General features: G+C 51.0%; 9 protein-coding genes, 1 long non-coding RNA gene and 1 other non-coding gene across 34 annotated transcripts; 9 read left to right on the top strand and 2 right to left on the bottom strand.

Moving 5' to 3' along the window:
• Positions 1–8,621: 8,621 nt before the first annotated feature.
• Positions 8,622–53,501, bottom strand: Brf1 (BRF1 general transcription factor IIIB subunit). Of its 4 annotated transcripts, XR_015045292.1 has the most exons (19): positions 53,000–53,500; positions 45,854–45,934; positions 40,549–40,723; positions 35,915–35,945; positions 32,397–32,469; positions 25,997–26,146; positions 24,790–24,883; positions 22,810–22,936; positions 22,153–22,192; positions 21,976–22,068; positions 18,465–18,728; positions 16,986–17,047; positions 16,299–16,380; positions 16,166–16,221; positions 15,162–15,418; positions 14,485–14,536; positions 13,876–14,047; positions 12,043–13,058; positions 8,622–8,783 (listed from the first exon to the last, which is right to left on the bottom strand). XR_015045292.1 is itself a non-coding variant. In XM_085830714.1 (18 exons), the coding sequence occupies exons 1-18, from the start codon at positions 53,181–53,183 to the stop codon at positions 13,021–13,023; spliced, it is 2,028 nt and encodes a 675-aa protein (XP_085686840.1). In that variant the 5' UTR covers positions 53,184–53,501; the 3' UTR covers positions 8,622–13,020. The 4 variants fall into 4 exon arrangements, 3 of the variants coding, with proteins under 3 accessions (XP_085686840.1, XP_085686839.1, XP_021034570.2); XM_085830714.1 differs by having other exon boundaries at positions 8,622–13,058; positions 16,986–17,044; positions 53,000–53,501; XM_085830713.1 differs by having other exon boundaries at positions 8,622–13,058.
• On the top strand, positions 29,140–31,578 carry Btbd6 (BTB domain containing 6). 2 transcript variants are annotated; one of them, XM_021178913.1, is made up of 5 exons: positions 29,140–29,172; positions 29,337–29,643; positions 29,720–29,810; positions 29,914–30,032; positions 30,165–31,578. In XM_021178913.1, the coding sequence occupies exons 2-5, from the start codon at positions 29,420–29,422 to the stop codon at positions 31,195–31,197; spliced, it is 1,467 nt and encodes a 488-aa protein (XP_021034572.1). In that variant the 5' UTR covers positions 29,140–29,172; positions 29,337–29,419; the 3' UTR covers positions 31,198–31,578. The 2 variants fall into 2 exon arrangements, with proteins under 2 accessions (XP_021034572.1, XP_021034571.1); XM_021178912.3 differs by lacking the exon at positions 29,140–29,172 and having other exon boundaries at positions 29,179–29,643.
• A 15,181-nt stretch (positions 53,502–68,682) lies between the features above and the next one.
• On the top strand, positions 68,683–128,086 carry Pacs2 (phosphofurin acidic cluster sorting protein 2). 10 transcript variants are annotated; one of them, XM_085830715.1, is made up of 25 exons: positions 68,683–68,846; positions 98,215–98,302; positions 99,446–99,535; positions 101,042–101,167; positions 103,791–103,953; positions 104,593–104,666; positions 104,948–105,028; positions 106,273–106,332; positions 110,696–110,853; positions 113,433–113,523; positions 113,794–113,871; positions 114,337–114,479; positions 114,781–114,919; positions 115,464–115,568; positions 115,677–115,783; positions 116,267–116,421; positions 117,143–117,253; positions 117,641–117,749; positions 118,595–118,627; positions 121,889–121,931; positions 122,780–122,822; positions 123,082–123,223; positions 123,857–124,083; positions 124,469–124,582; positions 125,288–128,086. In XM_085830715.1, exons 1-25 carry the CDS (start codon positions 68,728–68,730, stop codon positions 125,437–125,439), a joined length of 2,751 nt encoding a protein of 916 aa, XP_085686841.1. In that variant the 5' UTR covers positions 68,683–68,727; the 3' UTR covers positions 125,440–128,086. The 10 variants fall into 10 exon arrangements, with proteins under 10 accessions (XP_085686841.1, XP_085686843.1, XP_085686844.1 ...); XM_085830717.1 differs by having other exon boundaries at positions 104,948–105,004; XM_029484533.2 differs by having other exon boundaries at positions 68,684–68,846; positions 125,321–128,086.
• A 122-nt stretch (positions 128,087–128,208) lies between these two features.
• Tex22 (testis expressed 22) lies at positions 128,209–140,554 on the top strand. Of its 2 annotated transcripts, none has more exons than XM_021179447.3 (3): positions 128,209–128,709; positions 128,954–129,132; positions 140,010–140,554. In XM_021179447.3, the coding sequence occupies exons 2-3, from the start codon at positions 128,977–128,979 to the stop codon at positions 140,421–140,423; spliced, it is 570 nt and encodes a 189-aa protein (XP_021035106.1). In that variant the 5' UTR covers positions 128,209–128,709; positions 128,954–128,976; the 3' UTR covers positions 140,424–140,554. The 2 variants fall into 2 exon arrangements, with proteins under 2 accessions (XP_021035106.1, XP_021035105.1); XM_021179446.3 differs by having other exon boundaries at positions 128,210–128,701; positions 140,010–140,552.
• A 9,223-nt stretch (positions 140,555–149,777) lies between these two features.
• On the top strand, positions 149,778–188,009 carry Mta1 (metastasis associated 1). 10 transcript variants are annotated; one of them, XM_029484472.2, is made up of 22 exons: positions 149,779–149,871; positions 163,514–163,581; positions 168,169–168,262; positions 171,441–171,491; positions 172,057–172,183; positions 172,253–172,316; positions 174,332–174,449; positions 177,857–177,959; positions 178,680–178,779; positions 179,091–179,279; positions 181,155–181,229; positions 181,568–181,626; positions 181,917–182,032; positions 182,340–182,491; positions 182,597–182,786; positions 182,919–183,008; positions 184,176–184,328; positions 184,487–184,567; positions 185,772–185,783; positions 186,736–186,767; positions 187,085–187,236; positions 187,322–188,009. In XM_029484472.2, exons 1-22 carry the CDS (start codon positions 149,844–149,846, stop codon positions 187,470–187,472), a joined length of 2,205 nt encoding a protein of 734 aa, XP_029340332.1. In that variant the 5' UTR covers positions 149,779–149,843; the 3' UTR covers positions 187,473–188,009. The 10 variants fall into 10 exon arrangements, 9 of the variants coding, with proteins under 9 accessions (XP_029340332.1, XP_029340334.1, XP_029340333.1 ...); XM_029484474.2 differs by having other exon boundaries at positions 184,532–184,567; XM_029484473.2 differs by lacking the exon at positions 185,772–185,783.
• A 1,601-nt stretch (positions 188,010–189,610) lies between these two features.
• On the bottom strand, positions 189,611–190,888 carry LOC110307069 (uncharacterized). Its single transcript, XR_003838397.2, has 3 exons — positions 190,831–190,888; positions 190,090–190,172; positions 189,611–189,664 (listed from the first exon to the last, which is right to left on the bottom strand). It is a non-coding gene; the product is annotated as an uncharacterized LOC110307069 (long non-coding RNA).
• A 395-nt stretch (positions 190,889–191,283) lies between these two features.
• Positions 191,284–196,361, top strand: Crip2 (cysteine rich protein 2). Its single transcript, XM_021179289.3, has 7 exons — positions 191,284–191,389; positions 194,265–194,417; positions 194,890–195,030; positions 195,104–195,172; positions 195,251–195,345; positions 195,662–195,719; positions 195,815–196,361. The coding sequence occupies exons 1-7, from the start codon at positions 191,347–191,349 to the stop codon at positions 195,880–195,882; spliced, it is 627 nt and encodes a 208-aa protein (XP_021034948.1). The 5' UTR covers positions 191,284–191,346; the 3' UTR covers positions 195,883–196,361.
• A 6,675-nt stretch (positions 196,362–203,036) lies between these two features.
• Crip1 (cysteine rich protein 1) lies at positions 203,037–204,890 on the top strand. Its single transcript, XM_021179435.3, has 5 exons — positions 203,037–203,182; positions 204,284–204,378; positions 204,461–204,518; positions 204,625–204,671; positions 204,786–204,890. The coding sequence occupies exons 1-4, from the start codon at positions 203,143–203,145 to the stop codon at positions 204,663–204,665; spliced, it is 234 nt and encodes a 77-aa protein (XP_021035094.1). The 5' UTR covers positions 203,037–203,142; the 3' UTR covers positions 204,666–204,671; positions 204,786–204,890.
• Positions 204,891–207,309: 2,419 nt separating this feature from the next.
• Tedc1 (tubulin epsilon and delta complex 1) lies at positions 207,310–216,838 on the top strand. The gene is made up of 8 exons (XM_021179071.2): positions 207,310–207,588; positions 207,693–207,771; positions 208,180–208,382; positions 208,596–208,745; positions 209,083–209,181; positions 212,194–212,280; positions 212,594–212,773; positions 213,942–216,838. The coding sequence occupies exons 1-8, from the start codon at positions 207,454–207,456 to the stop codon at positions 214,269–214,271; spliced, it is 1,263 nt and encodes a 420-aa protein (XP_021034730.1). The 5' UTR covers positions 207,310–207,453; the 3' UTR covers positions 214,272–216,838.
• Positions 216,839–235,933: 19,095 nt separating this feature from the next.
• On the top strand, positions 235,934–239,466 carry Tmem121 (transmembrane protein 121). Its single transcript, XM_021179595.2, has 2 exons — positions 235,934–235,978; positions 238,003–239,466. Exon 2 carries the CDS (start codon positions 238,188–238,190, stop codon positions 239,142–239,144), a length of 957 nt encoding a protein of 318 aa, XP_021035254.1. The 5' UTR covers positions 235,934–235,978; positions 238,003–238,187; the 3' UTR covers positions 239,145–239,466.
• Positions 239,467–257,001: 17,535 nt separating this feature from the next.
• On the top strand, positions 257,002–257,105 carry LOC115032924 (U6 spliceosomal RNA). The gene has a single exon (XR_003838566.1). It is a non-coding gene; the product is annotated as a U6 spliceosomal RNA (small nuclear RNA).
• Positions 257,106–279,995: the final 22,890 nt, after the last annotated feature.

Here is a 279,995-nt window from a genome sequence, read left to right on the forward strand (position 1 = left end):
AGACAGCTGTGTTGTGGACTCTGGAACCAGGAGCCCCAGGTCTCCCTGCACATTATCCGGCTGGGGACAGTTCTCACCTGCCCTCGTCAACGCTGTTCTGTCTAAGGAAGTCTGGTGAGCCCAGAGGGGTCTGAGAGTGTACGGGTGCACACATAGTGCCTACACGAGTTAGGCCAAGTCTGTGTGGTGGGGAGAATGAACATGAGCTGTTTGTGCTACTGACATCTTTAACCTGCAGCAGAAGCAGGTCTGGGGTCTTCCTGGCCAGTGTCAGAGTCTCCAGGCGGACCTCTGTGGTGTGGATATTGTAGACAGGTGGCCAGGATCTGGGCCTTACATGAAGCTCAGAGAAGTGAAAATAGGGGTTCCCCTTACCCTGCTGGGGTGCCCAGACACTCTGGAGCATGCCCAGGCAGAAGAGAGGTGCTAGGGCAAGGGACCAGCCCACCTGGCTCACCATCCTGCACTGCTATAAGGGTGTTGACAGGGGGCGCCAGCATCCCCAACTTTCTATGAGGTCTTCTGCAATTTGTAAGTATCTCAGTCACAGGTGAGTCACCAGAGGGACAGGTTGACACCACTCTAACTCTGCCCCTCTCCACGTTAAGGTCCCCACCCCACAGCCATTACTGGGTTACCCCTTGTCACAAGGCCTGGGATGACTCGGAGCCAAAGTGAACAGAGGGCTGGGATCTGCAAGACTTTCTGCAGCAGGCTGCTGCTGGACAAATGGCATAGTGTGGGGACAGACAGCTCCTGCTTCTCCTTCATTCCTGAGCTTCACTCCTGTGTGTAAGCAGCAAAATGGCCTAGGTGATCTATCCCCCACCCCACAGGGCACCCTCCGCATGTATGAGCTCCTGTTACCTCAAGCTGGTGGCTGGACCAAGGCCCCACATTCTTAACCTCCAGGCGCCCCTGGGTCTCAAAGGGAAGCAGTTCAGCCCAGAGTGCTAGCCTGCTGGTTTCTGCAGGAGCCCACCCGGAAAGCACTGGCCGTGAACAATGCCTGTGTGTGACGGGCTTTCCCTCTGTGAGAGAAAATAGTTCCATAGAATGGCAGTTTCCTGCATTTGTGCCTGGACCTGAAGGGGTGACTCATGCTGAGACCTCCCAGAAAGAGATGGCCCCAGAGCCCCTCCCCACCCCCCAGCTCCTAGGCAAAGCAAGGGTTCATTTTTCCTTGTAGCCCCTGCCATCTTGGGCTTTCAATCCCATCCCAGCACCATGAGTAGCCCAGGCTAGCAGATGATATAGAGGCTTCTAGTGGAAGCCCAGATTCAAGTGCCAAGAGCTGGGGGGTGGGGGTGGGGGGTGTCTAGGGAGAGAGGCCAGAGAGGCCAGTGGCTCTGGCTCCTGGTTCTGATGAGGCCACTGTTCTTTGGACAGGGCCCTGTGATGAGGACTGGCTGTGGTCTGCATGGAGGAGAGAACAGGGCTCTAGGGGTGTGGACACCCTGTGACATGAGAAGGGTGAGCAGTGGTAGCCAATTAACACTTCATGAAGGGTCGGGCTGAGCCACTCTGAATGGCACTGTCACCCTGAGATAGTTGTCTGGAGCAGTGTGTGCAGCTTCAGGAGAGCTGACAGCGACTCTAGTTTGGGCTGTTATAGGGGATTATTTCAGACCGGAACTGTAAAGACACTGTAAGGAAACCTGGCTCTTCTGGCTCACAGTTGTCACATGGGCAGCCAGCTTCACCTCCTGGCATACTGTGTGCTCTACCGTGTGGAGACCACCAGCTCTGCTTCAGTCCACAACCCATCCGGCTGCATTCTCAGGTCTATTTCAGTGTAGTGTAGTCTATGGGAGGCCAAGGGACTTATGCTGCCACCTCTAGCCTATTTATTGTCCCTGCCTGGCCAGTCCCACTTGACCACCTATCTCTCAGGTTCTCTGAAACCTCACCTTAGCCCTCCCTTTCTTCCAGTTTTTGCCCCTCTCTTAGGGGCACCATAGTGTACTAAGAATCGATGGCTCCAATCTTTTCTGGGCTGACAGTGATCCGATGATGTCATGCTGCCTCTCATCTTGTCTCCAAGGTCCCTGGCTCGGGCAGGGCTCCCCTCCCCCTCCCCTCAGACCTTGTGACCTCCAGCTGTTCACATTAAAAGGCTCCATGCTCTATTTACAGGGATCAGCAAGGTAGTGCTTCCATCCCTAGAGGGTCCAGGCCTTTGAGAGTACCTACCAGCTGTTAGTGAAGGACCACTTAACTCTGTTCTGGGGGATACTGTTCGTCCATGCCTGCTGTCAGCACAAACTTCATGTCAAGGTTAGAGACTCAAGAGATAGATGACAAGTCGTGCCCAAGGGGTAAGGATCTGGTTGGGTATGGCAAGGAGCTGGTTGGATGCCCATCAGCTCACCTTGGGCATGCTCAGCCCCTCTGCACTGAGTAAGTAGGGAGTCTCTTCTCATCCAGGGGAAGCCCGTCATCCCCAGCCACTTGCTGTCGTTCTGTGATATCCTGGTGTCTAAAAGAATCCAGGACGAGCACAGATATTCTGGCTTTCTGGACAGTACAGCTCCGCCCACTTGCCTCTGCCCGTTGTTGCCAACTCCTTGTATGAAATCCCAACTTGAAATACTAGCGTGAGATCCTGATTTCTGAGTGGGGACTGAGGTCTGAAAGAGAAATTCTTAGAGGGGAGGGCGAGAACTGTCTTGCTCTATACTAGGTGGTCATGGGCAGCTGAGTAAGGACCACTATGGACTGTGGACCAGAGAGCAGATGCCTCTCTTCCGCCTGACTCATACATAGTTCAGGTGTGGGCCCTCAAAGAAATGAGCTATCTGTTTGGCAGGCAGTACCAAGCCAGCCTTAAGGATCCCCACAAGGCCCAGGAGAGGGAGCGACAAGAGGACTCACGGTCCATGCCACAGTCCCTTTTCTAGTTGAGTCCCAGTGGATTCTTCCTGCAGAGAAGGCAATGGAAGTGGAGTTTCCACGCCCGGTTATCTGAGTTCCATCCGAAACAGCGGTTCTTAACTTCTCTGAGCCAGTGACCCTGTGCCCTGGAAGAGTAGAAGGCAGCAGACTTGGAAGGGGCACCCCAGTCTGGGGACCTTCCTCGGCCCCTCCTCCAGCTCTGCAAGCTCTGATCTCACGAACCCAGCCCCCACTACCGCTTCTCCAGAAGGAGACATTCCGGCTCTCCCACCCACCCAACTGACTGCGGATGGAGGCGAGCCCCCAAGATAGGACCCCAGGCAAGGCTGGCCTCCGCATTTCGGTTTCCTGCCACCCGCCCCCTTCTCGGTCCTGCAGGAAGTGGCCGCCTCCTGAACAAAGGGGCCGGCGGACAATGGCCATTGAATTGGGCTGGGGCGCTCGTGCGGGGACAGGCCGCCAGATGCCCGCGCTGATAAGAGCCTGCGCGCCGGGCCCAGTACGACACGGAACCCTGTGCGCGTCCCTTCCCACCATGCGCTTCCACGATAGCCCACAGAAGCGCGGTGCGGCGGGAAGACCATAGCTCACCGAGGCCTGCGCGTGGGTGACTGGGGACCAATGGGGAGTCGGCGCGCCCCGCTTTTGGACCAATCTCGGGAGCGCGCGGAGGAGCGGCCCGCCCAAAGCCTGGCATCGCTCGCAGCTTCGGCACCGCCTCTTCTGGTTCCGCCCCTAGGGCCGCTAATGAGCGACTCCCTCGCTCGCTACTGCTCACTGCCCAGTACCGCTGACCAAACCCTGGCTCCTGTGTGGCTCTTAATAGCTGGTGTGATGTTTTGATTTTTTTTTTCTCCCAAATCCTCAGATGTCATCAGTGTTGATTCTGGGAGACGTCCTCGCAGAGCTGCGCTTCTCTAGCATTGTTTTGGGTGGTATGGGTGCCTACGTGGCAGCGGCAGGCAGTATCATCTGGTTTTCCTCAAAGGTTAAGGAGCCATACTAGCTGTCAAGACTCCAGGGGTATGCGCACAGCAGGGGCCATGCTAGAACAGTATAGGCTCCAGACAGACACTTCCTTTCCTTGCCACCTTTTAACCTTAACGTGAAAGCAAGGCCAGCCATCAAAAGCTAGGCCAGATTCCTGCTCCCCTGCAACATTGAGGACTATCCAAGATAGATGCTGTGAACCCTCTGGGACCATATCTAGAAAACTCACATCCTTGGGCCTTCTGCTTTGGAGGCCTGGACAGCTCACACTGAAGCCAACTCCAGGGGGGAGGGCAATTGAAACTGTGTTTTTCCAAGCCTCAAATCCCCACCCTAACCTGAAACGGCTCGGCTCTGAACGAGCCCACAGAGCTGTGATTAGAATACGTGGCAGGCATCTGCTGTAGTTGTCAGGAAGAGCTCAGCTGTCCCAGAATGACAGAACCATTGGAGAGGAACAGAGATGGCAGCTGTGGGGGCAAAGGCTATAAATGTGGGGAAACGGGGACAGACCTCCATTCCTGGGTGGAATGAGATAGCTAATTTGGAGTCTTGGCAGACCCCAGGCAGACGAGACAGAGAGGGGGCTGCTTCCCTTGGCAATGCCCAGCTCACAGCATTTCCTGCTTCCCCTCCACTAGCAAGCAGTCCCTCCCCTAACAAGTTCGGGCCTGCTGGCTGCTTTACTCCTCCACAAAAAAAAAAAAAAAAAAAAAAAAAAAAGGAGAGCAGGATGCAGTGGACACAGGGACCCTCAGAGTCTGCTGAGACCTGAGAAGGCTCTAACTCAACTCTGGTGGAAGGAAGCAAGAAACGTGTCCTGACCACCAGATGCAGAGAAAAGATGCTGCTGCAGCAGCAGCAGCAGCAGCAGGAGACTGGGGACAAGGAGGAGGCAGTGCTGGGGGAAAAGGGCAGCACACAGGAATGGCACAAGGATGTTGGAGTGCTAGGGGGTGTAATGAGACACTCTTAGCCCACCTGCTCTACTTTTTGTATTGTTTGAAGCCATTATGTTGGCAGCCCTGGGAGAAGGCTTCCTCAGCCTTGTGGTGACCACCTGCCTTGGAGCCCCAGAAGCTGGGTGGGAGTACTCGACTTTAAGATATGGTGCCTGGAAGACAGTGCTGGATGTTTGGCCCTGGTGATGCAAGGATCAGGCTACGTAACCCCTCTGTGGCTCTGTCAGTGGGCAGGCTGGGTAGTGCTGAGAACGGAAGGGCTGAACTCGTTGGGCAGTACTGAGAGGCCGGCATAGACAGGACTTTTGGGTGGGGCTCAGTAGACATCATCTGGAGTCACACCAAAGACTGGGTTACTGTGCCCTTCCAGTGAGTGACCCATCTCCTGGGTACCTGTGCAGTCCTGATGTAGCCTGGTTCATTTGATACACCTGTCACACTCTTCTTTACCTCCTTGGCCCAGCATTAGCTACTTCTTCAACACTGCCCCTGATTAGGACCCTTCTCCTGGCAGCTGTTTGAGATACCTTGCACCTACTGGCTCCTCTCTTGTCACACTATTCAAAGGCACATCCAGACAAGTCATAGAACAAATGTGTCCTATTTTGTGAGACAGCCAGGCCAGGCTGTAGACACCTGGATCTGTAAAAGCAGATGCCCACAGGTCTCCTGGCCCTACCACTCAGTCTGCAGGAAGTGGGAAGCCCTTGGCTTCCAACCCTGCCCTTTATCAGCCTTCATGGCTTCCTGCCATAAAAGTGGCCGGCTCCCCCACCTTGGCGCCAGGACGTCGGGTCAGTGGTGACTCACCCATTGCCCAGCACGAGGACGCCTTGGCCCCATGTCCTCTTGCCTACCTTCACAGCACGTGTGCCTGGCCATTAGGTCTCACAACAGACTGGCTTCTCCAAGGCCCTCATGGCAGGGTACACCTCTGCTTCCGGGCCATGAGCTTACCTCCGCTGGTCTGTCCCGCTCTGCCCCTCCTACCCACAGAGACCCTTGCCATTCCTTGTCATGGGGTCCTGTCCACACCCCACTACACCCTAAAGCTCCATCAGCCTTGCCTTCACGTGCTCTCTTCTGCCTCCTGAATCCCAAGTATGAGACCTGTCTCTTCTGGGTAAGACTTTTGTGCCGTTTTGGCCCAGTGTAACTCCTACATAACTCCCACTCTAGGGCCTCACTCAGGATCTCTCCCAGCCCTCTCCACTCTGAGTGCTCCCATTCCCTGGGTTTATCTCTGAGCATTACTGGACTGTTGACAGTACCCCTAGGTATGCTGCTCCTGGCAAACTGATCCTCCTCCTTCACTGAGGTGTTCCCTTTGCTTAGCAGAGCTCAGTATTGTAAGATTGTGTGTAAAGATGGGAGCTGGAGTCGGGGAGGAGAGGCAGGCCCTTGGCCCCAACATCCAGAAGGCTGGTGGCAAACTGGGGAAAGGCAGGATGTTTGAGTGGGCTTTTTGCCTACAGGGGAAAGAAACTTTCTCTCCTTTGCACAGGCCTTGTGTTCACCACAAAGTTCCTTATTTATACGAGCTGCAAACCAGCTCTTAGGGGCTTCCTGCCTCTGCCTGCTGAGCCAGTGGAGAAGGTGTGATGGTTGCTAACTTGACACAACCAGTCACCTAGGAAGAAGCAATGTTAACTGAGGAATTGTCCCCACGTTTGGCCTGTGGGCATGTCTACATGGCATCTTCTTGCTGTTTGATGTGGGAGGGCACAGCTCACTGCAGGCCATGCCATCTGGGAAAGCTGTGCTGGGTTATCTAAGGAAGCAAGCTGAGCAAGCCTTGGTGAGCAGCGGTCCTCCAAGGTTCCTGCCCTTATTTCCTTCAATGATGGACTGTGACCAGGATGTGTAAGCCAAAAGAACCTTTTTCTTCCCCCTAAGGTGGGCTTGCTCAGCATTTTCAAATCACAGCAACAGGCTGGAGAGTTAGCCCAAGGTTGAGAGCACTTGCTCTTGCAGAGTGAGCCAGATTCACTCCCTTGAACCCACACGATGGTTCACAGCGACCTGCAATTCTTGTTCCAGGGATTGGATACCCTCTTCTGATCTTTATAAGCACTGAGTATGCATGTGGTACACATTCATGTGTGCAGGCAAAACATTCACATAAAATAAATCTGAAAATTGAAAAAGTTCTAAGAAAGCAAACTATGGCAGAAGGGGTGTACCACCTGTGTTGCACTTAGCCTGGATATGGCTGTGTACAGCCTGAGCTTGTGGCAGTGCTCCAACTCCAAGTTCTCATTCTCAGTCACTGTCAGGGGCCTGGTAAAGTTTGCACATTTGCCAGGAACATCCCCAGAAGCCCCCATGGGCTGGTAAGCCTGATTCCACCTCATCATCCTAGATATTTATTTTTATTTATTTATTTACTTTCAAGATGGTTTTTCTGTGTAGCCTTGGCTGTTCTGGAACTTGCTGTGTAGACCAGGCTGGTCTTGAACTCACAAGATCCATCTGCCTCTGCCTCCCAAGTGCTGGAATTAGAGGCACGGGCTTCCATCACCCAGACATCCTGGATCTTTCTGTTCAGAGAACCCTGTCCACCTTGCAAGCCCTGAAACATAACCGTACTAGAGCCCATTTCTCCACATCTCTATGAGCCTCTGTCCAGATCCTTACTTGGAAGCAGCCCTCACCTCTCCACCCCACACCGAGCTTGTGTAGGGCACCTCCCAGCTCTCTAGTCCATTCGGTTATTCCCAGAGGAAGGCTGGCATGCTACTCTACCAAGTTGCTGCCTGGCTGTCTACCACAGCCTCACTTCTACTGTGCTGGGGACAGGAGTTCTATCTGCTCACCAAGTTTAACTAGGCCTTCTCTCCAGACTTCAACCTTGGACTAAGCTGGGGCCTCTGGGCCTGCCAGGCCTCCACCTAAGCAGCAGGGCTAGCCTGGGCGCTCAGCTTTGCTGCCCAGGGGCCTCTCTATTCTGCTGCCTTCGAGTTGGGCTGGGGCACAAGGTGCATTATGCACTAAAGCTCCTGGAGATGCTTGGAGTTCCTCTTTGCTCATCCCCAGCCAGGGTCAGCAGGAAGGTGAGTATGACAGGATGAGGCTCAGGACAAGCTGGATCCAAGGTCAAGCTGAGGATTTAAAAAGTGGGTGATGGTTGAGACAGGTCTCACCAGTTTGGGGCCACTGCCCTCATGGGTCTTAGCCAGGCCCATTGTTTGGGGACAATAGTTCCCCTGAGCTAGGTTCCTCTCCCAACAGGAAAACCATAAAGTCTGCCCATTAACACTGCCCACGGCCACTTTGAAGGCCTGGGGAGGCTTCAGGTGCCAAGTGTAGCTTGGAGCCTGGCCCCACCCATTGCCAACCTGCTCCAGCCCAGGCACCCTAGGGATAGTTAGTTAGCCCTTCAGGCATGTAGCTCAGGGGACAGACAGTTTCTGACCACCAAGGAAACATGGCCTACCTCACTAGGTAGAGCTCAGGAACATGTTGGGGGCTTAGCCCCCTATCCAAGAATCCTTCCTAAAACCCACAATGGGCTGGAGATCCTTATCTGCAGAGCTTACTCTCCACTGAATGGAGAACCCCCCCCCCACCATTGTACCTAAAGCTGACTTGATACCTCAATGTCCCCTAAGAGGCAAGGGTACTTTTTGCAGAGTGGCTGAGTCCTGTGAACAGGGTAGAGATAAGGATAAGGGTTAGAGAACTGGGTCTCAACCTTCCCCATGCTGCAACCCTTTAATACAGTTCCTCATGTTGTGGTGACCCCCAGACATTACAGTCATTGATACTACATAGTTGTAACTTTGTAATTATGTAAATTTTATAATTATGAATCATGAATATCTGTATTTTCCGATGGTCTCAGGTGACCCTTGTGAAAGGGTCGTCTCACCCCCAAAGTTCTGTCCACAGGTTGAGAACCACTGTGTTGGAGGGTGCTGACTGTAGGGCAAGAACCTGAGGACAAAAAAAAAGCCTTGAACATGTGTTGCTCTGGGAGCTGTGTGCTAGCTCATATCTCCGCCAGTCCTCCCACTAAGCTTGGCTGGTTCGGGGTACCCCCTATTTATGGGACTGCAGGGTAGGGGTGGAGCAGTGATGGGGCCAGTCTGCTGCACTGCCCAAGCAGTGAAAGCACCCGTGGTCTGTGCTGACTGTTTAGAGTATGTCCAGTAAGGGCCTTCAGAAAGTAGTACTGCACACAGCCACCAGAGGGTGCAAGCCCAGGCTTGTGGCCAATTACATCTATTCACTGCAAATAACTGATGTATCAGTAAGTCCTGTACCTCTGCGGTTCAGTGCCAAGGTCTGCCTTCTCCATTTCTGCCTAGCTGTCACCCCCACCCCCCAGTGTTTACTGGTCCAGGGCAGTATAAGCTAAAAAAGCTTGTTAGCCGTGGGCTCTGGTCTGACTCACAAAGCAATGGTACTGAATATTAAACCCCATCTAGGCCTAGACCACCAGGGGAGGCTCAAGCAGCTACTTTCTTAAGTGTACACTCTCATGAGTGACTAGACTCCTGCTCGCTTGCCTCCGGGGTAAGGCACACCACCTTATAGGTCATATGAAAACCCCAGCACTGACAGGGATAAGCAGGTTTCTAGGACCTCGGGAGCAGGCTACCTCCTCTAGGGTGCTCCCATGCAGGGCTATCCAGGGCTTTTTTGAGTTAGCTTGTTTGTTGCCCATGGCTGGGCCGCTGCACCCTTGGAGGATGCAGATGCGGGTGCAGAGGGCCACACAAGCTTCAGGAGGTTGGAATAAGGTGCAGAGGAATAGGACAGGAAGGAAGCCCCAACAGGTTAAAGTGGGGGCACCCTCAACAGACAGCACCATAGCCATATGCAACACTAACCTGTATTGTGTACATATGCCACCTGGGTACAGCCACCCCTCACTCTGGGGTGCATGCGGAGGCTTCCTTGGTCCCTCCCACCCCAGCAGTCACTGAAATGGGCTAGACTGGGGAAAAGCCAAGCAGGCGTTTTGTCCCAACGAGCACAAAGCTTCTTCTGTGCCCAAGAGAGGCCCAAGATTTGGGTTACACCCTAAGACTTGGGCTAAGGAAGTCAGATACTCCCCTCTACACTGACTTAGGTAGGATTCTGGCATAGGCCCAGAGGTTGTATGGGCTTGTGGAGGGGGCTGTGGGGCTGCAGGGTTGGGGGCCTACAGCAAATTACGGCTCTAGCAATTCATGGGGTTTAGGGGAAGATGGATCTCTTCACTAAAGTCAAGGCCTTCCAGGGGCTGGCCCAGGATTGGCTCACTAGACTGGAAGGACTCCCAAGAAACCACCCTAGACCCAGTTCCAGCTACTGCCTAAAAGTCCATTGTCCACAGCTCCTGAGTTGGCCTTGGAAAAGGGAAAGAGAGAAAGAGGGAGTCCATTGGATCCTGGTTTTAGATTGGGACCCTGTCTGGTGTGCACACTTGAGCACCCAGAGCTCTACTGCTCTGTGCTGAGAAGAAAGCAATTAGAACCTAGGCTATCCATCATGCAGGAAGCAATCTCCAGGGGGTACCGAACAGTCTCCCTTTATTTAACTCCTGCTCTACACCTCTTAGAAGGGAGGCCAGAGAGAATTTCTGGGTCTAACAGGTATCCTAAGATGTACGTACCCCACTACTCCACTTCCTCACCAACACCACTGAGGCCCTGCTTCCCTGGTCTCTGGAGTTTCTTGTAGGGTACCTACCATCTAGAGGTTCTACAGAGGCAAAGATCTATCCAGCTAGATCCATGCCCACTCCACGTATTCTCTCACACTGTCAAGGTGTATCCATCCCCTGGTCCTAGACAGGTATCTGGGCAAAGGATGTGGCCAAACCTCAGTCTCCACCTTCTAACTATGTATAAAAGGAGTGCCCCACCCCCACCCCACACAGGGCTTGTTCCACTCCTGCTCAGTAGTGTATAGAGGACAAAGCACCTGAATCAGAAAACCCAGGTCCAGGGCAGGCTGGACAAGCTTCTCAATGGGTACAATAGCTCAGGAGGGAACAGCTCCAAGTGGGAACAGTGCCTCACAGCCTTGCATGGCTGTGACCTCTCATTCTGTGGTCCAGTTCCCTCTAAAGACAGACACACGCTCTGCCAAGCCTCACATGTCTAGGTTTACAGGAACCCAGTGATCACTCAGTTTGCAGAGGATGGTGGCAACCATGAAGTACTAGGCTCCTCAGTTCAGGGGGCTGGCAAGAAACTTGGATGGGGTACCATACATGTAGTGTCCCCTGCACCTCCCTGCTACTGGCAGGAAGACAGAGGCAGAGGAGGCTGGGAGATATAGGCTATCCTGTCTGCTCAGCATTCAAGTGTGCACACACACCACACAGAGTCTCAGTCTAGAATCCAGGATCCAATGGACTCCCTCATTTCCTAATTCCCTCTTCTAAGGTCCAATGTGGTGAGGACTAGTTCTTCCCAGGAGGCTATCTGAGGCACTGCTCTGCACTCTGAGAAGACTGCAGGCAGGAGGATAATCCCAGTCAGAAGAGAGCAGAGAGAGAGATGGACTAACTGCAGGCACAGTGGAGTCACAGACCCAGCGCTCCTTGAGCTTCACACTAGTGCTGCTCAGAGCACAAACACAAGGCTATGACCTCAGCTCAGAAGCATCCTGCCCACTTCACGGCTGCCCCCTACTGGGCCCTTCCTCCTCAGCACGTGGGTCTCCCCAACCCAGGTCCCACATTTCAGGACACGGACACACACACTTTGCTACTCACCTATCTTCTACGGACTGTCCTTACTCAGCACTGTCCACCTCCCTCCGCCCCAGTGTTCTAACTCTATCTGTGGTAGTGAGCAACTCAACTAACTACCTTACAAGAGCGCTCCAGCCTTCCCGGCCCTTGCTCATTTTCCAGACCTTTCCTCCTGCTGGCTCCTGGGCAGACAAGGCACAGCTGGGGAGCAGGCCTCCTCCCACTTCTTCTCCCAGGGCACTTGTTTCTTTTTCCTGAGCTCCCACCTCCCACCCCTCACTCTGTACTCTCTCCATGCCACAGGCAAGTCCTGCTGTATAAAAACGTACAAACATACTAAAACTGTTCTCCCCTACCACAGTTCTGATCTCACTTCTGGGAAGGGCCTTTGAGCCTGGTTCCATATCCCCATACACAATCCCAGAGCATCTTGCAGTCTTTTCGTCAAAATCACTTCCTACCTGTCTGACCCATCCACTCTCATCTGCAGCTGCCACAACTCACCACCTCAGGCCTGGCCCCCACCTCCTCATCTGAAAGTCAAGTAGTCTGCATCCAAGGCTGCATCCAGGAAAGGGAGGCAGGAGTTAACTGCACCGAGGGCACTCTGTAGACCTTCTCATGAAGAGGCCCAGGAGACAGCTTGCAGGCTTCTTGGCAGAGGGTTCTGTGCAGGAGGACTAAAGGTTCATTCTAACTGATGGGGCAGGGCCAGAACTCCACACAGACTGTGCTAGACATCAACAGGAAGCTGCACACAGGTGTGCATGGCCTGCTGGTCTCACTTCCTGGGTGCTGCTGATAAACCTCACTAAGACGCTACTAGGTAGCCGCAAGGACTCGTCCTAAGCAGGAGGCTGAGGCCTAAGATGCTCTGGGCGGTTCAAGACAGCGAATGGACACCGGGAACGGTAGGGAGCATCCTGCCTGAAGGAAGCTGGTGTGAAGTTAAAGGCACAGACTCCAGACTATGGTTGCCTAGTATAGAGAAATAACTGCCACAGGTCTCTTGCTTAATACCTCTCTCCAGGATGGGAAGGATAGGGCAGAGAACACTGGCAGCAGGCTAAGAGCAGGGCTCGACTTCTTGACTGAAGCCCTTGTGCTTCAATTTCCTAATGACTGGAGGACACAGTGCCTGCCTGGGGATTCCTGGTAAACAGTCACTAGCAGGCTAGGCCATAAAGTGGGATCCACACCCAGCTACTCTCTGACCATGTTTCATTACACATAAACACACAGCTAGTTTCCCTTGCTGGGCAAAAATATCCCTTACATTGCTCAAAACATGATTCCCAATAGTAAGTACAATGGTCCACAATGTAGCCACGGGAAGAGAGCTTCAAATAAGTGGGGCAGTGCTTGACTGGTAGAGTCTCAGAAATCATTCCTATGAGCCATGGCCCCAGGGCCCATCTGACACCCATAAAACAGATACACTTGGAGTCCAGCACCAGGACGCTGCCTGGCCTTGAGTTCCACTCAGTAGCCATCATCCTCATCACCATCACAGCCGTAATCTGCAAAACAAAGGACAGCGGTGGAAGTTCTCCTAGCCCAGCTCCCAGCCCCATCCCCACTGCTCACCTCACAGGCCCCACCAACTGAAAACATCATTTCAATCTATCCCAGCTGCCTTCAGGGATGGGGGACTAGTGTGTGCCCTGTGGGGCAGCCTTGGCTCCTTGCTGGGCACTACAAATAGCATGTCTAAGCCATGACACTCACTGTCTACTGGCTGAGCAGCCCCTTGCTGACTCCCAACAAGCCCAGAAAGCATGCCCTGATTCACTGCAGATGCCTCATTGCTCTGTGAGCTGGGCCCTAGTCTTTGCCTTGATTCTCCTAGCATATTCAAGGGCCTCAGAATAGGGCTGGAGAGATGGCTCAGGAGTTAAGATCACTGACTACTCTTCCAAAGGTCCTGAGTTCAAATCCCAGGAACCACATGGTGGCTTACAACCATCCTTAATGAGATCTGACGACCTCTTCTGGTATTTGAAGACAACTACAGTTTACTTAGATATAATAAAAAATAAATCTTTTTAAAAAAAGGAAGAAAGGAAGGAAGGAAGGAAGGAAGGAAGGAAGGAAGGAAGAAAGAAAGAAAGAAAGAAAGAAAGAAAGAAAGAAAGAAAGAAAGAAAGAGGGCCTCAGAATCAATATGGCCAATTTTCATGTCCTAGTTCAAATTCCTTCTTCTGCAGAGAAAAACTTAGTTTGTAGCCAACAGGGCTCATATTTGGAAACTACAGAGGTAAATGGCTATGTCTTTTTGTCTCTGGATACCCCTTCAAAGTTCCTCTACTGTGCCCACAACCATGTGGCCCTACCCACCATTGCCACCCATCATCTGCAGAGCACTGACGCAGGGCTCTCCATCCTCGTCCTCGGCATCCTCCTCATCTGCATCCTCCTCAGGATGGTACGACACAGGGCCACTCTCTACCAAGACTGCTGATGGCTTGATTGGCTCTGCTCCCAAGGCAGGAGAACTTAAGAGTAAGGCCTAGAAGAGAGGGCAGGGCTCCGGAATGAGAGCAGAGGGTGGCAATCCTCCTGACTATAAGGGATCCTCAGGTCCTCTCAGTCTGGGCATGGGCACCCCTCAGAGTTCCTGTTCCTGACCCACATCTGAGCTGGGCTAAGAAGTCCCAGCCCTCCTTTTTCCAAAGTTATCAACTGTGGTATGGAATCTAGCCTTTGCCCACTCTAGTCCACAGTGGAGATTAGCTCACCCTCAGCCCCAGAACAACAGCATATAACTGGCCTTTACCACCTGCCTGCTCCACTTTTGTGACCCAGAAGCCCTTACTCTCCGGGCTTCAGGATTCTCTCCTGGAGCCCAGCCAGCACTGCAGCAGCAACCAGCTGGGCCTCTCCCTGCCAAGCCTGATGGCAGCCTGTGATCCTGAGGCCCCGCCCTAGCTATTCGGGACAACATACCTCTCCCACAGCTGCCTTTTTAGCCGGCTGGGCAGACACCAGAGGCCTCAACCTGAGAGAAAGCACAGAAGCAGCTTCAGTTCAGTCTGTTATGGAAGAGAGAGAACCACAGAGGGACTGAGAACATGGCATAGTGGCACCTTACAGTAGGCTCAGGGTGGGTGGATGCTAGCCACAGTGGGTGTTCTGCCTAAGAACTCTCTTGGGACCTCATCAGGAAAGCTGGCAGCTGCCACCTAAGAGTAAGTCATATGGAGGACCACACACAGCTGAACAACCCCAAACATCCCCTTGTCACGCTGCAGAGCAACACTGACCCAGCACGCTGAGGCTGGCCTATGCAGGCTTGTGACTGGTTTCCTGTCCCCACCAGAGGGGTCACCGTGGCAGCTTCCTCCCTCCCAGCAGAGCCAGTGGAAGAGCCCATTTCCACTGAGTGTCCAAGTGCTTTCTGGGGATGGAGTAGGTCCCACAGCTGCCAAAAGCCTTGTAACATGTGGGGCCCAGAAGTGGGGGTTTGGAGGAATCAAGACACACCCACATCTGGAGATGGCTTGTTAGCATTCAGCACACAGTGGGCCAAGCATGGCTCCTGAAGCTCTGGCTGGGAAGCAACAGCCCAGATGGGAGCCTAGTGTTGACCAGGCAGACACCTAGTCCAAGGAGCAGGATAGTACCTCTTCCCTGTGCTTGTTCCAGGATCAGCACTATTTCTGGTACTTGCTCTTTTCCTCCGTGACAGCTTCTTGGTGCTGGCATGCTCTGGGGGCTGTGAGTCGTCCCTGGGTGGGCTGCCTCCACCCTTGCTGTTAAGGTCCCGCAGCACACTGTAGTTGATCTTGCTGGAGATTTTCTTCTGTTCCAGCATCTTCTCAATAGCTTCCCCAGCTGTGCTGGCCAGGATTGGCTCCCGGCGTTTGCAAGACTTCTTGGGCTGAATGAAACACAAAAGTAACTCCTCCTGACACATGCTAGCTTCACAACTGCCAGCTACTCTTGAGCCACAGCTGTGACCCATTGAGGGGGACAGGAAACTAGTTTGGTCACCTTGGCAGCAACCAGCCATGGCACCTGCTAGCCTCACTTTCTGTGTATCCACCTTTCCAGCTAAGCCTTTCTTGTGGACAGGAAAGGAAAGTGTCTCACATAGCCTAGGCCATGATGCCTGGCCGCATGGAGTTTTGGGACCCACTTCCCTGCAGACACCACTTATTCTCTGGGCCTCCATCCTGGATCCCAACAAGCTTTGCCAGCATCATATCTTCTTCTCTTTGGCTTCTGAAAGGTTCAGCCCCTTCCTAAGATAACACTGGGAGGCTGAAACCCCAGAGGGAGTCAAGTTACCAAGAATACTTGCCTGTTATTAAAGAACATAAACACGAAGATAGGGGCGTCTGTGTGTTCAACAAGAAACCCAAGCACAAGGACCCGAGTCCAGCCCTGCATCTCAGTTCCGTCTGCCTTAACACCTGTGCTGGATACCTCACTCCAGAGCTGGGTGGCACAAGCCATCTTGAAGGAGCATGCAACATAACAACCTGGCTGTGAGGGATGTGGGTTCTATGGCTTCCACTGCCTGTCCCAGGCAGGCTCCTATGGACACAGGGGAGAGGTGTTCCCAAAGTTCTCTGCTCCCATCAGCTGACACGAAGGCTGAGTTAGACTGTCAGGAGAAACTCACCTTGTGCTCCTTATAGATGCCAAGCTCCTTCTCCTTCGCTATTCTTGCTTCTTTCTCTGTAAGGTGAACAAAATGGCTGGCCTCAGCAAGGGACATGGCCTGGGACCTGGGCAGGTGGATAGACGGTACTTACCCTTCTGCTCCCGCAGGTACTCAGCATTCTCCCGCATCCACAACTCAGCTTTAACTCGGGCTTCTGACTCATTCAGGATGTACTGCGGGAAGCACAGTGAAGTGACTTCAGCTCTCTAAGGTTGAGCTCTCGAGTATTTCAAGATCTCTCAGTAACTAGCTTCCTATTTATATACTTAAACTGCCCAAGAAAGGATGTGGGAAGGCCTCCTTCAGCAAAGTAACCTGTGAGTCCTTTGTCCCCCTCTGCCAACTTAACTCTGTAGCCGAGAGCTAGAACTGATAGTTCCTAGGCTTTGTTAGGCAGGTGTTAGTGGATAGCCTGGGACCCCTGAGATTTGGGGATAGAGATGAACAGCATACTTGTGATACAATGGGAACCAAGGCCAGGTCAGAACTCGGGGCCTTTCCAACATAGTCCTGGTAGGGTGCTTGGGGATTCAGGAAGAAGGTCACATGACGCTGAGGCTACACTGGAGTGGAGTTTGGAGGGGGAAGTCCAGTGGACACCTGTACTACAGGCACTATGCCTTGAGAGAGAGCACTCATTTGTTAGGGATGTCTAAGGGAGCACAAGGCTCAGAGAGGCTAAAGGTAAGCGACGGGCCTAAAGCTGTGAGTCCAGACACACTTTAGTCACCCTAAGTCCCAACTACCACTGGGGACAAGGGAGCCCAGGCTTACTTACTCTGTCGATCTCAAGGTCATCAATGCCACTGAGGTCCAGCTCCCCGTCCCCTGAAGAGTCTTCTAGAGAGAAGAACCCCAATCAGTGTCACCGAGGCTGCCATAGCAGACACTGCAATCAAGCATCACAGAGGCTACCCTAGCAGATACTGCTCACCGTGGAGATGCTTAGGGTCAAGGCTGGGGCTCTCTGAAGTCTGCCCCACTTTCCTTGCTCTCTGCCCTGGCTGCCTATGCTCAGAACTGTCCTCTGTGTACTTGGCCCACAGGTAAGGAAAGCACCCCGCCTCCCAGCTGAGAGGTCTAACCTTCACATAGGCCCCAACTTTCAATGTTCCACCCATATGAGAGGCTCCACCCTCTGGAAGGGCCAAATCCTCACCTGGTCGCGGGGCAGAGCCACTTTACAGGGCTGGGACCACTTTCTTTTCCATTTGTGTCCCAGCCCTTCTTCAAAATGACTGATTTGTTTACTTATTTAATTTTGTGTATGTGGGTGTTCTGCCTCCATGTATGCCTGTACAACACATGTATGCAGTGCCTCCAGACACGAGAAGAGAGCATCAGGTCTGGAACTAGACCCGCCGTGTGAGTGCTGGTCTTCTGAAGAGCACAGTCAGCTTCTTAACCTCAGAGTCACTGCCCCAGCCCCTCCCAGTGTTTTAAGGGTAAAGGGTGGCAGGGGCAACTGTTGATCTTTATGTGTCCCCTCTGCCCATCCTCAAGCTCAGCAGGTGATAATGACCACGGTGGTGCACCTTGGCCCAGGCTTGCTCAGCCCAGCAACAGGGAAGGATTAGGAATGGCCTGCTCCCCCTCCACCTGCATGACCGACTCCAGGCTATGCCAGATCCTCTCTTAGTCATTTGGTGTCCCCTGAAGTTCAGCTGGACTAGAGAGAGCTTACAATGCTAACAGGCCAGCCAGCATCTCAGTACACTGCAGTACACCCAGCTCTTTACACCCTGTGCAATGGGACTTTTAGACATTAACTTGCTACAGTTCACAATCATCTGCAAAGGGTAAATATCTCCATGGAATAAACACCTTTATCAGGTTTGCCTGAGGGCAAGTCTGAGAGGTGCTGCCTTGAATACTAACTGATACAGAATGACCCAGATCATTGTGGTAGCACCTTTCCCTAGGCAGGGAGTCGGTCATAAACTAGGTAAGACAGGACGGAGCTACACAGAAGCAAGCAAGCAGTGAAGTGTTTCTTTCCCGTTTGCCACAGTCTGTGGATGTGAGTGATTTTAGTTGTTTTGAGTTTTGCCTTGGCTTCTCTGAAATGATGGACCAGAGTGTTCCCTACAGCTGCCTTTGATAGAGCACTTCTCACAGCACAACTGAAACTAGGGCACCCAGGCCATTGACTACTGTACAGTGCCTGGCAGTGCCTCACCCCCGCCCGTGCACTTCTGGTCCAATCCACAGCAGGGACCATTCAGACTGTAAACTTCCCTTGTCCCAGGGCACTCACTGGGGTCCCCACTTGGGGAGGAGATGCACTCTCGGATGGAGTCGGAGATGCCCAGGCTGGCTGCTGTGGGCAGGGGACCAAGTAGGGACTCCAGGGCGAGGGGTCTGCTGTCCCCATCAGGGTCTCCTGCTGCCTCCGAGCCGCCATGGTCCCCGAGGAGCTCTCGGTAAAAGTCCTTGTTCATGTGGCTGGCGGCAGCCTCCAGCTCCTCATCCTCGGTGTCTTCCTCACAGAGGGGACTGGATGTGGCGTCCTCACCGGAGCCTAGGGACACACGATTCGCACACCACCTGTCAACCAGGCAGAAAGCCAGAGAGAACCCACTTTTGTAACAGAAACATTTTTGCAAAGCTGCAAATAAAGAAGGACACAAGAACTAGCCCAAGCCTGCCTTCTCTGCAGCAGAGAAAGGGCGGTGCCCGGTAGCCACGTGCAAGAATAGCCTGCCTTAGTCCTCATGCTCTGTGCAAAGCTGGCTTAAATGTGGAATCTGAAAGCCTAAGGATATTCAGGAAAGAGAAAATGTCTGTGATCTAGGGTTAGGCAGAATGCCTCCTCAGCACTAAGACAGAACCCATACGACTCAGATAAACAGAGTTTTCAAAGAATCATGATTTTTTTACAAGAGAATTACAAGCCTGCCCTGTGAAAGACATTGTAAGACAAAGGTGAGCCATAGTTTATTTACAGGTAATGTCTGAAAGGACAGTCTAGACACAGAAAAACAGAAAGGAAAGAGAGAAAACAGGGGGGCTGGCTGCATACATGCTGACAGCGCTGTTCAGACTATTTGCCAACACCACCTCCACCAGACCCAACAATTCCATCTGCCCAGTACCAAGGAAGTAAGTATGGGATGAACCCGTATATAGGGCTACCTGGGACTGATGCAGATGCACTTAACAGGAGTGCCACACTCCTCACCGCACTAACAACACCTACCCAATACAGAGGACCATGCTGCCAATGAACTGCATAAAAATCATGCCGAGGAAAGGCAAGGGAACACACTATGTCTACAAAAGATTTCTGACAAAAGTATATAAAAGACCACTAATTCAGTGACAGAAAGCAGCCAGTGGCAGCCTGAAGTGGGGAGGAAAGGTGGATGCCATTACAAAGGACACAAAGACAGTGGCAGGGACAAATCTCAGTGGCAGAACACAGTGACTGTGGTGCTGGCCTCACCTGACACCAGGGTTGTCCACAGTCAACACTCAAAAGCCAAAGGTGCTTTAGCTCTGTCTCCACACAGCCTTCTGGTGTTTGATCTGAAAGGCAGATCTCTGTCCCAGCTGTATAAATGGACCCAGAGTATCCAGCTAGCTGTTTTCTGCTGTGCTCCAAAGCCATGATGTGTGCAAGAGGGACACAGATAAAGTTCATGAAAAAGAGGAATACAAAAACTACGCAAAGGACATTAGCACAGACACAGACAGCTAAGACCAAGAGAACTCTACTAAAAAGGCTTCTTAAGTAGACAAGCTTGCTTCAGACCACTAAAGGAAGAAGGATGCTTCAGATCGGATCAAGACACGAAACATGGGGTCTGTTGTATTGGAGAAGTCTCCCAGGTGAACATAAAGTGAAAGAGAAGGACAGAGACTTAGTGACACCTGGGTCTATGTGTGCCCCAAGGGACAGGCCTTCAGGTGTGAGGGTGGCAAAGTGCCTCCTGTGGAGGATGAGCCTTGGAAATCCTAACAAGGCAATGGCCTTGTATGTGTATGAGGGCCACTGGAGGAAGTGAGGGGCGACCAAACTCTGAAGGAGAGCCACTATGTGACAGGCTCTCAATATCTATCAAGACTCACAGTGGGACAGCCTCACCTCTGTGCCCATAACACAAGGTGCCCCTCTGCAGTGTCCACGGATGATATTGCGTGCCCAAGAAATACCAAGGAGGAACAAATCAGTAACAGGTCCTGGTCACTGTACGGCACCACAGCGGTTAGTAACCATCTCACAACACACCCCCAGAACTTCCATAGCTCCCTCACATGTGCAAGAGAGGAAATATCTCGAGACTAAGAAACTGCCAACAGGACAGATCTCATAGGAAGTTCACTGCCCCAAATGCACGCAGCCAGCAGACTGAAAACAGAGAAGGCAGGCAGAAGGCCTGGAAGGTGGAGTAGGATTGGAAGGATGAAGCCTGGCAGAAGTGAGGCCTGGTAAACACAAGGCAGCAGACTGGGCATGTACAGGATGCTCGCCCAACCATCAATAAGCTAGGACAAGAGAAAACCACTACACAGAGAAACCGCCAGTGGCAAACAACTCTGCAAATGGACAGAGCCAAACCCTGGATTGCTATGAGTAGGGCAGCTCCTGAGGCCTAAATGATGCCTTCAGGAATGAGGGAGAACCCAATGGTGTGACTGTCAGGACACTGGGTCACCCATCACAGGATCTCTAGAGATACTGTGGCCCTCTCAAACCCAAGCAAAAAAAAAAAAAAAAAAAAAAAAAAACCCTCTTGACAGCAATGCATGGATAGGTGTTGACTCACCATGACAGATGAGGGAACAATGTGCCCAGCACGTGCACCCTAGTCCATGGGAGCTCACATGAGGATATACTACTGTCCAAAGATCACCAAGATGCTGCGGGGTCAGGCAGACTTAAGAAGAAATTAAGAGCTGGTAGAGAAGAGCAGCAGAGTCACTGTTTGTAGACAACAGAATCAAATACTTAGAAAACCCAATGGCAAAATGACTGCAACTATTACAGGTGGCAGGAGAGCTCACACTGCGCAGGAATAGTCAGGACACAAGCTGCAAGTTGCCGTGGGGACCAAAGGGGGAAAGATGCTCCTCACAACAGCCCCACGGAAGGCAGCAGCGTGGTACTGCACAGGAGCAAAGCCTGGAGAGAACAGAAGCTAGAAAAGGACAGAAAAACAAGTCCCACAGCTTCCCCCAAGCTGACAAGTAAGGCAGACTGGGCTGGAGTGGTGTAGACAGGTGATCCTAATGTGGACACAGAACATAAGCAAGCGTCTGCAAACACTGAGGGATCCCAAAAAGGACATTCACACTTGCCTGGCATGTCTCAGGATGTTAGCACAGTGCCAGTTTGATGGGCAGAGACGCCCAGAGTAGCTTCCCCAGACCAGGTGCCAAGGAAGGAAGCAGGTACCCATGCTTTTTCATTCTGCACAGCCCAGAGGAGAGCCGTCTAACAACACAAACGGTTACAGCAACTCTGAAAAGCCCACAGCAAACAGCACAGGGCATAAGAAAGAGCATCCCTACAGTCGTGGCCTTGCACCTTCAACAGTCTGAGTGGACAGCAGGGCTCCCAGTACGGCACATGCAAGGTTGAAGCTCTTCTACGGCCAGTGAACGGTGAGGCGGGGAAAGGTGTCCCAGCAGTAACATGATACCCAAGTTAGTGCTCCAGTGTAGGGAGTGACAAGCAGCCAGGGATGGGGTCATGGATCAGTGAGTAGGGAAGGTCAGGGGTGCTGGCCTAGGGCCCTCATGGCCCATACTGGCAGGGGACTCACCATCCTTTGACAAGTTGGCCAGAGCCCCTTTTGCTTTTGGTCGGCTGTTTTCTAGCTCAATTTCAATGGCATCCTGGTAACTGGATATTTCACCTAGAGTAAGACATTAAAAGCAAAAAGTAAGCACGCTGATGTCCTAGCAAAAATGAAACACGTGTGTGAGAACCGGTTAATTACCTTCAACTTCTTCTAGCTTTTTTGACAGGACCTGTTCCAGCTGAAAGACAAAAGAGTCTTTGGTAAGGAGTCAGATGCACAATGTCTCATTTTTGACAAGGTTGTGGGATGGTAGAGCTCATCAGAATCGAGTTGTAGGCCTGGCCCTCTCCTTCCAAACAACATGCATGTTGCCCTGGACAGAAGCAGCCTTTCTAACCACCCATCAACTTAAAAACTAAACCTCCCAACCAAGCCAACTTGACTGGGCAGGCCAGGTTTGTCCTATCTGCAGAATGTACCTCCTGTAGTCCCCAAAACTCAGCTGCAGCCCACCTCTGGCCCTCTGCCCTCCGCTGTTGAGTACAGTCCCCATGACAGCCAAGTCACAAGCTCAGTGACGCTGACAGAAAGGCTGGCAGCAGTGGCAGCTGCCTCAGATGATAAGGAACAAGCCAGGAACCAAGCCTGGCTGTGGGGATGGCTCAATTGGCCCGGGATGGAAAGCTCGCCATGAGCCTCCACGTGGACGGTACTTGGAGGTTCCACATGCTGCACATCCCCGAAGACTCAAGGCCCAAAGAAGAGCAAGTTAGCAGGAGAGCTCAACAGATGTGAGGATGTTAGAGAGCAAACGCTCTCAGAACACCAGCGTGCTAATGGGAGGTTCGCAGCCACCTGCTTCATGCGCAGCTTCCTCTGGCCAGCTGTGTACGAGGGAGGGTCGCACTCTTCCTCCAAGTCAATCTTCATAAACTCATCAATAGTGAGCTGACTGGTTGGAGTGTCTTCAAATTCTGTGAGCCTAAGACAGAGAAGCAGAAGAGCCATGGTGCCTCCCTGCACACTGCACACTGCTGGATCCTGGTGGAAGAGTCAGGAGGCCCTACAGGGAGGGCCCAGCTCTACCTGCCCAACAACCTGAGCAGGCAGGCACCTCGGTGGCAGCCAACACCATTTAAATCTTGTCAACTTTCCTGTGTTTTCTTTAAAAAAAAATTTAGTGCACCTATGGGGGGGGGGGGGGTTGCTCTTGTACACACGCATGAGTGCTACAAAGCACAGCGGCAGTCAGATGACAACTTGTAGCTCCTTCTCCATGTGGTCCTGCAGACTAAACTCAGGCCTTCAGGCTTGGACCTGCTGAGTGAGCCACTTTGATGGGCTAGCCTTGGACTCTCCATCCGCAGGCCTCCACTGTCACACTCACGCTGAGTGTGAGCACACACTAGTGGATACCATGTCTGGCTTTGGGGTTTTCTTCACAGCCTCATGTCACAGGGCTGACTTTGAAGTTACTATGTAGCTGAGGACAACTTCAAGGCTCCATCCTCCTGCCTTGAGATGCCTACAGCTGGAGTTACAAAAGTGCTTGGCTACCATTTTTAATAAAATAACAAAAATTTAAGTTTAACAAGATGGATCAGCAAGTAAGGGTATTAGCTAACACCTGACACCTGAGTTAGTGGCACCTGAATCCTGGCACCTACATAGTTAGTGAAAGGGGAAGCAATTCTGGCAGGTTGTCTTTTGACCACCACATGCAAACTTGTACACCATATTTTTTTAAGTACATTAATTAAAAACAAAAACAAAAACAAAAAAAAGAAGGGCTAGAGAGATGGCTTAATAGTTAAGAGCATTGGCTGCTCTTCCACAAGACCTGAGTTCAATGCTCAGAGCCACATGACAGCTCACAAATGCCTGTAACTCCAGTTCCAGGGTTCTGACACCCTCACACAGACATATGTTCAGTCAAAACACCAATGCACATAAAATACAAATAAACAAAATTAAAAAAAAAAAAAAGAGAGAGAGAGACTGTGCGGTAGCACAAGTCTTTAATCCCAGCACTTGGGAGGCAAAGTCAGGAGGATCTCTGTGAGTTCAAGGGCAGCCTCATCTACAAAGCAAGTTCTAGGTTGGCCAGGACTACATAAAGTAGTCTATCTCAGAAAAAAAACACCTTAAAGAGGAGTTTATGAGACTGGCTTAGCAATGTAAAGGAACCTGCTGCCAAGCCTGAAGACCTGAGGACTGCAGAGCAGAAGGAAAGAACTAATCTCCATTATACGGTCCTCTCATCTCTGCATGTGTGTATGTGTGTTGCATGTGCATACATACATGTAAAAAAATAAATGTAACAGAAACTTTTGAAAGTACTTTTAAAGATACTAGATGCAAAGTACAATTTTCCGATTGCTTCTAGAAGGCACTGAGGTGATCCTGTCAGCAGAAATGGTGTTAATCCTGTGAAACACATCAGCAAGGACAGCAGTGGGTCCCAGCAAGTCCTCAGCATGGTCACAGCGCACAGCTTATCCAAGATGGGAACAACTTGTTCAAAGTTGGACACAGAGCCTGTGGCCCATGAGAGACATGGGGAGGTTTAACCAACTCTAGCAAGAAGTCCCTTGGATCGTCAAGCCCAGAATGGACCATACCAAATGGGATAGGCGGCCTCCCGTGCTGTCCCAAAGCAACTTCTCTGCCTGGTTCCAGTCTGTGAGGGGGAAACCTGTATACCTAATAATCTACTAAACTCAAGAGACACTGTGGTAGGAAGCCAAGTATTTCCAAAGGGCAGGGTAACCCAGGGCAGAAGTAGCTACAACATACAAGCTGGCAGTGGCCATCACTGTGAACCAGAATGCTCACCTCTTCCGTAGTGTGGACTCACATACTTTGACCACACTGATGACTTCTTTGACCGTTCTCCGGAAGTCATGCATTCTGGCTGCAACCAAAAGTGCTAGAAAAGAAACAAGAAAGATCATCAGAGAACTCATATAGAAATGAAAGCAAGCAAAATTCTGCCTTAACCTTGGCTAGTGACAGCTGAACAAGTATGTGCAGGATGTGTCTGCTGTGGTTTCTATGAGGGGACAGCGTGTCTGTCTGCCTTCCCTAAATAGACCTATGGTGCACACAGTTTTGGGCAATGGTAGTCCTCTTCTTATTTTGGGTTGAGCCTATACTGTACTCCACATTTAAACAAGGGAAACTGAAACAGGAAACTCAAGGATTTCTTAAAACACCTCAAAGCACATGAATTAACTTTGAGCTGTGTTAATACACAAAACCTCCTGGTTATGATGGAGCAGAGGATGCTAAGAATATAGTAAAGCTGGGAAACGCTGGCCAAAGATCCTGTGTGACAAGTGTGAATTATGGTCATGGTGAGTGAAGGGGCCTAGAGTCTGCAGTGTAAATGTGGAAATCGGTTTCAGATGCAAGCAGTCTGGGATAGCATCACCCTACCACCGGCTGAGTGCAGAAATGGTACCAGGCTCTGCAGAGAGATAGGAAGATGGATACTACAAAAGAGGAGGCTCCTGCTGGCCCGGGGCTCTTCCTGAGTAGGGGACTCTTAGTCTCGGCCACCCAGCACCTGCACCAGGTCCTTACAGATACAACCAGAACAGCTATGCTGCTGGGCTAGCAAAGGCTCAGTATCTCAGTGAGAGGCCATATTACTAACCATGCTGAAAGAGGGCAACTTGCCATGAGTGGACAGCCTGGGGTGGAACTAGGGCTACCACTGTTATCTTACCCTCTGAGGTGTTTTATCTCAGAACCTGCAAAGCCAACAAGGGAGGAAATGCCAGAGTCCTTAATGAGTAAAGAAGGCCAGGCCAGTCCTGGGGTCTAAGACACAGCTCTTATATAAGGTAGACTCTGGAACTGCAACCAATAACTCATTGGCTTGACGGCTTAAAGGCTCAAGACAGATGACTAAAGTTCAATTTACCTACTATGCACAGGGGTCCTAAATTTGGCTGCAATTACCCTCCCACACACGTGTGAACTTATCAAGTATCAGGACACAAAACGCTACCCAAGGGCCATGTGGCCTACACTGTACCTGCTCCACAGAGGCCGGAGGGGCGCCGGCCTGTGTGCATCCAATCCCTTTTCATTCTCTGCAGAAGCCTCAGGGCTGTCATGGATACTTCATGGTTCTTCTCCCCAAACTCCAGCAGGTGAGCAAAGCGTGGAATGTACAAGCATGGGTCTACACAGTAAACATAACACAGAACCTAAGACAGGGCATATGCATATGTGCACACAGAGCACTAAGCAGTGCCCTGCAGCTGGGTGACATTACCCACTTCTCCCTGAGGTCCCCTCCCTAAAGCACAGTCTCTCTGACCCTTAGCTGTGCAGCTGTGCTTACTGATCCTGGGGAACCGCTGCCTTCACACGGCACAGTTCTGGGCACGTATGGCAAAAGGTGAGGGGGACAACTCCCACCTTCTCTCAGAGGGTGATGAGAGGCTGGAGAACAGGCCAGATATGGGCTCTTCTCACGCAGCACCCTGAATTCCCTCAATGTAAGCTCAGCATCTTACAAAATGAGCACAGTGGGCATACAGGTGCACGTGTGCGTTCACAGTTGTTTCTTAGTGCCTGGCACGCTGCTGAGTACCGAAAGTTCAGTCCAAGGTTCATGGAGCTCACAAATGGAGCCAGCAAGAACAACCCAGTCACTTCATCAGTCAGTTCATCATTACCCTGCCATTAGTGCTGTGACAGAAGCCACTGATCAGGGACAGAGGAGATCTCAGGACTTGTGTAGGAAGAGCCACTTCTGCTCAGGCCTGAGAAGCAGGCAGCTTGGAGAGCACTGGCAGTAACAACAGAGGAGGGGCTGGGGTGGCTCGGACTCTTGGAGAAGCTGGAGAAGGAATCAACCCGTCTGACTTGTCTTTCCAGACAGCAGGAAGGGAAAGAAATGGAGGTCAGCTGCTGGCTGCTCCCCAGCCCTCCTTCCAGGCTAACTGACTCCATGAGACCGACCACATATACACGGACCCACTCCAGCTCAAACAAAGACTCAAGAGAAAAACGCTGAGACTCTGGCTTATAACTGTACCTGAGTTACTGGGAAGATGGATAGGGAGGACCCTCAGGTTCTGAAATTTGAGGCCAGCCTAGAGAACACAGATAGACCCCACATCTTACAAAGGCAAAAAACTACAGAAGGACTTCGGGGCAGGGGTTAAACTGTCGGAGAAGAGCCGGGCGTGGTGGCGCATGCCTTTAATCCCAGCACTCGGGAGGCAGAGGCAGGTGGATTTCTGAGTTCAAGGCCAGCCTGGTCTACAAAGTGAGTTCCAGGGCAGCCAGGGCTATACAGAGAAACCCTGTCTCAAAAAACCAAAAAAAAAAAAAAAAAAAAAACTGTCAGAGAAGATGGAGGTCCTGAAGCAGCCTGCTTTATCTTCTTTAAGTAGTGGAGTCTGTCTGCACATGGGGACAGAGCTGCAGTCACGCAATACAAGGACACTGGAAACAGAAATGTAGGGAAGAAGCTGACGTCTGGGGAAAGGACTAAGGTGGACACGCGTCAGCAGACGACATTTACTAAATAGACTTTAAACTCTCTGTCTCACAAAGTAACCCTTTTGCAAGGTCTGTGGAAGTTATGAAGATGGCACGTGTATTAAAGAACAAAGAAACCAAGACGGGCCTGACAACTCATGCTTGTAATCCCAGCACCCGGGAGGCAGAGGCACGTGGATCTCTAGGAATTCAAGGCCAGCCTGGTCTACATAGAGAGCTCCAGGACAGTCAGGGCTGCACATTGAGACCCTGTCTCAAAAAAAGCAAACAAATAAAGGGGGGAAAAAAAGGACACAGATATAAGGACAGTCTCTTCAGCAAACAGGCTGGAAACAAGTTTACTGTCACATGTAGTACTCTGCTCAAACAGACCACAGGTGTACACATTAAAAAGACAACAACCACCACCACCAACAGCAAAACCATGGAGGACACAATGATTTAACACAAGCAAAAACAGACAAACACGGTAACTTCAGACTGCAAAGAATCAATGCAGCAAAGGAGTCTGTCCAGTCAAGACAACCACAAAAAAGGGAGGAAGCATCTGTACTAAAGACTGAGCTCAATGCAGTGAAGAAGCAGACTGATTAGAAAGTGGGCAAGCGACTCATGGAGGTACTTCTTCCAAGAAGATATACAAATGACCAAGAAACATGAACAATCTAGAGTCCACCTCATATCTACTAGCATAGCCTCTATAAAACCCAGAAAATTATAACAAGGTTTACCCAGGATGAGGGAAAAGAGCCAGTGCACACTGTGGAGGACTGATAAATAATACAACCACGAACAAAGGCCATTGCAAAGTTTGCTCAGAAAAGTCAATGTATCTGGACAACGATGGTGCACACCTTTAACCCCAGCACTCAGGAGGCACAGGCAGACAGATCTGAGCTACACAGAAAATCTCTGTCTCAAAAAACTAAGGGGGGGCGGGGGGCACAAAGCACTGGATATGACTCAGTGGTTAAGAGTGGTTATTGCTCTTGCAGAAGAGTCAGCACCCATCTACCCACAGCTCACAGTTCACAACCATCTGTATCTCTAATCCTAGGAGATCCAACAGCCTCTCCTGGCCTTTGCAAACACCAGGTACAGGCAAAAATCCACATCCATAAAATAAAAATGAGAAATCAAGAGCTACCATTTTATCCAATCATCTCACTCTGGATAAAGACCCAAAGAATTGCAATTAGGATCTGGAAAGGATAAAATTGCCTTCCTATGGTCAGCACAGCTGGGATATAGAGTTGATATATATACGGCTGGATAAACTGGCAAACAAAATGTAACACATTGGAATAGTCAACTTAGGAAGGTCTATGTAGAGAGTTTGAGGTCACCCTGTGGCACATGAGGTCCAGACTCATGATAGAAAAAGAAATTCTGACCTAACAGGTGTACTGCCCTTGACTTTATGCTCTGTTAAAGAAGCTGGACACAAAAAGGGAGATCAAGCCTTGTGTTAGAGACTCATTTCTTCCGCGAAGAAAAGCTAGCTGGGTCAGGTGATCAAAGCCTGAGCTGTTGAAAAGGTCTCATTTCTGAGTGATAGAAGGTGCAACCACATCTCGCCCTTAAACCTGGGCACCAGGGCGGGGCTTCAACACCCCCCCCTCTGGGGCGGGGCCCTGGAACGAGGAGTCGCGTCTTGACGCACAGTGACGAGAGACGCCGGCGCCGCAGCAGTGGGTACGGGCGGGGACGGCGCCCCCTGCGGCCGAGCCGCGGGCTCGGTGAGGGGTGCGGGGTACGGGTGGGCAGCGGGCAGGGCCGGCGTGGCCCCATGCTGCTGCCGCTCGCCTGCCTGCATGGGCGGGTGGCGCAGTGCCTAACATCCCTGCTGGTGCTCGCAGAGCCGTTTCCCAGGCCCCGTCGCAGCGCGAAGGCGCGCGGCACAGCACCGACCAGTGCGGAGCCCGCCCCGGCAGTAGCGAAGATGGCCGCGGAACTGTACCCGCCCGCCAGTGCCTCTGCAGCTACTGCCACAGACATCGCCAACAGCAACGCGGCAGGCGCAGCCGAGAGCACGAAGGTCGGGCTTTGCTGCCCGCCCTGCCTGGCACCCGCCCCGCTGCCGCCCTTGCCCGCGCCGCCCCTGCCAGACAACAACAATCCCGAGAGCCCCAACTGGCAGTCCTTCCATCCTACGCTGCGCGAGAGGTGAGCCGCCGCCCGCCCCCGGGCTCTGGAGCCTGGGCGCGCGCCGTTCCAGCCCGTGTGCCTCTGCCCTTTGCAGGAATGCACTCATGTTCAACAACGAGCTGATGGCTGACGTCCACTTCATCGTGGGGGCCCTGGGGGCTGCCAGGCGTGTGCCCGCCCACAAGGTGGGTAAGGGCGCAGCCCTGTCCTCTGGTGGGCCTGGCTAGGTGTGTCTCCCTGGACCTTGTTTACTGCCCTGTAGCTCAGGTGGTTTTCTTTCATCCACAGTACGTCTTGGCTGTCGGCAGCTCCGTCTTCTATGCCATGTTCTACGGGGATCTTGCGGAAGTCAAGTCAGAAATCCACATTCCTGATGTGGAGCCTGCTGCCTTCTTGGTCTTGCTAAAGTAAGTGTTGTGCGCTGGGTCTGGAAGGATGGGGTGGTTACCTTCCAATGGTCCCCTTCCTGTTTGCTACAACCCCAGAGGTTGTGCATGGGAGCCCTTGCAGCTCCCCAGGAGAGCCCCTGCCTTATGCAGGTACATGTACAGCGATGAGATCGACCTGGAGGCGGACACAGTGCTCGCCACTCTGTATGCTGCTAAGAAGTACATCGTGCCTGCCCTGGCCAAGGCCTGCGTCAACTTTCTGGAAACAAGTCTGGAAGCCAAAAATGCTTGTGTCCTGCTGTCCCAGAGCCGACTGTTTGAGGAGCCTGAACTGACCCAGAGATGCTGGGAAGTCATTGATGCACAAGCTGAAATGGCCCTGAGGTCTGAAGGCTTCTGTGAAATTGACCGGCAGACACTGGAGATCATTGTGACCAGGGAGGCCCTTAATACCAAGGAGGCTGTGGTCTTCGAGGCCGTCCTGAACTGGGCTGAGGCAGAATGTAAGAGACAGGGCCTCCCAGTCACTCCTCACAACAAGAGGCATGTTTTGGGAAGAGCCCTCTACCTGGTCCGAATTCCAACTATGACCTTAGAGGAGTTTGCCAATGGTGCCGCCCAGTCAGACATCCTGACCTTAGAAGAGACCCACAACATCTTCCTTTGGTACACTGCTGCCAAAAAGCCCCTCCTTGACTTCCCCCTGACCAAGAGGCAGGGCCTTGCTCCACAAAGGTGCCACCGCTTCCAGTCTTCTGCCTACCGAAGTAACCAGTGGCGGTACCGTGGGCGCTGTGACAGCATCCAGTTTGCAGTGGACAGAAGGGTGTTCATTGCTGGGCTGGGCTTGTATGGGTCCAGCTCCGGGAAGGCTGAGTACAGCGTGAAGATTGAACTCAAGCGGCTAGGGATGGTCCTGGCTCAGAACCTCACCAAGTTCGTTTCAGACGGATCCAGCAACACTTTCCCAGTCTGGTTTGAGCACCCGGTCCAGGTGGAACAGGACACCTTCTACACTGCCAGTGCTGTCCTGGACGGCAGTGAGCTCAGCTACTTTGGGCAAGAAGGAATGACAGAGGTGCAGTGTGGGAAGGTGGCCTTCCAGTTCCAGTGCTCCTCGGACAGTACCAATGGGACTGGAGTTCAGGGTGGACAGATTCCAGAGCTCATCTTCTATGCCTGAGGCGTAAGGTTGGAGTGGACTTGCCACCAGGCTCTTCCTCCATGGAGTCCACCCAGTAAGTGCAGTGGAGGTGCAGGACACTGCCAGCTGCCTTACTGATACCATTCAAGGCTTGGCTTTATCAGCCAGAGTCTGAAACTTGACTTCCCGCAGCCCGTGTCCGCTGGCCCTCGACGGCATTGCACAGGGGGAGGCAGACTTGGGTCCCTACCAGTGGCACCCAAGCTTCAGGGCCCTTGGATTCCCCCCCCCCCTTTGAGTCTAAGAATTTCAGCCTACGCTGAGGCCTCCCATTCAAGCCACAAACTGCTGAAAAGTCACTTAAAATAGTTCCATCCTATTTAAGTGAATTTTCGTAATAAAGTTTTCACAGAACAAGAACCACATGTAGATAAGTGACTGTAGGAATTAAGTGGGGCACTCTCTCAATTCCACTGAAAAGACCATCTTGTCTGTGAGTCTGCAGTGTAAAGCTGTTAAAATCAAACCATGTCTTAGGGAAGCTCATCTGTTCCCAAGATGCCTGTGGCTCCTGGGCCGGCTTCCCTCAAAGGCTGCAGAAGGGTGGTACCTCACGTTCTATTGCAGGGTTAGATTTAAAGAGTGGGCTATGTGTTCTGCTGCCTGCTTGCTGTGGGGTGCTCTATGTGGGTTAAGCAGGATCCCTAGGCCCCAAGCCTCTTTCCTCCCTTGCAGTTGTGTTGTCCTGGAAAAGCAGCTGACCTTCAAAGGCCCACTAGCAGGGCAAGGGTCTCTGGGGCAAGAGCCCAGTGTGCCTAACACCAGAAGCTTGACCCTGTTGGGACTCAAGCATACAGTTCCAGACCCTCTGCTGTAGCCTCACGTGGTGCCTCTACATGAGTTGATGCTTCAGAAACCACAAAATCCCCATCTTTGCATATGGCAAGGACCATGGCTAGAGGGCGTCTGTTCGTGGAGCGCCCTCCATTGTGAGGAGACCCCTGCCTTTCTCACGCACGGTGCCTGCTTCAGACAGTGCAGGTTCCCAACATGAAGCACTGTGCTCTTTCTCTGTGTCCTGGTCGTCACCTGACGGGCACTGGGAAGCCTTCTGAGTTTGTGTATTTACCACAAACGTTAGGAGACTTTTTTAACCTTTGCTGTTCTAATACTTTGACCTGACATCCTCCTACTCTGAGATCTTTGGCTGGTTAGTTTCCTATCTGAGCCCAACCTACCTATAGCTGGTGCGTTGATGCAAAGCTCCCTCGCCAAGAGCAGGAACGTCTTCCCCAACACGTACACATTAACCTAGGGCAAGAAGAACACAGGGATCGGTGTTCAAGAAAACATTTGCTGCTTTTTTTCCTTCCTTTTTAAAATAATTTGTTGGTTTTTTTTTTTTTTTTTTTTGAGACAGGATTTCTCTGTGTAGTCCTGGCTGCCCTGGAATCAGGCTGGCCTCTACCTGCTGGTTAAGGCGATCACCACCACACCAGCTCAGCTGCTGTTTTCTTAAAATGCCTGTTTAAAGTTTCATTGTTCAGTCTTCAAGGAACCCATTGCCAGAGACCCCTGCATGGCTAGGAAAAGTCCACACCATGCCTCTACTGGCCTCTCCACCAGGAGGGCCCACCTCCTTCCTATAGGGCTGCCCAGACTCCCCTAGTCTTTTTTTTTTTAATTTTTTTTAAGATTTATTTATTATTATATCTAAGTACACTGTAGTTGTCTTCAGATGTACCAGAAGAGGGCGTCAGATCTCATTACAGATGGTTGTGAGCCACCATGTGGTTGCTGGGATTTGAACTCAGGACCTTTGGAAGAACAGTCGGTGCTCTTAACCACTGAGCCATCTCTCCAGTCCTCCCCTAGTCTTTTTCAACGGTTGCTTACACACTAGAGTATGGTAGGTAATGCAGTAGCTGGAATCCCAACTGTTTCCTCCAATACCCTCACCTCAAGTCCTTATCTGCCATGAAGCCTGCTGCCCAGCTTGGGCCACCTGCCATAGCTCTTTCTTCTCTGCCACAGGAGTTAGCAGTAGAAATAGGTCCATCCTAGGAGGGATGGACCAAATATTGGAGTGGGAGGAGCGCTATCAGTTGTCAGGGAGGCAACGTTTGCCAGTGTGTAGAACCCCTACCATGCAGTTGGAGCTCAGTATAATACTGCAAGAGATTAACCTGGGACAATCAGGCCTGCCCTACCCTAAGAGGCCCTTCCCATCCTCAGCCACCTGAAAACTCCACTGCACTCATGCGAGACCATGATCCTTACCTGATCAAACCCAGCCTGTGGCCTTTGCTAAGCCCCCTTTCCTGGCATGAAGGTGATACCCAGTAAATGTTTGCAAGACACAGTCTAAGGGATGATACACAATGGTGTCTTCGTTTACATACAGGACGAAAGGGGAGAGTTTGTGACTTGTCAGCTTAGTAAGTCAACTCAGCTGAGAAGGCCAGGTTTAGCCACCAGAGCCAATCAGCATTGGATTGGTCACCTTCCACCCTGGCTGGACACAGGTACTATCTTCCTGAGGTCTTCACAAGGACTAGTGGCTCACAGAGCACTTTCTGAAGTAATTCTTTATCTTCCTAAAGTCTCAAGGGTTGTCTATAAAACTATGGTGTGCATGACTCTCTAGCCTATGTGAGTATACATGTAAACGACATGAACATGCAGGAATGTGTGATGTAAGTACATGCATGTGATGTAAGCATGTGGTATGCAGCCTGTGTTCTGGTATGCAAGTAAGTGTGCTCCCGGGAGCACTCTTCCCGAGCATCCTCTCAGGTTCCTCCAGATACCCAGGTACCAATAGACATGGTTGACAATAAGACCTGAACGCTACAGAAAGAGTTCTCTAAATAGACTTCAGGTGTAAATTCAAAGTTTTAACAACACTTTCCAGGGGTTAGAGAGATGGCTCAATGGTAAAGAACACTTGTTTCTCTTGCAGAGAGAGGCCTTGGGTTTGGTTCCCAGCACCCACATGGTGGCTCACAACCATCTGTAACTCCAGTTCCAGAGGGTCCAACCCCCTCTTCTCGCCTCTATGGGTACCAGGCCCACAGGAGGCCCACACACATACATGTCAGCAAATGTTCATACAAATAAATCTAAAACAAAATAGTTTGAATACTTTCTAGAGAGGGCTTTGTGTACACAACACCTGGCTTCCAGGCATACTAATATTACTATTAGACACTGCCACATTACAATTCACTCTGTGCTTGTGGATGAAAGCTACCTGCCTTTGCCATGTATGTGGAACCAGGAAAGGAGGAGGCTTTAAATACAGGGTCTTTGCCACTTCTACTTTCACATATTTCTTCAAATCAGCCAGCCCCATTAGAGAGGTCTTCATGGACATGGGTATGCACCCCATGCAGGTAAGAGCAAAACTGTCTTTAGGTCAGGCAAGGCCTGGCACCAGGGACAACATGCTGTGGATGCTCCGGGGTGGGACAACCTTGTATGGTCCTCACCTCAGTCTCCCTCAGACCCCATTTTGTCAGTAGAGCCATACTGAGAAGAGTAGTCTGTAGTCACCCAGCTACCCAGCCCTCAGTCCTTCCTGGTGGCATACCATCTTCTATTCTAACAAGCTAGACTGTTTTCCCATTTCCAAAGCTGTGAAGTCAAAGCTGACTTGTGTACCTCTGGTTTCCTCAAAGAGGTGTCCAAGCTACTTCTGGAGCTGCCTGACCCTGGCCCCCATCTTTCCTGGGAGGCTGGATATAGTCATGTGACCATGCTCTGAACTGAGCACAACACATTCAAAGATGGAGTCAATGGATGATCACAATTCCAGCAGGTTATTTTTAGCTTGACAGAAAATATGTTTCGGTAATAGCTGCTGAGAGATGCCATTTATAAAGAAAGACAGCTGAAAGGACAAAAATACAAGGCACCCTCTGACTGGAATCTAAATGTTAGTCTCTTTGTGGGCACTGATGCATAAGCAAACAGGAGCAATAATATGGCCTACTGGCTCTCAGAATCCCTGGCAGGCAGACAGGCACCCAGATCAGGATTTCCCTTCAGGGCAAAGCTTGCAGGCATTCTATTCATACTCCACGGTGTCAGTGTGGACCTCACGGCCTTGCCACAACTCAGGGTGTGGCCTAGTGACTTCAGGAAGTCTCTACCCAGCCCCTAGCACAGCTCCATCAGTGGGATGACAGTGCACTCTTGATGTCCCTCTCTCCTTCACTGCCTTTGGAGGTCCCTAGCTGCAGCTTGCTATGATACTCAGTTATTTAGGAGTGAGCGGTGCAATGGTCACTTAATCCCAGCACTTCAGAGGCAGGCATATCTCTTCGTTCCCGGCCAACCAGGGCTTGAGACCTGGTATTAAAGAAACACACACAAGCAATGCAACAACAACCTACTGTATCTGGATCCAGAAAGGCAATGACCCTAAACAGGCAGTGCTTGTGAGGGTTTTCCACAGTTGGAAATGCACGCGTGGGTCCAATATTCCCCTTTTAAAAGAATTTGCTTGACCTTGGACTAATTTTCACGAGAGTTTCTCAAGCAGTTCTAAGGCTGACACACCAGTCCTTGGATAATGCTGTGCCTCTCTGCTGAGGTCCCATGCTCTGGCCACACAAAATTCATCACCCTGAACACAAAGGCTGCCTACCTACTGTGGCAGGCAGCATAGACTGACTTCCCAGTGTATGGAAACACAGCTATGCCTCTACAATGCCCTCAGACCAGGGAAGACTTAAGGAGGAGAGTGATCTACCTGGAGCAGGTCGCTGAGGTCAAGGAGCATGTCTGCAGGCGGAGTTAAGGAGCATTTTCATGGAACCCAGATAGCCAGACCTTATCTGTCCAATCCAAGCTTATCATCTGAGCAGTCCCTGTGTCTCTCCAGGCACTGAGAGAGACCTCTCAGAATCTACTTCAACAACAGAAAATTACCAGACGGAGTGGGAAACAGAGTCAGGGAAGTGAGAAAGGGATCTTCAGATGTCTCCTCTCCTGTACAATGCCCTCAGGACACTATCTATAGACACTAAATAGCTTCTAAGCCAAACAGAACAGATGCTCCGGACAATTTCTAATGACTCAGGGCATCTGTTGCTGTGTTTCATTAGTCCATCTCCACTGGACTGCTCCCTCACTGCTCCAGCAACCACCTTTGCCTATAACTGAGTTTTTCTAAATGTGGAACACCTCAGACAACTGACACATCAACAGAATATCCACATAGCATGGCACTGCCGACATGCTGCCCCAAAGCATCGGCCTTGAAGACTGAGCCTCCTCCCTCCCACCCGATCCAGAGATGCCAACTACCTGCTTCTACCTGCTCCATCCCAGTCTGTGTCTTACCACTGTGTGCGGCAATACTAAGTCAGTTTTCCCTCAGTTCCCACTTCTGAGACTTGTCTCTCCTTCCCTAACTACTGAAGAGAGGCACAGAAGTTACGTGGAAGCTCCAGGTGCCCACTCTGTGCTCACAGGACAGACAGCAGTGCAGCTGAGAGTAGGAAAGTTACTATGTATAGCTAGGTATCACGGCTCTTCTTCTCCCAAGCGCCTCAGGTGCTCTGTGAAGCAAAGACAGGAGTGTAGCAGCCCAGTGCTTACACACCTAACCAGAGTATAGAGTTTGAAATTCAATGATCTCTCAACAATCAGGCTTGAGGTATCAAGTTGCCCAAAGAAAAAGTAGCCACTTCAAGTGAGTCTACCCAATGCTCACAGGATCCCTTAAGGCAACGGCCAACCTGTACTGCCCCAATGCTAAAGCTGCATGCCACAAGGCTGGCAACAGGAGCACTGCCAAAGAGCTAAGTAGCTATGTGATCTAAAAGTACCATGAAGCAAGCAGCTATGCCTTAAAGACACTGATGCCCTGTGCCAAGGCTAGCTGCCCAACTAGCCTTGCCCGCCTCAGGCAGGGAAGACCACTTAATATCTTTTCCATTTCCTGACAAACACTCAAAAAAAAAAAAAACCAACAAATAAACAAAAACAAACAAAAAAACCCCACAAAACAACAACAACAAATCAAGTGTGAAAATTAAGGAGGGTATGGGGGCAGAACCAAACCAAAGAGAGCAAACTGCTGGGCTTGACACTCATACACAAGTAGGATGCGATGAGGAATTACACCAAAGAGAAGGAACTACACAGAGGATTTGCACACACAAACCCTGCACACACGTGCATAGTCATGCTCACAAGCACACAAAAGCAGTAAACAACAATTAAAATTGTTATTATTAACCTTGGGAAAACAGGAGATGACTTATACGTGGATACATAAAACTTGCTTTAACTTTGAAAACCATTCTGAAAACAGCATCTGAGGGCAGCTAAAATAAAAGCCACACTAACCTTTCTTTTACTACACAGTTAAATGCTCGGCCAAAAATATAGTCAATTAAGCATTAGTGATTTGGGGGGGGGGGAGCGGTGGTTTGTTTTTTTTTTTTTTTTTTGAGACAGAGTTTCTTCTCTGTGTAGCCCTGGCTGTCCTGGAACTCACTCTCTCACTCTGTAGACCAGGCTGGCCTCGAACTCAGATATCCACCTGCCTCTACCTCCCGAGTGCTGGGATTAAAGGCGTGCGCCACCACGCCCGGTTCCGTAATTTTTTTTTTAAATGTATGTGAGTGCTCTGTTGCTTTCTTCAAACATACTAGAAGAGGGCATCAGATCTCATTACAGATGGTTGTGAGCCACCATGTGGTTGATAGGAATTGAACTCAGGACCTTTGGAAGAGCAGTCAGTGCTCTTAACCACTGAGCCATCTCTCCAGCCCTTTAGTGATTTTTAAAATAAACCATTATGGGAGGGAGGGCTGGAAAGAAAGCTTAGCAGTTAAAAGCACCTGCTGTTATTGCAGAGGATCTGAGTTCTATTCCTAGCATTCACATGGTAGCTAACAACTATCTGTAACTCTGTAACTTCTATTCCAGGGAATTTGATACCCTCTTCTGGCCTCTACTGGACTTGCACACACAGATAACACACATACACATAAATACTTTTTTTTGAGAAGTATCTCCCTACATAACCCTGGCTGTCCTGGAACTCACTATGAAGACATGGCTAAACTCAAACTCACATTATCTACCTATTTCTGCCACCAACTTAAATTAAATCCTCAAAAAAGAAATCTTTCAGCTGGGTGGTGGTGGCGCACGCCTTTAATCCCAGTACTCGGGAGGCAGAGGCAGGTGGATTTCTGAGTTCGAGGCCAGCCTGGTCTACAAAGTGAGTTCCAGGACAGAGACTCAGAAAGTCTCAGTTCCCCTAGGGGTCAGGGATTAGAGGTGCAGGCTGGCAAGCTGAAGAGGGCAGGCAAGGTTCCTGAAAGGCCCCAGCATAACCTGCTTTCTTGGTCACAGTAGACACAATTTTGAGGAGATGGGCAAGATGGCAAAAATGAGTTTGAGTATATAATAAGCACTGTTCCTTCTCCATGAGGACATCTTGTGATTGGTCCCACACCCAGGATTCCACTTTTGCTAGTGGGTTAATAGAATCCCAAAGGGACCTCAGCACCATGACCTCTAGCACAGGACTCTCCCAAGCACCCCTAAGGCACTTGGGTAAGGGCTGGGATGGGGGAATGCCAGGCATCCCACAGGTAGCATGGATGAGACAGGAGGAGGTAATGCCTACCAAAACAGACGCCTGTCATAACTGCATTGCCATACAGGAAAACAACGTCAGGACCACAACAGGCCAACTGAGGGGCAACATCAGAGCTCAAGCACCACCCACACCACGTGCTAGGAAGTGAGGGAGATGACAGCAGGAATCACGTCCTAGGAAGTGAGGGAGAAGATGACAGCAGGAGAAAGAAGTTAAGGAACGCTGGGTCCGGGGAGAGAGCTCAGTATGTAAAGTGAGCTCTACACAAGCATAAGGACCCAAGTTCAGAACCCCAGTACTTACATAAAAGCTGGGTGTGGAAGTGAACATCTGTAACCCCAGCACTAGAGGGCATGAGTGGAGATAGCACATCCTGGGGGCTTGCTGGACAGTTCATCTAGACAAAATGACAAACTTCAGTGAAATACCCTGACTCAAAAATGAAGTGCAGAGAGGCCAGGGAGATAACTCAGTGGCTAAAGGTGCTTGCCACAAACCTGACAACCTGAATTTGATCTCTGGGACTTGCACAGTACAAGAGGAGAACTGACTCTCATAAGTGGTCCTTTTGTTTGGTTTGGTTTGGTTTTTTTGAGACAGGGTTTCTCTGTGAAGCCCTGGCTGTCCTAGAACTCACTCTGTAGACCAGGCTGGCCTCAAACTCAGAAATCCGCCTGCCTCTGTCTCCCAAGTGCTGGGATTAAAGGGGTGTGCCACCACTGCCCAACATAAGTGGTCCTCTTAACCTGCCATGTAGCTATACGTGTAGCATGTGTGTGCCACATACCCCCAATCAAAAATAAAAGGACTATGTTGAAATATAATCTAGAAACTATCTCAGGCCAAAATGTGAGTAGACAGAGAAGAAGGAGGCAAAGATGACCTAACACACAGGTAGGACAGGCAGAGGAGACAGGCAGAAACCAAGTGACCTAACACAGGTTCAAGGTGGGAAGTGGTCAGAGGGAGGGACCTACTGGAGAGAAGACACCTCATATTTACAGTTAGACAGAAGCACACCAAGGTCCTTGGAATGAGGAGAGAACAACTATAAGCAGTATGTATATGATAGGAACAGATGGCTGTGGTACCAGAGGGAGCTAGGAGATACTGAAGGATGAAGGACGGAATCCCTGATGTATGTGCATGCCTGCAGAGCTTAGTGCTGGTCCTGGGAAGTACACAGGAGAACCAGACCTGAAATCTCAAGAAACAAAACTGCAAAGGGAAGAAACAACGCCAGAAGCCATGAGCTATCCTCTTCCTCTTCTGCCAAAAGTGGCTGGGACTTAGAAGTCTAGCCTGACTACCTACTAAAAATGGCCCTATAGACTCATAGGGAGTGGTATTATTAGAGGTATGGCCTTGTTGGAGGAAGTTTGTCACCAGGGGAAGTTTCAAAAGCTCAAACCAGACCCAGTGTCACTCTTTCTTCCTGGTGACTACTGGTCCAGAGATAGAACTCTCAGCTCCTTCTCCAGCACCGTGTCTGCCTGGATGCTGCCATGCTCCCTGTCATGATGATAATGGACCAAACCTCTGAACCATAATCCAGCCCCAGTTAAATGTTGTCCTTTATAAGAGTTGCCATGGTCACGGTATCTCTTCTCTTCAGTAGAAACCCCAACTACAACAGAAACTTAGAGCAGGAACCCTGCATCAGCTGGGATGGGACATCCAATAAGGGACCTGTTAGCAAGCATATCAATACCAATTCCTACAACTCCTACGTCAACATTTGAGTAATCACCCAACAAAGGATATGAGGTGTGCCTTCAGTTCGGCAAACCAAGTAGAGGCAGGCAGCAATCACATGGGCCATTTTCCGTCCTCGGGTAAGATGCTTGCTTACAGCCATCTTGAAGAAATTGAATGCTGTGTCCAGGCAGTGCTGGTTCAGCTGCAGCTGGCTCCCCAGGTGGTGGATGTGGCGCCGCCCTGTGGCAAAATACAAAATGATCTTCGGTCTCAACTTTTAATTCAAAATGAAGTATCACAGGTTATCTTACAAATTTAAGATCTGAACCAAGCCTGTTAGTGCAGGAATATACTTTCACTTACTTTGGAGACTGAGGCAGGAGGACCACTATTTCAAGCCTAGCCTGGGCCAGGCATAATGATGCATACCTTTAATCCTAACAGAGGCAGGCTGATCTCTGTGAGTTCAAGGCAGCTTGGTCTGCAAATGAGTTCTAGGATGACCAGCATTACTTAGAGACCCCGTTTCAAACGAAAAAACCCTGGGCTACAGAATGAGTTTAAAGCCAGCCTGGAAAATTTGATGAAATTAAAACGTCAAACTAGGGACCAGAGAGATGGCTCAGAGTTTAAGAGCACTGGCTGTTCTTCTTCTACTCAACTTGGATTCGATTTCCAGCACCCACATGCTACACAGACATACACAGAAGCAGAATATCTGTACACATAAAGTCAGAATTCTTTTCATAAAATCACGTTTGGAAATGGGGCTCAGCAGTAGAGGACTTGGGACTGGCTTAGAACACACAGTGATAGGTTTAGGACTCAGTAATCCAAAGTAAGACAGACAGACAGACAGACACTGATAGATTTTCTTTGTCCTAAGTTTTTAATTTAGCCTTTACATTCTAATTAATTTTCATTATGAATGTCAAAATATTAGTTTCCTGATTTCTCATATGCCATAAAACCCTATTCCTGATACACTGCATCCTGGCTTAGAACAATACACAGTGGCTGTATCTCTTCTGGAGATTCTGAGGCCTGGAGTGTCTGGCAGGAAGGGGTCTCCCACAGCACAAGACTCATACTTTCCAGAATGGTCTTTCTACCTAGTCCAGTCCTGGACAACCCTTAGCCAGGCTTCCCTCCAAGAGGCAGCCTCTTGGCTGGACAATTGGTCAGCCTAATGAGCTGCTCCCTGCACACCTGCAGAAGAAGGGTGACGGGAAAGGCAGGCACAGACTGCAGAAGCACCTGCTGCCAGGAGGCTGTCTCGACAGTCACCATGCTACAGACAGGACACTCAAGGTCTCTGTCTACAAGTGCAAATACAGAGCAGCCACCCCAAAGTCCAGAAGTGTAGGTCTAAGAGAGAGCTGCCGATAGCAACTGTCAGTGCAGACCAATGGGTGGGCGCCAGGGATTCAGAGAGCTCCACCCGACACAAGATATACCCTAAGATATGCAGAGGACATGTAGATGGTAAGACCTGTCACCAGACATCCTACTAGCATCTTCAGGGCCTCGATGCACTCCTCTGACAGTGTAGGCAACCTCCATCTCACCCATAAAATGTTAAATACTGGTTTCTCTGATTCTTTGATAAGAACTGAAGGCTAGCACACTACTCATAGCCAACAGTAACAATAACACATTTCAGAGCATGGCTAACATGCCTGACCAAATGCACAAAAATCAGCTCCTCTTTCTTACCAGCACACAGTAGCAACACACCAGAGGCAAAAAAAAAAAAAAAAAAAAACCCACCAATAATCAGCAGACAGCAGACTACACTGAACTGGAGCCTGAGACTCAGGAGCTATGTAGTGTTTGCAAGATTCCACAGTTAAGGTAAGATAGCTCTTCTCTAGGGCCCCTGCTCAAGGCTAGACCAATTCTAAAGCCCCACACCTCCAGGCTAGGGCTTGCCAGCATCCCACAAACAGAATCCATGTGCTCACTGTAATAGATACTAAGCAGCATATGACACACTTAATGACATCACTCCTAAGAGCAAAACACTGATCCTTCCACACGGAGGTTAGCAATGAGCCAAGCCTACCCAGTCTCAGCAACTCTGAGGAGCCTAGCAACAAACAACCAAAAATGCAGCATAGCTTTGAGAATAAGTGAGAACAACAGTGGAAAGCAAGGACCAGTGACATCTGCTCACAGCATGTGTGGTTGCTACAATAAGACACTCAAGACAAGGGGGCTGGTGAGATGGCCCAGTGGGTAAGAGCACCCGACTGCTCCTCCGAAGGTCCGGAGTTCAAATCCCAGCAACCACATGGTGGCTCACAACCATCTGTACTGACATCTGACTCCCTCTTCTGGAGTGTCTGAAGACAGCTACAGTGTACTTACATATAATAAATAAATAAATCTTTTTAAAAAAACTCAAGACAAGCCGGGCAGTGGTGGCTCACACCTTTAATCCTACCTAGCACTTGGGAGGGCAGAGGCAGGCTGATTTCTGAGTTCAAGGTCAGCCTGGTCTACAGAATGAGTTCCAGGACAGCCAAGGATACACATAGAAACCCTGTCTCGAAAAAACGAAAAAGAAAAAGAAAAGAAAAAGAAAAAGAAAAAGAAAAAGAAAAGAAAAGAAACTTAAGACAAGCTCACAATTTTAGTTCACCATATCAAGTTCCTATAATTTGATCCATAGATCCAATGTAACCTGAACCAGAATCTGAGCAGGTTTCCTTTAGTAAAGTTAACAAAGTAACTCCAAAATGAAACTCTAAAGAATCAAATCAATGAAAAAATAACCCCAGAAGCCTCAGTACCATTCAAGTAACCATACTCTCACAATGATCTACAGATGAAGACAATCCCCTCAAAATCCCAGCTGATTTCCTGGCAGAAATCGGATACAAACAGCCTCTAACTTCCTATTGAAGTTAGGAGGCCTTGTAAGCCCAGCACTGCGAGAGTCAAACAGGATCATGAGCTTCAGGCTAGCCTGGGCTACCACAGCAAGACTGTCTCAAAAAGCAGAAGGGAGGGAGAGGGGGGGTGGGGGAGGGAGAAAGGGAGGGAGAGGAGAGGGAGGAAGCAAGCAACACAGATCAAGAATAATCTTGATTAGAATAATCAGCACAGCACTGAGAAAGAACTCTAAGGTGGCTGGAGAGATGGCTCAGCGGTTAAAAGCACTGACTGTTTCTTCCAGAGGTCATGAGTTCAATTCCCAGCAACCACATGGTGACTCACAATCATCTGTAATGAGATCTGACACCCTCTTCTGGTGTGTCTGAAGACAGCTACAGTGCACTTATATATAGTAATAAATCTTTTTTTTTTTAAGAATTCTAAGAAATATAAACACTTCCCAGTTTCAAACTGAGCACAAGTCTAGGAAGCAAACAAAAGCATGACATATATGGTCCAGCAGAACAGAACAGAGGGTCTGGAAATGACTCTCAACAAGGGAGGGTGCCAACTGGGAAAATATAATCTTTTTACTCAAACACTGAAAATGCACGTAAGATGGAAGGTGGACCCAGTCTCTTATCACTTGTTCTAACTCACAAGGACCAACCCCAAAACATAACAGGAAACTCAGATGGTCAACCCCAGAGAACAGAAGATATAAGCATCAGTTTGGAGAGCAGGGTGTGGGGTGGGGGTGGCAGGTGTGTGCATGCACACCCATGATCACACTTGTGGAGGCCAAAGTTAGACACTGGTGGGTCCTTCTAGTGATCTGCACTTTATCTTTCTGAGAGAGCCTCTCACTAAACCTGGAGCTTCACATTTTGTCAGAGTGGCTATGCACTGAGGCCCTAGAATCACCTATCTCTGCCTCCCCAGTGCCAGCGTTACAACAGGCTCACATCCCCATGCTTAGCCTTTTACAGGCTCGACTGGAGACCCTAATTCAGCCTTACTCTACCCACCAAGCTGTCCCCTGAGCATCAAGTGAGTGACCAGTAAGGCACCAGGGAAGCAGGTACTGTCTGAATGAAGAAAGTGTGCCTCCGACACCACCACGGAGCCGGAGCCTGGCTCAGCTGCTTACTGCTCTTGCAGAGGACCTAAGTCCAGTTCCCAGTCCTACAACCAGCTCACAACCATCTGTATCTCCAGTTCTAATCCTCTTCTAATGTTCCTGAGCACTAGGCACATGTGTGGTATACATACACACATGGAGATAAAACACCCATATACTTTTTTTTTGGTTTTTCAAGACAGGGTTTCTCTGTGTAGCCCTGGCTATCCTGGACCCATACACATTTTAGAATAAATCTTTTTCTAACATCAAGTAATGAGAAAAAGAAAAGCAGTTAAAAGAAGCTCATGGAACAGGAAAATTTTTTCTATAACACATATCTGGTGTAAAAAAAAAAAAATCACAGAGGGTGTGAAGACAGCTCAGTGGGTAAAGACACTTTCAGCGAAGGTGAATGACAGGACTTCAATGCCCAGAGCTCACACGGAGGAAGGAGTGAACCCTCTCCTGCAAGGTGCTCATGAATGCGCCATGGTAAGCACGTATACATGTGTATATCTATTTACTTTCAAAAAATTACAGCTAAAATAAGGTGTACTGGTGTACTGGTGTACACCCTTAATCTCAGAACTCGGGAAGCAGAGACAGGCAGATCCCTGTTGAGTTCAGGGCCAGCCTGGTCTACAGAGAGAGTTTCAGGACAGCCAAAGCTGCATAGAGACCCTGTCTAAAACAACAACAACAATCTTGTAGCATTCAATGAAGGCAAACACCCTAATTAACAACAAGCAAAGGATCAGAACAGATAACCTCTCTACTCAGATGCTTTTTTTTTTTTTTTAAAGATTTTATTTATTTATTATATGTAAGTACACTGTAGCTATCTTCGGACACTCCAGAAGAGGGCACCAGATCTCGTTGCGGATGGTTGTGAGCCACCATGTGGTTGCTGGGATTTGAACTCTGGACCTTCGGAAGAGCAGTCGGGTGCTCTTACCCACTGAGCCATCTCACCAGCCCCCTCAGATGCTTTTATAAAACAACAAAATGTCACTTTTGCATGTCAACCCGTTACACATTTGCTGGCTCTATGCCAATTTCTAAGAGACCAGGAACAAACAGCTATAGGCTGGTACCATCTCAGGGCCCTTCGCTAAGGGGCCCTACCAAGATCTGCAGAATGCCTGGAAGAAGACGCATTCAGGAACCATCCCTCCCAGAGTCCTACTGGCCCTCGGTTGTAAGGGTGGCAAAAAGTATCGGGTCACAAGGTAAGACACAGGCAGGGCTGTGGGCTTTGCAAAGTAGAAGCAGCAAGTGAGGTCTGCTCTTACCCGACCCCAGCATCCTGTCCCACCCCCTCCCTCTCCTGTCCCACCCTTAGTCAGCAAGGATGAAGTAGGGAATACCATTCTGCAGGGTCTGTGCTCTTGATTCCTTTCCCAAGTTCACGTGAAAGCCACCACCTAGGGTTGGGGTTTTCCCAGCACCTGGAAATATAAAAAAGACAAGTTAGCCAGAGTCTGGGGAGAAGCCCCACAGGCCCTTCCACCAACTGTGAGCAAAGCAGGACCCAGCAGGAAGAGCAGCAGCTCATTTTGCTCTGCCTAGCCAGATGTGGCCTTGACCAGAGGTATCCTAAACGTTTAAAAATAAAATAGGGGTTAATGAAGTGAGTATCTAGTCCTTTTGTCTCCATGCCTGATGACTAGGACCCACACAAAAGGGGAGAACTGACTCTACAACTGTCTCCCCCACACATGCACCACGATCCCCCCACCCCACCCCTTAAATAAATGTAATAATTATAAAAAAAAAACAGAAAAAATATCCTACTCCTGTAAATGAAGTGGATCTGTGCTTTGGTAAAGCTTTTAGTACAAGTCAATCATAGGATCTGGAGCGATGGGTCAACAGTTAAGAGAAGGTACTGTTCTTAAAGAGGATCCAAGGTGGGTTCTGGGTCAGACAGTTCTCAACCACTTGTGAGTCCAGTTCCAAGGACAGCTGACACCTCTGGCCACTGTGGGCACATGCACTAATGTGCACATGCCCACACATAAATGCATACAGATAATTTAGAATAATAAAAATAAGATCTTAAAAGGAAAACATAAAAATTTCACTACGTTTAAAATCATGGTGGTGCAGGTCTGTAATTAGGTGTAATTAGGGTATCAGAGCTGCAGGCCAATGTGAGACACAGGGCAAGACCTTGCCTCACTCTGTTATCCCTAGTCCTATCGCTAACCTCCCCCCAAAAAAGAAAAATTCCTCTTCAGTTGGAAGCTTACTGCAACCTTTGCACTCCTCAGCTCCAGGTCCACACAGCACACTGCAAAGTCACCAACCACTGCCACTTCCCGTGCTGAGAGCCCCACACTTCTGCTTGGGTAGCTCCACCTGCACTGCTTCTGCCACCCCTCCACATATGAGCAGCAGGAGGAAACATGGTGTCAGTGCTTACTCAGCAAACATCACACCAGGATAAGGTGCCAGCTGACTCAGGCTCCCCTCAGGTGTGAAGGAAGAAAGGCCAAGCATGACCTCTACATGGAACTGCCAACCTCAAATTAACCTAGACCTTCACATTTCAGATGGGCTCTGCCTGTAAAGACACCAGGTATTGGGCTGGAGAGATGGCTCAGCTGCTAAGAGCACCGACTGCTCTTCCAGAGGTCCTGAGTTCAATTCCCAGCAACCACATGATGGATCATAACCATCTGTACTGGGGTCTGGTGCCCTCTTCTGGTGTGTCCAAAGAGAGCAGTGGTGGTGTTCTCATATGCATAGACACCAGGTATTTTGCTTTTCTTTCATTCCTTCCAGATAAGGTTTCACTATGGAGCACCAGCTGACTTACAACTTTGCCTTCCAAGTGCTGGGATTACAGATGTGTACCACTAGGCCCAACAGACATTTGGGTTTTTTTTTTTTTTACAAGTTTCTATAATAAAAAAATACAAGCTAGAGGTGTAGCACAGACCAGCTTTTAAGAGTCCATCAAGGACAATGGAGGAGGATTACACAACCACAGGCCACTCGGGGAAGAGCCTCTGAAAGGACTCAGAGAGATGAGCCCAAGACAGCATGGGAAGAAACAGACTAAAAATGCCTTGAACAAACAAAGCCACCTTCACATGCTGGATCTGACTGAGGAAGACGGCCAAGAGACCTCAGAGCCCAGAAAGGCCTCCCCAGAGCACTGTCCTTCATTTTCTCACAAAGTATCTAGAATAGACTGGTTTGGTAGAGAAGGCAAGAGATTCTAAGGTCAGGCTGGGCTAGACAGACAGCAAGGCCCATCCTTAAAAAGCATTCTACAGCACCTGAGATGGCTTAACACTAAAGAAACCGGGTATGAAACCTGGCCACCTGAGTTTGAGCATGGTGGAAGGCGAGAACCAGCTTCCAAGAGCTGTCCCCTGAATTCTATATGTGCAGAGTGGCCTGGACACACACACAAATAAACATAATAAAATGTAAGTTCTGAGAAACTGAAGAACAGAACCCAAGTGAGCTTCAGCCAAGATACAAGTAACTGAGATGGAGACAACCCGGGTCTGTCCTGCATGGAGAGAAGCTCCGGGGTCACCTGTGGGTGAAAGATCCTGAGAGAGAGAGAGAGAGAAAAATTATGTAAGCCCCTAGACCCGTGTCCAAAATAGACCTCACTAATGGTAGGGAGTAGAACTTGCCCCATTGTTCCAGGAACCGTTCCTTAAACCCGTTATGCAAACTTGCTAGCTTGCCAAATGCTATAGCCCAATGCCAGGTGTTTGCGGTTTCTGCATTTATAAACCCTTACCCCTTGAGCTCGTGGTCGACTCCTCTACCCCTGCGTGGGATACGAGTCGTCCCCAGTGCACTGGTCTTTCCCGAATAAACCTCTTGCAGTTTGCATCAAGACCGTTTCTCGTGAGTGATTTGGGGTGTCGCCTCTCCTGAGTCAGAACGTGGGAGAATCCTCACGTTGTGGGTCTTTCATGAGCAGTTCCAGGAGCTAACAAAGCAGCTGGAGACAGACCCTAACCCTAATGAGGAGACTCTGGAGGCCTTGGCTGAGGCACGCAAACTGACAAAAGGAGACACAGGGGCTTGGTTCCTTTCTCAAAGGCATGAGATGGAGCTCCGGCAGCTGTCCGAGGCCCACACATCTGAGCTGGAGTCAGGGACCATAGCTCTGGGCCTCACCTTGTTAGAAGCTATGGGTCAGACTTTGGCCTAAGACTTAGTTAATGTGCCTCTGGCATAAGGAGTGGGAAAGGTACTCCATACCAAGCAGAACCCCGAGCCCTCCTCCCAAAATGACCCTGGACTCCCCTAAGCTTTGGAAGTCTTGATCACACTCTCTTCTGGGCACCAAAGCAGAGATGGCATGTCACAGGATTTCTAACTCCCTCAAGTGGGCTCTTGTTGTTAACTTTTTTTTTCAACTTCCTTTTGGAGCACAGGGTTGTTGTGATTTATGTCTATCAAAGGTACATTAATAAAGCTTGCATTCACAGAAAAAAAATTAAGTTCTGATCACGTGGTACATGAGGCTCTGGGTTCCACCATCAACACCATAAGCAATCCTGATTATTGGAACCTCAGGGAGGTTCCCAACCTTCAGAGGAGGTTTGCTGCTCCAGGATTGGAGAAAATGAACCCTAAGAAGGCAGGTGCCACCAGGTGCCTGGTGTCTGCTCTCTCTCTGCAATCCTCAGCGCAGTTCCAAGCTTTGACAAGCATTTTAAGAGTAGTTCTAAGTCTTGAGAAGGATGCAGAGGCCCAGGGGTTATCACCCACAGACAAAGGGAGGCCTCAGAGAGCCATGGCTCATGCTGCAGAGTGTGCATCATGGGGAACAGTGCTTTGCTCCAGACTCTCATGGTGTGGCTCAAATCCCAACTTCTCCAGCTACTCCAGGTAGCCACTGCCTTGCATTTGGCATCTAAGCCTGAGGTCCTGATGCCTGCTACTTCCCCTGGCACAAGCTACTTGAAAAGACCTCTAAACCCTGATTACAGGTACAGGGTGATAAGTTTCCACAGCCAGGGGCTCTGCTGCAGGACCCCATCACTCACTTTGGTGTACGAGGCACACATTCTACTGTTCAGTGTCAGCTTAGGTTGCTGTAAGCAGAGACACCTAGGAAAAGACAGCCACTAACGAGAAAAGGGGCTTACAACAAAGCTGGAGGAAGGCAAGAAGACCGAGGAGGGTCTTGGCACAAATCATGTTTCTAGTCCATGTGGGCATGCTGATTTCAGGGGAGGGCAGGCAGGCAGCCACCTGAAAGATGGCTGTTCAAAGCAACGGACACCTCCCTCCTGTCCTTCCTACCAAGGCTAAGAATTCATGGCCTCACAGTGCATTCCCCAGGGCACCCAGGGCTGGTTGCTGGAGTGCTTCTCTCTGGAGAGAGATCTTGATGCCACCTAAGAGCCCATCTGTGCTTCTGCTCAATGCCTCTGAGCATGATTTCCCAGGATGCATGGGGAGGCCTCCCTCCACCATGGCTCCACACTGTTCTCCCTGATGTCACGAGGGCACAGTGAGCATAACACACTGTCCCCAAGCAGTGGATGCACTAGGAAAATGCTTCCCATGGAAAGCCCTAGACATCTGCTCCAGCAATGGCCTGTTCCTACTGCTCTTATCACTCCAACAAGCATCAACATCTTGACAACTCTTTAGGAGGCTGTAACAATGTGTGGTACAACACTGTCATAGAAGTCCTGCAAACACCTACAAAGAATAAGAACTTATGTGACATGTGAAACATAACGGAAATGCACAAGGGAAAAGTCAACCCAAAGCCATTTTTTTGGAAATATTCACAAAACTGGTAAACCAGCCAGAAAGGCAAAAACACAATACCCCAATATCCAAAAGGAAATGGCGGGGCTTTGCTACAGTCCCTTGCAGACATAAAGAACATGGGCTAGGTAGGGAGAAAGCTCAGGTGCACACTACTTGCTTAACTGCATGAATTCCACAACTAGACCCATTCCAAAAACAAGCCAGAAACGATCTGAAATGTAACGACAGCCACTACTATGACAGAAGCTGAAAAAGAAAAAGAGTTTAAAAAGCCGGGTGGTGGTGGCGCACGCCTTTAATCCCAGCACTTGGGAGGCAGAGGCAGATGGATTTCTGAGTTCAAGGCCAGCCTGGTCTACAGAGTGAGTTCCAGGACAGCCAGGGCTAAACAGAAAAACCTTAATATTTAAGTAAGAACAGAGAAGTGGTAGGCACATGCCTACAATCTTGGCTGTGTAGAAGACTGAAGCTGGAGCATCATGAGTTCGAGGCCAGCTTGAATTACATAGTGAAACTAGGAAAGAGAAAGAGAGCCGAGGGCATTGTTTGTATATAGTCCCTTCCAGAAAGTAAGGGGGTGTGGAGGGGCAGGGACACGGCTCACTTGTTTCAGGAGTACATTCATTACCTTGACATCTAAGGCTGATAGATGTTAAACTACAGGCCAATACCCCAGGAAAACAGAGATGAAAACCCATGAGCGTGCCCAAAGGACAATGCCCCAGGTGAGCTTGCTTCTGGAACTCACAGCAGATTCAACAATCTGCCGCACGAGCTGGGGAGACGGTCCGGTCGATCCAGTGGAGTAAATGCTTGCTGTGCAGACATGACCGAAGCTCAGATCCCCAGGATCCACATAAAAGCAGGTCAGGAGTGTTAGCCACTTATAACCCCAGCAGTTGGGAGGCTGAGAGTGGTAATCCCTTGGCCAAACTGGCTAGCTAGAGTAGCCAGGAATCAGGAGCCCCTAGTTCAGCAAGAGACCCTGACTCAGTAAAGTGGAGAACTATCAAGGAGGGTACCTGATGCCAACTTTGGGCCTCCTTACTCATGTGCCCACACATACATGTATGCCTGCACACACGTGCACACACACACACCACACACACACACCACACACACACACACACACAGCCTTAGCCACACAGGGCATGGTAGTGCATGCTTGTAATCCCCAGTACTTAGGAAACTGAGGCAGGGGAGACTGCTAAAAGTTCAAGGCCAACCTTAGTCTACACAGGGACATCTTGTCTCAAAAAACAACAAAAAGTTGGGTCTGGTAGTACAGGCTCATAACTGCAACTACTGAAGAGGCTGAGTCAGGAGGATTGCAAGTTCAATGCTTGCCTGGGTTACTGATTAAGTTCAAAGCCAGCCTGGACAACTTGTCAAAACCCTAACTCAAAGTAAAACGTAAAAAGCTAGGAAATAATCCCAGCACTCGGGAGGCAGAGGCAGGCGGATTTCTGAGTTCAAGGCCAGCCTGGTCTACAAAGTGAGTGCCAGGACAGCCAGGACTACACAGAGAGACCCTGTCTCGAAAAAAACCAAAAAAAAAAAAAAAAAAAAAAAGCTAGGAATATAGATAGCTCAGTGGCACAGCACTTGCTTAGTATGAGCAAGACCTGGGTTCCAGCTCCAGAGCCATACACACAATACATATCAATATGCAAATGCAGTCACATACAGTCCAAGGGAAAGAGATTACAAACACACAAGTCTATAGAGGAAGGCAAAAGCTGGATGGCTCACAATTCTGATCGCAAAACATTAAATGTAAACAAAAGGTCAGGCTGAATGCACTACAGAACCCGGAGCAGACTCACACAGGGGGCACACAATGACCTCTGCGGGAGGAACAATGGTAACTCCATCTTAAAAAAAAAAAAAAAAAAAGGAATCCTTTCAGCAAACTATGTGTGGAAAATGGTACCTCCACAGACAAGAAAGGAGCCTCAGCCCACACATCCCACTTTCCACAAGGCTTAACTCAAAAAATGTGGACTAGGCTTCCATTGACATACGGATTTGGGGACTGTTTAGTGTGCCAGAGTCCCTGGGCTAGATCCCCAGTCTACAGAAAATAAAAACAAAACTGCATAAAAGTGTAAACAATAACTTTCAGAAGACAAACGCGGTGACTCAAAGACATCTTAGATTCGTGACAAAAGAAACTCTCAAGAAAGAAAAGGCGACAAATTGGAATGCTTCAAAATGTAAAACCTTTGGTCAAATGAGTAACATTTGCCTCGAGAATCAGATATACAAAGAAAGACTTGGAAGTATAACTCACTAGAGACTCTCGACATTCAACGGTTAGGAAACAAACCCTTGTTTTAAAAAGATAAGGACTCAGGCGACTGGGCAGAGAATTGAGGCTGGGCACATCTTCTTCATAGCCCTTAGGGCAATGACACCTGTTAGAGTGGCCAACCGGATAAACGGAACCTGCGAGCCTGAAAGCCGTGCCTGTGCCTGCCAGATTTCGGGACCCAGCCCGACGACCTCCGTTGGACCGGACCGCGACGCTTGGACCGGGCAGATCGCGGAGTTCACATTGACGTACGGGACTCGAAGGGGACTTGGCTGCAGACTCCCGGCCGGGCCCTGCCTCAGTTTCCCTGTCCGACTGCCCATGGTCTGTCGCAGGACGACCTGCTTCAGTTTCCCCGCCAGCCTCGACTTCTCCCTCGGACCTCACAACACACAGCCCTGCCCGCCCCCCTTGCCCGAGCTGCAGAACTCACCGTCCAGCGACACGAACTGGCCGACCGCCGACGAGCCGCCGCCGCTGTTCTCCACGAACTGCACCTCGGACACGATGATGTTGTCCTCGAGCACCGAGCCGCAGCCCGTGCACACCGCATCGCCGCGCGCCGCATCCAACTCGATGTCCGTGCCGCCGCAGCCGCGGCAGACGCGGCCCGTCATGTTGGAGCCGCGGGGCCCCACCGGCCCCCCAGCCGCTCAGCAGTCCGCTCTCCGCCCGCGGCCCTTAGCCCGCAAGGCCCGTCGCGCCGCCTCCGTCTGCACCGCACTCTCGCGAGGCCGCCGGCGCCACGCCTGCCGATTCGTCCCGGCAGATTCGCCCCGCGCGTGCGGGCCGCGCTGCCTGCAACGGCCGCGCCCGCGGGACAGATAAAGAAACTCAAGAATCGTTGGGACGCTGGGACCGAACCGCCGACCTTCCGGGCGGCCGGAAGCAAAGCTCCAAACCTGGAACCCGTAGGCCTCCCGGGCCAAAAGCCAACAACGGGGCGGGACTGGAGGGCGGGCGAGAAGGGCGGGGCGGGGCGAGGAGCGCAGCCCGTGACCCGACTAGGGCCGTGGGAGGAGCCTAGGAGGAAATGCGGGCTGAGGGAGGAGCCTGGGACAGAGGCGGGGCTTAGAGTGACGGGGCCCGGAGTAGGCGGGTGGGTGGAGCTGGGATGAGTATGGGAGGAGCCTGGAGGCGGGGCCGAGGCCAAGAAGCTTTCGGTGCGCGGAGCCGAAGGAGAGCCAATTGTCTGAGAGAGGAATCTGGAAACAAAGTAGTGGGATGGGCTTGTGGGCGGTAACTTGTGTACGGCCAAGGCCCGGCCCAGAGTAACCGTGCAGCCTGCACTGATTGGCACAATAGGCTTTGGGAGCGTCCTGGAGGCTGGATGTAGTGGGAGTAACTTGGGGAGTCAGCAAGCCCTAGAGGGCAGGATCAAGGACTGCCGGCGGGGCAGCGTTTGAGAGGGACCTGGAATGTTCTCCCAGACTCTGCTGCAGACACCTCATCCCCCATCCCTCAGTCCCAGGGTGAACAGTCTCTGGGACCACAGTTGGTCACCTCAACGCTGAGTTCTCAGCAGGACTTCCTATTTCCTGGCAGTAACGGGTCTGGGTAGTAGGGTAGCGAGCTCTGGGTAAAGTAGAGCATACACAGAACCTTCTGCCTTTGCAGGCGCTGCTCACAATCTCAGCCATACCTGTCAGTCCTTGGGAAGTTTAGCAAATCTTGTGCACTACTACAGGTAAGAAACTCCAAAATTAGACTGCAGGATGTCACAGGAGCTCAAACTAAGAGGGAAGCATTGTAAATATGCAAACTTCTGATCAGCTTGCAAAACCAGCGTTATCAACACAATTTAGAAGAAGAAGAAGAAGAAGAAGAAGAAGAAGAAGAAGAAGAAGAAGAAGAAGTAGTACTTGGAAGAAGCCGATTGTGTTGGTGCACACCTTTAGTCCCAGCACTCCAGAGGTAGGGGCAGGTGAATCTCTGTGAATTCGAGGCCAGCCAGGACTCTGTTTTATACATAGAGTAACCCTGTCACAAACAAACAAACAGAACTCGGGAGAGATCTCCTCAAAACATAGCAAAGGAAGGGTTGGTGAGATTGCTCGTCAAGTAAATGCCAAGCAATTCTGTCTGCCTTGCTTAAATTTGATCCCAAGAACTCTGGTAAAGGTGGACTGAGAGAATTTACTCCACAAAATTCTCCTTTGACCTCCACACATGTATCCTCTCACCATCATGTGCACAATACATATTAAAGTCAAATGGCAAATGAAGGAATTGAAGGGTTTGGAGTGCTGCACAGTTCCCGTGCTCAGGAGTCACCCCAAGGGATCCCAAATCAGCTTGCCATTGAATGCCTCAGAAGGTCCAGGGCAGCCAATGGTATGTCCAGAAAAAAACAAAACAAAGCAAACCTCAGAAGCCCAGAGTGAGGCACTCACAGGAGCACCTGGTTCCCTATACAGTTGGTGTCTTTAGGAGATAACCATGGTCAGCGTCCCAAGGTGGAGGACCAGGGTCCTTCAGACCTCCTCACAGATGCCCCTGAGCCTTGTCCCTTCTCAGTGACCCCAATGTACATTGCAATAAGACAAGCGCTAAGAAGGGAACAGCAGCAAGTTCTTCAGCCCCTACACAGGAACCAGGTGAAGCCCTATCTTCTTTGGAGGGCCTGGGGATGCTTCCCTGCCCTTCTATCTTGAAAAAGGCTCACCTGGTCTGGGTCTTAAAGAGCAAGAATATCTTGCTGTGCAGGGGATAAACATGAAAAGCCTATCACTCGTGAATGCCATTGTGTAGAGAGAAAACATAGCTCAGAGCTGGGGGTACCCCCAAATGCTTCATAATGGGGAAGTGTTAGGCATACCACAAAGAGAAGAGAGTGCCCGTGTTAAACTCCTTTGCCCTGCACAGATTCCGCTATGGACCACTGCTTTACCCAATCCACTCATTAGCCTTGCGTCCTTCCATTCCCAAGTTTGTATGACATAGTCAAGCCCTTGCCACAAAACAGCCCCAGCACACACATTTCCTTAAGTTCAATTCTTTTTCTGTTTCAATAAAATTTGTAGAATATTTGTTTGCTGGGGCTACCAGAACAAAGTGCCCCAGACTCAGTGACTTGATTTTGTCTACTCTTGGAGCTGGAGAGATGGCTCAGAGGTTAAGAGCGCTGGCTGCGGGCTGGTGAGATGGCTCAGTGGGTAAGAGCACCCGACTGCTCTTCCAAAGGTCTGGAGTTCAAATCCCAGCAACCACATGGTGGCTCACAACCATCCGTAACGAGATCTGACTCCCTCTTCTGGAGTGTCTGAAGACAGCTACAGTGTACTTACATATAATCAATAAATAAATCTTTAAAAAAAAAAAAAAAAAAAAAGAGCGCTGGCTGCTCTTCCAAGAGGTCCTGAGTTCAATTCCCAGCTACAATCATCTATAGTGAGATCTGGTGCCCTCTTCTGGCGTGCAGGTATATATGCAGACAGAATACTATATACATTAAAAAAAAAATTAAACCTTAAAAAATTCTACTTTTTTTTTGTTTGTTTGTTTTGTTTTCCTAGACAGGGTTTCTCTGTGTAGCTCTGGCTGTCCTGGAACTCACTCTATAGTCCAGGCTGTCCTCAAACTCAGAAATCTGCCTGCCTCTGCCTCCCAAGTGCTGGGATTAAAGGTGTGCACCACCACTGCCCTGCAAAAATTCTACTTTTGTGATCTAAAGGCTGGAAGTCAAGGTATGAACAAGGTCTTTGCTCCTGAGGCCTTGCCTTCTGCCTCAAAGGGTACTCTGTGTGTGTGTGTGTCTGTCAGTCTGTCTGTCTCCTCATCTTTGGTTCTTTTAAGGACACAGCCATAGGATAGTAGATTAGCACCTTTCTTAATGACTTCCTGCTACCATAATCACCTCTTCAAACATGAACAGGGCAGGGGCAGTTCATAGTGAGTGCTCAGGTCTTCCAGGAGCCCAGTGAGCCGTAACAAACCAGCTCGAGGTGATGTGCTCCGTGCCTCAGTGGCTCTGTGGCCATCAGTGCACCAGGTGGACCTGTTCCTCAAGCATCCAGCCTGCTTCGGGACTTAAATCTGGCATCAGCACTAGGTTGCTGTGGATGGAGGGATCACCCTGGGTGAATGCTCAGGAGTCGCTCCTTGAGGTTTTCCGTGAGAGAGGGAAGCTGCCCCTCAGGTGTCTCCAGTGCATGCCCTGCTACTGTAGTAACCTGTCAGAGTGAGCTGGGAAACATGACATGGGGTGCCTCAGCAGTCCCGGCAACAACATAATTTAAATGAGTTTTCCTACATCCCAAATCCACGGGCGACTTTGTCTGCCTTGTTTTGTGTTCCTTACATCTTTTTCACTTGATATCTCTCAGTTTCCAAACCAGAACTGTTTTTTGTTTTGTTTTTTGTTTTTGTTTTTTAGCGCTCTTGCCTGTCCCTCCCCAGTTTACCATATCCCTGCCAAATATGTCTTCCCAGTGGCCCTTGCCCACCTGGCACACACACTCCAGGGAAAAAGGAGACGACCTTTCCTGCAGCCTCTTGGCCTGTGGCCGGCGGCTCTTTCAAGCTCCCCTCATCCTTTTTAAAAAGGCTTAGATACTCTTTCACTCCAGAGTCTCTCCCACATTTCTGCTTGCTCCAGGATACAACCTGACACTGAGAGCCCACTCCATCTGGCCTGCGATAATCTGAAAGTCCCCAATTCCTGTTAAATCCCAGGGCTCAGTGTGACTGCACCAAGCAGAGATACTGGCTCAGACCTGTAATCCCAGCAATCGAGAGGATCATGGGCTTAAAGCTGCCTCAGCGACATACAGACCTAGGGTCAAACGTATGACCCTATTTCAAGAAGCAGTAAATTGTTGCTTTCAGATCGGAAGGATCATTTTCGTTAACAAAATAAAATAACCCTACAAAAAGCTATCCTTTCACTTACTCTGATGAAACAGGATTGAACACCTGAATGCTGTCAGTGGTATTGTGTCTTTTATGACTGCCATTGGCTGTTCTCTGTATGGTATTAGGACCTTGGTATTTTCCCATATTTTACATCTGTGTTTGCATCACTATTTCTACTGTGAGAAACACTAAGGAGCATGGAGCACTATAATTTAAACCCAAAGATCCCTCTGATTCTTTTGGGGGGGGGCAGGCTTGCCTTGAGGTCCCGATATCTTGCCCCTGACTCCCCTGAGTGTTAGAATCAAAGGTGTGTGCCACCCCATCTGGTCTTCCCTCCTATTCTTTTTTTTTTTTTTTTAAGATTTATTTATTTATTATATGTAAGTACACTGTAGCTGCCTTCAGACACTCCAGAAGAGGGCGCCAGATCTTGTTACGGATGGTTGTGAGCCACCATGTGGTTGCTGGGAATTGAACTCAGGACCTTCAGAAGAGCAGTCAGTGCTCTTAACCGCTGAGCCATCTCTCCAGCCCCCCTCCTATTCTTAAACCTAGGTTAACTGTGATCAGTAAGTTAACAGTCATGGTGTCTCATACCTTTAATCTCAGCACTTGGGAGGCAGAAGCAGGCCATTTGGGAGTGCATTTGAGGCCAGCCTGGTCTATACACAATGACTTCCAGAACAGCCAAGAGCACATAGAAAAACCTGTCTCCCAAAAAAAAAAAAAAGACTTAAAATAAGGTAAGAGGATGATGCCTGCTCGACAGCTTTAATCCCTGGCTTTTCACACCATCGCCTACCGTGAATGTTCCTGGAGAGCAACACGGAGAGCTCCCTTGCATGTCCAGTGGATAAATATGTCATGGCTGATCTGTCATTTCCCAGTTATCAGACATACCCCTCCGTAAGCTCTCCCTTTGAAATACCACACAAACCTGCAATGCCACAGACTATGTGCAAATGCCCAAGGTAGCTACCAACCAGAAGAGGGCAGCTCTGCCATCCTAAGGTGCAGGATGAGGGAGCCCACATTCCTGAGCAGAGTAACCCAGGAGGTGGCGCCCGCCTCTGGGTGAATTGAGATCATGGGGAGAGCTGCCGGCTGGCCTTTGCTCTGCATTCACCTTCATCACATGGGCAATTGAGGTGGGCATCTCAATTTACAAAGAAAACAAAAGCCTATTTCATTCTTTGTAAATATTTTGTCACTCGTATTTTCCATTGTCTTACAGATGTGAATGGTTTCCCAGGGTTGTAAGGATATTACCTACTAAGTGAATGTATATTTCCATAGTGATGGTGCTTGGCTGGTAAGGGGGAAGTGCTAGGGCTGCCCTTTGCTCATTTTCCAGGGCACCTAGCTCACCCCTATCAGCGGGTCAGCCACAGCCTATCCTGATTTATCTGCCACAAGACATGCTTTTATTTTTCTGAGACAGATTCGTGTGATGTAACTCTGACTGGCTTGGAACTTGCTCTATAGATCAGGCTAGCCCCGAACTCATAGCGATCTGAATGCCTCTGCCTCTGGAGTGCTGGGATTAAAGGTGTGCAGCACCACAGCTCCACAGCTGGCTTGACTCAGAGTATCCTTTTCCCCCCATCTCAATATTCTTCACTGGAGTTAAAAGCCATGAAAGACGAGAAGAGAAAGGAAAGCAACAGAACCGGCTGCATTCGGAGCACAGAGGTAGTCATCTCCTAGCACAGTTTATGTTTTCTTATGGCAGCTTGAACTCCTGTGCGTCAGTATTTTTGAGGAAAATATATTTGGCACACATAATCATGTATTGATAGATACTTTCACATACACACATTTACATATTTGCCTTTATTTTTTTAAAGCTGAGTAGGATTACATTTTCTACTTTCTATAGTTCTTGTTGTTTGTTTTGGAGACAGGGTCTCACTATGTAACAACCAGGGGTTGTCTGTTCTCAGGTCTTGAGGTCTTAGTTGTTGACTCCCTACCAGACACATTGGAAGATGCCTCTGCCTTTCTTCAGTGTAGCAGTAGAAATGGCACTGTCCCTGCTAGCCTCTCAGAGAGCAGCTCTGGCTGAGTTCTAGCCTCTCTCAGCTCTAGCATCTAAGTTTTAGCATCTTAGCTCATGATGAGGAGCAGTGGGTGTAGGATGTGTTTGTTTGTTTAATGTCAATTCGACACAAACTAGGGAGCCGCACCTGAAGACCTGTCCTAACTGCTTTGACTGAGGTGGGAAGACCCACGTGGGCAGCACCCTCAGGTGGCAGCCTGGAAACAAAGGGCTTACTCGGGAGGCAGAGGCAGGCGGATTTCTGAGTTCGAGGCCAGCCTGGTCTACAGAGGGAGTTCCAGGACAGTAGGCCATCTGGCTCTTCCCCCTTGGCCTTCCCTGGTGCAGCTGAGTTAATCTGCCCTGTTGTGGCTGCTTCAGGTTCCCTCTCTGACATCAGAACAAGCTTTCTCATCTTGGACTAGGGACTGGGGTTGATGAGACACCCACCTTGTGGACTGTCCCCAGTGAGAGACAGCCATTGTGGAATTACTCCCAATACTGAAGCACCCAGCCTCATGGAACAACTACCTGGTTCTCAGCTCTCAGGTATGGCTCTGCTAAGTGATACCAATTTTTTGTTTTTGTTTTTTTGTTTTGTTTTGTTTTTGTTTTTCCAGACAGGGTTTCTCTGTGTAGCCCTGGCTGTCCAGGAACTCACTTTGTAGGCTGGCCTAAACTCAGAAATCCGCCTGCGGTGGGCTGGTGAGATGGCTTAGTGGTTAAGAGCGCCGACTGCTCTTCCGAAGGTCTTGAGTTCAAATCCCAGCAACCACATGGTGGCTCACAACCACCCGTAACGAGATCTGATGCCCTCTTCTGGAGTATCTGAGGACAGCTACAGAGTACTTACATATAATAAATAAATAAATCTTAAAAAAAAAAAAAAAAAAGAAAAGAAAAGAAAAGAAAGAAATCTGCCTGCCTCTGCCTCCGAGTGCTGGGATTAAAGGCGTGCACCACCACGCCTGGCTAAGTGATACTATTTTAAGCTGACTTAAATTCTCATACTTGCCTGTGTGCGTGCATGTGTGTACATGTGTGTGTGTGCATGCATGCATGTTTGTGTACATGCACTCGCCTGTGTGTGGCTGATCACACTGGTGTTATGTTCCTCTAGAGAATGCTGACTATGCAGAGTTTAAGAGTCAAGGCAGTTTCAAGAGGTGCAATGGTATTGCCATTCTTCTAGGTGAACTCCCGACACCATCAGACTTTTCTGCTGCCCTTGTAGTTCTACAGGTGTGCCTGGGAGTGCTGAGTACTCTCTCAGTCTCCCCACAGAGACTGAGTGGTGGGTGTTGTTCTCTACACGTTCCAGGATCCTCTGGAACCTAGGCACAGGCTCCCTGCAGATGCCAGGGAGAAGCCAGGGAAGCTCCTTTCCCTTCCAGGGGCTCTCAGCCAAGTTGGAAGACAGACCCTGGGGCCCACTAACTGTTGCTGATACGTGGATGCTAATGTCTCCCACATTCATATCGACCTCTAAAGCCCAGAGTGACAGCAGTGGGAGGCGGGGCCACGAGGCGACCTCATGGTTGGGATCACTGAATGCTCATAGGAGAGGGCCCCCGGAAAGCTAGTTTTCTCATCAACATGGGAAAATGCAATGAGAAAGTTCTATGAGTCAGGAAGGAGCCCTCTTTGATCTTGGACACCTCAGCCTCCAGCACTGTGGGTAGCATATTTCTCTTATCAACCAGTCAGTTTATGGTGTGTTCTTTTTTTTTTTTAAGATTTATTTATTTTTATTTATATGAGTATAATGTAGCTGTCTTTAGACACACCAAAAGAGGTAATCAGAACTCATTACAGATGGTTGTGAGCCAACATGTGGTTGCTGGGATTTGAACTTAGGACCTCTGGAGGAGTAGTCAGTGCTCTTAGCTGCTGAGCCATCTCTCCAGCCCCTTATGTTGTGTTCTTAAACTTTTTGAGAAAACTTGCTGGGCAGTGGTAGCAGACCTTTTAATCCCAACATTCACGAGGCAGGGGCAGGTGGATCTCTGCATTTGAGGCCAACCTGGTCTTCAGAGTGAATTCAACCTGGTCTACAGAGTGAGTTCTTGGATAGACAGGGTTACACAGAGAGACCCTGTCTCAGAAAACAAAACAAAAAAACAACAAAAAGAAACAAACACAAGAGAGACAAAGTGACACAGAGAGACAGAGACAGAGAACTTAATGTGTATGGGTTTTGTGCCTGCTTCTATGTTTACACACCTCGTTTATGTCTGGTACCAAAAGAGTCCAGAAGAGGCTGTCTGATTCCCTTAACTGTAGTTGCAGATGGTTGAAAGATGTTTTGTGGGTTCTGGGAATCGAACCCAGGTCTTCTTCAAGAGCAAACAGCACTCTTAACCATGCAGCAATTTCTTCAGCCCCTATGGCATTTTCTTACGGCAGCCTGACTTACAACACGCTATGTATGCAAAGCATTTGAGTCATTGTTTGAGGGTTAGGGGCAGGGACTCCTCCTGACTACCTTATGACTCTGAATGCTGTTAACTTTGACTAGTTGCATCATTTTTCCAGGTGTTCCCCTTGCATTTCATTGGCTTATTAAATTCTGCCCACAATGGCAACATTGTCTCCTTCTGTTTTAAAGATTTTAACGGCATGGGCTAATGTAGCACAAACATGATGCTAGTCTAAATGCCCATAGACAGAGGACAAAGTGAGTTGGTTACAGTTCATCCAGATTGTGGGATGTGAGAAAGCTACTGAACCTACAGTCCAGAAAACATCAAGGATTGAGGGTTTGTGGCTTCCCGACAAGTGTCAAACAGAGTATATGGACCCCAATCCAGATTTCAAAAGAAAAACAAAAGAGGGCTGGTGAGATGGCTCAGTGGGTAAGAGCACCCGACTGCTCTTCCAAAGGTCCAGAGTTCAAATCCCAGCAACCACATGGTGGCTCACAACCATCCGTAACGAGATCTGGTGCCCTCTTCTGGAGTGTCTGAAGACAACTACAGTGTACTTACATATAATAAATAAATAAATCTTAAAAAAAAAAAAAAAAGAAAAGCAAAAGAATGTGGACTTGTTGACAAAGAAGGTGAAATCCAGGCCTGGCAGCACGCACCTGCAATCCCAGTAGTGTGTGGGAGGGGAAATAGGGACAGAGACTCTGAAGCTCTAGGCCAGACTGGGCTACAGAGTGAGGCCTTAGAGAGAGCTGGGGAAGGAAAGGGGAGGAGGAAGGCTGGAGAGGGCACCTGCATGGTAGGTTGGGCCTGGGCTGAGTCTCCTGTTCCCTGCTTGCTCCTTTCAGTTCACTCTGGGCCTCCAATACCTATGGCAGACTTCACTTGCCTCCCCCAGTCTTCATGTGTGTTTAGAAACCTATTGTTCACCAATAAAGCTATTACCTATTGTTCACCCTCAAAAAGAAGGCAATACATTATAAAGATCACATGATCTAAATGTAAAAATTCCCAAAGGGCCTGCATAGAAGCACTCAGAACTACCATCCCCGTGACCTTGGGTCTAGCAGAGAGACTGTAAAGACACAAGCTGGTAAGCAGAAGTAGCAGAACACAGATCCAGGCTTTTTCTTTTCCTTTCTCTTTCTTTTTTCTTTTTTCTTTTAAGACAAGGTTTTTTCTCTGTGTAGTCCAGGCTTTCCTGGAACTTGCTTTGTATATTAGGCTGGTCTCAAACTTGAGATCTGCCTGCCCCTGCCTCCTGAGTGGGATTAAAGGCGTGCACCACCACTGTCCTGCTTCTGCTGGTTTTCATTCTAAGCTGTCTCACCTGGGCCTTTCAGTCACCCAAAAGTGATCAGGCTGAGAACATTTATGCTCCTGGACTGCAGCTACCTGGGGCTAATGTTGTGGCTTAAGAGCTGCTAGGGCAAAGGGAGACCTGATATACATCTTTAGGGGCACTGGACCTTCCAGACCTTGCTAGCACTGCCCTTCTCTGTGGCAGTTCCACACAGTCCTCGAGCTCTCTCAGAACTCCTCCACGGCCTACCACCTTCCTGCTTCCGGCACAGTAAGTGACAGCATACCCTAGACTGTGTCCTAGCTCCTGAAGAATACCTACCCCTCTAGGGCAAGCAGGCCATTCCTGCATCTCCAGGATTTGATAGCAGTTTGAGAATAACTTACAGAGTTAATGAGTGTATCTCTGAACCTTCCAACTCCAGGGCCCTATCAGGTCTTGGAGAAGCCTTCCATGGCAACTCCTGGTAGTAGTTCTGGGAGCAGTCAGCATTAGTGATTTAGGTCCTGCTCCATGCCAGTCATCCATCAGGGCATCCACATGGATGCCTCCATTGATCAAACTGATCCATGATGCTCAGGTTCTTGCCTAACAAGGTCAGACATAAAATAAACCAGGAAATGTATAGATACAATAGGTACCTGTGAACTTCTAACCTCTTGGTGGTTTCCAGAGGACAGTCCTCCAACTATAAGCAGCTTGTTCATGTTCCAAACACTATTCAGTAGGAGAATAGGACCTAAAAAGCTACATTAAGATTAACAGTGAGTTCAAGGCCAGCCTGGTCTACAGAGTGAGTTCCAGGACAGCCAGAGCTACACAGAGAAACCTTGTCTCGAAAAACAAAACAAAACAAAACAAACAAATAAAAAAAGATTAACAGAGTGGGGGCTGGGAGATGGCTCAGTGATTAAGACCACTGACTGCTCTTCTGAAGGTCCTGAGTTCAATTCCCAGCAACCACATGGCGGCTCACAACCATCCGTAATGAGATCCAATGCCCTCTTCTGGTGTGTCTGAAGACAGTAACAGTGTATCCATATACATAAAATAAATAAATAAATAAATCTTAAAAAAAAAAAGATTAGCAGAGTGAGGGGCTGATGAGATGGCTCAGTGGATAAGAGTTCTGACTACTCTTCCAGAGGTCCTGAGTTCAATTCCCAGCAACCACATGGTGGCTCACAACCATCTGTAATGGAATCTGATGCCCTCTTCTGGTGTGTCTGAAGAAAGTGACAGTGTACTCATATATATAAACTAAATATTAAACAAAATATTAGAGCTGGGTATGGTGGCTTTAATCCCAGCACTCTGGAGGCAGAGTCAAGTGGATTTCTGAGTTCGAGGCCAGCCTGGTCTACAAAGTGAGTTCCAGGACAGCCAGGGCTACACAGAGAAACCCTGTTTCGAAAAACCAAAAAAAAAAAAAAAAAGATTAGCCGGGCGTGGTGGCACACGCCTTTAATCCCAGCACTCGGGAGGCAGAGGCAGGCGGATTTCTGAGTTCGAGGCCAGCCTGGTCTACAAAGTGAGTTCCAGGACAGCCAGGGCTATACAGAGAAACCCTGTCTCGAAAAAAAAAAAAAAAAAAGCCAAAAAAAAAAAAAAAAAGATTAACAAATGGGCTGCACATGGAGGCACAGCCCTTTAATCTGGCACTCAGGAGGCAGAGGCAGACTGGGATCTGTGATTTCCAGGCCTGTCTACCCTACATAGAGAGCAAGCTAGCAAGCAACAACAACAGAAAAACATGAAAGAGGCCATGGAGGAAGACTGGAACCCTCTCCTCACCTGGCATAACGTAAGGAATAGAGCATGAAACAAAGCCGCAAGATACAGCTGAGAGCCGAGTGGGTGCCAGCCACGGTCACTTTATGCACGTGTGTGTGTGAGTGTGCATGTGTGTATTCATGTGTGCGCGTGTGCAGAGACAAGAAGACAGTGTTGGATCCCGATGGAGCTGGACATGGATGTTGGGAAGGGAACTGTCCTCTGCAAGAGCAGCAAGCGCTCTTACAGCTGAGCCTTTCTTCCAGCCATCTTCTTTCCTGTCTTAGTAAGTTATTTCTACTCCATGTCTAGCCTAAAAGCCAGGCCTTTTTCATGTCTTCTTGGTGGCTGCCAGGATTTTTAATCTAACCTGTACTATGTTTTCTCTTAAAGGCTAATAAGGTTGCTTTTGAGTTTCTTTATTTCTTTTTTTTTTTTAGATTTATTTATTTTGTATATATGAGCACACCATTGCTCTCTTCAGACACACCAGAAGAGGGCATCAGATTCTATTACAGATGGTAGTGAGCCACCATATGGTTGCTGGGAATTGAACTCAGGACCTCTGGAAGAGCAGTCAGTACTCATAACCATTGAGCCATCTCACCAGCCCCTCTGAATTCCTTTATTACTGAGACTAAGAGCATTACAAGAGAACCCCAGCACCCTCCATAACATCTACAGTCCTGTTTCACTTTTGTAGACCATGTCTGCAACACTGTATTCAGCTCAGAAAGACTCAGGGTGTGGTGCTCTGCCAGGAGCCTTGCTGCTGTTCACAGTCTCTCCTTGCACACCCACTTGCACACCCACTTGGCTTCTGAAGGTTACTTGGGTTCCTGGACACAACATTCCTTCCCCTGAAGTAGGCATGCATGACCCACACTTAATGTGACCCGTATCTTCCAGGTGTGAAATTTCTGTTTCTGCCTCCTTGATAGTGGCTCAGCAATACAGGCCTGAGCTGACTCTGAAACCCTGCCTCTGCCACAGCAAGGCTGACAGGGATGCAGGATATGAACTATGTTAACACAGAGCCACAAGCCACCCGGGGTCTTGGCAACTCATCAGATGGACTAGAGCCCAAAGTTAACTGTGCGAAGGAGGATGGACCAGAGAACAGCAGAAGGCTCGGTGCCTAGTGCCCACCAGAGCTCATTCACTAAATAGATGCACATGAGTCTGGTGTGCCCCTAGCATGGGCAGAGGCCTGGAGTCCCCGTGGTTCCTGTGCCTTGGACTCATTGCAAGGTCCCTGGACTCTGAGGGAGCTTCTTCAGGCATGGGCCATGTCATGCCTACACAGCTGTATCACCTCCTCATGCCAGGTTCATTATCATTTAAACTCAAGCTAAGCAGATGAGTACTTTCCAAGGAATGCATGGTCTGGAACATCAGCCAGGAAGCTCAGATTCCCAGTGTGCAGGCTGAGGGGAACCCAGTCAAAATCTGTGGGTCTGCAGGAAGCTGCCTAAAACCTCTACTTCCTGCCAATGCCCGAGGCCTTTTCTGGAACCCCAAATTTAATTCCTCCCAACAAACAAGTGTCCTGCTGCTGAGCAGACAGCTTGTTTTCAGGTCTTCACCGTGGTTTATGTGTGCTTACTTGGGACTACAGGGCTCCGAAGGTCCCCCTCCTTGGGCCCTCTCCCCGGTCACCCCGGTTGTCCACCGAGGCTCATCCTGAACTGAGTTCCCATTTTAAAGGAAACATGGTAGGGGAATGCTACAAATGTGGAAGGGTAGGAGTCACATCACACCTAGTTCACAGGAAGACACATTTCCTGGTTTTTAAGGAAGTCGTCTTGGGACCTACAGTTTACAAAAGGAGAACGGAGACAGCATTATTTTCAAATACAGAGGCCAAAGATCCAAATAACAGGTTCGGTGAAACAGATTCAAACTGCTATCTACTTGGAAAACACTGGTCACCACTAACGGGTCCCCATGACCTACCTTAACAGACCCCCCGCCACACACACACACACACACATACACTAATGCTCTCCCTTAGAAAGTGCAGACCGCATGTGTCTCACTTTCCTTCCATCTAAAGTGAGACTGGGCAGATATATGTCATATTCATTGAGAACCTACAATGGTGTCCAGTACAAGATGGCACAGCTCAACCAAGGCCACTGGTGCCATGCCCCGGTATGCACAGCTTGGTCACTCTTATTTCCTCCCTTGACCCTGGCTGCAATGCCTGCCTGGCGCACACAGACACAACTCATCAGACAGCCCATTCTTCTGCCTGCAAATGCACCCTTGGTCTGTCCCCAGCGCTGTTTGCCAATTGCTGAGGTCAGTGGATGCTTGTCTTTTGCTTCCAATCAAAGGCGGCCTGTCCACCAAGGCTGATGAAGCTCGGTGAACACAGCCTCTGGTTTCCTAGGTACAAGCCTCACTACTGGCCCCAATAGGGCTGCGATGTCAGACAATATTCATTTCAGCTGGCCACAGACTGACAGACCCTCTGGACTTTGTTTTACCACCCCAACGAGTGAGGAACATGAGGAAAACACAGGTCCCCTTGTTCTCTTCAAAGCGGGACTCTGGCTTTAAGCAGCTGCAGCTGTTTGCAGCTCCCATCCTGGAGTTACCGCAGGAGGCTGCCTCTGGCAGAGGAGCTCCAAATGTAGTTGGCAAGGGGTTAGGGTGTCATAGCAGAGGAGGGACCACCCCCACAATGCCTTCCTGGGAAGAAAGGCAGAAAACAGGACTATTGGGTAAACCTGAAGGGCAAGGAGGGACAGCCAGGTCAGACTGGTTTGAGTTAGAATTGTTTCAATAAGCTTACTAGAAGATAAGAAGACATGGAACCTAGCGGGAGAAAGGCAATTGTGTAAAGCCGTGGATACAAAGAAACAAGACATGCCAGAAAAGCTTTTCCCTAAATGTGTTGACTTTGACCAAAGACAGCCAAAAAGAGGGGGAGGGACGTCGGCCACTGAGAGCTTCTTCCTGAGGCCCAGAGCCTAGCCGGCTTTCCCCAGGCCATGCCTGGAATCCCCTGCCTGCTGGGCCCTGCAGTCTGATCGGCCACCCGCCCCTCCTATTGGCCCAAGTTCACTGCGAGCAAGGCAGAATGCACCCTGTACCAAATATTTGAGATGCTCTTGAGAAAAACTTAAAAATAAATAAATAAAGCACTGCTGAATGTAGGAGGAGGCTGGATGGGCGGAGGTTGCTGGATGGGGCAGCTAGGGAGGACAGATGGTGGCTGAAACTCCTCAAGGAATAAGGGTGGGTGGGGCCTACAGAGTGCGAGAGCGAGGCCTTAGGGGCCTGTGCGGGGACACGCAGGATGGCAACCGGATGAGAGTCACCGGAGTACATGGGCACGTCCCTAGGCCCGCGGTCCGCCGCAGGGAGCGTGAGGGGTTCGTAGACCTGGTCACTCCCGCAGCCATCGCGTCGCTCGCCTGAGTCCCTGAGAGGGGCACAGCCTGTGCGCCGCCGCGCGCGCTCGCTCCCGCGGCTGGGCGCCGGAGACGCCCTGGGGCGCGCGCCTCACTTCCGGTGGGCGGTGATTGGGTGCGCCGCGCGAGCCCTGCCCCGTCGGCCAATAGGCGGCGCGGTGCGGCAGGGGGCGGGGCGCGGGCGCAGCCTGGACACCGCCCGCGGGCCTGCCGGACTCCCGCCGCCCGCCGGCGCCATGTGACCGCGCCGCCGCCCTCCGCGCGCCCGGCCCGCCCGCCCGCCGCGCTCCCGCGGCCCGGCGCAGCCCCAGGCCGCCGAGGGACGGCGGGGCCGGCGCCATGGCCGAGCGGGGCCGCCTCGGCCTGCCCGGCGCGCCCGGAGCGCTCAACACTCCGGTGCCCATGAACCTGTTTGCCACCTGGGAGGTGGACGGCTCCAGCCCCAGCTGCGTGCCCAGGTACGCCCCCGTGCTGCGCTTTGTCCGCGCGCACCTGCCTGCGGGCCGGGACCCCGCGCCCCCGAGCGCGCGCGGGTGACTGCGAGGCGAGGGCCGGGGCGGGGCAGCGGGCCTGTGGCTCGCCCCGCCGGTGCTCTGCCCGCACCTTGACACCTGCGTCCCGGGCCGGGCTGCGCAGCGGACCTCAGGCGGTGGAGCTCTCGGCTAGTGCCACAGCTCTCCTCCGGCGTGCAGCGGCACTGTCACACCCCAGAGGCCTGGGCCTGAGGCTCCCGGGACACGCCGCTGTCGCCTCTCCATCTACCCTGCGGGTGAGGTCTGCGCTCTCTTCACCTGTCGGCCTTGTGTCGGGCGTTGTGGCGAGAGCTCCCGAGACCGTTGTACTCTTTGGCTTGGAGCTGTTAATTTTGCCGTTGCACAAGCCTGGTCTTTCTCCCCTGGGTAGGCGACCTCCTCCTCGCCCCGTAGAAAGGGTTAGACAAGATTTACCCACTGGGCGGACGCTGTGGCCACCCATCTCTGTGTGGACTACAGCTTCCCATTCTAGTGCCCAGCTTGAAACTTTTGTGATTTCTTGACTTGTCTCCTACTCGGGAGCTTCAGCTAGTGAGAGAAAAGAGGAACTCTAGATACCAAGCTGAGGGCGCTCCAGGCTTCCCTCTGGGGAGTCAGGGAAAGTGGGCTTATCACCAACGAGCCTTCCAGGCACAGAACTTGGACAGTGTGCCCTGGAGGGGGATCTGAGTAGAGAGATGCTAGGAAGGAGAAGGGGAACTTTCTGTGTTCTTTCAGCAGTCCTCTGAGTGTGGTGTTGGGGGTACAGAGGCCGCTAGATAGTGGTTCTACCCTTCTAGAATGCACAAGGCCCTCTGGGTCTGTCTGTGGCTTTGGGAAAGGAAGGATGGGGGGTTGGGGATTTAGCTCAGTGGTAGAGCGCTTGCCTAGCAAGCGCAAGGCCCTGGGTTCGGTCCTCAGCTCTGGAAAAAAAAAAAAAAAAAAAAACCAAGGTAACTGGGAAAGGAAGGATGGATCTGAACACAGTTCCTAGATCTGAGGGGCATCTGGAGGACTGAGACCTGAGGGTCAGCTTTTGCCTCAGTGGGAGCATCTCCCAGGCCTCCAAAGCAGGGTGGGGGAGGGAGGAATGCACTGATCTCCACACTTAATTCTGGCTCTCTACATCATTGCCCTGAGACTTCACACTGGCCCTTGTATTCCTTTAGCAGTCTCTGAGTTCCCTTAATGAGAGCCAAGGGTCCCCATGTCCCCCCCCCACATACACCAGTCAGCCTTTCTCTTTCTCCCTCCCTCTTCTATTCCCCCTTTCTTCTTTTTTAGAAACACTGAATTTCATTATGTTGCTGAGGCTGTTTGAACTCCTATGCTCTTGTGATCCACATCTCCAACACACACTTGAACTTCTTTTAGAGTTAGAACCACAGATACAGGTAGCACACTCACCTAAGACTGGAGTCTAAACCTAGTAAGGAAGGGGAGAGAGGCCATTTCATTTCCTTTAAAGGTGGACGATTTTTTTTTTTCTTTTGAGACAGGGTTTTGCTTTGTAGTCATGAATGGCCTTGAACTTGTTTTTGTAGCCCAGGGTGGCCTTGAACTCTCAGTCCTCCTGCCTCTGCCTCCTGTGTACAGGGATTATAGGCATGCACACTGTGCCTGCTGTGGTCTGTGTTCTTGAAGATCCTTTTTCCACAGGAGAAGGTAGGGGTCAGGGAAGGCTGGTGGAGGATAGGCTTACACACAGAGGAAGATGTGAAAGGGGTGAGCAGCAGCAGGTGTTGGGGTGCTCTGGGTGTTGGGCTCCACAGAGACTTTCTCTGGAGGGGTGAGGACCTTGGTCAGGTGGAGCAGATGTTTGTGTGTTAAAGTATAGAGTGTCAGGACAGTGTTGCCTGTCTCTGACCTGTGTCCTTCTTTGCTCTGCTGCCAGAGGTGCTCACCCTCAGCACTTAGCACACATCTTCAGCACTCAGTCAGCACTCAGCACTCACCCTCAGCACTCAGTCAGCACTCAGCCAGCACTCAGCACTCACCCTCAGCACTCAGTACTCTCAGCACTCAGTCAGCACTCAGCCAGCCCTCACCCTCAGCACTCAGTCAGCACTCAGCACTCAGTCAGTACTCACACTCAGCACTCACCCTCAGCACACACCCTCTGGCCACTTGCTGTGCAGTGCTGTGCTGTGCTTTGGGTACTCGCTGCAGACAGGATCAGGATTGTGTTCCCTGGTTCTTTTAAGTCTTCACTGCTGGCTTTGGTTGTCTTTCCTGAGCTACGGCTGTGCTGGCGGCTGACGCACATTGATTGCTGCATACGCTCCTCAGAGTGGTAACACCTGGACTTCTGCTGCGGGTGTTGTCAGGTTTTACCTGGCTACAGCTCTGCCATGGCCACCGCAGAGAAGGTTTTCTTATGAATCTCCTGTGTGCATGCCTGTCCCTGAGGCAGACAGGACTGCCTTGATCACGTTTGTCAAGTAGGAGGATTTAGGGGTGTGGGTGTGTGTTCGCTTGGTGTTACTATTCGGTTGCTTCCCAAAACAGTTGTGCCAGCTCCAGCCCCCAGCATCAGGGCGAGAATCCTCACTGTCTTGCGTTCTTGCCAGGCTGGTGGGTGTGAAACAGTGCTGTGGTTTTAGTTTGAGTTTCTCTGATTATGAATCTAGACCATTTGTACTTCCTTGTTAGTGAAATTCAGTTGTGTCTTTTGCCAATTTTTCTTTCTCCCTTTTCCCTACTTGAGTCTTAGCAAATTCTATTGGGGGATAGCAATCTTTTCTCACCTTATTCTATAGGGGATAGTAATCTTTCTTTTCTCACCTTCAACTGTTGAGATGCCCCCCTTCAATTAATTGCCTGTATCTGTCAGGGTTGCCCTGGCGTGTAGGGGTGCTGAGGTGGGGGTGGTGTCCTTTCTCCTCATTTGCTTGAGTTTCAGTTCTCCTTCTTTCCCTCCGGGAGGCGACGAGACAGCTCTCTGTCCTGTGGAGAGCTGGGTGCTAGGCATCCTGGGGCTGTGGGAGGGAGGGAGGGACCCGACTCCTGATAGTCAGTGGTGACCCAGCCGTGTTGCTGAGCTCACCTTGCCTCAGCAGCGTGCTGCACCGTGCTGCTGGGGACAGCCAGCATCTTGCCCGTGCCCTACTGCAGGGATTCCAGAGCCCTTGCCCGAGTCTTTAGCTCTTTGGACCTTTGTACTTCCCACTTGAATTCTTTTCTAGCTGACGTTTACTAACACATTTTCCAGTCTCTGGGCACCTGCTTAATATTGTTCACGAGCTTCTGTTCTTGCCGCTGCTGACCTCTAGCCTCTGTCTTTGGCTCACTTAAGGAAAGGTGGTACTCTTGGTATCTGGGCAGCAGTGTGGTCTGGGTACACACCATTGTAGGTGTGTGTTTGTGTAAGGCACAAATATTTCTATCATCCCAGAAAGCAGCTCCCATCCTTCTTTGGTCCTCCGCCAGCTATGGATTCTCACACAGTCTTCTCCCCAGAGAGCCACATGGATGGAGTGAGGCCGCCTTTGATGCATCCCGTGCTTTTTTGTCAGGAGACTTTCCTTTTTGTTGTTACATAGTACTCCCTTGTACAAATGACCCTACATTGGATGCGGACTTTGGATTCTTTGTAGTTTCAGGCTGTCATTTGGTTACTATTGTCACAGGGCTCATCGTGGACCTGGGTGGCTGATAGCAGCAGTGGAAGGGGGGTTGGTATGTACAATTTCATAAGAAAGCTCCAGTTTAAGGTGAAGGCCCAGTCGTCTACTCCCCCAGTGGTCCTGGACAGTGTGGTAAGTTTTTCTTAGACTCTCTTTGGAGATGGGTCGTACCAAGAGTTTTTCCACGAGTGGTTGCATTTCTGAATTGGAGGCTGTCCCCTAGTTTTTACTGGGAAGGATCTGTTTTCCTCATTAAGCTGAAGTGTCCTTCATGCAGTGATAGTGGATGCTCATTGCCAGTGTTTCTGCTCTTCTTCATGGGTGCACTCTGTGATTTCACTTGACACTGGTCTCACTATGTTGCTCAGACTGGCCTCCTGAGCTCAAGTGACTCTCCTGCCTCAGCTTCCTGAGTGGCTGGGACCACAGATACATGTGTGTGCCCAGCTCTGAGCAGGGGTTTTGATTTTGGTAAAGCCCAGTGTTTTATTTGCTTCTCTGTCCTGTCTTAGAAACGTCAAGGGTGTGAATGTTCTCTGTGTCTGGCTTTGCCACTGACTGGGTTAATTGTGACTGTGGCTTCAGATGGGCTCTGAGCTCCACTGGCTCCAAGCTTCTTCTCAGGCATGTGCCTTGCCTTGACTGAGGTCTGTGATGCATCCTGAGGAATGTGTGGGGTCTGCTGACAAGTCACGTGTGTGTGTGTATGTGTGTGTGTGTGTGTGTGTGAGACTCATTCCTTAATGTTCACATTGTGGACATCATAGTGAACGCTATCTCAGTTCCTCCAGTTTAAGGTGAGGGCACACTCTTCCACTCTCCCTGTGGTCCTGAACAGGGTGGTGAATTTTTCTTAGACTCTTCTTGGAGATGGGGAATGTCACCGGTTTTTCCATATGCTGATCAGACACAGATATATAGAAATGGAGTGTTCTGCCACTGAGCTATGGATGTGGCACCCAACTTACATGGGTTTGTCTGTGTCCTGCCTGAACGGCTGTTTTAACTTTTTCCTTTTTCTTTTTTTTTTTTTCGAGACAGGGTTTCTCTGTGTAGCTCTGGCTGTCCTGAAACTCAGTCTGTAGACCAGGCTGGCCTGTGGACCACAAACTCAGAGAGTAAGGCACATGCCACCACTGCCTGGCAGCTCAGGCCGGTTTCCACTTGTCCTCTTCTTTCCTCAGCCTTCTGAGTGTTGGGATTACAGAAATGAACCTCAGGACACAATGGCATGGTCATCAAGAGATCTGTTGTCATTGTTGAAGAGACAACAGAGGAGAGTTAAGAGTCTCATTCTATTATAGCTGAATATGACTTTCAAAACATCATTAGTTGCAATGGTGAGATGGTCAGTAGGTAGAGGTGCCAACCATGCCTGGTGACCTGAGTTCCATCCTGGGATACACACTTTATGAAGGGAAAAACCCACTCCACAAGTTGTCTTCCTGTCTGCACATGCCCTCTGGCACAAACAGACTTATAAAAAAATATCTTTGGTGGACATTAAATACTCACTCCATTAGTGAGAGTTAGCACGGGCCTTTAATCCCAGCTTTTAGGAGGCAGAGGCCAGCCTGCTCTACAGACTGAGTTCCAGGACAGCCAGGGCTACACAGAGAAACCCTGTCTGGAAAAAAAAAAAACAACAAACAAACCAAACTAACAACAACTCCCGCCCCACCCCACCTCCCGCACCACCATGTATGTATGTATGTATGTATGCATTCATGCATTCATGCATGCGTGTGTGTGTGTGTGTGTGTGTGTGTGTGTTCACTCAAATACTTATACCTTTTTGCCTTCTCATCTTTGTGTTTGTTTGTAACTTGGGCCTCACCTGCACTAGGCAGGCGATCTTCTACTGAGATGTCTGTCCCCAGACCCACTGAATCTTCTCCTTGTCTTGTAGTGTGGCGAGTTATGTAGATTGACTTTTTTTGGGGGGAGGGGGGGTTTCAAGACAGGGTTTCTCTGTGTCCCTGGCTGTCCTGGAACTCACTTTGTAGACCAGGCTGGCCTCGAACTCAGAAATCCGCCTGCCTCTGACTCCAAGTGCTGGGATTAAAGGCGTGCGCCACCATGCCCGGCTGACTTTATTTTTTAATTTAAAGTTCATTTGTTTATTTAGTTTTAGGATTGACTTTAGGATTGCTGGGATAAAATCCCAGCATGGTCATATTGTGGTGCCTTTTGGCCTTTAGACTGCACCGTGGCTCAAGGTAAAGTGCTGTGAGGCACCTCACAGTAAAGTAGGTCGACTTGTGGTCTCCTGGTAGAGAGAGTCATTGCTTTGGTTTTTGAGACATTATGATGTAGCCCAGACAGGCCTGGAACTTGGCATCCTCCTGCAGTAGTTTCCCAGCGTGGGGATTGCAGGTATGCACCACTGTATCTGGTCTTCTCTGTACAAAGGGTAGCTTCTGACTCAGAGCTCCGTTTCCCTTTCATTTGGAAAATTGTATCTTTATGAGAATTCTTGTTTTTCATCTCGACTTTTCAGATGTGTCGAGGTGATGTTGTTTATAATCCTCGGCTGTTTTCTGCCTGTGTGGGATGTATAATGATGTCTCCTTTCGATCTTTCAGTTCTTTTTTCGAGACAGGATTTCACTGTCTCCCTGCCTGGCCTGGAACTCCCTCTGTAGACCAGACTGGCCTTGACTTCACAGAGATCTGCCTGCCTCTGCCTTCCAAGTGATGGGATTAAAGATGTGCACTACTGGCTGGAGAGATGGCTTAGCCACTAAGGGTACTGTGTGCTCTTCTGGAGTTCCTGAGTTCAGTTCCTACCACAACATGGTGGCTCACAACCATCTGATGTCCTCTACTGAGGTGTACGTGCAGATAGGGCCCTCATCCATAAGATAGATAAATTAATCTAAAAAAAAAAAAAACAAAAAATCCCGCTATGCGTAACCTGACTCCTTTTAGTTCTTCATATTATTTGTACGTGTCACTCCTGATTCCTCTCACCCAAGGGTCTGTTGGCTCTTAAAAGTGATCGTGGGGTTTGTGTTTCCCACCACTTGTAGTCCATGGATTTACGTTGTTGTTTCTGAGTGTCTCTTCCTGTAGGGGACAGAATCCATGGCCTGTGCATGCTAGGCATGCACTCCACTGCTGAGCTACATCCCCTTGTTTCTAGTTTCTTAAACACTCAGCCGATTGCTTTTCCAATACACATTTGTAGGTATAACTTTTCTTTGAAGTAAGGCCTCGGTGCATTCACAAGCTTTTCATTTACAACATCTCTCAAAGTATTTAAAGTGTTTTTGTTATTCCTGCGTTAAGCTTATACAATATATTTAAGTGTCTTAATATCCAGACATCTATTTTTATAATATTTTTATCCAGCTGACTTCTCGTTTTCTGTTACTTCTTTCTCGTTTGTTTAGTCCACATCCATGAAAGTGGTCAGTCTGACACCAAGCCCTTAAAATGCTTTTGGAATTCACTTTATGGCTCAGGATGTGGTCAGCTCTCATGCATGGTTTGTCTGTGCCAGGGTGTATCTGGCAGCTGAGAGGCATGGCTTTCTGTGTGTCCACTGGGGCAAGCCTGGTTTGTTAGAGTTCTCAAGTCTGTTTGCTTTTGGGATATTTCAGACACGAATTACAATGTAACCTGAGAAAATGTTGTCCATTTCTCTTGCGCTCTGAGTCTTTGTTCTGTCCGTTTTTGGAGTGTATTGCTACATGAATGTGCATTTAGAGGTAGAGTGCCTTCTAGGTGTGAACTTCTTAGTTATGTTTTTGTTTGTATGTTGATTTGCATAGCGGAATAGCTAGAGAAACTTTGATTTGGGATCATCTTTTTCTTTTTAATGACATCTTCTTATTCACTGTATGCATGTTAGAGTGCACCCTGGTGCGTGGAGACCAGAAGACGGCTTGCAGGAGTCAGTTTCCCCCCACACCTTGTGGGATGAAGGAGTGAGCGTGGGTCATCAGACTTTGTACAAGCACCTTACCCGCTGATGCAACTCAGTAGCTCAACTTTAAAAACAGAACAAAAGCTGATTTTTTTAAAAAAGAATTATTTGTATGAATATACTGTAGCTGTCTTCACACACACCAGAAGGTGGCATCAGATCCCATTACAGATGGTTGTGAGCCACCATGTGGTTGCTGAGAATTGAACTCAGGACCTCTGGAAAGGCAGTCAGTGCTCTTAACCACTGAGCCATCTCTCCAGCTCCAAATTCTTCTTCTTTTTTTCCTTCTTTCTTTTTTTTTTTTTTTTTTTTTGAGACGGGGCTTCATGTATCTCAGGCTGGCCTAGAACTCACTAGCTGTGGATGACCTTTAACCCCTGAGGCTTCTGTAACCAAACTCAGGGTTTTATGCATGCTAGGCACACACTCCGCCAAATGAGCTGCATCCCAGCCTATAAACACCCTTTCCTCTCCTCTCCTCTCCTCTCCTCTCCTCTCCTCTCCTCTCCTCTCCTCTTCTTTTCTTTTCTTTTCTTTTCCTGTTTGTTTGTTTCTTCCTTCCTTCCTTCCTTCCTTCTCTGTGTGTGTGTTTTCAAGACAAAGTTTCTCTGGCTTTCCTAGAACTTGTTCTGTAGACCAGGCTGGCTTTGAACTCAGAGATTTGCCCGTGTCTGCCTCCCAGTGCTGGGATTAAAGGTATGCTTGGTAGCTTTAGACTTCTTACTCCCCTCTGTTCTTGCACCTCAAGACCTGGGGTCCTCCTCCCTGCACTGGAGAGACATCCTGAGACTTTCCTCTGGGGAGGGTCTGATAGCATGAGGTGCTCTTTATCCAATAGTGTCTTGTCTCTTTCTCATTCCCTAGGGCCTAGTGCTTGTTCCAGGGGCAGCATCTCCCTCAGGACAGAGGCCTGGTAAACTGACTGTGGCTTCTGGTCTTGCTGTCATCAAGCCATGACTCACTGGAGGGAGGTATGTTGAGGCGGCTTTGTGGTTATCTCCTTGTTGTGACAGCTTGTCTGATGACGTGTCCTGTCATATGTTTCTTTTGTGCTGGCCCCTATTGGGATTGTGGATTTTGTGGACTGGTGGTTTTCTTTAGTTCTGAGAGATTCTCAGCCCTTCTCTACTTGGTTGTTGCTTCTTCCCTGTACTCTCCGCTCACCTCTGCAGTACTGGATACATAACAGGTACATAACAGGTCAGCTTTTCCACTAGACATTTGATGTTAGTAAGGACACGGAGTGATGGACAGCAAGCCATGTACCTCTTTGGCGACACTGTTGTGTCCATGTGCTGACACAGTTCTTCCAGACCTCTTTCTCTTCTCATTCCTTGCTGCAGGCTCAGCTCACTCTGTTGTAACCACATCTGTCTTATTAAATCCACTTCAGGCCTTGTCCAAGTAACTAACTGTTGGTGAAAGTTGTAATTGACCAAGACGCCAGACTAAAAAGAGTAAGGGGAATAATCTGGATTATCAGAGGTGCTGCTTGGGAGTGTGAACTGACGCAAGTTTATTGATGGCTTCAAGTGGGTCTTGAAGCGGGCAGAGGAGTGTGTGGGGTTTGAGAGGCAGGGCTCTGTTGGAGGAGGGCCACTGAGGAAAGCATTGGGTTGACTGGACTGTGGGCTCGGCATCTCTTGACACAGCTCAGTGGGAAGATGGGGACAACTATACCTTGGAGAGGCCCCGTAGATTGAGAATAAGGCTGACACATTGCTGGGCTCTGCATGGCTCTGATCTCCTACCCTGCCCAGGCACTGCTTTTAGGACATGGGCAGGAAAAGTGGTGTGGGGTACTCTGTATCCAGGCAGGCTGACTCCCTATGGGACTTGGTGCTGTGACAGCTTCATTTCCCTCGAGTGGCTTTATGCAAAAGCTGTGGCCTGTGCTGCCTTGCACACCTCATGACCTGAGAAGCAGGCAGGCCCAGCGTGCCTTGCAAACCAGGGTCCTGGCTGTTGTGTCATGCCCATCCACTGTTTCCCTGGGTCCCAGGAAGATTTAGTGAAGCAGGTTGTCAGTGAGGCGGGGGTGGGAGTAGGAGGGGAAAAAAGATCCGCTGCCTCATACACAGCAGAGTCATCTGATGCTGTGCTAGGCTTATGGAAGTGGCAGAGCTCCATCCTACAGAGAGGATCTTTAGAGCCCTAGCTTCAGGTGGTGTAGACAGAACAGTGGCAGAGAGCTGCGCCCTCCCTCAGGTGTAGATGAGGAAAGGCTTGGGTAGGAAAGCCCAGGGCCTATGGTCAGAGCTTTCCTTGCTCATTCTAGACCCAAGCTCCAGGGCTGCCAGTCTCTTGGGGAACTATCTGGCTCAAGAGACACCTCCACCAGCAGTGTGTGTGAACTTCTGGCTCCACTCCACAAACACCTGGCCACCTGCTGGTACTGAGACACTGTTAGCCTTAACTATAGTATATGAATATATCTAGGGTTGCAGTCTCTCTGCTTTGGAGGTGGGTGTTCTAGAGCAAAGGTGGGCTTTTACAGGCCTCTAGGGATGGCAGGTGCCACACATGGCCTCTGGGAATGGAACTCTAAGCAGCAGTCCTAGATTCAGGCAATGTTCCAAGTGCATCCAAGAGCCTGTGCAGAGGCAGGTGTCTCAGGAACCCTTGGGGCTGCTGGAGTCTGAGGTTGAGGCCTTGAGTCTCTTGAGTAGTCTGCTGTGGTGCTGAGGCCTGCTAAACAGAGGTTTCTAAAGCTCTAAATAGAGATAGGCAGTGGAAGGTCCAGGGACCAGCAAATTGGCATTCTTCCTGCTGGTGCCCACAGATTTGCTAGTCCATCCCTGCTGCCTCACTGCCCTGTCAGAACTGAGGGTACTCCCCTACTACTTACGCTTCTCTCAAGTGCTGAGGTCTTGAACTGGAGGTGACTCACCTATGGTCCAGCCCCAAGGGCACCATTGTCTCTAGGGAATCATTGCCTGAGTGGGGATCTGTCCCCAAGGTGTCAGGTTCTTCCTGCATTTATATCCAGCATGAATGCACACAGGCTACAGTGAACTGATAGCCGTTAGGATGGAGTACCTAGGCAGGACAGGCTTGGATCGCCATGCATCCCTCTCTCTGCAACACCTTCCTACTTCTGATATCTTACTTTAGGCAGAAGAAACTATATTGTCATAGCAGGAGAATCTGAGTTCTGGCAGGCCTCACCTAGCTGTCAGATCCTTTGTTCCTCTCTGAAAGATCTAAAGTTCTGGCCCATCCAGCCTGTGCTTCCTGTAATAGCTTTTGTCAGAGCTGTGCACCTAAATGCTGAGTTGGCCACTAAAGTAAGCAGTGCAGTGGGTACCTTCAGCCTTTACCAGGACACCAAGGTGCTGGCCAGGGCCTTTGGAAGGCTCTTGCTGGTAGGAGAGTATCTGGAGGCCAGAGGTTCTCTTGTGCTGAGAAGAGACTTGACTGGGCCTTAGGCAGTAACTGCAGGAGCTCTGTGCACCTTTGAGATGGAGTCTGTTGGGCCTTGCCCTTCTACATCCTTGGGGCTCCTCTACTAAGGGCAGGTATGCGTGTACTGAGCGTCCTTTATGTCTCCAGGGCCATCCCCAGCCCCACTCACCTTAAGTCTGGAGAATGACTACCCTGGTCTGTCAGGGGAGCTTTGGCTGTGAAAACCTGCCATGGGTTTAGGCTTGACTGGAGTGTCCAGGTAGACTACATGGACACTGTTCACCCGGCAGCTGGACTAGCACTCTGGCCTTGGTCAGGGTCTGCTAGGGGTCCCATGCTTACTTGCTGCTGACACTCATGCCTTCCTACCCTGTGCTGGGACTACCATTCCTTCAGCTTTGCTGAGTTCAGGCTTTCTGTCTTAAGGTTTTTTTGTTTTGTTTTGCTTTGTTTACATTGGGGTATGGGTATGGTGGCACACTCCTTTAATCCAAGCTCTCGGAGGTAGAAGCAGGCAGGTCTCTGTAGGTTCAAGGCTACCCTGGACTAATAGGGAATCCCAGGTCAGCCAGAGTTACATAGGGAGACCTTGCTGAGAAAAAAAATGAAATAGTTTTTCTACTGTGCAGGTCTTGGGGATCCATCTCAGGTCACGAGGCTTGGCAGCAGCTGCCTTTACTCACTGAGCCATTTTGCTGCCTTGAACTAACTTACCTTTCTCTCTCTCTCTCTTTCTCTCTCTCTCTCTCTCTCTCTCTCTCTCTCTCTCTTTCTTTCTTTCTTTCTTTCTTTCTTTCTTTCTTTCTTTCTTCTTTCTTCTGTGTGTATGGGTGTTTTGCCTGAACGTCTGTGCACCATGTGAATACAGTATTCTTGTGGACCAGAAGAGGGCACCAGATTCTCTGGAACTAGAGCTACAGACAGTTATGAGACATTATGTGGGTGCTAGGGATGTAACCTGAGTCCTCTGGAAGAAATAGCCAGTGCTCTTAACTGCTGAGACATTGCTCCAGCCCCTGAACTTCCTGTTTTAACCACCAAACGCCTCTCTTCAGTGTGACTGGATTGTCACCCTTCGAAAAACTAAGAAGAGAATAACAGAGAAGTTGCCATACCCGAACTGTACACTCTGTTCTCCTCCAGCTTGGCAGGCAGGGTGTGGTCGGCACAGACCTCTAATCCCAACACACAGGAGGCACAGGCAGGGGGAATCTCTGAGTTCAAGGACAGCCAGGTCTACACAGAGAAACACTGTCTTGAAAACCCAAAATAAATAAATAAATAAATAAAATAGCTTGCCTTGAATTTATAAATATAAGAATGATTGAATCTAGGAATGGGGGCAGCTTGTTTGTGGGTGTAGGTGGTGTTTGCTTTTGCTGGAGAAACAGCGAAGGGGTCAGATTTAGGGTAGAGCAGAGGGTTAGGAGACGCTGGACCTGGGTTCACTTGTAGCCTGTAGGCCACATTGTATCTTGAGTGTTGTTATTAGAAGCAGGGACCATGGTACCTGGGCTGGGCTGGGCAAGGCAGGGCAGCATTGGCCAGGGAGTGTTCTTTGAAGCCTGATGAGGAACTAAGAAGCTGTGCTTACTGGAAGGAACATTGGGATGGTGGGAACAGTTGGGAACAGTAGGTCAGCTCCCCTGCATGGCTCCTCCACTAGCCCTTGTTTTACAGGCTCTCCCTAGTGATGCTGTGAAGACCAGTGCTGTCATCTGCTCACCTGTAGTGTCCTGCGTAGTTATGCCTCAGTGGAGGTGTGGGGTGGGGGCAGGCTCTCTGACTAACATTTGGGTGGGATCTGAGACTCTGTGCCAGGTAGGGAGGAGTTGATGTCCCTGTTGAATTATTCCCATGCACACCCAGAGAGCATGGAAGTCTGGCTGGCCAGACAGCTGCTGAATACTCTTTGACTCATCTCTGCTATGTCACAGGACCATTTAGATCCTTAAACTGGCTAAGGGATGTCCAGAGATGGGAAGCTGAGCCCTCACAGGCTCAGGCCTCTGGCTTGTAAAAGGTCTCTTTCCGGATCCCTGACTTCCAGACAACCAGGAGGGGTTTTGAAGGCTGCTTTGGGGCAACTTCCAGCATTGAGGAAGAGTGGCTCTGGACAATGGAGAGTCTGTCTACAATGGAGAGTTGTGTACACAAGAAGATGAAGGGAGAGTCTTCCCATAGCTCGTAGAACATTCCCTGAGGCCAAGGTCCTGCAGGATGGAAGGGTGCCCTGCTCTTCTTTGAGCATCTTGCCTTTGACTGAAGAGGCAGCCCATGCAGCCATCCTCACCTTCCTGTCACTACTTCATGCTTTGTTTCCTGGAAAATACCTCCTTCCACCAAAAGGGTAGTGGTAACCTCAGGAGGACACCCCCACTCAATGCAGACATTCCAACTATCCTTATGGGACACTGTGTCTTGGCCCTGTTACTGGTCCACGTGACCACCAGTACACAAAGGCCTGAGGCAGGGGACTGGCCGGCCAACTGGAACAGCTGCACCACCAGCTGGGGAGTGCTGTGCTCTGCCACTACTCAAGTGTATGAGGAGGGGTTCTGCCCGGGGTCATCAGCACCACACATGCTCTGCACTTAAAATAGAAGCCCAGGCTGCTTTGCTAAGTGGGATGTGCTATTTGGGGGCTTTCTTTTAGGACGGTGGTTGTGACTCCTCCTCTAGCCTAGTGGGTGAGACACCTTTCTGTGGATGGTGAATTGCCCTCCGTGCAGGGAAGACAATAGAGCTAGATGTCCCAATAAAGTTGATTTTATTAAAGTCAGAATTGTAAAAAATGTCTGTGTATTGGGTTTCCCTCTCAGCGCTATCTAGTTGCTTTAGGGATCATAGAGAGAGACAGACATCGCTGCTTTCACTGATATGGGGCTGATGTGAAGCATTGGAGCCACAGTCATGCAGGTGGGAGCTCTAGGCCTTGCTTCACTTTTCTCCATTTGCATTCTCGTGGGCAGACGGGAGAGAGTAAGATGGACGCTGCCCTGGTCTGTGCTGCAGGTGCCGCTGGGCCATCAGTAGCCCTGGTTGGCTGTACTTGGTACTCAGCGAGATGTGTCAATCAAAGTGTCAGCTGCTGACATTGGTTTTTGTTCTTTTGGGACTCGTTTGCCGTGTATGAACATAGCTTTTCCTGTTCTGGTTTAAGCATTTTTCCTTTTGCTGCTCAGTCCCTCTGGGATGGAAGCTGCTTGGTCACTCCCCTTGAGGCCTCATGAGCAGCAAGCCCAGTCCAGGCCATCTGTCTGTGAGGCCGCACGTCTCACCCGAGCTCTGGAGCCCAGCTGTTCATGTACAGTTGTTTCCTCTGTCCCCGTGAGCTCTGCTTGAGAAGTGTTGTCATTGTTCCCTAAATCCTCAGCCCTGAGCACAGGTGCCTTTGCCAACTGAGTTGGTGAGGCTCTTGGCTCTGTGGACATCATCACAGCGAGTGGGAAGCCCTAACGAGCTCAGTCCACCACGTTCAGGATTTGCTTATGTGGCCTGAGTGGAGGTTTTGCGGAGGCAGCTAGGTATTGGAGCCTCCCTGAAGGGATGCTTGGACATTTGCTGTGAAGCCCTTACTGTATGGATCCTGCTCTATGGCTGTAACAGCTGGGCAAGAAGTGCAGATGAGGCATAGGGCCTAGCTGAGCCCTGAGTGATTGTGGGATCCCCGTGGCTTAGCCTCAGATAGGTGCAGGGGAAGTCGTGGTCCTGCATTTTCTCCTGGAGTCTGAGCACGTTGGGTAGATTGTGGTGTGTGAATCTTTTACTACACAGTGGTTCACTGCTTACTCCTCCTCGTACGTCCTTGTCGAAGCAGATCTGATTCTTAACAGTGTCCGTCCTAAATCTCTTTCTGCTGTGGGGTCAGGAGGATCTTATTTTTAGGGGATGCCTGGAGTGTGTGCACTATTGTGTTGCCTTCGTGCTGCTCCTTACCTCTATTGACCCATGACCCCAGTAAGCAACTGGAAGACACACGCCTGACCCTTCCTCGATCCTTGCTTTTCAACTCCTGCTGGTACTCTTGAGGCTGACCTGTTACCCCAGGCGCCTCCACTGTGTCCTCCACAGTGCCTTGTATCCCAAAGGTGTTGGTTTGCCTTACCAGGGGTACTGCCTTGTTGGAGGTGTTCCTATATGGATCTGTATTGGAAGCCATGGTGTAGGACAGTGTTCTGCAGTCAACTGAGAGGGCTGGTCAGGCCCTGTACAAACTGTCATTTTGGACTGTTTTGCCCCGACTGGTGCCAGCCAACTGTGGAGGTGTTGTTAAAGCAGTCTGGGACACACCTGGGACAGGCAGCCTTGGGTGACTCCTTAGAGAGCTGAGCATTTGAGTTAGTCAGACTCTTTGGTGACACAGGAGCCCGAGAACAGCCGTTTATGGGGTTGAGAGGAGAATGGTTTACTTTGCTCAGCTTTAGAGGTTCCAGTTCTGGCAACTGAGAGCACAGCTATTTACCTTGTGACGGACAGGAAGCAAAGAGCACTCCTGTGCTGCAGGCTTGCTCCTTTTCCTTCCCTGTCCCACCTGCTTCCAGCTGCCTATGGTGCCTCTCACACGCCCTCATAGCAAACCTAGAGGTATACTAGTCTCTTAGGGGTTTTCCATAGCCAGTCAGATGATGTTGGAGAGTAGCTGCCACAAGGTTGAAGGCACGGGAAACCCATCCACACCCAGCACAGGGTGTCCCATTCTTTTTGATTGTTTTTGAGACAGGCTGTTACTTAGTATGGTCTGGCCTGGAACTGAATATATGGTGGAGCTTGGCCTTGAACTCCTGACAGTCCTACGTACTGGGATTACAGTTGCGTACCAACACACCTGGCTTACATTCCCATTGTTGTCCACCCTTCACCCTCTGCCCCATGAACCGCTGTGGGAGGGACAGGAGGAGAAAGGTGTTGGCACTTCAGTCTAGAGGTCTAGATGTTCCCAGGCTGGTGGCTCCCAGACTCTCACCTTCCTGGTTGGAGACATCTCTTGTGGCTGCAGACAAGATGGTTGCTCAGGTCAGAAGCCTGCTGTTCCTTGTACCCCATGAATATTGCCACTAAGGACATGTCAGATGCCTGCACTCAGAGCCTCTGTCTATGAAGGGAACCTCCTCAGGCCCTGCCTGCCTCGACTCTGTGTAGAATACTGGCTTGTGGAGGTTGTGGGTGACTTTGGGCCTGGCCCACACCGAGCCTGGCCTGTCTTCCTCTGATATGACCAGTTGCAGAGCAGGGCTCCCTACAGTGTCCTGCAGCAGGGCTCTGCACATCCTCTTCCTTCCTGGGACTTGTCTTCTCTCCCTCTCTAGTGCCTCCTAAAAGGTGGGCCCTAGATCACAGATCAGCCGAGTGCTAAGACTTGTGGAGCCTGCCTTCCCACGCAACCCTGGGAAGCCTTCTCAGGAGGTCTGGAAGGAAGACAGCTATCCCCACCACAAGGCTAACTGCAGCCTAGGCTGGCCTCTGTCCTGTTTGACGCCCTAGTCTCCATGTTAACTCTCACTGTGACAGATACTTGACAAACATTTTTAAGGAGGAAACTTGCTTTCAAGTTTGAGATGTTTCAGTTCATGACTTTTTTTTTTTTTAAAGATGTATTTATTTATTATATGTAAGTACACTGTAGCTGTCTTCAGACACTCCAGAAGAGGGCACCAGATCTCGTTACGGATGGTTGTGAGCCACCATGTGGTTGCTGGGATTTGAACTCTGGACCTTCGGAAGAGCAGTCGGGTGCTCTTACCTACTGAGCCATCTCACCAGCCCCAGTTCATGACTTTTAAAGTTGTGGGGAAGCAGAACATAAAGGCCAAAGGGTGTGGTAGAATACTACTCACGGGGTGGGAGGGACGGGCCATGTCAAGATGGACTCTCCAGGGTGACCTCTTTCCTCCAGCCATGACTCCTCCTTTCAGAGTTCCATAATCTTCCAATTTCGTCTCTGCCAGTGGTTCTTTGATGAGACCAGCCCTCTCGTGACTTAGTAGTCCCTGGAAGTACCTCACCGGACACTCCAGAACTGTGCTCTAATAATCTCTTAGGCATCTCAGTCCAGTCAAGCTAACGATCAAGACTGTCACAACCTCACAATGGCATGCACGTGTGTGACACAGGAGATAGAAGTAGAGAGGAGAGACACTCCCCTTCTGTCAGCCATCATGTGCACAGCACACTCGCATACCTGGGGCTTCTGGCTTATGATAGAAGAATGGGATGGTCCCTGAGCTGAAGGATCCAGGCAGGCCCTGTTGATCTGAGGGCACAGCCTCCTGATGGCAGGATCCCAATTATGTGATGCTGGTGGCTCCTGGGTAGAATGGTGAAACACATGGCCAATGCAGCCCCACACTGAGTTCTGTGTTCTAGCCTCACCCACAGAGCCCCTTTGAAGCTTGCCTGCATTCCTAGCAGACAGTACACAAATGGCTCCTCCTTGTTGACTGTGCTGTCTGCCTTCTTTGCCTTGGACTTTCCCAGGACTGAGTGGTACTATCTGTTCCTCCTCTCCACTACCTGCCTTGATGGGGCTGGCCTCTGATGGGGTGAGGTGGGAATGTAGTAACACAGTGGTTGGAGGGTATCTGGCCTGGTTACGGCCTGCTGACCCTTGCCTTCTATAGAAGCTGCCCTGGCCCTGAGTGCTGGCCAGTGGGGGACATTGGGAAGGCACTCTTGAACTTCTTTTCTCATTAACCAGGGGCAACCAAGCCCAGATAAGGTCCAGGCACTGAGGAGAAAACTGAGCTGAGCCGGTGAGGCTGGCAGCTGCCCCAGGCCACACAGGTACATTTCTGGCTCGAGGTTAGCAGGTGCTCAGGGTGCAGTGAGTGAGCCCATAGCCTCTCGTAGAACCTACTCCCCCAGGGCTGTCAGTCACACTGTGCCTTTTAACAAGAGAACTGGCAGACTTGCATATACAGTCCTGACACTTGGACACACACAGGGGTAGGCACCACCCTGCTTGGCCTCCAGGGTGCTGGCATGTGGTATTTCTCTGCCCGCAGGGCATGAGAACAAATGGCCATCTGCCACCACAGACCCAGCTCCCACGTGGCCAGACATGCATGTGGGGGCTGCGTCTGGAACAAAAGGTCCTTCAGTTTTTCCTCCAACAAACATAGGGTCAGCAGGTTTGGGGGCCCGAGATTTAGTCCTTTGTGAGACAGAGCTCATAAGCTCTGTGTGCTATCACATGCCTGAGGGAAAGGTGGCAATCGGTGTTTGTAGAGGGCTGTCAAAGTGCTTTCCACAGTGCTGTCAGGGCTGTGCAGAGTGGCCAGGCTACTCTCTGGTAGTGAATGGGCATACTTTGATGGAGGGGATCCTGGTCATGGCTACGTGGTAGAGGACACTTCTGTAAAGCATTCCCTGGTCAGAGGTAGGCAGTAGGGAGTGAGGGCTAAGTAAAACTAGCCAGTCACAGAACACAGAGGGAGACAGACACAGGGGCTGCTGAGAATTGACATTCTGAGTCACTGACCCCAGGCTGTCCTGTGAGAACCTGCAGTAATGGCAGAGATGCAGAGAGCCACAGAACCCTTTGATGGCCCTTTTTTTCCCCTAGAGGGTTTTGCTGCCTGTGGTCTTCCTCCTGGGTACTGGGTATGCGTGTGCTTTGTGCTAACAGACCTGAGCTCCTTGTCTCGGGCGCTCTCTGGGGCTGTGGGTAGAACATTTAGTCACAGCGACAGGTGTGGCATCTACATGGTACCACCTGAGCTGACCAGCCCCTGAGGTGATGGCCTGCTTTGTCCCTCATTTCTCTACTTGGTTTGTTCTACAAATCTTTCTTTTCCACACTGGCCTTTCAACTGAGTGTCACCTGAGGCAGCATTCCCTTACTTAGCCTGGAGTGATGTCATGTCTGAAGGATTTTACCTTACCACTAGAAACCTGTTGTATGAGGATCAGCCCAGGGGTTTGCTCCCTGAACCTTTGTAGTCTGAAAGTAGCTCTGGAGCCTGCCTGTGCCATTCTGCCTACTCCTTGCTTCATTTTCAAGGGTCATTGCTTACCCTATATTTAGCCCTTACAGAGGACTGAGCAATGAAGTTCTTCTGGTCACCAAGCTTCATATACCCTGATACTAGGTTCTCAACACCCCTGTGGATGAGCCTCCATACCTGCTCGCCCTTTCCAGCATATTCCTGAGCATATCTCCCCTCAAGGCCTCTGTCCATTGTTTTCTGTCACTAGTATTGGACAGTAGACCCCAGGGAGAACAGATAATCTGACTGCAGTGATTTGGAGCCCCAGGTCAGAGCCCCCTCTGGGCAGACAGGCTAGAGGGGAGGGGAGGTCCAGAGATCATCCAGAAGATGGAGAGGCTAGGACAGTAGGAACCTGGGGTGGTCCTTGGTGGTCAGGACACTATTCAGGCCTGTGGATCCTTTTGTTTTAGAGTGAAAAATCACAAAGTAACTTTGAGATGAAGGCCTACAGGACCAAGATGGAATTCCTAGTTGGTCTTCCTTGGTCAGCAGCCAAGGAGACCCCAGCTTTAAGATTCCCAGAGGAGCCATGCCAGGTGCCTGGGCACAGAGGATGGCTGGTCAGTTTCTTGGTCCCCATGTAGGTACAAACAGACCCTGAATCCTCATCGATTGAGAGGGGATAGGTGAGAAAGGGTAGGTGGTTCAAGAACAGGTACATCCCAGGAAGTCTGCAATGAGCCTACGCCGGCCATTGTCACTGCTCTGCCAGGTTACATATCTGCTCCAAGGCCCCAGGGACTACTGAACTCTGCCTTGGCCTTTCCTGCCAGCTCTACACCCTGTATCCCAGATGGGGTCTCCTGGTCCTTATTGGGTGAATAGCTCACTGAGAAGTCTTGTCCCTGACGATGGGTTTGTCTTCTCTCTCAACAAATTATACTTTTGTGTCCACAGTTTGCTAGTGGTTGCATGTGGGTGTGTGTGGGAGAGAGAGAGAGAGAGAGAGAGAGAGAGAGAGAGAGAGAGAGAGAGAGAGAGGATCTCGCAGGTTTTCATTTATATGCACTTGTATACGTCTGTGTAAGTGTATGCCCTGTACGCATGCAAGTGCTCATGGAGGCCAGAGAGGGCATCACATCCCCTGGAGCTGCAGTTCTAGGCAGCTGTGAACGTCTTGAAGGGGTAAAATCAGGTGCTGTAGAAGAGCAGCTCATGTTCACAGCTCCAGCCTCACAGGAGATTCTCAGTGATGTTCCAGCCAAGCCCTTTTGCACTGTTGGGGGGATTGTAAACTAGCAGGGTGGTCCTTTGGAAGATAGTATGCAGATATCTCAGAATTAAGCTTAGCATTACCCTTTGATCTAGTAATTCCATTTCTAATAAAGCAAGCAAGCAAGCAAGCAAGCAGGCTGGGAGGTAGCTGCACATGTCTGTCATCACCAAGACATTCACAACAGCCAAGAGGCAGAATGAGTCACATGCCAGACAGATGACAGATAGACAAATGTGGCCTATCTATTGAGAGCACTCTGTCACATCCTATAACTTGGGTGAACCTGAGGACAGTGTAAGCAGTTGGTGAGCTCCAGATGCAGTGAGAAACCCTGTCTCAAGAGATAAGGTGGGAATAATCAAAAATGGCTGGTGGTGACCTTTGGCCTTCCTATACCCGTCTACACACATGAACATGTATACACATACACCACACACAATAAACAAAAACTAAAAATAATACTAGCTGTTATGGTGGAACACACCTTTAATCTCACTACTGGGGAGACAGAAGCAGGCAGATCTCTGTGTGTTCATAGCCAGCATGGACTACAAAGAGAATTTAGGCCAGCCAGTGTATCAAAGTGAGACCATGTCTAAAAACCCAAAATACCAAATACAACATTGTCAAGCCGTATGAAAACTTGATAATTTTTCAGAAAAAGTATGAATTATCAGTTGAGTATCCATAAGCCAAAGTCCAAAATGTTCAAGTTCAAAACATTCTGAGCATCATGATGCCTTGTGTGGGAAATTCCTGATCTCATGTTATAGATCCATCTAAAAATATGGGTGCACCTTATCTTCCAGGTGTGTCTTATGGGTCCGATTCCCATCCCCAAATTACCATTTGTATGTGTGTTGGGGGGGGGTGCTTGTGTGCACATATATGTGGGCATGTATATATATAAATATTCTGGAATGCTTGGCCATAGGCATTTCAGACAAGGGAAATATGAGCTGTTCTTAGTTATGGGTCCCTAAAGTGCAAGCCTGAAGAAATTAGGCTGAAAGTAGAGAAGGTGATGAGGCTGTTTCCCAAGCTGTGATGTCAAGAAATGCACAGCCTCAAATGGAAGGGCAGGCCCATGTCAGAAATCACATGGCGGGTTCCCAGTGCTGACGGGCTGAAGCTTGTAAGGCTCAGCACAGTCCAGACGGCATAAGGGGAAGCTGGGTTGACTATATTCACACGTGGTGACTTAATACATTAGAATGTCTCTTAATATACAGTATTCATGGAAAGAGAGACTGTTGATTGAAAAAAAATTGGTGAAGTTTGTGCCTTTAAGACCATAGAATTAGGGCCCATGAGGTTACAAGGGTATAGTGGCGTGCTACCAAGCCTGCTGACCTGAGTTCCATCCCTGTGACCTGTGGTGGTAGTTTCCTTCTGACCCAGTCACATGAGCCTTGTCCCCCATACCTAAACAAAACTTTAAATTTTTATTTTAAATTATGTGTATTTGTCTTACTCTGTGTGGGTATGTGCATGTGAGTGCAAGTTGCTGCAGAGGCCAGAAGTTATCAGGTCTCCTGGAGCTCCAGTTACAGATGCTTGTAACCACCCAGTGTAGGTGCTAGGAACCCAATTCAGGGCCTCTGCAAGAGCAGTGTATGCTCCTAAACATGGAGCCATTTCTCCAACCCCCCCCCTTTTTTTTTAAAGTAAGAATATAGAAATAAGTATAGTTTGTTATCCAATTTCTACCAAAGTTTGGAGGCCCCACCATCCAGTATGGCAATGCACATCTAATTGTTGAAAATTGTAACTGAGCTTTGTGAATGAGGAGATGGGAGATTTCTGTCTCTGCAGAAAATTCCAGACAGGGTTGCATCAGCACACAGTTCTCAATGTACACATCAAAAGTAGTATGTTTGAAGCCAGAAAAGGGAGAGCTATTTAAACTGTTCTCGTGGTGTATGTGTGTGTGTGTGTGTGTGTGTGTGTATGTATTTATATGTGTGTCAGTGTGTGTACACATTTGTGTGGGTGCACTTGCCTGTGCGTTGGGGAAGCCAGAGAGGGCATCAGCTTGCTTTAGGCTAGAGTTACAGACTTGCTTGCAAACATGCTGCTTATATCCATGTGTGCACCCAGATTGTTCCACATGTGCGGGGATCTGAACTCTGGTCCTTGTGATTGCGCAGCACATGCACTTAACCACCAAGCTATCTCTCCAGTTCTTACCAAAACGCCTGGAACTGCTGCACAGTGCAGTGAGCACTAAATCAGATGGCTGGCCTTCAACTCAGATCCACATGCAGACAACCAAGCAGGATGAGGCATGTCTGTAAACCTAGGTACTCAGGAGGCTGAGGCAGGAGGATTGAAAGTTCAAGGTCTGCCCAGGCAGCTTAGTGAGGTTTTGCTAATTGTTTTATAAAGACAATTAGCAATTATTGTTTTCACTCATTGTTTTATAAAGTAAAAAACAATGAAGGCATAGGTCAGTGATAGACCAATTACCCAGCATGTTCTAGGTTGGAGTGCACCTAGAAGAAAAAAGACTTGTGGGAGAAATCTTGGGTATGAAACAGAGAAGCAAAGATTCAGGGTCAGTAAGTGTCACTTGTCTCTAAATGCAGTTTGATCTTATACAGTTCTACACATTTTCAACCCTAGCAAGCTAGTTCTAGAATGTATATGAAATAGACATACAGCTCTGAAAACAGGTTGGTGTGTGGGGGCTAAGGGAGTCTCTGTTTTTAAAGTGTTAGATGACTACTCTAGGTGAAAGCTTAAAACCAGCCCTCACTCTCAGGAACATATCCAAGATCAGGGTGCCAGAAGATAGATCCACTGTCTGGTGGGGCCACTTCCTGAGTCATTAACCAGCTTTTTATTTTATTTATTTATTTATTTATTTTTATTTATTTTGGTTTTTCGAGACAGGGTTTCTCTGTGTAGCCCTGGCTGTCCTGTTTGTAGACCAGGCTGGCCTCAAACTCAGAAATCTGCCTGTCTCTGCCTCCCAAGTGCTAGGATTAAAGGCGTGCGCCACCACCGCCCGGCTTTATATTCTTACCTGGAAGAAAGAGCAGTGGCTGCAGGTTCCTTACAGTCCCCTAAAGAGAATCCACCTTCTTGGCCTACTAGGTCTCTCACCTTGGGAGTTAGGATTTCAACATGGAATTGGGGAGAAAACCAACATTCCTTTACTTAACTGGTCTTCCCACAGCCTCCTAGCAGTCAGATGCCTTCCTGAGATGGTCAGGTCAGATCCAGATCAGCTCAACCAGCAGTGGACTGTATCTCCTGCCATACCCTGGTGGTCCAGGGCCCACAGTGTTTCTGTAACTGGAAGCCAGCATGAAGCTTTGAGTTAGGCTGTGCTTCCTTCTTTGGTATATGCTACGGTAGGTGTCTGGTGGAGGGCTGGTTATGTGGCTCTTCATTCTTCGTGCTGGCTTCTGCTTCTGGGTTCAAGTTGACTGCCTTGGTTCTGTCCTTGCAGTCAGTGAGATGGGAGTGGACAAGGGGCCTGTCACCAAAAAGTGACATGGGTTACCTCTGCTTGGGTCTCCCCAGAGCTGACCTGTTCCTGTTGTTAACTAGCTTCCCACTGAGGGCACACCATCATCCAGCAGCATGGGAGGCAACCCAGAATTAGGGTAGAGCAGAGTTTGAGTACAGGCACAACCTCCTCAGGACAATGGGCAGGGGTTAGGGTGAGCTTTGTCTCCAAGAAAACCCTCTATTCTCTATGCGGGGAACACGTGCTGACTCATATTAGAGTATGCTGCTCTCCTTTGCTGCCTCACCCCGTTCCTGAAACCACAGAAGGCTCCGGAGGATTGGTCACCACTATGGTCCAGTCTGACCTTGAACTCTGCTCTGAGCTGATTCTTTTCCTTCCTTCCTACCTACCTACCTACCTACCTTCCTTCCTTCCTTCCTCCCTCCCTCCCTTCCTTCCTTCCTCTTTTACATATTTTACAAAACATGTGCGGACACGTTTGCATCCATGTTTGTGCAGATGCATGTGGAGACCAGAGGTTGTGTTGGGTTTCTCCCATCATAACGCTTCGTTTTACACATCGGGCAGGGTGTCTCATTTGAACCCAGAGCTCACTAATTTGTCTGCTCTAGCTAGCTTCTTTGCTCCAGGGATCCCCTCCCTATCCTGCCTCTGGAACACCACATGGCTGTCCCTCCCACAGGGATTGCATAGACTCTGGGGATCCGATTGACGCTGGTCCTTTAGTCACGGTGCTGAGCAGATGCAGTAAAAGAGGAGGTGGTAGCACCCGATACTTGGCAGATTACCTTCGGACGTGTGCCACCTGCCAGTGAAATTGCATCTTGTAATGGTGTTGACTTTAAAGTGCACGGCTCCTCACTGACGCGTCTCAGGAATGTCCTTACTCCGAAATGCTGTGTGTCAGCAACCTGTTCCCTGTCTGGTTGAATCCTGATGCCTTTTTCGAATATACTATAGGCCCACCTGTGCCTCCAGTCTGTCTTTTCAGACCTGTAATTTTCAGAGCCAATGGACACAGTGCTACCCTACCCCTATAGTTAGCCATAACCAACTTGCAGGTTCTTTTTAAAAACATACTTAAATTTCTTTTAATTTTACCTGTGTGGGGTTTAGCTCTCTTGTATACCTTTTCACCAACTACAGGCATGCCTGGTGCCCACAGGGGCCAGAAGAGGCTGTCAGACCCCTGGAACTGCAGTTACAGATGCTCATAAGCCACCATGTAGGTGCTGGGAATTGAATTTGGGTCCTCTGGAAGAGCAACAAGCACCCTTAACTGCTGACCCATCTCTTGAGCACCCACCCCCCTTTTTGTGTTTTTTCAAGACAGGGTTTCTCTGTGTAGCTCTGGCTGTCCTGGAACTCACTTTGTAGACCAGGATGGCCTCGAACTCAGAAATCTGCCTCCCAAGTGCTGGGATTAAAGGTGTGCGCCACCACACCCGGCTCTCTTATGTGTTTATGGGAAGGACATCTCTGTTGTTGAACAGAGCTCATGTTGCTGTTAATGTTCATGTGTGTGTCTTCGTGTGAACTCAGACTCATTTTCCCTGGCTAAATTCCCAGGGTTTCAGTGCCGTGCTGAGAGCTGTGTGTGGCTTCATGGAAACTTAGAAGCTGATTTCCAGAGTTCCAGCTGCTCTGCGTCCTGCCCAGGGCTGGGTGTCGGTGTCTTTTGCTCTTTGTGAACAGCTCTGGTATAGTTTCTGCTATGACTGTGACTTGTACTTACATCACCAGTGACTAATGATGTCGGGAACCTTGCTGTACCAAGTCACCTGTCTTTCCAGGCGAAGGAGCTGTTCAAACACTTCACTCACTTTTTTATTGTTTTGGTTTTAATTTGTATTTTATGGGTTACAGGTGTTTTGCCTATATGTATCTCAGTGCACCACATGTATTCCTTGTGCCCAAGGATGCCTACAGAGGGTATCAGAGCCCCTGGAGTCAAAAGCTTTTTTTTTTTTTTTTTTGAGACCAGTTTCTCACTGATCCTGGAGTATACCAGTTGTCTTAGACTGCCTGGCTACAGAACCTGAGATTCTCCTCTGCCTCTGCAATGCTGAGATGACAGGCATGTGACATTTTACTTGGAGGCTGGGGATGGAACTCAGGTGCATGGCAAGTCCTTAGCCAACGGATCCAGCTCTCCATCCCCAAAGCCTGTCTGTAACAGTGGTTTTGCAGAGGAAAGTTGCTCACTATGTAGCCTTGGCTGGCCTGGAACTCATTCTGTAGACCAGGCTGGGCTCAAAATCCCAGAGATCTGCCTGCCTTTGCCTCCCGAGTGCTGGGGTTAAAGGTGTTAGCTACCATTCCAGCCAAAGTGTTAAATTGTGATGGAGTCAGATTTATCAGTCCTTTGTCTGACTGTTCGTCTCTGCTTCCCCTTCTGTGGGCAGCACATTGGATGCAGCTTTTGTCATCAGGGTGAGAAAGCTAGACTGTATCTTCCTTTCTTCAGTTGTTCTGGATGTTCTAGCGCCGCGCATCTGAGAGGTAAAGTCAGTATGTTGACTTTGACCAAACCACACAACCCTTCTTGTGATCTCACTAGAGTAGGTACTAAATGGATAAATAGTATAAATAGAGTAGTACTACATGGATAAAGCAGTTTGGGGAGAACTGCTGTGCAGCCCGTAGCGTGGCTCTCCACTTCCTTCTGTTGTTGAGCTTGCTCACCAGCATGCAGAGCTTCCTTGAAAAGCGTATTTGCTTGTTATTAGTATGTGTGTTTGTGTAGATGTTGGGGCCAAATGCATGAGTGTGGGTCAGAGGACAGTTTTGTGAAGTTAGTCATCTTCTCACTTTTTATGTGGGTTCCAGGGCTCAGACTCAGGCTGCCAGGCTTGTGCAGTGAGTGACTTCACTTGCCAGCCCAGCGTTTGGAGTTTCTAGCATGCATTTACTTTAGATATATCTTCTCGATTTGGAGATAATATGAGTGAATGTTTTTTGAACACTTGACTTCCAGTTGTTTACTGGGAACAGTGTGTGGTTTGTAATCACTTTTTATAGGTATCCTGGTCAGTGGGAGCTTGTCCTGACCCTTCCTGCATTCCTTAGATTCTCTGTGCACAATCCTGGAGTCTGTAGACAATGGCGGTTTGCATCTCCCTTTCCTGACCTCATGTCTTTGGTTGCCTTGCTTTGCCTGTCGACCTGGGCAGGCAGGCAGGACAGGGCCGTGTGAGACACGGGCAAGGGCAGTCAAGCCAGCCCACATCCTGTCTTCAGGGAAGCAAGTCTCTGCTACTCTCGTGACAGGTGCCGACTGAGGGATTCCTTCTCTTCCCAACTCGCTGAGGTCTAGCATGAATATCAGAACTGCCTCTGGAGCTTCTGCAGACTACCACATTCCTCTTGCACAGTCCAAGAGCTCCACGAATCTCCGGTTGTTACCATAGCAACCTCACTTGATGCCAGCTTTCTGTGTCAGTTGACTTCTAGCATGATAGCAAACAGTCAAAGAATCGACTTAGAGGACTCAGAGTTAGAGAGATTGCTTTTAGTCTGCAGCACAGTGGGACATCATGATGACAACATGGGTGTAATGAGACTACAGGCCTGACAGCAGCACAGCTAAAACCTAGGAAGAGTCTGGCTCCCACAGTCCTCTACTGGGTCCTCCTCCTAAAGGGCATGTCCTCCACTAGGTCCCACAGTCCCCAATGGCATGTCTTCCACTGGGTCCCACAGTTCCTCTTTTTTTGTTTTTTTTGTTTTGTTTTGTTTTTTGAGACAGGGTTTCTCTGTATAGCCCTGGCTGTCCTGGAACTCACTCTGTAGAGAGACCAGGCTGGCCTCGAACTCAGAAATCCGCCTGTCTCTGCCTCCAAGTGCTGGGGTTAAAGGTGTGCACCACCACCACCCGGCCCACAGTTCCTCTTAAGGGAGTGTCTTCCACTGGACCCTCTTCCTAAAGCTTCTACTACCCAATAGGCACTAAGCCTTTAATACTTGGTCTCTTGAGAAAACCGAACCAAATTGAGGGTACAAATGCTTTTTTTCTCATTTAGCTTATTGATATGGTAAATTAAAATGATTTTCAAATGCTGAACCAGTATTTCATTCCTGGAACATCCACCATTGGCAGTGTATATTAATATCTTTATGTCTTGCTAGATTTAGCTTGCAAATACCTGTGGAAGGACTTTACATCTGTATTCATGACATCGGCCTGTAGTGTGCTTTCCCTGGCCTCCTCTTCTCATCTCTGTCCTGCTCCTCATCTTGTATCTTTTTTAATAAGGTCTGGCTGAGTAGCCCAGGCTGGCCCAGGTCATCTTATCTCAGCCTCCGGAGTGCTGGTACTGTGGAGTGCCAGCCACCACACCCAGCTTTTGTGGTTTCTTTATGGTGCTGTTTTTGTCTGTGTTGATAGAAAGGCAATGCTAATCTCATGAGCGGAGGCAGTCCTTTCTCTTCTGCTTTCTGGAAGGTTTTGTGGATATGTTTGTTTTTCCCTCTGCCCTGAATTAGGGATGGAGTCCTGGGTGTCAGGCATGGTCAGCAAGTGGTACTCTTGCCTCTGGATTAGCTGGATTTTCTTCTTCAGAACATTTGGGCTTCACTGACTTTACTCAATAGATAGTACTGTTCTGTTACCAGTTTCAGCTTGGTCAGCTTTGGAGAGTGGACAGTAAGTTGTTACATTGTATCTGCTTGACGAGTAGGTATCTGAGGTCTCTAGTTCTCTCTTTTATTCCCAATAAAGAGAATTTTCTTTATTTGTTTAATCTTTGTTTGGCTGACGGTTTTAGGAATTTTCTCAATCTTTGCAAAAGAGTAACATCTGGTTTTTATTTTCCCATTTCAAGTTGTTTCTGAGTATCTCTATTGTCTCCTTATGCTTTGTTGGTGTTCAGTTTGCACTCCCTCTTCTGGTTTCTTATTGTTTTATGCAGCGTATCCTGTTCAGTGGGAGTCTTTCCACTGAAACACTAATGCCTGCACAGATCCTGACATACTGTCTTTACATTGTTTCCATTCCGGAGGCTTTCTAGTTTCCTTTGAAATACGCTGTTTCTGCCAGTCCATTTCCCAGGTAACTGTGTCTTCTACTTGTTGTGGCTTCTCGGTAGCCACCTCTCATCTGTGGCTTCATTCCCGTACTTCTCCAAGTTCTGCTCGGGTATGAAAGTATTACACAGAAATCTCCAGAAAGAGACAGCTTGCAAGTTTTCAGGTACACCAACTATCCCAGATAGTGAGAGAAGTTCCTTGGCTTCCCAGAGTTGTACGCACAGCCCTACTGGTTACCCTGGAGGCTCATCAGAAGCTGCCCCTAAGTAGGCAAAACTTGTCTCCATGTACCTCAAAGGCTTTAGAGCAGAATATTGAGGTGAATTCATGTCTGCTTCGTGGAGGTGGCAGCATGGGATAGGGGCAGCCGGGCCTGGGTGGGAGGCTGTCTTCCCATAGCTACAAGCTGTACTGCTGTGTTGGTGCCACCACTCTGGCCTTTGGGAACCTCCTGTACTTGAGTCTCACATGATTGGCTTTCCGATGTTTCTTCTCTGGTGTTTCCATCCAGCCCCTCCTAGTTGGTGCCTCTCCTGGGGACACCAAGTGTGGCTGTGGGGTCTTTGCAGCTCTCTAGGCAGCTGGGCAGTGTACCTAGGACGTCTGCTGCAAGTCTGAGCCCTGTGTCTTGCAGGTTGTGTAGCCTGACCTTGAAGAAGCTGGCAGTGCTCCGGGAACTGGAAAAAGAACTCCTGTCTGTGGTGATTGCCGTCAAGATGCAGGTAACCCTCACTGCACACACACAAGTGTGGCCAGCCTCACTTCTCACTCGGTCCCTCAACCCTCACCACTGAGCCACCTACCCAGGGCTTTTGTTCATGCCTGTCCTGGTAATAGGCTTGAGTAGTAACAAGAAGAGACGGGACATGGGGCTCTCTGGACTAGAACCTGCCCCAGTGTTTTGCTGTTCTTTGGAGAGCCTGTGACTGGATGAGCTTGGATCCCACCCTTCCTGGGCAGAGCATCCCTGGCCCTTTGGGCTGCCTCTGCTGTGTTGGGGACTGGCAGGTTACAGGTCGACTCTCAGGGGACAGGATGTGGATTTTGACTCCTGGCTGCTCAGATGTAGCTCAGGGTGACCCTCTGTGCATGGGTGGCACATGCAGGGTAAGTGGCAAGCAGCTCCACACAAGGCCTGTGTGCCTGGGTAAAGGGGGCAACTGTTTATTACTTAGTTCTCACCCTCTGTCAGGGAGTATGTGGGTCCTGCTGAGGTAACCTATTTTTAACACCACCCCCCCATACTGCCTATGGTATTGGACACACCCTAGACCTGTTGTAAGAGTGTGCTTAGCACTGGGCAAGACTTCGTCTGTCATTCAGGGTCTCCTCTGTCACACAGAACCCTCCCATCCATGCAGGACCCTCCCATTTTGCCCTGAGATGTGTGGTTGGAGTTCAAGGAGGCCTGGCTTCTGTTTATGGTTGGAGGTGCTGTGGATTCTTGGCATCTAAGCAGGCAGGCAAGTCTCCACCAGCTTGGCTTTGTGCCAGACTGTGCCCTGTATCACCTGCGCAGTTTGAATCTATTGTAAACATCTCGTGCTCTTCCTGTCCCTGTGGCAGTGTCTTTTTTTTAAGTGGCATACTCTGTTGACCCCACACACCCATACCTGTGCACTGGCCTTCAGAGGCCATTGGTGGGCTGGGCTGGGCTTTGGTGACTGTTTCTCTGGCAGGAGCTGTTCTGGCCTTCCACTTCCGTTTCTTGGGTAGAACCTTTGGTGGAATCAGGTTTTAATCCTGCTCCTGCTTCCCCACCCAGTGAGGCCTTTGCCATGCTAGTTCAGAGTGCTGGTGTGAGGATGCTCTCTGCTGGCCTGCTTTAATATGCTCTAGACTAGAAAAAGGCTGTTTCCTTCCAGGGTTCCAAGCGTGTCTTGAGATCACATGAGATTGTGCTGCCTCCTAGTGGACAAGTGGAAACTGACCTGGCTCTGACCTTCTCTCTCCAGGTAAGTCGGATTCCTGGCTAGTGAGGATGTGAAGAAAGTCAGTGCTTTGGATAGTGAACTCTCCTTCCCTTGATGCCCAGGGCGATGGGCACACTTTGTTCAGTGCCCTGGAGATGATGGACTCATTTCCTCCCAAGTGCCCTGAGTGGCAGGTGTGCCCTAGTCAATCCCTTACCAGTTCCCTGAGTACCCTGGGTGCTGGATGCCCTGTCAGAGCCACCTGTACTCTTTTTTACTTGGATCTTCTCTTGATCAAGAGTCATTATTAAACAATTAGAAAATCCTATTGATATACTTTCTCCCCCTCTCATAATAAAGAAAAACGGAATGATGGGGTCTCTGTTAGTTGTTTCATCGCTGGGACAAAATACCTGGTAAGAAGCACACTTCAGGGAGGAGGGCTTATATTGGCTCACAGTTTGAGGTACAGTTCATTATGGTGAAAAAGTTGAGGCTGCAGGAGTTAGGCAGCTGGTCACATTGCATCCGCAGGCGGGAGGCCGAGAGCAGTGATTGCTGAAACTCGGCTTACTTCCTCCTCCAGCCTAGGGCCAGCGGAGTTTCCCACATCTAAGGTGGGTCTTTCCACCTCAGTTAACCCAGTCTTGACGATCCCACACAGGTATGTCCAAAGGACAACCTAATCTAGGCAGTCCTTACTGGAGCACCTCAGAGCCTGTCTCTCCTAGGTAATCCCAGATCCTTCCAGGGGACAAGTAAGGTTAAGCATCACATTGACAAACATATCAAGACAGGCTTGCTTTATTCTCTTGTTTAGCAAGACTCTGTGGAAACACTGTGTTAAGTTCAGAGTCCTTGTGGAGGAGGAAGCCTGCCAGCCCAGAGCATCTGGTTCTGGGCTTTGTGTACCACTGTGGGGAATCCAGTTTATGGAAGTGTAATGTACCAGTTTACACACCTGTGTCAAGTACATGGCCCCAGTGACTTCTGAGAAGTGTGTGTTGATGAACAGCCTGCTTGGACACTAGAGGTTAACCCTGCTTCCAGAACTTACCCCAGGCTCTGGTTGTGAGCTTTAAGGACCCCGTGGGAACTGTTTCCTCTTGAGTGAAGCCCCTGTCACAAGTGCAAGTCCTAAGCATGTGCCGCTGTAGCACATGGGACAATGTTGCTTGGTGGCCTCAGCAAGGAGTGCACAGGGTCATCCACAGAAGGCCCAGATCCTCCCACATAGAGAAGACGATCAGAAACTTAGGGCCATGTTGTGTATTGAGAAGGTGTCAGGCTGTCTTCAGATGTCACATGATAACTGATCCCAAGTAGTTCAGCAGATATGTTCCTCTAGTGTAGAAGTGGATCCCCTGATCTAAACAGAGGGTGGCCTCACAATGTTGCAAATTCTTGAGGGTAGGTTGACAAAGGGCCCTGAAGACCGAGACCCTGGAAGGTCTCAGCCGTGTTAACAGGCGCTCCTCGGGGATGTTGCTGATCCTGCCATCAGCAGCCAGGCTGCAGCAGGCGTCAGGAAGCTTCTTGTGCCCACAGTACCCCCACTTCCTGAAGCGGGAAGGCAACAAGCTGCAGATCATGCTACAGCGCAGGAAGCGGTACAAGAACAGGACGATCCTGGGCTACAAAACGCTGGCCGCGGGCTCCATCAACATGGCTGAGGTAGGCTTCCGGGCCGGTGTCAGGGCTCCAGAACACGATGAATTTATGCATCTGAGAGACCATCCTCCAAGTCATCAGAGCACCCGCAAGTTTGGGCTCCACTGTGGCATCACTCTGTGGATACTTCCCTGCCCCCGGTCCTGTGCTGCAGAGTGTGCTGCTCCAGAACTGTAACCATCTGTACCCACTTCCTAGAGGAGCTTGGAGCTGTCTCTCCTGGACTCCTCCCTTAGACGGGTTCTCCATGCTGTCCCCTTAGTCTTTGCTCTGCCCCAGGAGCTCAGATGAGCACATGAGCCATGCCAGTAGAAAGACCTCAGAAGGACAGAGAGCCAAAAGCTCCCATATCTCCTGGAATCCATGCTGCTCTGCAGAGACTGAGGAGGCAGGATGGTCTCCTAGGCAGGTGATGCCTTTAGGCTGAGCAGCTGACCCCCATTGATACAGGAATGACCTTGGGAGAAGAGGCCACTCAGCACTGGCCACTTTGTCCCTAAGCTATAGAGCTTTCCTCTTTTGGAGTTCCAGTTCGTGTCTGGGACAAGTGTGCAGCTGTGTTGGTGGCCAACTGAGGCTGGAAGGTTGGCTGCAAGCCAGGATATGACACTGTCCTCAGCGTGAGCTACCCAAGGATTCTGGGCTACTCAGTGCCTCATCAGTCACTGTGCGTTCAGGTCTCTCTATCCTGGCCTAAGCACTCAAGCCTGCCACATCCTGTCTCTTGGAACTTCCCTTGCCTTCCTGGCCTAAGGCTTTCCCTCTGATTCCATAGGCAGTTGCTGGAGTGACCATACCCAAAGTACACCTGCTACAGCACCAATGGTTTAAAGACTGCATGCTTCCTGTGCCCCGTCACTCCTAAGGTTCCCTCACGCAGTGTCTGTAGTTCCCAAAGGCCACTTTTCACACCTCCTAGGACCCTGCTCTACTCTTTACCCTCTTAAGCTTCCTTAACTTTGAAAATGAAAAAGCCTGTGGGGATTAGAGAGGAGGAAGCACCACAGAGTGACTTGGCTTTAGCTCTTCCTGTGTCACTCAGTGTCACCAGCTTCTGCTGGGCCAGAGGGTTTCTGAGTGCTGAACTGCTGAGCTATTGAAGCAGGAACTGCTACTGTCCAGGATTGTGCCTAGCTGGCCAGTACCAATCCAAGATGTTTCCAGAAGCCCAGCTGCAGCCCAGGGAGAGCATGAAGAAAAGGGCTGGCAGCAAAGCAGGCTTGAGAGAGGCACAAGCCTTTGCCAGGGCCTTGTCTGTGTGTCTGCCTGGGACCCTGCCTGGACTAGAAGGCTCTTTTGAGGTGAAGCAGCTGGTATGGCATATGCTTCTGACTGTCCAGGCAGGACCAGGCCCTGAGTTACCTGTGGCTCCATGTCAGGATGTTCCAGAGAGCAGTAGTCTGCTGAGGTCAGAGCAGTCGTACAGGCCTGTCTTTAGCACAGGTCCTTTTTAAAAAGTTCCCTACCCTCCCAGTGAGGAAGCCAGAGAGCATGTTTTTCTAGGTAAAGAGACTCCACCTTATCCTGGCTCACGCGTGCATGCACACATGCACACGCACACATAACATGCCTACACTGCACTCCCCCATCTTACCCAAGCCTGGGTGTCCCTCAACCCCTGTGGTCACATACCGGTGCTGCAGAGGTCACTTAGATCTGAGGCTACCTTAGGGAGTGACAAGCTCTTAGTGCATCTGTAGAGTTAGGGGAGAGAGGTTTCTCCTCCATGTGTCTCCTGTGCATACTTTGCACAGGAAGGCCCCAGTATCTGGCACAGGGTGGCTGGCCTGCCTTCCAGAAACTTCCTGATCAGTTTCTGAAATGTTGGTTTAAAAAAAAATGTGAGCATCCTTTAAATTTATTTTCTTTACTGACTAGAGTTGTCCTCCTAAATCAGTCCCCAATTTTAAAAGGCTATTTTATGTGTTTATTTGTGTGCATGTGCGCGCACATATGTGTTGAGGTCAGAGGACAGTTTATGGCAGTAGATTTTTTTTTCCCACCATGTGCCTTCTAGAGATTGAAATGAGGTCATTGCAATATCTTTACCTGCTGAGACATCTTGTTGGCTCCAGTACCGATCTTTTTTTAATCTATAAAATTTTAACATTTGAATCTGATCAAGAGGCCCCAAAGCAACTTGTATGCCCTGTCAGGAACAGGCCTAGCATCTGTGCCTGCTTTTGAGGCAGTGTCAGGGCCAGGACAATCGCTAGGTCAGTACTGCTTTCTGCTGCCCTTGCTAGCTTGTTAAGCTGCTTCTCCTTGACGTCTGCCCTCATGAGTCTTTATATATGTTTCCCCAAGGCTGAGTGGCCCCCCACTGTCACACACTGAGGCTGCTACTGACAGCTGGACAGTAGACAGTGGTGAGTGGGGGTAGGAACAATTTGAGTGATGTCCACAGGGCAGCAGGGGTGCCAGAACTGAGTGGTCTATAGATCACTCCTCTGTCTATCTGCAGTCAGAAATGCCCATCCCGGCACTGACCTCCCTGCTCAGCCAATCTACTTTGCCCAAGGTTTCTATGGTTTCCTGCCCAGCCTTCTACTAGGTGTGCCCTGTTTCTGAATATTGGAGCTCTCTGGGGTGGAAGCCCTCCTGATACCTAGACCATGTTCCATAGGTGATGCAGCACCCCTCTGAGGGCGGCCAAGTTCTGAGCCTCTGCAGCAGCATCAAAGAGGCCTCTGTCAAGGTGGCCGAGATCTGGATCGTGTCCCTGTCCAGCCAGCCCATCGACCATGAGGATAGTGCAATGCAGGCTGGCCCCAAGGCCAAGTCTACAGGTGAGTCACTGCCTTCCTTCCTCTGCTTCCCCGCTCTGCTCTTGCCACTTCCTGCCACATGTGTGGGAGGCCGTCCCAGTGTGGTCGGAGAAGGTAGAGTCTTTTGGGTTTTCTCTAGCTAGAAGCTTTGAGGGAGTCGTGTGCACTGTTGAAGTTCATTTATAAGTTCTCTGAACCCTCGATATGTAGGTGCCATGGATCTATCCTGTGGCCTTCGGTGTTGTGAACACCCAGTTTCTGGTGTGGAGAAGGTGCTTGGCCCCTGTCATTGCTGCTGCCATCACAGTGGGGCTCGCTCTGTTTCCCCTGCTCTCTTACTCCACCAACATGTCAGCAGGCACATGTCAGCAGGCATGTTCCTTACTCCACCAACATGTCAGCAGGCACATGTCAGCAGGCATGTTCCTTACTCCACCAACATGTCAGCAGGCACATGTCAGCAGGCATGTTCCTTACTCCACCAACATGTCAGCAGGCATGTTCCTTAAGACACCAGTGCTGTGCCTCCATGTTCCCTGGTCTACACGGGTCTGTCTCCCCTCTGCTCCCAGGGGACACCCGTGGTTCTGTTGCCAACTCATCGCCATGGCGTCGGGTAGAATCTAGAGGTACTCTCCCTTCTGTGTGCTCATTCCACAGATAACTACTCTGAGGAGGAGTATGAGAGCTTTTCCTCTGAGCAAGAAGCCAGTGACGATGCTGTACAAGGGCAGGTAAAGTGGGAGCCTGAGATGGGGAGATACCTGGCACCTCCCTCTTCCACCTCTGTAGATCAGGGCTGGGGACTGAGGGGACTTCCCTGAGTTGCCCACACAGGATGAGAAGGGAACTATATGTGCCGCACCTGTTTGTTTCTTCCCTGGGCCTACAACAACTCTGCAGGGTTTGGGACTGATAGTAGCTGACTGCCAAGTGATGGCCTCCCTCGCACTGTGGGGCGGGCCTGCTGTGTGGGCGCAGTGGCCTCAGGCTCTCTGCCTCTCTGTCTATACAGGATCTTGACGAGGATGACTTTGATGTGGGAAAACCCAAGAAGCAGCGGCGCTCGATAGTAAGAACGACGTCCATGACCAGGGTCGGTGGAAACTAGTTTTACTAACACTGGGGAAGGGTGAGGAGGGTGGGCAGAGGCTGGGAGGCTCACTGGAAGGCTGAGGGAAAGAGGACAGACAGCCTTTTCTGAGGACCTCATATAAGGCCTGAAAGAGTCTTAGAATTCCCACTTGCCCGGAGTCCAGAATCCTGTCTTACTAGCACCTAGTTGTTATTAGTCAAAATGGACATGAGCCAGACAAGGATGTCTTCTGGCTGCCACTCTCTCCTGCCCCCACTCCAGCTTTATATGGTCATGGAGCCCTGGGATCTGGAATAAGGCTGGGATAGCTGCCTCAAGCCCACAAACCTACAGATAGAGGCCACTGGGTGTTGTCCTGTCAGTGCGGGACTCAGACTCACCATGTGTGGAGCCTGCTCTGCCAGCACAGAGACTCAGCTGTTTAGGCCTTTCCCATGGGAGGAAATGTGGGGTAGACTTCAGCCCATTCTCATCCTGCCCAGTGACCACCAGTGGACCTGCAGCCCCTTAGAGCCCAGCAACTGGGCTTCAGAACTGACTGGCATGGGTAGCCCCTTGTTGATACTGACCGGGGACAGCACTGTCAGCCTTTGGCAGGTATGAGGAGGTTGTGCACAGACAGTGGCCACAGTACAGAAGCTGAATATAAACTGGGGCTCCCCTGACCACAGGCAGCACCATCTGGAGTTCATGGGCCAGCCTGAGGGGTTGTGCAGGAAGAGTCCTCCCTGTTAGGGTCAGTTCTGTAAGGGTAGCCATACCGAGAGGACAGTGGCTGGAGTAGCTTGACTAAACTCAGAGCTTACAGGATCCCTCGTCTCATCCACCATGAGCTATCCTGAGTGCCTCCCACGGGGTGGCAGTTTCCTCCTGAGGATGAGGCCAGGACCTCCCCTGGGAGGTGGAGCTGTGGCAGGTGCTAGAGAGCCTGGATGGGACTGCTGAAGCTTCTGCGGCTGCAGAGCCACCCTGTGCCCTTCCTCAGTCGCCCTCAGTGGCTGTGGACTGTTAGCTCCCCAGGCGTTTCTGAGTCTGGACTCAGGCTGTGCTTTCCAACACTAAGAATGTGCACATGGCTGTATGTAAAAGCTGCGTCCAGTTTATGCTTTCATAGCATGTGAGCTGTGTCTCCTCCTGTCCCTCATTACTGAGAGACCAGAGTGCAGTTCCTTGCTATGTCCCAGGAATGTAGCCCCTCCCATCATCATTCTTCACGTGAGCTTCCTGTGCTTCTTGTCTTACAGCAACAGAACTTCAAGCAGAAGGTGGTGGCGCTACTGCGCAGGTTCAAGGTGTCAGAGGAGGTGAGTGGGCCAGGGCTCTGTAGCTGCCAAAGGCCCCTTGATGTCATGCTGGTCAAGAAATGCTCCAGTGAACCTCCAGGCCAGATCGGGTTCTGGACTTACCATCCATGGGGTATTGCCTCTGCCTGTCAGCCTGGGTGGCAGCTGTGTAAGAGAGGCCAGCAACCAAACTCCCAAACTTCTACTGGAAAGACCCAGTAGAGAGTTGAGCATTGATTTATATAAACAGAGTATTTTGGGAAGCAGTTTCAGGTTCGTAGAAAAAACAAGTAGAAGAAACAAGACTTTCCATGCTCCAACTCCCACATACATACATACATACATACATACATACATACACATACACACCTACACACATACATACATACATACACACATGCATACATACATACATATGTACATACATACATACATACATACATACATAGCCTGTTCTGTGACCAACATACCGTGACTCTTTGTTTTTTTAGTTTTTCTTTAATCCCCAGTCTTAGGTATTGAATTTGTTCATAATCCAAAGAAAATCACATAAAACAGTCAAGATTCTGTGCCCACAGTAGAGAGGGGACATTTGGATGTTTGGTTCTCAGAACATGTCCCCACCCTCTGCATCCATGTGTGCAAGGGCCATATGCAGGTACTGGGAGCGGCACTTCTCAGCTTTGGGGGCTCTCTTTGGGGCCAGTACCCATCCTGGGACACCATACCCGTTTCAGTGGAATAACCTCTGGGCCCTGTATCTTGAAGCTTGTGACAGACCCAGAGTAGCTGAGAGTGGCGCACAGCAAGCAAAGTGCCTAGCCTAGGACCATTGTAGACTTGCAGGAAGAGGCAGGTTGATTTGACCATGGAGTTCCATGCTTACCAAGCAACAAAATAAACCTGACATACGCAGCTTTTGTTCTGGGTTCCAAGACTCGGCCTAAAATCTGGAAAGTGTAGCCAATATCTTGGACAGTGGTCAGGGCATAATCTCCCACATTGTGTAGAACTCATGCAAGTTACCAAGCCATGTGAGCTGTTTGATATCTGTCCTGTATGTGAGGAAAGGAATGTCCAGCCATAGCTCCACCTCTGTCTCAGCACTCCTCGACTCTCACTCACAACCCACCAGCTGTCCTGGAGTGTGCAGTCACCTGTGTGGGACTGCAGATGATCTTAAATGGTCATTGTTGTGCTGTAACTAAACTTCTAGGTTTTTGTAACCAAATACAGACAGGGGCTGTCGAGACAGCTCAGCAGTTAAGAGCACTGGTTGGCTGCTCTGGTAGAAGATCCAGGTTCAGTTCCCAGCACATACATGGTAGCTCACAATCATCTGTAACTCCAGTTCCTGGGGATTCAATGCCCCTCTCCTCACTGTGTGTGTGTGTGTGTGTGTGTGTGTGTGTGTGTGTGTGTGTGTGTGTGTGTGTAAAGTATATCCAAAAGATGCCTTTCATAGTTTTGGAGACTGAAAGGCCAAAGTCAAGGTGTTGGCAGATTCTTCTGTGGAGACGACTGGATCTTCCTGAACGGTGCCGCATCCTCACGTCCTCACACAGTGATGGCAGCGGCACTACTTAAGGGCCTCTTACTGAATTACATTGAGGGTTAGGTTTCAGCATAATTTTGGGGGACACAGCATTCAGATCAAACCATTCTGTTCCTAGATCCTAAAATTCATTTCTTTCCCTCACACAAAATGTATTCATTCTATCCCATCAGCCCTTATAGCCTTAACTCACACTAGCATTAACCAGATTCTTAAATACTGGAGTGTCTGCAATTGTCTACATCAGACGTGGCTGAGCAGGACTTGTCGGGTGTGAGCAGGAAATCTGTGCAGAGTGAGTTATGAGACCAGCATAGGGAGGGCAGAGATTGTATTGGGAACGCGGAGAAAAGGAAACTGATGGAACTGCTCCCCAAAGTCCAACACTCAGCAGGGCAAGGCATTCGACACATTGTTTACTTACTTGCTTGCTTACGTAGCGTGTGTGTCCGAGTGAGACCCAGGTATCAAACTCAGGTCCTTAGACTTGGCAAAAATATTATTTATTCTCATTGACCTCAAACGTTAGATCTTAAAAAAAAAAAAAAAAAAGAAAGAGAAATGATTGATTGACTTCTATAGGCATGAATGCTTTGCCTGTATGTGTATAAGTGCAGGGTGCGCATGCCTGATGCCCACAGAGGTAAGAGGCGGAGACAGCAGATCCCTACAACTGAAGTTACAGATGGTTTAAGCTGCTGTGTGGGTGCTGGGAGCCAAACTCGATTCTCTCTGCAAGAGCCTCCTTTCTGTTCCCCAAACATTGAATCTTAAGGCTAGAAAACCCTTCTTTGGTTCAATAATCTGCTCTCAGGACATAGTGGCTTGGAGCTGGGGTTCTAGGGCCTGGTACTGCAACCCACAGTGTTGCTAAGTGCAGCCTACAGGATCTCAGTGGCAGCTATGAGCTTCTGGCTCTCCTGGGCTGGCACTGTGGCCTTTCTGAGCACACCACTGCCATGGTTCCTCTGCACTCTGCCCTCAGGCCTCTGCCAGGGATAGCACATCCTATGACAACCAATTTAAAATGATTACAATTTTGCAAACATTGAGAGTTGGCACTCACAGTTGCTGCCTGTATGCCATGTGTGGGATTGTTCTGCTGCCTGGGCCCTGTGAAGACAGCTCTGAGGCTGAGGGGCAGCCACTGGAACCTGCGGCCTCGGGTCCTCAGCAGGGAAGCATCTTAGGGTCACCTCCGTCCTGTTGAGCAGTCCCTTGCTCCCTCTAGCCATTACCAGTCTCTCTAAACTTGAACTTTTAAAAATACTTTATTTTTAATTGTATGTGCATATGGACATCTGGGGGGTGGGGGTGGCTTGTGCAGTTGCCTTGCAGTGCCCACAGAAGGCAGAAGTGGGCATTGGATTTCCTGAAGCTGGAGTTACGGAGCTTTGAACTACCTTGCTTGGGTGCTGGGAACTTAGCTCTCTCTGTGAGAGCAGTACACACTGTAAACCACTGGGCTTCTTTACAACCTGATCTGACTGGGACTTTTCAGAATCTTTAAAATTCATTTCTCTTGATTTCTATCTCATTTTCCCCCTTGCGCATCATTGTGAACTGTCAAGAGAGTTCACGTGGCTCCCTCTAAATTGGAGGTTTATTTTGCCAGATACCCTGTGTTATCACTTACGTTCCATAAAACACCTCGATCTATCTACCTGTAGATCCACCCAGCTTTCCTGCTTTGTCATAGGTGACCTGTGCTCCAGTTCCCAGAACCACACTTTTTCCTTTGGGTTCTGCTCTGTTTTTTACCAGCATTCTGTTCTGTTGCTGCATACGGTAGCTCCGTGCTGTTGTATTGCTGCATACAGTAGCTCTCTGCCGCTCTGTGCTGGTTTAAGCTGTAGATAATCATCTCAGGTTGTGTAATGCAACAGCCAGTGTGTCTGGCTCGTGGGTCTGCAGGCTGCAAGTCCAAGATCAGGGCTCAGCAGATTGAGAGTCTGGGGCAGTCCTGTTCTTCAAGGACAGTCTTCATCCTCATGGGAAGGACGGGAGGAGCCACTCCTCACAGCTCTTTCTCAGTGGTTGCTGATCCTCATGAGAGGTCACCCTCGTTCCTGAGTCACTTACTGGAGGCTCTCCAACACAGTGCTTACAAGTTTCTCTTGGTAGACACTCTGACACCATCTCTGATCAGAGTTTGCCTGGGGAAATACAATGTGGCTCTGCCAGGCCCAGAGGACTTCCGGGAGAGAACTTCGTATCTTGGTTGAGGGGTCAGGACCTCATGTGCTGTTCAAGTTTAGCTATCTCTGTGTTTTACAAAGTGTGAACACTGTGTTCTAGACACATCCTTGCCAAGCCATTGAAGGGTAATCACACGATGAGGTGACTTGAGGTCTCTGAGGTGACCCAATTCCTAGATTAGAGGCGTGAAGAGGTATTGGGAAATGGATGCTCAGTGAGTGGTGTCCCCACACAAGCGTGAGGACCTGGGTTTGGATCTGCAGTGGACTTAGAAGTGGGTGCAGCTGTGCATATGCGTAACCACAGTGCTGGAGTAGGAGACAGGAGGATTGCTGGGGCTTGTGGTCCAGCGAGTGAGGCTGACAGTTCACTATGGTTCAGTGAGAGAAGTCTGTCTCAAACAGCAATGCAGAAAGAGACAGGGGGAGATATTTGATATTAACTTCTGTCCTGTGACTGCTCAGAGAGAGAGGAGAGAGAGAAAAAAAGCAAACAGTACGATGTTTTGTCAAGTGAGCGTGTGTGGCACTGTTTGCCCTCCTGCTCGTGTTCCTGCACACCTGCTTTGTGAGCCAAGCAGTGGCACAGGTCTCTGTGGGCTCTCATATATGTCAGCATCCATCGCTTTAGGTCTTGGATTCGGAGCAGGACCCTGCAGAACATGTTCCCGAGGTGGAGGAGGACCTGGATCTTCTCTATGACACGCTGGACGTGGAGAACCCCAGCGACAGTGGCCCTGACATGGATGACGATGACAGTGTCCTTAGCACCCCCAAGCCCAAGCTCAGGTAAGCTCTACCACGTTGAAACTGCCAAGTCCAATAAGCCTGAGCCTAGACAAGGATTCTGAGCTGCCTGATAGTCTTGTTCTAGAATGGTCTGAGTTGGTTTGGGCTGACCGTTTGTTATGACCCATGTTTCACCTTGGGGCACCACGTGCTTGGACAGCTCTCGAAGGGTAGACCAGGAAATCCTGAGAGGAGGTAGCATGGAGTGAGTCCAAGTTTAGTGGGTAGACAGAGCCAGGTAGCTTTTCCCCGTGGCCAGAAACAAAGGATGCCTTTGGAGAAAGATAGGTGTGGAAGGGCATAACTACTGACCCATTGGATCTAGGTCTGGCATCTTTCCACAGGCAGAGTATTTCTCGGGGTGAGTGGTAACCATGTAAATGGACCACAGTGCTTGCATATCCATTAGGAACTAGAGACAAGCAGAGCCATCATCAGGGAAAGGGCTTGAGCTGGAAGGGGCTCTGTGAGGCCAGAGCTTGGTCCCTGCAGCAGACTGCAGAAGAATGAAGGGCCCTAGAGTATCCCTCTCCATTCCCCCTGCTAACAGCCCTGAGGTATACTAGAAACTACAGGGCCCTACTATCACGAGCAGCAGAGGGAAGCCCCATCCAGTGCTCCTCCAAATTTGGATTTCTTGTGTCTTGCAGTTAATTAACCATAACTCTCAGTGATGACAGCACTTTATTCATTACTGCTCGGCTTGGTTTCTCATGCCTGTAGTCTCAGCATTTAGGAAACTTGGCATTGCAAACTTTAAATAGCTGAGTTTCAGGGCGGTTTAGACTACAGAATAATGAGACATTGTTTCAGAAAACAAACTCTAATGCCTCTTATGTTTCTGGTTCTGGGGTGGCATCCTCAGGCCTCAGCTGCTTTTCCTACCTGTGCCTTGCTGGGCTCAGTCCAGGTGTTAACTGCTGGTTTGGGGGATGTACTCTAGGTCAAGCAAGCTCCTTGCTGTGCTCCTCTACCTCAGTCCCCCTGTCTCAGCACTGCACCTTCCTGCCTCATTTTAGGCTTGAGTGTGACCTCTGCTGGGTCACCTTAGGCTCACCCACAGAGTCCAGATCCTCCCATCATGAGCCCTATGACACTATGTTGGCGTAATCCCTGGCCAGCTAATGCCTGTAGTTCTGGAGTGATGTATGATCACTGTGGTACCCTGATCCTAAGTAGTCACAAATGGCGCCCCACATCTGCAGGTCTGCATAGCCTTCTCACCCACATGGACCAGCAGAAATCCTGCCAGCTATTTTAGCCTGAGTTCTATAACATCTCTTGGGTTTCTGCTGTCCTCATCTCCTCTTTCTTCACTCACACTTATCTGCTGAAGACAGATACATTCATCCAGGTTGATCTGATTGTCAGGAGTTACCCTGGCTGATCCAGAGTCATGTCTGTTCTGGATTAGTCTGAAATGGCTTTCTCAGGCTTGGTGTCGAGTCCTGTGTGTTGGTCTGGAGCAGTCTGAATGTGTCTTGGATGACTTAGTTGTTTGGACCTGCCCATGCTACCCTTGTGCTGTTGAAAATGTTCTTCTGTTTCCTGTAGTCTGGTTGTAGATCTCGGTTCTCAACTGGGGTATCAGTTAGGATTTCATTGCTGCGAAGAGACAGACACCGTGACCACAGCAAGTCTTATAAAAGGAAAACATTTCATTGGGATTGGCTTAAAATCTCAGAGGTTTAGTCCATTATTGTCCTGGCAGGAGCACGGCAGCATTGTGCTGGAGAAGGAGCTGAAAGTTCTGCAGGACACTGGGTCTGCATTGGTGGAGCTTGAGCATAGGAGACCGCAAAACCTGTCCCCACAGTGACACACTTCCTCCAACAAGGCCACACTTCCTGATAGTGCCACTCCCTGTGGGCCAAGCATTTGCACACATGAGTTTATGAAGGCCACACCTTTTCAAACCACAAGGGGCATCCAGTGCTGACAACCACTTACCGTGTGGTGTTGACTGCCTACCTGGGGTGAGCAACACAAGCAGATGGGGTTTTCTTCTTGTTTTAAATTACATTTTATTGTGGGAGGTGGCACGTGTGTGCCACAGCACAAGAATGAAGGTCAGAGGACAGATTGCTAGGATTACTTCTCCCCTCCCCACTGCGTGGGTCCCAAGGTTCAAACTCAAGTCTTTTATTTATTTTTTTTTAATTTATTTAAATTTTTATTTTATGTGTATTGGTGTTTTGCCTGGATGTATGTCTGTGTGAGAGTTTCAAATTTTGGAGTTAAAGATAGTTGTGTCAAACTCAAGTCTTAAGGGTTAGCAGCAGGAGCTTTTACTCACTGAGTCATCTCAGCAGCCCTGGGACACATTCTCTGCTGCTGACTTCATAGGCAGTGCAGGAGCTATGCCACCTGGAGTTGTCACTGCAGAATCCTCTCATAGGGTAAGGTTCCCTCAGAGGCAGGTGTTTAGTTACACAGTTCTTCCACACTGTGTCTTTGGATGTTGCTCTCTTCTGTTGCTGAGGTCCATGCTGCTTGCCCTGTTGTGCAGGGGTTGAATCTCATTCTAAGTGTATAGGGAGGGATCTAGGGAATTAATATCTACTCCTTTCTTTATCCAGGCCTTACTTCGAAGGCCTGTCTCACTCCAGCTCACAGACAGAGATAGGGAGCATCCACAGTGCCCGGAGCCACAGGGAGCCTCCGAGCCCGGTGAGTAGGCCATTCTATGCAGTGTGAGACCCTTGGACATGGCTGGGCACCCTCATCCTTCCTCCCCATGAGTCCTGAATAGCTAGCCAGTGTATACCTAGCTGATGTATCCTGGGCTCAGGGTTCTGCCCAGGTGCAGGTGCATCTTCTAATGTAATCCTGAGCTCACAGTCTGTGAAATTCGCAGCTAGTCTCCCTGGGCTTCCTCCCATCCAGAAGTAGACATCCTGGTTCCACAGCATAAGCCAGTTCCTGTCTCCTCACCCCTAGGCTGATGTACCTGAGAAGACGCGATCCCTGGGAGGCAAGCAGCAGCTCAGCGACAGCATCTCTGACACGGTGACCCTTGTAAGCAGGCATGGGGCAGGGGGGCCTTCATCCACCTGTCGTGTGCAGCTGACTCAGATGTACAGACCTGCACATGGGGTTTGTGTTCGCATACTCTGAAAACATGTATACCACCCCCAGGAGCCACCAGGCTGCCTGGTGATCCTTGTTCACTCTGTGGGTATTGGCCAGGTATCTCAGGTGGAGGGCTGTGTCCTAGCCTTGCTATCAGACCCAGGCCCTCATGGAGTTTCTCTGATAAGGAGCAGGGTGGGTGGGGTTTCCAGCAGGTTTGGTGCTGATCATAGTTGGTCTAAAAGCTACTTGTAGGAGAGGAATACCTCTCCTCTCGCTTGTGACTGCGCCTTACGCAAGACCTGAGGTTAGAGGAACCCCAGAGCCTTACCCCAAATCGGGCACACGGACGGGAGAGGCACGGTAAATGTTTCTGCATTTGGTGCTTATGGCTCTTTCTCAACCCATCAGAGTACAGCAGTCCCCCGGGAACCATCAGGGCAACCTGAGGACAGCCCAGAGGCTGAGACCTCCACCTTAGATGTGTTCACCGAGAAGCTGCCTCCCAGTGGAAGAATCATCAAGACTGAGTCACTTGTCATCCCCTCCACCAGGTGTGGGCTTCGTGCTCAGGGACTCTCTGCACCTTTAGGGCAGGGTTGTGGGAAGCCACTTGGTCACTAGCAGCTCTGCCATCTGCTGGCCTACCACCCTAAAGGCCAAAGTGCCCAAGAGACACCACTGCTTCCCTGCCACTGAGGGCTCAGGTTGCTGGGGAGATTTCAGTGTCACCTCACAGGGTCTGTCAGGTGGGGATGGTGGCAGCTGTCGTGGGGCAGCGCAGTGTGCAACCTGCAGTGAACATACAGCTTACCACCCCAGCTGTTCTCCACCGCCTTTCCTGCTCTCTAACAGGTCAGAATCAAAGCCGGCCGGCCGCCGGGGCCGGAGCACATCCCTGAAGGAGCGACAGCCTGCTCGGCCACAGAATGAACGGGCCAACAGCCTAGACAATGAGCGCTGTCCAGACACGAGGAGCCAGCTTCAGGTTAGGGTAGGAACTGGGGAGGACACTGCCCAGACAGAGCAGAGAGAAGCCTAGGGGTCCGGAGGACTGGGCAAACCTGGAGGGCCTGCTGTGAGAAGACAGTTATAGGTCCTCTTGTCAGGAAGCCTGTTGACCCTGTCCTGCCACTCAAGGTGTGGCCACTCCAGACTTAGGGACCTCCACGTTAGTTAGCGCTGTCCCGTTACCTGAAGTGTGGCTACTCCAGACTTAGGGACCTCCACGTTAGTTAGCGCTGTCCCATTACCTGAAGTGTGGCTACTCCAGACTTAGGGACCTCCACGTTAGTTAGCGCTGTCCCGTTACCTGAAGTGTGGCTACTCCAGACTTAGGGACTTCCACGTTAGTTAGGTGCTGTCCCACCACCTGAAGTGTGGCCGCTCCAGACTTAGGGACCTCCACATATAGTTAGGCACCTCCTTACTTGCCCTCAGCCTCCATGCCTGTAGGTAGTATGAGTGTGAGACCCAGGGTTGGGAGTTAAAAGGCCTGGGTGCTGCGTTTCCTTGTGTGGACACCTCGGGGTCTCTAGATTCCCAGGAAGACTGTGTATGACCAGCTGAACCACATCCTCATCTCTGATGACCAACTCCCCGAGAACATCATTCTCGTCAACACCTCTGACTGGCAGGGACAGGTAAGGGACCAGCCATGTGCCCCGCCCTGCCCTCTCCTCAGCACTGCCTGGATATCTGGGGACTACCAGGTACCACGCCCAGGTCGTTGTCAGCTTGTCCCTCTCTAGTTCCTCTCAGATGTCCTGCAGAAGCATACACTTCCTGTGGTCTGCACGTGCTCTGCTGCTGACGTGCAGGCTGCCTTCAGCACCATTGTCTCTCGGATACAGCGATAGTGAGTCTGCTGCTCCCTTCTTACCTGGGGCTCGACCCTTGGACATCCCTGCCTGGGTGTGTACTGGGATCTTACATCCCGGCTCGCCTGCCACTTGAAGATGGAGTATTTGACCCTGACAGTCATGGATGGATGTTCCAGATGTGCTGCTCATAGACTTCCTGCAGCTTTACTCTGATTCCCAGGGGATATTTTGAAGCTCATTTGGGGGGGGGGGGGCGGTCCACTTGCAGTTGTCCCAGCAGAGGTCTTGAGCACAGGTCTTCTGGCCCAGGCGTATCCAGGCAGACATTCAGCTTCCTGCCCCACAAACTCAGAACTCCTGTTGGTGGGGCATCCTGGGCCCGGTAGCTCCCTTGGGATTGTGTAGCAAGAACCAGCTGCAGCTTGGGGGCATTGGCTTCCCAGACTTCAGCGGGGTGATCCTGGGACAGAGACAGTGAGGCATCTCTCCCTCTCTGCCCCACCCTCTTGGGATCACAGCTGCAACTGCAATTCTCAGCCACCGACCCCTGTGAAGATCGCAGTGGCGGGAGCGCAGCATTACCTCAGCGCCATCCTGCGGCTCTTCGTGGAACAGCTGTCTCACAAGACACCTGACTGGCTCGGCTACATGCGCTTCCTCATCATACCACTGGGTGAGGGGCCTTGGGCTGCTGGCTGAGCCTGGGGGACCTCAGAGACAGGGACACAGCCTGGTAAGGGTGGAGGTACCAACATGACATCATTCCGTTATTTAAAATTGTAGTTATTTCACTCTATTGAAAAACCATGCATGCCAGGCATAATATCGTCACCCTAGCCCTGGGAAGCTAAGGACCAAACACTTCTGAGCAGCCAGGAACCAGGCTCTGTAGTAAGACCTGTTCTTACGGTCGTGGTCTTCTCTTTGACCAATGTCCTTGTCATGTAGAATGTGATAGAGGGCAAACTAGGATGGTCCATGCTGGCCCTGCCACTGATTATTCCACATGAGCTTTGGTTTGTGTCACCAGAAAGTCCAGTCAGCCTTTAGAGGTTGTCTTGGTCCTGTGGACTTGAACTCTAGGAGCCATTTGGCTTGTGCAGATCCTCTAACTACGAAGCACACCTGTTCAGGGCGTCACTCGTTTATCAGTTGTGAAGTTCAAAGGCAGTGTGTCACCTGGAGCCCGTTCATACTGCCTTCCTTGGTCTTCCTGCCTTCACCTTGGCTTTCTCTCATCTTATTTGCCTTCCCTGGGAGAACAACAGGCAGTGGGGACTTTGCCATTGCTCTTCCTGCAGACCTATGGTCGCCTACTGCAGAGGGGCTCAGGACAGCAGGGTTGTCTGGGGTTGGACAACTCCACATGGTGATGGATTTCCTGGGGTTCCCAGGCTCCCACCCCGTGGCCAGGTACCTGGGCTCTGTGGACTACCGCTACAACAACTTCTTCCAGGATCTGGCCTGGAGAGACCTGTTCAACAAGCTGGAAGCCCAGAGCAGTGGTGAGGCCTGGGCACTGTGTGGTGAGGGGGCTGACCATGCATCTACAGCCCCTTCCCCTGGAGACCCCATTTCTCAGGCTCAGCTGTGGGATGGGTGGGTGTGTTATGGGGCTTCCTTCATCCAACCCAAGCTTTTACCTTGACCCACTGGTAAAATGGTGTGGGGCCATTGGGAAGGGGCAGGTGCAGGGTAGAACCTGCCTTCAGGATTTGAGAAGCAACCCTGCCCCCTCACCTGGGACCGTTGTTGCTGGTCACGTGAGTCAGAGGCTGCTGGCAGAGAGCTGGGAGAGAAAGGAGCCAAAACAGCGCCTGGGATTCAGCCCAGACCCCCGCAGCTTGCACCTAGCCACCATGCTGACCCTCTGCCGCCTCTGCCTTGTGCAGTGCAGGACACACCAGACATCGTGTCACGCATCACCCAGTACATCTCAGGAGCCAACTGTGCTCACCAGCTCCCCATCGCAGAGGCCATGCTGACCTACAAGCAGAAGAGGTAACATGGTGGGCCTGGCAGGGCTGGGGGACCTAAGACATGGACCTTTTCAAGGGGCCAGGATGAAACAGCTGAGTGTGGCAGGAGCCTACAGTGACTCCATGTCAGATCAGAATACCAGGTTGGGTTTTTAGAACCCCTTATTTTTGTGCATGTTGACATTCTCTGTGATGTAGTAAAAGGCACTGGTTCTTTAGTCCTTCTGTCTAGTCATGTTCCTTCCACGTGGCTCCTTCCTCACAGGTCCCCTGACCCTGGCTTTCTCTTTTGGATGAACAGTTAGATAATGATCCCAACTGTCCAGAATTGGGCAGTGCTCAGAAGTTCTGTGTGAAAGATTAGACAGAGTGGGTCTGAGCCCAAGATGCTGAGGGGCCCTAGGTAGGACCTCCTCAACTTAGGGAACTAAACATATCTGTCTTGGCTTAGACCTCTGGACATTGTAGCCTACATGCAGTCAAGGAGAGTTAAGTACACAGAGCCTAAGGCAGCCTTCTCCCTGGTGTCCAGGGTGGGCCCAGCACCCTGCTCAGGAGAGGCAGAGACCCTGCAGCCAGTGACAGCAAAGCTCACCATCTCTTTAAGTTGTGCATGTCACACACTGCCTTCCCCAGACCAAAAGATAGTTGAGTCGGAGGCTCATCTGGTGTAGTAGATCAGCAGAGGTCATCCCTTGCTTCTTGACTGCCTGGTGCCCAGGGGCAGATTGGCTACACAGATCCCCCATGAGCCCTCAGCCAAGCCACCAGGAGCCACTCTGCTCCTGCCTGAGTATGTGGATGACTGCTGCTGTTCCTGCGTATCCTAACATGTGTGTTTTCTCTCTTGGTGGCTTTCCAAAAAAGGAAAAAGCATTTTCACTTTGACTTTACCCTGAGGTACAGCTGTCTGGCCTATACCCTATCTGTCTCCAGGCTGGTCTTTGAGGCTTGTTTAGCAGGGCCATTGCCCAAGTGCATCTCCTGATGCCCCAGGCAGGATCTCTGTTTCTGGAAGGGCACCTATGAGCCCCTTTCTAGGAGAGTTGCTGATGGATCCTGCTAGTCCACCTCCAACCTTTGTGCTTCTAAAGCCTCATGTTAACCAAGCACTGGTGCTAGTGTCAGGACCCACGCAGGCCTTGCTCCTAACATTAGCAGTAATCTGGCCACCCACACAGCCTCAGACAGGAGGCACCACCGTGCTGTTCCTCTGTGTGAAGTGTGGAGGTAGGAGGTCAAGGAGCTGGCACAGTATGGCAGGTGCCAAACCTGCTCCCTGCACTATAGAATCAGGTCCTAGGGCCGGCAGGGACACAGAGGAGTTTGTGATGCCTTCTCTAATTACTTTGGGGAGGCAGCCAGGCTTCTGAGGACCTAAATCAGAATAAAGTGCCTTTCTTCCCTGCCAACGCCTCCCTCTCTAAAAATCTGAACTGCTCAGGCACCCTTAGAGTTACCCTTTACAGAACTGAGAGGGTCCTGCCCACTGTCTTCCACACTTGCCTCAAGGTATCTGTCCCCTGGGAAAAGTGTCTGGGATAGAGCCATGGGTCCAGGATCCTTCTTGCAGGTAGTGCTACTACCGTTATCCGAGCCAACTGGACACATAGGAAGGTCCTTGAGCACCAGTCTGCCCTGCTAAACAAGCCCCTGAGTTAGAGAAAGACCAGCCTTCATACCTCTCTCCTGCCTTGAGGCTTGGCCCATGCCACCGGCTGTGACAGGAGGAGCCTGCAGCATGCTCTCCTGTGCTGTACTTATATCTAGTAAAAACCAGGCTTGAGGAGACGCTCTCTGTGCCCCATAACTCCCTCTGCCTGTGATACAGTAGTGACACCGGCACTGGGTGGGCACAGGTACCTGCAAGGAACCAGTAAGGCCCCAGACTTGCCCGGCCTTCCCTGTGAGAGCTCTGGCAGGGAGGTACCTGCCCCTGTTTGCCTCTTAACTGAAGCTGGGGGTGCAGCTTGTCCTCTAATGGCAGCTGAGCCCTCAGCTCATAATGGGACAGCATAAGCTGTTCTGGCTATGTGGGTGGAATAGGTCCTCGGACCTCAGCTCTGTGTCTTTGGTATCATGGCAGGTTTTGGGAACAGATTAAGGACATGATTTCTAGACTGCCAACCACTTGACTTCCACGAGTACCTGTGCTGCAGGCCCTGGCCGCCTCTGTCTCTAGGCTGTCAGTCAGCCAGCTAGTGTCACTGCTGGTGCACCCATGCTGGTGCTTCTGCATGGCCTGAGATGCAATGTGGCACTGCTGTCACAGTTGCTGTCCTATGCTGGTTCTGTCTGCATGGCCCTGGTACAGCTTGGCTTTGAGTAGCTTCTCCATGTTGCAGTGTCTCCTGTGTCTGGTCACACATGGCCTTCTCAGCCACGCTCTGTTCCCAAGTGTCTTAGAGTGGACCATGGATAAGAGGCTGTTCTGTCATGGTCCTAGAGGGCCTACAGACTGACTGTGGGTGGCCCGGTGGGTTAGAGCCTCCACCCTGGCAGCCACCATGCTTGCCTGCTTTCTAAAATCTCCTGGGCCTGAAATGTTCCTGACGTGGACAGGCATGGGTAGGGCAGATCCGGGCCAGGAGTAAAATCATTTACAAGGGATAGCAAGTTTCTCTTTTTAACACTGCCCTCCTTAGGAAAGGGAGCCTGGGAATTTAGCCATCTCCAGTGGGCCAGGATAGTGGGCTGGCCAAGACACCTGCCAAGTCTTTAGGTCTGGGGAGGACAGAGAAAGAGCCCTCTTTCTGCGTCGGCCCTGGTCTATCTTGTGGGTATGCTGAGAGTGGGAATGCTGGGAACAAGACTCACCCCGTACACACACACGGGGAGATGGGCTGCCAATCCTGAAAGCTTTCATCCAGGACAGGCAACTGGCTGGCCACACACCTCCCAAGTGTCGTTTCCCACAAAGGCATCTCCCTGAAAACTGTGAGGCAGCACCTGCTGCACTGCACACCTGGGGGCACCACACCCCCAAGCCTACACACAGGGAGAAGCCCCATCTCCTCAGGGATACCCCCACCCTAGATACAGGGAGATCTCTCTCATCCATCCATCCATCCATCTCAGCACTTGGCCTGACATACAGGCACATCTGTGTGACAGATGCGCTAGCATCCAGTATCAGTGTGAGGAAACAAGATAGGAGTGTCTGGAGAACAAGAAAGAAGTGACTCCAGCTGGCAGTGTGTTCCTCAGACCAGGAAGCCACTGGAGGAGCACAGGAAGGAAGGGTGTGGAAGAAAAAGGCACAGCTAGCACCACAGCCAACCCTTCCAAGAGATGCAGAGGCCACCCTCTGACTGTGGAGGGAGCCATGTGCCCTAGGGCTGAGGTTACCCCACTGGGCACTAGACCGGTTGTCAGGGAGCCTCCTCATAGATGAACGTGGCTAGCCCTAGTGGGCAGTGCATGAAAGGAGGAAGACAAATGGCTTTTCATCTCAGCTCCTTAGCTCAGACCCTCTTCATGGTGGATGGGTCATGATAGCACTTCCAGGACAAGTTACTGTTGCCAGATGCCATACAGAGCCAAGTCCAGACAATACCTCATCTAGCCTCTAATCTTGGTCACTGCTTCAAGCTTGTGCCTAGAGCTCTGCTCAGGCCTTGGACTAGACTTAGTTGTTTCTGTTAGAACCTAGCGTTAAACACCAGCACTTTAGCCAAAGCTGTAGCCTTTATAGATGGCACAGACTTCATTCAGACCCTGGTTTTGGAAAGGTCACTGGAGAAGGCCCAGCCTGTTGCCCACTTCTGCACTCCATGGGGCATGCACATGGAGCAGGGAATCAGCTTGGTAGGCCTGGAAGCAGGCTGATGGCCAGGGCTGAACAGGCAACTGTGATAAAAGCAGTTTCCCTCAAGAGGCATGAGCTGTAGTGCGCTCTCCCCGATGGCAAGACTGCATGGCCACTTCCCCTTGGGTGCAGACATTCCCCACTTATGGTTGTTAATGTATGGGAGGGGATCCAACTATCAGTCAGGCTGTCCAGGGGCCTTTCTGTAGTGACAAAGAGTGCCTGTGGGCAGGTGATGTGCCTGAGGACTGGGGTGGGGAGGGTTGGGGATGAGTAGGCTGGGCCCTTGGGCTGGGGACGGCCAGGGTTGTATGCTCCAGGAGGGGAGTGTAACCGTCTGTTTTTGCTCCCAGCCCTGATGAAGAATCCTCTCAGAGGTTCATTCCCTTTGTCGGGGTGAGTATCAGCAGCGTCATTCACTGGGAACATGAGCCCACTAAGACTCCTTCACAGCGGAGTGCTTTTGTATTGGCTTACGTGGACAGAACCTGGGTGGGAGGCAACCAAGGGCTGCCTAGTTCCTCCTTGCAAATCCCCGTTGTTTCCTTCCTGCAGTTTTTTAGTTGAGCTTTTGGTTTGCACAGTGAACATGTAGAAGTGTAGCCCTTGTCTGTGGAGATGGGTCAGGCTGTCGGGGTTAGCTCAGCACTAAGGAGAGGAGTCTCAGACTTGTCTGCTAGAGGATAAGGAGGAGCCTCGGGCAGGTTTGCCCAGTCAGGGCGGTACCTCCTGATACAGGTGGGCTGTGACTGAATGTGGAGGTCCCAATTTCACAGCCTTTTTGTGCCTATAGCATCTTGTTCAGGGCATCTTATATAGTGACAAAAGTCCCCTATGGGCACCTGACATGGCTGAAACTCTAAATCTGGTGTTGTGATTTACACTGGACACAGATTCTTATACCAAAGGCTACCATGCTGGATAGCTCGTGTCTGAGGCACTTTCTCCGTTGGCCCATACGCTCTGTGAAATAGCTCCTACTTCTGCAACATTAGTCCTAGTCTAATGGATGCCTGGGATTGGCAAGTCACGTGCACATGGGCTTTGCCACTTCCCAGAGCCGAGCCCTGCCCCAGAGATGGGAGGATGCTGGAACATGTTTCCTATGTTGTGGGCACAGAAGCTTGGCCGCAGCAGGGCCATGGGAGCCTGTCAAAGATTAGCTCCAAGGTGGGTGCCTACGTAGGGCAGTAGAACTACTCAACGCCCCTACTTGCCTCTAGCCAGCATCTGTTGCTTCCCAGGTTGTGAAGGTTGGAATCGTGGAACCATCTTCAGCCACATCAGGTAACCTCATCCCTCTCTGAGGATGGTTAGAGTGGCCCTCTGGGTAGGTGATCCCTCTGGTCTGAAGGAACAGCAAGTTTCTGCTGATTCTTCTGTACTCACAAAGCCTCAGATCAAGGCAAACCCAGACAAGAAAGGATATCTTGCCCCCTGCATAAGCCCCTCTGCCTACCAACTTGGCCCAAGAGCTGCCTCTCCAGACAGCTGTGGGCCAGACTAGAAGGTTGTCTGACCATTGGCCTATGACTCCTCTCCAAAGGAGACTCTGACGACGCAGCCCCCTCAAGCTCCAGCATACTCTCTTCTACCCCACCGTCTGCATCTACATCTCCGGCGGCCAAGGAGGCTTCGCCTACCCCACCCTCCTCCCCTTCAGTGAGTGGAGGCCTGTCCTCCCCCAGGTAAACAGCATTGCTCTCATCTTACTTGTTCTCTGATGGCATCCACCCTCTGTTCCCCATCTTGTCAGAGCAGTGTGGACAGATGCTGGTGAAGCACTGGGGGAGGTCCTGTGAGGGATCTTGGGGATGGGGCCAGTTGCCATAGAGCAGGGTAGGAGGTAGGTGATGCCTTCAGTAGTGCTCCTAAAGATAGGAACTACTGTAAATGAACACAGGACTCACTGAGCCTGGAAGCACCTTTGCCCAGAGTGGGTAGTTCAAAGTGGAGCTGAGGGGAGAGGTGCAAGAGACAGCTCTTTAGGCCCCGCACAATGAGGCAATTCCTACTAGCCACCTGGGTCTTGAACAGAATTCAAGACAACAAGGCTGAACTGGGGAGTTTGAGTCCATGGTGCCACCTGTTCTCACCAGCCATTACACCTCTGATGAAGCCACTCTTCTGGGTCCTAGGAGAATGGGTGTACAAGTTGCTGGGGCATGGCCACAGGCACTAAGAGAATCCCAGTAGACAAGTGGGCAATCTGCTCTGCAGAGCTTCTCATAGTTTACTGACCCTAGATGCTAGCCATACCCCCTTGCCTCCGATGTTACGGTGACATCAGGAATGTGAGCACTTCCCTCTGCCTTCCACAGCCAGGGCGTCGGCGCTGAGCTCATGGGGCTGCAGGTGGACTACTGGACAGCAGCGCAGCCTGCGGACAGGAAGAGAGATGCCGAGAAGAAGGACATGCCCACCACCAAAAACACGCTCAAGTGCACTTTCCGGTCCCTCCAGGTCAGCAGGCTGCCCAGCAGTGGTGAGGCTGCAGCCACACCCACCATGTCCATGACTGTCGTCACCAAGGAGAAGAACAAAAAGGGTGAGGTGGGAGTGTACTGAGCAGGCTGGACAATGGGGGAGGGCCTCTGATGACTGTTGGGGATGGGGATGCCATTCCCTCACCCCCTAGCAAGTTCAGTAAAGTCATGATCATGAGCCCACAGCTCAGAAGGGGTTGGCAGACACACTTTGACAGCTTGGCCCCTGAGTTGTGAGGACACAGGTTCTGGGCAGCTTCTGGCTTCAGGTGGAATAGCAGGCAGGATGGTGCTGTATGTGGTCACAGCAAGAAGCTGAATCCCAGGTGAGCAGGGGCCAGCTGCGTCCCATTGGCTATTGTTCTACCATCCTGCCTGCTGTCAGGGCTCGGGCTAACTTGTGCCTGAAGGAACAGTAGGCCAACAGTAGAGCTTTTCTCTTCCCAGTGATGTTTTTGCCCAAGAAAACAAAGGACAAGGATGTGGAGTCCAAAAGCCAGTGCATCGAGGGCATCAGCCGGCTGATCTGCACAGCTAAGCACCAACAGAACATGCTTCGGGGTGAGCATGGGCCAGGGGGCTGCTCCACAGGGTGATGGGGACTCAATCCATGTCCTAGGTCCTGTTTGGTTCTGTTTGTAAACTGAATGCAGAGCGGAACTGATGGCTGGCCTTTCAAACAGTTGTTTTGCTCTGATGGCTTATTTACAGAGCCACTCTTGGAGCACATTTGGATAAGGTGCCTCCATGCAGCTAACGGCCTTTCAAGTTCAAGGAATGGCTCAACCCTTCTGGTTTTATTGGTAGAGATTTGGGCAGGATTGCTAAAGATTGAACCAAGGGTCTCCTGTGTGCTAGGCAAATGCTCTACCATATTGCTGTATCCCAGCCCTCCTTCCATTTAAAGATTGATTCATGGATCTTAAGTATCTTACAGAGGCTATTCTGTAAGCACTGCATTCAGAGCACAGGGCTCTTGGGTCCCTGTGAGTCCCAGTTCCTTGGGTGGTCTTCCTAAGGCTACCTCTGGAAATACAGCTATTTTAAGTTGGACCTTGTGAGGTAGATGTGACTTAAATGGGCCATGCCTGGCTGAGGTGTGGCTCAGATTGCCCTTGCCAGACCCCTTGGGAGGTGGACCCACCATTGCACTAAGTCCTGGAAGGGCAGGTGGTGGGAAGGGCCTGTTAAGCAGGGCTTCCTCCAGCTTCAGGATTACCCTGCTTCCTGGCAGCACCCCACCATCTCAGGTGGTTGCCTTGCCAGGCAGGCAGATGGTCAGGTGGCCCTCTCCCACAGTCCTCATCGACGGCGTGGAATGCAGCGATGTCAAGTTCTTCCAGCTGGCTGCCCAGTGGTCTTCTCACGTGAAGCACTTCCCCATCTGCATCTTTGGACACTCCAAAGCCACCTTCTAGCCCCACCCACGGAAGGGCTGACACTGGACAGTGACTCTGTGCCAGCCACTGATGGAGGGACAGCTGTATTTCTGTTAACACGTGGTTACTACAGAGACAGACTCTTAAAAACACAAAGAAACAGTCTTAAGTATGAATGTGCTCATAGCCCAGTTAGCTCCCTGTGGGCCACTGAGTAACTTTGCTCGGCTTATTAACCAGAATATGTGGGCAACTGGAAAGGCTGGTAAGAAAGGAGGTGAACTCTGGTCCCATGAAAGCCCAGACCACAAGCAAGAAATGTTCTTGCCTTTGTTTCCTGCCCTTTGCTGACGTCAGGATTCTGCTTCCTCAGGGAGTAGGGAGCACGGGGAGCTTTGGAGTTTCGTGGCTGAAGCTGAAGGTCAAGGGCAGGTTTGCTCTCCTAGCATGAGGTGTCAGTCCCTGGCACCCCATGCGTGGTTCCCAATAAACTCCAGCCTCATGGCGGAGGTTTTACAGTAGCAGATCTTTCTAATGCTCTCAAATGCATTGGATGGCGTAGCTGCCAAGCAGGTGTTGCTCCTGTGAAGTCCCCTTGCCCGGGGCAGAGCCAGCAGGAGCTGCATCCCCACCCCACCCCTGTGGCTCCCAGTCCACAGGCACCTTTAGGCTTCTGCTGCTCACATCAGGTGGCCCTTGCAACTGTTCCAGTGTCCGTCCTGGAAATGGGAGACACTTCTGGGGTCTGTCTGAGCCCTTCCCTCTATTCTGCTTGCTGGACTGGATCATCCAGGATTGGCCATGTGGGATCTGAGCTGAGAATTGAGGAGGTTGTAAACTGGAAACAGGCATCTAGAGGGGTGTGTGTGTGTGAGAGAGAGAGAGAGAGAGAGATTTGTATGTAGCCCGTGAAGGCTCCAGCATGCTGGTCTGACTACAAAGGCCACCTCCCTTACAGGACTAGGTCTAGCCAAGCCAAGCTCCTCATAGCCACCTGGATCTGGTTCTTGGTGGCAGCTCTACCATTTTCCCATCTAACTTGAGAGGGTTGTGCTAGTGGCCGACAGCTCAGGTCATCCTGGCTGTACACGCTCCACCAGACTCATGAAGGGGTCACCGCCTCAGTCCTAATTTTCTCAAGCATCCTTTCTCCCAAGGTATCTAATTAGAAGAGTGCCTGTCACCCTGGAAGCTAGGGCTCTCTCAGGGACTCTGCTGGTCCATTGGGAGCTCTGAAGCGCGGTGTCTCGACCTTGAGACCTTCCTAAGAGTATGTTGAGAAAATTGCCAAGAGCAGGACAGGCTGAGTTTGAGGACTGCTCGCCCTTCCTGGGGTGAAAGATGGCAGTTTTTTTATTTACTTACCTCCCTGCCTTGACTTGCCGAACAGGGTCTCTTTGTCCTGGATAATAGGGCCCCAGGTCCCTGGGTATAGGGCTTCTTAGTGGAACTCCTGGTGAGGTATTCTCTGAAAAGATCCTGTGCTGAGTCAGGCCACTGTAATCCTTGGAGCCTAAGAGCCTAGTTTACCTGCCCCTTGTGTTTTTTTTTTTTTCCCCAAAAGTCAACCTTCATATGAAACATTTGACCTAGATTTCTAGCCTTGAGACCACAGGGGTTCAAGCTCTTGCCTGAGGGCAGCCCTTTTCCAGAACCCTCCCCTGTACATACATGCTCCTTCCTTGACTGGTTCCGGGGGTCTGACTTTACACACACAAGAGGAAGGTGTAGACAGAGTCTTTGTCCCACAGCAGGCCCAGGGTGGAGTCAGGAAAGCCTAGCACCTGAGCACCATACACCCCCCACACACACACACCACCATGGCAGTGCTAGGTGCAGGCCTAGACAGCAGTCCTTCCTCCCTGTGCCTCACTCCCCAGTGGTTAGAGAGAGATGGTCCATTTTCCTTGCCTACCTCATGGAGCTGTAATGAGGATTCATGGAGAAGCACTTTGTCCCTTTGAAGGATGACACCAAAGCCCCCCTGACAGGCAGTGCAGTGGTAAGAACTGCAGAGTGTTTGCATCCTGACAGGCCTTAGCTCTGAGGCATCGCCCTTAGAGCCTGCCAGTCTTAGAGGTCACTGTCAAGCAACACCAGTTGCCATTGCTCCTTGCTGTCAGTTGGGGGCCCTGCCTCTACCTTCAAGTTGGTTCCTGCCACCACCCTCTGAATATGCAGCTCAGTATCACTGTAAAGGTACCAGTGCTGGGAGGTGGGGGTGGGGAGGCGGGAGGCTCAGCCCTGAAGCAATGGCTTGCCCTAGCCTTACCCTGCAAGCCTCACTTCTTCCTCTAGCCTCCATCTCAAATGAATTCCGCATAAAAACGTCCTGGCACTTCTCCCCAGGGCCAGGGTACTGGACCCGCACTTGCTCCCTAAACCCCTGTGCCCTTCAGAGACTACTCTGTCCTGGAAGGGGGCCAGCAGAAGCTGACAGCCTTGCGTGAGGATGACTCGGTTCGCTTCTGCAGACTGCCCAGCGCGCTGTGACTGATTTCTAGAGTGTGTATGTGTTGCTAGTTTTGTTTTTGTTTTTTAATAAAAAGCAGGATTCATGTAAATAGCTTTTTTGGGGAGCAGATACTGATCTGTCCCATGCGACCATGTGGACGATTTCAAGGTGCTGAAGCGACACTAATAAACTGACGGCGCTCAGGCCGCCCACTGCTGTGATTTCTCTGAATGTATTGGGGCCATGCGGCTTGAACGCTGGGGCGCACGCGTCGAGGGGGCGGAAGCAGCTGCGGAGGGCGGGGTCTGTGGGACGGAAGCTCCAGGTCTGCTCCGTCCCTCTTCCCTAGAGCTCTGTCCTTGGATCCAGCTCGGCTTTCTCAGGCCGGTGCTGAAGGTCCTAAGTCGGCCTCACCAGCCAGCTCTGTTTACCTGGACCCACATGAGCATTCACAGGCCACACGACCCTCCACTCCCTGTGCAGACCCTTCTGAGCCTAGGCTCACCGGCTGATCCATTGTCAACCGGAGCTCATTAAGCCCACCTCATGTGTCCCGGAGCCTACAGAACCCTTCCCAGAGCCCTCTGGGCGAGCTCTGCATCCGTCCGCGTGGGAGCGGGTGACCCAACTCCCACATATCCACTGCTGCCCTTAACTGACTTCCACAGTTTAGACCCCACGGAGAGGGTGGGAAATGAGAGCTCAGGTTGGCGCTGAGCCTGGGCCTTGTGTGTGTGTGGTAGGGTTGTCCAAGACAGGAGGAGGCCTATTGAGGGTGGGATCCTAGGACTGAAGAGCTTGTCAGGACTGCAGACGGAGCGCCCCCTGCGAGGAAAAACCGACCAGGTAGTTCGGTGAGAGCAGAGAAGGCTAGGCTAGAATCTATTTCTAGGCTACTGCTGTCCCTGGGGGGGGATGCTGGTGTGGAGGATAATGGCCACAAGACCTGGGAGAGAAAGTCACAAGGGACCCTGCTACTCGGCAAGAGTAGTCACTGGGTAGAAGGAGGCCCCAGCAGGGCCTGCCATCATCTGCTTTAGGGATCTGCCGCGGCAGCAGGAACCCTGCTCAGTTCCCTTCCTGCACCTTGCCCCACAGCCCTAGGCCTGCTGTACTTAGAGATGGACAGCTGGCAGCAGCGCCCCCAGAGGAAGACGCTACAGTGGCAGCTTGCTCAAGAGCAAAGACAACAGTCACCCCCACAGGGGCTTTCCGTGGCCTCCAGCCAGCCAGACACCAAGAGCAAGCCTCAGGACGACTTGCAGACCCAAGACTGGGTAAGCAGTTAGGAGAGTCTTCTGAGAACCCAGGCTTTTAGGTGGACTGGTTGGAAAGGGACACCGAGAATGGGCCTCTGGGACAAGAGGAAAGGACTGAATGGGACTGGCAGAAACATTCAGTTTTTAGGGCTTGCTTCTCCAACTACTCAGGCTAGGCTCGGAGGTAGACTTCCTCTGATGGACATCAGGCAGAGAGAGGTCGCCTAAGGTTAGGAGGAGTGTGCCACACATACCCACATCAGCTGGTGCAGTGTCCCTGACCCCTGCTTTGAGGTCCCTCCAAAGGTGACAACTGTCCTGCAGGGCTGACCAGTAGCCCCTTCTGCTTTCATAAGGCAGGGCATTCTAGATGGTAAAGATGCTGACATGTCATCTCTTGGGAGAGGCTTGCTTAAGAAAAGGCACAGATGTATGGATTTTATATTGTTGACCTAATGGTGAAGAATCAGAGCTCTATGGCTGAAGGGACACCAGACTCCTGGTTGGGGACAAAGTCACTTCAGTGTCTGCCACACCTTGACTTCATTTGGGATTGACTCCCATTTCAAGTTCCTGTGCCTCCTCCACAGTTTCCAGGCCCTGCTAGTGACTCTGTCCTTGAGGGATGATGTCCAGGCTGCCTTCCCTAACCTTGTCCTGTGTCACTTCTCTCCTTTGGTGTCCCCTCAGTATGGATTGTGCTTCCTCTGGGTCTTCCCTCAGCCAGGTCTGTCTCTGGTTTCCTCCCACAGAGATCCTGGCCTAGCTAACATCAGTTCCTTGTTCCTCCCTTCCCAGCCTGAGCCTTAAGAGAAACTTTCTCTGCAACTCGTCTTCAGCCCTCAGTGACACTCATGCTACCCCATAGAATGCAGTAACCTTGGCCTGAGGCTAGGGTTGGAGAAAACTGTCCTAGCAGAAGGTCCTTAGATGGCCAGTTTAGCCACTGTACAGTACTTTCTGATAGTCTGGCCAACGTGCTCTGAACACTGGAGAGAAGCAGGCAGGAGGCTTGGCATGGCTCTAGGCTGAACCCCATAAGGGACCCTTCCTCACCCTCCCTGGCCTGCCAAGGAGCACAGACATGCAAAACCAGCCTCATGTGGAGAGCCCGTGATTGTCCTCATCAGTCCGAAAGAATCTTCTGAAATTTTACACAGCACAGTGTCCAGAAGTTGGTAGCCCCTGGAGCCACAACAGCAGATAGGAGCATCGAGGGAAGACAGTCCTCACCCTTTATGACAGCAGTGAGACTTAGGAAATATGCAAAACCTGCTCGAGATGAACTTTTAGCCACCAGCTCCCGAAGAGAACCGCAAAGGCTTGAATGATAAGAGAGAGATGCTGGGTTACTGGAGAGCGATGTGAGATTAGATGGGTGCTCTCCAAGGCATTTCACAGCTCAGCATGTACCTAAAACCACTACATATTGCAAGGCATGGCAGTGCACAGCTTCCTAGCATATGGGAAGCAGAGGCAAGGAGATTCTGTGAGTTCAAGGCCAGCCTGCTGTACATAGAGACTTCCAGGCCAGCCAGAGTTACCCTGTTTCAAAACAATAACAACAAAACAAAGCAAAAATAAAAACAATTAAAAAAATAAGCCAGAAGCCGGGCATGGTGGCGCACGCCTTTAATCCTAGCACTCAGGAGGCAGAGACAGGTGGATTTCTGAGTTCGAGGCCAGCCTGGTCTACAAAGTGAGTTCCAGGACAGCCAGAGCTATACAGAGAAACCATGTCTCTTGTCTTAAAGCTAAGCCCATATGGAAAAATAAGAGGGCTGGTGAGATGGCTCAGTGGGTAAGAGCACCCGACTGCTCTTCCGAAGGTCCAGAGTTCAAATCCCAGCAACCACATGGTGGCTCACAACCATCCGTAACAAGATCTGGTGCCCACTTCTGGAGTGTCTGAAGACAGCTACAGTGTACTTACATATAACAAATAAATAAATCTTTAAAAAAAAAAAAAAAAAAAAAAGAAAAAAAAAGAAAAATAAGAATAGCTGGGCTAGCTTCAGCCTGGGAGATGGGAATTCATAGTGTAAGCCTTTGCCATCGTCAAGAAAAGAAGCTTAAATAGCCAGATAGGGGAAAACAAACACAAAAACAAAAACAGTTGATATTGGAACAATATAATGTCTGCCTAGAAAATCCACAAAATGGCTAAAACAAAAAGAGAAACTGTTGTAACTTACGTGTCTCAATATACTAAACCAGGAAATATCGTGAAAAGATCCAATTCACTTTAGCAACAGAAATTATGAGGTCCTTCTAATTATGTGTTGCCTTTTCCGAGGAACACGGAAAGTTCTGCTAGTCACAAACACGAAGTTCTCCTGTGGAAGCAGGTCTCGTTGCTGGGTGGACAGATGTAATGTTTTTAACCTGCCAGTTTGCCCTCAAATAATTAAATGATACCCCTATTTGGGAAGAGGGGCACTGGTTTTGGTTTTGGGTTTTTGAAACAAAGTCTCCTGTAGCCCAGGCTAGCTTTGAACTTGCTATTTAAACCAGTGATAACCTTGAACTCCTGATTTTCCTGTCTCCACCTCATGAGTTCAGAAATTCAGGCTGAGCCCCATGGCCTCCAGGTCATGTGTTTTGCCTATGTGGCTCTTGCGTGGTCTCAGGAGGTCGTGGTCAAGGGTCCACCCAAGGATGGAAACTGCTTCTAGAGTAGTTTGCATCCACAGGGTAAGTCGGTGGTAGGGAGTGAGGAGACATTGGGAGACTCTCCACCCTTACCACAGGCTCCCTCTTGGGTGAGCTCCGCAGGGTAGCCCAGGACCCTTACACAGCCAGGCAGCCAGGCACTGCCTTCCCCCAGTGAGAGAATGGGAAGGGTGGGCAGGTCAGAAGCTGCTAAGACTATTACAGTCTAGCCTGGAAATATAAGTGTTCTACTGTTTCTCTGTTTTTGTGGAGGAGATTACACTAGTCACTCTTAATTTGTGTGTGTGTGTGTGAGTGTGTGTGTGTGTGTGAGAGAGAGAGAGAGAGAGAGAGAGAGAGAGAGAGAGAAAGAGAGAGAGAGAGATAACAACCAGGAGCTGATGAATCCCAGAGGATAAAGGCTTCTCTTAGTCCAAACATAAAATCCTGAAGGATAAACCCAACAGATTTAAAAAGTATAGCAAGAAGCCGGGCGTGGTGGCGCACGCCTTTAATCCCAGCACTTGGGAGGCAGAGGCAGGCGGATTTCTGAGTTCGAGGCCAGCCTGGTCTACAAAGTGAGTTCCAGGACAGCCAGGACTATACAGAGAAACCCTGTCTCGAAAAACCAAAAAAAAAAAAAAAAAAAAAAAAAAAAAGTATAGCAAGGATAAAAAGTATAGCACGGACAGAGATAGAAAACGCTAAATGACTGCAAGACGCGTTTATGGTATTCTACCATTGAATATTATTGAAGAGATGGTTAAAAATGAGAAAGCCAGCATCCCAGTTTCTGCCTGTGATCCCCAGTGCTTGGATGCAGAGGCAGGACTGTGAGTTCAGGAGCAGCCTATGCTCCATGCCAAGATTCTGTCTACAAAGCACAACAGCAATCAGAAAGCTATTTTCAAAGTTGGGTGGTGATTGATGCCTTGCTGATTAAGAACACTCTCAGCTGGGCTGGAGAGATGGTACAGTGGTTAAGAACACTGACTGCTCTTCCAGAGGTCCTGAGTTCAATTCCCAGCATCCACATGGTGGCTCACAGTGGGATCTGACGCCCACTTCTGGTGTGTCTGAAGAGAACAACAGTGTACTCATAGACTTAAAGAAGAAGAAAAAAAAAAGCACTTGCTGCTGTTGTAGAAGACCTGGGTTCGGTTCACAGCACTCACATGGACCCTTTTGTAATTACAGTTCTAGGAGTTCTAATACGCTCTCTGGCATCCACCAGCACAGACAGACATGTGGTACAGCATATACATACATGCAAGAAAACATTCATAGTTTTTTTTTTAAGTTGAGATGTGTACCTCATTGGTAGAACATTTGCCTTGCACATACAAGGTCCTGTGTTTGATCCCCCGCACCGCAAAACAAACATGGAGGAAAAGAAAGTAGTTGAAGTTGGGGCTTTCAGTTCTTTTTTTTTTTTTTTTTTTTTTGAGACAGGGTTTCTCTGTGTAGTCCTGGCTGTCCTGGAACTCACTCTGTAGACCAGGCTGGCCTCGAACTCAGAAATCTGCCTGCCTCTGCCTCCCAAGTACTGGGATTAAAGGAGTGCACCACCACTGCCCAGCTGTTTTTATTTTTTGAGATAGGGTTTCTCTGTGTATCCCTGGCTGTCCTGAAGCTCACTGTGTAGACAAGGCTGGCCTCCAACTCAGAGATCCCCTGCCTCTGCTTCCTAAGTGCTGGAACTAAAAACTCGAGCCATCAGTTCTTTTTTCTTTTTTTTTCTTTTTTTCTTTCTTTTTTCTTTCTTTCTTTCTTTCTCTTTCTTTCTTCCTTTCTTTTATATTGTGCAATAGATTTTATTTAGGGCATAGGGAGGGGAGTTGAGGGGGTAGTAGAGACAGAGAAAGGCAGAGAGAGAGAGAGAGAGAGAGAGAATATGAGGAGTAGTAAAGAGGCTGGCTATGAGACAGAGAAAGGTGGGGGGAGGGAATGAGGAAAGAAGGGACAGAGAAGGAAGAAGGGAGGAGGGTGGGAGAGCAAGAGCAAGCCATCAATTCTTAACTGGTTTGTTTGATAATTGTTGGGGCTGCTGTCTCCTCCTCCTCCTCCTCTGCCTCCTCCTCTTCCTCATCACTTTCTTCTTAGATTTTTGACACAGACCTTTCTATGTAGCCCTAGCTTCCTGGCTGTCCTGGAAATTGCTGTGTAGACCAGGCTGGCCTAGAACTCAGAGATCCTCCTGTTCTGCCTCCTGAGTGCTGGGATTAAAGGTCTTTCCTGCAGAGGTGGATTTAAGCTGCAGATTGTCCTCAGATCACAGTTCTGCCCCCACTCTGGAGCTCTGGTGGCACACTGATCCCAGCACTGGTCTACAGAGTGAGTCCAGGACAGCCAGGACTATTACTCAGAGAAACCCTGTCTCAAGAAACAAACAAACAAACAAACAAACAAACAAACAAACAAACAACTCATTTCATTCTCTACTTTTTTTTGTCCTCACATGTTGGATTAGAATGGGTATTTATTTCAGTAAGAATATGTTATCTCTGGTTGTTAATTCCAGTTGTGCTTCCTTCCTCAAAGTTGTGAGCTCCAGGGACTTGGTGTGGGTCCATTTTGTCTGAGGCCTAGGTCCATCTGTTTGATGGGAACACGGGTTAGAGCTCTGAGGATGCTCTCCCATGTCAGTTACTCGAATCTTTATCTTTTTGTGTGACTTCTCTTAAGATATTCGTTCGTGCTATTGGGCAGTGATCCCAAAGCCTTGCTGTCAGCTCTCTTGCTGATGGTCTCGTCAACGACATTTGCAAAATGTGCACGTGAAGTTAACGCTGTTTCTTCCTACTCCTCCATTTTAGAGTCTGCTGATTTCCTGCCATAAAAATTGAGGATTTAGAATCCTACCTTCTACCTCTTCTCTTTTCCCATCTTCCCAAGGAGTTATATTTGTTTTGTTTAGGCACCAGAGAGATGGCTCAGTGATTAAGAGCACTGGCTGCTCTTCCAGAGGCCCTGAGTTCAATTCCCAACAACTACATGGTGACTCACAACTATCTGTAATGGAAGCTGATTGCCTATTCTGGTGTGCATGAAGATAGAATGCTTACCTATATAAAATGCATAAATATTTGTTTTGTTTGTATGTGTACTTGCACATATGTGCATGTTTATGTGTGTATGCATGTGGTCTGTGGGGGCCTGTTTATGTTTGTTTGTATGTATGTATGTATGTGTGCATGTATGTGTATATATGTATGTGGTTATGAGTATATGTGTGTATGTATATGTGTGCATTTTTGTGTATATATGTGCATGTTTGTGTGTGTGTGCGTGTATGTTTGTTTGTATGTATGCATGTTTATGTGTGTGCATACCATGTGTATGTATGTATGCTTATATGTTGTGCACATTGTATGAATGTATGCATGTTTATGTGTGCACATTATATGAATGTATGCATGTTTATGTGTTTGTGCATTTATGTATGTGTGCATGAGTATTTGTGTATGTGTGCACACATCTTTGTGTATGTGTGTAAATGTGTTTATGTGTGTTAGTATGTGTGTGCACAGGCCAGAGGTCAATGACAGATGTTTTCCTCTGTTGCTGTCTACCTTATCTTTTGTCGATAAGCACAGGTAAGTCAGCAGTTCTGCCAGACAGGCTGGCTAGCAAGCCTCAGATGTTCTCTTGTTTCTGCCTGTCCAGCTGCTGCACTCAGTGTCTGCCTGCTGCCGGGGATCTGAACTCGTCCTACTATGCCCCATTTCTCAGCCCCAAATCATGCTTCTTATGCCCACTTCCAGCATCATTACAACTTTTCTTTCTTGAAACAAGGTCTCATTAGGCAGCCCTGGCTAGCCTGGCACTCACAGAGATCCCCCTGCTTCTGTGTCAGATATACTGGGATTACAGTAATTCGATAGCACACTTGGCTCCAGTGTCAACTATAGGATGACAGGGTTAGTGTCACGATAGCTGAGGTCTGGACACAGTGTGATGTTCCTTCTTCTTTTTAAAATTATTTCTTTATATTTTTGGTTCTTCAAGAAAGGACATCTCTGTGTAACAGCCCTGGATGTCCTGAAACTCACTTTGTAGACCAAAGTGAGTTAGCAATCTTTGTTAGCCTCAAGCTCACAAAGATCTGCCTCTTGGGTGCTGGGATCAAATGTGTGCACTGCCACACCCTGATTCTTCTTTTTCTTCAAGGTTTATGTTCCCTTATGTATAGAAATGCTTTGCTTGGATGATGTATGCGAACTACACGTGTCCCTGCTGCATCCCCTGGAGCTGGCGTTATGCATGGCTGTGAGTTAACATGTGAGTGCTAGGAATCGAACCTGGGTCCTCTGCAAGAGCAGTGAGTGCTGTAATGAACCCACAGTTGAGCCATCTCCCCAGTTCTGTGACGCTTCTTTTCTTGTTCACCCTTTTGCCTTTCCTTGGAGATGATAATTGAGGTTGATGATCGTTTCCTGAACCTTCTACCACATCTGGGACTCCTCTCAGTGCATCGGATCATCTGGAAGCTCCATGTTCTCCTGGGTAGGGGTCGTCCTGGCTTTCCCGTTCCAGCTGGTCTGCTGTCCTCAGGGCCCCATGCAGGCCTCCCTCGTTGGTCTTAGGATTCCCTGGTTCCTGTGCCCTTGATTTTCTCTATTTCTCTGTTTACTTTCAGAGCATACCATCTAGCCACTTTATTCAAAAGGGTTCATAGGGTGTCAAAGTTGTAGGACCTTAAATACTCCAAAGTGCCAGCACCAGGCTGTGGTGGCACACACCTTTAGCCCAGCACTCAGGAGGCTGAAGCAGGAGGATCTCTGAGTTCCAGAACAGCCTGGTCTAAAGAGTTCCAAGACTGCCAAGGCCACACAGAGAAACCCTGTCTGAGAAACACACACACACACACACACACACGTACGCACATGCGTGCAAACACTCAAACATGGAGGAAATGGCTTTGTACACTTGTACAGCACTTTGGTTAGGTAAAAATTCTAGGGAAAATTTTCCTTCTGGCCTTTTAGCTTCTATTAGCTTCCAGTGCTCTTGTGTAATACCATGGCCTGTGCAGGCTTTTCATTCTCTCTGCATGCTCTGGTTTTTCTGTATGTTGCTAGGCACCTGTGTGTAGCACCACCCCTGTGCCAGTTTTATCTTTGCAAGTTTTTTTTTTTTTAGATTTATGTATTTTATGTGTATGACTGTTTTGCCCTGTGTATGTCTGTTCACCTCGTGTATGCCTGACGCCTGAGAAAGCCAGAAGAGAGCCTTGTAGCTCCCAGAACTGGAGTTAACAGACAGTTGTGAATCACTATGTGGGTGCTGGGAACCGAACCCAAGTGCTCTTAAACACTGAGCCATCTCTTCAATGCCAGCTTCAGAACCCTTTAAGATCTTTTCCCTCTTGCCAGGGTTCTGAAATGTCAGCGGGACACATTCTGCTAAGGCCGCTTCCTCTGTCTCTGGGGACAGACTGTGTGTGTGCTTGTCTGGATATGTCTTTGTGCTCTCTTTTCTCATTTCTTTGGTTTTTTTGTTTTGGTTTGGTTTGGTTTGGTTTTTCCAGACAGGGTTTCTCTGTGTGGCTGTCTTGGAACTCACTTTGTAGACCAGGCTGGCCTCGAACTCAGAAATCCGCCTGTCTCTGCCTCCCAAGTGGTGCTGGGATTAAAGGCGTGTGCCACCACCGCCCAGCTTTCTTTTCTCATTTCATTGCAAGTTGATCCAACAGGAATGGTTCTCTGGCTTTTCTTATGGTCTCCTAGTTTGTTTGTTTGTTTGTTTGTTTTTGCCTTTATCTTTGCTGTGGTGCTTTGCTTTCAAGCCTGTGTTAGTACCTGTAGGTAGTGCTGTGTAATGACTATCTCCAAATGAACCTGAGCTATGCTTTCCCTTATCCTGGTCAGAGGTGGTTGGGTTGGATGTCCTGTGCGTGTTTCTCACTCTCAAAGGTCTTCTTGTCTGCCGTTCCTGGACCTGCTGCATAAACACAAGGGGGCCTGGTATGTGGCCTCCTGTCCATGGACCGTGCATAGGGTACATATTCTGTCAGCCAGTGTCACCTCAGAAGCTACCCCGACAAGAAGTACTATGACAGCACAGGATGACAGAGAGGTGTGCAGTTCTGCCACCCAAAGTGGGTTAAGAATAGGGTGAGCTCGGGCTGGCGAGATGGCTCAGCAGGTAAGAGCACCCGACTGCTCTTCTGAAGGTCCAGAGTTCAAATCCCAGCAACCACATGGTGGCTCACAACCATCCGTAACAAGATCTGACTCCCTCTTCTGGAGTGTCTAAAGACAGCTACAGTGTAATTACATATAATAAATAATAAATAAATCTTTAAAAAAAAAAAAAAAAAGAATAGGGTGAGCTCTGGACCAGCCTCCCACTGAGTCTCCATCTTGCCAAGTCACACTTTCCATGTCCAAGGTCATTGCTGTCATCTGGATGCCCCCCTCCACACACGTCTTGCTCTTGTTTCATGCCCTCTGTATCCTGCAGCTCAGGGCCTCATCAATATCAGAGCCCTGGGGTCTCTCCATCGTTTCTAAGGAAACTAGTAACTAGCAGCTCTACTCTGTCTTTCCTTTGGGCTTGTGCAGACACTGGTGACTTGGAGCGTGGAGGTGTTTGCATGGTCCTTGTTAACACTTGTTAACAGCTTTGCTGTGATGTGGTCAGGTAGGCATCTTGCTTTCCATGGCTACAGGCCTCTGCTTTCCAACAGAAAGGGACTTCTCTGGACTGAGCCAGGGGGAAACATTGTAAGCCAGGCTGCAGAATGGGATGAGGGACCATGGACCTCCTCCTCTCCTCTCTTCCGATTCAGATAACAGAGGCGCATTGTCTGAAACATCTGAAAGCTAGAGGTCTCTAAAGAGAAGGGATCAGAAACGTTAATGTGCCCCCCCCTTTCGGGGCTGCCATCATTTGGGGCTGCCGTAGCAAATGACCCTAGCTTAGGCAGTCTGGGATACTGCTACTCAGTTCTAGAGGCTGGCGGGTCAAGCCCAGGTCCCTAACAGATTGGAGCGGGTACACATCTTGGCTCACAAAAACTGCCTGTCTCTGCGTTTCAATGTGTGAGGCATTGAGTGCACTCTCTGTGCACCCCTTTCTGAAAATTTACATCCCTTGGCCTGTAAGTTTGGTGGGACACCCATCCTGAAGCCTGGCTTCTGAGGACTGCAGGAGGATCTGCGGGGCACCCTCCTTAGCATCTAGACCATCAGCTCTGTGGTTCTTTGTATCTCTGTCTTGGGATCAAGAGCTCACTTATCTTTTGCCGACTTTCGACATCAAAACCATTCGTGTGTGTGTGTGTGTGTGTGTGTCTGTGTGTGTGTGTGTGTCTGTGTGTATCTGTGTGTGTGTGTGTGTGTGTGTCTGTGTGTGTGTGTGTGTCTGTGTGTGTGTGTCTGTGTTGTTGCGGTTCTGGGGATAGTCACAGGGCCATGTATGTGGTGCGTGTGTGTTCTCTCATAGACCCTGCCCAGCCTCTGTTGAGAGTGTTCTCATTGTGGTGAAGCAGATTCCCAGGCCTTTCCATTTTCAGTCTCCATTATCTGCATTAAGCATCTCCCTTTCCACTCCCAGTCCCCAGAGGAACCGTTCTCCTTTCTGTCTCAGTGAGTCTGCATCTGCCAGTTCCTAAGCCAGCAGGTTCGTAGAAGTTGTGGGCTATGTGCTCGGGTGGTCGCTCTTTCACCAAGCAGTGCCCTCTGGGTTCCTATTCACCCATGATCATGCTGGCTCTTAATTTGTCCTTGGGGGTTTAGAGTGTTCATTTTCCTCCTAAATCTATTTAGAAACAATTTATTTGTTATTTTTGTTGGTTTGGGTAACCGAACCAGCCTTTAGGATTGCTTTATGGGCCTCCTAAGGAGGAAGGATACCTGGGGTTGATCTCTGAAACTCAGCTTTCTGGGGGCACACAAGCAGTTAGCTTTGTTGTGCCTTTGGCCCAACCCCACCCTCCCCATTAAAGTACCTTGCCAGCACCACTCTTAAGGCCTGCACGTGGGGACAGATGCAGTGGTACCCATTAACATATACAGGTGTCCCACATGGAACTACTTGTGAGAGGGTACTGCTTTCCTCACCAGGAGCTTGCCCTGAAGCAGAGCCTCTCAAAAATAAACAAATAGGAGCTTGAGGCATAGCTCAGTTGGTCTGAGGACCTGAGTTCGGAGGTGACCATCTTGGAAAGGAGCACCTGCGGCTCTGCCCCCCCCTCCCCCAGGTGTGTGAGCCTCAGGAACTCCCCTCTCCCCCCGCAGGTGTGTGAGCCTCAGGAACTCAGGCGCACAGGAAGTCGCTGGAACATCAGCATCGATGAACGCAGGCGGCTGGCCTTGCAGCGTATGCAGGAGAGAACAGACACGGCCAGGGCCCCATCCAGAGACCCACTGGGCCTGCACCCCGAGGGCCAGCAGACCGAACCCTCCCCACCGACCCAGTCTGTCCCAACCCCTCCCCTCCAGGCCTGTGAGCCTATGGCTGATCCCCTGCAGGACATCGCGCAGGTGTTGGCCGAGCTGATGTCTGAGGGTATAGAGAGAGATGTACTCATTTCTCAGCCTCTAAGATCTACCGAGTATTCTAACGCCTTCCAGGACTTCTTGGCCCAGGATGCGCCTCTTTGGAAGGATGAGAATTTTGAGGTCCAGACCTCAAGATGGCCTCACTCTTAAGAAGCAGCTCGGCTCAGCCCAGTATTATGTTGTCCAGTGCCTTTCTTTGTGGTGGGGAATGACTTCGGTACCCCCTGTGCCCTCTTTGTGTCTCACTGCGGTCTTGACCCTCCCACAGAGAACACACAGGTCAGGACAAAGGTCTCAGGACTCAGGCGAGCTTCCTTTCCTAGAAACCGGTTTGGGAACTATGGGAGAACCACGCAAGGGAGTGAGTCAGGGAAGACCTTCCATAGGAGCCCCTGTAATGTGAGGCCTACTGGTGAGCGAGCGGACTTGTGGACCTCTTGGGAGATGGGGTACAGGATTGCCACAAATACCCTACTCCATGGCCCGCTGCTTTATCAGCCCCACTACTGAGCAGCTGCGTGAGGAGGTGGTGAGATCCTGCCATGTCCAGCTCCTCCAGTGGGGTGTTCATGTCATGAACCATTCGGGACTCCTGGATCCAGCCTCAAGACCCAGATGGTATATGTGACCTCAGAGATACAGAGGTGGCACTCTGGTGGGTACAACTCGAATAAAGGGACCTAGTGAGATTCTAGACGTAGGGAGGCTTCCAGAAAGCTGAGTTCATTCTGGACAGTGAGCTTAGAGTTGGACAGAGCTAGGAAGGCAGTGTGCTTTGTGCAGAAGGTTTGTGGTAACACAGGGAGCCCTGGCTCTACAGTTATGTTTCAGTTTGTCCTGAGCTTGGGGATCCTGCAGAGGGTTTAGAACTGCGGTGATAGCATGCCACATTTTGGGGACATCAAGCTGGAGGAAAGACAAGAAAAGGAGGGTAGTAACCCTAACCTGTCAGGATGGTTTTGGAAGGGTACCCCAGACTCCGAGACTGGTAGTGGTGGCCTAGGTTTATGTGTGAGTGGGGATGGGTACAGGGGATTTTGAGTCAAGAGGAAGTGATGGATCCTCTGTTCAAGTGTGGGCATGATTCAAGCCTGTCCATGGGGCCTTGAAGGAATCAGCCAGCTGAGTAGTGCTGCACCAACTGCCTAGAGCCCGTTGCGAAAGCACAAAGTTGCCCATGCTTGACACTGAGTTCCTGGCTTAGCTTGAATTCTCTGTTCTTGCTTCCCTACCTTCCTAAGACTCAGTGAAATCCCTCCTCCTCCAGGAAGTCTGCCCTCATCACTGCAGAGTGTCTCTTCCCAGCTGTCCCCTGATGTCACTTTTGTTCATCCTAGGCCTCTGTGTTTCTCAGGATACAAAGGGTTAAGGGAAGGCAGAGCCTTTTGCATCGAGGACTAGGGCAGGGATAGTCCTAAGGAGTCTGCACAGCGCCCTGGGTCTGCAGAGCTCCCTGGTGCGCACTATGACCCTCCCACCTCCTCAGAGGTTTGAAGATGACTTGGAGCACAGCATGCAGTGGGCGAAGTAAGGCCCGTGCTGGGCAAGAAGACACACTTAAGTCATGTAAACGCCAAGTGAGTCAAAGGTCACCACACACGTGCCATGCGCACAGCGCATGTCAGCTCGGCACGGCTTTAGAGGACTCCACATTAGTTATTCCACCTGTGCTCATGGTTGAGGGTTGACAGGACTTCTCCAGATCGTGTGCTCTTGCCCCGGGAACCTGCTGTGTCCGCAGTAGGATGAGTCTGAGATGGCCAGCTCCTCTTAGAATCTTCCCGTCACAGCAGCACAAGCCGCACCACAGAGCTGGCCCCTGCCTACCAGGCACCCGTGGTAGCCAATGTGGCTGCAAGGCCCTTGGGTTTACAAGGGAATGAAGCCTGGTGTTGGAACTGTTAGCAGTGCCCAAATATGCAATCATTTCCAGTGGCTGCTGCAACTAATTGTCCCGCCGGGCGTGGTGGCGCACGCCTTTAATCCCAGCTCTCGGGAGGCAGAGGCAGGCGGATTTCTGAGTTCAAGGCCAGCCTGGTCTACAAAGTGAGTGCCAGGACAGCCAGGACTATACAGAGAAACCCTGTCTCGAAAAACCAAAAAAAAAAAAAAAAACCTAATTGTCCCAAGTTTAGCCTTTTAAAAGAATATAGGTTCATTAGCTTCTATAATGAACCCCACTGTGGGGTTCTATAGTGGGATCAGGACATAGGCAGAGCTGTGCTGTTCCTGAGGCTCCAGGGAGCTTTAGCTTGCTTTTCCCAGCTGCCCGGGGTAAGTTGGGTGGCAGGTCTGGCTCTGTGTTGACCCTTCTTCCCGCCTCTCCGCTCCTCTGATCAAGATCTCTTGATACTACTCAGGGTTCACCCAAATGACCTGGAAAATCTCTGAGCTCTAAGTTCAGGTGTAGTCAATGCCATCTCCTGTGCCTTATCTGCATAGTCATGTCACAGGATTCCCCTTTGGGGAGGGAGCATGGTACCTTCTCCAGGGTGCTGTTGGCCTCTGGGGGGCAGAGGGTCAGGTGCTGCTGAGGTGTATAGGACAGCTCCCCACCAACACGGATGTCCAGGGTGCTCTACTGGGGAAATGTGGGAACAGAAAAGGCTATAGGGAGGCAGGGAAGCCTCTGAGGGAGACTGGGGTGAGTAAGGGGTTCACAGCAGAAAGGTTGCTTCATCTTAGATTGAGCACAAAGGTCTTGGGGGAAGGGTCCCTGGGCACCCCAGTCAAGGGTAGGCCGGTGAGGTTTTCTTGGGCTAGCCACAGTCATGGGGTCTCACAGATCACTGGACTTTCTCATCCTGATACTCCAGCTTGGAAGGGGTTGCAGAGGAGACTGGGTACCTGAAGTAGAAAGAGGCCTTTCTAGCAGCTGACCTTCACAGAGCAGGGTTGCTGGGGTACCTGGGAGATGTAGTTCACAGCTCTGTGCATGCCACCACATAAGAAATGACTTCGTTGGCTTTGCAAAAAAAAAAAAAAAAACTCTTGCTCAAAATTAATAAAGGATTTAAAAAACGAAACAAGGGGCTGGTGAGATGGCTCAGTGGGTAAGAGCACCCGACTGCTCTTCCGAAGGTCCAGAGTTCTAATCCCAGCAACCACATGGTGGCTCACAACCATCCGTAACGAGATCTGGCGCCCTCTTCTGGAGTGTCTGAAGACAGCTACAGTTACTTACATATAATAAATAAATCTTTAAAAAAAAAAAAAAAAAAAAAAACGAAACAAAACACAGTTCATCGCTCCTGACATGAGGTGGAGGTCATTCCAGCTATTTCTGGGACGTATGAGATGGTGCAGCAATGGGAAGTTTGAAGTACAGAGTTTCTGCTTACACACTTAAAGACATTTATGCTAAAGAGAAAAAAGTAATGTTTAAGGGCTAGAGAGATGGCTCAGCGGTTAAGAGCACCAATTGTTCTTCTAGAGGTCCTGAGTTCAATTCCCAGCAACCACATGGTGGCTCACAACCATCTGTAATGGGATCTGACGCCCTCTTCTGGTGTGTCTGAAGACAGCAATTATGACTCATAAACATAAATCTCTTTAAAAAGTAAAAATATTTAAGCTGGAAAAAGCAATGAAAAGATACTAAAATTCCAGGTGTGGTGGGGCATGCCTATGGTCTCAGCACACAGAAGGCAGCAGCAGAAGGACTGATGCAAATTTGAGGCTAGCCTGGGCTACACAGTGAGACCACGTCTCAAATTGTAAGATTATTTTTAGAAACTAAGTGTACAAGGGATACATACCATTTGTTTTTCAATGTAGACGGCACTGGTGTTTGGTCCAGTATTGAGTGCCATGGGCCTTCCCTGTCTGCCCTGGGCCTTCCTCAGCCAGTTCATGTAAGCCAGACTTTATTAAGTTTCCCTTCCCTTCCTGCTCTCCAGCTCCTGTTCTGACCTCCTCTGATCAGCTCATCTCCAGGACTCGGGTCATTTGCATGCTTTGCTTTATATTTATTAGCTGAAATTAAGCAGCCTTCTAAGTCTTGATTCTTTTATATTGTGTGTACACATGTTTAGCCTGTATGTATGTGCATCATGAACTCAAGTGCCCAAGGAGGCCGGAAGGGAATAGCAGGCTCCTGGAGCCTGGAGTTACAGTTGCAGACAGCCACATTGGTGCTGGGAACTGAGCCACGGTCTCCTGCAAGGGCAGCAAGTGCCGAGTCATCTCTCCAGGCCCCTGAGTTTTTAGTTTTGTTTGTTTTACATGGTGTTTCATGTAACCCAGGCTGGCCTTAAGTGCTGTGATTACAGCTATGTGTCACTACACCTGGCCAGTTAAGGTTTTTTCCTCTTTGATATTATAATTGCATGATTTCCTCCTGCCCCGTCTCTCCCTCTAACCCTTCCATGCATCCCACCTTGCTTTCTTCCAGATTCAGCGACTCTTTTTGCACTGATATATGCATAGACACATCTATATTTCTAAATATAAGCTACTTGTATTATGTTTTCAGAACTAACCACTTGGCATTGGATAACCGTTGTGTGCTCTTCCCTGGGGAGGACTAGTTTTCCAGCTCTCAGGTCTCTTTTAGTTCTCTGTGTAGGCTTGAGGCCTCTTGATCATTCCTCTAACAACTTTTAGCCACTTGAGGTGTTGTTGTGTTGTGTTGTTTTGAGATTTATTTTTACCATGTGTAGGGCTATTTTGTCTGCATGCACAGGTATGCACACCACGTTCATGCCTGGTGCCATGACTCAGCTGGAACTGAGTTACCGGAAGTTGTGCGCTGCCATGTGGTCGCTGGGAACTGAACTTGGGTCCTCTGCAAAAGCAGCCCGTGCTCTTAACTGCTGAGTCATCTCTCCAGTCCCTGGCCACTGGAGTTTTGTTTTTTTTGTTTTTTTTTTTTTTTAAAGAACTTTCTCCTGCTCTTGTATAAATGAAAATGTTTTCTTAAGGGATTTATATATGTAAGAAAATCTGTCTGGGTTAAAATCTGTGGGTTATATTTTCTTAGGAACTGTTTTTCTAAGTTTCAAGTGCTGCTGCTGGACGGGGGAGGGGAGAAGGGTTATTTTAGTTTATAATCTATTATCAAGGAAAGCCAGGGTAATTATCAAGGAAAGCCAGGGTAGGAACTCAGCTGGAACCTGGAGGCAGGAGGGTGTTGTTGACTAGTTTGTGTTTCATTGCTTGCTCCGTCTGCTTTTTTTGTTCGTTTGGGTTTTGTTTTGTTTTGTTTGTTTTTTGTTTTTTTTTTTTGGTTTTTCAAGACAGGGTTTCTCTGTGTAGCCCTGGCTCTCCTAGAACTCAGTTTGTAGACCAGGCTGGCCTCGAACTCAGAAATCCGCCTGCCTCTGCCTCCCAAGTGCTGGGATTAAAGGTGTGCGCCACCATGCCGGGCTTCCTGGTCTGCTTTCTTACACAAGTGAGAATCACTTCCCAAGGGTAGCCCTATCCACAATGGGATGGCCCCTCCTACATCAATCATTATTGACATAACCACTGTCCAATCTGATGGAGCAATTCCTCTGTGAAGGTTCTTCCCAGATGACTCTGGTTTAAAGTTGAAAAACAAAAACCCAGAAAACCCCACAATTGACCACAATCAAGTTGACTCACAAACACAACACAAAACAATCTTCCTTGTGTGTTCTCAAGTTCACGTTGATGCACCATATATCTTTAAAAGTCCTGGGATGGTTTGCATATGCTCGGCCCAGGGAGTGGCACTATTAGAAGGTGTGGCCCCGTTGGATAGGTGTGTTACTGTAGGTGTGGGCTATAAGAACTCTTATCCTAGCTGCCTGGAAGTCAGTATTCTGCTAGCAGCCTTCAGATGAAGATGTAGAACTCTCAGCTCCTGCACCATGCCTGCCTGGATGCTGCCATGCTCCAACCTTGATGATACTGGACGGAACCTCTGAACCTGTAAGCCAGCCCCAATGAAATGTTGTCCTTATAAGAGTTGCCTTGGTCATGGTGTCTGCTCACAGTAGTAAAACCCTGAGACAAATCACACAATCTTTTAAAATTTCAACACTTTAAAGTCAAAGTTCTCTTTAAAAATCCAATGTTTCAAAAAAAAAGAATAAAAAAAAATCCAATGTTTCTTTGTTGTGAGCTGCTGTAATACAATAAGCTAAATACTTTATTCCAGGGAAGAACCAGGACACAGGTATAGTCAGACAAAATCAAAACCAAAATCAAACTGTAAAATTCTGAAATCTGGTACTCAGTCATGATCTCTGATCTGACTCCTCCAGTTCTCCATCCCCAGAAAACACAGTCTGTCTGGTAGGCTGAGGCCAGCTCCACTCCACAGCCCAGCTGAGACCATGAATGGAGGAATTTTTTGGGGGGTGGGGTGGGGGGGAAGGAAGGGATTAAGAGACAGTCTCTGTATCTCTTGCTGTCTGGCTCAGAACTCACTATGTCAACCAGCCTGACCTCGAACTCACAGAGATCTGCCTGCCCACCCCTGCTTCCCTCCCAGTGCTGAGATTTAAGGGAAGTGGCCCCCAATCCAGTGCTTTGCTTTGCTTTTTGATCCTTGCCTGCAGTATTTTTTCTGAAGAGGGGTCTCAGTAGTCCTTGAAGTGCAACCACAAGTAGGACAGCCTCAGATGACTCGTGTTACTCACGCTGCTGTGCTGCAGCATGGCACGGACCTCTCCTCTCACGCAGGCTCCAGGAAGATCTTCCTGCAGCTTAACTCTCAATGCTTTTGATTTCCTGCCCCTAGGACCGGTAGGTTGGGGCTCTCCTGTCCTTCACAGCATGGCAGCCATAGGCATGTCTTCAACAGATCACCCAGAGGCAAGACCCAAATCCCACAACACCAGAGAGACCTGAGACAAGATACGACCCAAGGCACCCATCTCCGGACTTCGGCCCACCTGCCTGGGACCCTCCTATACCTGCTTTCCCTGGCCTCCCATGAGATAGCAGTGCTTTCCCGTTATTGTCTGTTCTTTATCGTCACATTGCCTTGAGACAGAGGTACTCAGAAAATAAGTTGAATAGATTTCATTGACAGTTGTGTCTTCCTGAAATGACACGAAGCCTTTCTCCCCTTCTTAGTTCAACAATTTGCCTCTGAGGTGTGCTGTGACCCATAAGGTGTTCCCTGGGGCCCGGTCTTCCTCTCGGTTTGCTTTGTCACTGAGCGTCTGAGCTCTCCCTGTCCCCACGTGGCTCCAATCTGGAAGGCAAAGCAGTCCTGCGATGGAGTCTTCTATTGTGTTTTCTTCTCTGCTGGATTCTACCTGCCCTGCGCCTCCCTCGTGAGAGGTATTCCTATCGAGTTACTCTGTGTGGTCACCGTGCCACTTCCTACGCCAGCATTCTTTGCTGCACAGGCAGCTCTCCTGCCGGGCGGCTCTGCCACTGAGTGCATTCATTTCTCTTCTTCCCTTTGGCTCTGAGATCTTGAATGCCCCGTGTTCCTGGACAAGGCCTGAGCTGGGCTGGGCAGTCTACCTTCTCTGGCCTGTACAGCGGGAGGCAGTGAGTTGAGCTGCCTTCTGAGGCACACGGCACTCTATTCTGAGGGAGCGTGTTCAGTTCTGGAGAGCATTGGCTTGCTTGGAATTCAGAAGCCCCCTTTAGAGTCAGCCGTGACCACCTGTGCTTTGCTTGCCATCTTTCCCCAAGGAAGAGGAGGACCGAGGCCTGCAACTGGGGCTGGAGGGCTAAGTGAGGCGCTACAGAGTATGCCAAGTCTATGTCCTCTGCCCTGACCACTGCTTAGATGCTATTTGGTTAGCTTTTTGTTTTGAGACTGGGTCTATGTAGCTCTGGGTGTCCTGGAATTCACTATGTAGAGCACAGTGATGTTTCTTCTCATTGCTCAGGGAGGTGGCCTAGGCCTTGAGACCCTTCCATGGGTCCAAGCATCATGCAGATTTCTTACCTAGTTATGTACAGTGCATTAGCCCTGAGCACCCCCCTCACACACACACACACACACACACACCACGCCTAACACTCACTGTGGCCCGCAATGCTTTCCTGAGCGCCATTTACTCCACTCCATGTCCTGTTCCACAGAGGGCACCTCAAAGAGGACACTGACTTGGCGGCCATAGACTTCCACCGTCAAAGTAACCCGCAGTGCTCAGACTCAACCAGAGCTCCCAGTCAGCTCCTTTTCGCTGCCCCAACTGTGGCAGGGACAGGAGTCCCTTCAGGGACACTACCTTTTGTCCTCTGGCCTTGGGGTAATGTCTAAGAACTCCACTCTTCACAGACCTTAGATAAGCACAAAGGCAGGCCCTTAGTCACAGATGCCACAAAGAGGCACCTTCCTCAGCACTGCAAGCCCCCATGGCTTATGTGGTCTTGGCTTCAGCTTGGGCTTGTGGGAGGGACTCCAAGCGAGCAGGGAGGTACACGGAGGCAGGCCTGGCACTTCAGGCACATGCCTCGTTCCAGGATAGTCATGATGTTCATGGGTGACTGAGGAGGCTGGACAATGGGGGACACACTGAGGACCCCTACAAGAATTGGAAAGGATCCCTACACAGGGGTGCAGGAAAGGGCTCACACAGAAGGACCCAAGGCGACTTTGTGAGAAACTCCCAAGGAGCCAGTCCTAGGAGGGCCCACCTAGGGCCCTAGGTATGTGAGAAGGTCTCTGGAGGTGACCTGGGGTTGCTGAAGACTAGGTGAGCATGGAGCTCGGGGGGGTGGGGTGGGGGGAAGGGTCACCCATGGGTGCTGAGGGCCAGGAGGGAATGGGCCTGGAGAGTGCCACTGGAGGATGCCAAGAGTCATTTGGGAGGGGTCGTGGAGAGCCGCCCAGGTAAGCTGAAAGACCATGTAAGAGGGCCATCCAGGGATGTCGAGGAACACTGAGGGTTAAAGAAGGGCCACCCAGTGGGTGCCGAGGTCCAGGCGGGCGTGGGCCTGGAGAATGCCACTGGAGGATGCCAAGTATCATTCCGGAGGGGTCGCAGGAGGGCCATCAATGATGTGGAGGGCCAGCCACTCTGGGCGGGTTGCAGGAGTGCGTCCCAGGGACGCAGGGTGTGGGCCTGCCGATGAGGACCACCTGGGGATGCCAAGGGCCACTCCAGCAGAGGCTTCGAAGGACCTCCCGGGATGAGTAGCTGACCCGGGGATGCCGAGGACCACTTTGGAGAGGATGCAGAAGGGCCACTCGGGATGCCAGGGCCACGAAAGCGTGGAGCTCCCGATGGCCACCCGGGGATGCTGAGAGCCAGGCAGGAGGGGTCGTGGGAGGGCGATTCGGGGATGCCGAGGACCATGCGAGCTAAGGGCTCAGAAGGGCCACTCGGCCAGGGGCACGCGGGCCGGCGCGGCGCGGGGTCGGGTAACGGCCCGCGCGGTGGGCGGCGGCGCCCGAGGCCCCTCCCCGCCGCCCGCGGCCGCTCCTCCTCTTCCTCTCCCGCCCGCGCCGCGGCCCTCCCGTCCCTGCGCGGCCTCGGCGGCCTCGGAGGCGGCGGCGGCGGCGGCGGCGGAGCAGCGCGGTCCCTTTAAACCGCCCGCCGGCGCCCCCGCGCCCGCCCCCGCCCCGGCCCGCGCCCGGCCCGCCGCCCGCGCCCGCGCCCCGCGCCCCGCGGCCCCGCCGCCGGCCCGGACATGGCCGCCAACATGTACAGGGTCGGAGGTAAGGCCCCGCCACGGCCTTTATGCACCGCGGGCCCGCCGCCCGCGCCTCCCGGCCCCGCCGCGGCCTCCGCGCCTCCCCCACGCCGCCCTCGCGCGCGGCCCGCGCCCCTCCCCCCCGTCCCGCCCCCGTCGCGCTCGCGCCCCGCCCGCGAGGCTCGGTTCTGGTCTCCGGTGCTCGTCCCGGCCCAAAATGGCCCCTGGGCCGCCGGTGCCGGGGCGCGCGCGCGCGGGGCGCCGAGCGGCGCTGGGAGGGGGCTATGCCCACCTGTTGGGGGCCGGGGGTGGCCCGCGGGACGCAGGCGGAGTAGCGGCGAGTGGCCAGGGTGGCCAGGGCATCCCGTGGCCGGCGGGCCCGGCGGCGGGAGGCCTGGGCCTGGGTCCGGGCCGGAGCCCCTGAGCAGGAGCACGTGCCTCTGGAGCTCTGGCTGCGGTCCCGCGAGCAGGAGTTTGGGGGTCTGGGGGGCAAGCGGTCTCCTCAGGGGGCCGTGCAGGGCCCGCTAGGTGTGCAGGCACCGTGAGTCCTGTTGCAGGGGCCACAAGCCCGTCCCGGCCGAGGGCTTTCCTTAGCAGGGATTCCTGGAGGGGAGGGTTGGCTACAGCAGGGGGCCTACATCCCGAGTGCAGGTCTGAATCACCCCAAACTTTTCTCTGCCTTACTGCTCACCCCTGCCTAGCAAGGAGGCACTTTCCTGGCCTTTGGAAGGCCAGAGGTCCCTACTGACCTGGGGCCATGAGAGCCTGTCTGCCCGGGCTGGTCCCCCTGTTGTTGGGCCCTGGGAAGAAGCCCTTTGCCCAGTGTGTGTGTGTGTGTGTGTGTGTGTGTGTGTGTGTGTGTGTGTGTGTGTGTGACCAGGATATACTCCCGAATGGCCTTGCACACATCCAGGCCATGCTGACCCTTATAGTTATCCCATAGCCTTCTTCTGCTCTCTCTCTGGACTTGGAGACCCTCCTGGTCACAGCCTAAATGTGGATGAGTCTGCTGCTGTCCCCCACTAGCAAACTTGGGCTTTGCTGTGAGAGTGTGCTTGAGTGGAAGACCACCCCGAAACACCCATCACCACTCCTACAGAAGACCCGGACCCCTGAGTGCCTAGGTCATTTCCTTCCATCTCACACCAGTGGGACCCAGCCAGCTCAGTTCTGTGGCTTGGGGCACAGGGGTGCAGCTATCTCCATGTGGATGGCTCGTCCTCCCACAGCAAGGTCCTCTCAGGGAATCCCTGATATCACACGTTTGCTCTCTGCCAGGTCCTGCCACAGGGCACAGCCTGGGGTCATATGAGGAGGGGCTGGTCCGTGAGGATTCAGCCTTGCCAGCCCCAGAGGGAGTGGGCCAGGTCACTGGATGCTATAGGCTTACTGACCTGCTTTCCAGGGCAGAGGCTAGCTCCTGGCTCCCCAGGGGGCCCCCTTCCAGGTGCTGCCCCTTACTCTGCCCAGTGAACCATTTTTGCAAGGATCCCCCTTCCTGTTCACCATGGTTCCTGCTGACATGGCTGCCGCTTCCTCCGGTTCTACCTCTAGTTCCCTCATTTCAGAGGTTCTCCTTTGCCCATGAAAGGCTCCCATTATCCTGGTCCCTGGCCCTGCCCTCTCTCTGGACTTGGAGACCCTCCTCCTGGTAAATGTGAATGAATCTCTCCCCCACTAGCAAAACTGGGCTCTGCTGAGAGTGTGCTGGAGTGGAAGACCACCCTGAAACACCCATCACCACTCCTGTATGACCCTGACCCCTGGGCCATCCCACCTCCACCCCCCACCCCCCTTGGTTCTCATGGTTTCTGGCCCATGATGGCATGTCATATGCTGAAGAAATGAATAAATAGCAAAAGAGTGAAGGTCTGGGCTCCTGCATCTGACTCAGGCAGTGGGAGGCGGTGAGATCGCGGAAGGTGGTCTGCAGGGCACTGAGGTCTCAGCCCATTTCCAAGAGTCCCACAGCTGCCTGCCTGGCGGAGGGCTGTAGCCAAGGCCCTAGCAGGCTGGTGAGGAGGTCCTAGACTGGCTCATCTGTACCTGTTTCCCCATGGCATGGCTAGGGATCCATCCCTGTTTTCATCCTGTGTCCTATGGCTGCTCCTCCAGGGCATAGCTGGTGTCCTGGCGTGTCTGAGGCCCCATGAGGGTAGGTGGCTGGACCCTGAGCCTGTGTGTCAAGCAAGTATGTATGACTAAGGAGTAGGGAGGGATATGTCTGTGTTCCTATGTATATGTTGGCTGCCAAGCGTGGTCTGGGGTACCACCTGTATTGCCCGCAGTGCTTTGCAGGGTAGTGGTCCCCAGAGGGTATCCATGGCAGGTCAGCCCCTAAAGGACTTTTTGAATAGGGAGCTCTAGTGCCATCCTGGGAGCCCCAGTAGGGCCTTGCAATGGTGCTCTGGGTGGTGGCTGTTGGCTTCCTGCCCCAGTCACTGCTTACCAGATTCTCAGGCCCCCACATGAGAGAGGACACACTGAGGCTGTGGCTCCTGGAGCAGACCTTGGTTCAGTCTGTTGTCTGGGCTTTGGCCCCCTGGGAAATGTGTTCTGAGTTAGTGGCTGGTGGAGACCTAGGGTGGGGTATCTCTGCCCCCACCCCACCCACTTCTTGGCCCAGTCAGGTTTAAGTCTCAGGAAAACTGCCTTGCCCTAGTGTCCCAACTGTGAAGGCATGCGGACACAAAAGTTGGGATTTGCAACACAATGTTTGGGCATCCTGTACTCTCTGGCAAGCTTGTCTGGAAGACTTGTTAGGGTGGGCTAGGCTGGTGAAAGTATGGGAGAGGAGGTTGCAGGAGCCCCAGAACACTTGGGCCAAGAGGTCAGCCAGGGTGGAAATATGGACCGCTTCTAAGAGGTGGGCTTCCCAGGCTCCTACCAGCGCCTGAGAGCAGGGCGGGTGGTTGGGTGAGGGTTTGAGAGGCTGCCCCTACTGAGAGCTTGGATTAAAACTGAGGACATCCTAGGGCAGGCACCTGTGTTTCTTACCTGTGTATCTGTTGTAAAATTAGGTGGCATTTTTGAACAGAGGAACAGAAATTGCTTTGAGTCTCCCCACGTCACAGCTGGTTCTAAGTGGGAGCTTTTTTTTTTTTTTTTGAGACAGGGTTTCTCTGTGTATCCCTGGCTGTCCTGGAACTCACTTTGTAGACCAGGCTGGCCTCGAACTCAGAAATCCACCTGCCTCTGCCTCCCAAGTGCTGGGATTAAAGGCGTGCGCCACCACCACCTGGCTACGTGGGAGCTTTTTGTCTTTAATTGAAGGGCTATGGCCATTCCCTGTGCAGTATATTTTTCCTCTCATTGCGAGAAGTTTAACCCGTATTCTTTTGAGTGGCTTTGTGCTTGTGGAACGTTACAGGAAGCAACAACCTGCAGGCCGCAGCCACATCACAGCTGTCCCTGCCCTGACTTGTGTGGTGTTTCCTATGCCCAGAGCCAGCCTCTTGGTTTCCTACCTTGGGTTTTCATTTATATCATCATTTGTATTTAATCCTGGTATTAGACACTTTTGTTTTCTGCTTCAGTAGGTTTTTAAAATTTTTTTCTTTTTTTTTTTTAAAGAGTTATATGTTTTATGTATATGAGTACAGTGTAGCTATCTTCAGACACACCAGAAGAGGGCATCCGATCCCATTACAGATGGTTGTGAGAGCCACCATGTGGTTGCTGGGAATTGAACTCAGGACCTCTGGAAGGGCAGTCAGTGCTCTTAACCACTAAGCCATCTCTCCAGTCCTTATTTTGGTGTTTTGAGACAGGATTTCTCTGTGTAGCTCTAACTGTCCTGGCGCTCACTCTGTAGACCAGGCTGGCCCAGAACTCAGGGATATACTTGCCTAGAGTCAGGAAGCAGGGGCCAAGTCATTCGGAGCCATGCTAAACAGGAAGGGTGGTTGGAGTGCTGGTATTAAAGGCATGTGCCACCATGGCCTGGCCAATTGAAACTTTTGGACAAAAATATTCCCATAGTTAAATTCTAGAGTTGCGAGGGAATACTATATTGTGAGCCTATACCGTGTGCAATGTGCTAGTGTCTGTGCCAATTTGAGGAGCCCTGTGGAGGCTTCTGGGCTCTGCCCAGTCCTTTGCCACAGCACTTGTAATGAAAAGCCCACAAGTTTTGACCTTAAGCCTGCATCTTTAGCAGTTGTAGGAGTAGGCCAGGCCCAAGGCTGTAGCCTATCTGTGGAGCATCAGCATGGGACCTCTCAGCCTCTGAAGCCATTGAGCCATCATCTGTGCTGGAAGGCTGCGGGGCAGAGGCCTCCCCATCCTGTTTAGCCTACTGAGCGTGGCTAGCCTGCCCCCTTGTGGGGCCAGAGGTGGGCTGCGTGTCTGCTATTGGCTTTCTGAATTATTTTGAGAAGGAACATTTTAGCATTAAACTCCCGTATTAGCAACAACTAAAACAGAAATAAATGGTCCAGAGAAGCAGCTCTCGTGGCTAAATCCCAGAACACGATGCTTCCCTCTGTACTAGCACCGACCTGCAGGGACCTCCACAACTGTCCCTGAGCAGGGTCCTGGTGCCCTGTGAAGCAGGATTTCACTTGGACGTGGCATAAGGGATGCTAGGGTGAGTTCCTGGGACAGGCATAGGCCCCTCTGTCCCAGGGTGGCACTACTGAACACCTGGGTACTCCTGGCCAGACATCAAGCGTGGTCCTGCCTGACTGGGGCCAGTCGCTCCTCATCCTTGTCCTGTCCCAGCATGCACTCTGCTTCATACCTGTGTTCTCAGGACATTTAAGGTCACAGAAAGCATCTTTCCTGGCTTCTTAGCCTAGAGCTGTCTCCCTGGGCCTTTATATAAAGAGTTCCCCAGGGTGCCCACAGAGAGTGATGCAGTGAGGCTCCCTTAACGGCACTAGGCAAAGTCTTTGTGGATCTCATATCAGCGGGCGTGTGGAGGAGGACTGCTGGGATTGCTTTTATGGGAGGGGACCTGGGAAAGGCTCTGGCTCTGGACATTAGCATATAAGATAATGTCAGATGTGGTCCTGAGCAGATCTGATCTACTTACAGCCACTTAGGGAGCCTGTTACCCAGTGTCCTGCCCTCAGCCCCTGCTGTGCCCACAGGGCCCTGGTGGCCTAAAGTCTTTGTGTGTGCTCCACCCCCGGCTATTCCACTTCACCCCCGAGGGGCCTTCAGGACTTGGGAGTCAGGGTCTACTCCTGAGATCTAGGGAGACTCTCAGGTTCATATTTAGGGTCCACAACTGCAGGGTGCTGCTGCAGTTGAGGAGTTTCACAGGCAAGTCTGCTGTGTGCAGGAGTAGCGTGTACTATGCTGAAGATCCAGGGTCAGAGGCAAGGTGTGGGGTACAACTATGGTAGGTGAGTTCTCAGTGTACCCCGCACCCACTTAGAAAATGAACCACAAGGCCGTTTTTCACTGGTAGGTCAGCAGAATCCAAAACAATCTGTTGGCTCATCTGGGGCTGCGTGCGGCCTTCCCGGGCCGTTTGGCTTCTTGTGCACACTGGGTGCCCCTGCTGGGGGTTATTGGTCATTTGCTCTTGCAGGTAGGGCCTTGGCCTCTTCCCCATCTTAGATTTTGCGGGGCCAGTGAGATGGTCCTTCCCTGTACTGGCTGCCCTCCAAGGTCATGACTATGTTATCAGAGGCCTTCTGAAGTAGAGTGGAGGCCAGGCTGAGCTAGGAGACTCAGGTGCTGGCTGGGTGACAGCACGATGGCCAGGGTGAAGTCTAGTGCCCCTAGAGGTGGAAGCTTCAGCTTACAGGGTGCCTAGGTCCTCAGGCAAGAGGAGTACATGGGAGACCTGAGGCCTTAGCATGCTTGTGGCTCCCGCAGGATCCACCTCTGGGCAGTCTATCTGTAAACTGGAAATGGAAACCAGCCCAGCCACAAGCTGCTGGGCCTAGCTAAGAACAAGACAGATGAGGCTCTGGGAATGGACCCTGCAGGGTTGATGCTGTTGCAGATGTTGCTACCCTCTGTGTGGGAAGGGATGGGGAGGGGTCTAAGGACCCATGGGGACCTTGGCTTTTGACTGGGAGTACAGAGTCCATGTTTGGTCAGTATCTGTGGTAACAGTAGGGGGTGTGGGCTCTGGTGCCCACCCACCAGCCAGGCCAACTGCCCCTGAACCCCTGAGTTTATACGATCCTCTTGCCTCAGCCTCCTAAGTGCTAGGACTGCAGGTGTGCATCGTACCCAGTTAGGTCTGTGCTTTTTGACAAATGTCACTACAGATATTTAGAACATTCCCATAATCCTACACATTTCTGAGTCTTCTTTGCTGGGAAGTCTCCCTTCTCTTAACTACTCCTGTACTCTGTACTCCAGAGTGTCTGTCTCATAGATGGGACCAGCCTTTAAGATGGCTACTTTACCAGTCTGGATTGGCTTTCTCTTCTGAGGAGTGCTCCTCTCTGGGCGTGCCACTGTGAATCCCCAGTCCGTTGACTTCAAGGTGAAAAACAACAGACATGGGTTCTCATTTCTCCCGAATAAAAATGTATGATTATACAGTGGGCTCAGGAGTTCAAGGGCAGCTGGTCTGGCTAACAGCCCTTGTTTCCCGCTCCCCACCCCGCAGAGGCACCAGAACCCACACTCGTGTGCCTTGCAGTGGTGTGGCGGGTGTGCAGGATGTCCTTACTGTTTTAATTGGAGCTCCCTGGTGAATGGTGTCCGGCTTCTCATGAGTTCTTACTGCCATCTGTATGCTGTTCTTTCCCTGCTGTGTGTTGTGTTTGGTTGGTTCTTTGAGACTGGGTCTTGTTATTTAGTGCAGGTTGCCTCCCCTGTGTGGGATTAAGGTGTGGCCATCATGTTCTGCTGTTTGATTTTTGGTGTGTGTGTGTGTGTGTGTGTGTGTGTGTGTGTGTGTGTGTAAACAGAGACTCGAGTGTCCCTGATTGTCCTGGAACTCCCTGTTTGACCAGGCTGGCTTTGGATTCAGAGATTGACTCACCTGCCTCTGCCTCCCAGCACTGGGATTAAAGGCGTAACCATCCATTGCCCGGCCTCTCCCCGGTGTTCTTACTGTCATGGACTGTGAGGTGGTTATTTATATACCTCATTATTTTGTGATGTGGAAGACTAACCAAGGGTCTGCGTACACTGGGTAAGTGCTGTCCCACCATATCCCAGCCCCTTAGAAGAGTTGGTTTATGTTCTGCGTCTCAGGCCCTTCTCAGAGGACGGAGGTTGTGTGCTTGGTGCGTGTCTCTTAGAACCCAAGATCACAAAGTCCTTATCCTTTTTTATTACGTAATCCTCAAAAGTTTGCGTCTGACTTTGGTGCCCATCTTGTTAGTTTCTTTGTGAGGGTTAAGGGCCTTTGTACTTTGATGCTTGTGTCCAGTTCTCCCCACTGGGTCACCTTGGCAGCAGTCAGTGAGGATGTGGGACGACCGTACAGTTGTTTCGTGATCATCTGGCAGCTTTTTTTTTTTTTTTTTTTTTTTTTTGGTTTTTTTCGAGACAGGGTTTCTCTGTGTAGCCCTGGCTGTCCTGGAACTCACTTTGTAGACCAGGCTGGCCTTGAACTCAGAAATCCGCCTGCCTCTGCCTCCCGAGTGCTGGGATTAAAGGCGTGCGCCATCACGCCCGGCCATCTGGCAGCTTTTGTCAGTGCAAGTCTTGGCCTGGAGCTTACTGTAGTGTTGGGAGGGACTTGCTGGTGCAAGTCCTCCCTCCAGCTTTGCTCTTTACAGAACAGTGCCCTCTGTCCTGGTTCCTGGCTTCCCTGTCAAAGTGGAGCATTGCCTTGTTGAGCTTTGTTTGTTTGATTTATTGATGTGTAGCCCTGGCTGTCCTATATTCTCTGTAGACCGGGCCTCAACCTCACAGAGACCTGCCTGCCTCTGCCTAGGAGTACTGGAATAGGCGTGTCACCAAGCCTGCTCTTGGTTGGTTGGTTGGTTGGCTGGCTGGCTGGTTTGGTTTTGTTTTTTCGAGACAGGGTTTCTCTGTGTGGCCCTTGCCATCCTGACACTCACTGTGTAGACCAGGTTAACCTCAGACTCAGAGATTTGCCTGCCTCTGCCTCTGCCTCCCGTGCTGGGATTAAAGATGTGTTCGACGACTGTCCTGACTGTTGCTGATTTTTTTTAATGTGTAGTATTTTACATTATTTATGTAAAACACAGGGATGTGTGTGTGTGTATGTGTGTGTGTGTATGTGTGTGTGTGTGTGTGTTGTGGGGGGTGCATGCGTGCCAAAGCACACATGTGGACAGCTTAGGGGAGCCTGTTCTTTCCCTTCGGCCATCTGGTTTCTGGGGAAATGAGGTCAGGTTGTAGGGTTTGACTGTGAGCATTCTTAGTTGCTGGCCCTGGCTTGTTGATTTCTACAAAGCAAACAAGTTAGTGAGATTTGGATGACCCTGGCTGATGGCAGGGCCTCTTGGAGACTGGCAAACTGCATTGGCAAACGGCACTGCCTAGGTTTGTGTGACTCACGAGCTAAGAATGGCGTTTACATTTTTATGTGGTTGAGGGGGAAAAAAAATCACAAGAATACTTTGTGACATGAGATTATATGAAATTCAAATTGCTTTACCCATAAATAAAGTTTTATTGGAACATGGCCACGGAAGCTCCAGTGTGGCTATTTCCAAGCCACACCAAGGAGCCTGTCTCCCTGGGCACAGAACAGACCACTGTGGCTTTGCCATCAAACATGGTGTGGGGCTGACACAAAGCAGCCATCCAGGTCTCCATGGACCACTGGCTGGGCATGCTGTGATTAAATAGAGCTCTAATGCCCTCTGCCTGGAGACCACGCAGACCTGTAGCTGGGGGGCTCAGTTCCAGCAGATGCCCACACTTCACAGGCTAGTTGTGCACCCATGGCTGTAGCCTGTGCTCCTGACTGAGAGCTTTGGATCAAGGCTGCCATGACTCTTCAGGTTCAGTTAATTTGCTGGAGCAGCTTGCAGGGGTAAACACTGCCCTGTTTGCTGTGCAGGGGGAAACACTCGCCCTGTTTGCTGCCCCATTACAAAGGATACAAGCACACAGATGAAGAGCTGGAAGGCCCAACCCCTGATCCTGCCTGGTCTTTGGGTGGTTAGTTCTGTGCTTGGCAATGTCGTGTGTGTGTGTGTGTGTGTGTGTGTGTGTGTGTGTGTGAGAGAACCATCTCACGGGTGTCCTGTGATGTGCTGGGTACCAGGGAGCCTCCGGTATAACCATCTATGGGTCTCCTGTGTTAGTCAACTTTTCACTGCTTTCACAATTTGAGACTACCAGTTTACAAGGAAGAGAGTTTATCTTGGCTGGCAATTTCTGAGGTTTCAGTCTGTCAGTTGTGTTGCTGTTGGACCTGTGACATAGCAAAGCATTTAAGTAGAAATGTAAGATGTCACAGAACTGGGCATTTTACAGTGACTTGGAGCATTAAAAGCAGAAAACAGGAAAGGCACACAGGCCCTGCCCCCAACACTGCCAAGCTGGGGACCAAGCCTCTCTGAGCATGAGTCTGTGGAGGCACCCCATATCTTATAATTGCACATGCAAAGAACACTTTATCTCTATGAAGGTCCCAAGGCTTTTAGGAGCCATGTGCCAGGAAGTGAGGATGGAGACCAAGTATGTATTTCCTTTGTCAACAGTATCACAGTAGCTGTTGCTTTTGTGTGTGCTTGACACAGCAGGTCCTAGGAACACAGTGACCTTACTATTGTGAGCCCAGGTGTGTGCTGTGAATATACTTGTAGTGTGAATTAGGGACTTTGTTGCGGTTTTAAGGCAGTGGCAAATAATGCCACCAGTCATTGATTACCTCAGGACTCCATCACTGTGGGAGGAGTACGGTGTATGTTGGCTTTACAGTATCATCAACTTGAAGCAGAATGGTCAGAACAATTAAAAAATTTAGAGGGAGACTCTCATACCAAAGGAGCCTCCTCAGTAAATGAGGATATGTCAGAAGGGACGTTGAAGCAGTGCACTTGGCCGGTGCTGCTCAGCCATTGATTTGAGGCATCAGAAGAGGATGTGAGCCTCTGAGATAGTCTGTAAGCTGGAAGAAGTTGGGAGGTGCGAACAGGAGAGGAGTCTACTAAGATGTGTGATGGGGCTGAAGGGAGCGGGGACTAGACAAATGAAAAAAAAAAAAAATCAAGACCCAGAAAGGCAGCCACACCTCACTGAGTTGGTGCCACAGACAGCATGCTTCTGACTACAGGGCCTTGGTTGGCCATGATTCTGTGAACATTGTCAGAAGCAAGAAGGTGGACAGGGACCGGACGTGGTGGCACACGCCTTTAATCCCAGCACTGGAGGCAGAGGTAGGCGGATTTCTGAGTTCGAGGGCAGCCTGGTCTACAGAGTGAGTTCCAGGACAGCCAGGGCTACACAGAGAAACCCTGTCTCGAAAAACCAAAAAAAAAAAAAAAAGACATGGTGATTGTCCTCGAATACAGCTCAACATGGTGACCTCCCAGTGCTTTTGGATCAGAATGGAAGATTCCCAAAACAAGACAAACCACTTAGAGTCACCATTATTAAAGCAATGAATGGCTTAGATTTGGTTCTTGCTACATGCTTGGTAATGCTGCTGTTAGTTCATTGTGATGTAATCTCGCTCAAGGCCGCACAACATGTTTGCAATGCTTAGACTGTGTTAAGTTCACTCTTACTGGGGAGAAATAAAGTTGGAGGTCTGAGCTGAAATGTTTCCTCCCGGGCAGAAGCTCGTGTCTGAGCCAGGAGTTGGCCTCAGCAGCCCCAGAGAGGTTGGTCTGTACGGTAAGCCCTTGCTATGACTGCCCCCAGGACCGGTCCTTTGCTAGAAATGCTCAGGACACTACAGTGCTGTTAAACCCAGTTACCTGCTTCTTGCCTAGAAGGGTGCGCCGCACTAGCCATGGCCAGCACGTGGTACTGATGACTGGGGACACGCGTGGAAGTGGGCCTTGGAACCAGGACTGTTACTGGAGGGTGGTCACATGTCTGTGAGTGACCACCTTCCTAGTCTCCGTCCCTTCAGGAGTCAGGTCGACACCATGCAGCCTCAGCCTAGACTTGGATCCGTGTTAGTACCAAGGATGACTCGTCATGGGCAGAGTCTGGGAAGGAGTCACTCCCAGGACCGTGCACAGCCTGGTGTGCAAGGAGAGCGCTCGCTCTGGACACCCCCCGGGCAACAGGTCCATGGAAAAGCACACAGCAGGCTCCGCAGCAACTGCGTCTGCTCTGCTCAGATCGGTGTCTGCACACACAGTCCATGCTTGCTATCTCATTGAGGGTTCGAGCAGAGCAGTAACCCTGAGCTGTTGTCACCCCCTAAACCACTTGTTTTCTCACTGATCCATCTGGACAGTTTTTAAAATTTTAATTTCAATAAAACATTTGGAGGTTTTGTTGTGCCTGTGTGTTTTGCTCGGTTCAGGCTTTACCTGCCTGCCTAAATTGTACTTTGTGGGTCAGCAGAGATATTTATGGGTGGCTCTTAGTCAGTCCTGTTTTGATCATGTGTCTGTGTGTGGGTATGTGCATGAGCGCAGGTACCGTGGCGGCCAGTGCGGGTTTGTGCTCTGGGCAGTTGGTTTGTTCAGCAGAGTTGTCGAGTGACCGGCACGGGTGGAGCAATGGCCTCCGTGATGCTCTCCCTCCTCACAGCGCTCCTGTCGTGGCGGGTGGTTTTCTGTAGCTTTTCTCTTTTATTAATGTTTTAGTCACTTTTTAGTTTCTTTGTTTTTTATGTTCTGTGTTCTTGGTTTTCTTCATACTAAAGTGTAATGTGCACTTAGCACTTGTTGGGCAGGTACCTCTGAGGTTTGAAAGAGGCACGTAGTTGGGTCACTGCTGCCACTGAGTGTGTCCTGTGGGTGGTACCACCCCCTTCCCACGCCACTGCCTGTTCCCTGCTCTCGGACGTCTGTGTGCTCGCCCTGAAAGGAGCTAACTCAGTGCTCAGGGTCAGCCTGGGCGCCCTGCTTGTTTGCCTGCTCTTTACTTGGGAGGCCTTTGATTTTATTCCAGTTTTTGGCAAGTATGAATAATTTAGGGTTATTTTGCTATGATTTGTAAACATGAAATTTTATACTGTTGATGCCTTTTTTTTTTTTTTGCTTTTTGAGACAGGGTTTCTCTGTATAGGCCTGGCTGTCCTGGAACTCAGAAATCTGCCTGCCTTTGCCTCCCAAGTGCTGAGATTGAAGGCGTGCGCCACCATGCCTTTTTAAAAAAACTAGTTTTATTAAGAAATTATCCAGATTGCCGGTGGTGATGCACGCCTTTAATCCCAGCACTCGGGAGGCAGAGGCAGGCAGATTTCTGAGTTTGAGGCCAGCCTGGTCTACAGAGTGAGTTCCAGGACAGTCAGGGTTACACAGAGAAACCCTGTCTCGAAAAACAAACAAACAAACAAACAAACAAGAACTTATCCAGATTGATGAAATTTATCAGCTTGTTCCAAGAGGGCCCCACATCTAAGCCCAGAGGTTTCCTCTAATCCTGTGCCTTTTGCTTCTGTGGGCCTTGCTTTTTCTTAGAGACCCTTCAGCCTTTCGAGCACTAGCTGTTGGAGTTGTAAGGATGTGGTTGACCTGTTGGTCATTGGCACAGGCTCAGGAAGCAATATGGTAACAAGCCTGTGCCTGCGAGAGTACCTGAGTGGGAGCCAGGAGCTGCAGTGTCTGACTCTGTCCAGGAGGAACCTTCTAGTCAGCTCAGTTAAGAAGGGGTTCATTGCCAAGGAGTTCCAGCCTGACAGGATGATAATCTGTCATGCTCTCTGCACTGGGACTCCCGGAGCCTTGGGTAGTAGGGTGATCTGAACTGTCCAGACAGTTGCCAGCTTTCAAAAGTGTTCATGTCTATCTGTAGAGCTAGAGAGAAATTTTGAAGCCATATAGCTTCACCAAAATGCTAAAGTTTATACTGACCTGATAGTTCCAGGGGACCTTGTAGGGTCATGGTGGCACCCCTTGGATTTTGCTCCTCTAGGCTCTGAGGCCCTATAACTCTCTGTCCCTAGAGGAGACATCTTGTAATTCTGAGGTGACTGCCTTGTTGGTATGTATGGTTGCCTAGAAGCCATGGCTTGTGTTCTGTGTAGTTGCTGTTTCTGTCTGGCAGAGGCCAGGCATGTCCTCCTGGGCTGCAGTGGTCTGTGGTGGTGTAGGACAGACACACGGTTCATGCAACAGCCACTTAGAAAGGTGCCTAGTAGCTTTGAGCGGGGCCTCGGGGTAGCTTTGTAGTTGGAGTTTATGAGGGAAGCTGCAGTTGGTCCCCACAGACTTCCCAGTAAGGCTTGTGCTCCTACAGGCAGTTGATATTGGATGTTTGCGGGCTGCAGGCTCCTGTCAGGCAGCCCCTCTCTCTTGTCTCTCCCTCACACCCCTCTCTGGGCTCTGTCCATCTACTGCTCTAGTGGACAGGGTCTGCCAAGGCTCTGCTTGAGGCTCCCAATCAATTCTTTTGGTGTTTTTTTTTTTTTTTTTTTTTTAAGATTTCTTTATTTAATGTATGAGTGATCTATCTGCATATACACCTGCATGCCAGAAAAGGGCACCAGATCACATAGTTATGAGCCACCACATGGTTGCTGGGTATTGAACTGAGCCGTCTCTCCAGCCCCTTTGGGGCAGGGGTGGGGTGTCTTAAATGGTGGCAATGACTTTAAGAGACTTGGTGCTGTGTGTTTATGTAGATTTCTCTGTTCGCAGACTATGTCTACTTTGAAAACTCCTCCAGCAACCCATACCTGATCCGCAGGATTGAAGAGCTTAACAAGGTGAGAGCTCAACACAGTGGCACTGCTGCCTGCACCCCCCGCCCCCTGCCCCGTGGAGAGGCTCGATCAGGCCTGCCCTGTTGTGGGTGGTCAGGGTCTTTCTGCCTGGATTTGGATGTCCCTCCAGGAGAGACTGAGAGTGGATCCGCGACCTCTTAGGGGCCATGTCTAAACTTCTTTAAAAAATTGTTTTATGTGTATGGGTGTTTTGTCTGCATCTATATCTGTGTTCCGTGTGGGTGCCTGAGGAGGCCAGAAGAGGGTGTTGGATCCCCTGGAACTGAATGGAGTTACAGATGATTGTGAGTGGGCATGTGGGTGCTGGGAATTGAACCCTAGTTCTCTGGAGATGCTTTTAACTCCATTCTCCATCCCTAGCCTAGGCTTCTGGAGGATTAGCTCAGGGTGGCCTTCAGGTCTTGCCAGTTCTCCCTGCCTCATCTCCCAGCACATACTGGTCTCTCTGAGACAGGTGCCCTCATGGACCTGAGTACACACCCAGGACTCAGGGGATACAGTCACAGTCCAAGGGCGGTCAGTGGCCTGCAGTGCCACTACTTAACCTATAGCCACTCTCCGCCGCCACCGCCGCCGCCTCCTCCTCCTCCTCCTCCTCCTCTTCCTCCTCCTCCCATTTTTATTAGCCTAGGTGGCTTCTTGGCCACAGGACTGCAGTGTACATGGCAGAGTCATCTGCTCTGTGCAGTATAGCCTCGAGGGTACGTGCACTATTTCTGTACTAGGGGCTCTGTTGGCCTCTGACCCTAGTAGCTTCCTCTGCCATGGCTGTGTTTTCTGCAATGCTAGGAGTCCTTGGTACATCTTTACCCTTGGTCTGGGGATGTGACTGTTCCATTACTGGAATCCCAGGGATAACTACTTGCCACCTAGGGTGGAGGCAAAAAGTGTGGGAAAATGGATGTATAGTTTTTTAAAAACTTGGCTCCATTCCATTCTATACTTGGGGAGTGGAGTGGGGTCAGGCCAGCCAAAGACATAGCCTGCCTGTATGCTAGGAACCTTCTTGTTCTTTCTGGATTGTGAGGAGCTCATGGCCGTTTCCCTACTATAAGCCTTAAATGTAGCTGAGCCACTCTTGGCTCTAAAGCTAACACACGATTGGAGACTTTACTAGGGTTCTGGGGCAGGCAGGCAGGCAGGCAGGTAGGCATGGCAGGCATGGCAGGCATGTTCTTGCTCTGCTTCCTCCAGTGCTAGGCAGATGACACGGCAGATTTCCCAGACCTGTGTCCCTGAAAACCTGCTCATTCCTGCCAGACTGGGTGGTCCTGAGGCTTCTGTAGTCTTGAGCGCCACAGACCAGTGAGAGGGGCTGTTTCCTTAGACCTCAGATTGTTGGGACCAAACCGTACAGGTGGGGCAAGGCTGGATGTTCCCCCTCAGGTGGCTCTATTGAGCCTGAATGGTCCTTGCTGGTGGCTCCTAATGAAAGCATAGATGTGGCCCCAGATTCTAGGGGTTAGCCTTACCAGCTCCTTGAGGCTCATGTAGCTCAGGCTATGCCATCTGTGGCCTTATGCTGCAGCTGCAGCATCTGCTACTAGCCTGGGGACAAACAGTGTTTGTGTGCATACGTATGCACCTGGGGAAGTCAGAGCATGCTGGGAGTTTCTGGAGGCCTGTCATGACATATAGGTGGGTGCTAGTGTTTACTCTGATGTACTTCACTGGCACCAGAGCCCTGACAGGGACCCCATGGGTGACCCTCATCACAGTTGGCAGTAGGCAGAGCAGTAGGTTGAGTGGCTGGAGCTCTCAGTTTGAGCCTAGGCTCTTCGTTCACACATTTCAGTTGCAGAAACTTGGACATGATCAAACAGGCTTATAGAGGAGTATCCCAGCTGCAGTGAGTGGCCAGGTCTGTGCCTGTGTCCCCTGCACCCCGCAGTGAGCAGCTGCAGTGAGTGACCAGGTCTGTGCCTGTGTCCCCTGCACCCTGCAGTGAGCGGCCAGGTTTGTGTGCCCTTTTGTGGCCTCGAACTCAGAAATCCGCCTGCCTCTGCCTCCCAAGTGCTGGGATTAAAGGCATGCGCCCATGCCCGGCTAACTCCATCCTTTTGATTGACAATCTAGCATAAGCCTTGCCCACCTCACAGCCAAGTGCAGAGGACATCATAATGGAGATTGTGAGTCAGGCTGGCAGGCCCAGTTGTAGACCAGCCTTGCTGTCTCTCAGGGTCAGACCTCTGTTGCAGGGTGGGGCTCCTGTCTGGGCTTCTGTTTTGACCTTGGCCTTGGACCTCTATAGTGGCTTGCCTTGACTCTCTAGTCTGTGTGAGGGACCTGACTCTAGGTTTCACTCTCAATGTGAGATTAACAAAGCTGTAACACTTGCCTGATATCCCTGGATGCCAGTCACAGCCAGCACGGTCGACACGCATGAAATTGTCTCAAGACCCTGCCACAGAACAGACAAGTATCTTCCGTGATGAGAAAGAAACTCCTGGATTCCAGCACAATGGTTACAGCCATTTTCAAGCTAGTGCTGACAGCAGAACACAGACCCTCACCCCTAGAATTTAGGAAAGGAACGCCAAAGCTGTATATGCAGGCACAGGGTAGGACTCCAGTGCCCACCCAGGTTATGTGGGAGGAGGAAGTACGATGTCCACCACGGCAGTTGACCAAACTCAGAACAGCTTGGAACTTGACTGGCCAGAGCCCTACCTACCCTAGGCTAGAAGAGTAGGATGTGTTCCCTACCCCACGCCCAGTGACTGATGATGCTGAGACAACACCCTGGACTCAGCTTTTCAGCCTTCTGACGCCCACTGTGGGCGACAGGATGAGATGTTAGAGAAGGCAGGTTGATGCAGATGTGAGTATGGAGGGAAGGGGCCTCCAGAGGAGGAGACAGTACTGAGCATGTGCCGTGCCAGAGCTCAGAGAGAGGCTCTCACAAGTGAAAGAGAGGCTGGGGGGACAGCTGAATAGCCTTTCTAGGAAGTGGGACAGGAGTGCAGAGACCAGGACACAAGTCAGAAAGCCGGAGGTAGTCCTGAAGCCCAACGCCCACTTAAGACCAGACCTGCCAACTGGTAGGCACGACTGACCATTGTCATTCAGAGAGAAAGAGGGGTGGTGAGCAGTAGTGTCCCTGTAGAATCACTTGCAAGGCTGCCCTCTGGGCACACCTGTAGGGGCTTACCTTGATTATGTTAAAGTGAGAAGACCCGCCCACTGCTGGCGCCCCCATTCCCTTGCTGGGATCCTGAACTGTGTAAATGGAGAAAGGAGAGCTGAGCTGTAGCTCGAGCTCCACTCTGCTTCCTGACCGTGTGACTAGCTGTTTTAAGCTTCTAGTACTGTGGGACTTCCCTGCCACTGCAGACTGTAACATGGAACTACGAGCCAGACTAAGTCCTTTTCTCCCTTAGGTTACTTCTGTCAACTAACTTAGCCACAGCAACAGGAAGAGAAATAAAGACAAGAGTATAAATGTGGAAGAACATTGAAATACTGTGTTGAGGAAACGTACTGGGCTGTGTGCAGTGAGTTCTAGCCACAGTTCTGTTAGAGCCTGCCTGGGGAAGGCTGCACCCAAGGGGCTTTTTTTTCACGACTTACTGTGAATGAGTACTGACGCTTCAGACGGTATGACGCTTCACCATAGTGACACCTCACAGACACAGGGGCCACCCAGGGAGGTCCCAGCAGCCGTAGAAGGATGGTCTGAGCACAGGAAGGATAGCGTCTCTGTTGGATGAGGCTCTGGGTGTCCACAGACTGTGCCAGTGTGTGAGTGAGTGAACAGAATAGGGTAGATAGAAAGGACGACAAGACACCTCGTGTAGGACTTAATTTATGCGTCCCCCACTCAAGGTGGGAAAGCCAGTCAGGGTTATAACCTTACATAATTGCAACATTATTATTTTATTATTATTAGTTTTTAGACAGGGTTTCATGGTGTAGTCCTGAATTGCTGGAATTCACTATATAGACCAGGATGGTCTTATACACAGAGATCTGTCTGCTCCTGCCTCTCAAATCTCACTGGGATTATAGGTATGCCTTGCGTTATTTATCATTAATGTGAATCCTGACAAGTTGTTTAATATTCTCTGCTAGTGCCAGCATGCAGTTTGTCACAGGAGTTCAGGTTGAGACACACAGTTGAGGTCTCAACTTGGTAGTTCCTGTTGGTGCTGTGGGTCTCCACTGCTGGCTGCCCTGTGGAGGGGAGGGGAGTGTTGGACCCTGGGGTAGAAGGGAAGGAGAGAAGTTGCAGTCTGTGTCAGGGCTGTCCTTAGGATTTCTGGTAAAGCAAGCAGGGCCTCTACTGCTTTAGGGCCACTGTCTTGGTGGGGCCCTGGCAGGCAATGTAGAACCTTGTGGGCGAAGGTTACTGGGTGGTGGTCTGGTGTGTATTCCCTTTGGCTCACACTTACTGGCTTTGAATGTGGCAGGTATGGGGCTCACTCCTTGGGGCCCTACACCTAGGCTCTGGCATTGGAGATCTGTCATTTTCTTTTAAATGTTCCTGGGGTCCTGGTTGGGGGTGCAGGTCCTATCTCGAAGCCCCTCTTGGGAGCTTGCATTGATGAGATAACTCTCTTGCTGTTACAGACAGCCAACGGGAATGTGGAGGCCAAAGTGGTGTGTTTCTACAGAAGGCGGGACATTTCCAGCAGCCTCATCGCGCTGGCGGACAAGCATGCAAGTGAGTCTCAGCCTTTCTCCTGGGATGATAATGCCTGTCCCCTTGAGTGCCTGCTCTCGAGTCCTGGCTTCACAGGCCATTCTATTCTGCTGGCTTGCTTTCCCTGTGTGTAGCTGACTCTGCTGATGAACCTTCATAGCTATGTGCGGTTCCCTCTCGGGTCTTGTTTACCCATGGGCTAGCGTGCAACATCCCTGTTCGTGCTACTTGCCAGTGTCTATGCTCATAGTTACGGTGAGCCCGGGAAGCTGGTGTACCTGGCTCTTGGCTTGAGACCATTGGGCAGAGGGTAAGGAAGGTGCTGGCTCAGAGAAGAGGCTGTGGTCACTGCCTGACCCTCGAGACAGATGGTTTTCATGTTACTGGAGATGTCTGCTGGGCCCTCAGTGTTTTCAGAAATAAAGACCTTTCTCCTTACTCGGGTAACGCAAGCCCGAGCCTGATAAGCGTGGTCCAAGGGCACTTTGCCTACTGGACACTTGCCTGGTGCTCCTGCTTAGGGTCTGATCGCTCACGGACACAGACCCCCTTAGACCTGCGGTGTTTTGTATGCCTGGGTACCTGGTACCTGGAGCAGGGCTTTGTGAATGAGGGACAACTGCTGAGCCCTGCCTGCTCGGCCTGGGGGACGTTCCCTGTGCCATGGGCATCTGCTCACCTGGGGTTCTCCTGAGCCTGAGAACTGTGAGGCTGTGGTCACTGTGGGTGCTGTCTCAGCAGGTGAGGAGCAGAGTAACTTTCCATCAAGAATTCAGTGAGAGCCGTCTCTGACACTTTGTAGCTTGGTGAAGGGCTCAAGATCCAGTCAAATAGCATACACGCACACACACACACATGAGCGCACGCACACATGAGCGCACGCACACAAGCAGACACGCGCATGCTGATTGTCCTCATTCCTAACGGGTGGGGGTAGGGTTGTAGAAGCCAGCATCTCTTTGTGGTGGCAGCCGGTCAAATGGGGACTCTAGAAACCTACCCTAAGCAGGAGTGCTTGAGAGGCAGGTGTCCAGAACTGGCTGTCCTCCTCAGCTCTGGGACTGGGTTAGGGAGGGGTGAGAAGGATCAGAGCCGACTTTAGAGCAGGGCTGACATTTGGTGAAGTCCCTGTCATCCTATAGGCAGCCCCGGGGGACTCGCACTAACACAGCATTTCGAGCCTTTCATTTCATTTCTAAAATGAAAATGCAGCTCCTAGCTTAGACCAGGTCCCGTGTTTAGGACTGCTTTTGGATACAAAGTTGGGCTCCTTGACCTCTGACCTCAAAGCTCATACTCTGGCCTCTAGTTGCATGTGCTCGATGCTCCTGCCCCGTGAATGTTTGACATAATGACCTAATTGTAGCCCTATAGGTGTGGGCCCCAAGTCTCTAGTAATGCTGGGGCCATCTTGTGTCCACTACAGTGGAGGGGGGAGTCTGCTGGAAGGGCAGTGGTCTGCTCTAAGAGCCCGTGCATGGTTCTTAAACCTTCTTGCTGCTGTTTGGATGCCCTGGAGGTGCTGCTGTGTCTGTGGAGGACTCAGGCAATCCCGGGTAGTTACCTCAGAGTGGACCCTCCCAGACCAGGGCCTTACACTGTGCTCCTAGGAAAACTGCTCAGGGCTTCTCTGGCCAGGCCTCCTGAGAGCCTCATTAAGCCAATAAGGCAGGCAGTCAAGGGTGGCAAGGTTTGCAGGCTGACTCCTCTTGGCCTACCTTATGATTAGTGAGTGCCCCATTTCCTGATGCTGCCTCATGGTTACATACAGCTTCTTATATCCAAGGCACACACAGCTGACTGCACAGTAGGGGTCCATGACATGGAAGCTAGAGACTCTGAGAGGGCCCTGCCTTTTGGTTCCCAGTTGGTGACTTGCCAGGGTGTCCAACCGAAGCCCTGCTCTCAGATGGGACGTCTGACACTGTAGCCTGCGGTGCATGTAGATCAGGGGCCCCTTCACAGAGTGAACTGTGGCCTGGCCTCTACTCAGTACCTCCAGAGCAAGGGTAGAGCTTAGCAGAGTGTGACTAAAGGTGGCCTGAGATGGGCTCTGGGTTGGGAGTGGAGGTTGGGGCTGTCCCATCTGCCTTCAGGATTGGCCGTTTGAAAGGTCTGTAGGGAGAGCTGGAGCTAGGGGCTGTGCATATAGCAATGATACGGTCTGGTCCTGCTGCAGGCCTAGAAGAGGGTATCCTGGGACCACTCAATGCCTGTGTCAGGGTTGGTGGGGGAACTGCACCTGGGGATCTGACATTGATACAGTCCACAGGTCCATTTATCAGTGGGGTCATAGCTAAGTCCCCTAGATGTGTACTACAGAGTGGACATACCCAAAAGCTGACCTCTGTGAGTGGTTGTTGGCTGGGCCTCTTGTAATTATGATCTTAGGCTCTAGATGATGTATGTGCATCAGCTCCTGGCTGCTGGGCAGGAGCTGTTCTGGACAGACCTGCCTGCCTCCTGTTTAGGAGGAAAATGGCTTAGTAGAGATGCCCCAGGCTTCTGGAACCCAGTAATCCTGAAAACAAACCCACATCCCTGCCTCCATTAAGATGCCCGAGGCTAGAGATATCCCTTCCCAAAGTACCAGAATACCCTGCAGTCAACACAAGGGGGCAGCAGAGAGCAGCTATATCTGTCAGGCTTATTGGAGCTGTGGGTGTCACCAGGGCTATCACCCTGCTAGGCCTTCATAGTGCACACTATTCCATACTCCACAATTTGGGGATCTAGATGAGGCTAAAGGAGTATTTTGTTGGCTCGGGGTAGTGGGCAGTGACCATAGTGCTGAGGGGCTATTGGGCAGTGACCCTGCACGTCTCCCAGGAGTCAGCATCCTCCCTGCTGGCCTGCTGCTGTTCTCTTGCCCATGTCTGGAGGCCTGGACTCCTGTACTAGACTTTTAGGGAGGAGCTAGCTCATGGTTGCTGCAGTGTGTGTGAGCAGTCTGGCAGGGGCAGACAGAAGCTACACACAGGGGTCTCAGGTAGTACTTGGAAGAGGGATGGGTTGCAGGTGGGTGGGCAGCCTGAATACTGGAGCAGTTAGGGACATAGGTAGTCTTTGGCTGGGTGGTATTTGTCCTCCACTGGGAGGCCTGTGGCCTCCATGTCTCCTCGGTCCGGGCCCTGGGCAGGGAACAAGCGCTAGCACTGGCCCTAACCTGCTATCTGGGCGCTGTCTGTCTGTTATGTAGCCCTGTCAGTCTGCTATAGAGCCGGACCGGGGGCGGACACCGGCGAGGAAGGTAAGAGCCGACCTCTGCAAGGAGGGCGTCCTCGCGTCTGTGTCCCTGGGCTGGGGCGGGCGATGCACCCAGGATGCATCCTGGATGGGCTGCCTGCATGCCCATCCCTGTGTCCCCTGCCTGCCGGTCGGCTGAGGGCTGAAACTCCCTGTTTAGCCTGTAGCCAGGCCTTGGTTATGGCTCAGGCTTCAAGAGGTGGTCCTGCTGGTGCAGATCTGCTGTGTTTTGTGTGGACCCTCTGGCCTCAGGCTGGCGGATGATCCCTTCTGTCCTGAACACGTAGTGTACCCATGTTTTCCTGCCTCTCTGCCTGCTGCTTCTGAGGCAGTCTGAGCACTGTCTTCATCTTCCCATCCTGATGTTGAGCCCTACAATGCAGGGTTCCAGGGCACCTGTGGGGGCCTGCCCAGAGCTCCTGGGCCACCTTGGAATGGGCAGGAGATGTGCTAGGCAGGGAAGTGACCCTGCTGGGCTTGGTGCCCCGCACGAGGGAGAGCTAACTTGGGAGCTGGGGCTGCCAGGTGCCATCTTCAGAGATGACTGACAGGGCCTCTTTGTCCTCTAGGGGAAGTGGAGGAGGAGGTAGAAAACCCAGAGATGGTGGACCTGCCTGAGAAACTTAAGCATCAGCTGCGGCATCGAGAACTGTTCCTGTCTCGGCAGTTGGAGTCTCTGCCTGCCACCCACATCAGGTAGTTCTCGCAGCCCCACCTGGCGCCTGACTGCCTGCTCCTCCTCCACCTACCCACTCTCTCTTCCAGGGGCAAGTGCAGTGTTACCCTGCTCAATGAGACGGAGTCACTCAAGTCCTACCTGGAGCGTGAGGTAAGAGCTTCCCTCCCGTCTTCTGGCCTGGACATGACGTCTACCCTTTTCCTTACACTGCATCTTCTTCCTTACCCACTGTACCCTGTCACCAAGGCATTCTTTCAAGGTGACAGGTCCCCGCTCTGGGGAGTAAAATGATTAGAGCTGGTGAGCACTTTTGCCTCACTAACAGGACTCCAGGAACAAGAATTACCTTGTCCCCTACCTGGGTGCTTGTGGGTCTCACATGGGAAACAGAAACTTACCCAGGCCATCTCTGTCCTCAGTCTAAAGTGACCTCTGTGGCTACAGACCTTGGTCGGCACTGCTGCAGTTGGGGCAGGTAGTTCTTATGTAGGGTAACTTTGGACATAGTTAGGTGTTACGTATTAGATGTCACCCCCAAGAAACTAGTGCCTCAGAGGAAGCAAGGTCCCTTAAGATGTTGTAGGATACCACTGCTGGGAAGGTCAGGCTTCTGAGGCCAGATGGCTAGCTGGCGTGTCAGTCTCCTGGAGGATGTGAGGATGTGAGGATGTGGCAGTTGAAAGGAATGCTAAGTCAAGTAAGAAGCATGCATGCACTGTCTGTCTGTCTCTCACACACACACACTGAGGTTCTGTGTACAGGTAGCTCGGGTTGGCCTAGCCAGGCCTCACTCACTGCGTGGCCAGGATGGAGGAATCCGTCCTACGCTCAGCTTACACCCCTTACACGGGGATCTTGTCCAGATGCAGAGCTCACTGAGAAGCCACGGTGGGGACCCAGCCCATGTTCTCGGCTTAGCCCCACTGCGGCCATGCAGAGCCCGGGAAGAGCTGGGTGTGGTGGTTCAGCTATGCCCATGAGCCCCTTCAGGGCTGGGAATCTGAGCCGCCGTGAGATGTGCACCTCAGCTCTCCAGGCAGGGACCCACTGAGAGAGAAGACCATCCACGTCTCAGACCGTAGCCAGGAGAAGGGAGGCCTAGCATGACCATGCTCCCCAGACTCTCCTCCGCAGTGACAGGCCTGAGTTAGCACCACTGTCCACTGAGTGGACCGGACCCCTAGAGAGGCAGCAGTCGTTGGCTAACACCTCCATGCAGTGGCCAAGAGGTGTTACTGGTGTTCAGAGTGGTAGCGGGAAGAATGGAAGCTGGAAAAGGGGGAGTTGTAAGTCGTGGGGTGGAATGTGAAGGTGAGGGGCCAGCTGCCAAAGAGCTGTGGATGAGCCGGGCAATAGGCCCAGGAACAGGGGCCACCGAGGGCCCAGGTGGTGACGGGAGGGAGGAGGGTGACCTTGGGCCCAGAAGACCACTACTCAGAACTAATGCCATGCTGATTGTATGGAGCGAGGCTGGGCTTAAATCCTGACACAGGAAAGATTAAGAAAGGCTGTGTCGTATGAGTGTCAGCCTGCTGGCCAGGCACAGAGCATCAGAATCAGCCATGAGGATGCAGCCTGGTATGGTCTGTAGCGCTGTGCTTGGTGCCTCTTCATGTGCTTGCCTGCCTTCAGCATGGAGAATTTACTCCTAGATACCGTTTTGTTTTTTTTGTTTGTTTGTTTGTTTTTTTTTGCGCTCATAAGTTGATTTCCCCGCTCCTTTCCCCAACCCCCAGGGGTAGTGGTGATGTTTGAGACAGGTTCTCATGTAGTCCTGGCTGTCTTGGAAGGCACTCTGTAGACCAGGCTGGCCTCACAGAACTCTGCTTGTTTCTGATTCTCAACTGCTGAGGTTAAGGGAGTGTGCCACTGTGCCTGGCCTTCATTAGCTGAGTTTCAAAAGGTTGCAGTGACAGAAAGACAGTGGCTTTTGTGAGGGGGCTGTACACAGCAGCCTTGAGAGCCCCTTAACAGGCAAGTACCCTCTAGCAGTTTGATGAGGGCTCACCCAGTCCTTACTTCACTTCTGTTGCTGCAGGGGCTTCTGCCCTGGGTCCTGGACAGGCAGGGCCACATCCCTCACCCTCAGAACTGGACTGCTTGTCGGATGCAGCTAGAAGAGAAGACTTGTCTGACACCTCTGTCTTGTATGTGCTATTTTTCAGGATTTCTTCTTCTACTCTCTAGTCTACGACCCACAGCAGAAGACCCTCCTGGCTGATAAAGGGGAAATTCGTGTAGGAAACCGGTACCAGGCTGACATCACTGACTTGCTGAAAGAAGGTGAGGTTCAGGCTGGGCCAGCAGCATGGAGGAGGCTGGAGGTAGTACTTGTAGCTTTTACGTAGGCTTCAGCTCCTCCGAGCCTCCGTCCTAGTGGACACTGGCATCCAGCCGCAAGGCTCAAACCCTAGAGCCGCCTGTTGAGCCCTGTGGCTCCTTGACCTCAGATTTCCCTTTGGCAGCTCATTATGAGTTTGATTTTATACTGTTTCTGCTAGGAAAGTATTCTGCCACGTGCCACATTCCCACCCTTGTTCCTTACTTATTTTATTCTTTTGCCTGCATGTATGTCAGGGCACCACTGTATGCAGTGTCTATGGAAGTCAGAAGGCATTAGTGTTAGAGAAGGTTGTAAGCCTCCCTGAGGGGCTAGGAGGTGAGTGAACCCAGGTTTCCTGGGAAAGCAGTCAGTGCTGTTATAACCACTGAGCCATTTCCCCAGCTCCATCCCATGGTTTTTGAGACAGGATCTCATTTATTTATATAACTCAAACTGACTTTGAACTTGCCTTCCTCTTTGGCAAGCCATCATACCTGGCTCATAATTCTACATTCATGGTGTGTGTTTGTGTGGTGTGTGTGTGTGTGTGTGTGTGTGTGTGTGTGTGTATAGAGTCTGGTTTTTCATTCCCCAATGTGAGACTCAGGAATCCAATTTGTCCTTCAAGTCCTTAGTGTACTTTGGAGGTCAGAGGACAATTTGTAGAGTCGGTTGTGTCCTCGCACGTGGGTTCTGGAGACTGAACTCAGGTTGTCAGGCTTAGCAGCAAGCACCTTAGCATACTGAGTCATCTCACCAGCCCCTCCCCGTTAGGGGGGTTAAAATGTCATTCATTCATTCATTCATTCATTCATTCATATATGTAGGGGTTTAGTCAGGAATGCCCTACAAGAATTGAGTCTATCCTAGGTGGCAGCAGAGATCAAACTCAGGTTGTCAGGTCTGGTGGGAAGTGCAGAGCAGATTGACATGAGCTGGCTCAGACCTGGCATCCAAGGCTTGCAGGCCCCTTCCACATCTCCCCTCAGCATCCCTGGCAAAATGTTCTGATGGGCTCGAGATGCTTTGTCTCCTAAGAAAGCACTCAGGCTCTGACCCAGTCAGGCTCCGAGTTCCTGGAACTGTTGGCTTAGCTGGGACCGGAGGCTCAGAGAGCACCACTTCCGTGCACCATGTCTCTGAGGCAATTGCTGTTTGGTTGTTTTGGGGGCCTCAGCTACAGCTTGTCATATGCTAGGACAGTGTGCTGCCTTCAGGGTGGCTGGCCCGACGCAGCACTTGTTTCCTGCGTTTTCCATGCCCTTCCCTTTGCCTTGTGGTTTCTGTTTGATTTTCTGGTGTTTGTTGGACCTCAGAATGAGGTGCTAAGCCCACGTGGGTGGCAGCTGGGTGGGGCCTGGCTGTCGGAGTAGGCGCTTCCCTCTGAGCTGTGTATGGGAGGCTGGTCTTTTCTGACTTGTGTTCGTGCTTGAGCCTCGTTACCCTGTCTCTAACACCTGGGCCTCCAGATGCCCATGCACAACCTCATAGCCAGAGCCAGCCAGCTGCTGCCTGTTGAACTTCTTCCCCAAATAGCCCCAGCCTTCAAGCTCTATAGACAGGCCTGAACTGTGTCCAGCCTCCTAACTCTGAAGCCACGGTATCCGCTTTCTCAGCCTGGCTAAAGGGAAGTGTCAGAGGGAAGTATCAGAGGCCAGCCAAGGCTGTCACAGTCACATGAACTTACACAGGGACCAGAGAGGTGGGAGAGGTCTCAAAGGTCAGAGGACCTTGCTTTCAGCCTCTGTTTCTCAGAATCAAGCTGCTGCAGGTGTCCCAGGCATGTGTGGGCTCATTGGCTTAGTGCTAGGAGAACCCCCAAGAAAGCTATGCTTTGTCTGTGGGGCCTGCCTTGAAAAAAAGCAGGGCCTCAGGGGAGTCTCCAGCTACCACAGTGTCCTCTTCCTTCCTAGTCTCTGCAGCCTTTTGACACAAAGGTCAGCGGCTTCCCCATGGTATCTGTCTTAAAAATTAAGCTTTTAGCCAGGCAGTTGTGGCGCATGCCTTTAATCAATCCCAGCACTTGGGAGGCAGAGGCAGGCAGATTTATGAGTTCGAGGCCAGCCTGGTTTACAGAGTGAGTTCCAGGACAGCCAGGGCTACACAGAAAAAAAAAAAAAAAAGATTAAGCTTTTAGAATGTGTGTGTGTGTGTATATATATACACACCTCCTGTCTGGACAAGACCAGAAGTGTTGCATCTCTTAGAGCTGGAGATACTAATGTTTGTGAGCTCTGGTAGACAGGAGTACTGGAAATTGGAACTTAAGACCTTCGGAAGAGCAATGTATGCTCTTGACGGCTGAGCCACGTCTCCACCCTGTGTGTGTGTTTTGAATGATATGACATGGAATGCTTGCCTTCATTCACTGTATTGGAAATTTCAAAGTGAGTGATGCTGGTTGGGTTGCACAGGCATTCTTTGCTCTCTGTTCCAGGCAGTTGCAGATCATTTGCTATGAACAGCAACTTGGTTTTGGGACCTTAGAATGTCAAGGGTTGTACCCTGTGACACACACACACACACACCCGATTAAGCACAGTTCACATCAAGACTGAAACCCACTCACAACATTGGGGGTAATGCCACTGTCCTGGGCCTGCATAGGCTGGAGTTTATAGACTCCAGCTGTAGCCCAAGAGCACTGGAGAACCTGATGGTTCCATTGCTCCCATGGCTCCTGCCGGGTCCTGTGCAGGGGTGGGACCCTCATCCTCTGTGACTAGCTGGTCATAAGACCTCCCTTGCCTTGCTCTGTCCTGTATTTAGGACCCATAGATAGTAACTCTTCCTGGAGACAGACGTCCAGTCCTTCTGTTGCTCAGTGTCCTGACTAGGAGCCCAGTAGTCGTCAGGAACTCACGTGGAGGCTGTTCATGGCCACATGGAGCATTGATGCCAAGGGCCAAAGGGGATTGATGGGATCTGATGCAAACTGGAAGCTTGATACCTTCACTCAATTATGAATGTAGCCCTTGGCTGGAGACTCAGACAATGGACGACTATGGGATATCTCCTGGGGCATTTCCCTAGAGTCAGGCCTGGCCTGGCTCGGCTTGTGACAAAATTCTCCTTGGAACTCTTGGTCCTGCTGTATGTCTTTTATGAGTATACAGTTATTTCATCAGGAATTGTTCCCTAACTCCGAGAATAATAGAAATCCAAGAGCAGAGTACCTGACCCCTACCCAACCCCTCAGGTCACTCCAACCCCAAGGGGTGTGTGTATGTGCCAGCCTCCTCTCCAAGCCAGCATCTCGTATCACCTGGGGAGAAGTGGCGCCCTGGGACCCTGGGCAGACTTGGTTACGCTGGACTGTTCTCCACAGCCTTTGCTGTTCAACCTGAGCCACATTTGTTCCCTGTAGGTGAGGAGGACGGCCGCGATCAGTCAAAACTGGAGACTAAGGTGTGGGAAGCCCACAATCCGCTTGTGGATAAGCAGATTGACCAGTTTCTGGTGGTGGCCCGGTAAGTTCAGTAAGCAGAGGCCAGCAGGATGTTGCCTGGAGCAGTGTGGTGGGTCTTGGAGACATGGAGCCTTAATTTGTACATCCAACATGGGGGTCCATGGTCTTATCCCTGTTTCTTGCTCAGACCTCTTCCTGAGTATGAATGTAGCCTTCTAAGGCTGCAGATGTCCCTGGAGTCCTGTGACAAGTGCTCCTGGGCATCTTCTCACTGTGTGCCCTAAGGGCTGTCTCCACCACGGGCAGGGCTTCTTCCAGGGCTAGGCTAGGACCTAGCTAAAGAGCTCCTGGCTGGCTGAGTGGGAGGCTAGCGGCTGCTTGAAAGAAGAAGATAGGGCCCCACAATCAGTGCTGAGCCCCCAGAGCAGTTGTGGCTCAGCAAATCCCAGCATGGCCTAGGAGGGGCCTGTCTACATTTGCTACAGACAGTGAGGCTTAGTGTCCCAGGTCCGAGGCAGCTCCCGATGCAGTGACCTCCAGCAGACACACATGGATAGACAAAGAATTCTCTCAACCAGCATTGAGTCATGTTTTGTATGTTGCTTGTCCTCTGATTCTTTCACACCTGGGGACTCATGTCACCACGTGCATCTACAGCTAGCTGAGCCCCAGAGACCCTTTGGTGGGTGTAGCACCTGGGTCCTGGCCATCACTGACTGGCCTGGTGGAGCCTGTCCCTCCAGGTCAACTCTGGTGGTCAGTGGGGTCTCCTTCTCCCCAGCTCTGTGGGTACCTTTGCACGGGCCCTGGATTGCAGCAGCTCCGTGCGGCAGCCTAGCCTGCACATGAGTGCCGCAGCGGCCTCCCGAGACATCACCCTGGTGAGTGGGCCACTTGCCACCTCTCCTGCTTTCTTCTGGGGTCCAGCACCCACCTAGACACAGGGGTCCTAGCAAGGTAACTAAGGACTCAGGACTCCAGCCTTTCCTGGTGTACCTTAGATTTATCTAACATGCTAAGGGAGTTAGGGAGGGTTCCCCCTCCCCCGGGAGGGGCTTGGCAGCTACTAGATTGTCACCTTGAGACCTGAAGGGGTGGGGGTGGTGGTGGTGGGGTCACATCTTGGGTGCAGGAAGACACTCCTTAGAGCCTGGGGATAGCCTGGTCCCAGGGGAACCCTGCTGTCTTGCAGTTCCATGCTATGGACACGCTGCACAAGAACATCTACGACATCTCCAAGGCCATCTCGGCCCTCGTGCCCCAGGGTGGGCCAGTGCTCTGCCGGGATGAGATGGAGGAGTGGTCGGCATCAGAAGCCAACCTTTTTGAGGAAGCTCTGGAAAAATATGGGAAAGATTTCACCGACATTCAACAAGATTTTGTAAGTGCTTAAGCAGGTTGGGGGAGTGGCTATCAGGCTCTCTATGGCCAGGCTCTGCCCTCTCAGTCCAGGGATGATATGGCTAGCAGTGAACGTGAACGTTGGGCAGGCACAGCAGTTCACTGGAGCTAGGATACTGCTGTGGAGGAGGTTCCCTTGGAAGCATCCTCAAGACTTAACAGCTGCCCAAACTTGTTTTTGTTCTGTTTTTGTTCTGAAGCTGAACCTCACTCCTGTGTGCAGTTCTAGCAAGTCTTCAGGGTGTTTAGTGTGGGAGAGCTGAGTTCTCAGAGGTCCCCCCACTCATACCCCACACCCCAAAAAAACTTCCCAAAAGACTGAATAGTGTTAAACTTGACTAAAAGCCTACAGGCACTCTGGAGTGCATATCTGTATGAGGTGAGGTAGCTGGGCCACCTTCATAACAGCCTTGAGAAGGTGGGGTTTCTGGGATCCAGGATGTAGTAAGCGGACTATATGGACACTAAATGGACTCCAATGGATACTGGAGCGCTATGAAAATAGCAAGACTGACTGAGCATGGTGAAACATGCCTGTAATCCTAGCACTGAGAAGGCTGAGGCAGGAGGATCCAGCCTGGGAAACTGCTACAAACAAACAAGTCAGCTCATTAGCAAACCAGAACCAGGGTGGCAGAGCTGGGAGCATACAGAGTGCTGATGTAGGCTGGAGGCCTGAAGGGGTGGGCCTGGGGGACTCGGGTGCTGGTCACTCACTGGGCCACAGCACCCACAGTCTCTGCTCAACGGCCTGGCATGTAACCGGATTTAAAAAATTGCAACTAAATGACGTGAGCAGAGCCTCTTAGATGAAAAGTAGCACTTGGAAGACTTGGGTAGGAAGACAGCGATGAGAACTGAGCGGGCGGCCCTGGAGAGTCTCTCTGTGCTTCTAGACACGTTTCAGCAGGTAAACTGAGTCTGTCAGACTCTGGGCTGACTGGGCGAGAGGATCGAGTGAACCAGGCACAGAAACAGGGCTCTACACAACACAGGCAGACTCACCTCTCTCATGCCACTCTATGAGTCTGCTCACAGGAAATTGTTTGTAGATAAAGCTCAAAGATCTAAAGAGACAATGTTTGCAGGTGACATTTAACCAGCACACTAGCCTTTAAAGACTGAAGTTGCCAGCCTTGGTGTGTAGCTCAGTGAGAGAATGCATCCCTTGTATGTAGGAGACCCTGGTTCTGATCCCTGCCACTGCCAAAAGACCAAACTAACTCCGGGGAGAAGACGAAACTTGAGTGATGTAGCTGGTGGCCCAGGGAGCACTGGAAGGAGGTACAGGGTTAGGGACTTGTAGCTGTGTGCTGAAAGAGAGAAACCTTAGGTGCTTGACACTGGAATGCAACACATAACGGGAGGGACAAAGAACATGGAAAAGTCGCCCTGGAGCTCAGTAACCCAGAGAAGCGGGAGGTTTGGCGTTCCAGCCAAGGCGTTAAGAATGTGGGCAGTGCAGGGGCCTCTCATTTAAGCCCCTGAGAATGGGTGATTCCAGCAAATTCACCCCTCTCTGGTTCTGGAAGCTGAGAAGTCCATGGTTGAGGGACTTCAGCTGATCTTGTCCATACATCTCTGATTCTTGGTAAGAACAGAACCAAGTTATGGTCATCTCCTTCCAGGCATAATCGTAATCGTTTTAGCTTGGATTTTCAAGGGAAGAGCAAGGTCAACCAGATACTTGCTGTGGCCTTGCTGTGGCCTGGCTGTTTTTAATGAACGCTGGGGGCGGGGTGCCGTTAGTGGGAGACCTGACGTGATACCCAGCACTGCCTCTGCCGCTCTTCTCCTTCGCCTGTGTGGGCAGCAGCCCTGTTCTGCCACCCATCGTGTTGCCTTGTCCCCGCAGCTCCCATGGAAGTCGCTCACCAGCATCATTGAGTATTACTACATGTGGAAGACCACCGACAGATACGTCCAGCAGGTATGTGCTGTTCACTCTCGTACCACGCTGTCTGTCCTCTCCAATCCCCATATAGCCACATTACATTTGTTCATACTTTCCCAACGACTTCCCCTTAAGCCCTAGAGCAAAGAGGAAGGAGCTAGGGTCACTAGAGGACTCAGAGACTGGAGGAAGGGACATTCCTCACCCTTAGCCAGCCTGGTACCCCACTTCCTGGGCCTAGGCTGGCCAGGGAGGGCCATGCAAGTTTTCCCTAAGGATGCCAGTGATGGAGAAAGAATAGTGACCCCTCCCTGTGGCCTCCCAGCTTCCCTGGCCAGCCTGGTGACCTCCTTCACCCTCTGTTTTGTTTAAAGAAACGTTTGAAAGCAGCTGAAGCTGAGAGCAAGTTAAAGCAGGTTTATATTCCCAACTAGTAAGTCCTATTTCATGTTCCTGGGGCGGGTAAGGGTGGGCGATGGGTATAGGACTCCAGGTTTGGCAGCCTCCGGAGTTGAACTGAAGAACCTCTGCCACCCTTCTCATGAGCTTGCTCCACTGGGGAGGAGGGATCAGGATTTAAGCTTTTTTGGCCCAGGAGTTAATCTGGGTTTAGTGCTAAGCATTTTGGGCTATGGCAGCTGAAACAGTGGACAGAGGGACAGGGATGTCTGTGGGGATGCAGACACCCCAGGGCACCTGTGACTGATCCCTCTCCTCCATCAGTAACAAGCCCAACCCAAACCAGATCAGCGCCAACAGTGTCAAGGCCACTGTAGTGAATGGCACAGGGACACCAGGCCAGAGCCCCGGGGCCGGTCGGGCCTGCGAGAGCTGTTACAGTAAGTGCTGTCCCGGCTGGCACCCACCCTGGGCAGCAGGGGCCACGGGAATGGATGCTACTGTGTGGCCCCTGAAGGCCCCTGTGCCCAAACCTGGAATGACTCACCATAGTGGGGCTGCAGTGGTGGTGGCGGCGGCGGGGGGAGGGGTAGTTTGGAAGAGTTTCTCAGGAGTATGAGGTTGGCCTCCTTTGGTCCTGAGCCAGGGGTTGGGGTGGCTGTGGTGGCGGTGGGGACACTGTGGGATGCTCTCTGCACCGTTGGTCCTGCTTAAGAATCCATCTATTTCCAACTTTGTTGTCCGTAGCCACACAGTCTTACCAGTGGTATTCTTGGGGTCCCCCTAACATGCAGTGTCGCCTCTGCGCATCTTGTTGGACATATTGGAAGAAATATGGTGGCTTGAAAATGCCAACCCGGTTAGATGGAGAGAGGCCGGGACCAAACCGCAATAACATGGTAAGTGGGACACACCATACTGATCTGCCACCTGCTGCATGTCAGCCTCGGGTCCTTGGCTTCCAGTCACAGTGCTGTATTGGGGCGGTGTGCCCCATTCCACAGAGTCCCCATGGCATCCCAGCTCGGAGCAGTGGGAGCCCCAAGTTTGCCATGAAGACTAGGCAGGCCTTCTACCTGCATACTACCAAGTTGACACGCATTGCCCGGCGCTTGTGCCGTGAGATCCTACGCCCATGGCATGCTGCCCGCCACCCCTACATGCCCATCAACAGCGCAGCAATCAAGGCTGAATGTGAGTCTTCCCCTGTTCTCTTTCTTGGGCCTAGCAGGAGCCACACTCAGGCAGAGTGTCCAGGTTGGGGTACAGGTAAGGGCCCTAGCTCTTGGGGAACATAGTTCTTCACCATACCTTGTCCTTGTCCAGGCACAGCACGGCTGCCCGAAGCTTCCCAGAGCCCACTGGTGCTGAAGCAGGTCGTACGGAAGCCCCTGGAGGCCGTGCTCCGGTATCTTGGTAAGCTCAACGGCTGGGATCCTCGCACCCCGTCTAGGAAATACTGAGTGATCACCTAGTTTACATTATGCCCGGCGTGCCTGGCTCAGGAATACCCACAGAGAGCTGTGCTGTTCCTGTTCCCTCCAGGTCCTGAGTTCCAGATCCTCTGGTTTTAACCTTCCTGGCATACTCTGTGTCCTGACTAAAAGTTTTTGTTTGAGACAGGGTCTTTCTTTGTACATAGCCCTGGCTATCCTGGAACTATGTAGATCAGGCTGGCCTCAAACTCAAGATCCTCCTGCCTCTTCCTCCAAAGTGCTGGGATTAAAGGCGTGCGCTACCACTGATTTCTGACTCAGGTTTATCCAGGCAGAACCCTAACAACAGAGCCCCAGGGTTCAGGGGACACCTGCTGCTGCAAGGAGGTCTCTCCCTAACATAAGGCAGCGTTGGAGGCTTCTGTGAGCCCGTGAGGCTGGCAGTCTTGCAGGGATAGCTCCTTGCCTGTGTTTGTGGACTGTTGACTTCTCGGCAGTGCCCCTGGCCATTTAGGAGTGGCACATCATAGGAGGTTGTGCCAGACACTTGGGGTCACTTGTTTGTAGGGTTTGAGTGACTTAGTCTGCCAGCATGGAGTGAACAGTCCTTCTAGAAAGGACATTCCAGAACCATAAGCTAAGTGTGTTCGTTGCAGGCACAAGTGCCTGGCTTTGCTCCCTGGGTCCTAGGCCCCAGGACTAGCCTCACCCAGGAGGGTGTGGTCAGTGCCAGGACCTGCCTTCTGTGGGGTGGGTCCTTGCTTGGGCCAGCCAGGCTGCTCAATGTCTGGCCAGTAGCCAGTCTTCTGCCATCAGACCCGGTGGCCTGGATGTGGAGGCTGTCTGATGGAACTCGTGTGTTTATGGGCAGTGTCTGGATCTTGTAAGCTCTTGGCACTTACACAGCTATCCTGTAGCTAGCCTTGCAGTGGACTAGGCTCTGCTTGGCTGCCGCCCTTCCTGAAGATATCCTAGATAGCCTTCCTGCTAAGGGTGCTTTGATCCCTGGTGTCAGTGAGCTCTGGTAACATAGGGCTGCTTCCTTCTAGCCTAATCAGTGGGGCTATAGGCTAGGAACGTATTGTTGATGCATGGAGCCTCCTGTACTGTGTTTCTGAACCACACCCTTACCCTTTCATTGCCACAGAGACCCATCCCCGCCCGCCTAAGCCCGACCCTGTGAAGAGTTCATCCAGTGTGCTCAGCAGTCTGACCCCTGCCAAGTCAGCCCCTGTCATCAACAATGGCTCCCCTACCATCCTGGGCAAGAGGAGCTATGAGCAGCACAATGGGGTAGATGGTGAGTGTGAGCTTAAGGACTGGCCCTATGAAGAGGCCAAGCCAGGCCTTCTGGGAGCTGCAGGGCTGGCCCTTGAAGGAAGCCAGGCCTCCTGAGGGCCATGGGACTAGGGCTAGCCCTGGAGCTCCACGTGACTCTTATTCAACCGGCTGTCTTAGTTGATGTTTTCTCTCCCTCTCTCTCCTGTTCCTGGGCACTGCCAGGCAACATGAAGAAGCGCCTCTTGATGCCCAGTAGGGGTAAGGCCTGGGGCGGCCGCTGGCGGGGTGCTGTGGCCGAGTCCTGTCGTGATGCCTGTGTGTACTGTCTGCTAGCAGACTGGGCGGTTCAGGGCACGTATAGGGGCAGTCCACACAGACCCAGGCCACAGCCCATACTTCCGTGCTCCTGTAGACTTGTCTCTTGGTAGAGGGCCCATGAACCCTGGGTCTCTGGCCATGGCCTGTTTTGGCCTGAGCCATGGATGGACTGTCCTTGCACGAGGCCCCTGGTGCCCCCACTGCTATTGCGCTGTGACTGCTCGCATGCCTTCAGCCTTGCTTGTAGGGCCGCTAGTGCTACCTGCAATTTTTGTGTGCCCTGCCTGATGGGAACAGTAGGGATGGGTTGGTGGCTGGGCTTACATGCGGCCCTTGTGTCTGCTGAGGATTAGCTTGGAGTCTGCTGATGGGGTAAGGGTTGTGGGGCACACGCCTGCTCTGGCTGTGAGGGTAGCACCAAGTCTCAATGTCAGTGTGGGAAACACCAACCAGCCAGCATGACCCTGCTCAGGCCCCTCCCCAGTGTCAAGACGCGAGCCCAGGAGGCAGCAGTGGGCAGCGACTGTCTAACTGTACCTTATTCCCTCTCAAGGTTGCTTTGGAAGCTTGCCAGCTGTCAGGTACCCAAGCAGGCATATCCCTTTTGTGTGGCTATGGGACTGGCCATGTTATCTACACCTCAGTCCAGGGGCCCAGGCATGCCCTTCCCAGACCTGGTTTCTATAAAGAACTGTTCATTTCCACTGAATTTTTTCGAAGTCTATCCTGCAGACCTGAGGTGTGTCCTGCAATGAGTACCCAACCAGGATGTAGTGGGAACTCATTGGCCCTGTGAGTGGTCTAGGCAGCTCCCGTGTCAGAGGGTCTAGCCACAAGAGAAGTGGCTGTCCTGAAGTTGTAAAATTAGGCCTCAGTACTGGAACTAGCCTAGGAGCCATAGGCTGGCTGGCTAGAGACAGCCTTAACCTTAGTGGTGCGCCTCAGGCCTGGACCTTGCATAAATAAGCAGGGCAGGTGGAAACTCTGGACAAGGCACTAGCCCCTGGCACCCAAGGTTCTTAACTCACTAACCCTTGCCCCATACTGCCTGCTGCTCTGCCCTGCGGCTTAGCTGCCTGTGCATGCAGCTCACTCTTAACTCTAGTGTGTATCTTCTCTCTCTGCCGCCTCCTCACTCGGGCAGGCACTTACCTGGGTAAGTAGCTCTTGTGATAGGGCTTTGTGTGGGCACAAGGGTGGGGTCCCAGTAGGTACTGTGAGCAAGCTGACCCGAGAGCCAAATGAGCTGCTAGAGAAAGGCTGGGTCCAGGATTCTGGGAAAGGGCAGACTGCAGGTAGAGACAGGCTAGTCTCTAAATCCACATTTGGGAGACTGAAGCTGGGAGGATCTTGGGTTCCAGGTAGCTGGGATACATGCTTAGGCCCTGTCTTAAAATATTTCTTATAAAAAAGAGGGAGATCTCTGATGAAGGGTTTGGTAACTGGCAGATTGTCATGGGGTCCATCCAGTGGCACTAGCCAGGCATGGTAGAGGAGTCCTGTCTTGTTCCCTGCTTGGGGCCAGCCCATCCAGAGACCTGTTTGGCACACTCGCTTACCCATGGCAGCAGATCTGTGATGCAGTGCTTCCTGCTGCGGTGGGATGCCAGGGCCTAGGCTTTGCCTCTCAGCCTCATTCCAGTGACATCTCAGTTTCTCCTTAGGCCCTCAGCCTACAAGCATGCTGTTGTCATCAGAGATCTGTTTCCTACCTAGCATCTGCTGTTTGCATTCTGAGCAAGCAGCAGATGATTGCTGCCCTAAGCAGCCATAGGGAGGATGAGGCACACACGGCCCTGCAGCTGTGCCCTTGACATATACCTTAGCCTGGTGTCAGACCGGGACCCCAGACTGCCAAACTGCCGAATCCTCTGCTGGCCAGGGTATAGGTGGCCCTCAGGGTCGGCAGGGCTACGGGACCACCTGAGCTAGCTGAGGACATCTTACAGGCAGGCTCCTTGGGTGTGGACTTTGGTTGGAGGGGTTGCCTCAGGAGGTCCATCCCCCACCTCCTCCTTTGTGGCCTGGGCTTAGAAGCACTGGCAGTCAGTGTGGATGCATAGCATGCTCCCCCTGCTCTGGCCTCACTTTGTGTTCTTTTTCATCAGGTTTGGCAAACCATGGACAGACCAGGCACATGGTAAGAATGGGTGACTAGGGGATTGACATGCTTCTGTGTATGCACACATCCCTCAAGGTATTGAGGAAGTGGCCCAGGTAGCTCTCACTCCTCACCATGTGCCATGCAGAGCATCTGTGAGCCCTGGCCAGACCTAACAGGTAGCATAGACCCAGTGCATTCAGGTCTCCAGCCCTCCAGGGGCTTCCTACCTGGGCTGTGAGTTAGCTGTGGAGCCTTGAGGCCTGGCTGCCCAGGAGGTTAGGGTCTCGGGCTGAGAGTTATAAGGTCAGGTCAGGGTTCTGTCTTCCTGTGTTCATTCCTCTTGTTCACCACAGGGACCAAGTCGGAATCTCCTGCTCAATGGGAAGTCCTACCCCACCAAAGTGCGCCTAATCCGTGGTGGCTCCCTGCCTCCGGTTAAGCGGCGGCGAATGAACTGGATTGACGCCCCAGATGATGTATTTTACATGGCCACCGAGGAGACCAGGTTGGAACCTTTTCTGGGACAGGACGGGATATGGGAGTCTTCAGCTACCACCCTCTGATTTGTACTGGTTTACCTCTTCCCACAGGAAAATCCGAAAGCTGCTCTCATCCTCAGAAACCAAGCGTGCTGCCCGCCGGCCCTACAAACCCATTGCCCTGCGCCAGAGCCAGGCCCTGCCGCTGCGGCCACCCCCACCTGCACCAGTCAATGATGAGCCCATTGTTATTGAGGACTAGGCGGTCACCCACACCGTGGCCTGCCTGGGCCCCTCCATCAGCCCCAGAGTATCCAGTGAGGCCTGCAGAGGCCAAGCGCGGCCTCCCTCCCCCACCAGACTGCTGCCCACCCTACCCTCTGTTTCCGTAGTGCCCCAACTCCCGCCCTCACATGCAGAGAAACTGCTCCTCTGGTGGACACGTGGGGAAGAAGTGTGGTCTAACTTATTCCAAGACACCGAGGAGTCTTTTTTAGCTTTGTGTTTACTTTCTGGCTGGAGCAGAGCTGAGGAGCGCCCTGGGCCGTGTGCTGCAGGGCTTCTCACCCGGGGTGGGCTCTAAGGTTTTGTTGTGTTCTGTTGAAGGTGCCATTTTAAATTTTATTTTTATTACTTTTTTGTAGATGAACTTGAGCTCTGTAACTTACACCTGGATGTTAGGATTGGTGCAGCAGCCAGCAGCGGCCAAGCTGCCTGCAGGGTTGGTCCCCTGTCTTTTCAAGTAATTTTCATATTAAACAAAAACAAAGAAAAAAATCTCATAAAAAGGAAAACCCCACCAAGCCCTTCTGCGTCTTTTGTTCCCAGTCCCTCTCCTGGTTTAGTTAGGGCCATGAACCTAAGCTGCTCTGATACCCGAAATACCCAGGGCATCCCTTGGCAGAAAGATGGGCAGTAGCCACAGCTAGGGTCAGCTTAGCGCTGGGGGTCTTACTCAGGCTGGCAGAGCATACCACTCTGAGACCTATTCCTGCAGGCCTTTGGCCCAGGGCCTTGCTGCCCTTCCAAGGGGGACTGGACACAGAGGACGCCTTGTGCAGAAACAGTGTCTTCACGTGCCACAATGAGAGCTGACCCTACCTGAGGCCCCACAACTTTTTTCTACCAGGATTTTCTACCTGGGTCAGCTTGGCACAGAAGCTTAAGGTCCAGGGCCCACCCCCTGTGCCCAGCAGATCTCTTGCCCCAGCTGTCAGGCTTTCTGTGCTAAGCTGTGCTGCCCTGGCAGGTGTGCTTTTCTCAAGAATTTGCTCATATTTCTGCTCAGAAATCCTATCTCCGCCTGCGCTTAGCCTTGCAGGCCTAGAGACAGGTGCGGGCCTGGCCAGCTACGGGAGGGAGAGAGATCTGGCTCTGCAGGCCATCGTCCCTCAGGCTGCTGCAGCCTCTCAGCTGGCCAAGAGGAGGCTCAGATAGACCCTTTCTGGGAACAGTGGAGTCTTTTGGCCCCTGCCTCCTGGCCCCCCTTGCCCTCCTCAGGCGCCTGTGATGTGTAGAAATCGCAGTCGGGATTAAAATAGAAACCATTTATGTTCCCACTTGAGATATAGATAAGGGGTATCTCAGCTTCCCTGAGCTTGTGATGAGGCTTATCGGGGTGACAGGCCAGGTGTCAGGGACAGTGCTGTGACACATACCCTACTCACATCCCCAGGGTCATTGGGCTTCTCCCGGTTGCTCTGGCCTCTACCAGGGCCTCCTGTGAGTCCTTTTCCCATCGGGAGTCTGGGGAGCATGGCTCCATCGAGGTCCAGATGAAGCCCCTTCTGGCCTAGTTCCCTCAGCTTTCCACAGACACAGGTCTCTTTCTTACTGACATTCCTAAGTGGGCTCCAGTGCCCACTATAGAAACAGGGCTAAGACTATTGGACATGAAAGCCAAGGTGAAGAACGGGAATTAGACATAGGCTGGTGGTTCATGGGCCCAGGAAAGTAATCTACACTATCCTGAAGCCTTTTAATGAGAAAAACGGGTAGGACCCATTCTACAATGGTCAGGCAGTCATGACTCGAGAGACTGGTGCTGACTTGAAGACCTGGATGTAGCTCAGAGCCACCATTCCAGGTCTTGCCATTCCTGGCCATAGGTTCCCACGGTAGATCTGTGACCCTGCCCTAGATGACAGGACACGTGAAGATAGAATTCCAATGTATTATCTTGTTGGGGCCTTAGAGAAGAGAGCTGCTGACCTGCTCCACACCACAGCATCTACCAGGACACAAATGAGTTCATCCTAGCTGAGGAAGGAGGGACCCTGTCCCAAAAGGCACTGTGGAAGCCTCTACCTACCTCTTCCCTTGGCTGGTGTGTGTCCAGAGGTGCCTTTCTGTGCCTGCCCATCCTGTTACAGCCTCAGGCGTGGAGGTCAAGGTCACTGCTTGTCATTGGCCCATGTGCCTTCCTGCCAGGCTCACAACAGCCCCGTAGCCCTCCTTCATTGTCCAGGGACCCAGCAGAGGAGGTAGGACCGAAGCAGCAATTAGGTACGCTTTCTTACCCGGCCCTCTCCATCCCCTTCTCACCCTGGGCATCCAGCCAGGATTGCCTGCCATTCTTTTGCAGTCACCCCTGGGAGGGGGCCTACTCCTATCCACTCTCATTGTGGCCGGGCACCCTTGAGGCCTTTTTAGAAGACTAGCTGTGCTTAGCCCAGTCAGCCCTGTCTTTCATGGCAGATATTAGCGGTGGAGTGGTCAAGCAGACTGGTACCTAGAGGTCCACAGGACTCCTAAGATGGGAAGCTGGAGGGGGCACAGTAATGGATGCTTGGGTCAGGACACCTATAAATTCAGCCTGAACAGGAACCTGGCTGTGAGCGAAGGGTATGTCCAGGAAGGCTTCCTTGCCTGCCTCTCACCTTGGCTGGCATGTGTCCACAGGTGCCAGGGGGAGCTGGTCTGGCTGGTCAGTCAGGCTTGGAGGGGGTGGCACGTTTCTGGGCTGTTGTCACCATGGAAATGGCAGTTACTGCAGGATATGTGTACAAAGGAAGGGCCACCACATGGAGCTATAAGAGTAGGCCAGGGATCACCAACATGCCTGGTACCTGGGACCACTTGGCTCCCAGTCCATGGGCTGGACAGAGAAATGAAATGTGGGTGTCCAGCACGGCAGTGAGGAAAGTGTGGGAGGGGTATCTCTGGAGTCAGCTGTCCATACTGGACCGGGTCATCAGGGTTTGGGACTTGTAGAGTGTTTGTTTCCCAGGCCCAAGGCCCAGGTTGGGTCAAGAGGCTCAGAGAGAGGCCTGGAGGTCCATGGGAGTCAAAGTAAGGAGGGTGGGATGGCAAGCAAGCCCTTAGTGGGAAGGAAACTGGAAGGACAAGCAGGATTTCTGGCTCTGCTACTCTACGGAATGCTTTGGGGCCAGCATTCTGGGAGTCAGAGACTCTAGTCTGAGGAAGAGCAGCAGCAACCTCACAGAAGGGGGTATTAGCCCACAACACTTGCTGCGGAGGAAATTCGCAGGTACCCCCTAAAAGTGCCTTAGAGGCAAGTGCACCTGCGGGCCCGTCAGAGCCTGCTCTGGCTGACGCCACCCCAACCCCCACTCATCCCAGTGGTTTCTTAAGCTGTTTTTGGAAGTGGTGGCGCTTACAAGTGAGCCTCGCCCGCCCCTCCTTCAGCACCACAGACAGGACCGCGGCGCCCCGCCCGGAATCCGATGCTTCGTGCTTCTGTGCGCCGAGACCGTTGCTATAGAAACGAGGCAACAAAGGGAGGCGGCGCCCGGAGGCGCGAGGGGCGGGGGGGGGCGTCCCGCGGGCTTCTCGTGCCCCCTCCTACCACGAGCAGGCTCGGGCCTCGAGACCTAAAGCTGGGGATCCCAAGTCCGTTCTACAGCTAGAGATCAGTATGTGGCCATGGAATCCTCGGGCGATCCCTGTGGACGCCACCTCACTCCGGGGTAGGGGGCGCTAGGCCGGACCCTTCCGACCCTGGCAGGTGCGCCCCGCCTGCAGCGCGCCCAGCTGCTGGCGTCTAGGGGGCGGGCTCCAGAGGCCCCGCCCAGGTCTCGGAGCCAATCGACGTCCGGGGGCGGGCGGGGCAGGCGCGGGCGGCGGCACAGAGACGAGCGCGGGTGGAGGGCGCGGACCGACCGAGCGCACCGACCATGGCCTCCAAGTGTCCCAAGTGTGACAAGACCGTATACTTCGGTGAGTACCCACCCGCCGTCCGCCTTCGCCTCTAGGCTCCTGGCTGAGAGCCACACCCCGGAATGTACACGGATGGGGTGCGCAGCCACCGTCTTGGGATGCGCGATCCGATCGGTAGCTAAGCTCGCCACGCTGTTTTCGCGGGTGCGGCCCGAGGCTCGAAGGTAGTGCTACGCGGGGCGAGGGATACCATCTGGGATTCTGGAGAAGCGGGTGGCGTCGGGTGGGTTCGGAAGCGTTCGGTAGGCACTGGTCGAGGTACGCAAAGTCCTGGTCGGCCGGGGCTAGGAGCGCCCTCCTGGCCACCCGCATGTTCAGCTTATCGCCCTTCTTCAGCGACGCTCTTCGGGGCGGGATCCAATGAGGTCCGACGCCCGAGACTGGTCCGTTGAGATCCCCTGGTTTCCGCCATCTCTTCACCTTATGGCTGCTTCCCAGCCTGCACATGGGCCCACTAGTGTGACCCATAGTAGTGAGTGACCCCAGTGCTCACTTCGACCTCTGCCCAGGCCGTTGGGCCAGGTCTGGGATTTCGGATTCAGTCCAAGCGGGGGCGACCTTGGCTTCTGCCTCTTACATGCCCCAGCTTGCTCTCTTTCTTGGCCATTTGCCTCTGCAGTTTCACCCGGGGTGGGGCATGGTGACACGTATTTCTCCATGAGCTTGAGAGTGCACTGGGTGACTAGGACCCTGGCCTCTTGGAGGTCAAGGCCATCTGGGAAGGAGGCTATGGTATGCAGGAATTGGTTCCTGCTAAGGTAGCCCCTGAAGGCAATCACCTTTATCAAGCATCCCCTGATTCCTGATCTGCTAACATCCTGGGGCTGTGTTCCTAGCTGAGCAACTTTGCCAGAGTAGCAGTGTAGCTGCCACTGAAAAATAGACTCAGGGCCAGAATAGAGGAAGACAGGGGCATGAAAGGACAGGGACTCTTATGCTCTTCCCAAAACAGCAGTGTCCAGGTCAGTGAACTTCTTCAGATGACGGGAGTAGAGGAGAGGCCACTTTTGTTTGTTCCCAGAGTGGAGGGACCGGATTTGGCTTGGAGTTGTTCTGGGTGGCCTGGAGCCAGGGGTTTCCTGTTGCCTCCTGGAGGGGACAGATTGCCTGATTTCAGCCATTTTTCCTACAGAGAGATGTTTAACAAGCCCCCGAGTGAAGATGGTCTTCAGGGCCTCTCTGTATGACTTTGCTCCAGACCAGGCCAGCTCTGGACTCTCTGGGGCCTTGGCCAACAGGCCACCCGGAAAAAGCACTCTGCCTGCTTGGGCGCCTCTGGCTCTCAGCAGAAAACAAAGGCTCCTCAGAGTCGGCTGGCTTCTGTTCTGTGGGAAGGCGATGGGGGTCCAGAATAATACCCTCTCTGCCCAGCTAGGCTGTGCCCTGGCAGCCCACTTCTGAGTAAACGCTAGGCCCAAGGGACCCCAGGGTGCTGTGAGTCCCATTTTTCTTCCAGAACACATGGCCAAGTAGGGAGACCATTCCCTTCCAAGCTATTAGACCTAATCAATGCTGTATTCCCAATTTGGGTCTGTAATGGGGCCATCGACCCAACCAGTGGGTCTGAGGGTCAGCTCCCTGCCCCATACATGGCCCACATCCCAGAGCTGGCCAGAACATAGTGGTTTTGGCAGCCTTGAGCTGCAGCTGCCACAGCCACTGATGACCATCCCAACAATCTCCTTATCACTGTCCCAAGAAAGAATGCCAGGCAGGCATGGGAGCCAAGCCTGCTTGCCATCCAGGTAGCTCCTGCCTGTTCTGGCTTACCTGTGCCTTAGGAAAGGAAACTAAACAGTACTGTCCCAGGGCAAGGGTCTGGGAGGGGGGGTCCTGGGGAACACCTGCCCGTGTCCAGCAAGTTAGGGCAGTGGAGAGCCAGACTTAGCCACATGGAGGATCCAGGCTTGCTGCCCAGCAGCAGCACTTCCCAGCAGGGGGAGGGGGGCTCTCACAGTAGGCTGTGCTCCCTGTCGTTTGCCAAGGTTGTCCAGAGGAGGCATGGCCCCAGAGGGACCAGTGGGCCGCTCTTGAGAAAGGAAGGCTGGAGAGCTGGCTGTTTCTGTTATCCTCTGAGTGGAGTGCCAGAGCCAAGCAAGCATAACACCCCTCCCTCCTCCCCCGCCACTCTGGCCTGGCCCCTTCCCTTTGGAATTCCGGCTCTGCTTGCTCTCAGCTCAGGCCCTTCTTCCTGCCCACTTCTCCACCCTTTTCCTGCCTTACTCCCTTGGGGAGGCCCAGGCTTCCGTCCATTGGGATGTGGCTCGGCAGTCATTGCCCTGGCGGTTGCGGGGTGGGGTCCACAGCCCTCAGCTGCTGGTCACAAACCTTTGGCGCCAAACTGGCAGCTGGAGGCAGTGGGTTGGGTGGAGTGAGGTCTCAGGGCTTAGAACGAGGAAACCAAATAGGGATCTTTCCTGGTGGTCCCGGGGCAGCCAGGACTGGTGTTCCCTCACCTGGTGCTGAAAATCAAGGGCTTTTCTCTTGACCTCGGGGACTCTGCCTGGCTCTGTGGGGAGGGGGAGAGGTGTGAGGAGATGCACCATGAGGGTGAAGCAGGGGTTTTGAGGAGCAAGGTATATATAATAAATAGGTGCAGAGAGGAAGACACTGAGGGGTTAAACCAAATGTACAGCCTGAGACTACTTTTTCGGGATGAGCAAGGACAAAGGGCCCCAGGGTAGCTGAGGGAGTCTCTGTAAACAGTAGCCTAATCTCCGAGTCACCATGGGCGGGGTGGGAGTGGAGCTTGATGTCCGCCAGGGGATGTAAAATGCAGGGGTGTGGGACCTGGAACCTTCTGGACTGCAAGAAGAGGAGGAACAGGCACGATGCTTTGACCTCCTCCTCCTCCTCCTCCTCTTCCTCTCTACAGCTGAGAAGGTGAGCTCCCTGGGCAAGGACTGGCACAAGTTCTGTCTCAAGTGTGAGCGCTGCAACAAGACACTGACCCCCGGCGGCCATGCTGAGCATGATGGGAAGCCCTTCTGCCACAAGCCCTGCTATGCCACACTGTTTGGACCCAAAGGTAAAGTAAGCAGGGTCCCAGCCAAGCAGTGGTGGCACACGCCTTTAATCCCAGCACTTGGGAGGCAGAGGCAGGCGGATTTCTGAGTTCAAGGCCAGAGTGAGTTCCAGGACAGCCATGGCTACACAGAGAAACCCTGTCTCGGAAAAACAAAGACAAACAAACAAACAAAAAAAAGTGAGCAGGGTCCTAGCCAGGCCTCAGACCTGGGACAGCCCCTGTGTATGCTGGGGTCTTAGACCTGGGACAGCTCCTATGTATGCTGGGGCCTCAGACCTGGGACAGCCCCTGTGTATGCTGGGGCCTCAGACCTGGGACAGCTCCTGTGTATGTTGGGGCTTGGTCTGCTCTTTCCTTCCCTGTGCCCTTCCTACCCTGAAAGCCAAGAAGCAGCTTTGGGAGAAGCTCTGTGTGAGATGGGTGGGGTCAGGGCCTCCAGCCATTAATCTCCTGGCATACCCATCATCTACAGGTGTGAACATCGGGGGTGCTGGCTCCTACATCTATGAGAAGCCTCAGGCCGAGGCCCCTCAGGTCACTGGCCCCATTGAGGTCCCTGTGGTGAGAACTGAGGAGCGGAAGACCAGCGGGCCCCCCAAGGGTCCCAGCAAAGGTGGGGACGGGCTCTGGGTGGGAGTTGGATATGGGTGACCAAGGTCCACCCTGACCCAGTTTCACCCCTCCAGCCTCTAGTGTCACCACGTTCACTGGGGAGCCCAACATGTGTCCTCGATGCAACAAGAGAGTGTACTTCGGTAAGTGACTCCCTGCCCCGCTGACTCAAGTGCCTCTGCCTTGGGGTTACCACCAACCACCCTTCTCCTCCCTCCCAGCTGAGAAGGTGACCTCTCTGGGCAAGGACTGGCACCGGCCCTGCCTGCGCTGTGAGCGCTGCTCCAAGACCCTGACCCCAGGCGGGCATGCTGAGGTAAAGGGTGCACTTGGGACGTAGGAGGGGACAGGGAGGAAGAGCACGCTGGAGTAAGGATTCGGGAATTCTGCCACTCCCTGATCTGGGGTTGCCCTAGGCTAGATGTACTGCCTCTGGCCACTAGAGGGCAGTTTCTGCAGCTACTCCCTGGGGCTCTGCTATTCCTGTCAAAGTGAGTGGGCCTGTACATGACCTTTGAAGCCTCCGAGTCCTCAGGGAGCTGACTAGCACATCATGAAGGTCTCGGCCTGTCTGGGGAGGTAAAGGAAGGGAGGGGGTCTGTGCTCAGCTCCTCTCCCTCCACTGCCCACAGCACGATGGCCAGCCCTACTGCCACAAGCCTTGCTATGGAATACTCTTTGGACCCAAAGGTGAGTAGAGTCCCGGGGGAGGAGGTGAGGACCTCTTTCCCTCCCCAGATCCCTGTTCGTTCCCGCTCAGCCACGCCGGGCACTTTTCTCCGCAGGAGTGAATACGGGTGCTGTGGGCAGCTATATCTACGACAAGGACCCGGAAGGCACAGTTCAGCCCTAGATCTGCAGATGCTGTCCTCGGGGTCCCCTGTTTGACCCGGAGGCAAAGTGGCCTGTTGCCTAGTCCTGGCTCAGCGTGTCTCGCCTGCAAATCCGGGACCTAAGTGGTGGAGGAGAAAGCCTGGAGAGTCCCAGAGCTTCGGCCCCCTTTGTCACCTTGGCGTGTCCCGTGTTGCCCACCGTTTACTTCCTGTCTGTGTGCCTCCGTAGCCCCATGGGTCCTGTGTTCCTGTGTCCCTGATAGCTCTCCAAGGTGACTGTCCTATGATATGATATCCCTTTGCCCACACCTGCCCACCAGTATTATTTATGCTCTGCTTGCCGGTGATGGGCGTGAGCTCACAGCATTTCCAGGGTGATGGCTGGCGCCCTTGCGAGGAGCCCTCTGCTGGTTCCCACACAACTCCCTACCTACCCTCACATGGTTCATGGCTATGGAGACTTTTGCTGTCAATAAATAGTTTGGTTTGAGGATTGCAAGACCCAGTGTTGTGTGTGTGTGTGTGTGTGTGTGTGTGTGTGTGTGTGTGTGTTGCATATAAACACAAGACCGCCCTTTCTCCACAGACATCCCCTTGTATCCATGGGCCCAGTATTGGTAGGGATGTAGTCCAAAGACATTCCTGAACTGGGGAGGCTGACTTAGGCATCAGTGCCAACCGTGAAGTGTGTGGGAAGCAGGGAGGAGCTGCACTGGGCAGAGGAGGGAAGGAAAGGGGTCCGGATGATGGACAGATGGAATCCATAGAGGACAGAAATGAGGTATATACTTGTGATGAGCATGGCCGAACACCTCACAGGTGTTTGAAGTCCAACTTGAGGAAAGCAGGAGCCATGTAATGAGGCCTGGAGGCAGGGACCAGAAAGGTCCTGTGCAGAGCATGTGGAGCTGGTGGGAACTGGGTGGAACCTGAAGTGGAGGACGGCCTAGTACCGGGCAGAGAAGTCCATGGGAGATTAAGGGTGCTGTTAGACACCAGTCCAACCATGCTCAGCTACGGCTGTTTCCCACTATGTCCACAGGACAAGGCCTTTGACCACCCTGACTTGTCTCTAGTGTATGGCCTAGTAACAGAATGTGGACAGTCTGTTTGTTAGGCAAGGTTTGAAGTGAGGCAGTGAACCTCGTCTCCTCAAGTGGCCCAGCTTCTGGGACTGAAACCCCCGCTTCTCGCAGTGGGCGTGTCCTTCCTTCACTTGCTTTTCCACGAATGCCCACTAGAAGGCGCCCCTGCACTTCAGTGACTCTTGGGGGACCTCATCTGATCTGCCCCAGCTAAACCTGCTCCCTTCAATCCAAGACTCAGAACGTCTGGGGCAAGTGGCTCCCAGATCTGGTCACTGCCACAGGGCAAGAAGGCTTTTCAGGTTTGTCCCTGGTTTCTTGTCCAGCCGTGTTGGCAACTGACACTGGTGTGACTGTGTCCGGGGCTACTGTTATATGCACAACGTCACGTCTCTGGCCGCAGAGTCCAGTGTCTGCCCCTCTCTTCACCCTCACTAAGGGAGGTCCTCGCCAGCAGGTATTGGGCTCTGGGATTCCTCCCCCTTATGACCTTTCCCACCAAGACGCCGCTTCTTGGCTGCACATTTTGGATTGAGCTGGGCAGCTCCGGCTCTTCTTGGTTGGCGGCGCGTGGGAGTAGAGGGGACGGTGAATTGTCAGCCCTAGTAGCAGAAAGACTTCTACCAGCTCAGCCTGAAGGAATCGAAGGGGCGGGCCCTCCTCGATCCTGGGCGGAACCTTTGAGGACAAGAAGGGGATTCCCCTGGTTGGGCCACGAGGGCAGGGGTCTTCCCAGGGCAGATCCATCCCCGCCCTGCGGCCAGCTTTGCTGTACATCGGAGGGGCGGGGCAGGATCTGGCTTTTCCTGCCGAGGAAGATGACGTTGCTTGGTGTTTGTTTCCAAGGAGTTGTCGTGGAAACGCGGCGGTGCTGCGACTGTTTGTCTGGGTCTTGTTGCCAGGCGGTGTCAGCTGCATTGCCAGGTCGCGTCAGTGGCACCAGCTTCCGATGCACCCAAGATGGAGGAGAGAATAGAAGCCTTTGTCTGGCATCCACCCTTATGGGAGAGTGCCCTGAGCTTTTCTATCTCCCAAATAAACACCTAGACTCGGAGATGACTCTAGATGCCAACAGACCATCTCACTCCATTCCAAATTCTGCCGAGTCCAGAACCTCACAAGGAGACTCTGCCCAGGCTGCTCTGCACAGTTTAGTTACAGGAGTTCCCCTGATGCGCCCTGCCAGGAGACCACCACCCACCTATCTAGCCTTGCTGTACTCTCCAACTAGGCCTTCCGATCTCCTTTCTGTTTACCAGTATACTCAGTTGGACTTCTTTATGGGGTGCCCAGCCTATGGCTCCTTCTCCCCACTTACCTTAATCTTTGATCATCTGGCCAACACCCTAGCATCCTCCCTCCTGCCTAGCCTTGCTTCTCCTGCATCGGCCCTGGGAACTCTTCTGCCCGAGTCTTCCTCAAGCAGATCCCGTTTATCTCTAGATCTGACATGGTTGGCCCTGCTCACTGGCTGCTGGCTGAAGCCTGTGGGCAGGGTATCAAAAGGATCACCATGTGCTAATGCTCTGGCTGTTGAGCGGGTACAGTTCGGCCTGGCCAGAGCCCAGGGTGCCAGGTGTGGGCAGCCCTTTTTCCCAGGCCAGACTGACTGCGGGGGTGGGCTCCAAGCCATCAGCTGCTGGTTTGGAGAGACTGGAATTCCAGGCGATTCTTCCTGGGCTTTGGTTCCAGGAAGCAGTCACTGGGCACGGGGCAGGCCTCAAGGAAGGCAGGGGGCAGGGTACCCCATCTGACCAGATAATAGGTCCCCGGTAGAGAGTGCAGTCCTACTGAGAGAAGGGTGGCTAAGGACCCTGTTTCCACTGTCTACGGCTCCCTTCCTGGCTATGACTCGTTACTTCTGAAAAAGGAGGAATCTAATTGCTGTCCGCCTAAGCCTGAGGCATAAGGCCTGAAGGGTGGAGGAACCTGTCTGTGAAGCAGTGTTCAATCCCTTCTGACTGTGGTCAACCATCCCTGCAGACCTACCCTAGGGCCAGATCTTGTGCCAGACGGGGGTCCCTGGAGACAAGCTGCTGAAAATAGACCCTGGGAACTTGTAAATGTCTTCCACTGGTCTGAGGGGGGAGGAGGAGGAGGAGGAGGGTGGGCCCTAAGGAGGCCTGTGCTGTGTGTGTCTGGGCTCAGCATGTTCTCTAACGTGTGTATGCTGGCACATATGTACCTGAGAGAGAGCAGAGGACAAAGGGCAGGCTCAGATGACCTCCAGCCCTTAGATGGACATCTCCACACGTGACTACACCCTCAGCCAGGTACCAGGAGAGCCAGTAGATAAAGGTCGTTTTGCAACTCTGCAGAGGCCCTCCCTTCCCTGAGCGGCTGAGTTTTCCTAGTAGGAGTGGGTTCTGAGATTCCTCAGTGGTCATCAGCCCACGGGCTCAGCCCTACCTACCTTCTCTGGCTCGCCTTGGGGTGTGGCACCCCAGCCAGTGGAGGGCGCATGGGTGTGTACAGAGAAGGCTTGAGCAGATAGATTGTGGCTCTGTGGCCTCCCCTCCCCCATAGCCTCTATGCTGTCCTGGCACAAGCAGTGGAGAGATCACCGTGTGCCCTTTGAGTGCTTGTGCAGAGCACAGCAGGCCTTCACTTAGCCCAGGAGTCCTGGTCAGTCGTCCTCCTCCAGGGATAGCCTGGGATAAGAGGAGGCAGGTGAGAGTGTAGGGTTGGTCCTCAGGAAGGCTGGCTGGGCTTTGACACCAGCTGCGCCTCGCCAGAGAGGGCTAAGGCTAGTGGTCTGACTAGAGGCAGCAGGAGCAATGGCGGGCCGGCGGGCGGGCGGGGCATTTGCAGACACTATGGAAGCTTTGGAAGAGTTTCTCTCCCACCCCCCAACCCCAGCCTCCTGCCCGCCCTGTTGTTGTTCTTGTTATTTTTTGAGTCAGTCTCATTTAGCCCAGGCTGGCCTTAAATAATCTATGTAGCTCAGGTTAGCTTTGGATCTTCTTGCTTCCACCTCAAGTACTGAAAAAGAGCTCTCAGGCTAAGAGCAGGCTCGTGTGTTTCCAAGGCAGATGTGGCTTTTGAGGGAGTGAAGGGCTTTGAGCTAAGCAAACAAAGGTGGTGTTACCTTATCTCTTCATCACCATCCCTGACTTTTGTCTCTTTTCCTCTTTCTTCTCTCCCTCTCTTCCTTCCTTCCTTCTTCCTTCCCCCTTCCTTCCTTCCTTCCTTCCTTCCTTCCTTCCTTCCTTCCTTCCTTCCTTCCTTTCTTCCTTTTCTTTATTTCTTGACAAGGTCTGGCTCTGTAGATCAGGCTCTTGTTTTTGTTTTTGTTTTTGTTTTTCGAGACAGGGTTTCTCTGTGTAGCCCTGGCTGTCCTGGAATTCACTTTGTAGACCAGGCTGGCCTCAAACTCAGAAATCCACCTGCCTCTGCCTCCCGAGTGCTGGGATTAAAGGCGTGCGCCACCACACCCGACGATCAGGCTCTTGTAGCCTCAGTCTCTGGTGTGGCTCTAGCCCATCACAGGCCTATGAAGCCATGCCACAGCTTGTATTATGTCTTTGTGTCTTTAAGTGGATACGTCTGAATGGAATGTCTGGAAAAAACTGCTGTGTACCAACAAAGAAGGTATCAGCCCTTGGCCCCTGCCTTGGCACCCCTCCCGTGACCATAGCAACAGGAAACAACATTCTGGAAGGCCTAGAAGGTTCCTGTGGCTTGGGGGTGGGGCTAGACTTAAGGATGGGAGGAGGACCTATCTCTGGGGAGGGGCAGTGGATGGAAGGAACGTGGACCGGGTTATTGACCCACCTGCCTTACTTAGCACATGTCTCTTGGGTGAGAGGTAGGAAGTTAGCTAGGTAGTGGTGGCATACACCTTTAATCCCAGCACTCAGGAATGAGAGGCAGGCAGGTCTCTGAGTTTGAGGCCAGCCTGGTCTACAGAGTGAGTTCCAAGACAGCCAGGACTACACAGAGAAACCTGTCAGGAAAAACAAAAACAAAACAAAACAAAACAAAACAAGATCCCTGCGTGCAGATATGTAGAAACATAGCTATTTGCTTTGAGAGAGACCACTCATAGGAGGTAGAGCCACCCCAAAGGATATGCATCCCACAGGTATGCCTGCAGGTCCTAGCATATGCATGTGCATCTGAGCAATTCGGTCTCTGCTACACACACACACACACACACACACACACACACCAGAGAAGAGAGGAAGCAGTCTGCCAGGTGCCTTGTGCCTCCACCCAGTGCACACCCCTGGCAGGCAGCAGTTGGCTTCTTCCACGGACAGTGAGGTAGTGTGCTTTGTGTGTGGTCAGGCCCCAGGGATCTGTGTTGGTAGAGACACCACCCTTCCGATGGTCCTGGGCTTCTCTGGACTCTCCTTATATCACCAAGGGCTTTGCTCAGATCTCCCCTTCCAGAACCTCTGCCCATAGGATGCTCCTCCCCCTCACCTTTCCTTTGTAGACTAAGTCAGGAGCTATAGAAATATGTCCTTTTCCTTTTAACAGAAAGACTGAAAGATTACAAGAAATGGCCTGGGGGTGGGGATGGGGGAGCGAAGCCGGCCTTAAGTCCAGAAACCACTCAGGGGTGCCAATCCAGGCCTCTAGGTGGGTCTTAGGTAATGATAGGCTAGAAGACGGAAGTCTATCCTTGTAGGGCCTATGCTCACCCCTGCTCTGGAGCCCCCAGCTGGTGGTGAAGGGTTTCAGAATGTCTTTGTAGAGCTGGGCATTTGTGGAGCTCCAGTTTGGGACAGAGCTGTACCCTCAGGTTAGGGTCCCTAGGGGGAAGGTAGTGTTCCAGGGGGGCTGCGTTTGCAACTGTGGGTAGTCCCTGACCCATGGTACAACACTAATCCCATCTCCAGACTCCCCACCCCAGCAGTGGCCAGGGAGATGGAAGTACCCCTGACTGATCCTTGCCCAGAGCTAGGTCTGGAGAGAGATAAATGGGTAGGTGTGGACAAGAGGCTCAGTCGGGGCTGAACAGTGGGAACTTAATGTCCAGCTATCAGCAACTGCATCGTCAGCTTGCTAGGCAACGATCAGAGAGTCCCAACCCCCACGAAGCCTACAAAGTACTCTGAAGCTCAGGCCAGTAGAAACCTCCCAGCCCTCCATATTTACTGTAGGCTTAGTCTGTTCTCTACCTGGTACCAACCACGGCTCAGCCTCCTCCTTAGCTGGGCAGTGGACTTGGACCGCTGAGCTCTGGGCACTTCTCCCAGAGATAAGAACTACTCATCAATCGTGCCTCGAGGCACCAGGGAAACAGCCTGGGCATGGCCTCACCCTAATTCCTTGTCTTGACCTCTAGTCTCCAACCTCAGGTTGTTAGGTCCTCAAGCTTAGATTCTGTTGTTCCTGTGGCAGGACGGGCTTTTCTGGATGGGAGTCCCCTCTTCTGAGTTCCCCGGTGAAGTTGTGGCTGCAGTCCAGTCAGCTGCCAAAGGTCAGGGTGTTCACATGCGGCTAGCCAGCGTGGACCTCCTGGCGTCTGCGTGGGTTAGATCTGGGAAAGGCTGGAAGGAGTTGGGCTACAAGGCTGAGACTCTGAATGTCAACTCTTTCCGAAGAAGCACCAAAATATGTGCAGAATCCTTGAATGATAATTTGTGTCTCTCTGCGCTTTATTTGTGTGTGTGTGTGTACACACGCGCGCGTGTGTTTTGAAACAGGGTCTCACCCTAGAGACCAGATTGGCCTCACCAGTTTTAGTAGGACGAGCAATCACACCACTTCCCACTTTATCTGCACTTTAGAAGTTTCCTGTGCTTACCCGGGCTCCAGCTAGCCGTCGCAGGTGCAAAACGCTAGGCTAGACAGAGCGCTTGGTCCTTCCAGGGGAGGACTCAACGCCCCCTATTCAAGACCGGAGACTTGCCCTGCCCCAGGCAGGGGGCGGGGCCTGGGTCCGCAGGAGCCGCTGGGCTTCTTAGAGGGTCCCGGGAAGACTCCGCACCCCTGCATGGCCCTTGGCCAGTTTATCTTGCCGGAGGCGAGTATGAAGCAGATGACCATTCTTGGCCAGTCGGCCTGGATCAGCGTTCCCAGGGGTCCAAGTCCCGAACTGAGGGGGGTGGGGCGGGGGCGGGGCCTTAAAGGGCAGGGCCACGGGGTCCCTGAAAAGCGCGGACCAGGCGGGCGCCACCCAGTCCAGAGCCTACAACCTACTTCCTTCTAGCTGCAGCCACTTGTGCAGGACCAGGTACCGCCATGCCGAAGTGCCCCAGGTGCGACAAGGAGGTGTATTTCGGTGAGCACGCTTGGGTATCCCAACCTCTCTCCACATGCCCGCGGGCGTACTGCAGGCTGTACGCGGAAGCGTGGTCCAGAGGCGATCAATATTGGGCTGTTCAGGTGGACCCGGCTGTCTAGAGTACATGGCATCGCCTGGGATAGAACCCATAGACCTTGCCCGCGGCTTGAGGGTGGGACAATTTGGTGTTAAACGGAACCGACATCTGTGCCTACTCGCTGTCTTATGTTTCTGGGTCGGTCTTCTGGCTTCCTTGTCTCTGTGACTCCCATGCTTCTGGGTCTCCCCTTTTCTGTGACTCTGGCCTCTGGATCCTGCTGTCTCTCTCGCCTTCTGTCTGTGCGCCTTGGGCGGGGTCCCTGCTGGATAGGAAGGAACGCGGGACTAGGGTGGCCCCTCCCAATGCTAAGTAGAAACAGACGCCCAAAACCACGTCCGGGTGTACGATCTCGGGTGCTCATTTTCTTGTTGTTCGCGCGTCCTAGGGCTCCTACGAGATAGTGCATGAGTAAGAGGTCCCCTTGCCCCTGCTGAGGAGAAGGGTGTGCCCAGGTTTAGTGCAGAGGTCAGAGGACTTTAACTGGGTTTATTTAGCCTTAGATCCTCCAGACTTGTTCTCTTCCACTCTCAAGTCTGAAGGCCTCCTCCTCTACAGCTCTACAAGCCCTCGGGGGTCATATTCTTGTGGTGACACTTGAAAGTGTCCCACCAATGAGCCAGGATGGGTGGCCAGGTAGCCCACGCCTTTAATCCCAGTACTTTAGTCTGGGGAGGCAGAGACAGGAGCATCTCTGTGAGTTCAAGATCAGCCTGATCTACAGAGTGAGTTCCAGGACAGCCAGGGTTACACAGGAAAACCCTGTCTCAAAACAAAAGCAAAAAACAACCTAAAAGAAAATATCCCACCAAAAAGGTGACCCTTCTGGTTTGCGAGGTGGGATTGGCTTGAGAGTACCATAGTTGCCCCTAACCCTCTCTGGAGCACAGTGGTGACGCAGGGTGGGCTGCCACATTGAGAGAATGAAGTGTGGGTGTCTGTGCAGCTGAAGAGGGGTTGCAGGGACTCCAGTGTCTCACGGTGGGTCTGTGCTTCTGCAGCTGAGCGAGTGACTTCACTAGGCAAGGACTGGCATCGTCCCTGCCTGAAGTGTGAGAAATGTGGAAAGACACTGACCTCTGGGGGTCATGCTGAGGTAAGGGGGGGCCGTTAGAGGGCAGAGGGAGGAGCTATAGGAGCTGGGGTGAAGGTAACCCCTACTGTTCTTTTCCTTGTAGCATGAAGGCAAGCCCTACTGCAATCATCCCTGCTACTCCGCCATGTTTGGGCCCAAAGGTATGTTGCTGGACTTCTTCCCTGACGGGCCTCCCAGTGCCGGCTTCCTTTCTCAGTGTGTCGGTATCCTTATTTTTTAATCTTATCCTCTTTTTATCTTTTGCAGGTTTTGGGCGAGGAGGAGCTGAGAGCCACACTTTCAAGTAGACTGAGGTATATATAGCTCCATCTCCAATCCCACCCAGTCCACCAGTCTACAGGACAGAGTCACCCCTAATAGAATAAATAACAAAACTTTGTGCTCACATTTGTCTCTCTTTCTTACAGGTTGTGGAAACTCTCCCTACCCGCCCAGGCACATGCCAGGCCTTACCCGCGGACAGCAGGGCTCTCGGGAGCCCTCAGTGCCTTTAATAAACCTGATCTTTGGAAGACTTGTGTGTTTTGTCTGCTGGTGTGTGATGGAGGGGCACTGTGGTGGGGACCTCAACCCCAGGCCTGATGCAGGGCACTGCTTTTCCTGTTGCTGCAGGCACTGGTTGCCACTACCCTTTGAGGGGAGCAGCTTCAGGCCTACATCCAACTTCAGGATCCGTGAAGTTCCTGTCGCCTGGTTCTGTAGTGGTTCTGGCCTGGGGTGAGGTCCTGGCTGTCAGGGTCAGCAGGAACATGGCGTAGGTGGGGCTGGCCACAGTCCAGAGGGTGAATCAGTGGGAGCTGGTTTCGTTCCCTTTTTGAGCTGTTTCGGGAGGGAGTTGTGTGGATTCCTGGTCTATTCCATTTTCACTTCCTGCAACCCCACCCTGTCCCCAGAAGTGCACCCTTGTGCATGAGCTCTGCAGCTGCTCAGCCTGGTCCCAGACACCTTTTCCCTGAACAGGGGTGCCCTGGGTGACCCCATGCTCTAATGGGATTTGAGGGTGACAGTGGAAAGGGCTTTCTGGAAACCCTTGTAGAGCCAGGCAGCTCTCAGCTTTGCCTTCCCTGTGCTACTGGCCATTCAAAACCCTTTGGACTTAACAAGGCCACAAAGGTCTCAGCAGTGCCCTGGTCTAGCCTGGGTTCATCTTTGGCACCTACACTGCAAGAACAAGCCGGATAGACTATCGATGAGTCCAGTAAGTGGTCTGTAGTGTAGTGTAGTGTAGTGTTAGTGTAGTGTGTGTTGTTGGGTGATTCTGGGATCTCAGTAGGCGGAAGCCATAGTGCTTGAGGTGACCACAGTATGTAGTAGAAGAAGCCACCTTTGTTATAGTTTCCTACTAGAAGGGGTGAGGGTATCTTTGGTGTCCAACCAGACCTGCAGAGGACCTGGAAGAGCTGTATGGGTGAAGGGTAGAAACTCACTTTCCCAGCTGTCTTTCACCCTTAAGGCCCCTGTCTTCCTCATACTTCCAGCCCCTCGAACCCAGATCCACATCTCTCAACTGGAGTAGACTTGGGCCTCCAGCAACCTGAGAGGCCTGTAGGAATGAGCAGGTCAGGTGGGGGAAGTGTATAGTATTGCAAAGAAGCCTAAGCGGCAGAGAGTTCCATAAGGGTGTATCAGGAGTTCCTTGGCACAGTAGCCAAGAACTTACAGTCTTTGCTTTTCAGGGGTGCAGTAGCACGGCCCTGAAGCGAGGGCAGGAAGAGCAGGTAGAATCTAGCTGGGCGTGGCCATTTGCTGCGTGGCCAGGGGCCAGGAAGGAGGAGACCCTGAGGCAGGATAGCTGAGGGTATCCAGATGAGCAGAGGAAGGTCTGCAGCAAAACACAGGGAGGGTCAAGGTAAAGGTGAGCCCGCAGTCTCCGCACTTCCGGAGGGCGTGGCCATCCTGTAGCCGCCGCCGTTAAGCTGGCAGGTGCCTAAGGACAGCTCTGCCCCGCCCTCTCACTTCACTTTCCTTTTCCGCACCGCACCCTCTCCCTCCCCACGTGCCTCTTTCCTAGCTTTATTGAGATGTAGAGTACACGCAGTACTGTCTGTCCGCTGTTCCAACTATTTCTGGTGGCGACATCGAGGGCACAAAGCTTAGTTTGTGTCCGCTCGAGCGTTCAGGTCTCGCCCCAGCAATTCTTCCTGCCACTTGTCGCCTACAGGCATGTCTCTGGATCACCGTAGGCAGCGTCCGGCCTTTGTCCGGCCCTCCTCCACACTCACTGGCGCACATAATGTGATCTTTCGCATCCGGCTTCCCACAGAGGCTGCTCTGGCTTCACCTAGGTTGTAGCCACGTAGTAGGCTCATGCCTGTGGCGGAGGATAGTTGGCGATTGCATGTGGTGCAGCGTCTTTCCCCGCGCATCAGGTTGCACTCTGGGTTCATTCTGCCATTGTCATGTAGCTACTGTGAATCCTTGCGGGATTCTCAAAGCTTACCAAGGTTGCTCCTGAAGGGCTGAGTGCAAAACTAAGTTCAACCTTAAAAGAGAGGGCCGCACCCTTTTCTGAAGTGTAGAATTTTCCTTTAAAACTGCTCTTCTAGTGGCTGGAGGAAGAATGAAAATGGGGACAAGGAAGTCTGGGGCTGGCTGTACATGAGAGGGAGGATGGCTTTCCGAAGAGACTTCTGGCGACGTGGCCCCCGGAACTCCCCACCCACTTCGCAGGGCTCAGCTGCTTCTCGCGGGGGCCTGGCGACCCCTGGCGGCGGGCTCCTTCCTGGGCGGCTTCGCAGAGACACTCCCTTCGTGGCTGGGTGGCGCCACATTGCTCCTTCCGCGCCTCCAGGGAACACCTCGGGCGCATGCGCGCCCTCCAGCCTCCCGCTTCCCCAGCCCGGGGTTGCTAAGGCGGTTGATAAGTCGAGGTGCTGATTGGTGAGTTCCAACGGAGTTGGCACCTCCAATCCCCGCCCTCGACCCCGGAAGTGCCTGCCTACGGGATAGACTGGTAGGCACTCAAACGCCAGAGTCATCGCTCATTGGGCCTGAGGGGAGAAGGCGGGCCCCATCCGGAACTGTGATTGGTCGGGGTCCCGAGCGGGCGATCCGAGACTGTCTAGTGCTGGCTGTATGCGGCGGCGGCGGAGCCGGGTGGAAGGGGCTGCCCGGGCCCTGCCTGAGGCTATCGCCGCGCTGAGTCGGTGCTTGCCAGCTGGGCCCAGCCCGGAAATCTTCCGCCGCGCCAAGTTCGATCGACCAGAGGCGGTGAGGCTACCCGAGTAGGCAGTCGGGGTCGGGGCAGGCGTTGTCGTGGGCCGGTGTAGGTGACACCTGATACCCTCTGACTACAAACTTCTCATTTGCTTCAGGCTCCAGTGCTCTGGCAGCTTCTCTTGCGCGTGCTCTCACCACTGGCTGCAAACAATACCTGGACCGACCTTGCCCCAGGTAAGCCCCGCCCTCTCAGAAAGCCGCTCCCCAAGGCTATTGTAGTTTAGTCTTAACCCATCAAGTCCCGCCCCATCAAAGCTCCTCTGTTGTCTCCTCCCTTCCTGCAGGCACCTGCTCCTCTGGGCTGTTGCGCCCACTTTCATTAGTATAAATTCCCACTAGCTTTTACCACACTTACCTGGGTAGTAGTGGCTTTATCACTCCAGTGAAACGCTGAGACTGGCCAACCACTCACAGAAATCCTGCCCGTTGGTTATCACTTTGCCTCCTCATAGACTCTCAGATCTCGCCTCCTTACTCCACTCTTATCAGGTTCCAAGCTTAGGGGGTGCTCTCAGGTCCCCAGAGGGATCCAGGTGAAATCTCCAGGTTAGCACCCCCTGATCTGATCATTTCCCACTCCAGAGGCCCAAGCCTGTGTGGTGAAGTCAGCACTGGGCTCCCAAGGCTACCCCAGGTCTGTGCTGCTACAGTTTCCCGACGGCAGTTCTCAGGGAAGCCGGGAACTGCTGCTGGCCCTGTCTTGGCTCCTGGCTCGAGGACCCTTGCTTGAGCAGCTGCTTGCCCAGAACCGTGTGCAGCTGGGTGACCAGTTGCTCCAGTGGGAGGTGAGTATGTAATGAGGGTGTCGGAGCTCTGCTTTACCCAGAACCCATGGGTTTCTCCGGGCTCCCAGCACACATGGTATTTGCCCTTGGTGGGGTTCTCATCCAGCTTCGAAGCTGAGGATGTACGTTAGTAGTACAGCTTCCCTGTCCTGGTCCTTCCTCGAGATATGGGATGTATAGCAGGGCTGACTCTTGTTCCCTCTCTACTGTGAGGCCCCAACCAGTCCTGGTCCTCCTGCACCCTTTGTGGAACCAAAGAGCTCCGTGGATCTCCGACTAGTGGAATGGCTGATGGGAAGGCTGCGGTTTAGGTGGCGATGCCTGATCTCTAGTCAGCAGGAGCAGTGTATCCTCCTCAGCAAGGTAATACAGGCACATGGCTCTTCACCCTGTGCCCAGGCTGCCTTTCCCTGGGGTCCATCTCTGTCACCACTATTGGACCACTGGACTGCTAGGCTTACACCAATTCTGACCTTTACAAGCAGGGACCCTGCTTTACCTGTGTCTTGGTGAGCAAGGTGTGGAAGCCCTTGGTGAAGTTGTCTGCTGCCCCTCTGCAGCCTCCACCCCCAGTATTACTGGGGCATCCTGAACCCAGCCCTATCCTTTCTGGCTATAAGTGGTCTCTAAAGGTGCCCATATTTGGCTGAAAGATCTTGCTGGGAACTGCTCCCCAGCCTGGGTATTTTACTTGTTACAGATCCACCTGTACACCCAGGGATGCCACAGCCAACGGAGCCTTGGCCATCTTTCTATTGCCGAAACAGAGATGCTTAGAGATCCAGAGAGTGGTCAGCAGGTGAGGATTGGCAGGGCGCTGCAGTGGGTGCTGCCTCGAGGTGGGGCATTACCCGGGCTGGTGTTAGGCTTTGATAGCCAATCACTGTCGTTTGTTACTGTGGGTGGCTAGTGTCACAGTTGGGGTTCTGGAAGGGGACCACTGGAATGGGAAAACACTGCTTTCAGGTATGAGATGAACCTCTGGCTCTACCTGACATATCTGGAGGTAGGAAAGGCTGAGTGTGAGCAGGCCGGCTGTCCTTTAGAGCCTGGGGCTAGACTCACAGGAATCAGTGTGGGGAGGTTAACAGGAAGGCCAGGGTACAGGCCTGGATGTTTGAATCCTCCTTCATTGCCCAGGGGCCATTCACTTCTTTCCAAGCATGGCTTTTCTAGGCAGTGGGCTCTTGAGCTTCCTGATAGACCTGAATCTTAAGAGAGCCGAGCCCGGCCTGGAGAGATGGATGGCTCAGCTGTTAAAGAGTGCTGGCTGCTCTTTCAGAGGTCCTGAGTTCAATTCCCAGCAACCACATGGTGGCTCACAACCATCTGCAATGGGATCCGATGCCCTCTTCTGGTGTGTCTGAAAACAGCTACAGTGTATTCATATAAATAAGAATAAACAAATCTGCCGGGAGTGGTGGCGCACGCCTTTAATCCCAGCACTCGTGAGGCATAGGCAGGCGGATTTCTGAGTTCGAGGCCAGCCTGGTCTACAGAGTGAGCTCCAGGACAGCCAAGGCTACACAGAGAAACCCTGTCTCGAAAAACCAAAAATAAATAAATAAATAAACAAATCTTTATAAAGAGAGTGAGAGAGTGAGCAGAGCCCTGCAGAACAGTAGGCTATGAGACCCCAGGGATGACAAAGCCCTAGGCAGACATGGCCTTCTGTCTAAGACCATGACACTAAGGAAGGTGTCAGTGTTGGCCCCATCCCAGCTTCTCCCCAGGATATTCGGTCCCCCCCCCCCCCTTGTGCTGTCCTTCCATCCTTCCCTGTCTTTTTAGGGTCCTACCCATCTCTATCACTGGTGTCTTCCTTTTGCTCAGCTTATCTCTGAGGTTTATAGGACAGGTTCAGGACTGGGCATCACTTTGGGGCTGGATTTTAAACCAGCGCGAATGGTTGGCTGCCTCTGCGGCCTTGGGCTTGTATTCTTATGCACCTGAACTGGGGCTCAGATGATGCCGTCTTCCAGGCATAGCTCCCTTGTTTGCCTCTTCCCTCTCCAGTCCAGACTCTACCTTATCAAAGGCCCATCCGTCCTATGGCTGGGTGGGTGAAAGCAGAGGCTCATGGGGTGAGGGGCGGATGGCTAGATTCCTGGTTCCCACTCACAGGTGCTTCCTGGGTAAGGCACCTGGCTATTGGTGCCAGCTGGATCTGTATCCCTAGATAAATCCCAGGCTGGGTCCAGCCTTGTAGGGCCAGCACTTGACCTAGAAGTGCTGAGATAGACTTAAGGGTCCTTATGCACACCCCTGGCTCTGGACCCCCTTTTGAATGTGACTCAGCTGCTGGACTTTGGGTTATAGCAGAGGCCTCCCATGCACAGTCAAGCACTGCCTGGGACTTTCCTGTGGGACCACTCCAGGGGCAGGGTGCGGGGAGGCTGCTGGTTAAGGCACCACTTGTCTCGGAAGCTGTCCTGTGCTGAGACGGAGGACTGTGGACAGCAGCTGCTAAGTGGACCAAGGCCTCAGATCAGCTTCTTTTTGTGTATTTGGAGAGGAGCTGGCAAAAACCTGCATCTGGCCCACCCTCAGTCAGGTCCCAGAAGTTTCTGGAATGGTGTGTGCCTGGTGTGTGAGCAGCCAGGCCTGTTGTTACATTGGTAGTCAGTTTCCTGGGTCCCACAGTGGAGCCCACAGCCTTCTATTTGCACCTCTGTGTCCTTGCTCCTGCTGGGAGGAGGTTCAGGGAGATTGCCTCAGGAGTCTGCAGAATTGAGGGTGGAGCCATGGCAAAGCGAAGGGGTTTATTTGCTTGTCTACCACACCCATACCCCACAGTCTCGGGGTATTGGGCCCCTGGGGACTATTCTTGGGGTCTGTATTATCTGCCCTTCTGATGGTGTGTCTAGGTGCTTTGTGTCTGTGGGTAGGGTCTTTGCTCTTTGGTACTGGGTGGTATACCTGTGGGCCACCCTCTGTGCTCCACTCACCCTGATCTGGCTGGCTGCTTTCATCTCTCACCACTCTCCCATCTCTGCGCGTGGCTAAGTGGTGGCTCTGATCTCCTGTCTCTTGTGTTTGCCCCAATGGACTGGCCTTGGCTAGCATTCAGGGTCTCTCTCCATGTCTCAGGCCATGGGAAACTTCTCTGCGGAGCCCTGGTTTGGGGGTCTGAGGTGCAGAGGGCTTGGCATGCACTGTCTTCTGCAAGGGTCCTCTCCCTGGGTCCCTCGTGCAGGTGTTAAATGTGGGAACACTTACATTTTGTGTAGGTTGTGCCTCTGACTAGGCCTGGATGCCTATGGGCATCCCTGGGCATCCACCCTCAGTTTACAGATTGCTGAGCATTCTGTCTTCCAGAGGGTCAGCTGTGTTGGATGGTCGACGTTTGGAAGGGATTCCCTAAGTTGGGGTTAACAGCCAGAGGACCAAGGGTGGGAGATAAAGAGATAGCAGCTTCTGGCTCTAGCTAAGCAGGGAGGGAACCCCAAGAAGAAGAGGTGCTGCTCTGTCACTGATGTACAGCTGTTAGTGCAAGACTAGCAAGCTTTCTGCTGCTGAGGGTGGGCAAAGGTTATCTTCTGGCCCTGCCCTATCCCCCAAGCATGTCTGAGCTCTGTCGAATGCCCCTCTGCTATGCCTAAGTCCTCATCACTTGCAAATTCTTCCCACAATTACATGGGATGGCCCAGTGGGCTCCCTGCTCTCGGGCCTTGTTATCTATGCAGGCTTTGGGACAGCTTCCAGTCAGTGGGCTATTGGACAGAGCACTCTGGTCAAAGGCCCCTGGTCTAGAGAGTGGTTCAGGAGCGGGTCGGTGGGCAGTCTGCGCCAGCTGTGGTTTTTCCCCTAGCTTCTGCAAGCACTGGAGAGTGAGAACAACCGCCTGGAGGCAGCTCTGGAGTGGCGGCGCCGTGAGCTGGTGTTCTGGCAGTGGATGGTGAGGACGCTTTTCTCTGCCTCCCCTGCCCGTTCTCGCCCTGCCCAGGCTCATTGGTGGTAGCGTTTGGAAGCTCTTCCCACCTGGAAGATGAAGAAGACTGTAAGGGGTACTCCATGTCCTTACCTCTGGGTCTTCCAGAGGCCTGGGTTTTGTGCCTCTCTGCATTCCAGAGAGGTGCTAGCCAGGGTGTATGAGCTGCCCTTTGCTCTGTAGGCCCTGGGAATGCTACTGCTGCCCCACGAACCTCTGCATCTTCTGCCCCACTCGAAACCTGTGCTTGTGCCTGACCATCTCACTGGGATCTCTGCAGGATACAGTTTTGGATACCTGTTCCCCTGAGACTCCTGCTGTGACATCCCAGCCAACGGTCCTGCCCGCAATCTCTGAAGGTGGGCTTGGTGAGCTGGAGTCCGTTAAACAAGAGTTGCAGGCCCTGCAGGAGGAGCTACGGGAAGTGTCTGAGCCCCGGCGGGCTGCATGGGAAGCCCGGGTGAGCTAGGCATCTGCTTTGCTAGCCCACTCTTCCTGACTCACCTTCCAACCCTACCGTTTTCTTTTCTTGTCTGGACTGGCTACTCGGGTGAGGGCTGGATGACCATTTGACAAAGCTTCTAGATGAATTACCCTGCTTATTTGAATTCAAAATTCAGTTTGATGAATGAGTGGGCACCAGATTCCAACAGCAGTGGGTTACAGTGAAGGGACCCTGCTGTCTTTCACTGATACCTTCTGATTTTTTTTCCCAGGGACTCCCAGAGAGTTAGGCAACTCCGTGCTGAGCTGCCTGCCTGTGTAACAACCCCCCCCCCCCTCGTTGAATGCACATGCGCCTGCCTAGTGGTCCTCCTCAGCTGTTCTGGGAGTGTGTGCACTCACTGGCCTATCACTTCTTCTTTTGGGTAGCATTTTAATGTTAGCCCTTTATCTCTTATGTAGTCTAATCAATGATCAGGGGAATCCTCTGGTAGTTGTACACTATCCACCCTAGTGAGGCCCCAGACTGCTCAGGCTGTGGTTGAGCCAGAGGTCTCCTCCCCTCCCAGAAGTAAGGGCAGAACCCACCCAGCAGAGCACCCAGGACTCACAGTGGCTCTCTGAGTGTTCCAAGTGAGTTAGAGGCTGGGAAGACCTCATCCGTGTGCTTCCCCCAGGCCTGCTGCCCACGGAGTCCTTGGATAGAGTCTGCCCTGAGGAGGACATGCTCCCTCCCATTCATGTACTCCTGGACAGCGGTGGGAAGGGGCGCAATGGAGGGAGATGGGAGATGCGACACTGGGTCCCGGAGTCCCAGGTGTCCTCAAGAGTCTTCCTCTGAGTTCTGAAGGGCCTTAAGGAGCACGGTAGGCTAGAAACTGCCAGGCTACCCTGCAGCCAGGTGTAGGTCTTGAGAATGGAGCCCTGGAGGTTGAGGTTAGGGATCCTGAGCCCCTGAGTTTGGGTCCCTGTGTTCCAGTTGCTGCTGGCATGGACTTCATTTGCTTTGTGAGGGTGAAACATTTTGGGGCAAGCCAGGCCTTTTGTACTGGACCTGGGAGAGTGAGGCTGGCTTTCTGTGGTAGGAGCTTCAGGGCTGCAGGGTTGCTGGGAACACCTGGATCCTGGATTCTGGGAACAGAGCTGCCCTTGGCTCAAGAGCATCTGTACCTTCTCTCACGCAGGTTGGAGGCCTAGGTCAGGGGCCAGAATGGAGCAACTCAAGGAAGGCCCTGCAGGAGGCTGTCCAGCAGGAGTTGGCAGCCCTGCAGGGGTCCTGGGAGCGGTCCAGTACCCCTGGCCAGCCACAAAGACCCCATCGACTGGTGAGAAGTAAAGATGGGGCACCAAGACCCCAAGGCCTACAGGCAGCCGAGGTGATCAGGACACTGAGTGCCAAGGAGGCCTGTCTGAAGAAGGCGTTGTACCAACTGCAGCATCAGTCTCGGCAGGAGCTAGCCAGGCTGGCTGCTGCTCTGCCTGGCTTGATTTGGATTCTGCCTCCTGAACACTGAAGGCCCTAGGATGTAGCCATCTGTGTAGGATCTCAGAGGCAAGGAGCAGAGAGGTCCAGGCCTGTGTTCCCTCCAGGGCCAGAGCCCTTTCACCTACAGTTTTGGTGTTACAACAGGCTGGTCCTCCTGAGAGATTTGGAGGGGACCTATATATACGCGGTAGAGCTGTTCCTGGGGACACCTGGCTGCTGCCCTCTTCCACTGTCCCTTCTCTTCCTCTTTCTGGCACACTAGGATGTGCGTAGCCTACGGTTGGCACCATGCTGTAATCACACATGCCCCAAAGTACAGGAAGTATTGGGCCTCCCTGAGTGGAACAGCTCCGGTTGTTTCCCTGAACCTCTTTCTTAGACTCTGGCTCTATGCCTCCTGCAGCAGAGCTCCCTCCTATACTGGGCCACGGATGCGCCTGATGTGTGTGTGTGGTGGGAAGCTGGATGGGAGCCTGGGGCTCTGCCTGGGAGAGCGGAGGAGAGGAAGCTGTGGTGCAGACAGAAGGCTTTTGTTCTGAAGGCTGCTGGGTAAGCTCAGCGCTCACAAAGCAGCCTGTGTCCAGGACGTGCTTACAGCCTGGTGGGATAGCTCTGTCCTAACCCAGTCTTTCCCAGCCTGCAGGCTCAGGCGGGTTCCATGGTCTCTAGTCCTACCTTCCTTCCAATCCCCAGCTCCAAACACTGACCAGGCACTGGATAGCTGGTAGGACCCACCAGGCAACCTCCGTCTCTTGCTTATCTAGGCCAGAAGCCACTACGTGACTCTGGGAGCCTCGAACACTAAAACATTCTTTCATGGGGGTTTCCTGCTTGTCTGGTGGTGTGTGCTTGAGTGACAGCTCATGTCTGGAGTACAGGTGGCCTCTGGCCCTGAGGCAGGACACCATACTGGTTAGTTCCAGTGAATGTTCCTAGCCCACTTCTGGATGACCAGTGTCTAATAGGTCCTTCCTAACTTTTATGGACATAGTTCCTAGAGTCTCTGGAACCTCCTGCCTGCCGCTGGGCCTCTGCTGGACCTCCTGGCCCGCAGCCCCTGTTCCTGCTTGTGAACGCTTGTTCAGCTCTTCTTGCTGCTTCCACCAATGGGTTCCGGCTCTGGTCCAGGGCATGTGGGAACTTGACTGTCTGGCTCCTCGTGACTGTGATGTGGTCTATAAACAAATCTACTTAAGCTTGCTGCCTCTGAGAACTGCCCTGCTATAGGACTTCCAGTGGTCCTATAGAACTCAACCTTAAAAAATCCAAAGCGGATTCAATGCTATGAGCTCTCGCTTCTCCATCTGCTCTGCAGAGTTAGTGCAATTCCTGTCAGAATCCTCTGTGTGTGTGTGTGTATGTGTGTGTGTGTCTGTCTGTCTGTCTGAGGCCATGAGAAGGCAAAAGCCTGTAGGGGTAGGGGACTCAGCCATGGGACTCATCCTTGGTCAAGTTGTCACCTGGGGAGGACCTCAGAACTAGCTTTTCCACACACAAGGGCTTGGAATAGCCCATGTTTGTGGTCTCAGTGCTCTGTGTCCTCAGCTCCCATACTTGGGAGCCACACAGTCAAGTAGGAATAAAATGTGTCAGTTGGCCATAATGTCCCTGGCAGATCCTGACGTCCTGGGGCAAGTTCACAGATTGATGACCTGTGCTGCTCCAGGGTCCTGCAGCATAAACAGATCAGGCATTAGGGACCACCATCAACCCTATCCTCCCTGCCTCTGAGGAAGACCACATTGTCCGCCAGGACTCCCAACCTGATCCTAAGGTCGGCAGCATCTTTAATACTTGTCATGAGAACTGAAGCTCTGGCCACCCACAGGTACATTTGAGGCCAGCAGGTGGACAGTGGGGCCATGCTCTCGAACCAGTGAGGACATGAGTTTGTTTCTTGGGTTCCCAAATATGCAAAGGCAGACACCTCCTTGCTTGAGGTAGTGGGGAATACCAGAGGTGGATTCCTGACACCGGAATGTGCTGACTGTGAAGGGAAGTTTAGTAATTCCAACTCTTGTCAAAGCTAGAAACTTCTGTTTAAAAGTCGACATTAATAGGATGTGTCTCAGTGGCGGAACACTTGAGTGTCTTATGTGAAATTGGATCTCATCTCCATCTTGGTTTGAGGTGGTGGTGGCGGCTGGGAGTGTCAGTTACGTATGCAAATGGTTTGGTGTGCAACAGGACATCAGTCATGGAAGGGTTGCTATGCAAGGCAGGAACTGAGATTGGTAAGTAGTCATCTTCATGGCTGCCGGTTGAATGGGAAGGGGGCGCCAGTTACAGGCCAGAAGGTGTGCTGAGACACCGCTTTGGGTGGGGGAAGGAGCCAATGCAGTGGATGGGGAGAGCCACCACTGGCGTATCCCAGAGAATTAGTGGTACATGCACAGAAGGCCTGGAAGGGACTGCCCAGGAGCTATATAACTACAGAAACCAGAAATGCCCACGATGTTAAGAGACGCCAAAGGATGCTGCAGTCCTGAGTGTAAAAATTCAGTAATCTTGAATCTGGGTGAGGTGGCGCACACCTTTAGTTCCAGCACTTAGGAGGCAGAGGCAGGCAGGTCTACAAAGTGAGTTCTAGGACAGCCAAGACAGTTGCACAGAGAAACCCTATCTTAAAACAAAAACAAAAAGCAAAAACAAAACAAAAAAAAAAACAGCTTTAAAAAAGCAGTATGACATTTAACGAGGCCATAATAATAAATTATAAGCAGTTTATTTATTATAATAAAGCAGTGCAGAGGGTGCACCTAGCGCCGAAAGACAGAACTCACGTAGATCAGCCAGAAAAAGACTGGCACGATAATCTCATTCATGGAATGTGCTAGAACAAGGGTAGGTGTGGGTGCTGGAAAGGTCTCGGCTGAGGGCATGATGAACATTGACTATATAGAGTCATAACATGCGTACTACACCTGATTCTGGGTATATCAACCTTTAGGAGAACCACAGCTCCAGACACACCATCATCCCATGAAGATGCTGTAAGAAGCTTCGTCCTTCATCTAACACGGGTGGGTGGGTCAGCCCTGGGTAACGGGTCAGCCTGCGGCCCTCCTGCATACTTGTGCAGACACTGAGAGCATCTTCTGTAATTCCAAGACCTAGCGCTGGCCTGCAGTCTCTCGCCCATCACTTTCCATCTCCCCTCTGCCATCTTCACTGCTGCCACTGGGCCGAGTGCAGCACCTGGGGCATCTCCGATGTCTCCCAGTTGACTGAAGAAAGCCGAGCAGCCTGGTTGTATAGCCAGGAGGGGATGTACGGGTGTACGACATGTTTGTTAATGGAGGATTCGGTTTACACAAATGAGCCCAGCTCCTATTTCCCCCAGCACTGGCTTCTTGCTGAGGTACTGAGGAGGCAGCCCTCTTCACACTCAGAGTGAGAAGAATTTGAGAGTCCTACCTGGGATGGTGCCTTTCAAGACTGCTGGGGTCATCCTGTAGAGTAGCGGGGACTCAGGCAAGGCCTCTTGGGTTAGGTGTCCAGTTACAGTGGCATATTCTCAGTGAAGTGTCTAAAACAGCCAGCTACTTTGAGAGCAGTGCCACCAGCTTTGAGAGAAAGGACTGCCTGGCAGACAGGTCCCTGCTTGAGGCTGCCAGCCCTCCAGGAAGGGTCTTCCTGCCACTCAAAGGCCTGTGGCCCACACCTGCTGCTATTTTGCTCATCTGCACAAAACAAAATGTTGGGTGTTTACAGCTCAACACAAAATGGACGCCATCAGCTTTTAGCCATGCTCAGCAGTGTCTGGTCCTGCCTCTGCCCTCGGGACTTGCTTCTGTCAGTCTGTCCTACTGTTGCCATTCCCTCGGGCCCATAGTCTCTGTCCACCTGTGTCTCCAAGTTTGGTCGTGAGGTCTCATGCCTTGTCCCACCATGCCCCAACAGGTGCCTCTGACGCTTTGTCCTTCAGGAGCTCTGGGCTTGGAGCTGTCGCCAATCCTGAGTGCCCTGGTGGGAGGTAGGGTGGAATACAGCAGGGCCTAGATCTGGTCTTCATTTTGGATGGCCTATTCTGGCTTGAGAGAGATTTTGGGGTCTAGCAGAAGGGAGATGAGGCCTGCCTGGGGAGCTACAGGGGTCCAGTTGCTGTAGGCACAAGGTCTGGTGTCCTGGTCATGAACTGTCCTGGTCTTAAAGCTTAGTCATTCATGGAGCCCAGCTTTCACCATGTATCTCCAGCTATGGCATCAGTTTGTGGGGCGCCTAACACTTCACAAACTGAAGCTGGGGCTAGAGAATAGGTGAGAACTCCGGTGAGAACTTTGGTGTGGGTGTGACCACACTGGAAGTCATGGAGCCAAGATGCAAATCTGAGGCCTGGGCCTCCTGCAAGCAGCAGTTATGAAAATGAAGTCAGAGCCACAGGCATGGGTGCCACCCGAGGTTGTACAAGCAAGAAGTGACTGTTAGACCAGGACAGCATGGGGTGGTGGTACCCTCATACTGTGACATGCAGGGGTGTTCCCTGAGGTTGTACATGCAGGAAGTGACTGTTAGACCAGGTACCCTCGTACCCATCCTAAGAGAAAGGACCTGCAAGCCTCGAGCACCACAGTGCCTGGCAGTCAAGGGAGATCTTATTGATTGCAGGGGGTGGAAGGCAGGCTTTCTTCCTGTGCGGTCTGTCTGTCAGTAACCTAGCTTCCTCTTTGTGGACCAGAGCTTTTCCTGAACCACTCCATTATACCCTAGGGACCGTGAGGATGTGGTAATAGAGACAACACATGTGGTAGGGACACCTGTCAGGCCTCAAGCCCTGGGATGTAAGCCGGGGAGCCTGGGACCGGATGAGACACTGTTGCTCCCGCCTCCACACACCTACAGGACACAGTGACTCGTAGCTGGCCCTCTGGCTCCTTGCTGTTCCGTTGCAGGCCTGGTGGTCTCTGAGCTTTCTCTGTTCACGATTTTGTCCGTGTCTCAGTAGTTTCCTTACATCCTTTGGAGAGATGGCTCAGTGGGTGAATCGCTTGATATGCAGGCATAAACACCTGAGTTTGGATCCTCAGCACCTATGTAAAAAGTTGGGTTTGGAGTCACGCGCCTGTAATGTGGGTACTAGCAAGAAGAGATGAGGCTCCAAAGCATGTGCTGGCCAGACAGTCTAGTTCACTGGTGAGCTCCAGGTTCATTGAGAGACCCTGTTACAAAAAATAAGGTGGTGATGAGGGCTAGAGAGGATGGCTTAGTGGTTAAGAGCTCTGACCGCTCTTCCAGAGGACCTGAGTTCAATTCCCAGCAACCACATGGTGGATCACAACCATTTGTCATGGGATCTGATGCCCTCTTCTGGTGTGTCTGAAGACAGAGACAGTGCACTCATATGCGTAAACTTATAAATGAATATTATATTTACATAATATATAATTGCACAACAATTTTATATATAAAATTTAATTATATATACTTTTAGAATGATATATAAAAATATATATAATTATACACAGAGAAACCCTGTCTCAAAAAACCAAAAATAGAGCTGTTCAGGGGTTAAGAGCAGTGGCTGCTCTTCCAGAGGTCCTGAGTTCAATTCCCAGCAACCACATGGCTCACAACATTCTGTAATAGGATCCGATGCCCTCTTCTGGTGTGCCTAGAGACAGTGACAGTGTACTCATATACGTAAAATAAATCTTTTTTAAAAAACCCCAAATAGACAGAAACCAATCCAAACAAACAAAAACAAACAAACAAACAAACAAACAAGCAAAACAAAAAACAAGTGTAAAACCATACTGGAATAGACGTGGTGTCGATCTCTGTCCTATACATGTGTGCATGTGCTCGCAGACACACACAGACCAACAAAAGGAAGGCCTAGCAGTTGTGTGGATTTGTGTGGGTCAGACAGTACAGGAGTTTTTGTCCCGTCCTAGGAAGTTAATTGTGGAGCTGAGGATGTAACTAAGCTGGTAGAGTTCTTGCCTAGCATGTATGAAAGTCTGATTTCTGTCCCCAGCATCTGGTAAGCTGCTTGTAGTGGCTGGAGCCTGTAATCCCAGCCCTTAGAAGGCAGAGACAAGAAAATCAGAAGTTAAAGATTGTCCTTGGGCTACAGAGCAGGATGAAGCCAATTTGGGCTGCACAAGACCTTGTCTCAAAAAAGAAAAAAGAAAAAAAAAAGTAAAAGACACATAAATGGGTGTGTATGTGTGGGCAAACCAATCCAAAAAGCCTTGGTTTAGTTCTTAAACAGCTGTGCTTGTGTGATGAGAGGATCGTGGGTCTACACATTCAAGCTTTTATGGGATCAGGTGGTATCAGCTGGGCATCCTAATTTGCTTTGGCATTTGCCTGGAATTTGTTTTCTTATCACGGCAGTGGCTGTCAACCCAGTTTGTTAAGGAAATAATCAAAGGGGTGTGTGCCCAGTGTTGAAACCCTTAGCTCTCGCGGGCTGCTCAGGAGGTATCTGATGGGCTGTATATCAATCACTATGTGAGCTTCCCTCAAAACTGAAATAACCAAGTGAAACGGCACACACCTCCAACCCCAGAGCTCAGGAGGTAGAGGCATGTGAGTCTCTGAGCTCAAGCCAGCTTGGTCTCAAAAATATGCCCCACTCCCCCAGTACCTTGCAGCGTTCCGTGAGAATTCACAGTGGCATCCTGGGATGCCTTACCACACATTTCAGGACCCTAGCTCCAGCTAATACACGTCTTTTGTGTTTTCCCACTCTGTCTGTACTGACATGTCTTAAAAGACTCACACTGGGTTGGGTGGTGGTGGTGCACACCTTTAATCCCAGCACTTGGGAGGCAGAGGCAGGCAGATTTCTAGTTCGAGGCCAGCCTGGTCTACAAAGTGAGTTCCAGGACAGCCAGGGCTATTCAGAGAAATCCTGTCTTGAAAAAACAAAAAAAAAAAAAAAAAAGATTCACACTGGGAGTATTGTTCTAACCCAAGCACATCGTGCCATGCCCAGTGAGGTCTGTCTGTGTACCCATCTCCATCCATTTCCCACAGTTCAACAGCACGTTATCTCTGGTTCTCTGAAGCCTGCTCCAGGGCAATGACTTGGCTGTCTGGTCAGGGTGACAGTTGCAGCCTAGTGCCTGCAAGCTCCTGCTAGGGTCCCTGACACCCTTTAACAGGCTTCAGCTTCTATAGACTGTTGATTGAACGTTAAGTGGTCATTCTGTCCCGTGTGATTTTTTTGATTGCTGAAGTCTACTCTAGTACATGCACTTGCTTAGTTTTCTGGTCTTATTTGATGAATGTGCATATATGTGTGTGGAACATGTGTGTTTGCATGTTTGTATGTAGGCACACGTGTGCGTGGGGTGGCACACATGCACAGGTAGGTGCGTGCACATTGGTCGGTGTTGAGTGCCTTCCCCGCTCACGTTCATCTTAGATGCTGAGGAACGGTCGAACGATCTCTTGCTGAACCCAGAGTTTGCATTTGAAGTTACTTGGGCTAGACAGCTGCTCTAGGCTTCCTCTGTCCTCATTCCCTGTGCTGGGACTACAGGCAGGCCACCCTGACCTTCGCGCACTACAAACACCTCACCCACTGAGCAACCTCTGTAGCCCTGTTTATTTCTTCTGTAAATGACTAGTTGTGTCTTTTTTTTCTTCTTCTTCTTCTTTTTTTGAAACAGGTTTCTCTGCGCTGTCCTGGAACTCACTCTGTAAACCAGGCTGGCCTTGAACTCACAGATCTGCCTACCTCTGCCTCCCTAGTGCTGGCATTAAAGATGTGTGCCATGGCGCGTGCCTGCGCACAAGCATACATGCAGAGGCCAGATCTTCATCACTTTCTACCTTTTTTTTTAATTAAAGGCTTACTTATTTTATGTGTATGGGAGTTTTGTCTACAAGTATATCTGTATACCAGAAGAGGGTATCAGATTCCCCGAGACTACAGTTACAGAGCCCCATGTGAGTGCTGGGAATTGAACTCAAGACCTCTGGAAGAGCAGCTAGTGCTCTTAACTGCCTCTTAACTGCCACAGCATCTCCTCAGCTCCTCTACTCTGTTTTTTGAGATAAGGTCTTTGCAACTGGAGCTAGCTATTTTGGCTGTGCTGGCTGGCTGTGAGCCCCAGGTCCGCTTGTCTCTGCCTCCCTAGCTCCCTAGGTTACAGACACATGGCACTGTGTCCAGCGTTAAGTATGCACACTTGCTTTACACACTGAGCCAGTTCCAGCCTGTGGCCTCCCTTCCCCCCAGCCTGGAACCTGCCTGCTCAAGGGTGGAGCTACCGGCTCATTCGTCCTGCCACGCCCACTGCTGGAACCTGCCTCTGCTGCCTGGAGTCACACACGTGTTCGTCCTGCTACTGGACCCTGAGTTACTTGGCGGGAAATTGGGTTCCCTCCCCCTTCCTTTATAAACTGAGTGTCTGGAAATATTAAATTGAGTCTTGATCAGAATGTTGTCTTGACTCCATTGTTTCTTCCGCCCCGACTAGTTTCCTCTCTTTTCAGCCTGAACTGCCATTTTCAGTTGAACCGTTCGTGTTGTGGACCGCGGGCGGGCCGCAACACCAGCCCCTGGTTCTTTGAGCGTTGACTATTTTTTTTCAATATGGAAATTTCTTATTATCATTTATGGATGTGCCACCTGTTCCACGGTTCTGAAGAGCTGGTGTCCCTTAGTTTCTGAGTTTGCTTTATTTGTTTGTTCTTTAAGACAGTGTTTCAAATAGCCTAGGCTGGCTTCAAACTCTATGTGGCAGAGGCTGGCCTTGCATTCATTTTTCTTATATTTTCCCATATAGTAATAATAATAATAACAAAACAAGAACAAGAACAACAATAATTAGATAGGGGATAAATTTGGCTCTGTCCTTCCTCCATATGGGTGCCAGGGATCTAACTCAGGCCATCAGGATTGGCAGAAAGTATCTGTATCCACTGAGCCATCTCTCTCTAACCTGGCCCCTAGCCTTGAATGTTTTTAAAACTTTATTTACATGAGTTCACTGTAGCTGTCTTCACACACCCCAGAAGAGGGCATCAGATCCCATTATAGATGGTTGTGAGCCACCATCTGGTTGCTGGGAATTGAACTCAGGACTTCTGGAAGAGCAGTCAGTGCTCTTAACCACTGAGCCATCTCTCCAACCCCCAAGTTTTGTTTATTTTTAATTTTGTAATTATATTTATGTACAGAAAACTTAGCAGTGTACATTTAGCCCCGTTTAGCGGGGAGTTCTTTAGCCTCTGCCTTTTCCAGCTTGGCAGTGTGAGCCACAGACTTAGGACCCAGGACGTTGCCCCTCCAGTGGCTATGGATCTCATCCTATCTGTTGTGATTGGTCTTAATAGCTTCCACCAGCATAGCCAGAGCACCCTTGTCTTCCGAGTTAACCTGTGTGAAGGCAACTGTGGTGCATGTCTTCCTGTGGAGCAGGAGTCCTAGCCTGGCCTTTCCCTTGATGATGCAGTAGGGCACCCCCATCTTTCAACACAGGGCAGGCAGGAAAACCACCAGCACAATGGGGTCTACATCATGGACAATCACCCCCAGCTGAGCCTTCTTGTTCTCCATCAAGGTGGTGACTGTACTGACCCCTGCTCAGAGGACAGGAGTTCTCTTAGTTGGGACATCCCCTTTGCCAGCAACTTTCTTCTCAGCACGTGCCAGTAGCCTTTGCTTCTTTTCCTGCGTTGCCTCTGGCCTGTACTTGTGGGCAAGCTGTAGCAGCTTGGTAGCTGCTTGTCTGTCCAGGGCCTGGAGAAACTGGTTAATGGCAGGAGGCACTTTAAGCTGCTTATAGAGACTGGCCCTTTGCCGCTGCAGCCTGATGTAGCAGGGCCGTTTGACGAAGCGTGTAAGATCACTTTTGGGCTGGATGTCCTGTCCAGTGCTGAAGTTCCTGGGCCTTTTCTCAAACAAACAAAAAAAAAAATGACCACCTCTTTTGATTCCTGTTTTCTCACGAATGGCCTGGGCTGGGCCCACCTTCTTCCCCTTGGCCTTCCGTCCTTTGGGCATCTTGCTCTGCTGGAGGAGAGAAAGAAAAGGGACTTGTCTAGCCTTGAGTTTTTAAAATACACTTTATTTGTTTAGTGTGTGTGTGTATGGGTACACACGCATCACATCAAGCATGTGAAGGTCAGGGGACAACAGGCAGGCAGGAGTCAGTCCCCTCCTCCCACCATGTGGATTCTGGGGAAGAAACCAGTTAACTATGCCTGGTGTCCTGAACCTTCCCCCATAAGCATGGCCTTGAACTCTTGACCCATCTGCCTCCATCTCCCAAGTTCTGGGGCTATAGGTGTGGGATGCTACACTGGGACTCGTGTGTTGGTTCTGGACAGGGCAGTGTGGATTGGTTGTGAGCTGATGCTGCGATTCCAGGCCTGTCCCTCCATGGCGGCTTGGGCTGCTGGGATTCCAGGCCTGTCTTTCCATGGCGGCTTGCTGCTGAGTTCCTGATTCTCACTTGTGCTCCTCCTGCCAATCCTTTTATGGATTTCTTTCTTTCTTTCTTTCTTTCTTTTTTGGTTTTTTCGAGATAGGGTTTCTCTGTATAGTCCTGGCTGTCCTGGAACTCACTTTGTAGACCAGGCTGGCCTGGAACTCAGAAATCTGCCTGCCTCTGCCTCCCGAGTGCTGGGATTAAAGGCGTGCGCCACCACGCCCGGCTTATGGATTTCTTACCCTGCCTTAGATAACCTGTCACGTGGGGAGGGCAATGTTCTCTGTGCTGTTTCAGGACTGATCTCTTTCCTGACAACATTCCCTCAGACATTGTAGAGTGAGTGGCAAACTTCAGAAAAAGGTTGGCTGGGTATGATGGCGCATGACTTTGATTCCAGCACTTGGGAGGTGGAGGCAGAGGCAGGCGGATCTCTGTGAGTGCAAGGCCAGCCTGGTCTACAGAGTGAGTTCCAGAACAGCCAAGGCTATGGCTCAGCAGCAACAGCAGTAATAACAACAACATCAAAAAACAACACATCTGCCACTCCCCGCCCCCCAAAAAAACTAAATAACTAAGCAAACACCCACCCCACCAAAAAGTTTGTATTGGCAGTTTTAAGAGAATCCAAGATTCTGTAAGAACAGCCGATGCGCTTAGCCATTGAGTCATCTCTCCAGCCACACCCCTATATATTTCTAAAATGTCTACTTCTTACTCATAACATGTTCTTTCCTGGTTTCTGGTGTCCCCAGTACAACAATGAGCGGATCAGTAGCTGTGGGCATCTATCTACTTCTGGCTCAAAAAGAATGTTTCCAGGGCTGGAGAGATGGCTCAGCAGTTAAAGAGCACTGACTGCTCTTTCAGAGGTCCTGAGTTCAATTCCCAGCAGCCACATGGTGACTCACTACCATCTGTAATGCCCTCTTCTGGTGTGTCTGAAGACAGCTGTAGTGTATTCATAAATAAAAAAATTAAATAAATATTTTTTAAAAAGAAGAATATTTCCAACCATTAATTGCTGTGCTTGCTGTTTGTGTAGGGTTTTTGCAGATGCATTCTGTTGGTTAAAGACCACTCTCTTCCATTCTCCTGGGAGCTCCTCTCTTGTAAGTCATGTGCAGCGATGAGATTCTATTAATGTCTTTTCTGCATCTACTGACATGATCATATTTTTCCCTTGAGCTTGTTAATGTAAAGAATTACATTTATGGGTTTTTAGAAACAGCTAACGCAAAACATAACTTCAAATAAAAAAAATCTGCAGAAGTTTGAATGACTCTCATAAACACTCATTCAGTATTGGACATTTTCCTTTAGTATTCCTTCTGGCCCCACACCATGTGTGTATATACACATACACAACATGAATAAAGCGTGTGTGATGCAAACCTGCTTATACGTAGTTTGTGTAGATACTGCTGCATCATTAGACGGTTTGCAGAGCCAGGTTTGGTACTTAAAACGTGTCCCAGTTACTGGGCAGTTTGAGATGGTGCCAAGGAGTTCGAGATCATCAGTAGTAGCCAGATTCCGTGGAGCTCATACTTTAACAAAGACTAAAGCTCGGGGCTGGAGAGATGGCTCAGCGGTTAGGAGCATTCACTGCGCTTGTGAAGGACCCGGTTCAGTTCCAAGCATCCTCATCTGGCAGCCCATAACCATCTAATGACTCAAATTCCAGGGAGTCTGACACCTTCTGACTTCCATAGGCATACATGGTGCATATAAACTCATGCAGCCTCACACACTCATGTAGATAAATAAAACCAGTTTTAAAAATTATGCTGCAGGCATGAAGCTCAATACCCTGACGGTCTAAGAGGATAGTCTTGAAGTCAAAGCACTTGCCAACCTGCAAACACGCCGTGGCCTTCATTGTTAGGGAACTACTACAGATCCCGTGCTCCTGTGTAATCTGTAGACTGTACCCATATCCCCTGCTTAGTCCCAGTTTTGCAGATGTGTTTGTGTGGAGTTTGCCACCCTCTTTAGTGACCTTCATTCTGTCTCAGAGCTGTTCTGTCTTTCCTGACCTTCATGCCGCTGTGGTACATTTCCTGCTACTTCCCCAGGAGGGACACATACTCTGGATGGACTCGGACCATGAGTGACTCCCATTTTTCTCCCCAGTGCTGCCTACCCTGCTGTGACAATGTTCAGTGGAATTGCACCTGACAGGCGTGCCTCTGAGCCCCTGCTGGCACTTTACACTCTGAAATTCTATTTGTGTCCAATTCTGGGTGCAGGAGGACACAGTTCACAACTTCTTGGCCACCATTCTCAGAAGTTTGGGGACCTGAGCTTGCTTTTAGCCCCCGTTTACAGGAGACCATCTTGTCTGTTCCCTTGATGTCAATTTGTCTGCCTACGTCTTTTAAACTGTGAACCGCAGAAAGAGAATCAGGTTGCCTCTTTCAGTCTGTTTGTAATTGGCTGGGTGATGTAAGTCCCAGCTACCTATAACTTCCAAAATTGTCAATTGGTCTGTGACACCATGTTATTGAAATGACTAACTGAGATCATCAGCTTAGGGTGATGAAGGCTTATTTTGCCCCACAAGGTTTTAGGTTTTGGTCCATACCTCATCACTTTAGCTGTGGGAAGATACAACAGGACATATCTGTTCATCTTGTGGCGGGGATGTGAAAAAGAGCAAGAAGCAGCCGGGCGTGGTGGCACACGCCTTTAATCCCAGCACTCGGCAGGCGGATTTCTGAGTTCGAGGCCAGCTTGGTCTACAAAGTGAGTTCAGGACAGCCAGGGCTATATACAGAGAAACCCTGTCTCGAACCCCCCCCCCCCAAAAAAAAAAAAGAGCAAGAAGGGCTCGAGTCCCTCTCTCCTCCTCAGAAGTACACCCTTAGTGACGAGAAGACCAACTGTACTTTTTCAAATCACACCACTCTAGGAAACAAGCCCTTAACGTGGGCCCATGAGGGCAACGTTCTAGATCCAAGCTATAGCCTCAACTCGAAGCCACTTTGAGAGGTGTGCCAAAGCGGCTGTACTACTTTCATTCCATTGCTGTGATAAAACACTGAACAAAAAGTTGATTTCAGCTTGTTACTTCCAAGCTAGAGTCTGCCATTGAGAGAAGTCCCAGCAGAACTTGAGTCAGAAACCATGGGCGGAACTCTGCTTGCTAGCTCACTGGATCGTGCTTGGATTCCTTCCCCAGCCCACCTGCGTAGGGAAAGCACCGCCCACAGTGGGCTGGGCCCCACCCCCCACCCCCGTGTCAATCATCAAGCCAGGCTGTCTCTCACAGCCATGCACACAGGCCAATCTAATCTGGGTAGTGCTTCAGCTGAGGCTCTTTCCGTTTACCCTAGGAGGTGTCTAAGCCATGAATCATCCTTTATGTTAGAAATAGGTCTGGGTCCGAAGAAAATGATTATAGAGCATTTCAGCAAGGTGAGAAGTTTGTGGACCAAGCAGGCCAGTACACTGGATGTGGTTCCTGCTGGGTTTATTAATGAAAGGCGGCAGAGCTCAGCCCTTGAATTTACATGACTGGGCAAATTTAAAGTGACTCAGCTGATAAGAATGCACCTTTGAGCATCAGCTACAACCTTGAGCACAGAGCACATAGTTTGATTTCAAGAAGTTCTGACCCTGGAGGAATTTGGATTTCTCCCAAGCAGCCCCCCTCACCCCTTGAGACAGGAACTCGCTATTATGGAGCCCTAGCTGTCCTGGAACTCTATGTAGACCAGGCTAGTCTTGAACTCACAGAGATCCACCCGCCTCTGCCTCCTGGGTGCTGGGATGAAGGTGTGCACCACCACACCCAGCTAGCTGTTCTTTACTATTTTAAGAACGAAGTTTTGTCTTACTTAACCCTTTGATGGAAAAAGACAAGCATGTCTCTTTTACATTTTCCGCAATTCGGATGTGTATTTCCCTAACGGTGTACTTCTCAGGATATACCATTCATACATCCTTTATGGTGAAAAGTCTGTTTAGTCTCTTGACTTCTGTGGTGGGGGGTAGAGGGTACCGGGATTTAACCCAGGGCCTCCCACACGCTGGGTAAATGCTCTGCCAAGCCACATCTGTAGTGCCTGGCTGTTTTAAGTGGGGTTGTTTGTCATTTTATTTGCTTGTTTATTTATTTTCAGAAGGGGCCTCACTGTGTAGCCTTGGGTGACATGGAACTCGTTGCCAACCAAGTTGGTGTTGAGCTCACAGAAATTCACGTGGCTCTGCCTCCCAAGTGCCTGGGCTGAAGGTGGCATCCCTGTGTCTTGCTTCCTGCTGCTGAGATGTATATGTATACATAAAATTTTGACATTATAATTACATCATTCCCCCCTCCTTTCCTCCCTTCAAACCCTCCTGTATACTATAAAGATGATCGTCTATTTTCAAAGAGGTCAAATCCGGATGTGAGATAAACGCACCAAACGTTTAAAACTGTGCGCTGCTGTACAAGTGCCGCAGCCAGCAGCACAGCGCATGGCAGACTCCGCCCTGACCCTAAGGCCCACAGCGATTGCAGTTCAAGCTGTCCAGCATGAGGCAGGGTTATTATAGCCACCTGAAGTATGACTCCTACGGAACATGTATCACTTTCCCAACACCGTAAAGCTGAAAAAGAAGTTGTAAGTCAAATGATCACGGGTACTCATTTTTCTCATAGAAGTCTTTTGCCTTTCAGGGTCTCTGCCGCTCTTTTTTTTGTTTGTTTGTTTTTGCTTTTGTTTTTCGAGACAGGGTTTCTCTGTATAGCCCAGATGTCCTGGAGCTCACGCTGTAGACCAGGCTGGCCTCGAACTCAGATATCCACCTGCCTCTGCTTCCCGGGTGCTGGGATTAAAGGCGTGCGCCACCATGCCTGGCTCTGCTGCTCTTTTATAAGGGTCTTGCTGTGGAGCTCAGCCTGGCCTCCAACCGGAGCTTCCTATGCATCCTGCTCCGCCGAGGCTGTAGGCGTGCCCCACCACTCTTGACTTTGATTTTTTTGAGGGGGGGGGGTTCCTCTGTGCAACCCTGACTGTCCTGGACTTGCTTTGTAGACCAGGCTGGCCTCGAACTGAGATCTAGCTGCCTCTGCCTCCCTAGCGCTGGGATTAAAGATGTGTATCACCACCACCTCCCAGCCACTTATTGTCTTAATAGTGATTTAGGGACAATATCTCCCCACCCCCGTTTTGGTTCTGGTGGTTGACAGGGGACTACATTAATGCTAAAGTCACTATCACTGGGCCATACACACTTCCAATTCAAGCAGAAGGTTGTAGATTTTTATGAAGTTCATTTATCAGTTTATCTAGTCTTTCTTTCTTTGTGTGTATTGGAGGATGAGCCCAGGGCCTTGCAGGTGCTGGGCTTTCTCTGCCTGAGTTATACCCAAATCATAATTTACCTTTCAGGTATGGTGCTTTAGTGTCGTATCTAAGAATCTATTTATTATTTCAGGTTTTAAGGATTTTCTTTTCCCCTTCCTTCTTCCCTCTCTCCCTCCTTCCCTCCTCCTTCCTCCCTCCTTCCCTCCCCCTTCCCCCACCCTATCTCTTCTGAGAAAGGGTTTCACTATGTAGCTGTAGTTGTCACGGAACTCACTATATAGACCAGGCTGGAATGGAACTCACAGAGATCTGCCCCTGTCTTCTGAGTGCTGGGATTTTAAAGTGTGTGCCATCATGATGGGCTACAGATTTTCTTCTGACTTTTTTTCTTTTTTGTATGTTTTCTAACTTTGCATTTAATTTAGGGCCTGTGTAACAACTTGGGTTAATTTTTGGCAAAGTAGATTTATTTATTTATTTATTTTTGGTTTTTTTGAGACAGGGTTTCTCTGTGTAACCCTGGCTGTCCTGGAACTCACTTTGTAGACCAGGCTGGCCTCAAACTCAGAAATCCACCTGCCTCTGCCTCCCGAGTGCTGGGATTAAAGGCGTGGGCCACCACGCCCGGCTAGATTTATTTTTTATTTTTCATTTTTTGCCTATGGGTATGCCAAGGCCCACTGAACTGCATGGTGGCCCGTGTGGCTTGTGAGCTAGTCAGTAAGGCTCTTCCAAAGTCACTGGCCATATTCGGAAGAGCTTATCTCTTCCTTGTCTCACAGACCTCTGTATTTCTCCTTCTGCCTATATACACTGTCCTGGTCACTCAGGTTTACATGAAGTTTTAAAATCCACCAAGAGCTGGGCATGGTGGTGCATGTCTTTATTTCCAGCACTTAGGAGGCAGAGGCAGGTGATCTCTGTGAGTTCATGGCCAGCCTGGTCTATCTAGGGATACACAAGGAGATCATGTCTCAAAAAAAAAAAAAAAAAAAAAATCTGCTAATGTGGGCTGGGAGGTGTGGCTTCATGGCAAAATGCCTGCTTAGCTTGCTTGAGTCCATGTAGGTTCAGTCTTTAGCCCTTTGCCTGACTGTCTAGACTCTTTTGTCTTTTTTCTTTCTCTATATGCTTACATACAAAATTTTACTCAGCTTACTTGTATCTATTAAATGTCAGGGCTGTTGCCTGGAGCTGCGTTTGGTCTACAGGTTGGTGTGACCTTTGCTGCTCATGGGTTTGGAATGTCCCACACGCTGAGGCACTGTTGATTTCTTCCGTCAATATATTTCTGTTTTTTTTTTTTTTTTTTTTTTTTTTTTGAGACAGGATTTCTCTGTGTAGCTGTGTAGCCCTGGCTGTCCTGGAACTCACTCTGTAGACCAGGCTGGCCTCGAATTCAGAAATTCGCCTGCCTCTGCCTCCCGAGTGCTGGGATTAAAGGCGTGCGCCACCATGCCCGGCTATATTTCTGTTTTTGACATATAAGTTTTTGTAGATTAATACTGGTTATTGAACTTATTGGTAGTTACTGTAAATGTTTTTACTTTAAAATTGTTGGCTTTTGCCAGGCAGTGGTGGTGCAAACCTTTAATCCCAGCACTCGGGAGGCAGAGACAGGCGGATTTCTGAGTGTGAGGTCAGCCTGGTCTACAGAGTGAGTTCCAGGACAGCCAGAGCTACACAGAGAAACCCTGTCTCAAAAAAAAAAAAAGTTGGCTTTTAATCACTTTTAATCACTCACTGCTAATGACATTTTTCAGATAATTTTTGTTTTGATCTATGTGTGTCTGCATGCCTACATGTGCGTGTGTGTGAGTGTGGGTACCTGTGGGTGCCTGTGGAGATCAGAAGAGGGTATCAGATCTCCTAAAGCGGGAATTACTGTGAGCTATCTTCGTGGCTGATGAGACCGAGACTCTGGTCCTGTCCTGAGTTACACTGAAAAAGCAGTATAGTTTTATTTGTTTTGTTTTTGAGAGATGGTCTCACAATATAACGGTGGCTGGCCTAGAACTTGCTGGGTAGACCAGGCTGACCTTGAAGTCATAGAGATCCCTTTCTTCAAGAACAGCATGAATTCTCTCTCCTCTCTCTCTCTCTCTCTGCATTTTTGTTGTTTTTTTCTTAATTTATTTATGTGTTCACTTTACATCCTGACTGCAGCCCCTCCCTCCTCTCCTCCCAGTCCCACCATCACATCCTCTGAGAAGGGACGCCCACCACCCCACCCCCGCCCCATGGGTACCAACCAGCCCTGGCACATTACGTTGTAGCAGGAGACTGAGGCCAGACAAGCTAGTCCACTAGAGAAAAGGGATCTGAAGGGAGGCAACAGAGTCAGTCAGCCCCGCTCCGCTTGTTAGAGGACCCACATGGAGACCATGCTGGACATCTGCTACCTATGTGTAGGGGGCCTAGGGCCGGCCTGTGCATAAAGAGCAGAATGAATTATGGGCCTGAGCTACAGGGCCTGTGACTCTATAGAACTGGATTTTTGCTTCATCCTGGTGTCCTTCCGCCTTGCTAAGCTTGCTTATAAACACTCCACTTATAAACACTGTTGGGGAGGAAACTTGGGATTTCTATAGACTTTCATGTTGTCTATCAGCAGGGAGAGTGACATATTTTTCCTTTCTAAACCAGTGGTTCTCAGCCTTCCTAATGCTGTGATTTTTTTTTAAAAAAGATTTTATTTATTTATTATATGTAAGTACACTGTAGCTATCTTCAGACACCCCAGAAGAGGGGGTCAGATCTCACTATAGATGGTTGTGAGCCACCATGTGGTTGCTGGGAATTGAACTCAGGACCTCTGGAAGAGCAGTTAGTGCTCTTAACCACTGAGCCATCTCTCCAGCCCGCTATGACCTTTTAATACAGCTCTTTTAGTTATGGTGACCCCCCAACCATAAAATTATTTTGGTGCTACTTCATAACTGTAATTTTCTACTGTTACAAATTTGTAGTGCAAATATCTGAAGTGCAAGATATCTCATTTGTGACCTCCCCAAAGGGGTCATGACCCACAGGTTGAGAACCCTCATTGAACTGAGTCTAGCCTTAAACTGAGTTTAGAATGTGTGTCCTTTTCTTACTTTGTAGCTTTTCCCCCTTTGGCCAGGACTGAGAGTCGGGTTGAAGAGGGAGGGATGGGGTGGATGTCTTTATCTTGTTCTTGACCATGGTGCAAACAAAGCATTCAGACTTTTGTCCTGAGATAGTTAGATGCAGCCCAGACTGGCCCCAAACTCAGAATGTCACTGAGGGTGGCCCTGAGCTTCAGATTCTCATGTCCTCACTCCCCACGCTGGGATTAAGGCGTGCACTACTATGCCTGCCTTTGGCCACTCTTAAACATCATGATAGTTGTAGTTTTGCTATTGACTATTGTAGGCTCCCTGTAATAGACTTAGGTGATATCAGGCATATTCTTTCTGTTCTGGTTCGTTGATGGCTGCAGACTTTTGCTGGATCATTTGATTTGAGCACATGTTGTTTAGTTTTTGTTGTTTGTTGGTTTTGTTTCTGATTTTGTTTTTTTTTTTTTTGTTTTTCTTTTTTGTTTTGCTTTGTTTTGTTTGAGACAAGGTCTCACTATATAGCCTTGGCTGGCCTGGAACTTGATATGTAGATCAGGCTGACACAGACTCTCAGAGAACCCCCTTCCTCTCCCTCTCAAGAGCTGGGATTAAAGGTGTGCATTAAGCCCTGTAGTTTTTTTTGATTCCTGTTAGCATAGTAAGTAGATCACATCATTTATTTTCCACATTATGAGCCAGCCCTGCATCCCCTGTCTGACCTATATTTGTTTATTTCTGTATTGCTTGACTGTCTGCTCCTGTGTAGTTGAAAGTTTCAGTGTTGTTCTGCCCTGGGCCCTGTTGATTTTGATTCTCTTCGTTCTCTGAACAAAGAAGCATAGTTTGTGACTGTGCCCTGCACATTTCCCGGTTGTGCTCTGAGGCTGGACGGCTGAATCCCACCCAGAGATCTAACGGAGTACAGCCATGGCTGGGCTAGGATGGAGAGTCAAGAGGCTGTGTGGGTCAGAGTGGGCTAGTGATTGCGTAACCTGGAAAGGTCCTCTGGATCTACTTTGTATGGGCTACCCTGCGCCAATGTGACCATGTCATCCTCCTCTAGACCTGAGACTACAGGTCTCTGACTTATTTATTTTTTAGGTACTTTATTGTCATGCTTTAAGATACTGGTCTTAGGTCCTGGGCTCATTACCCCCTCATGACAGTCCTGAGAGCTGGAACTACAGGTGTGGCCACAGCACTGATCTCCACTGCCTTTTATGTATGGATGGCACCTCAAACCTTTCTGGATATAGTTGTGTGGAGTTGCTTCAAGTCAGAAATTGCATTGGTTTCTCACTGTAGCTGTAGCAAGCACTTGAAGCAACACAGTTTGCTTGTTGTGTGGTGGTACAGGCCTAAGCCCCAGTAGGCTCATATCAAGACTGCTTCTTTCTGGGGCCCTGTAGAATCCATGTGCTGATTGAATCAGATTCTACAGAAGTCCATGTCCCTGACCCCTGGCCCCTTCTTTCTGGTGGTGCAGCCTCCTCACCCTCTGACCTTTCTCTTGTAAGGACCTTCGTAAAGACTCTGGACCATCCATTCATATGGTTCCTGGGTGATGTCTCCTTTTGTGGTCCTGACTATGAACAGAGCTGTAGCGTCCCCTTTCCCGTGTTTGCTCACAGGTTCGAGGATGCTGGCATGGGGTACAGAAAGAGCACTGAGGTAAGCTTGCAGGTTTTTGGTGAGGGTTGGGTTAACCGTGGCTGAGAGGAAGTAGGAGAATGAAGGAAGAAACAGAGCAGACAGGACTGACACGTGCCACCTGTCCTTCTCCTCCCAGCCGCCTCCTCACTCTTGCTTGACTCTGTCAGGGGTGTTCTCCCCGCCAGGCCCCTGGTTCTCGAGGTTGAGGAGATTGAATCTTTCATTGCTAGATGGAGGGCCTCTTCCTGGGTACATGAGAACTTCGGGGTCTTGTTGCACTTCTGGGGAGAGAGTTGGTTGGTTGGGGCTCATACTGCGTATTACAGACTGTTCCTTAGTCTTCTCTTCTGATGATGGGCATCTTGGAACCACCCCCTACTAGGAGGGTGACCCAGTATGGCCTGATATTCTAGCTTCCCGGGGTCACCAGAACAGAATCCATCAGTCAGAGCTGGCTACCAAGTGTACCCAATGTCATGTAGGCTGCTGACAGGAGCTCCTCCCTTCAAGTTCCTTCAGCTCTCTTGCCCTCAGTGCTTGAGAGGGAAGCTGCAGCTCTGGGGAAGAAGTGTAGGCAACCAGTTAGCCCCCTGTTGTCCTCTGGGCAGGGCAGCCCTGCTATTGGGATGTCAGGTAAGGAATGGCTCACTCAGTGAAGACAGGACCTGGAGAGAAGTCTCAACCTGAAGCCTCGATGCACTCCCATTTGGCCCTCCTTGTACTGACTAAAAGCCTCTCAGCTGGGTTTTCCCCACAGAGTATAAAACTCCAGTGTTAGGATCTAACGTGTGTGTCCCTGTGAGCCACTGCTAAGGTCTGGCCAGGAGGTATAACTGCGGCTAGCTAGCGGGGCACTTAGTCCCGCCCCTTTGTCCAGCCACCTCCGCGGGTCCCAGTCCAGAGGTCTTCCTGAAGCAGGAAAGCAGGATCGCTTTATTGGCTGTCAGGGTCTGAGCTTGGAGAGCTACATACAGAGCCATTTCATGGTGTGAAGAGGACTCTTTGACGATTTTTTTGCTGTGTGTGAGGCCAAGTGGACTGACCACAGGGTCTGGGGTGGATGCTAGGTTGTCTGTCACCTAGTGCCACCTGTCCTGAGTGCGCAGAGTTGTCGCCATGGCAACCCATACTACGCAACAACCTTAGGACCTGGGTCCTCTCTTGGCTGGGGTCCGGGCGTCCAGGGGGCGCGGGGCGGGGCCTCGGCCGGAGGCGGTGCCCGCGGCGGAGGGGCGGAGCGCAGCACGGAGCGCCTGGGCCCGGCGCGGAGGCTCGGCGGGGCCGGCCGGCGCGCTGCATCTGGCCGGCCGGGTAAGCGCGGGATGCGAACGGCGGGACAGCAGGAGGCGGGTGGCTGAGCCAAGCGGGTCGGCAGAGCTGGGCGGTAGGCGGCGGCGGCAATGGCAGCGGCAGCGGCAGCGGTAGCGACTGCCAGCGGGCCTATACTATTCCCGCCCCCAGGCTGCAGGCCGTGGGCTGGGCAGGGGCAGCTGCATGGCGGCGGGACCAGGCCCAGGCCCCACTGGGAAACCTTTAGTGGGAAAAGACAAACTGAAACACAACCTGCTGGGAGCCATTAGACCCTCCTCAACGGGGTTGAGGAGGAGAGGACCCTCCTTCGCCTCAGCCTCTCCTTTGGAGATGCTAAGAGGGTATCTTGCAAAGCGTGAGAGAGAGGCAGGCATTTTAGGGCTTGGAGGCCCTGAATCTCTCTCTGTGTGAGGCTTGAACAGGGGGTAGGGTTGCTAGGGCATTTGGGCCTGGCGTGGGAGACCCAGGCCAGGTGGACCTGGGCTGGGTCTCTGGGAACATGGCTAGGGCAGAGTGTGGGGGAGGGGTCGTAAGGCTTGGGTTCTGGCTTCCTGAAGGCCGGGCACTCCTCTCTTAGCGGTTGGGGTCTGTCCCATTACCAATTGGCTCGTGACATTTGGTATTTGACAGTGACTGAGCAAGGGAGCGATGGTGTGCAGATGATGGAATGGGTTGGCCAGCAGCAGGCTATTCGGCCTGGACAATTGCTAAGAGGAAGGAAATTCTCAGTTTTTGGCTGTAGCCAATGAAGTTCCAGGTGGGCAGGGGCGGGTCCAGCCTGTGCGTCCTGGGAGAGGAGTACCTACCAGTGGGAATGAGAGTGGGTGTACCTGACAAGGAGGAGCCCTGCTGTGGGCAGATGATTTCTAAACACCTTATAGAAGCGCACTGAGAACCCCAGGGGTGAATGGAAGAGGCAGAAGCTGAGATGGAGTTTGAGGGTTACTGTGGTGTCACCAGGAGCAGGTTGAATGCATCGCTGTCATGGGTGACAATAAATTTTATGTCTTTGTCTAGACAGGACAGTAAACAGAGCCCTTGTGCCAGGTGCTTTGGAGGAAAGGCCTTGATTGGAAGTGGCTTTGGGTTGGGTGGTGTGAACAGGCTCAAATATCAGGACGCACAATCTGGCCATCACATCTGAGTACCACAGACATGACAGCCAGTGCCAGGAACATAGGGAGAGACTAAATCCCGCTGATGGCTTTCCTGAGGTTGGCCCTGAAGGTGGAGGGAGATTCAGCATCGGAAGCCCACGATCAGAGGAGCTGAGGTGCAAGTGTGCTAGGCCAGAGAGGGTATAGCGGGAGGTGTGGTCAGGAAGAAAACACTTCTGGGGCGATGGCTAGCAATGGTGGGTCAGGGGAGAGAATAGTTTGTTTTGCCTTAGCCTAAGGGGAGCGATTGGCTGTGGATACAAGAAAAAGGGGGTGTTGGTGGTGCAAAACAGTCAGTCATAGGCATGAGGGACTTGTAGGATGGATATCTCAGGATTTGAATGACCGTCCATCTAGGATCAGAAAACTTGCTCAGTGCCTTGTTCCCAGGGTGGGACCTGGGTCTTCAGTTCTCCTTGTGCGCCTAGTTCAGCGCATCACCAGAAGATGCCCTGAAGCTCTAAAGAAGTGGCCTAAAACCGCCAGCCCGGGCATTGTGGTTTAGGCTGCCAGAGCTAGGAGAGAGGGAGGTGTGGGTCCAGCCGCGACAAATCACCAGGGCATTTAGAATGCGAGTGGCGGCGGGGAGAAACCACTTCCGTTCCGTTTCCTTCCAGGCGGTGGCGGGAATGAGATCGGTCCCTCAGGTGGGGCCGCAGCGCCCTCTGGAGGCCCAGTTCAGGGTTTCCAGGTCTCCGGTGCTAGCAGCGGCGCGTGCGTGCGTCCAAGGAGGCGTCCCGCACCCGGTAGGGGGACAGCACCATGCGCAGGAAACAGCTAGGCTTGGGAAGGTTGCCGTGCGCCCTACTAGCCCCAACCTCGGTGCCACTGGCCACCACAATCAGACTTGTCTTTGGTCTTTCCCAGGTTCCGAGCTCACCGGCCGGGAGCAGCAGCGCTCTCCGGGCAAGTGGACAAGCCCCGCGCCCCGCTGCGCTGCGCCATGCCGGAGGGCTGAGCTTTGGGGCCCGCTGCTCTTTGGGACACAGCAGGACCTCGTCCCTTGGCGCCTTGGGACTGCGCGCGCCAGGGCCGAGCCCGGGCCGCTGACCATGGTGCTGCCTCCTCCAGATCGGCGCCACGTGTGCCTGACCACGCTGGTGATCATGGGCAGTATGGCCGTCATGGACGCATACCTGGTGGAGCAGAACCAGGGCCCGCGCAAGATTGGCGTGTGCATAATTGTGTTGGTAGGCGATGTGTGCTTCCTGCTGGTGCTGCGCTATGTGGCCGTGTGGGTGGGGGCCGAGGTTCGCACGGCCAAGCGTGGCTACGCTATGATCCTCTGGTTCCTCTATATCTTCGTGCTGGAGATCAAGCTCTATTTCATCTTTCAGAACTACAAGGCTGCGCGGCGCGGAGCGGCCGACCCAGTGGCTCGCAAGGCGTTGACACTGCTGCTGTCTGTGTGCGTGCCAGGCCTGTTCCTGTTGCTTGTGGCACTAGACCGCATGGAATATGTGCGCACCTTCCGAAAGCGCGAGGACCTGCGGGGCCGCCTCTTCTGGGTGGCTTTGGATCTGCTGGATCTGCTGGACATGCAGGCCAACCTCTGGGAGCCGCCACGCACTGGGTTGCCACTGTGGGCCGAAGGCCTCACCTTTTTCTATTGCTATATGCTGCTGTTGGTGCTGCCCTGCGTAGCACTCAGCGAGGTCAGCATGCAAGGGGAGCACATCGCACCGCAGAAGATGATGCTGTACCCGGTGCTCAGCCTCGCCACTGTCAATGTGGTGGCTGTGCTGGCTCGTGCCGCCAATATGGCACTCTTCCGCGATAGCCGAGTCTCGGCCATCTTCGTAGGCAAGAACGTGGTGGCACTGGCCACCAAGGCCTGCACGTTCCTCGAGTACCGTCGCCAGGTTCGCGATTTTCCACCACCTGCGCTTGCACTTGAGCTGCAACCACCGCCTTCCCAGCGCAACTCGGTGCCGCCTCCTCCACCACTGCATGGCCCACCAGTGCGCCCCCACGGGCCCTCACCCACGCGGGATGCGCTGGACACGTGACAGCTCCCCCCCTCCCCCGCGCGGGCCGCACAGACGCTGGACTAACTGCGCGCGGTTTGCATGGGATGGGATGGGGCAGGCTCCCCTTAGGGACAGGTGTTGGGAATGCATACCTGTGCAGTGCCTGCGGTGCCTGGGGCCACGTCTGCTTCTTCATCTCAGGAATCTCTCGGACCACGGACTCTCAGCCTCCGCTCCACTAGCTCGCCTCGATGCAAAGGCAGCTGGTGAGGCCTGGTCTTGAGAGGAGATGGCTCAACCCCTGCCTGATGCGGGGCTGCCGGGGTGGGAGGGCGGGCAGTGTTCCAGGAGATCTGGACGTATGGTAGGGGCTTCTGGCTCAGAGTTTGGGGCCAAGGAGGCCTCTGTCATTTTAAAGACTTGTGTTTACAGTTTTGTACCCAAAGCCTGGCTATTATTCCTGTCTCATGAGTCCCCTGCCTAACAGCTGGCCAGAGTGGCAAGGACTGGTGAGTGCTGGTGGCCATGGGGCAGTCAGGTACTTCTGGAGCAAACAGGTATTTGTGGGGTCTCTTCTCCAGGTAGTCCATTGTGGTCCGGTGTCAGAGACACCCTCTTTTCTCCCACCTCACTGTGACTGTCCCCACAGAATCTACTTTTGCTGTGGTACCTTGACTTCATCCTTCTCCTCCCATTCCACCTCTCCACAGCCTCCCAGGCCTCCCATCCCTGTCTAACTCAGGTTCAGAAAAGTCCTGCACCTCCACCCCCTTCCTGTGCAAACTTGCTCTGCCTGTGGGGGACTTGGGCTCATGACTGTCAGTGCCCCATGGGATCAGGTGCCAGCCTTGTTCCCAAGCTGATGCTGCCTGCAGCCTCAGCCAGAAGAGCAATCTGGCCTTATGTCACCCAGCCTGGCCCTGCCCCAGACACTGACCAGTCCCGCAGTGCCCTGGCCCAGCGCAGAGGCCCTGACGTCTGTCTGCAGGTGGTCTCCCTGACCTCTACCCTGCATCTGTGGTGACTGAATTCACCAGACCTTGGAGTGTCTCTCTGTGGTATCTGGGGAAGGGACCTTCATGAGGCTGTTTGGGGAGCCTTACCTGTGAGAGGTGATGGTCACATGGATTCCTGACCCGGCATCTGCAGTGCCATGCAGACCTATGGCCGGTCAGGCCTGCGTTCACTGCATTGCCAGATCCCTTACATTCATCTTCCCTGAAGCGAGGATCCACGCCCCTGCGATCCGGACGGAGCAAGGGTTTTGCTTGTCCAGTCTCACTGGTTGTAGAGGGGTGTAGACCCAGTTGTATACAGTAGGGTAGCCCCGTTCCTATGCCCACTTCTGGATGCACCGGCTGCTCCCTTCTCTACCCAGGGCTGCTTCACTGAGTCTGGACTTGGAGTCACCTGTTTTGCAGGCAGCTGTCCTTGGAGGTCATTCTCTCCACGGGTACAGGCGCCACTCATGGCTATACCCCTGACCCGGTGGAGTATGGCAGTGCCTCTCTGCTTGCCCTACTGAGCTTTGTCTCTGCCACTGATCACAGTGCCTGATGAGCATCCTGAAAACCTTGGCTTTGGGTTCCACACTCCCACGACACTGCAATCCACCCACAGGCCTTAGAGAGTGGAGGCCTATGGTATACAGGGCAGAGACCCTGTGAAATACACATGGGGTGGTTCCACGTATTCCTCAGCTAATAGGCAGACCCAGGCTCTGTGCAGTGTTGGGTGGGGAGCACAGTAGTTGAGGCCCAAGGGATGAGGTTTAATTTGCAGTGCTGGGCTGTTGCCTGTGGCCTTCTCTTGCTTAAGCCAGGGCCATCCTACCTTGCTGGTCTCTTGTCTCTTTGGTCCCATTTGCTGAAGGGTCAGCTTTATCTAGCTGCACCTAGCCATCTCTTCCCTAACTTCTTGAGGTGACATGTTTGTCCAGATATAGTAGAGAAGGGAGCTAGGGGTCCCTTGTCCCCATAATTCACTCCTGCTTCATAAATCCTGGTGCTAGGCTGCTGACTGTGATCTAAAGTCCTTAAGAGGTCTGGGTCTGATGAGCATCTGGAACCAGCACTGGGCAGAGCTGGTCCTTGGGACATGGAAAGAAATTGGATTTGGGTCCTCCAACAGCAAGCATCCCAGGGCCGTGAGTGGTGGGTTCTGGCTAACGTCAAGAAAGGTTACTGTGAGGTTGGAGGATAGTTGTGGTCACAGGGACCTCAGTGAATACCTCAGGTGAAGTGTTGAGTAAGTCAGATGACTGCCAATGGGCAGGGAGGTGAATGGTGAGCAGACTCGGGGGTGGGGACACTCCCTGTGAGGTAAATTGGTATGGAGAATTCTTCCTGGGCTCAAGCCCTCACGTGGGTTTTAGAGGAATGGCCTGTCAAGGCATGCTCGCTGTGAGGATTCTGAAATGGCTTCTGTGTCTGCTTCAGAAGAGGATTCTGAGATTGTACACAGCATAAGACATGAAGCATCAAAGGCTAAACCCCCAGAGTGCTCTAGACGGGTGGACGAACCAGCCAAGGAGGCCCAAGAAGGGGTGGGAGTTGTGGCTTGGCGTGGAGGGCCTGGGCTGGAGGCGCCTGTGTGGGCCAGGGAGAGAAATGCTTCCTGAGACTTGGCCAGAAGAGTCAGAATGTAAAGACAGCATAGGCAGTCAGTTCCTTGGACCGTCGGTGGGGAGTGGAGGGAGAGAAGTAGACAGCAAGGCTGGGGGCCAGGGCTACCCCATGTGCGATGCCCCTCTAAGGAGTCGACCCACCTCTGATGTCATCAGGAGCATAGCCACCCTCTCCAGCTTCTCCTCCAGTGCAATGCCATATGTTTCCAGCTTATGTGTCAAGGCTCAGGGAAGGATCAGAGAAGCTCCTATGCCCATGTCCCAGAGTGGGACCTACTGTGTGCTTGACTTTCTCTGTCTAGGTAGATAGTCCCATTACTGACGGGAGCTTGACTTTGCCAAGATCTGAGATCTTAACCAGAGTCCAGACAGGTCTGTGGACTTGGAGCCTAGCCTCATGGTGATCAAGACCCACAAACCAAATATTAGGAACTCTCCTGGGGCCTGCACTAAACTCCCTCAGTTTTCTCAACTGTTAGTTTTTGAGATGAGGCTCTCATATTGTCGTATAGATTGGCTCCAAAGTCCTGGGCTCAAGTGCTGTCCCTGCCCCAGCTGCCTGAGTAGCTGAGAATATAGGTGCCACCTTCCTGACTTGGACAGTTTGTCTGTTTGATTGTTTATTGAGCTAGGGTCTCATGTACCCTAGGCTGCCCTTGAATGCACTGAGTGGCTGAGGATGATGGCCCCTCCCTTCCCAGAGCTGGGATTAGAGGCATGAACACTGTGCCCACCACCCTTTTAAAAAAGCAGTACTGTCTGAAACCCAGGCTTCATGCATGGTAGGCAAGCACTGGGCCAACTGATCTACATCTTCAGCCCCCGCCCCCTTAAAGGTAGGCTGCTGTTTTCTCCTTTAGGCAAAGCCGTCATAGATTGATCCCAATCTTAGCCCTTTTCTGGTGCAGGTGAGAGGGCTGCATGCATTAGGGCCCTTTGCTCCATCTTCCTCTGGTTGGGCTTTGGTAAGGGGTGATGGTAGCAAGGACTGCTGTCTGCTGTGGTGTGCCACGCCTTGGGCAGACCACCAATATCTCAGTATTGATGCTGCACTATCTACAGTCTGAGGAAGTGGGCTCTGGTGAGTTGTGTTGGGCGGCCCCTTGCTGGCCCCTCACTGTCTCCCTTTGGCTGGGCTTGTGGGCAAGAGGAAACAACACACTCAGGCTACACTGTGCTGCTTGCTGGGCCAGGAAATACTGCATCTTGGGCCCAGGAGTCAGTGTTTTCCCTGGCACCTTGACACTGTGGCAGGCTCTCAAAGTCCAATCCCAGACATGGCCAAGCATGGGAGCCCCATGGCTGTGCTAGGAGCTGGATGAGGTCTTGGGTTCCAAGCTAGGGCTTCTGAGGAGGGAGGGACACTTAGGGATGCCCGTTCTATCTGTACTTATGTTGAAGTGATGTTGTTGGACCAGGGTCAGACTGTCTTTGCCAGTCTGATCCCACCACAGGGGAAAGTCTGGACTTGTGGCCCTTCACCTTCCACTTGAAAGCAAACTCACATATGCTGTGGAAAAAATGGCCTCAAAACAAAGAAACCCGAATTCATCAAAATCAGACCCACTTACCTTCCTGTCATCTGATTGCTCTGAGCAAAGAAACTGTGAGAGACACCAACCAATGGCCCTCAGAAAAGCTGTCTACTCTGTTGTCTTTTAGATGAGTCACGCTCCCTCTTAGGAGCTCCTTTGCTAATTGCCAGGATAAAGCAAGGGGTGGGGGACTACCCTCATGGTAAGCCGTGAGTAACTTCACTTGTGAGACAAGACCAGAAGTAAATGCAAAGGGCTCCTCAACCAGAGGTGGGCAAGAAGAACCTGTCATCTCTGTGGCTCGGTGTGGGTGGGACAGGTGTGTGCCACATATAGGTATGTGGGAGTTCTCTGCTGGCAGGACCGAACTGCAGGAGGTAGAGTCTAGGACCCTGAGGCCCGGTCAGGACTGTCTTAGACAGGGTAACCATTGCTGTGATAAACACTGTGACTAAAGCGACTTGAGAAGGAGGAAAGGCTCACACTTCCTCCTCACTGTTCATCACTTAAGGAATTCCTGACAGGAACTCACATCAGGGTAGGAACCTGCGAGCTGTTGCAGAGGCCATGGAGGGTGCTCCTTGCTGGCTTGCTCCTCATGGCTTGCTCAGCCTGCTTTCTTATAGAGCCCAGGACCACCAGCCCAGGGATGGCACCACCCACAATGGACTGAGCCCTCTCCCATCAATCAGTAATTCAAAAAAATTCCTTAAGAGTCTTGCATACAGCCCAATCTTATGGAGACATTTTCTCTTCTTTTTTCTTTTTCTTTTTCCTTCAGTTTTTTGAAACAGGGTTTCTCTGTAAAGCCCTGGCTGCCCTGGATCTCACTCTGTAGACCAGGCTGGGCTCGAACTCAGAAGTCCACCTGCCTCTGCCTCTCAAGTGCTGGGATTAAAGGCGTGCGCCACCACTGCCCGGCTGGAGATATTTTCTTAATTGAGGTTCCCCTGTTTCAGTTGACATAAAATTAGCCAGCGAACAGGCCCAGAAGCGTCCCTCTCCAGGTGATAAGACTCCAGTCTGTCACTGAGAACTCCCTGGTATCAGGTTGACTTATGTGTTCTGTGTTTTACTTAAGCTGGGTTTGGCATGGTTGACCCAGCCAAGGCACATATAACTTCTCACTAGGATATAAAACTCAAGGTAGCTCTATGGCTTGACAGTCTGTGTCCTTCTAAAATCTGTGTTGACCCTTTAAACCCAAAGCAACCTAGTTGAAGGCTGTGCCCTTTAAAAGGGCTTTAATGTGGGGAGTCTGCTATTGCTCTCCTTTGATGACCCAGTAGGAGGATGAAGCGGGCATCGTCTTGGCAGCAGAGAGCAACGCTCACTGTGCACAACCTGCTGCCAACGTGACCTTGGACCTCCAGCTTTTGGAAACACGAGAGGTAAATTTTTGTTGCTGATCAGTTTTCCAGCTTGCAGCATGTTGTGACTGCAGCGCAGACATGGGGAGAATATGTGCGGAATATGTGCAGCCACTGTGGACTTCGTTTCTCTTCTCTGTAAATCTGCCAGTGTAAGTGGTCCAGGCTGCCACTTCCCCAGCTGATGGAACCCAAGTCTCTCTGATCTCATTTTCTTTGGCGTGAGTTCTGCTATTGAAACTGCAGCTGCTCCCTTAGGTCAAAGCCAGAGAGAGGGCTGAATAGGTCGAAAAGGGCCCTGGTAGGATTTCTTTGTGGGGAGGGGATGTGGTGGGGGATGCTTGGGTTCTGGCTTTACACACACACCCACTCTCCTGTGTTAGGCAGGTTTTCTTTACAGACAAATCTCAGAGAGAAACAGCTTAAAGTAGAAAAGATTCAGTTTGCCTCAGAGGTTCAGAGCTTTTAGACTATGGCTAGCTCCATTGTTTTGGACCTGAGGGAAGACGGCGTTATGATGGCAAGAGTGTGCTGTGGAGGTGGCTACTCACTTCACGCAAGTCAGAAAAGTGTGTTTGTGTGAGACCCCTTCAAGACCTACTTCCTTCAAATAGGCTCCACCTCCCAGACCTACTTCCTTCGAAAAGGCTCCACCTCTCAGACCTACTTCCTTCAAATAGGCTCCGCCTCTCAGACCTACTTCTTTCAAATAGGCTCCGCCCCCCAGCATCTACCACTTCTAACAATTTCATTGAATTATAAAATCTTCATCTATGAGGTTGGAGCTCTCAGGACTCAGGCACGTCCCAAAGCCAACCAAACTTTTCCACATGAATGTTTGCAGGATAGTTCAGATTCAAAACATAATACCTCTGTGGTCCAGAATTTAGATACATGTTACAAGCAGGGAAAGGGTTACCTTTTGGGTGCCTTATAACCAGGTGTGGCAGAGAAAGGGGCCATCCTAGGGTCATTGGCTAGCCTCTGGAAACAGACTGACTTGGTCTTCTCAGCCTCACCTTGTCTTGTGTTGTCAGTGGACATCCAGCATTTGGCTCTTCACCCATGCCTGGCCTTGGCAGAGTCGTAGCAGTGGCTGCCAGCCAGGCTCTGCAGTCTGGATTCATCAGCCTCGCCCTGACCATTTGTAGGCTGAGTGTCTCGCTTATTTTGGGGAACGTCCCTCTTCTGTCCTTTCCAAATCCATTTTCTTACTCCATTTTTTGGGGGTTAGGGTAGGGATTTGAAGGAACCCTGCCCGTATTCTGGCCATAATTTTGTTTTTTTTTTTAAATGGATTTGTTGCTGTTTTTGTTTGCTTTTGTTTTTTTTCCGGACAGGGTTTCTCTGTGTAGCTTTGACTGTCCTGGAACTCACTCTGTAGGCCAGGCTGGCCTCGAACTCAGAGATGTGTTTGTCTCTGCCTCTGGAGTGGCGGGATTAAAGGTGTGGTGATTCCATCCCTTCTTCCCTGTGTCTCCCCCCGCCCCCCTCGAGTGTCCTGTCCCCGCTCTCCTCCACACGCTTGTTGTTTTAAGACAGGATCATGCTATTCATCCCCGGCAGCCCTTGACCTGGAGTTACAGAGATTACTTTTTGCCACCTCTTATTACTTAAATGGATCTTACACACAAAGGACTAGAAGCACCGTTATCCTTGGGACTGGTGGGCAGGTTGCTTTACATATTTAATGTGCTGCCTTTTATAATGTAACAGGCACTTGCACTCTCCCCAAACAAAACAAGAGTTGAGCCTGTGTGAGCAGGCCTCTCCCACTGCACTCACTATGTGAGCAGGCCCCTCCCACTGTACTCACTATGTGAGCAGGCTCCTCCCACTGCACTCACTGTGTGAGCAGGCTCCTCCCACTGCACTCACTATGTGAGCAGACCCCTCCCACTGCACTCACTGTGTGAGCAGACCCCTCCCACTGCACTCACTGTGTGAAAAGCCCCTCCCACTGCACTCACTGTGTGAGCAGGCTCCTCCCACTGCACTCACTATGTGAGCAGGCCCCTCCCACTGTACTCACTGTGTGAGCAGACCCCTTCCACTGCACTCACTGTGCGAGCAGGCCCCTCCCACTGCACTCACTGTGTGAGCAGGCCCCTTCCACTGTACTCACTGTGTGAGCAGGCCCCTCCCACTGCACTCACTGTATGAGCAGGCCTCTCCCACTGCACTCACTGTGTGAACAGGCCCCTCCCACTGCACTCACTGTGTGAGCAGGCCCCTCCCACTGCACTCACTGTGTGAACAGGCCCCTCTCACTACACCCACTGAGTACCCTGAGTCCTACTGTTGTGTTTTTTTGTTTTAGGTTTTCTTTCTATACAATTTTACTTACTAATTTTTAATTTAATTTTTTTGGGGGAGACTGAGTCTCACTTCACCTCTTTGGTTGGTTTTTTTTTTTTTTTTTTTTTTTTGGTTTTTCGAGACAGGGTTTCTCTGTGTAGTCATGGCTGTCCTGGAACTCACTCTGTAGCCCAGGCTGGCCTCGAACTCAGAAATCCGCCTGCCTCTGCCTCCCGAGTGCTGGGATTAAAGGCGTGCGCCACCACGCCCGGCCACCTCTTTGGTTGGACTCAAACTTGCTGCAGTCCTTCTACATCTACCTCCTGCAGTAGAACTTCAGACATGTGCCACAATGCTTGGCTACTTTTATTAAATCTATATGTATTTACGAAATGTCTATTTTTTTTTTTTTAGTTTTACTTTTTGCCATGTATCTTATTAAGAGTCTCCACATTGTGGCATTTTGTTTATTTTACTCTGAGCTCCAATTAAAAATCTATCACGTGCCAGTGTGGTGGCGGTACAAGCCTGTAATTGCAACACGCAAGAGGCAGAGGCAGGAGGATCTGTGTGGATTGAGGCCAGCCCACTCTACATGGTGAATTCCACTCCAGCCAGGGCTACATAATGAGATCTTAACTCAAGCAAGCAAGCAAGCAAGCAAGCAAGCAAGCAAGCAACCAACCAACCAACCAACCAACCAAAAAAACCAACCAACCAAAATCTATCACCTTGGTCAGGATAGTGGCATCTACTTACAATTCCAACTCTGGGCTATCCAGTAAGATCCTGTTCCAAACCAATATGAGCCAAATCAAGGGCTTCTACTTCCTCCAAATAGGCTCTACCTCTCAGACCTGCTTCCCTCAAACAGGTAATAAAATACCATGAGCAAGCTTAAGGAAGAAAGGGCTTAGCTTGTCTTACAGCTCTCAGACCACTCTCCATCAATGAGGGATGTCAGGGCAGGAACCTGGAGGCAGGAACTAAACAGAAACCAGAGTGGAGGGCTGCTGGCTCACTTGCTTCTCTTGGCTTTGCTCACTTTGCTTTCCTGTAGTACCCAGGGTCATTTTCCCCAGGGGTGGCACCATTTACAATGAGCTGGAACATCTCGCCTCCATCATTAATCAAGAAGATGCCCACTAGATTTGTCTACAAGGAATCTTACAGAGATAGTTTCTCAATTGAAGTTCCACTTTCTCTAGATAATTCTAGCTTGTGTCTCATTGACAAAAAAAAAAAAAAAAAAAAAAAAAAAAAAAAAAAAAAATCTAACCAGGACACTAAGCCAACCCCCTAACACATCGTCTGGTAAATACTTTTCAATTCCATTTACATCATTTCTGTATATATTTTCAGAGTGAATAGTCCTGTTTGAGCATTCTAGTTCAGTGCCCCTTCACTGAAGGCCAGCCCTGATCCTGCCCTGCTGTGTTTGGGGGGTGGGGACCAGCTAATGAGGGTTAGATAAGGCACGGTAAGAGTTCTTCCCTCCGCAATGTGGGGACACGGGGGTCAGCCAGGGAACTGCTCACCAGTCAACCCTGGGTAGAGCAGTCAGACCTCGGGCTTCCAGCCTTCAGAACTGTGACAGCGAACGTCCACTACTTCACCCGAGCAGAGGACACTGTGTGGCTTGATTCGGATGTGAGCTTGCTATTTAAATTCCCCATGGAAAGCTGTGCTGAAAAGAAAAACTTAATTCGTATTCACTTACTGTGAGTTCTGATGTAGCGGAGCCTATTTTTACCTCGGATTTTGTTCTCTCTCCATTTGTCCTCCCGTCTACCTCTCTCTCTCTGGCTATTGGTTGGGGGCCTTTCCCAGGGTACATTCACTGTCAGTTTGAGAAATGCAGTTTTATTTTGAAAAAAAAAATTCCTTTGTCACCATTGAATTTTTTGAGGACAATTTTTTTAGGAAGTTTTTTATTTGCATATATTAACTATATGTGTAACAATGGGCTTCATTACATTTTTGTATATAATGTCCTTTGATGATATTCGTCTCCATTATCCCCTCTTGTCCTCTCCTCACCCCCACTGGTCACCTTCCCTTTCTCAGCTAACCCCTCTTCTACTCTTCATGACTTTTTGGGGGTGGGGGTGGTGGGGGGTATGACCTAATGAGTTTCATTGGCGCTGTTAACGGGAGTACCAGCGAGGCATGGGTACCAGAGAGCGTGCGCATGCGCGCACTTTACGGCTAGCGGCTAGCGACATCTCCACAAATGACCCTTCCTTCCCAGTGGTCATGGCCTGTAGAAACTCAGGAAGGAGTGAAGCCTCCCGAGCCCCCAACCCTTCGTGACAGCATGTTGATGGGCTCAGTTTTGGACTGGCTTTGTGCAGGTAATTACAGATCCTGAGAATTTACAGTGCCAGGTCGCAGTTCTGAGACTCACAGTCCAGATCGGAGGTTCATGTGAAGCAGAGGCCTCGCACACTGCAGCTCCACAGGGCACGAGGCGTGGGCAAGCCACGTAGCATAACTCTCAGCCTCTGCAGTGGGCTCATGATCTGAACACTGCCCTCCTCCCAGGCTTGCCCCAGGCTGTTAACTTGTCGTGGAGGCACATTCAGGCTACAGCATCTATACCATCTCATCCATCAACCACAGCCCTAGGGTTCCGGTACCTCGTGGAGGAAACTGCTTAGTAGACTCACTGCCCCTTAGGCTGTTGTTTCTCAGGGAGAAAAACCCAGGTAAGCTTCAGTTTGCTGCTGTGAGATTTCATACTTCTTCCTGCACGTCTGCACCCAACGCGCAGAAAGATGGGGAGCCCCTCTTCTGGCTTGTGACAAGAGGGAGGCTGGACTTGGCCCTGTGCAGTCACTGTTCTTTAGAAACATCAGGCTTCATCCCAACTGGGGCCAGAGGGGTTGTGGGAAGGACTTGCTTAGTCTTCTTTTTCCAATATCTTTTATTTATTTATTTATTTATTTATTTATTTATTTATTTATTATTTTATCTATTTACATTCCAAATGTTCTCTCCCTTCCCAGTTTCCCCTCCACAACCCCCTCTTCGATCCCCTCTCCCCCTCCCTGCTTCTATGAGGGAGCTCCTCCCACCCACTCCCACCTCACCGCCCTAGCATTCCCCTTACATTGGGGAATTGAGTTGCCACAGGACCAAGGGCCTCCCCTCCTATTGATGCCAGATAAGGCAGGGATCCATCCCATCTGCAGACACCAAACCCAGACACTGTTGCTGATGCCAAGAAGCACTTGCTGACAAGAGCCTGCTATGGATGCCCCCTGAGAGGTTTGCTAGAACCTGACTAATACAGATGCGGATGCTCTCAGCTAACCATTGGACTGAGCACAGGGACCCCAATGGAGGAGTTAGGGGAAGGAAGGGAGGATTGAAGGAGCTGAAGTGGTTTGTAGCCCCACAGGAAGAACAATATCAACCAACCAGAGCTCCCAGAACTCCCAGGGACTAAACCTCCAACCAAAGAGTACCCATGGAGGGACCCATGGCTCCAACTGCTTATGTAGCAGAAGATGGCCTTGTCTGGCATTAAATGTCTTTCTTGCCTTAGTCTGTACTGCCACTTTGTGGCAGGTGCTGTAAGCAGTCCCAGTGGCTTCTCCTGACTCCCTATGTAAATCCCAGCTCTGGTGAGCTTTTCGATATTCCCGACATGGGGATGAAAAGTGAAGTTGGTCTGTGGATGAAAGTCTTTCTCCAAGGTGAAGGGCATCTGGCAACACAACCCTTTTCTTCCTTCTAAAATGTTCCTTTATTTCTGAAAATGTCAGACATGTCTACAATGAAATATGATTATATAACCCTACATTTCCCCCTTACAATTTCCCCACAGCCCACAACCCACTCAGTATGCCCCTTCCCTCCCATATTTATATCCTTAAAACATTTTTTTGATAGCTTACTAAATCCTTAGTGCTGCTCATATGTGCATGGGTATAGGGCCATCCAGCAGAACACTGGAGTCTAATGGTAGCAACATTCTCAAAAATAATAGTCCCTCTAGCAAGGCAATAGCTCCAAAAAAATCATTGATGTCTCCCTTCCCCAGCACCCCCAGCAGCCTGCATAGCATCTTCTAGCAATATGAAATCCAGAGCACGTGTTTCTTGTAACCCTAGCACTGGGGATGTGGAGACGCGAGATTGCCCGGGGCTTGTTGGCTAACAAGTTTAGACAAGTAGTAAGTTCCAGGATCAGTATGAGACCTTGTCTTATCAAATAAGGTGAAGCCACATCTCCCCACCACACAGGCTTCCTGAATCTTGCTTCTCTGATGCACCAGGGAGCTCCACTCCTTCCCACCCGACAGGCCTTCCGACTTCATACCCGGCTTCCCTGAGAGTTCAAGCCCACAACCACTGGTTGACTCAAGGGTGTGTAGGTTTGGAGAGCTGTTCCTCGAAGTGTCGAGGAGAGGACCAGGAAGGGTGTGCTGACCTTCTGATAGAGACTGTCAGCACAGACAGTAGACAACCCTCAAACGAAAACTAGGGATAGAATCTGCAGTCTTCAGTAATAGTCTCACAGAGGAAGAGGGCTATTTGAACAAAAAGACAGATTCAATCCCAAACCACTTTAGATGTTGAAGTCCCAGAGAAGAAACAAAAATAACACGAAAAGCTATGACATGGGTACCCCTCAAATTGCTTATTCCATAGTCAGAATGACCTGGAAGGTCTCCCCAATGAAGAATTTCAAAAGAATGAATATAACTATGTTTAAACCATTCAAAGAAGGTATTAAAATACTCCAAGAGGAAAACATCGAACAGCAGAATGGAGTGGAGACATCAATTCAAGATGTGAACATAGAATTAAGTGAGGAGGTAGCATTGCTGATGAAAACCCAAGTTATAGTGATGCTGGAAGTGAAAAAGTCAGTAAGCCAAGTGAAAGCCTCATTCAGGAGACTCACCAACAGGACGACTCACGGGGAAAGAAAGCAGCGAGCGTATCAGGGCTGCATGACGAAGCAGAGGAACTGGTTTACTCAGTAAAGGTCAATGACTGAAAAACAAAACAAAACAAAACCCCGATGGGCATGATGCAAAAAGGGCCAACTTTCAAATTATAATCATAGAAGGAAAAGAATACCGTGCCGAAGGCATAGAAAGTCATAGAAGAAAAATTTCCAAGCCTAGAGAAGGAGGTGCCCATGTAGACACAGAAACCCCAGAAGCTTCCCAAAAAGACAGGACCAGAAAATAAACACTCCATGACATTTTATAAACGTTAAAAACACAAAACAAAGAATGGATATTGAAGGCTGCAAGAGAGAAAGTTTCAGTTATTTACAACTCAGGAGACATTTTACACATATTTATTTTAGGTGTATGGGTCTTCTTGCCTGTATGTGTGCTTGTATCCCACATACATACAGTGTGCAGAGAGGCCAGAAACGGGAATCAAATCCTGGGTAACTGGAGTTACAAACGGTTCTTGGCTGCCCTGTGGGTACCAGGAACCAAATCCAGGTCCTCTACGGAGCCATCTCTGCAGCCCCACAGTAGAAACATTTTAGGCCAGATGTGTGGAAAGACATTCCAAGTTCTGAAAGACCTAAACTCTCAACCAGGAAACTATTAAAAGTCAAGGGGAAACAAAAGCTTTCCCCAGCAAAAACAGATGAAAGAAAGGTATTTGTGACCATAGGCCGCTCTACAGAGGACACAGCAGGTAAGACCTCAGACCGAAGAGAAACACCATGCACATGAGGGGACGTGGGCTAAATCACACGTGAGGAGGTGTGGGGATGGGAAAGGCTGGGTTGGGGGAGGCTTAGCCAGAGTGAAGGCTTCCTACATTCAAATCTACAAACCTCCATACAAGAAAAAAAAATTTGAGGGGGATGCAGAACAGAGGCAGTTTGAAAATGGAGGGAGGGGGATTTCAGATTTAAGTGGGAATCAGGGGCTTGGAGGACTGGGGAGAGGAGAAGGTTAAGTTGGGTTAGCCAAGAGTAAGGACACAGGAAGAAGCCTTATAAAGTCGCTACTCTGTAAGCTAACATTTATAAAGTAATTTGAACAAAGTATATGCATGGGTGAACAATGTTGCTCTCTGAAGAAATGTGTTAGGCTAGGTGAGGTGACACTGTATAGCTTGCTTATGCTAAATGTGTGTAGATTTGGTGTTGTTCAAAAGGTGCTTATGGAACTAAGTGCATGGTAACTGAGACTACAGTTTCCTTTTCCTTCCACTTGGTCACCCCTTGCTGTAAATGTGGGTCATGTCAGAAAATACGACGATGGCTCTCCACAAACATTCCAAGGAGTTACAGGCTATTGTGCTTTTAATTCACACCAGGCTATTTACCTGTGGTTCTTTACCCCCACATACAGTGTTGTGAACATTTTAATGATATGTGTGTAACATGTGAATAATGAAGTTTTGTCTGTAACCTGCCATTTCATGTTGCTTCAAGATTGTCTGTTATGAGCAATAATATGTAGTGCCCTAGCATGCTTATAATGAAACACATAACAGAGACTAGAACCTAGCAAAGTGGCACATGCTGATAATGCTAGCACTTAAAAAAATGATAAACAACAACAACAACCAAAAAATAAGAAGCCAAGAAATTAAAAAGGGATAAGATAAATTATTGGCCACAATAGTCAGGAAAGCTAGAGAGGCTAATAAGATAGATAGTACCCGGGCAGCAGCTGCAGAGAGCCTTTGGCTAAAGATCAATATGTTTACTGTAAAGAAAAAAAGACACTGGGTGAGAGACTGCCCCAACAAAAAGAAGAAAAGGGACAACAGTGGCTCTGTAAAACTAAAAAAGGGACCGTGTTTCATATTCACCCACTAACCAGTTCAAGACAAGTTAGAAAATTCCTGGGCACTGCGGGCCTTTACAGACTGTGGATTCCAGAATTTGCTAAATTAAAGAGATAAACAGCCCTTCCTATGAAAAAGTAAAAAAACAATAGGCCTTTGATGCCATTAAGATTGCTCTAATGTCGGCTCCAGCTTTAGGCCTCCCAGATGTGACTGAGAACAAAGATATTGCCAAAAAGGAGTTCTTACTCAGAGATTGAGGCTCTAGAAAAGACCTGTGGCATACTTATCTGAAAAATTAGAGCCCGTGGCTGCAGGATGGCCAGCTTGTTTGTTGTAACGTTACTGGTCGAGGACGCAGATAAATTCACTCTGGGACAGAACTTAGTGCATGCCCTAAAAAGTGTGGATCAGCCCCGATCGATGGCTGATTAATGCTTGCGTGACTCACTACCAGATTCTGTTCCTCAACTCTGATAGAGTCACTTTTGCCCCTCGCAAGTCTGAACTTAGCTACCCTGCTCCCAGACAAGACTGGCGTGAAGATCTGACAGACCAGCAGCTGTGGTAACTGGACACAGGCCCTGCCAGAGAACACATCGGCTCACAAGGCAGAACTGATCGCCCACACTAAGGCCTTGAAATTAAAAAAAAAGAGAAAGACTCAACATCTACACGGATAGCAGGTATGATTTTGCCACAGCCCACGTCCATGAGGCCATATATCAACAGAGGAGTCTACTGAGGTCGGGAAGAAAAGGAATTAAGAACAAAGAAGTAGTACTGGCTCTACCGAGGCCCTCCACGACCCTGCCAAGGTAAACATCATCCAGTGTCCTAGTCACCAGAAGAGAGATACCGTGATAACAAGGGACAACAACATGACAGACTGAGAGGCACAAGCGGTTACATCCATGGCCCTGCTGGTGCTCCTGGCAATGGAGCCCGAGTTTGCCTACAGAGCAAAAGACTTAGCCTTCATTTCCAAAGATTCCAGTCACCAGTTCAACAAAAATAAGAGACTGTGGTACACCTCCCGGGAAAGAAAATTCCTGCCACAAAGACAAGCAGAGGCTATGATCAAACAGATGCCCCGTGGACTCACTTAGAGGTAAGCAAGCTCATCCAGACATTCTCCAAGACTAAGTACCATGTACCAGGGTTAAAACACCTTATAGAGCAGGTGGTACACAAGTGTGTGCTCTGCCAAAAAGTCAATGTCTGCCACACCATGGTGGATCCAGAGAAGAGATATCGGGAAGACAGACCTGGAGTCTACTGGGAAGTAGACTTTACTGAAAACAAATAAGATATAAATACCTTCTGGCTTTTGTAAACATTCTTAAAATAGATAAAAGCTTTCCCCTGTAAAAATAAGACTGCTCAGATAGTCATCAAAAAGATTATTGAAAAAAATTTCCAAGGTTTAGAGTGCCAAGAGCAACCAGGCCAACTAATGGCACTGCCTTTGTTGCCCTGGTAAGTCAGGGGGTGGCCAAGTATTAGAGGTCAAATAAAAATTACACTGTGTATACAGACCTCAGAGCTCAGGACAGGTAGAAAGGATACATAGAACCCTAAAAGAAACCTTGACAAAATGAACCATGGCTACTAGCACAGACCAGAGAGTGCTCCTTCCCCTTGCTCTATTCAAAACTAAAAATACTTCCTCTTAATTCAGTCTCACTTTTTTTTGAGATCCTTTATGGGGCTCCCGTGTCCACCACTGTTTTAAATAATACAATTAAACCCACATGTTGTTATAATAATGCTCTGTATGTTAAGTTAAGATACTTACAGGTGATACAAAAAGAAGTCTGATCCAACTGGTGACAGCGAATGAGCCGGGTACCCCAGGCCCTTACAAAAGTATAAAAAGTGTGATCTTTCTTTGTTCTGGGTCTCTCCTCCGGCCTGCGTGCTGAGAGGGGGTTCCCCGACATGTTAGATAAGTAAAATCCTTATGTGTTTTTTCAACGATGGTGGTCTCTGTGGTCTTTGTGTGAGTGAGGGTCTTTTGACAAGCTACAACAACACACGCTTTAAATCCCAGCACTCAGGAAGCAGAGGCAGGAGGATCTCTAAGTTCGAGCCCCACCTGGTCTACATAGCTTATTCAGGGACAACCAGGATTACACAGAAAGATCCTGTCTTAAAACGAAATGAAATGAAACAAAACAAAACAAAACAAAACAAAACAAAACAAAACAACAAAAAGACAAGACACGGGTTACTAAATGAAATCTTAATCGCCTACAAGTTATTAGTTGGAAGACTCCAGAAGAATCCAAGACAACCCAGGCTGTTTATTGCCTTTGTTCCTGGCCGTCTACCATGACTAGATGCTACTTACTGCTGAAGATGCACTTATTTTGGATGCAGAGCAGAGAAGATTCCATCTTGCTCGGCCAGGAACCCTTTCCCTGCTGGCTATCTTCCCTAGCTCTGGAGGCTGCTGTGCCAGCTGTTGGAGGGTGGGAGGGACGTCAGTGGTCTCATCCAGGGCTGGACTGAAGCAAGATCAAGTTTGTCAAAATTCCAGCGGGTGTTGGGGAGGAGCTTTTGAGACCCATCTTTGGTGTAGGGGCTATTAACAGTTGCTGGCTGCGTGGGAGGGATGCCACTTTCCTTTGAGGACATGGCCTCTTGTATGTTGCCACCATACTCTTGTGCATGTGGGCACCACTAATTTGACTTAGTTATTAATAATAATGATAAAAGAGGGGACATGAGGAGCATTAGAGGAATTTGGGGGGAAGACAGATGGGAGCAAAATTCATTGTATTTCTGTAGGAAAGTTTCAAATAATAATTAGGGGCTGGAGAGATGGCTCTGTGGTTAAGAGCACTGGCCGCTCTTCCAGAGGACCCGGGTTCATTTTTCAGCACCCATATGGCAGCTCCTGACTGTCTATAGCTCTACTTCTGGGAGATCCAACGCTTTCACACACGCAGATGCAGGCAAAACACCAATGTACTAGATAAATAATTAAAAAACCATTTTAGTCCTGAGTTCAAATCCCAGCAACCACATGGCGGCTCACAACCATCTGTAATGAGATCTGATGCCCTCTTCTGGTATGTCTGAAGACAGTGACAGCTTACTTATACACAATAAATAAATAAATAAATAAATAAATAAATAAATAAACAAATAAATAGAATTATAAAAACATTTTACAAATAAGGTGAAAGATAATTGAGGAAGACACAACAGCATTAACCTCTGACCTACACACACACAGACACATACATGAACACGCACACGCATAAAGCGCCCACACGTGTGCTCACTTCGGCAGCACATATACTAAAACTGGAACAGTACTGAGATTAACATGGCCTCTGGGCAAAGATGACATTCAAGTTCTTGAAGCGTACCATGAAAACCCACATGCCATAAATAAATGAATAAATAAATTTGCAAATTCTTGAAGCATATCATGAAAACCCAAAGGCTATAAATAAACGAATACGTAATTATCTGGGAAAGGGACACTCGACATAGACAGGGTACGGTGATCTCTGGTTTTCTGCTGTTTCTTGGTCCCTCATCCTCTGTCCCAGTCACAGCACCCTCATGCGGCTGCTCTGCTGCTTCGATCTCCGCACCTTCACTTGGCCTCTGGGTTCTGAGCCTCCCTGCGCTGCAATGGGAACCCGGCCACCTTGTGTTCTACCCCTTGCCTGCCCGCCTTATCTTTAGGCTTGAACTTACCAGGACCCCATGAGTGGTTCCAGATCTTGGTTGCGGAGTCCCTTTCCCTTTTCTTCTGGACCTTGCTAGTTTAGTTATCGGTTACAGGCATTTCCTTGGGGTCACGTTTTGACTGTGATATCCTTACTATGTGGCCGAATCGCCCCATGCCTTGGCTTCCTCATCTGAAAGTTGGGGGGCATTGAATGCAGTGGCAACCTCGTGGGAGGGGCCTGAGAGGCATCTGTTTTCGGTGTCGGGCTCTGTCTTGGTGGGATTTGGGGGGAGAACATTGGTGAGTGCATATGTTTAACTGTCTTAAAGTTTTATTGCTGTGAAGAGACCCCATGACCAAGCGACTCTTATAAATGAAAACATTGAACTGGGGCTGGCTTACAGCTTCAGGGGTTCAGTCCATTATCGTCATGGTGAGAAGCATGGCATCATCCAGGCAGACTTGGTGCTGCAGGAGTGGAGAGTTCTTCATCTTGATTGGAAGGCAGCCAGAAGGAGTGTTTTATTCCACACTGGGCTTGAGCCTAGGAGGAGACCTTAATACCCAATCCCACAGTGACACACTTCCTCTAAAAAGGCTAAACTCCTCCCCTCCAGTAAGGCCACACCCCTTAATAATGCCATTTCCCATGGGCCAAACATAGCCAAACCATCACAATGTCTGAGTGCAAGTCTCAAAAAAAAAAAAAAAAAAAAAAAAAAAAAAAAAAGTCTGCATTTTCCAGAGCCCGTTTGTGTCCACAGGGTCTCACTGTGTAGCCCAGGCTCAAACTTGGGATCCTTTTTCTGCAGCTTACTGTAGGCTTGTACCACCACGATCGGCAAGACTGACTCAATAAGTTTACTATGTTCAACAAGTTTAATATAACTTCAGTCTTATTCAACAAAGGGAGTGTTATAAAAGAATAAACATATTTTGTCAGTCAACAAACTGCACTTAGAAGCTCTTGTGCTGCCCAGACCTTGGCATGGGAACCTCAGCCTCTTGGTACAACCAACGCTGCAAACATTTTGATGAGGTGAAGTTAATAAAACCGACAGTCGTAATGGCTGTGGAAACCGGGAGGTCACCCTTTGCTGTGGGTGAGCACTGTGTGAATTCAGTTTCATTGCTGAGAATGGACGTGGAAAGGATTTTATTTGCCATTTACAATCAAGATCAAGAGGAATGGCTTAGTGGCTTAGCAGCATTGAGAGATGCTCTCTGCACTGTCTGGACTCTGGCTGTAGGAGAGAGGCCTTCTGGGAATCAGCCAGTGTTATGGTATCTCAGGGACAGGGACGAGGGGAGAGACTAGGGGAGGGGCAGAGTGTCATAGAGATCTCTGTGGTCACTCCTAAGGCATCTGGCTATGGTTGAGGAGGGATGTAGGCTAGTGCTTTCTTCCCAATACTAGGGATGAGTGTCAGGAGCTTGCACAGATGAGTCCTAGAAATAGCAGCTATGTCCCTGATGGGAGACAGAAGTCAAGTAAGAGTTGGGTGATGAATCACTCAGGGGACAGCATGGAGGTGTGTTCCACTGAATGGGCAGATGAGCTTGGGTTTGGCTGGGTGGGACTGGCGGGGAATGCAGTGATGCGGAGAGGCCACCAGGGGGTGCACAAGCACTATAATTTGGCCGCCGAAGGAAGAGCAGCTGCTGCAGAGCCTGAGGCCAACCCGCCTGCCAGTGTTGACTGGACACTGCCATGACACTGATGACCCTAAAGTTGAGCAAACCTTGGCCGTCCCAGGGCTGGGCTAATATTTTAACCAAATCTTGACGCTCATCTAAGCTGGTGGTGTGGAGTTGCTTGCTCCCTTCAGGGGCGCAACGAAGACATTTTAGGCAGAGGAGCCTACGGGAATTTTCATCCAGAGACTACAAAGTATCCAAGGAGCTAAAGAGATCTGCAACCCTATAGGTGCAACAACATTATGAACTAACCAGTACCCCAGAGCTCTTGACTCTAGCTGCATATGTATCAAAAGATGGCCTAGTCGGCCATCACTGGAAAGAGAGGCCCATTGGACTTGCAAACTTTATATGCCCCAGTACAGGGGAACGCCAGGGCCAAAAAGTGGGAGTGGGTGGGTAGGGAAATTGGGGGGAGGGTATGGGGGACTTTTGGGATAGCATTGGAAATGTAATTGAGGAAAATATGTAATAAAAATATTAAAAAAAAAAAAAGAAATAGTCTAAGGACATTATCCTAGACAGAGGCCCAGCAGCCTGCTGTAAGAGATGCAAGAAGCCAAGTGACCAGCCTCTTGTTGCAGAAAGGACATGCAGGCGAACATAATACACAGGACTCATAACCAAAACTCAGAGAACACTCTCGTGGTTAGGGGAAGGGGGTTATGATTAGAGGAGACACATTAGGCTGAAATATATGTCTTATTGGAAGGATATTAGGATAAATAAATTCAATAAATGAATTGAGTGGCCCTCAAAGCAATCACCACAAAGTGACAAGTAGAGTGTTTGACACCAGAGGAAGATGGGTGTTGGCTCACGCCTTTATTCCCAGCACTCAGGAGGCAGAGGCAGGGAGACCTACGAGTCTGAGGCCAACCTGGTCTACATGGTGGGTTCCAGGAGAGCCAGGGATACACAGGGAAACCCAGTTTTAGACAAAAAAAAAAATCAAGAAAAAAAAAAAAACAGAAGAAGAAAATTTAATTTATCACCAGGAAGCAGGATAAACACAGGAAGGAAAGAGAAAATGCCATGAAAATACGCACAAAGAGAGAGCCAAGACCCGAGACTGGTAATGACAGCAAGCTGCAATGGCTTAAAATGACCACTCAGAAGAGATTCAAGCACGGAAGTTAGAACCACCCTACCCCACACTGAGTTTATAATGAAAGCCTACAATTAAAAACAAAGACACAGGGCCTCGGGGAGTGGAGCACTTGCCCAGCAAGTGTGAAGACCTGAGTGTGAATTCTCAGAGCCTGAACAGCTGTGTGTGGCAGCCTGAGTCTGTAACAGCTCTGCTCCTAAGGTAAGATGGGAGATAAAGACATCCCCTAGAAACGTGCATCCTAGATAGCCCGGTGTATGCAGCCATGAATAACAAAGAGATCTTGTCTCAAACCAGGGCAAGGTGAGGATTGACACCCGAGGTTGTCCTCTGACATCCACAGGTGCCTGTGTCATGTGTGTGCCTTCTTCTGAGGCTTCTGGAGGGCTGAAGAACCTAGGCTCGCCTTCCCTGTTTCCAGATTCCTCCTGGTCTGGTGGAGCATGCAGTGATGCAATTGGACACTAGGGGGCATTTAAGCTCTGTGTTCCTGGGACCTGCTGGTGTGACCTGATGGGGCTGACCGGCCCACAGCTGTGCCTGACCATTGTGGCAGACCCTGGTTGGCAAGAGGACTCACTACGTCTTAGAAACCCAAGTACTGGAGATACAGGTGCAGGTGGGAATGGTAACCCCTAACTTTGTAGTTCTATTCTTGGCGTAACCATGTGTCCACAGGGGACGTGGGAGCCCAGCCTTCCCAGAAGCCATGCCAGTAACTGAGCAGTACCATGCACAGAACCTGGGGGCTACCACAAGAAGGTACATGAGCCTCAGGCTACCCCCCGAAACCTTGGTATAAACCTGCACTTATAAACCCATGACGCCCCTGTACCTCCTTGGATAGATGGGACACATGCCATGCACATAGCCAGGGGATTGCCATGAGGGGAACATGAGTGATCTACCCAAATGTAGTGTAAGTCTGCAACCCCGACTTGATCATCAGGAGGGCTGTGTGCGCTCCTGCCTCAACCAGACAGGGTAGGCACGTCCACACTTCCTTTCTTACAGTCCCTTCTCACCCACTTTGACAAGAACCTTCTGCGAGAGGCAGGATGTAGTGTGCTCTACTGACCACACGGTGGCAGCAGAGCTCTGTTCCTGTGGACACTGGCTAGAAGCCTGCTTGGAGTTGCTGGTTAGTCTTGCGAGGGCAAGTGGAGGCTGTGGAGCCCAACACATGGCTCCACTCTACCCCTGTACTGGCTAGTTTTGTGTCAACTTGACACAGCTGGAGTTATCACAGAGAAAGGAGCTTCAGTTGAGGAAATGCCTCCATGAGATCCTACTGTAAGGCATTTTCTCAATTAGTGATCAAGGGAGAAAGGCCCCTTGTGAGTGGGACCATCTCTGGGCTGGTAGTCTTGGGTTCTATAAGAGAGCAGGCTGAGCAAGTCAGGGGAAGCAAGCCAGTAAAGAACATCCCTCCATGGCCTCTGCATCAGCTCCTGCTTCCTGACCTGCTTGAGTTTCAGTCCTGACTTCCTTTGGTGATGAACAGCAGTATGGAAGTGTAAGCTGAATAAACCCTTTCCTCCCCAGCTTGCTTCTTGGTCATGATGTCTGTGCAGGAATAGAAACCCTGACTAAGACACCCCCCAACTAGGGTCAATTCGCATCTGGTCCGGACTCAACTCTTAGTGTCCCAGGCCCGACACACCTCAGTGGCAACCCTCTCCCAGACTGACTACAGTCTGGTCAACCAGAGTGCCACGGACCACCCCAATCGGGTATGGGGGTCCCTGGAATGAGGGTCCTCGAAGCTAGGTGGGTAAGAATTCGGTGGTGACAAACAGAAACAAACACAGAGGCAGTTTGCATCTGAGTGTATTTTGCAGATCTCAAGCAGGGGATTTTTTTTTTTTTTTTTTTTTTTTTTTTTGGTTTTTCGAGACAGGGTTTCTCTGTGTAGTCCTGGCTGTCCTGGAATTCACTTTGTAGACCAGGCTGTCATTGAACTCAGAAATCTGCCTGCCTCCACCTCCCGAGTGCTGGTATTAAAGGCATGTGCCACCACCGCTGGGCTCAAGCAGGGGATTTTATACATTAAAAAAACCAAACATCACATCTCTTCCAAACATCACATCTCTTAGAAACTGTATCCAGTGAAACAATCACAAATACCAATGAAAATCATTTGGCACAGTAAAGCACAAAAATCATCCAAGCATTACAACTCTGAAACTATGTATCCAGTGAATCACAAACAGAGCAGGTAACATCATTATTAATATAAATCATCAAATATAACAATCCTAAAAGAATGTATTCAGTGGGGCAGTCGTCCAAGGCTAGTGGTATATTTCCAAGAGCAGGTTAGTAAATCTTTATGGTCAGTGCTCTTAACTGCTGAGCTAACTCTCCAGCCACTTATGGTCAATTATTATTTAACATCTAATGCCTGATTTTTAAATAAATCTTCAATGCATAAATTTAAACCATTTTGGGCTGGTGAGATGGCTCAGTGGGTAAGAGCACCCGACTGCTCTTCCGAAGGTCCAGAGTTCAAATCCCAGCAACCACATGGTGGCTCACAACCACCCGAAATGAGATCTGACGCCCTCTTCTGGTGTGTCTGAAGACAGCTACAGTGTACTTACATATAATAAATAAATCTTAAAAAAAATTATAAAAAAAAATTTAAACCATTTTAATTCTTTCTAATTAAGGCTTTCTTTACCATATACCAAAACCCACCTCCGATGACACAGGTGTAGCCATATGAGATTTTATTGTTGGGAAAGTTTTTATCATAATAGTTTTGTAAATGATTTAGAAAGTAAAGCGTTGGTTTCCCTGGAGATAAGGTCATGTTAGTGACCCCATCTCTAGGGATGGTTTCTTACCCATTATTCTCGCTTAAGATCTTGGCCTAGGCTACATGTAAATAAGAAAAGGAATAAGAGAAAACAAAACAGATAGATTGCCATGAGACCTATGGCTCAATAATTTTTCTCCGGCGAAGAGTTCCATAGTTGGTTCCAGGAAGTCTCCCCCTTTTGAGGTCGATCGCCTCAGTCTGTGGAACTTGTCACATAGATCCAACTGGGGATGGTGTGGCACCAGAGAATCCTGGCCAATAGTGAGACTGTAACACCATCACACAATCTCTATTTCTACCAGTGTTGGCCTCTTTTCATGCCCCACTCATTATTGATACTTCGACCAATGCTGGAGCCTCAGTGGGTAGGATTAGACCCAGATGTGTACACACACACACACACACACACACACACACACACACACACACTCACACTCACACACACACACAGAGGCATATACATGCTCTCCGAGGAGTACGTGTTTGTCACTTGTGCCTGAGAGTCTACCTGGCTGGGTGGGGCCAATTCTTTGAACTTGGCTTAGCAGAGGTTGCAGTGGTGCGTCTAGCCACCAGGGGGCACATCAGCTCTGCACTGCGCATTGTGCATTGTGGTCCTTAGTTGACCTGCCAATGTGATCTGACTCCACTGTTTCAGGGCAGGGGCTGACCACACTCCCTCAGTGTCAGACAGTGGGTATCCCACCATGCCTTAGAAACTCAAAGCCCACAGGGAAGTGCAGGTGGGGTTGGCTGGAGACACGGGCCCTCAGAATTCCTTAATTCTGTCAAATTTCACGAACATCTCTTCACTTCAGTCATACATTCTCTTAGTGTGGGGTGTGGCTGTGTGTCCACATGGGATGTGGAGTCTAGGCTGCTGAGGAGCCTGGCTTGGGCCTTGGAACCTGCTGCCAGTAACTGTGCACACACACGGCATGCACAGAGCCCGGGCATTACCATGAGGAGGACATGACCCTGGGTGGGTAAACCTGCACTCCCACCTTCACTACCAAGTGCAGCCTTAGACACATGGGACACATGCCCTTCCCCACTGTAACTGTATGACTAGTCAGAGCATGCGCTGTCTCCTACACTAGAGGAAGAGCTACTGACCCCAGCTGCTTTGAGAAAACAGCCCTTCCCCAACCTGCTCTAAGAGCTCTAAGGAGAGTTTCGAGTAGGCAGTAAGTGCAATTCTACCAGTGGCCACATGAGGTCAGTAGAGTCTTGCTCTTGCAGGCCTCAGGCCCATGCTGGTTAGAACAGGGCTGGGAGGAACTTTGTAGTCATAGTAGACTCCATGGAGCTCTGAGCTCTGAGCCCCTCCTCACTTGGCCCAGGCTCAACTCCAAACGTCCTAGAACTGCTACACCTTGGCTCCAGATTCAGTGGTGACTGCAGTTTGGTCAATCAGAGAATCCTGGTCAACAGTGAGACTTTAACACCATCACATAACTGCAAGATCCCTTCATCTATTTTTACCAATGTTGTTCTCTCCCCAGGCCCGACTCATTTGTGATAAAGTGAATAGTGCTGGAGCCTCAGCGGGGAGGAGGATTAGAGACATAAGTGTCTAAATACACACACACACACACACACACACACACACACACACACACACTAGAGGCTTCACTTGGTGGTCAGAGATGTCTAGTTGGGTCTTCGTCTCTTCTGTTATTTGGCGACTCCATTTAGATTTCTTTCACATATGTATGCATGTATATATATATATATATATATATACATACATACATACATGCATACATATGTGTGTGTGTGTGTATATATATATATATATATGATTTATTTATTATATGTAAGTACACTGTAGCTGTCTCCTGACACTCCTGAAGAGGGCGTCAGATCTCATTACAGATGGTTGTGAGCCACCATGTGGTTGCTGGGATTTGAACTCAGGATCTTTGGAAGAGCAGTCAGTGCTCTTAACTACTGAGCCATCTCTCCAGCCCCCCATATGTATATATTTTAAGAAGCTTCTATCGTAGTAGTTTTCTGTAGGTGCCAGTTTTTGAACTTGGCTTCGCACAGCATGCAGTGGTGCATCTGTCCACCAGGGGGCACCTGAGCACTACGCTGTGGTCATTGTGGAGCAGCCACAGGTGCTTAGGCAATCAGCTAGTGTGACAGTCCTGACCAGTCTCACGACTGGCCTAACCATGCTTCCTCAGTGCCAGACACCAGATTGCAAAGTATCGTTAGGCCCTAGGAACCTAACAGGTATTAGGGACAGTGCAGGTGGGGGGCGGGGCAGCTAGAGCTGGTGGCCCTGGGTACCCCCTAATTCTGTGGACACTTAGCCCTCTCCCCACCCACCTCAGTTATTAATTGTCTTTGTTTCCTGGCGTGTCCATGGATCTGTGTGGAATGTGGGACTGTAGACTGCCCAGGAGCCTAGACTGGGGCTTATTTATTTATTTAATTCTTAATTTTTTCTGTTGCTGGTACATTGTGCACAAGATATGTACAGAGTCTTGGGGTAACCATGAGGGGAATATGAGCCTTCTTGGATTGTCTCTCCCAAACTGCAGTACAAACCTGAACTCTTAGCTTGATCATCAAAACCCAGGCATGTACTCCTGGTCACCTTAGCTTGGTGGTTCTCAATCTTCCTTACGCTGTGACCTTTTAATATAGCTCTTTATGTTGTCATCCCAACTGTAAAATTATTTTTTTTGCTACCTTATAACTGTAATTTGGTTACTGTTCCAAATCATCTGACTTTCAACTAGCGTGGAAAAAACATCGGACCCCTTAGCGGGGGTCCTGACCCACAGGTTGAGAACCAGTGCCTCTGCGCCTGCGTAAGAGGAGCTTCCTGTGGGCTGCAAAGATAATACCACCAATGGCCACATGGTGGCAGCAGAGATCTGCTCCTGGGGGCACCTTCTTCAGAAGCAGTGGTCACCTGTTCCCCTGTCATACTATTTCCACCAGTGTCTACATTTATCATGGGTGATATATGAACTCCCTGGGACACAGATGTGTAAACATGGGGACACACACATGGACATTTGCGTGTGCACACACTCTGGGTCTGTTTTGTTACTGAAAGTACACCTGGTTGGGTACAGCCAAGTATCTGAATCCGGCCTTCCGTGTGCAGTGACGCACATGGTCACCAGAGAGCGCACGAGCTCTCTGTATTACACCACTCTGGAGCCCCAGCAGGCACACCTGGAGTTGAGGCATCACTGGTCCATCTGTGCCTTGACCAGCCCCAGGGCTAGGCCTGATCACATCCCCTGTGTGCCAGTCTTGATTGACAGGGGTGGGGGTGGGGGTTCCAACAGACCCCAGGAAGCCAATAGCACAGAGGATGCTGGGACAATTACACAGGGGTCAGGAGGTGTGCTCCTGGGTCAGGAGTTTAAGTCTGCACTCCCAATACAGACTTATAATAAGGTACATGCCCCTACCCACCCTAAATAGGTGGGGTGTGTGCTTCCATCTAAACTTACTAGATAGGAATATGTCCCTTTATTCCATAGCTACATGGGGCAGGCCGCCCTTCACACCCTGACAAACCCTCCTACCCTCCATCATCCCTAGGGGGAGAGTCTGCGTGGTGTGTGTGCAACGCTGGCTATGCTCACACGGGGGCAGCAGAGTTTGCTTGCTCAGTGCCATCTCTGAGCTGCTGAGACAGATGTAACCTGACTATAGTGCTCACTATGGAGACCAGGGCAGGCCTTTTCCACTTTTGCTGGGCTGGGCAAGGGCTGTACCTTTGCTCTGAGCTGTGCAGGGCTGAACTTAGGCTTGTAGCTAGCACCCCACTGAGTTTAGTACTCGGACAGGACACCAAGTGAGGTGTTGAGACAAGGCATGGGGAGTCCCCTTAGCTACTTGCCTGGTTTGGGCAGCTCTGTGGGGTCTGAGGGTGGCGGGAAACAGAGCTGCCTCAGTTGTTGCCCTGGGAGGGGAGCCTGGTTTGCAGGTTCCATGGGCATTCAGTAAGCAGTCTGGTTGGGAGGGTCAGGCTCTTAGCGAGATAAGGACACAGGTGTGAGGTGCTCAGGTCTGTGGGAGCCTTCAGAGACATGCTCTGTGGTCCCCATCTGAGCTTGGAGATCAGCAAGGTGGACGCAGTAGGCTGCCTGTCCCATCTGGCTATGTTTCTGTTTGTTCCTCTTGAGAGGCACTCATGCCCACAGCCCCGAGATTCCTTCTGACAACCCCAAGGCCACACTCCATCTGTTCGCAGCCATTCCCAACTACGTCTCCTGCACAGGTCCACTTATGAGCTATGTCTTATGCTGCCCAAGTTGGAAACCTCAGGTTATAAAACAGGCCACAGGCAAGCCAGAGGCAAGCCAGGCAAGCAGGCAAGCCAGGCAAGCAGGCAAGCCAGAGGCAAGCCAGAGGCAAGCCAGGAAGTCAGAGGCAAGCCAGAGGCAAGCCAGAGGCAAGCCAGCAGCAAGCCAGAGGCAAGCCAGCAGCTACGTGTGTATCTTCAGACTCAGCTCTACAGTGCTTTCCTCCACGACTTGGTGTCCCTAGCCCTGGACCCATGACATTTCTGTAGAGAGGGTCTCCATGTAGCTTCATGGAAGTAAGATAGCCAAGGCAAGGCTAAGACCAAAGTGGCCCCCGAGAGCCAGCTCGGGCAGACCCTGGGGCGCTCTCCTAAGGAGCCACTGGAAATGTGAGCCAATTCTTCACCCTTTCTCTGGGACACGTGTGTAGCAAGAACGATGGGACCAAAGGATTGCTGTCACCCTTCCAATCAGATGGGTCATTCCAGCTTCTATAATGGGAGCCAGGGTGTGTGGCAAGATCCTGCCTAGGGTTGGGGAATCTTACCCGTGTCTGATCGCCATGGAGCCATATGGAGCTTAGTGCCCTCGATGGACATCCCTGTATTCTAACCACCTGGGACCTTGTCAAGCCATGCTGACGTGTGATTCTGTGCTTCTTGAGGGGCTATGAGGGCTCAGGACAGCTGGTGTCAAACATGGACATGAGGGGTTCAGGAGGGGCACAGAGCTGGAGGGTTTTCACTGTACAGACAGCAAACCTGAGCCAGATAAGCCGCAGAGAGTTGATGTTAGGGGCTGCTCTTGGCCTGCGCAGTGTGAGGTCACCGGCATGTTCATCAACACCCCTGATCTCCTAGTTCATTACCCTTTCTGTGCAGCCTCTCTTTCCATTGCCGGTACACGTCAACTTCCACCCAGTCCTCTAGAGGGAGCCCCTGAGCACCCCAGCCGTCTGCTTTCAGGACAGGATGGTGGGGCAAGGGCTGTTTCCTGGACCCTGGGACACTCAGCCCTTTACACCTTGCTCCAATGTGTGTTAGAGTCTAACAACCTTTGTTTCTGCCAGTCTCTCTCTCTGTCTCTTTTTTAAGGTTTTCATTTTAGACCTGTAATTTACTTATCTTATATTCTCATGAGCCTGTGTGTGTGTGTGTGTGTGTGTGTGTAAGCGTCTATGTTTCACATGTATGGAGGATCCTTCAGGGCACCCTGGAACTGGAATTGCAGTAGTGAACTGCCATGTGGGTGCTGGGAATTGAATCTGAATTCTTTGGAAAAGCAGTCAGTGCTCTTAACCCTTGAGTTATCTCTCCAGCCCCTCTGATATGTGTGTGTGTGTGTGTGTGTGTGTGTGTGTGTGTGTGTGTGTGTGTGTGCACGCGCAGGGGAAACCCAGGGCCTCCTGTGAGCAGCCATGTTCTAGCCCAGGAGGCAAGTGTGCTTTAGCACTGAGCTGTGTCCCCAGTCCCAACTTTTGCTTTAGCAAACATTCCTCAGAGCCTGTGTTCGACACATTCTGTGCATTAAAGTGTTATTAGAAATTAAGTTTTTTTTAAACAGATAAAAACACAAGGCATAATTACAACAGTCCCAAACCACGTGTGGAGATTGCTGGGTGAGGGCACACAAGTCAGAGCTGGAGTTCTCTGCCAGGCTTGGTGCCTGGACTTGTGGGGTCTGGGGCCTCCAGTGAGATTGGCTGCTCTAGGGTTGCTGCTCACCCCAGCCCCTTATGTTTTTTTCCTGACTAGGTTCACAGGAGATGTGTGTGTGTGCTGGTAAGACTCCGTGGCAGCTTGTGGCTGGGTGGAGATTGGTTCTTGCATTCTTTGGAGCCCCACATCAAGGGGGCACAGCTGGCCCTTACTTCTATAGGCTCCTGGCCTCAAGATGCTGCTGACCTGTGAGGGTTTGGGACCAGTGGGCCCTAGGAGTGGGATCCAGAGGTCTATGTGGTGAGGGAAAAGAGGGACATTTGTTCAGCTCCTATAGCCAGAGGATACACCCCCAGCAGACTTCTGGAGCTGGAGTCAGGGGTTGTCTAAGCAGCAGCCTTGAGCTAACCTGGGACCAGGGCCTGCCTTGCTACAGCAGCTGTCAACGGCTGGACCTACCCTCTCCCATCATCTAGCTTGGGCAGGGATCAAGTTCTGCCTACCTCCAACAGTTATCCTGCGTTAAGGGACTGCTCTGTGCAACAACTATCTTAGGCTGGGTTCAGGGGTTGTCCTCCCATCATGGCTGCCCTGGGCCAAGCTGGGGTCAGAGCATGGATGGATTCATATCATTGAACCTTGCAGCCCTTGTATGCAGGAGAGGGTTACCAGGGCAGGCAGTGGCATGAACTGCAGATGGTACAGAGCCTTCCAGGACCTTATCCCAAGAGCATGTGTGCGGTGATGCACCGGACCGACATCCTAGGGTGGCAAGTTAGGAATGGGAAGGGGCCGTAGCTGAGCAGCACACAGGGAGAGGTCAGGGGCTGTGAGGGTAAGAGGGTTCAGGCGCAGGACTCACTAAATTGGGTAGAGCAGGGCTTCAGTCAGGACTGCAGGCCTGTTCACAGGGTGTGTGTGTGTGTGTGTGTGTGTGTGTGTGTGTGTGTGTGTGTGAATGGACATGATGTGAGCACCTTGGCTACCATTGCTTATGTCTCCCTAGCACACAGGTCCATGTCTGTGTTCTGTGTGACTGGCATGAGCTCAGGTGACAGAGCTGTGTTTGAGTGTGGGACAGTGCAGAGCTGTGTGTGTCTAATGTGGTCTGGGCCTGGGAGTGCCTCTGTCTGGGTGCTTATCTGTAAAGAGTGGGGGGTCCCTGTGCTTTAAGAAGGAAGCCCCTGCTCAGGGGAATGTTCAAGGACAGGCCTGTGAGTCCTCATGAAACCTGTGAGCAACTGTATCCCACATGTGTCTGAGATGTCCCATGTGTGTGGCCTGAGAGCCTGGGTGGGCCTGGGTGAGCTTCCAGTTCTGTGGGAGTCTCTGGAACATGTGTGGGGTGTGCAGTGTCAGCCGGCTGTGGCTAAGCATGTGCCTCAGAGTGAGAGTGCCAGTGTCAACTCTTATGTGTGAGTGTGTGGAGTTTGTGAGCACATCTGTGTGTGAATACCAGCGTGTATTGTGTGATATGTATGCCTGCACTTTTGTATGTGTTATGTTTGTCTGTGTGACTGTGCTGTGTATGTCCATGTGTGCGCCCATTGTGAGTGGAATGCCTGAGTGTGTTTTTGTTTCTGGGTGTCTCTGTGCCTGTTCATATTTGTGGGTCTGTGTGTCTCTATATCTCTGTGTCCCCGTTGTGTGCTTTTGTATCTCTCCATGTCTTGTGGGTCTTTAAATCTGCGTGTGTCTGCTTGTATGTCTTTATGTGCCCCCATGTGTGTGCCTGTTTGGGTGTATCTTGTATATCTGTGTATCTGTGAATCTCTGTGTAAATTTGTCTGTGTATACTTGATTTCGAGCTCTGGGTGTGTCTGTCTGTGCATGTTTGTCTGTTTGAGTGTCTGTGTACTTGTAAGTTGCTGTGTATATTTGTCAGCATATATCTGTATGTTTGTGCGTTTATGCATGCGTTTGTGTCTACATGCCTTCTCTGCATGCCTGTGTGTCTCTGCATCTGGGTATGTTTGTGTGTCTACCTTACTGTCTTAGTAGAAGACTTTATGTGTTGGAAGAATCATTCTTGACCCTGTCCTATGGCTGACTTTTAGGTCCGCACAGGGGCCCTGCATCATCCTAAGCTTGGACTTGGGTGGGTAGGTGAGTGCAGGCACGGAGTACTCCTCTAGGGACACAGGTTGGGTTGGTCACCAGATCCTGGCCAGGATACCCACAGGGTGCATCTCAGACACAGGTACCCATGGAGTGACGTGACTTTTATCCACACCACCTTGCCTGTGTATTGTCTTGGCTGGTGGGAGGAGGGTCTGATGTAACCCCTATTAGCACAGTAGGGTCTTAGGGGCTTCTGCGGCCCCCAGACATGTGGGCTGAGATCATTCATGTCTGTAGGGGAAGTAGTTGTGGATCCTGAGGCTGGGGATTGCTTCTTTGGGTGTATTCCACAGGTACCCAGACTGGCCAGGTCTGGGCCCCAGAGCAACAGCAGGGATTGTGAGGTGGCAGAAGGACTGTGAGGAGCAGAGAGGGCATCGGATGCATCGACAGCACACCCCTAAGGGGTCTGGCCTTCCTGGCCATGGTTCCCTCTGGCTCTGCAATCCATCTGGGCAGGTCTGCTGCCTGAGCCCACCAGGATGTCCTCTGTGACTCGTCCTTAGGGCCTGGTCATTGAAACTCATCCATAGCCTAGGCCTGGCCATTTTTTGGGGGTTGAGGAGGTTGACATAATGGAAGTGAGAAACCAGGAACTCTCTGGGCTCACTGATCCAGGGCCAACCTCCCCCAGCACAATGCAAATCTCCTTACGTTCTGGTTCCCTGAGTTTCAGTCCCATGGGTGAATGGGGCTTTCCACTCCAGTCCCCCACCTTCTCTGTGGTTCCTGTTCTCAGCATTTTTAGAAATATTTGCAAATAGTGTTTGTGCTACAGGTGGGGTGTGGGGGCAGAGCTGTGGCCCACAGTACAGGGTCTTGCTGAGACTAAACTGGGTGGGGGTTGGGTGGGAACAGTAAGGGTCTTCTGGTCTGGTTCAGCTCATGGCTTCTGCACTGGTCAGTAAACGGAACACAGGCTGCATCTACCCTTGGTTAGAAGGCCCTGGCTACCCTGATACTCAGCTTGAGTGTGACCCAGGCTTGCTGTGTTGCCCATACCAGGGCTAGTGATACCAGTCTACCCAAGACTTTCAATGTACACACACACACACACACACACACACACACACGCTCACACACACCTCACTTTGTCCAAGTGTTCTTGTTATGCTGACCCAGCCTGACCTCATTCTGTACCACCATCCTTGTGCCCTGTACTGTAAACATGGCCTAATGCTTTCCCCACCAATGCCTTCTCTATATGTGTGTGTGTGCATGTATGTGCACATGTGTATGTGTGTATACATGTGTGTGCATGGGTGTAATATGTGTGCATGTGTGTGTATGTGTGTGCAGAGACTGGTATGAGTTTCACATATGACTCTGACTAGCTGGGTTCATGGTGAACAGTGAGTCTGCAGAGAGTGCATGGTTGTGCAGTGTGCTAGTGTGAGGATGTGCATAGCTTTGCAGAGGTGTCTACTACTGCATGGGTGTGTGGAAGGGCTCCCAAAAAGTTCTCACATTCTCACCCCAAGAACAAGATCTCTGTCCATCCTCTTGGCTCCCTGACACATACAATTATTGGGTAGAGGCATGGCTGGTAGGGATGTATGCTGTGGACTGGCCAGTGAGGTCTGGCCTTGAGTGAAGGATGAAGCAGAAGCCATAGCTGGAAGAGAACATATTAGGGAAGTGGTACACACACACACACACACACACACACACACACACTCACCATATACACTGCTACCCCACAAACACATGCACTCATACATACCCCATATACACACACACTCATACACACAAACACACACACTCACACACACAGACACACACACTCACATATATACACTACCAACGTGCACACACACACACTTACACATACACACTACCCCACAGGCACATGCACTCATACATACATACTGTCACCCCATATACACACACACTCATACACACAAACACACACTCTTACACACAGACACACTCACATATATACACTACCACCCTGCACATACACACACACACACACACACACACACTCCCACATACACACTGCTATCCCATAGACACATGCACTCATACATACATAGTGTCACTCCATAGACACACACACTCATACACACAAACACACACTCACACACACAGACACACACACTCACATATATACACTATCACCCTGCACACTCTCTCTCTCTCTCTCTCTCTCTCACACACACACACACTGCTGCTATCCCACAGACATATGCACTCATACATACATACTGTCACCCCATAAACACACACATTCATACACACAAACACACACTCACATACACAGACACACAAACTCACATATATACACTATCACCTTGCTCTCTCTCTCTCTCTCTCTCTCACACACACACACACTCACACATATACACTGCTACCCCACAGACACATGCACTCACATATATATATATGTATATATATATATTGCCACCCTACACACACACACATACACACACACACACACTCACATATACAGACACTCATATAGACACACACACATACACAGTCACCTCCACAGACACATAGAAACACACACACAGATATACACCCATACCCACAATACACACTATACTCACACATACACATTGTCACTCCCATAGACACACACTCACACACACAGCATACATACATGCATTACCACCTCCACACACACACATGCTCACACATTTTGATTCACACATTCACACATGTATAGTGCCACCCCACAGACACACAGACACACACACACAGACACACACACACACTGACACTCATACATACTGTCACCCCACAGACACACACTCACACAGACACACACATACTCACACATACCCACTGCCAGCCCCACAGACACACACACACATGTAGAGACACACATTCACTGTTTCATAATTCTCTACTTACCACCCTCCTCTCAAAAGATCAGGGGCAGGGAACACAAGCACGGAGAAAGTCAGAGGGGACACAGAGACTCAGAGAGACAGATACTGGGAGAGACAAATGTGGGGAGAGGGGACACGGTGGAAAAAGAGATAGCTCCTAAGAGAGCTAGACAAGAATGAGACAAAGACAGTGAGAGAGCCAGAGATTTGTGAGTGGACCGAGGCAGGGAAGATGGTGGGGTCCCACAGATACTGAGAAGATGTGTTTTCATACCACCGCACACATACCGCATCAGTCTTGCCTGATCTGACACCCTAGGCCTGGTTGGGCCTGGCTAGGACTTATGAAGAGACACTGTTTGATGACTCAGTCATGGCCTTGGCCCTTAGACCTGGTTCTGATCCCTGGAACAGGCTGTCATCACCCATGCCCTGATTCTAACTGCTGAGTCCTGCTGACCTCTTGACCGTGGTCTTAGTCACCAAGAACTGCCACTGACCACTGAGTCCACAGTTTCTAGTCTTTTGTTTGTTTTCCAGACAGTGTTTCTCTATGTAGCCCTGGCTGTCTTAGAACTCATTGTGTAGACCAGGCTGACCTTGAACTCAGAGATCCACCTGCCTCTGACCCCTGAGTATTGGGACTAAAGCCATCACTGCCTGGCTAGTTTCTATTCTATTTGGTCTTAGTAACTGGTTTTTAGTTGGGGTCACTGGTTTTTGGTTGTAGTTATTGGACCTGGTTCTGATAGCTGACCCCTGGCTCTCACCATTGAACTGTGGACTTGGGCAGTGTGTCTGGGTTCAAACCACTGACTCCTGACCCTCCTCACTGAGACTTAGTCCTGAACATACGGTTCTCTCTCTCTCTCTCTCTCTCCACTTAATATCCTATTGACCTTTGGTTTTATTTTCTTAATCACTGAATCCTGGACTCATCACTTATCTCTGGTGCTCAGCACTGAGTTGCTCTGGTTTACAGCAGCATGCTTGGGCTCCGATCAACACTGAGCTTTGGTTCACAGCAGCGTGCTTGGGCTCCGATCAACCGACCCAGATTCCGATGAAGGGTCTCTGGTTGGGGTAACCTGGCTTTGGTTGTGAAACCTGGATCTCGGTCCTGGTAACTGGCTACTGATCCTGATCATTTGGCCTTGTGACTTGGTCCAGATCCTTGAGCTCCGGCTCTAACAACTGGGTCCTGTACTGATCAATGGGCCCTGGCCTAGTCATTGGGCCCTGGCCCTCATCATTGACTTCTAAGCCTGAATTCTAGCTCCAAATTCTGCTTACCAACACTGGCCCTGGACCTTGGTCCTCATCTCACATCCATTGTCTGAGGCCCAAGGAATCAGTGGTATTTTACAAGACGTCCCTTTGCTATCCCATGCCTCATTCACATTAGGACGATCCCTACAGGGGATTCCTGCAGGAGATTCCAGAATCCCCACAACACTGTTCACATGCTGGGCTGCAACTGGGACCCCTTTGCTTATCGGCCTTGCCCAGGCTCAGAGGCACAGAATGGAGACAAAGCAAGCCCAGGCCCTGGGAGATGGAGCCTCTAGCCTGGGGGCTACAGATGTGGGGTCAGCATTGTAGGGAGGTTTGCAGGGCAGGTGTAGGGCAGGGCAGAAGTGGTCATGCTTGTAGATACTATTTTTCTCTCCTCTGGAGCCTCCTTTGTCTATCACCTGCTGTCCTGGGATCTCTATCTGGGGTAAAAAATGGTTTGCAGTACAAGTGTGGGGGTAGGGCAGGGATGCTCACATTAGCAACTTGTTTTTCTCTCTTCTGAAGTCTCTGTTGTCTGTCACCTGCTGAAACATTCAAAGCAGCTCTGAGCTGAGGGCAGCTGAGTCATCCTGAGCCTGTCTCAGCCCAGGTGCCTCAAACCAGAGCCACTGTTCTGAGAATCACATCACACTGGACCAGGCCAGGTGGGCCTGGGGCCTGGATGAGGGGTGGGAGCCAGGGGAGCCTGCCAGGGGCTGAGGAGGCCCCAACCCCCATCACCCAAGGCCATCCACACTCATGCCTTAGTGAGGCCATGTTCTGTCCCAATGAGAACAAGTCCAATTAAGATTAAGTATGGTCTTCCCAGGGTCATCCAGGGTCAAGGGGTGTCAGCCAGGGACAACCCAGACCAGCCTGAGGTCAGCCAGCATCACCCAAGGCCACACAGCTATTCTGGCAGAGGACTGGAATAGTCAGCTCATCGAGGCCCTGGAGATGCAGAATGGAGAGTTTATCCCTGCCAGACAGGGTTCCTCAGATAGGCAGGTCCCTCACCACACATGCATTGCCCCGATATCCCTTAGATCACACGTGGTTCCAGACTATGGAGGACAGCCCTCTGGTCTCATAGCAGGATATGGTCTCACAACCAATGAAACTGAGGTCCAAGAAGGAAGATTGAGCCAGGCCCAGAAAGGGACACACATAGAAGAGGTACCACAGAGTTCCTGAGAAAGAGAGGGAGGGAGGGAGGGAGAGAGAGAGAGAGAGAGAGAGAGAGAGAGAGAGAGAGAGAGAGAGAGAGAGAGAGAGAGAGAGAGAGAGGCAGAAACTGTTATTGAAAGAGGTAGGGAGGCATTTTGAGAAATAACATGAGGGACACAGATTCTGAGAGACAGAAAGACAGAGAGACAGAGAAAGAGACAAACAGAGACAGAGGCACAAAGAATAAAGGGGGCATGGATCTAGTGAATATTGAGAGAGGCAGAGATGAGGTGAGAGAGAAACAGAAACATTAGACATGCAGAAACCTAGAGACCTCAAGAGAGACAGAGATGAAGAAAGACAGAGATACTTAAAAAGACAGCAAAGATACTAAAAGAAATACAGATACTGAGAGAGAGAGAGAGAGAGAGAGAGAGAGAGAGAGAGAGAGAGAGAGAGAGATACTGAGAGACACAGAGACAACACAGAGACACAGAGAGGCACAGAGAGGCACAGAGACACCGATGGGAACAATACGACAAGAAATGAGAGACGGGACCAGGGAACTTAAGGATTGTGAGAACATACCTCTGCATGGGAACAAAGGGAAACAGAAACACGGACACTGGGAGAGATGAGGACAGACACACAGAGAGAAAGATGGAAAGATATGCAGAAAGACAGAAATGGAACCAGGGGTCACAGGGATAGAGACTGATAGACAGAGATGCAGACATGGAAATGAGGAGGAGGCACAGAAAAGGAGAGACAGACAAACAGGGAGGACAGACAGATAGAAAACAAGGGAGACAGAGGTACAGCAATGGAGCCCATCGGGCACTCAAATGAAGCCTGTGGCACACACGCACTCAGATGAAAGCCATGCACCAGAGCCATGTGTGAACACTCCTCAGACTCAGACCCACAGCACTCACACCCAGCTCCCCACAGACACACACAGCCCCTGCCGGCCTGTTCCAAACCTCAAACCCATCTACCCACTCCCTCTCCTGCAGGCCTTGTCCTCAGAGTGGCACACTGAAGGTAGCTCAGCCTGGACACTTCCCATGGGACCTGGTGAACAGTAGGAACCTCTGGTCCACACTCCCCACCTCTTGTTAGCCCTGTAGTCTATGTGATGCTGTTGAGAGCAGGGTACATGGCCTCTGCCTGGTACATTCTGGGGTGCAGGCTTCAGGTAAGGCCCAAGTGTGAAGAGTGCAGAAGACAGTGGGCAGAGCTGAGAGAGTGCTGGCCAGTTTTGTTCAAAGGACAGTGATGGTTGCTCCAGGACACTGAACATCTCAGGTCTGCTTTCTACTCTCCTCAAAGATGTTGGAGCACAACCAACCCTCAACACAATCCATTGTAGTTGCCTATAGCAGGGCATGTCTCTGCACATCAGGGAGTCACACAGAGCCACATGAGACTCTAGACCTGGGGATTGCAGACAGGAAGGCATGTCCAAGAGGGCCTCCTCCTTGGGAAACTGGGATGGATTCCAGGCCTCAGACTAACCACTGAAAAACATATACTGAGTCATGTTCCCCAGGATCCTGATGGACACCAGGTCACAGGGTTAGAGGTCAGGAGGGCTAGAGCCTGTGGGCAGGGGACTATATTCACTCTTCCCGTGCTTGCCCAGGAGCAGCTGCTGGGCAGGGGTACAGGACAGGGTGAGGCAGGGAGACAGGGGCATGAAGGGGCCTTTGGGACCACAAGGTGGGAACTAGGGTGTGCCTGACTGAGCCTGTCTGTGTGACAGCTGATTGATGGGGAAGACACTCAGAGACCAGGCAGGAAAAAAGATTAATCAGGGCTGAGGGGATTGGGGGTTGTAGGGTCTGAGGAAGTAGAGGCAGCTATGTCCCATTTGTCAGGGTATTGGGACATGAACTTCATAGACAAGGATCGAAGAACCAGGTGTGGCTTCCACCTACCCCCAGACAGTGTCCCTCATGTGGGTTTAGGGATTTCAGTACTTCATCCCACAGCCTCCCACTCTGGAAGATCCACCTTAAAGGCTGATATTGTGGTGTGGGGGTCCAGGACTGGGGACAGGGACACTGGTTGGCAGAGGTGCCCAGGACATAGAGTGCTCAGAGTATAGTTGGGGACATGCTGAGCACTGTTTCTCTGTAAGGGGACAGGCTGAGACAGGGACTGAAGACCATCTATAGGCTCAGCACATACCAGGGTCTGGAGGGGAACACTGAGTTCTGCCACCTTCCAACAGCTGGCACAGCAGCCTCCCGTGCCAGGGAAGCTAGTCAGCAGGGACAGAGTTCCTGTCCGGACTGGATGGAGTCTTCTCTGCTCTGCATCCAAAATAAGTGCATCTTCAGCAATGAGGTCTAGTCCTGGTGGACGGCCAGGAACAAAGGCAATAAACAGCCTGGTTTGTGTTTGGTTATCTACAGTCTCCCTCACTAAAGCATCAAGACTTCTTTTAATAAATTTAGAAACTGTTTTCTTTTGAGACAGGGTCTCTCTATGTAGTCCTGGGGGTCCTGGAACTCCCTGTGTAGAAGACCAGGCTGGCTTCAAACTTAAGGAACTGCTCCTGTCTCTGCTTCCTGAATGCTGGGATTAAAAGCATGTGCCACCACACCCAACCTAACCCTTTCTTCTGAGAGCAACATGCACACAATTTCCCCTCTTATTTCCCTAGACCCCCAATCCTTTTATCCACACTTAAATCTTTAATGCTAAAAACTCCCCCTCTCCATTTCCAAGCTGCATGTGTTTTTCTATTCCCTCACATTATTTTTCCTGGTGTGTAGGTTTGTAGATTTGAGTGCAGGAAGCCTTCACTCTGGCAAAGTCTCCCCCATCCCAGGCTTTCCCATCCCTACTCCTCCTAACACGTGATTTAGCCCATGTCCGCTCATGTGTATGGTGTTTCCCTTCAGTCTGAGGTTTTACCCCCAGTGTCCCCTTACAGCTGCCTATGGTCACTAATATCTTTCATCTGTTTTTGCTGTGGAAAGCTTTTATTTCCTCTTGAATTTTAATAGCTTTCTGGGTATACTACCCTGGGTTTGGAGTTTAGGTTTTTCAGATCTTGGAGTATGTCTTTCTAGACATCTAGCCTTAAATGTTTCTACTGTGGGGCTACAGAAATGGCTTGGTGGTTGAAAACACATGATGTTCTTACAGAGGAGTGGGTTTTGATTCCTAGTACCCAGTATCAGCTAAGAGCCATCGGTTCCACAGGATTCAATGCCCCTTTCTGGAGGTTGTGTGGAATAGTCAGCTCAGCAGGGCCCTGGTGATGCAGAATGGGGAGTTCATGCTGACAGGCAGGGCTCCACAGACAGGCAGGTCCCTCCCTGCTCATGCCTTCCCCAGTGTTCCCCAGATCACAGCTGGTCACAGACTATGAAGGACAGTCCTCTAGACTCATAGTAGGTTCTGGTCTCACAAGTGATGACAGAGTGAATGAGCCCACGAAGGGACACAAATGGAAGAGGGGGGACACTGAGATTCTGAGAGAGAAAGACAGAGACACTGAGAAAGACAGAAGCACAGACCACTGAAAGAGACAGGGAAACAGTTATAGAGACAGTGATGAGATGCGGGGACAGAGAGACACAGAGAGACAGACAGAGACACAG

The sequence above is a fragment of the Mus caroli genome, unplaced genomic scaffold, assembly GCF_978045245.1.
Source record: "Mus caroli unplaced genomic scaffold, Mus_caroli_1 scaffold_14, whole genome shotgun sequence".
NCBI classification, from domain to species: domain Eukaryota; kingdom Metazoa; phylum Chordata; class Mammalia; order Rodentia; family Muridae; genus Mus; species Mus caroli.

Bases quoted from the DNA above. Each gene is read 5' to 3' on its own strand.
- Btbd6 (XM_021178912.3), top strand. From the start codon at position 29,267: ATGCTGCTGCCGCTCGCCTGCCTGCATGGGCGGGTGGCGCAGTGCCTA. The intron at 29,644-29,719 runs GTGAGCCGCCGC...TGCCCTTTGCAG, and splicing joins CATCCTACGCTGCGCGAGAG to GAATGCACTCATGTTCAACA. The intron at 29,811-29,913 runs GTGGGTAAGGGC...TTTCATCCACAG, and splicing joins GGCGTGTGCCCGCCCACAAG to TACGTCTTGGCTGTCGGCAG.
- Crip2 (XM_021179289.3), top strand. From the start codon at position 191,347: ATGGCCTCCAAGTGTCCCAAGTGTGACAAGACCGTATACTTCG. The intron at 194,418-194,889 runs GTAAAGTAAGCA...CATCATCTACAG, and splicing joins CACACTGTTTGGACCCAAAG to GTGTGAACATCGGGGGTGCT. The intron at 195,031-195,103 runs GTGGGGACGGGC...TCACCCCTCCAG, and splicing joins CCCCAAGGGTCCCAGCAAAG to CCTCTAGTGTCACCACGTTC.
- Crip1 (XM_021179435.3), top strand. From the start codon at position 203,143: ATGCCGAAGTGCCCCAGGTGCGACAAGGAGGTGTATTTCG. The intron at 203,183-204,283 runs GTGAGCACGCTT...GTGCTTCTGCAG, and splicing joins CGACAAGGAGGTGTATTTCG to CTGAGCGAGTGACTTCACTA. The intron at 204,379-204,460 runs GTAAGGGGGGGC...TTTTCCTTGTAG, and splicing joins CCTCTGGGGGTCATGCTGAG to CATGAAGGCAAGCCCTACTG.
- Mta1 (XM_029484472.2), top strand. From the start codon at position 149,844: ATGGCCGCCAACATGTACAGGGTCGGAG. The intron at 183,009-184,175 runs GTAAGCTCAACG...TCATTGCCACAG, and splicing joins GGCCGTGCTCCGGTATCTTG to AGACCCATCCCCGCCCGCCT. The intron at 186,768-187,084 runs GTAAGAATGGGT...TGTTCACCACAG, and splicing joins ATGGACAGACCAGGCACATG to GGACCAAGTCGGAATCTCCT.
- Brf1 (XM_085830713.1), bottom strand. From the start codon at position 53,183: ATGACGGGCCGCGTCTGCCGCGGCTGCGGCGGCACGGACATCGAGTTG. The intron at 22,937-24,789 runs GTGAGCATTCTG...TCTCTGTCTTAG, and splicing joins GAGTCCACACTACGGAAGAG to GCTCACAGAATTTGAAGACA. The intron at 17,048-18,464 runs GTGAGTGCCCTG...TCTTCTCTCTAG, and splicing joins CTCCCCAAGTGGGGACCCCA to AAGACTCTTCAGGGGACGGG.
- Tedc1 (XM_021179071.2), top strand. From the start codon at position 207,454: ATGCGGCGGCGGCGGAGCCGGGTGGAAGGGGCTGCCCGGGCCCTGCCT. The intron at 207,772-208,179 runs GTAAGCCCCGCC...TTCCCACTCCAG, and splicing joins CTGGACCGACCTTGCCCCAG to AGGCCCAAGCCTGTGTGGTG. The intron at 209,182-212,193 runs GTGAGGATTGGC...TTTTTCCCCTAG, and splicing joins ATCCAGAGAGTGGTCAGCAG to CTTCTGCAAGCACTGGAGAG.
- Tmem121 (XM_021179595.2), top strand. From the start codon at position 238,188: ATGGTGCTGCCTCCTCCAGATCGGCGCCACGTGTGCCTGACCACGCTG.
- Pacs2 (XM_085830715.1), top strand. From the start codon at position 68,728: ATGGCCGAGCGGGGCCGCCTCGGCCTGCCCGGCGCGCCCGGAGCGCTC. The intron at 99,536-101,041 runs GTAAGTCGGATT...TTGTGCCCACAG, and splicing joins CTCTGACCTTCTCTCTCCAG to TACCCCCACTTCCTGAAGCG. The intron at 110,854-113,432 runs GTAAGCTCTACC...TTCTTTATCCAG, and splicing joins ACCCCCAAGCCCAAGCTCAG to GCCTTACTTCGAAGGCCTGT.
- Tex22 (XM_021179447.3), top strand. From the start codon at position 128,977: ATGGACAGCTGGCAGCAGCGCCCCCAGAGGAAGACGCTACAGTGGCAG. The intron at 129,133-140,009 runs GTAAGCAGTTAG...CTCCCCCCGCAG, and splicing joins ACTTGCAGACCCAAGACTGG to GTGTGTGAGCCTCAGGAACT.